At 43.0% G+C, this 273,156-nt stretch overlaps 10 protein-coding genes across 23 annotated transcripts in view; 6 read left to right on the top strand and 4 right to left on the bottom strand.

Moving 5' to 3' along the window:
- Nucleotides 1-3,408: 3,408 nt before the first annotated feature.
- LOC139415453 (caytaxin-like) lies at nucleotides 3,409-17,014 on the top strand. 2 transcript variants are annotated; one of them, XM_071163543.1, is made up of 12 exons: nucleotides 3,409-3,491; nucleotides 6,920-6,978; nucleotides 8,335-8,571; nucleotides 8,917-9,090; nucleotides 9,790-9,892; nucleotides 10,158-10,289; nucleotides 10,668-10,754; nucleotides 10,887-10,985; nucleotides 11,338-11,373; nucleotides 13,543-13,626; nucleotides 14,168-14,232; nucleotides 14,777-14,897. In XM_071163543.1, exons 1-11 carry the CDS (start codon nucleotides 3,442-3,444, stop codon nucleotides 14,199-14,201), a joined length of 1,095 nt encoding a protein of 364 aa, XP_071019644.1. In that variant the 5' UTR covers nucleotides 3,409-3,441; the 3' UTR covers nucleotides 14,202-14,232; nucleotides 14,777-14,897. The 2 variants fall into 2 exon arrangements, with proteins under 2 accessions (XP_071019644.1, XP_071019653.1); XM_071163552.1 differs by lacking the exon at nucleotides 3,409-3,491 and adding an exon at nucleotides 5,699-5,909 and having other exon boundaries at nucleotides 14,777-17,014.
- An 11,647-nt stretch (nucleotides 17,015-28,661) lies between these two features.
- On the top strand, nucleotides 28,662-30,940 carry LOC139415442 (protein-lysine 6-oxidase-like). Its single transcript, XM_071163534.1, has 4 exons — nucleotides 28,662-28,865; nucleotides 28,940-29,035; nucleotides 30,591-30,706; nucleotides 30,808-30,940. The coding sequence occupies exons 1-4, from the start codon at nucleotides 28,722-28,724 to the stop codon at nucleotides 30,812-30,814; spliced, it is 363 nt and encodes a 120-aa protein (XP_071019635.1). The 5' UTR covers nucleotides 28,662-28,721; the 3' UTR covers nucleotides 30,815-30,940.
- A 5,775-nt stretch (nucleotides 30,941-36,715) lies between these two features.
- On the top strand, nucleotides 36,716-46,361 carry LOC139374139 (myeloid-derived growth factor-like). Its single transcript, XM_071115178.1, has 6 exons — nucleotides 36,716-36,922; nucleotides 37,541-37,591; nucleotides 37,843-37,904; nucleotides 38,260-38,341; nucleotides 44,781-44,853; nucleotides 45,094-46,361. The coding sequence occupies exons 1-6, from the start codon at nucleotides 36,782-36,784 to the stop codon at nucleotides 45,171-45,173; spliced, it is 489 nt and encodes a 162-aa protein (XP_070971279.1). The 5' UTR covers nucleotides 36,716-36,781; the 3' UTR covers nucleotides 45,174-46,361.
- LOC139374036 (uncharacterized) lies at nucleotides 45,933-59,642 on the bottom strand. Its single transcript, XM_071115064.1, has 2 exons — nucleotides 58,599-59,642; nucleotides 45,933-50,744 (listed from the first exon to the last, which is right to left on the bottom strand). Exons 1-2 carry the CDS (start codon nucleotides 59,604-59,606, stop codon nucleotides 49,974-49,976), a joined length of 1,779 nt encoding a protein of 592 aa, XP_070971165.1. The 5' UTR covers nucleotides 59,607-59,642; the 3' UTR covers nucleotides 45,933-49,973.
- A 4,416-nt stretch (nucleotides 59,643-64,058) lies between these two features.
- Nucleotides 64,059-78,674, bottom strand: LOC139373877 (tumor necrosis factor alpha-induced protein 8-like protein 1). 2 transcript variants are annotated; one of them, XR_011627623.1, is made up of 4 exons: nucleotides 78,307-78,674; nucleotides 67,739-68,018; nucleotides 66,382-67,488; nucleotides 64,059-66,026 (listed from the first exon to the last, which is right to left on the bottom strand). XR_011627623.1 is itself a non-coding variant. In XM_071115023.1 (3 exons), the coding sequence occupies exons 2-3, from the start codon at nucleotides 68,008-68,010 to the stop codon at nucleotides 67,200-67,202; spliced, it is 561 nt and encodes a 186-aa protein (XP_070971124.1). In that variant the 5' UTR covers nucleotides 68,011-68,018; nucleotides 78,307-78,585; the 3' UTR covers nucleotides 64,059-67,199. The 2 variants fall into 2 exon arrangements, 1 of the variants encoding a protein (XP_070971124.1); XM_071115023.1 differs by having other exon boundaries at nucleotides 64,059-67,488; nucleotides 78,307-78,585.
- Nucleotides 78,675-80,706: 2,032 nt separating this feature from the next.
- LOC139414475 (coatomer subunit epsilon-like) lies at nucleotides 80,707-90,883 on the top strand. The gene is made up of 12 exons (XM_071162546.1): nucleotides 80,707-80,760; nucleotides 81,236-81,313; nucleotides 82,269-82,331; nucleotides 82,431-82,496; nucleotides 82,606-82,793; nucleotides 82,879-82,932; nucleotides 83,070-83,139; nucleotides 84,182-84,337; nucleotides 84,923-84,991; nucleotides 90,106-90,180; nucleotides 90,492-90,545; nucleotides 90,869-90,883. Exons 1-12 carry the CDS (start codon nucleotides 80,707-80,709, stop codon nucleotides 90,881-90,883), a joined length of 942 nt encoding a protein of 313 aa, XP_071018647.1.
- A 336-nt stretch (nucleotides 90,884-91,219) lies between these two features.
- LOC139373816 (ceramide synthase 1-like) lies at nucleotides 91,220-156,785 on the top strand. The gene is made up of 7 exons (XM_071114887.1): nucleotides 91,220-92,491; nucleotides 131,160-131,319; nucleotides 138,659-138,839; nucleotides 139,468-139,629; nucleotides 145,856-146,003; nucleotides 146,335-146,519; nucleotides 155,810-156,785. The coding sequence occupies exons 1-7, from the start codon at nucleotides 92,240-92,242 to the stop codon at nucleotides 155,850-155,852; spliced, it is 1,131 nt and encodes a 376-aa protein (XP_070970988.1). The 5' UTR covers nucleotides 91,220-92,239; the 3' UTR covers nucleotides 155,853-156,785.
- A 2,069-nt stretch (nucleotides 156,786-158,854) lies between these two features.
- On the bottom strand, nucleotides 158,855-186,502 carry LOC139373585 (BOS complex subunit ncln). Of its 6 annotated transcripts, none has more exons than XM_071114298.1 (15): nucleotides 186,197-186,502; nucleotides 185,365-185,555; nucleotides 184,887-185,031; nucleotides 183,487-183,581; nucleotides 178,177-178,257; nucleotides 171,927-172,030; nucleotides 166,873-166,961; nucleotides 166,492-166,631; nucleotides 166,097-166,323; nucleotides 165,344-165,431; nucleotides 165,112-165,150; nucleotides 164,702-164,865; nucleotides 160,765-160,818; nucleotides 160,555-160,633; nucleotides 158,855-160,360 (listed from the first exon to the last, which is right to left on the bottom strand). In XM_071114298.1, the coding sequence occupies exons 1-15, from the start codon at nucleotides 186,369-186,371 to the stop codon at nucleotides 160,298-160,300; spliced, it is 1,734 nt and encodes a 577-aa protein (XP_070970399.1). In that variant the 5' UTR covers nucleotides 186,372-186,502; the 3' UTR covers nucleotides 158,855-160,297. The 6 variants fall into 6 exon arrangements, with proteins under 6 accessions (XP_070970399.1, XP_070970486.1, XP_070970677.1 ...); XM_071114385.1 differs by having other exon boundaries at nucleotides 164,702-164,862; XM_071114576.1 differs by having other exon boundaries at nucleotides 166,145-166,323.
- Nucleotides 186,503-228,712: 42,210 nt separating this feature from the next.
- On the bottom strand, nucleotides 228,713-232,879 carry LOC139415428 (sphingosine 1-phosphate receptor 4-like). 2 transcript variants are annotated; one of them, XR_011634959.1, is made up of 3 exons: nucleotides 232,806-232,863; nucleotides 229,373-232,010; nucleotides 228,713-228,819 (listed from the first exon to the last, which is right to left on the bottom strand). XR_011634959.1 is itself a non-coding variant. In XM_071163527.1 (2 exons), the coding sequence occupies exon 2, from the start codon at nucleotides 231,825-231,827 to the stop codon at nucleotides 230,622-230,624; it is 1,206 nt and encodes a 401-aa protein (XP_071019628.1). In that variant the 5' UTR covers nucleotides 231,828-232,010; nucleotides 232,806-232,879; the 3' UTR covers nucleotides 228,713-230,621. The 2 variants fall into 2 exon arrangements, 1 of the variants encoding a protein (XP_071019628.1); XM_071163527.1 differs by having other exon boundaries at nucleotides 228,713-232,010; nucleotides 232,806-232,879.
- A 9,524-nt stretch (nucleotides 232,880-242,403) lies between these two features.
- Nucleotides 242,404-273,156, top strand: part of LOC139373312 (unconventional myosin-IXb-like) — a 117,895-nt gene continuing 87,142 nt past the window's right edge. For 4 of the 6 annotated variants that reach the window (XM_071113821.1, XM_071113734.1, XM_071114168.1 and 1 more), the window contains exon 1: nucleotides 242,416-242,817. The gene's annotated coding sequence lies outside the window, so the exon portion shown is untranslated. Of the gene's footprint in view, nucleotides 242,818-273,156 lie in introns of all 6 variants that reach the window. The other 2 variants (XM_071114083.1, XM_071113907.1) reach the window with 2 other exon arrangements.

Raw genomic sequence — 273,156 nt, 5'->3', positions numbered from 1 at the left:
CTATAGCTATATATGTGTAGCCTACTCTGTTTGCATGAAATTCTGTTCTAACAGTATCAGTTTCTCGATACATTGTTGCAATAATAAACCGCTATGCTGTAGCCAACAGTAGCTTCTGCGACTGAGATCGGGTGGTTTGCGTAACCAAGTGCAAAATGTAGGCTATTAGAAGTATAGAGGTAAGAATCATGCAAATATCCATCCTAAATAGAATGGTGAAATGTTGTGTTGGTAGCCTATCAGTGCACTGTGTAGAGCAAATGAGTTTTAGTTTAAATCAGTTTCAATCCGTATAGGCCTATATAGCTTCTGAACATTTATAGTCTATTCTGTTTAAAATCTACTAGCTGTGCAGAGTCCATACTGATGCAACTAAACTAGTGGTGAACGAAGCGTGTATTAAGGGTCAGACAAGTGCCACATATAGACCTTATGGTGTGTCCCACTGGCATTGAATGCCTAGGGCAGAACTGCTGCCTAGGGCAGAATGCTCCATAGAGAGAAAGTCCACTACTGCAGCTGGGCATAAAAAGGGGAGAAGGAAGGACAAGAATGGGTGGAGCATAAGCAGCCGGGTGAGAAATGTGTGGATGAAAGGGGAATATGATTGGTGGAGAGAACTGAAGTGAGAGAGTGAGACTGAATAAGTGAGTGTATGGGTAGGGGATGGGAAGGTGATGTGTTGAGTGTAGAGAGAGCGAGAGAGAGAGAGATGCTGTTGCCAGGGAACAGTCAGCATAGAGGACCATTCACAGCAGCTCATGGAGTAAAAACACAAAGAGAGACTTGATATATTTGTGGTGTTTTTAGAATAAACAGGCAGATAGGAACAGGAGGAGTATCCCAGTATGGACTGGAATAAACCAACATGAGCAGAGAGGATAGTACAGTATAACTGCTGAAGGGGAATTGGCACAGATGAAATAGCTATTATGGGATGGAGAGAGGAGGGATTATCACAAAAGGATTTAGAGTATAAATATAATTACATGGGCAGAATAGACAACCAGAAACAGTCATAATGATACCAGCATTGATGCTTTCAATTTAAAGGGTTGAGTGGAACTCTAAAGGAGCCTGTCACTTCAGTCTTCACGGCCAGTCTCTTTCACATTCTCCTTCCCCAACAGAGGTGGCCAGGGGGTTTTAGGGAACAGAGCTGCCCCCTGTCTTCAGACACCTGCTGCTGCCTTGACACAGGGGATGTAGAGAGAGAGGAGGGCGCCTCACTAGACCCATGCATCAACCCTGGTCTGGAGGATTACAATTCCTAGCTGTCCAATCTTTACATCAGTGAGTAAGGAGGGTGGACGCACAGGGACGCACAGACGGACGGAAGAAAGAGATTCAAAGGATCTCTTATTGCCCATGTGAGTACTACGGGCGCTCAGACCAGATGCCCTTGCGTTCTTCCTCTACCCTCTTTATTACACACTCCTTGTACAGTGTGTGTGTGTGTGTGTGTGTGTGTGTGTGTGTGTGTGTGTGTGTGTGTGGTAAATGTATAGTAGCTCATGAAAACCATTGTCTATCAACTCACTAGGATTAAATGTAAAAGAGGAATGTTTCCATTGTATTCTGCTCTTGCATTTTCCTTGCAGGTGCATACTGCACACTACTATAATTCCTCTTCATTTACTCAAATGCCTGGCAGAATACTGAATACCCTTCCTGCCTACAGGCATAGCCTCCATTTGTATGCCCTCCAGAGAAGTAGTACCAGCATTTCATTGTCAGTGTCTTACCTTAAAGTATTAGGATCCTATAAATATTTGTGCATGGACATTATAGTGAGGGCACAAAACAATCCATAGTGTTTTATAAATGAAAGATGCAGGCAATTGATTACTTTGAGTACCTCTCATGCTAGTTTGTTTTTCTTCTTCCCTCCATCGTGATAACATGCCAGCTCTCTTTTCATTTGTTTGGATAGGATACTGTATTACTTCACTAGGCACAGACAGTTGGGTGTAGGAGGGTATGCAAATTATTCTGGCCACACAATAAGGCTCACGGTTGCACACTCAATCGAAGTGACATGTTTTGTGGGTTATGGCTGGGGTATTCTGCTATGCCCTTGGATATAAAGGACACTTCCCTATAGCCTCTGAGAGTGTGTATGGTGTAGATGTATACATTATATATAGAGAGCCTGACCTACCTAACCACTCCTCTATCTTTGACAATTAATATGATTTTACAAAGACATTATAAAAACATAGTACATCTTACAATGCATTTGAAAGTATTGCCGGACAACAACATGATGTAAACAATCATTGAAACATTGTGATGTGTGTAGGACATTGCCTTACAAATCGTAGTGTTATCTCATTTATTTGTTCTGTATTTGTGTTGTGTGAATTCTCAGAGTAAGTGTTGCCACTTACCCACAGATCGGTACTGTACTTAAGGGTCAGTGTATATGTTTCTATAAATATGTCCACAGCTGACCTAGGGAACTTACTGTATGTCACTCAGTACACCCCCAACTTTGTTGATTTTCTACATGAGTGAAGAGGTACAAAGAGAGGAGGACTTCAATTCTATTACAACATTGGTCCCATTCTAATGCAATGAACCATACAACCTCAGCAGTAATTATACTGTGTATCTGACTCTTAATAACATTACATTGCCTCATTCTTATTCAACACCGTGGATGATGCTAATGAAAACTGAAACCTACGTTACACTTACAAATTTCCCTTAAAAACAGAATGTCAGTGATTACACTACGGTGCACTAACTAACATGATGTTAACACATCTTGAGCTACCTGTAGGCAGTATTATTACGCTGTAGGCCTGTCACTGTCTATTTGAACTAGTGGCAGACAGACAGGATAAACCTGAACACATCAAAAAGGTGGCAACTGGGCTGAGGATTAGTAGCTGAGGAGGAGGGATTCAGAGTTGATTTCTCCTGGACTCCACCTAGGAAATTCCTTCATTGTGATTGACTTTGAGTGAAGCTGCAAGGGGACCTGAGTCACATGTTCCTCACATGCTACATAGAGGGATAAACGCCCCGTGGCCTAGATTAAGCCTCTCAATTGAAATCATAAATACCGATAAATGAAATAAAAATCCTATTAACTGTACCATTGTTCCTTTTGTACAAACTCATTATTGTCTTATAACGTCTTATAACGGAGGAATTATCTGTGTTACACAAAACATGGGCTTATTGAAGTTGCCACTTGCACTTCCTACCTGAGGATTGTTTTGATTTGGTTTGAGGTAATTTGATAATATAATAATACTAGTGATGGTGATCAGTGATCATTATAATTGTGATGTAGCACTTTTCCAAAGCTCAAAGTGCTCCATTGTAACAAGTGATTGATTGATTATTGTTGGTTAGTTAATTATGCATGGTCTGTCGCTGTGTGCCGCAGGCCCTCTCTCCTCCCCTCCATGGAATGAGGCGACTGTAAGAATGGATAACATGGAGTATAAAGACGAGTGGCAGGATGATGACTTTCCCAGGTGGGTGTCAGATGACTTTGATAATGCTGTACTTTACAGGGTACCTATTACTGTGTGTCAAGTATTGTAATAACTCACCGTTACATTGTACTTACAGCAGTAATCCAACAGTATGTAACAGTATACATAGCCTAAAGTGTAACCGCAAGGATTACAATTAAGCAATAAGGCCTGAGGGGCTGTGGTATATAGCCAATATACCACGGCTAAGGGCTGTTCTTAGAAATGATGCAACGCGGCGTGCCTGGAAACAGCCCTTAGCCGTGGTATATTGGCCATATACCACAAACCGGTGTCTTATTGCTGGTGCCTTATTGCTATTTGTTGTCATGGCATTGTTCAATACTTGTTTCTGATTGGCTTGAAGCGCATTCTAGAGCATGCATTATTTCCCTATAATGCACGGCATATTTTCACGGTAGAATTCAATGGCTATAGTTCGTTCTTACATGTTCTATATTTGAGTTGCTTTTGAAAGCAAAAGTTTAATTGAAAACATTATTTGCATTGTAGATTTTCATAATGGCAAGCTAGGACGGATGGTTTGGTTAGCTAAACTAGCAAGTTGATTTGTTTGGTTACCGTGGCAACTACTGTAGCTATCTAGTAAACTTAGCTATCTAGTAAACTGTAGCTAGTAAAGCTAGCTACAGTCCTTCAGGGATGTTGAACACATTTCCACTGGCAAATTATAACATTTCTAGTGGCAAATATGTTAAATTATAGCTACAATATAAAAGGGACAATCAACTCGGGGTGCTATGTGTTCTCTGGAAAATAATGCAACACCGTGGAAGGTCGGGGAACACACCTTCCACGTTGTTCATTATTTTCCACAGAACACATAGCCCCTCGTTGATTATCCCTTACATAAACTGGTTACCAAGGTAATTAGAACAGTAAATAAGTTATTTTGTGTCAGCCAATCAGCATTCAGCATTGTGTTTATTTTTTTTAACACCTGGGCATCAGTACTGAGGAGATGTGATGGGTGGATGGCATTTCATCACAACTGGTAGATGACAATGACTCATGTTTGCAGTGATGTTTGTTGCTGAATTACTATAATCAGCTTCAGCAAAATGTGCTTGAGGATTTCCCAGTAGGCTAGCCCCGTGCAGCTGGTCTAATTATAGACTGGGATACCCAGCAGATACCCCCATATACTGAAATCAACCTTCTCTGAAATTACAATAGCTATATCACAATAGTATGTGCCTTAAACATTCACAAACACTGCATTGATAAAGATTAATTGGCCCCCAATAACTGAAGAATTACGAAGAGAACTTGATTTAGGCGTGATATGTCCCTTTATTGTCCCTATGAGGTGTACGGAGATCAGATATTTGCTCTGTAGGCGTGAGAGTGAAAGAGTGAGAGTGCGAGAGAGAAAGAGAGAAAGAGAGAGAGAGAGACAGAGATAGATCGAGAGAGAGAGAGATAGAGCATCCTGACACCAGGCAGCATCCTTTCTCTCTCCATCTGCAGCCTGGACACATAGACTAGACGTAATATAGTAAAAGTAAATCCAGGACACACAAATTAGTATGATATGTTACAATTGGTATGTTACATAAGACAGAAAGTTACTAAAAGCAAAAACAAAAGTAGGGTGTTTGTTTGGGGTGGATGTATAACGCAAACGTCTAGCAACCCAAAGATCTAATCACAGACAACTTGAGCATTTTAGCTAATTAGCTACTTTGCAACTACATAGTGTGCTAGCTAACCTTCCCCTAACCCTAACCTTAACAATTTAATCTAACTCCTAACCTTAACCTTTTAACCCTAATCCCTAGCCTAGCTAACGTTAGCCACCTAGCTACCATTAGTATTAGTTATCTAGCCACCTAACTAATGTTAGCCACAACAACTTGGATATTGTAACATATAATAACATTTGCAAATTCATAACATATTGTATGAATTGCAATTTGGAAAATATTGTATGAATTGCAATTCATAACATATCATACGATTTGAAAGTCATTACATATCATACGAAATCAATGATGGACATCCACAAATTAATACATACAGTTCCATACGAAAGTAACATATCAGACTAATTGGAGTGTCCCGGATTTACATTTACTATGTTGCGTCTACCCCTGAGTCCAGGTTGCCATCTGAGGGAGTGGAGGCAGGGAGCATGTGCAGCTCTCATTAAATGGCAGTGGGCTATGTCATGTGATGCAGCCAGGAGTCAAAAACACAGCATCACCAGGAAAATGGTGGCAAGTCAGCTTTAGGGAAGAGGAGGAAGAGAAAAGCAGCAGCTCTGAAGGATGATGTGCCTGAGGCTCGCTATAATCGACTAAGATAAGGGAATGCATAATAATATAGGATCTAGGGTTGTGAAGTCAATTATTTGCCTGGATCATCTTTGAAACCATCCTTCACCTTTTTCATAAGGTAAGCTCTTATGATATGTTATTTCAGCCCTCGTCATTTTAGGAGAAGAATATGGCCTGACCGCTTGACATTTCGGATTAAAATGCCCTTTGTTAGATATCAATCCTATTTAATTTAATCTTCATGGATTTCATTTTATGTAGGAAAAGGAGCTTGTCAGTAGTGATAGCAGTAGTCTGTCTTCAGGGACACTAGGTCGGACACCATGCAGTGTAACGGATGCTCTTGTCATTTGTTATTGCCAGTCATGTTGTTTTGGCAACACTCTGTTCTGGACTTTCTGTTCACCCTGGGATGTTAGGATAAAAGGATATCTTAGGCTTATGCAGCAAAGCAAAGTGGAACTGTATACCTTATATTTCCTCTGTGCCTCTTGGTATTTGGTTGAAGTTGTTGTTGTTGTTTCTCCCTGTATTATACCCTTGATTCCCCTCCTCCTTCTTGTTGTTTCACATTACAATAGGTGACAAGGGAAATTACACCTCATGTTAAGGGGTAACCTAACAGTGTGTCTGCCTCCCTATACAGAGAACACGGGGTTTTGACATACCACCGCCTCTCCCTCCCTCCTCTCAACATGGCAGTGCTATCATCTAAAGAGCTCCCTGGGGAGATGCTAATAACCATCCAGCCTCTCTCTCTGTGCTCCCTTTGTGGTGCTGAGCCAGATCACTGACAACCCCACTGGCATGATTCAAACCAAATCAAATCAAAGTTTATTTGTCACGTGCGATGAATACAACAGGTGTAGACTTTACAGTGAAATGTTTACTTACAGGCTTTAACCAACAGTGCAAAAAAGGTATTAGGTGAACAATAGGTTGCTGGCATATGTTAATGTTGCACCATCTGCAATGATGTGATACTGTACTAGTGTGCTTCCAGGACTATTTGGGGTTTGGTTTATTTGAATAAAGTCTGACTGGCTGGATTTAGGGTTCAGTCGTGTCATGCTATTGTGTGTGGCTGTGGCTCTGACAGAATGCTGTGCCTCTGTGTTGATTTTTCAGACCACTTCCTGAAGACGGTGACATGGAGTCTTCCTGTGGTCTCACCGATGACAAAGCCTGTGAGTAACTTTAAAAGACTATGTGACTGGCATTAAGTACCTCAATTAACTTACACTACATGGCCTAAAGTATGTGGACACCTGATCGTCGAACATCTCATTCCAAAATCATGGGCATTAATATGGAGATCCCCCTTTGTTGCTATAACAGCCTCCAGTCTTCTTGGAAGGCTTTCCACTAGATGTTGGAACATTGCTGTGGGGACTTGCTTCCATTCAGCCACAAGAGCATTAGTGAGGTTGGGCACTGATGTTGGACGATTAGGCCTGGCTCGCAGTCGGCGTTCCAATTAATCCCAAAGGTGTTCACTGTGGTTGAGGTCAGGGCTCAGTGCAGGCCAGTCAAGTTCTTCCACATCGATCTCAACAAACCATTTCTGTATCTACCTCGGTTTGTGCACGGGGGCATTGTCATGCTGAAACAGGAAAGGGCCTTCCCCAAACTGTTGCCACAAAGTCGGAAGTACAGAATCGCCTACAAGGTCATTGCTCTAGTGTTAAGATTTTTCTTCACTGGAGTTAAGGGGCCTAGCCCGAACCATGCAAAAACAGCCCCGGACCATGAATCCTCCTCCACCAAACTTTACAGTTGGCACTATGCATTGGGCAGGTAGCGTACTCCTGGCATCCGCCAAACCCAGATTCGTCCGTTGGACTGACATATTTGTATTTGTATTTGTATTTATTATGGATCCCCATTAGCTGCTACCAAAGCAAAATTAAGACAGTTGTTGAAGCTAAGTGAGTGTTGCGACTGAGGACAGACGATTTTTATGCACTACGCGCTTCAGCACACGGCGCTCCTGTTCTGTGATATTGTGTGGCCTACCGCTTCGCGGCTGAGCCATTCTTGCTCCTAGACATTTCCACTTAAAGTTGACCAGGACAGCTCTAGCAGGCCAGAAATTTGAAGAACTGACATGTTGGAAAAGTGGCATCCTATGACAGTGCCACGTTGAAAGTCAGTGAGCTCTTCAGTAAGGCCATTCTACTGCCAATGTTTGTTTATGGACATTCCATAGCTGTGTGCTCGATTTTATACATCTGTCAGCAACGGGTGTGGCTGAAATAGCCGAATCCACTAATTTTACGGGGTGTCCACAAATGTTTCTGCATACAGTGTAAGTAACTTCAGCAATATTACTTTATGAATAACAGGTATTATCCAATTGTCATATTTTGCTGATGATTGTTATATTGTTAAAAAGGCCACTAAAGATATTGTTAAAAAATATATATATATTACTTTATGACAATAAGCCTTGCCTCACACACTGATGCTTTAAAACCTTTTTTTCACATGCTACACATGTGTACACTACCAGTTACTAATGAGTCTCACCTCCTCTGCCGCAGCTCCCCCCAACTCTCTGAATGTTGGCGGAGGTGGAGTAGTGTCCACTCATCGCAAGCGCCGTACGTTAGTGGCCCCGGATATCAACCTGTCCCTGGACCACAGCGAGGGTTCCATGCTGTCTGACGACTTCCTGGATACGCCCGACGACCTAGACATCAACGTCGACGACATCGACACCCCCGACGACAACGACTCTCTGGAGTTCATCACCAATGGCAATGAGCTGGAGTGGGAAGGTGAGTAGGGCTCATGGGGCATGGATTAATGGTAGCCCTGGTACCAGCTTTCAGCCCTGGTTGCCAGCCTGGTAGCCTGGGTGCCAGTCTTTCTGCTTTAGACAACCTGTTATTTGGCTAAATGTAGTTTGCGCAGCAACGGTCTGGCACCCAATTCTGGTAGACAAATAGCTGCATAGTACACTAATGTTTATGTCCACAGCCAAACAGCAAAAAAGCTAAGATACTGAAGATAAATACAAAAGTGGATGACATAAAATAAATAAATGTTGTCTCACTCATACAAATACATTAGCTTCACATTGTAGCATAAACACCTTTCAACTTTCCACTATGTATGTCCAGATGATACCCCGGTGGCCATCGCCAAAGCGGGGCCTGGTGACGAAGTGGAGGAAGACTGTGCTGATGGGACGGGGGGTAACGGGCGCCTGTGGAGGACCGTGATCATCGGGGAGCAGGAGCATCGTATCGACATGCAGGTCATCAGGCCGTATCTCCGCGTCATCACCCATGGGGGTCAGTATCCAGCCAACAGCATCCAGCCAGAGCCATAGATACTGTATATGTATTTATTTTATTTTTTATTTCACTTTTATTTAACCAGGTAGGCTAGTAGAGAACAAGTTCTCATTTACAACTGCGACCTGGCCAAGATAAAGCAAAGCAGTGTGACACAAACAACAACACAAAGTTACACATGGAATAAACAAACATACAGTCAATAACACAATAGAAAAGTATATATACAGTGTGTGCAAATGAGGTAAGATAAGGGAGGTAAGGCAAAAAATAGGCCATAGTGGCTAAATAATTACAATTTAGCAATTGAACACTGGAGTGATAGATGTGCAGAAGATGAATGTGCAAGCAGAGATACTGGGGTGCAAAGGAGCAAAAAAATAAATAACAGTATGGGGAGGAGGTAGTTGGATGGGCTATTTACAGATGGGCTATGTACAGTTGCAGTGATCTGTGAGTTGCTCTGACACCTGATGCTTATAGTTAGAGAGAGAGATATGAGTCTCCAGCTTCAGTGATTTTTGCAATTCGATTCGACATAGTTAAACTCATTAACATTTAATTGTCATTGAACTTTCTCTGCCAACATGGTGCCAATTATTAAATCTCAAACTGAGTTTACATCTGTAAATGGCTGTGCATCCAACATAGTGACACCAACAGAATGAACTAACAGGCTCTACTCTCCTCCTGCAGGTTACTATGGTGAGGGTCTGAATGCCATCATAGTGTTCTCAGCCTGCTACCTGCCCGACAGCAGCTGTGCAGATTACCACTACATCATGGAAAACCTCTTCCTGTGAGTAACTGTGTTATTAAAAATTTTACGAGGCACCCATCAGAAAGCCTTGCTATGTAGTGATATTTGAAACTAGGTTATCATGCACAAAATGCTATCATAAAAAAAACATTCTTCAGAGAGAGCATGTCAGACATTATGTAGGAATGTTGGATTGAACATTTACGCTGCCAGAAAATTTAACCTGATTGAGATTTCGTTAGTGCTTGCAATGGCAGCAATAAAATGAACCTCAATATTTTTCCCTTCCACATTGCCATCTCAGGTATGTGGTTAGCAGTCTAGAAATGCTGGTGGCTGAGGACTATTTGATCATCTACATGAATGGAGCCACACCGCGGGGCAAGATGCCAGGCATAGGATGGCTAAAGAAATGTTATCAGATGATTGATAGGAGGTAAGGATATTTATATTTTATACTAACTACTGAACAACAGCTTTTTTAATTTGATCGTTCATGCTGTTGACATAGGATGGACGTGCATGACATAAATATCAACTGAGTTTAAGAAAAGTTAATGGAGCTACTGGCAGTCAATGGGAAAGGGATTCACTCATACTAAGCTGTATTTCCTTATTTCAACTGTCGGCAGGTAACCTAGTGTTTAAGAGCGTTGGGCCAGTAAACAAAAGGTTGCTGGTTCAAATCCCTGAGCCGTCTAGGTGAAAAATATTTCGATGTGCCCTTGAGCAAGACACTGAACCATAATTGCTCTGGATAAGAGCGTCTGCTAAATTACTAAAATGTAACTGCTTAAATCTGTTGTCTCTGTAGGCTCAGGAAGAACCTGAAGTCTCTGGTCATTGCCCATCCCACCTGGTTCATCCGCACTGTGCTGGCCATATCCAGGCCCTTCATCAGGTGACCACACAGCACAACGACCCATTAATAACACAGTTATAGTATACATATCGTCACTGTGACTGACAATTTATAGTTGTACACAAAACATAAATATAACTTGTTGTTGTTGTATCCTGTTGTTATTTGCAGTGTGAAGTTTATGAATAAGATCCAGTATGTACACAGTCTGGATGAGCTGGCAGAGATTGTCCCCATGGAACATGTGCAGGTCCCAGAATGTGTAATGCAGTAAGTATCATCAACCATCATGGTTAGTAACTGAGCTGAAGACTTGGCTCCCACCATCATTCACAGACTTGCAGTGATTTACAATTTTGCTGGAGTAGACTAATAAATTATGTAAACTTGCAAGCAAATAATTATTCCTTCAGTGAAAAGACGTGGATGCCTGGCAGAGACTTTGAGGCAGTAAAGAAGTCATAGAAGAAGACATTTAAATATCAACGTTTTTCAAATGGGAATTGATATGTTAATTATGTTATTCTCAGCCAAGGAATACATTTAAGATAGGTTCTGTATTACAACTTGAAAAGGACTTGGATAGGAATAGGAGTCGTATGATTTTTCGTTCTTTTTATAGATTTGAGGAGGAGAGGATCAAGGCTCGGAGAGAAAGGTAAAATACATTCACATTTGATTTACACTACCGTTCAAAAGTTTGGCGTCACTTAGAAATATCCTTGTTTTTGAAAGAAAAGCACATTTTTTTGTCTGTTAAAATAACATCAAATTGATCAGAAATACAGTGTAAACATTGTTAATGTTGTAAATGACTATTGTTGCTGGAAATGGCAGATTTTTTTATGGAATATCTACGTAGGCGTACAGAGGCCCATTATCAACAACCATCACTCCTGTGTTCCAATGTCACGTTGTATTAGCTAATCCAAGTCTATCATTTTAAAATGCTGATTGATCATTAGAAAACACTTTTGCAATTATGTTAGCACAGCTGAAAACTGTTGTGCTATTTAAAGAAGCAATAAAACTGGCCTCCTTTAGAGACTAGTTGAGTATCTGGAGCATCAGCATTTGTGGGTTCGATTACAGGCTCAAAATGGCCAGAAACAAAGTCCTTTTCTTCTATTATTGTTCTGAGAAATGAAGGCTATTCCATGCGAGTAATCGCCAAGAAACTGAAGATCTCATACAACGCTGTGTACTACTCCCTTCACAGAACAGCGCAAACTGTCTGTAACCAGAATAGAAAGAAGAGTGGGAGGCCCCGGTGCACAACTGAGCAAGAGGACAAGAACATTGGAATGTCTAGTTTGAGAAACAGACAAGTCCTCAACTGGCAGCTTCATTAAATAGTACCCCCAAAACACTAGTCTCAATGTCACCAGTGAAGAGACGACTCCGGGATGCTGGTCTTCTAGGCAGAGTTCCTCTGTCCAGTGTTCTTTTGCCCATTTTAATCTTTTATTTTTATTGGCCAGTCTGAGATATGACTTTTTCTCTGCAACTTTTCCTAGAAGGCCAGCATCCCGGAGTCGCCTCTTCACTGTTGACGTTGAGACTGGTGTTTAATCAACAAATTAGGCACATTTGGGCAGTCTTGATACAACAATTTGAACAGAAATGCAATGGTTCATTGGATCAATCTAAAACGTTGCATATACACTGATCCCATCTGGTGGCCAAAATCTAAATTGCACCTGAGCTGGAATAATAGTACATTATGGCCTTTCTCCTGCATTTCAAAGATGATGGTACAAAAAAATAAAAAAATAATGGTTGCTTATTTCTTTGTATTATAATTTACCAGATCTATTGTGTTATATTCTACACATTCCTTTCACATTTTCCTAAACTTCAAAGTGTTTCCTTTCAAATGGTACCAAGAATATGCATAACCTTGCTTCAGGATATGAGCTACAGGCAGTTAGATTTGTCATTTTAATGCCTCCCGGGTGGCGCAGTGGTTAAGGGCATGTGCCATCAGAGTCCTGGGTTCGCGCCCAGGCTCTGTCGTAACCGGCCGCGACCGGGAGGTCCGTGGGGCGACGCACAATTGGCCTAGCGTCGCCCGGGTTAGGGAGGGCTTGGTCGGTAGGGGTGTCCTTGTCTCATCGCGCACCAGCGACTCCTGTGGCGGGCTGGGCGCAGTGTACGCTAGCCAAGGTGGCCAGGTGCACAGTGTTTCCTCCGGCGCATTGGTGCGGCTGGCTTCCGGGTTGGATGTGCGCTGTGTTAAAGAAGCAGCGGCTTGGTTGGTTGTGTATCGGAGGACACATGACTTTCAACCTTCGTCTCTCCCGAGCCCGTACGGGAGTTGTAGCGATGAGACAAGATAGTAGCTACTACAAAAAAAAAAAGATTTGTCATTTTAGGCAAAAAAAAAATTTTTTAAAGGGGCTTATTCTTAACACTAATCAGTACAACAGTTTTCAGCTGTGCTAACATAATTGCAAAAGGGTTTTCAATTAGCCTTTTAAAATGATAAATTTGGATTAGCTAACACAATGTGCCATTAGAACACGGAAGTGATGGTTGCTGATAATGGACCTCTGTATGCCTATGTAGATATTCTATAAAAAAAATCTGCTGTTTCCAGCTACAATAGTCATTTACTATAGTATCAATGTCTACACTGTATTTCTGATCAATTTGCTGTTATTTTAATGGACATTTTTGTAGGGGAAAATCATGTCTGACATGTCAAAGTGTAAATTACAAACATCAGAAGCCTTTTTAAACCTCAAATACACTACAAGTTTTAAATTTCCTCCAGGGTGATCAAATGAAAATCCTACATCTGTATTGTGTCCCTCTGCCTGTACAGGATGGAGCAGGAACAGCGGCAGCAGGAGCAGCAACATCAGCAGCAGGCAAACCCACAGGAGTCTTCTTCAGCCAAGGCAGAAAGGTAGGGAGTAGACAGTTGTACTACAATGGCCTGTGTGTGATAGCCAAATTAAGCAATAAGGGACGAGGGGGTGTGGTATATGGCCAATATACCACAGCTAAGGGCTGTACTTATGCAGGACGCAAAGTGGAGTGCCTGGATACAACCCTTAGCCATGTTATATTGGCCATATACCACAAACCCCTGAGTGGCCTTATTGCTATTATAAACTGGTTACCAACGTAATTAGAGCAGTAAAAATAAAGGTTTTGTCATACCCGTGGTATATGGTCTGATATATCACGGCTGTCAGCCAATCAGCATTCAGGGCTTGAACCTCCCAGTTTATAATATCGTATAGACCAGGGATCTTTAACTCCCTCTTCAGCCTGGATACCCAGTAACTCTCCGGGACCAAGGTTGGAGATCCCTGGTATAGACCAAGCAGTAGTCAACATGTCCATATGGACAAGCAATATTTCCTGTCACTAGCAATATAGAAGGGAATGATGGGGAAACAATGTTACAGAGACATGTTTATTCATAGTCATGTCATTTGCAGGCCCAAGTCAATGATCGCAGAGCAAGGAATCTGAAAAGGACCTCTTCCTCTATGTTCATCTCATGGTAAATACATAACACTCCACTGCTCCTCTCATAGGGACCACAAGGTGGCACTGCATTCATAAATACACTGTACATTGTGCATATGGTATCCACTGGCAGCCTTTGGCAGGAGCCAGGCTCATAGAGATCCTATTAAATTAGTTCTAAGATATAATTCTGCGGTCGTTAAACCACTTAAACAGATGTTAACCACCAGCACCATTTGAACGTCTACTGTTATGTAATGTCCACTTGCTCAGTTTTTTAAGAATCAAACCCTGTCAGCCCACAATGCTATTATAAAGGAATGACCTATCAAGTGCATACAGCCAGGTCTAATGAGTGGACGTGTGAAGAGTGTGTGTGTCTCACTGTGTCATCATGGGACTTTCAGGGGTTAAGGGGTCATGCATGTTGCAGCCCCACTCATTTTTCAATAAGGCCAGCTGTATTGAATGAACTGCTCAGTGAATCTAGTCTGCCGTGTTGAAAAGTGTGTTCTTGTACAAGTTGTTTAAATCATTAGCCTCCTTCTTAATGACAGTGTCATTTTTAATCTGTGCAGTTGCTGAAAGAAGTTTGGAGCATGAAAACAATGTTTTATAAGAAGCAAGAGGAAGGCCAACAAGTCTAAGAATACTTCCTAATTTATCAATATCAAGCTGAAGAAAGAATAATGATTTTTCTATCGTGATGTGAACCGACCTGACCCCCAGCACACACACACATACTCCTCTGAAGATCTTAGGTTGCAACTGATTCCATCAGGACATTCCAAGGAAGGCAAAGTCCCGACAGGTACTCTCGCTGTTACAAAGACTGTACGACTGCATATGTTACTTCATTTTTACGACTGCTTGAAGCAGTTACTTTTGAACCCCCAGGTTCCCACCATGAGTTTTGTATCCATTTCAAATATAGATACCAGTGTGACAGTGAAATCCATTTGCATTAGTCAAGATGTAAGGAAAACGTACAAGAATATTGAAGAAAATGTTCCACAGGACATGTAAGAAAACAGGAATATTGTAGAACATTTTCCACAGGACATATTGTAACTGGTGTGAGCTGTCAGTAGCAGGCAGGCTGGTAACCAGACCTGTTTGATGTGTTGGAGGCTCTTGCGGGGACCATGGTAGGCTAGACTTGAGGATGTAGTGTATGCTGAGAGGAGGATATGATCAAAGAGGAGAAGAAGAGGGAAGAGAGAGTCAAGCAATGCTTCCCAGAGAGCTCAGCAATGGTGTATGCTGTGGCATAATAAACTATCTTTCACCCACTAGTGCAATGCTACTCCTTGTGTAGACCAGAAGGCTTTGCGAGACATCAGATGCCTTCATCTTTGCTTTGTTTTTGCCTCAGAATGTCTCCTAAAACAGGCCTTATTTTTAATCTGCTGCGTTGCATGAATCATTTTGATGCCATTGTTCCATATTACTAGATTGATCTGTGGATCATTCAGTACCCAACCAACCCATGTACCTTACATTCTGATGTGCCGCACAAATTATGTCTGTACATGAATATGAAGGCACACTGAAAGTAAGACCAACAAGATATTTGCTGTTTTTTCAAGAGGACAGCATTTAGTTTAAATTACTTTAGTCATTCATGTTGTGATTTAATCACATAATTTTTCCATTGTGCTTTGTTTTTGGTACAGTCAAAGCATGTCAACATGTTGCCAGCCTGTAATGTCCCTTCAGATGTCCTATAAGACAATAGACTAGCTGTAAATCTTCTATTGGATACTCACCTAATGGATGGTAAAGGGGAGGTAGTGTTAGAGTTTTTATTTTTGTAAGAATTACATACATGATGTTTTGCCAGTGTAATGTAAGTGTTGTTTTGCACTATTGAATTTGATTGTCATTAAATGGTTAGCATAGAATCTATCTGTGTAAATTTGGGGACAGGTTGGCTTCCTAATACTGTATGTAACTCAAGATGGATTTTTGTGTGCTGTTGACATTTTTGTGCATTTAGTATGTACAATTTCATGCATTTTTTGGTTACCTGTCTAGGCATGCACCTCTATAGCAAGTATGACGATGAGAAATGTCTAGATGTTTCTGAAAAGCCATCCACCTTCAAAATGTTACTGTACATTGATTCATGTAAAATTGAAGATAGACATTTTCTGTGGACTGGTATTGTGCAGATGATCATGGGCTGGACTAGAGGTTACCGATATTCAAAGGACAGAGTAAGAAAATGTCTTCAGAAAAGTTTACGAAACATTCCGAACACTGGAACGTTTATTTTGCCTTTGAAATACCTATCCCACCAAAAGGTAGGCCTAAACAAGGCACATAATTGCAGGAGTTCTTCTGTAGTCTCCCAATGTTGCTGGGGATTGTGCCCTTTTCTAAGGAATGTCAGTTCTTCTGAGTGCCTATCTATCTTTCAACCAAATTCTACACAGAAAACTATGATGTGGAACGTAAAAATATATTCTCTTAACACTTAGGTGACTACTGGGACTTTTTCCAAGTCATTGGTAGTAAACTGATTTTGTTGACAGTAGTGTATTTTGTTTTGGTAAATGTTCTCCATGGATAGCAACCCCTGAGCATCCAAAAAAGGATATGAATCATATTTTCAGTCTTTAAAAGCACCATATGTTATTACACTGGATGATTTGAAAGAGATCAGTGGGTAATTTGTCTGCTAGCATACTGTATGTAGTTTATTTAAAATAAAAAATGCAAAGCTTAAAATGGGGATCAAAGATTAGCCTTGTTCTTTAGACTGTGATGGTAAATTCTTCCATGTAAATAAAAAAATTAACTGTTCCACCCAACAATCTCTCTGTGACCTGTATTCTTCTATTTCTAATTGACAAATTGCTGTAATGCATATCTTTCACACATTCAGAATGTATGGATAGCTTTCACTTGAATTGAACTTGTTGAGAAAATTACAGTTACATTTGCATTACCATAAAAGTAAGGGTGTCCAGGTGTTCACTGAGTTGACTTGAAGCAATGCTGGACTTCCCGAACAGGTGCTTGTTGGGGTTCAAGTGAAGCTATTAATACACAGTCGTGACACACACGTCCACATCCACTCTAACGAGTATCACATGAGCCTCCCGGCTCTGTTAAAAAAAAAACGGGCAGTTACATCAGCTTAGCTGTATTAGTGACAGAGGCAGAGTTGGTCACTGGTCAGTCACACACATGGATCTAAATTAAGAATGGCCTTCAGCAAATGACATAGTGCAGCCAATTACATTGTCCTATCAAAACAATTGCAGTCACGTATGACTCGCAACACAAATACTGTATCTGTTTACTCATAGTAGTGAGAAGTATTCTGGTGTTTTGAACTAACGCATATGCAATGGCCTTGGTAGGCAATCATGTGTGGAGAATGGAATACAGATTTTTTTTCTACATGAAAGACTGGTACAATACATTTTGTTCTGAATGTTTTGATTTACAGTACCTGTCAAATGTTTGGACTTCTACTCATTCAAGGGTTTTTCTTTATTTTTACTATTTTATATACTGTAGAATAATAGTGAAGACATCAAAACTATGAAACCAAAAAAGTGTTATATAAATTATATATATATATAATTATATATATATATATATATATATAATTATATTTTACATTTTAGATTATTCAAAGTAGCCACCCTTTGGTGGGAACTCCTTCAAGACTGTTGGAAGTGCATTCCAGGTGAAGCTGGTTGAGAGAATGCCAAGAGTGTGCAAAGCTGTCATCAAGGCAAAGGGTGGCTAGTTTGAAGAATCTCAAATATGAAATATATTTTGATTTGTTTAACACTTTTTTGGTTACTACATTATTCTATATGTGTTGTTCCATAGTTTTGATGTCTTCACTAGTATTCTACAATGTAGAAAAATAGTCAAAATAAAGAAAAACTCTGGAATGACTAGGTGTGTCCAAACTTTTGACACGAGCAATGGACATTCGACTTGTGGAAGTCTGTCCTTTGGTCTGATGAGTCCAAATTTGAGATTTTTGTTTCCAACCACCGTGTCTTTGTGAGACGCAGAGTAGATTAACGGTGGATCTCTGTGTGTGTGGTTCCCACCATGAAACATGGAGGAGGAGGTGTGATGGTGCCTTGCTGGTGACACTGTCAGTTATTTATTTAGAATTCAAGGCACACTTAACCAGCATGGCTCCCACAGCATTCTGCATTGATACGCCATCCCATCCGGTTTGCGCTTAGTGGGACTATCATTTGTTTTTCAACAGGACAATGACCCAACACTCCTCCAGGCTGTGTAAGGGCTATTTGACCAAGAAGTAGTGCTGCATCAGATGACCTGGCTTCCACAATCACACGACCTCAACCCAATTGAGATGGTTTGGGATGAGTTGGACCGCAGAGTGAAGGAAAAGCAGCCAGCAAGTGCTCAGCATATGTGGGAACTACTTCAAGATTGTTGGAAAAACACTCCTCATAAAGCTGATGGAGAGAATACCAAGAGTGTGCAAAGCTGTCATCAAGGCAAAGGGAATAATCTCAAATATATAATACATTTGGATTTGTTTAACACTTTTTTGGTTACTACATGATTCCATACGTGTTATTTCATAGTTTTGATGTCTTCACTATTATTCTACAATGTAAAAAATTGTAAAAATGAAAAAAAAAACTTTTTAAGGTGTAATAACTATATTTGGTACATTTTTTGTTTATGCTTTCATTCCTTGTCAGTTCAGTTCCTTTGACATTTAGGAAGTGATAGAGCCATAAACAAAGTCCCCATACAACAATCACTTAGTGCCACAACGCCATTCATTGGGGAATTAATGTAATTATATATTTAGTGGGTGTGTGTGCGTTGTTAACATCTGCCTAAGTTACTGCCCAGATCTTCCAGTCTGGACGACCAGACGACGGTTCTGGAACGGCTATCACAATCCGGACACCCGCTGCCCATCCTTGTGGCGGCCTGTTCCATTTGCAGAAATCCTACCAAGGTAAACCACCAGAGGGGGGAACCGCAACGGCGATCATCAACCAGGACATCCCCTGGCCATTCCTGTGGTCCTTTGCAACTTCCAGGAAACCCACCAAGGCAAACCACTAGAGTGGGACCGCAACAGCGATCACCAACTGGACATCATTGTGGTGGACTGCTCCGCTTTCAGAAAGCCTACCAAGTTCAACCACCAGAGGGGGACTTGCAGGATAATCACAAGATCCAAACCACCAGGGGGGGACTGTCATGACGTGGCCCTTTCTGAGTGTAGGTCGTGGCTTCCCCCTCTCTCACTGACTTCATGGAGGAGAGGAAACACACATAACTATATCTCTGAATGTGTACTTTTCTCAATTATGGAGTTTGCATCTAATTCTTCTATAAAATCAATGAGTAAAGATGAAACTAGTTTTGAAATGATGTCACGTGATGTTAACCTTTTAATTTGAGAGAATTGAATTCTCTGTAGTTTCACTAGCACAGACATGATCAGGCGTCATGGAACCGCCCTTTTCTATTGTTACGAATAAATACCCATCCTGAGGAAATCCTCTTCAAACTAAGCAAACCCACAGCGTGAGCTGTGATTGCGAATAGTTGAGTACCGAGACTAGAAAACCATACCACGTGGTGCATTGGCTACACGGCTGGCAATGGTTAAACTCTGAGACTATCGATCCTTACAGAATAAGAGCAAATCTTAGATACTAATTACTAATTACTAATTACTAGTCTGCAGCTAGAAATGATGTAAACCTGGGATGCAAATACCGGCAACCGCCGAAACATCTATTCTAAGAACAATGGACGCCTGACGGACCTTCATCCACTCTCTGATGAACTGACTCTCCAGCAGACGGACCAACGATTCCAACAGAGAAGACAACAATGACATATGAGCGTAAATATATTTATTAGAATTATTCCCGAATGAGCGAGCGTTCATGTGCAAAGGATTAGCATTTCAATGAATATAATGATCCACTGTGTAGTGAAGCCATTTTGTCTTTCCCGCTCCTTTATCGGTCCACACCCCCTTTCCTTTGTCCACCAAGACGTCATATCGGCTTAGCCCACTAGGGGATCTTCACTATCATTGTTAGTAACCAATATCTACTGTTTGTTTGTTTATGCATTTGTGATTATTTAGTTAGTTAGTAAATAAATGATTAAGCCAATTGGTGTATGGATGATTCATGGTTTAGGCTGGGTTCGTACAGATAACCAAGAATTCTTTGAAATGAGACTGACGGAAGGTAATAATAATTAATTAATAGAAGAGTAATTGATTAGATATTAAAATATCTGAAGAGTTATATTCGGAAAATTCTAAATTTGTAATCTGAAGATTTTCCGTGGTCGCCCGATTTCCTAGTTAATTACATTTACATGATTAATTTAATCACTTAATAATAATTACAGAGAATTGATTTGATAAAATAACAGTCTTCACCTTTAATTATACTAAAGACACAACACTATTTGTGTTGTGTTATGTCCCCTATATGAATACGTACCAAGTGTCTTGCAGTGTTGTGTAACCTGGAGACCATACCGTGAGGACGTGATAGGTGTCGTTGTGTGAACTGTACTCTCAACACCAACATGGACCCTGCTAAGATTTCTACCGATCTCATGGAAATATACACATGTCCATGGTACATAAGCCAGCTTTAATCAGCGTTTCCACACACACACCCTACAGTAACAGTGCTTGAATTATTCAAAGCTGCTTTACAGTAAGGTCTATATTAAATCTTAACCTAAGCAACAACAAATCCTGTCTAGACAATTTCCTGGAGGAACTTTTCAGAGGGAAAAGTGTATAAACTTTGTTGTACATCCATCATTCTATGCGTGCCTGAATAGCATCTACAGTACACAACATTCTGTATTAAATCAAGGGGAAACTGCATGCCAATAGTTTGTGGTATGATGTTTGGCATATGGTTAAGCTATTGAAGCACCAATACAGACAGTTGTATGGTTTTAATAATGTCACTACATGACCATGGTCGGATCATCATTAATTTATCATTTGATACCCTGATGAAGACAGCTTGGCTGTCGAAACGTTGGTAATTAAATTATTGCATCTGAGCTCCTAGAGTGTGCGACTCTCTTTTATTTTCAAGTTTTCTACTCCGCTAGCCAGCACCTCGTCTTAATAGGTGTGCGTTTCTTTTTATTCTAGACGGATCAGCATTTATAGCTACCAAGCTTGTCAACAATTATAACAGTCATTGTTATTATACCACAATGAAGTATCAAAAAAAATCTGAACAAATGGCTAAACTGCACCTTGTTTGAAATAAATGTAAATATCTGATTACAGATGACAAGAGGAGCTGTTTGCATAGAATATTGTCTGGTTTCATCATTTGTTTAATTTATGGCAACACTTTACAACACAGAATAAAGTGGTAAGAACATGGTAATAGTATAGTTTCTTATAGCAACTTCTCACATCTAACAAAGTGACATTCCTGAGTTCTACCTGCTATGCTACCTGTAACCTGTGCCCTAATGAAGCCCATGTATCAGGTATGAAGGTAAGACCCAGATGCAGACAACGTCGAATTAACAATGGTTTAATAATCCAACAGGGGCAGGCAATATAGGTTAAGGCAGGCAGGGGTCAGTAAACCAGAGGTACCGGATGGCAGGCAGGGGTCAGTAAACCAGAGGTACCGGATGGCAGGCAGGGGTCAATAATCCAGAGGTACCGGATGGCAGGCAGGGGTCAGTAAACCAGAGGTACCGGATGGCAGGCAGGGGTCAGTAAACCAGAGGTACCGGATGGCAGGCAGGGGTCAATAATCCAGAGGTACCGGATGGCAGGCAGGGGTCAGTAAACCAGAGGTACCGGATGGCAGGCAGGGGTCAGTAAACCAGAGGTACCGGATGGCAGGCAGGGGTCAGTAAACCAGAGGTACCGGATGGCAGGCAGGGGTCAGTAAACCAGAGATACCGGATGGCAGGCAGGGGTCAGTAAACCAGAGGTACCGGATGGCAGGCAGGGGTCAGTAAACCAGAGGTACCGGATGGCAGGCAGGGGTCAGTAAACCAGAGGTACCGGATGGCAGGCAGGGGTCAGTAAACCAGAGGTACCGGATGGCAGGCAGGGGTCAGTAAACCAGAGGTACCGGATGGCAGGCAGGGGTCAGTAAACCAGAGGTACCGGATGGCAGGCAGGGGTCAGTAAACCAGAGGTACCGGATGGCAGGCAGGGGTCAGTAAACCAGAGATACCGGATGGCAGGCAGGGGTCAGTAAACCAGAGGTACCGGATGGCAGGCAGGGGTCAGTAAACCAGAGATACCGGATGGCAGGCAGGGGTCAGTAAACCAGAGGTACCGGATGGCAGGCAGGGGTCAGTAAACCAGAGGTACCGGATGGCAGGCAGGGGTCAGTAAACCAGAGGTGGGGCAAAGGTACAGGTCGGCAGGCGGAGTGGTCAGGCAGGCGGGCTCAGAGTCAGGACAGGCAAGAGTCAAAACCGGGAGGGCGAGAAAAGAGAGACTGGGAAAATCAGGAGCTGAGACACAAAACCACTGGTTGACTTGACAAACAAGACAAACTGGCAACAGATGAACAGAAAACACAGGTATAAATACACAGGGGATAATTGGGAAGATGGGTGACAACTGGAGGGGGGTGGAGACAATCACAAAGACAGGTGAAACAGATCAGGGTGTGACACCATGACCTTAAATAAAACCTGTTGACAGAGGGAAGGGCTGTGAGGAACCTGTAGGAGACCTACGTAGTAACCACCTGTTGACACGCATCCAGTTGTAGCCAGCTGACCCTGCAATGGTTGCCCTCTGGAAGACAGACACATTGCTGGAAGGTTCTGAGTGCTTCTGGACATAGGCAGGCTGTGTGTTTATAATGAGCTGGGATTCACGCAATGTCAGGGGAGGAGATATATTACTTTTACAAAGATGGACACCCCCATGCTCTTATCCACAGCATAACTGACCTGTTGCCCGAAGCTACCCTCCTGACTGACAGGTAGCTCCCTAGCCTGCCTCTTGTCCAGCCACAATGCATCAGAGGGGGACAAAGCAGGGGAAGGGGAGGCTCTAATGAAGCCACTTTACACCCTTTCAATTAAGTATATAATGAGTGGAAACAATTACGCACAATAACCCACTTGCCTTTCCATGGAAATGTATGGTATGGTAACCTATTGTCCCTATCCTCTGTCACCTTGCACAACATATGATATATGAGTTATATTGACACTGAGCTGTTTAATAAATAGTATCACACAGAAGTGGTCATGGAGTCATTGTAAGCACATGTGCAATAGCTTACATAATCATCTTGCTATTCATCTTGCAATTCATATCACACAGGCATTCATACTGTATTTTACTGAACTGTATACCGCCATGGGACAGGGCCAATTAGCACTCTTCACTGCAGACTATTCTAAGATTTCTGCACTGTAACAGATCTGACGTGAAGGCTTCATGTAACAGATCTGACGTGTACAGTAACAGATCTCTGAGGCAGGAAGAGTCCACACTGTTCGACAGCATCCAAGACTTCCATGGTGATATAAACTATATATACAAAAGTATGTGGACACCCGTTCAAATGAGTGGATTCGACTATTTCAGCCACACCCGTTGCTGACATGTGTATAAAATTGAGCACACCGCCATGCAATCGCCATAGACAAACATTGGCAGTAGAATGGCCTTACTGAAGAGCTCAGTGACTTTCAACGTGGCACCATAAAAGGATGCCACCTTTCCAACAAGTCAGTTCGTCAAATTTCTGCCCTGCTAGAGTTTCCCCGGTCAACTGTAAGTGCTGTTATTGTGAAGTGGAAGGGTCTAGGAGCAACAACCGCTCAGCCTTGAAGTGGTAGGCCACACAAGCTCACAAAATGGGACCGCTGAAGCGTGAAGGGCGTAAAAATCTCACTAGCAAATTCAACCTGCCTCCCGAAGCAACGTCAGCACAAAAACTGTTCGTCGGGAGCTTCATGAAAAGGGTTTCCATGGCCGAGCAGCCACTCACAGCCTAAGATCACTATGTTCAATGCCAAGTGTCAACTGGAGTGGTGTAAAGCTTGCCGCCATTGGACTCTGTAGCATTGGAAACGCGTACTCTGGAGTGATGAATTACTCTTCACCATCTGGCAGTCTGAAAGACAAATCTGGGTTTGTAGGATGCCATGAGAATGCTACCTGCCCCAATGCATAGTCCCAACTGTAAACTTGGTGGAGGAGGAATAATGGTCAGGGTCTGTTTTTCATGGTTCAGGCCAGGCCCCTTACTTCCAGTGAAGGGAAATCTTAACGCTACATCATACACTGACATGCTAGACGATTCTGTGCTTCCAACTTTATGTCAACAGTCGGGGGAAGGCCCTTTCCTGTTTCAGCATGACATTGCCACCGTGCACAAAGAAGGTCAATACAGAAATGGTTTGTCGAGATTGGTATGGAAGAACTTGACTGGCCTGCACAGAGCCCCGACCTCAACCCCATCAAAAACCTGTGTATGTGTCCACATACTTTAGGTCATGTAGTGTATGGCAAATCATCATGAGCCATTGAGTAAGATACCAATCAGTTTCACGGTCTTATGTAACCACAGTTCACGTCTGGGTAAAGTCATGTATTTAAAACCTTAAGCATAGGCATTGGCCATCTGAAAGACTGGCATTGGCATTATCATTCAGAAGTAAATGAGTCCCTACTCTGCACAATTTGCAATACTCCCTTGAAAATTGATAAATAATTATCTTGCCATTTTTACTTGGCAGCTTGATAAGATGTGACTGTAGATTAGTTCCATTTCATATGGGCAACATTGGAACCAAGTTCTGTCATTGGGATTTGTAGTTAATTGTAGAAGATTAGCCTGCTGTTTGGATTATTGTTGAGTAATAAGATTGTTAATTATAAGGTTAATAAAATCCATTATGGATTGAGATCGAAAGATAGAGCTTTATTTGAGATGTACTTCACCTTGCATTTGTGTATAGCCACTCCGTTGTGTGTATATCCATGATGGGTTTGGTGTCCCAATGCGCTTTAATGCTGAACTACACCTGACGTTGGTAGCAGCATGTATTGTAGAGTTTACCAGTAGTTTCCTTTCCAAAGAAAACAAATCAAGTTTGGATGAAGTACAAGGGAGGTTTTGCAACGCTTTTGAATTAGTCCTCGGAGCTGCGGACATCACCTCTGTTATCCTTCATTGGAGTGCACAGAAGAACACGACATAAAAAGTGAACGGTATGGTAACCACAAAAAGTAAACTACATAGTTGAGGTAAGTTACATGGTCAGATGTTTGTATTACAAATCTCTGCTGTGACCTTTAAATACCTGGTTTGACCTGAAGGCATGTATGCCTACTTTTTATCTAGTGTGCCAATAAAAACATTTGTTTTACATGTTTGCATGTGTTTTGATAGACCACAAAACTTAATTTATTTAATTACTTACTACTTTATTTCGTATTCAACTCGAGGTAGAATAACTGGTGACCAGTTGAACAACGTGGTCTGTTGCTTTTATACAACGGATGCAGCCTTCTTTAGAACGACACTGCGGTAGACTTGACGATAGGTCGTATGGCAGGAATTGTGTAGTTTTCCTTAACCAGGTCAGGCGCAATGTGTTTTTTAAACTCAGTAAATACTTTCCCTATAGGCCCACTGCCATCAGGTGGCAGACGTGAGGTAATCGGGGGACCAGAGTGGAGAGTCAAAGAGAAACAGAACTCGATAACCCCTATTCTTATCCCTCAGCTGCATGGTTCTGTATTTCAGAGAGGTGGTGTGAGGTAATACAAGGCCCGCCCCACTGTGTGCTTTTCCAATGTGGCATTTACCGTTAAAATAAACAGGGTGAATGGATCTCAAAGAGCCATGCAGCAGCAGCGCGCGCCACCTGCATGTGTGCTTATTTTCATGATGCAAATAGCACCTATTATAAAACACATTTTCTATTCCCCTATTATGAAGGTTTCAATTTAATCCACGTATAGAACGTATTGCTTATGATGACTATCAGTCAGTTGTTGTGAAGTTCCCAATTGCCAAGAGGTCATTGCGTCATGACGCAAAAGAAATAGACAAAAAAGTTGGATGACTAATCAGGGACACATTTGTTTTTACTAAAACCACTTAATTAAAAAAAAAATGTAATCTTGCATTTTCAGCAAAAAATCTCAACGTGCTCTGAGAAAGGGCTACCGCTTATGCGGAAAATTTACTTATAGGCCTACTGAACAAATAGCTTAGTTGTAATAGCACGCCCGATATGGTGGCGAAACGGTTAAGTTAAACATGGTGTCTGTAAAATAAGCCCTTGCCCCTCTCTGTGCATACGTAGACAAACTAATTATATGAAAGTGAGTGCCTACATTTCCACTCCAAGTAGTTCACCTGAATTTCACTATGGAGATGTGGTGCGCAACTCCCTGACAGAATCAAGTGTGTACAAAACATCACCCGTACCCCAGCATCACTTAGATTACATTTTTACTGAAGTGACAAATTTACGAAGTGTTTTGTGTAGCTGCGATACTTTTTGCCATGGAGAGGTTTTCCTTTCTACTTTTTTGCCTGCTTTATGTTCTGGTTAGTTTAAGCACTGGACAGCACCATTTACGTGCGCGATTGGGGCCATGGAGACACAGAATCCAATGGGAGAACAACGGTCGGATGTATAGTTTACTCAGCACGGGGTCTGAATATCTCGCACCGGCACAGGCGAGGAAACTACCTGCTCAGCTCTATCTGACCACCAATAATGATTTCTATATACGTCACCCACCTTCCCCGAGGGACACGGTGCCGGTGGCGGGATACCCAGGAGAGCGTCCCCCTCCCCAAGGAGGCACCGGTTCCACTTCCAACGGTACTGATTTCGGGGCTCTCCAGGAGTTCTCAGGCAGTGGGATACCGAGGGGAGGACGAAACACAACTCGGGTTGATGTCAGCCTGCCAGTTCGGCGACAGGTCTCTGTGTCACCGGTCAGAAGCGCAGAGAATGCGCATGATCAGGGCAAGAGCCAAGCGCGAAATGAGACCCCAGAAGCATCAGCCCACCCACCCACATCTGGCTACGTGAATAATTCCGAGGATGCAGACAACAGACAACGCGCCCAGCGCATTGCCCAAGCAGCGGATTCTATTCCCTCATCCAGACGCATTCCAGCTCCAGAATCAAATACATCTCCAACTGCGCTGAGTGCGCTTTCTAACAATGGCGTGGAGGCGCACATCACTCGCTCGCTGCCCCAGCAACCGAGGAGGGTTGAAAGTAATAATATGATAGGTGATTATGATGATGATCCCACGGACCCAAATAAAAACCACCAAAATTCTGTTTTTTATAACGGAAGAACCAGAGAACCTGTGCGTCTTCCACCGGGAACAGGCTATGGCACCAGATTATTTCAGAACGGTAAGGTAGACAGTATGTGAAAATTAGGCTAGCTTTTCTATATTTTATATAGTAGGGTGTTCTATTTTACCCAGGGCCATTTGCTTTGCATTATGCAGACATATTTTTACATCCAGATAAAAGTACAGAATATTACAAACAATACATAAAACACTTCAGACTCTCTTGTTGATAAAAATATAAATGTGGTAGGTTACAACAACCCTCACACACCCTTGTAAATCATACAGCTAACACGGATGGATTGTGATTCCTTTTCCCCAGGTCTCCCAGACCTTGTCCCTGACCCCTACTATATCCAAGCTGCTTCTTATATTCAACGGGTACAGATGTATGCCCTGAGATGTGCAGGGGAGGAAAACTGTCTGTCACGGTAGGAGTTCATGTTTTATTATTGATTACACATATCAATGTGTAAGATCAATACCACTAAAACATTTATATTGGCATCATCAATGTATTATTACACAAATTAATAATATTTGACATATACAGTCATTTGTTTGATTAGTGTTAGACATCAGGCAGGTTGTGTCGACCAGACTTCCTTGGCACTGGCCCATTTGGAAATAACAGTATGATGACAGTACCATACAATCTGGCAGCCGACCTCGATTTTTCCCTCTGTATCTCTGCTCTGCCAAGTAAAATAAACTTCAAATGAAAGGCTGTGGATTCCTGAGGTGAATGTTAAACTGTCCCAAATACACCTCAAGCCTCCTCCTCAGTGTCTTCTAAAGCATAATACGTGAACTGTTACTAACTTGTTATTAAGCTGTCATTAATGATAATTCAAATGACGGTCCATGCTCTTACCTGTAATAATTGGGGCCAGGAGTTTTTTCTGACCAAGAAAGTTATGGTCAGATGACATTGTCAGGAAAAACTCCTGACCCTAGTCATTATGTACAGTCTGTTATTTGTATTTTTAATTTCTCTCCTCCAAGGTCAGCGTATCGACCAGGTGTCAGAGACATCGACTACAGGACTCTACTGAGGTTTCCTCAGAGGGTGAAGAACCAGGGGACTGCCGACTTCCTCCCAGTCAAACCCAGACACCAATGGGAATGGCACAGCTGCCACCAGCACTACCACAGCATGGAGGCCTTCAGTAACTATGACCTGCTGGATGTCATCACAGGCAGGAAGGTGGCAGAGGGACACAAGGCCAGCTTCTGTCTGGAGGACACGAGCTGTGACCCGGGAGTCCGCCGACGCTTCGCCTGCACAGCACACACACAGGTTCTGATAGTTTAATTGATCAATCGATCAACCGATCAGTTTGTTATATGTTTTTAATCACATGTTTGGTACAGGGATTGGGTCCTGGTTGCTATGACACCTACAATGCCAACATTGATTGTCAGTGGATTGACGTCACAGACGTGCCACCAGGAAACTATATTCTCAAGGTAACACTATAGCCACTTTAAGGAAGAGACAGATATACAGTGCGCTACAAAAGTATTGGGGCAGTATTGGCTCTGTACTTCAGCACTTTGGATTTGAAATGATACAATGACTATGAGGTTAAAGTGCAGACTGTCAGCTTTAATTTGAGGGTATTTTCATGCATATCAGGTGAACCGTTTAGAAATTACATCACTTTTTGTACATAGTCCCTTCATTTTAGGGGACCAAAAGTATTGGGGGAAATCCACTTATATGTGTAGTAAAATAGTCAAAAGTTTAGTATTCGGATAGTCCTGAATTAATCGTGAATAATGATGAGTGAGAAAGTTACAGACGCACAATATCATACCCCCAAGATCTGCTAACCTCTAACCATTACAATAACAGGGGAGGTAAGCATTTTTGGGCGTTATGATATTTGTGTGTCTGTCATCATTATTCATAATTAATTAATGACTATCTGTAATCATGGTAGCATCCACATTAGTGTAGAAGTGTTTAGAAACATATTCTATTCTTATTTACAATAAAAGTGACTACAAAATGACACAATACATTATTTCACATTTGTCAGGACTCCTCTTCCCGTTCGGGTGGCGCTCGGTGGTCGTTGTCGCAGGCCTACTAGCTGCCACTGATTCTTTCCTCCCCCTCCTTGTCTGTTTATTGGTTACACCTGTTATGCATTTGTGGTGATTAGTTGGGCTTTATTAGTCAGCCGGCCCACCTGTTTCTTTGTGCGGGATTGTTTGTTGTAACATTTGTGTATGTTGGAGACGAACGTGTTTGTTCCTGTTCGTGGGTTTTTGCTGGACTGTTTTAGTCCCCGTGTCTGTTCCTGTTCGTGGGTTTTTGCTGGACTGTTTTAGTCCCCGTGTTTGTTTCTGTTCGTGGGTTTTTGCTGGACTGTTTTAGTCCCCGTGTTTGGGGCATTTGTTTTTTAGCGCCCAGTGTTTCGTGGGGTGGCCTATGTTCGCCGTGTGTGCATTAAAGAGCACTACCTTGAACTCTCTGTTTCCTGCGCCTGACTTCACACCCACGACACCCATATTGTGACAACATTCATTTCCATTGCGCACAAAATAATCTGAAACACAACCAAAACAAACAGCAAATGGATCCAACAAGTTTGTAGGGTTACAAGCTTAATGTAATCATTACGAGCTAGAAACATGGGACCAAATACTAAACTTTTGACTACTTTAATACACATAAGTGAATTTGTCCCCATAATATTGGTCTCCTAAATGGGTGGACTATGTACACAAAGTGCTGTAATTTCTAAACGTTTTACCCGAAATTGAGGAAAATACCCTTAAATTAAAGCTGACCATCTGCACTTTAAGCTCATATTCATTGTATCATTGCAAATCCAAAGTGCTGGAGTACATAGCCAAAACAACAACAAATATGTGTCACTGTCCCAATACTTTTGGAGCTCACTGTAAACCAGATAGATACAGCTCTTTGTCACTGGCATTTTTCAGTTGTCCAAAACATATAGCAAAACTAGCAACATGTCATTGACCCGTCTTGTCTCACGATGTATCTCAGGTGACGGTAAACCCAGCTATGCAAGTGCAGGAGTCAGATTTCTCAAACAACATAGTGAAGTGTGACATCAGGTACACAGGAAGCTATGTCCATGCCAGGAACTGTAGGATCACTGGGTAAGTCACAAAGACTTTCTGTATATAATTGATATACACATTTAATTAGTGAGAATGTGAAATATGTGTTTGCTTATCATTGGTTTGTGTTGATTCTACAGGAGTTAACCCTAAATTGCTCTGATGAAGGGGACCATTTTCTGCTACCATATGCCTGCCAATGATAACCAAGCCAGACGAGTAACATGTATGGATTTGTATCAATATTTTTTGTTGAAGTCAGTATTGACACCTGTCTTTCCTTAAGCACTTTCTGGCTTTTTAAAATCATCCAATGCATATGTTCTTAGGTGTGAGCTGTGATGTACTTAGCTACAGTAAGTATTAAACAAGTTATCCTCTTTGTAATAAAGACATGCACGTTCTGCATGAAAGCAGCGGAGGTTGTATACAGTATGTCAAAGTTACAGTAGTATAATGCTAAGCTAAAGTGTATACTATGGTGCTGTGCAAACATAGACAGAAGTCTTCGAAAGGCCATTTCAAATCAAACAAATTTGTTTGTTTTGTGTCCCAAGTTGACTTGGTTATTCCAAGAAAGTCAATGGTGCTCTTGTCTCCTTTAGGCCATTTCTATTTTGATGGAGAATAAATGCAGTAAACCAGGCACTGACCCTAAAGTTTATGCTTATTGAAATGAGCCACACGTATGTACTTTATTTATGTGATTATATGTACCACATATTCCTATGGATGGATAATAAAATGCATGGATTTCTTTGCATTCTTTTATAGATTCAAACTACTAAAACAGGCATAAGAACACTAACTGCTACTGTCAAACAGTGTATATACTGGGTTTAAAAATATATACAGTATATTTGGTTATTTTTGTAATGAAAATTGATACTGTATGTTTTTCAGCAGTTCTTAGTTTGAGAATTTGTCTTTTGTAATTAAGTTTGCCTAAAAATGTTGAAAAATATCAAATATGACTGGAGCCTTATTCTAAACTCAGCAACAACAAAAACAAATCAATTTTTCAGGACCCTGTCTTTAAAAGATAATTCTTAAAAATCCAAATAACAAAACACATCTTCATTGTAAAGGGTTTAAACACTGTTTCCTATGCTTGTTCAATGAACCATGAACATGCACCTGTGGACCGGTCGTTAAGACACTAACAGCTTACAGACAGTAGGCAATTAAGGTCACAGTTATGAAAACTTAGGACACTAAAGAGGCCTTTCTGCTGACTCTGAAAAACACCAAAGAAAGATCCCCAGGGTCCCTGCTCATCTGCGTGAACCTGCCTTAGGCATGCTGCAAGGAGGCATGAGGACTGCAGATGTGGCCAGATGTACCAGACAGGACTGGCAAAAAGTGCTCTTTTCTGACGAGTCGTGGTTTTGTTTCACCAGGGGTGATGGTCGGATTCGCGTTCATTGTCGAAGGAATGAGCGTTACATCGAGGCCTGTACTCTGAAGCGGCACCGATTTGGAGGTGGAGGGTCCATCATGGTCTGGGGCGTTGTGTCACAGCATCATCGTACTGAGCTTGTTGTCATTGCAGGCAATCTCAACGCTGTGCGTTACAGGGAAGACATCCTCCTGCCTCATGTGGTACCCTTCCTGCAGGCTCATCCTGACATGACCCTCCAGCATGACAATGCCACCAGCCATACTGATCGTTCTGTGCGTGATTTCCTGCAAGACAGGAATGTCAGTGTTCTGACATGGCCAGCAAAGAGCCCGGATCTCAATCCCATTGAGCACATCTGGGACCTGTTGGATCGGAGGGTGAGGGCTAGGGCCATTCCCCCCAGAAATGTCCGGGAACTTGCAGGTGCCTTGGTGGAAGTTTGGGGTAACATCTCACAGCAAGAACTGGCAAATCTGGTCTAGTCCATGAGGAGGAGATGCACTGCAGTACTTAATACAGCTCGTGGCCACACCAGATAGTGAATGTTACTTTTGATTTTGAACCCCCCCCCCCCCCTTTGTTCAGGGACACATTATTAAATTTTTGTTAGTCACATGTCTGTGGATTTTGTTCAGTTTATGTCTCAGTTGTTGAATCTTATGTTCATACAAATATTTACACATGTTAAGTTTGCTGAAAATGAACACAGTTGACAGTGAGAGAACGTTTATTTTATAAGAACCAACGCTGATGATGAGAAGCAGGTACGTCTCCGGAGTCTTTCTTTTTACCAACGCAGTTAAGCCAAAACCACGCTCCGTTATTAAGAGAGGCGTTCTACTACGTTCCCATTGGCTAGCTAGCGTTGTCTCACTCACAGGTGATCAGCGCAGAGACAGTGACCTTCCAAGGTAAGGATGGAAAGTGTAATTTAACAATTATTTGCCTACCATAACGCAGGCCTATTATTATCATGTTTGATAACATTTGCCCATTTTTTTTTTCAGAGTTTCAATGAGTTGTAAAAATGTCTCAGAGAGCTCTGCTGAATTGCCTAAATTGAAGGTCAGCTAAGTTAACGTAGGCTACTTAATATTACTAGCTAGGTATTTGAAGTTGTTATATTATCATTAGTAGTCTATTATCAGGTAAAAGCATATACATATTATTCCTAATTCCTCAAATATTTATTAGCTAATCATTCAGATGAATATGCTATTCTACAGCCATTGAATCTGTCTTTGAGTGTTAACGAACATTAATGGCTAGCTCGGTCCAAGATATTGTTATTATATTTTTCAATCTTGAAATACCAGGGCAAATGTTATTAATCAGTGACTGAAATTTCGCACTACGTGATACTCACTTCTGGACTTGAAGAGCACTTAAAGCATTGTAGAATGTCCCTCTGAATAACAGGGCATGGTTTTGACTTAACTGCATTGGGAAAAAGAAAGACGCGGAATGGAGAGTGAACATTTAATTAGCACAGACATGGAACAGGACAGGAACAGCATCAGAACAGGTGATTGAGTCCAGGTGAGTCCAATGATTCACTGTTGTGTGTGATGAGGGAAGCAGGTGTGCGTAATGATGGTGGCAGGAGTGCGTTTAACTCAAGCTGAGCTCAAAACCATTTGAGGGCAGAGAAGTTGATTTCTTAAATTATTTAAGAAAACACGGCATGCCTCAAATGTATGAAATTATCTAACTTAGCACATTGTGTTTCTTGGAAAGGGAAAGAAAAATGAAAGGCTTGAGCGTGGAAGCTGCTCTTGCGTGTGTTTTGCCATGTCAGTATGTCATTAAAGCTGTCTAGAGGACCCACTCCCCTGGTGTCAACTCCATGTCAAGTGCCTCTTGAAATGTGTTTACATTCAGCCGCAGTGTTAACCAGAGCCTCTGTCTGATGGGTCCCATTCAGGAATGGAAAAGGTTTAACGAGTTCCGAATACCCTAAGAATTATTAATGATAACAATTTGGGTGAGGTAATGTAACAGGTCGTGCCTGTTCTTGAGTTTATAACAGGGGAATACTGAGCATGAGTTAAATTGAAAGGACTACACGTTAAGCACATTGCCTCATGTCCTTGTCATCTTAAACATGCCATGGAAATAAAAGAGGCTCCGATTTGTTCAGCTGGATGGAGCTCATTTATTAAAGGCAAATGGTCTATGGAATGGCTCTGTTGCCACTGCTTAACTTGCTCCATGAAAAGACCTGCTCCATGAAAAACCATCAACACATCCCCTTTAAGAACTTGACAAGAGGAAATACCTCTGTAGTATTTATGATAACCTTCTTTCAAAGATGTGGAGGTCACAGAGTACATCTAGTATCCTTAGTGAAACAGTGAAAAGCTACTTATTTTTTATCATTAACCCTATTTTGTAACAAACCATCCTTCAAGAAACACATGAATAAGTATAAGGGTTACTCACTCTCGATGGGTACATAGTGAAACTAACTGTATGCTTGAACTCCGTCCACAAACCACCAGAGGGATATTTCTGTCATCTTCCATCCAAAAATGGCCTCTCAGTTGTAGCTCATGCCATCTTTGGTAAAAACAGAGGTGCTGATGTGAATTGAAGTGTGACAGAATGTCAGAGAGAGAGAGAGCGATGGTGCCGGTTGTTTGCCCAGGGAGCCCAACGTGCTAAGTCTCAGTAATGTGCTACAGTTTGGGTGTTCCAGCCTGCCTTTTGGGTAATGGCGAGTAGCAGAGAAATGTCACGGCTACAGTGTCAGCCAGGAATCAGGCCAGATAACTGCTGAGATCAGCAGCAGGACTGATCCATCCTCCACGTACTTTACTGTACACAGCCATCCCAGAGCAGACCAGACCTGGGGGAGACATTGGTCAAACATACAGTAGTGGTTACTATACTGTACAGACAACATCCTCAAAGATAAATAATCAATATTTGGGCTTGGGCTAAATGGGTATACAGTACCTATATGATAGGCTTGGGCTTTCAATAGGCTATTACGCATATCAGTAAGAATATAAAAATAAAAGAATTGCACCTTTTTGTAGAATATCTAGAAAACATGGAACATTGGGAACTCATGGTATTTTTAAATGTAATAAATGTTTCTTATTTGTTTCTTTAGAGTTAAACAGCTGAGTGTCTTATGCTTCAAAAAGAGAGTGTTTACTTGGGCAGAACAAGGGATTCTATTGGTTAAACCCATTTGCACATCAATATAGTTTAACAAGTAGCCTGTTTGAAATAGAAAAATGTGCACTTATTAATGTCCCTGTACTTTTCCTTCAGAGTCCCTGTGCAAATACCAAAGAGTCAATATGCCATCAGGGTCATTTATAGTCATTTTTACCATGGTGAAATCCTGTTATTCTATTATTTTTGGGCAGGGAAGAGGAGATGGGTTGGGAGACCAGCAGGATGGGGCTGGGGCTGGTGGGGAATTCTTCAAACTGAACTGAAACTAAGGATCCTGTTATTTTTAGTTTATATACAGTCCTAAATACTAGTGTTGTTCCACATTTATAGCATACAAATGAGCGTCTGCCAAGAAGTCTCCCATCTGTCTAATACGCTCAATGAAGAGGGCCATAAAGTCAGGTGAGTGCTGCCCTTGTGTCTTGCTCATTCTCTTGCTCTCTCTCAGACAGCAGGGTAGTGCTGAAGAAGACACGCAGGTTTGTTATTGAGCTTGGACAGGAATACACTTGTTTAGAAATACCCTAATTGTTAGCTTTTGAAAGCAATAAGAAAGTGACTGTTCTTCTACACACTTAAGCAGTGTGCATTGTATTCTTGCCGTTCATTCTGTCACATCCTATGGCCCTCGCCATACGTCATCACCACATGAATCATGGACAAAGATCACAGTGAAGTATCCCTGAATTAGCAGTGCAGTTTCAGCCAGTGCACGTGAGGAACCTGAAACGGGCTGGCCTTCTATAGAGTGGAGGGAGAGGGGCTTGTAGGGGTGAGTGTATGAAAGTCTCAGACAAGACTTAAATAAACAGAGACGCTGGCCAGTGCAGATCCAGAAATACATACAGAGTCAACTGCTATACCACTGTTATTTCCTATTACTATAGAACCAGGGCAGATGGGTTAATAATGTTGAATTAGTCTACTTTCACAATATTGGTTTTAACATTTTCTTTACATTAACACTTTAAAATATTTGTTTATATTAAAAGTGGTAGAATTCTTGCAAAGACCGTTGAACTATTCATAATTGACCTGTGGACTGTGTTTTGGTTTTCTCGATGACTTGTAAACACTAAAATACAATAATATTTTATCTCAATGAGATCAAATAACAAACAATCAAGTAAAATAGAGGATAAATAACCACAAACAAAAAGGTTGAAACGTGTGTGTTCTCCTGTAGATGAACTTCAGAACAATCAACTTAGTCACCAGTGCAAGATGAGACAAGAAAACAGCCTCAGTATTTTTAGAAAATTGCGCCCTCGTGTGGTGAAAATGAGCTATCGCAGAGAGATACTGATTGGATATTTAGATTTCTGCAGGGTGAAAAATAACAATAAATTAAACTGTTTAACCACATATGTGTTTGTATTTGAAAACATCAGGAAGTTTCGCGTATTGGAGAGCAAAAACGTGTTTTTCACGAATTCCCTCATCACTTGAATTATTTTGAGTTCCCTGTGACGACACTCGGCAGAGCACTCGCATGAGTTATCGGTAAGTAGCAGCAGACCAAAATGGCGCAAAATAACTTTCCATTTCTTGCTTTGTTGGTTGTAACGTCAACAGTTACATTGGCTAGTGCCGATGAACAAACGAAAACTGTGGAATTCAACGTAAAACCCGGCGGAATGGTGCACACGTTCTCTGAGAAAATGGTAAGCAATATAGCTAGCCACAACATCCAGCCAACAAACAGCATTGTACTACTAGACAGCTAGTGAAGTCGTGTATGTTGCATTGTAAGGTTGTAAGTGGCACAAATATGCATACGAATTGCCGAGTAACGTTATGATTCCCTGCAAACTATCTTGCTGTTTGTTCACATATGGTAGCCAATTCAAATAACAACCAAGAACATGATGGCACCGGTCACAAATTGAAACTCTATGTAGATAAAACATTTTTTTCTGAAGTCTCTGGTCGTCGCATGATGATGAGGAAACGACCTCTGATATGTTGACACGTCAGTACCGTACCACAAGGAGGCTATTCATTGGTCTAGAATATATCTACATTTTCCGACAGAGACGCAATCCATGTTGTCTTTATGTTAAATCACAAATATTGAAAATAAAGTGCCCCGTTGTATTACAAATTGCAGATGTTTGAAATAATAATGAGCTATAAATTGTTTGTCTCCCAAACACCCGATTTGACTTCCAAATACTTAGGCCTACAAATAAATAATGTGTTTTGTCTTTTAATGATCATTCCAGTCTCAATTTAATCATCAAGAAAAATGTGCAGATTACTAATTCCTCCTACTTTCACAGAGAGAATATGAATGTTCATTCACGTATGCATCACAAGGGGGAACCAACGAGGTAGGTTGTATCCTGATCTAAGTTTAGGTTGTTTCAACCTAATAAATAGGACACTTCATTCTAGTCTAGAGTTGAAACATATGCTACCTGCAGTAAACTGATTCATAGGTTTTAGTGTGCAGTTTAAAAGTACATTCCAAAGTAGATCAACAGAAAGTACATTTTAACCTGTGCCATGCTACTCACATACCGAAAGAATACATAATCAAAATAATAATATAACATGTTTTCATGTTATGTTGTTTTAACAGCAATGGCTGATGAGTGTGGGCCTGAGCGACGACGACAGTCTGTTCTCCTGCTCTTTGTGGAGGTAAACTGTAATCCCTGGTGTGAGGTCACACTGAACAATCGAAGTTAGACTGCAGAGATTTCCATGTACACTGAATGACTTATTCATTCAACTGTCACTTGGTGGTCATTCACCTGAGATATCTCAGGTCAATCAGTTCCAGTTTTTCATCTTGGCTTTGCCTAGTGAATAACTAACAGCAGAGTCAACAATTGTGCTTTATCTTGGCCATGTCACAGTTGTAAATGAGAACTTGTTCTCAACTGGCCTACCTGGTTAAATAAAGGTGAAATAAAAAAAATCTAATAAAAACATCAGTGGTGATTTAATCCCTATCTTCATTTGTGTTGATTTCTCTCTTCCTCTTTGTTGATAGACCCCAAGGGAAGTCCTACCTGTTTTTCACACAGTTCAAGGCTGAGCTGAAAGGAGCTAAGATTGAGTATGCCAGTGCATATGTAAGTATCCACCATATACAGATTGGTCATGTAATTTGCTCTCCTATCAGCATTTCTACATAATAATGCATTGGAGCACAATCTTTGCTGACATGTTTTGTGGTGTAAAGTAGATAAGGTATATGTCCAATGTCAGCATACGTCTTCTCCGCTGGTCTCCTGGTTCAAGTGCGCTTCTGTCTGTCTCAGTGATAATGATGTAGAACTGCATATCCCAATGGAAACATGTCTTCTACATTGACTGTATGTACCTACCTACACATTTTTAGACTTTGGTCTGTTTTTATCCTGATTAACTGGCACGCTACAGTTGAAGACGGAAGTTTACATACACTTAGGTTGGAGTCATTAAAACTCGTTTTTCAACCACTCCATACATTTCTTGTTAACAAACTATAGTTTTGTCAAGTTGGTTAGGACATCTACTTTGTGCATGACACAAGTCATTTTTCCAACAATTGTTTACAGACAGATTATTTCACTTATAATTCACTGTATCACAATTCCAGTGGGTCAGAAGTTTACATACACTAAGTTGACTGTGTCTTTAAACAGCTTGGAAAATTCCAGAAAAGTATGTCATGGCTTTAGAAGCTTCTGATAGGATAATTGACATAATTTGAGTCAATTGGGGGTGTACATATGGATGTATTTCAAGGCCTACCTTCAAACTCAGTGCCTCTTTCCTTGACATCATGGGAAAATCAAAAGAAATTAGACAAGACCTCAGAAAAAAATTGTAGACCTCCACAAGTCTGGTTCATCCTTGGGAACAATTTCCAAAAGGCTTGAAGGTACCACGTTCATCTTTACAAACAATAGTACGCAAGTATAAACACCATGGGACCACGCAGCCGTCACACGGCTCTTGAAGGAGACGCGTTCTCTCTTCTAGAGATTAACGTACTTTAGCGCAAAAAGTGCAAATCAATCCCAGAACAACAGCAAAGGACCGTGTGAAGATGCTGAAGGAAACAGGTACAAAAGTATCTATATCCACAGTAAAACGAGTCCTATATCGACATAACCTGAAAGGCCACTCAGCAAGGAAGAAGCCAGTGCACCAAAACCGCCATAAAAAAGCCAGACTACGGTTTGCAACTGCACATGGGACAAAGATCGTACTTTTTGGAGAAATGTCCTCTGGTTTGATGAAACAAAAATAGAACTGTTTGGCCATAATGACCATCGTTATGTTTGTAGGAAAAAGGGGGAAGCATGCAAGCCGAAGAACACCATCCCAACAGTGAAGCACAGGGGATGGCGGCAGCATCATGTTGTGGGGGTGCTTTGCTGCAGGAGGGACTGGTTCACTTCACAAAATAGATGGCATCATGAGGAAAGAAAATTCTGTGGATATATTGAAGCAACATCTCAAGACATCAGTCAGGAAATTAAAGCTTGGTCGCAAATGGGCTTCCAAATGAACAATGACCCCAAGCATACTTCCAAAGTTGTGGCAAAATGGCTTAAGGACAACAAAGTCGAGGTATTGGAGTGGCCATCACAAAGCTCTGACCTCAATCCCATATAACATTTTTGGGCAGAACTGAAAAAGCATGTGTGAGCAAGGAGGCCTACAAACCTGACTCAGTTACACCAGCTCTGTCAGGAGAAATGGGCCCAAATTCACCCAACTTATTGTGGGAAGCTTGTGTAAGGCTACCCAAAACATTTGACCCAAGTTAAACAATTTAAAGGCAATGCTACCAAATACTAATTGAGTGTATGTAAACTTCTCACCCACTGGGACTGTGATGAAATAAATAAAAGCTGAAATAAATCATTCTCTCTGCTATTATTCTGACATTTCACATTCTTAAAATAAAGTGGTGATCCTACCTGACCTAAAGGCAGGGAATTTTTTACTAGGATTAAATGTCAGGAATTGTGAAAAACTGAGTTTAAATGTATTTGGTGTGTGTAAACTTCCGACTTCAACTGTAAATCAAAGCTAATGTAGGGCTTTATATGGGTAGAGATGATAAAATAGATTGTCATGGCAACACACAGTACCAGTCAAAAGTTTGGACACAGCTACTCATTCAAAGGTTTTTCTTAATTTTAACTATTTTCTACATTGTAGAATAATAGTGAATATATTAAAACTATGAAATAACATATCTGGAATCATGTAGAAACAAAAAAGTGCTAAACAAATCAAAATATATTTTATATTCTTTGAAGCAGCTACCCCTTGCCTTGATGACAGCTTTGCACACTCTTGACATTCTGTCAACCAGCTTCACCTGGAATGCTTTTCCAATTGTCTTGAAGGAGTTCCCACATAGGCTGAGCACTTGTTGGCTGCTTTTCCTTCACTCTGTGGTCCAACTCACCCCGAACCATCTCAATTGGGTCGAGGTTGGGTGATTGTGGAGGCCAGGTCCTCTGATGCAGCACTCCATCACTCTCCTTCGTGTTCAAATAAATCAAATCAAATCAAATTTATTTATATAGCCCTTCGTACATCAGCTGATATCTCAAAGTGCTGTACAGAAATCCAGCCTAAAACCCCAAACAGCAAGCAATGCAGGTGTAGAAGCACGGTGGCTAGGAAAAACTCCCTAGAAAGGCCAAAACCTAGGAAAAAACCTAGAGAGGAACCAGGCTATGTGGGGTGGCCAGTCCTCTTCTGGCTGTGCCGGGTGGAGATTATAACAAAACATGGTCAAGATGTTCAAATGTTCATAAATGACCAGCATGGTCGAATAATAATAAGGCAGAACAGTTGAAACTGGAGCAGCAGCACAGTCAGGTGGACTGGGGACAGCAAGGAGTCATCATGTCAGGTATTCCTGGGGCATGGTCCTAGGGCTCAGGTCCTCCGAGAGAGAGAAAGAAAGAGAGAATTAGAGAGAGCATATGTGGGATGGCCAGTCCTCTTCTGGCTGTGCCGGGTGGAGATAACAGAACAGCCCTTACATAGAACAGCCCCAAATAGCCCTTACATAGCCTGGAGGTGTGTTGGGTCATTGTCCTGTTTAAAAACAAATGATAGTCCCACTAAGCGCAAACCAGATGGGATGGCTTATCGCTGCAGAATGCTGTTGTAGCCATGCTGGTTAAGTGTGGCTTGAATTCTAAATACTGTGGGGCAAAAAAGTATTTAGTCAGCCACCAATTGTGCAAGTTCTCCCACTTAAAAAGATGAGAGAGGCCTGTAATTTCCATCATAGGTACACTTCAACTATGACAGACAAAATTAGAAGAAAAATCCAGAAAATCACATTGTAGGATTTTTAATGAATTTATTTGCAAATTATGGTGGAAAATAAGTATTTGGTCACCTACAAACAAGCAAGATTTCTGGCTCTCACAGACCTGTAACTTATTCTTTAAGAGGCTCCTCTGTCCTCCACTCGTTACCTGTATCAATGGCACCTGTTTGAACTTGTTATCAGTATAAAAGACACCTGTCCACAACCTCAAACAGTCACACTCCAAACTCCACTATGGCCAAGACCGAAGAGCTGTCAAAGGACACCAGAAACAAAATTGTAGACCTGCACCAGGCTGGGAAGACTGAATCTGCAATAGGTAAGCAGCTTGGTTTGAAGAAATCAACTGTGGGAGCAATTATTAGGAAATGGAAGACATACAAGACCACTGATAATCTCCCTCGATCTGGGGCTCCACGCAAGATCTCACACCGTGGGGTCAAAATGATCACAAGAACGGTGAGCAAAAATCCCAGAACCACACGGGGGGGACCTAGTGAATGACCTGCAGAGAGCTGGGACCAAAGTAACAAAGCCTACCATCAGTAACACACTATGCCGCCGGCGACTCAAATCCTGCAGTGCCAGACGTGTCCCCCTGCTTAAGCCAGTACATGTCCAGGCCCGTCTGACGTTTGCTAGAGAGCATTTGGATGATCCAGAAGAAGATTGGGAGAATGTCATATGGTCAGATGAAACCAAAATATAACTTTTTGGTAAAAACTCAACTCGTTGTGTTTGGAGGACAAAGAATTCTGAGTTGCATCCAAAGAACACCATACCTACTGTGAAGCATGGGGGTGGAAACATCATGCTTTGGGGCTGTTTTTCTGCAAAGGGACCAGGACGACTGATCCGTGTAAAGGAAAGAATGAATGGTGCCATGTATCGTGAGATTTTGAGTGAAAACCTCCTTCCATCAGCAAGGGCATTAAAGATGAAACGTGGCTGGGTCTTTCATCATGACAATGATCCCAAACACACCGCACGGTCAACGAAGGAGTGGCTTCGTAAGAAGCATTTCAAGGTCCTGGAGTGGCCTAGCCAGTCTCCAGATCTCAACCCCATAGAACATCTTTGGAGGGAGTTGAAAGTCCGTGTTGCCCAGCAACAGCCCCAAAACATCACTGCTCTAGAGGAGATCTGCATGGAGGAATGGGCCAAAATACCAGCAACAGTCTGTGAAAACCTTGTAAAGACTTACAGAAAACGTTTGACCTCTGTCATTGCCAACAAAGTATTGATTGCCAACAAAGTATTGAGATAAACTTTTGTTATTGACCAAATACTTATTTTCCACCATAATTTGCAAATAAATTCATTAAAAATCCTACAATGTGATTTTCTGGAAAAAAAATTATAATTTTGTCTGTCATAGTTGAAGTGTACCTACGATGAAAAGTACAGGCCTTTCTCATCTTTTTAAGTGGGAGAACATGCACAATTGGTGGCTGACTAAATACTTTTTTGCTACACTGTATATCACAGACAGTGTCACCAGCAAAGCACCCCCACACCATCAGACCTCCTCCATGCTTCGCGGTGGGAACCACACATGCGGTGATCATCCGTTCACCTACTCTGCGTCTCACAACGATAGTGGTTGGATCCAAAAATCTCAAATTTGGACTCATCCGACCAAAAGAGAGATTTCCACCAGTCTAATGTCCATTTCTCATGTTTCTTGACCCAAGCAAGTCTTCTTCTTATTGGTGTCCTTTAGTAGTGGTTTCTTTGCAGCAATTTGACCATGAAGGCCTGATTCACGCAGTCTCCTCTGAACAGTTGATGTAGAGATGTTTCTGTTACATGAACTCTGAAGCATTTATTTGAGCTGCAATTTCTGAGTCTGGTAACTCTGATGAAGTTATCGTCTGCAGCAGAGGTAACCCTGGGTCTTACTTTCCTGTGGCGGTCCTCATGAGAGCCAGTTTCATCATAGCGCGTGATGGTTTTTGCAACTGCATTTGAAGAAACTTTCAAAGTTATTTAAATGTTCCGCATTGACTGACCTTCATGTCTTAAAGTAATGATGGACTGTCTTTTGTCTTTGCTTATTTGAGCTGTTCTTGCCATAATATTAACTTGGTCTTTTACCAAATAGGGCTATTCTGTATACCACCCCTACCTTGTCACAACACAACTATTTAGCTCAAACGCAGTAAGAAGGAAAGAAATTCCACAAATTAACTTAACAAGGCACACGTGTTAATTGAAATGCATTCCAGGTGACTACCTCATGAAGCTGGTTGAGAGAATGCCAAGAGTGCACAAAATCTGTCAAGGCAAAGGGTGGCTACTTTGAAGAATCTCAAATATAAAATATATTTGTATTTGTTTAACACTGTTTTGGTTACTACATGATTCCATATGTGTTATTTCTTGGTTTTGATGTCTTCACTATTATTGTAGAATGTAGAAAATAGTCAAAATAAAGAAAAACCTTGAATGAGTAGGTGTGTCCAAACTTTTGACTGGTACTGTAGGTATTTGAGAGAACATTATATTGCAGTCAGAGAGTACATTGTTACCCATGTTGCATTCAGATCTAACCATGTATTCTTCTCCCAAGTGAATGCTGCTGTGTTCAGAGTACAAACAACTCTCAGACTAGTGTCACATCACATGTAAGTTGCACACAGTTCTAAGGCAGTGGTTCCTAAACCGGTCTGTGCTGTGTCTGTCCCACCATACGTTTTTTATATCTCCCTCTGATCTACTATGTAAACTAGACTGATGTTTGTAGTCATGACGCAGTTTATTGCCACATCTTCACACAAATCAATGGCAACCCACCAGTGTTTACCAAAACACCATACAGGGAAACACTGTTCTGAGGAGTCTGTCAGACGAGGAGGCTTTGTACATCGCCGCACATACACTGCTCTCCCACAGGCCTCTTGACCATCCTCCCTCGCAAGGACAAAGCCTCAGACAGACGCTGTCGTCAGAACAGAACCGTTCAACCTCTCCTCCTGACGGCACTGTCCCCTGTGAAAAGACAGAGAAAAAAACAACACTCACTAAACATTGGGATAAAAATAACCAGCACTCCTGAGAAGCAGAACATCTCCTCGACCTTGTCACTCCACTATAACTGTCCTTGCCTCTGTCATGATGAGTTTCTCTCTTTTCCATTCACACTTTCATCCCCTTGTTTGTTATCCCTTTTCTCGTCAATCCCCTGCTCCCATCTCTCCCCGTCATCGTCTCCACAGTCCCAGACTGTGGCGGGAGGACAGAGGGATGTGACTTTGAAGGAAGATGAATTCACTGTGGGGGATTCTACAGGTGAGATGACTAGTCTGCTTACTACTGAGCTCCATTCCCATATGTCTGTCACAACAGATCAAAACTATTCTTGTTTTTTACCTATTTGTCTGGAATGAAGTGTTTGTGACAAAAGTAGATAGCATTGATGATGAATCTATGGTATGCCACTGTCTACTACTGAATGTTGTTTTTTCATTGAATGTTGTACTTGTGTTATGATGTTGTAGTAACTCGTTTCCTCTCCCATCACCCTTCCAGTGACCCACAAAGATGGGAAGTTCCGCGCTGAGCTCTCCAAACTGACTATTATTGGCCGGACACGACGCGATGAGCTTTGATTGGCTGGAAATCCGAATGACTGTTGTAATATCATCAAATGGTGACATCCAGGCGTGCTCTCAAGGCAGGCCATTGTGCTCTAATGTCGACAACAGTGGCAATTGAAGGACGATATTCAAGCACGAAGGACGATACAGTAATGAGTGACAGCCTTAGACCTTGGTGGTCTACAAATATGCTGTTGAATAAATGTATTGTTTTTTATTTGGAGTATTATGGCTTTACATGGAAAATGTATTATGTTCCATACTGTATGAGAATGCATATTGGGATGTCTGATCTTAACGGGTGTAGAGAGATATAGGTTCAGAGGATTTATTGGTCTTATGCTAAGCCAGGGAAATGTGAGTAATCATTTGTCTTCATCGTGCGCACGTTAAGATATATAAATTTTTCCAATCTGCTTCTCTAAGCAAGTGAATGGTTAGTACAGATAATGTAGAGCATGGAGCCCGTTTCTATGTTCTTTTGATCTAGATAGAGCACCTGATTCAACCAACCAATCATCATTCAATGCAGTTGATTTAGTTTTTCTCCCTCCTCTCTCACTCCTACCAACAGTCTTAATGAAGCTAGGTGGAGCTTTAGAACAGATGCTTATTTGGCCTACCAGGATTAGAGACATATTGCCTTGATGTAGAGGATAGTTAGCTTGCCAGCACATACCAGGTTCATCCCTGTCTGTCTAGAGGAGGCCCTCACTCAGCGTTGATAGTGGAGTCCCTTGGCTCCCAAAAGGAAATACCACCGGGCACTTGTTTTGTTTTATATTTTATTTTCTACTTCTTGGATTTCTAAATCACAATGTGCAACTGATGCTCCAATAAAAGTCATATTGTCTGGGAATGTGAAATGTGTGTTCTCATTTGTTTTGACACAGCTAATTGATCAGAATGTCCTTGCTAAGATTTCACACTGCTGTCCATGCTCAGGTTTGATGGTTTTCAGCTTGGATTACTTTCAGAGTTCTGTGTGCTGATCTCATGCTCTTTTTTTATATTATTAGGACACACATTTTCAGTCCAGCAGATTCCAACATTATTCCAACATTATTACGTTTCATATGAAAATGTAGCTATAACACAGACGAAATTCGATGTGCATAATGTTTTTGGACCGTTTGCAAACAATGTAAAAAAAAAGAATGATAAAATCGTTGAGTTAATAAAGACGAATACAAACATGGTCTCTTTTTTGCTTTCTTGAGTAAGGCAGCTCCAAAATGCAGGTGTTTCAGCCTAGCTCAGTGCTTTCTGTGGTGGTGGGGCATTCAGCGGAAAACAAACTCCCTTTTTCAGGATCCTGTCTTTCAAAGATAATTCGTAAAAATCCAAATAACTTCACAGATCTTCATTGTAAAGGGTTTAAACACTGTTTCCCATGCTTGTTCAATGACCCATAAACAATTAATGAACATGCACCTGTGGAACGGTCGTTAAGACACTAACAGCTTACAGACGGTAGGCAATTAAGGTCACAGTTATGAAAACTTAGAACACTAAAGAGGTATTTCTACTGACTGAAAAACACCAAAGAAAGATGCCCAGGGACCCTGCTCATATGTGTGAACCTGCCTTAGGCATGCTACAAGGAGGCATGAGGTCTGCAGATGTGGCCAGGGCAATAAATTGCAATGTCCGTACTGTGAGACGCCTAAGACAGCGTACAGGGAGACAGGACAGAAAGCTGATTGTCCTTGCAGTGGCAGACCACGTGTTACAACACCTGCACAGGATCGGTACATCCAAACATCACACCTGCGGGACAAGTCCAGGATGGCAACCACAACTGCCCGAGTTACACCAGGAATTACACCACAATCCCTCCATCAGTGCTCAGACTGTCCGCAATAGGCTGAGAGAGGCTGGACTGAGGGCTTGTAGGCCTGTTGTAAGGCAGGTCCTCACCAGACATCACTGGCAACAACGTCGCCTATGGGTACAAACCCACTGTCGCTGGACCAGACAGGACTGGCAAAAAGTGCTCTTCACTGACTAGTCGCAGTTTTGTGTCACCAGGGGTGTTGGTTTGATTCGCGTTTATCGTTGAAGGAATAAGCGTTTACACCGAGGCCTGTACTCTGGAGCGGGATCGATTTGGAGGTGGATGGTCCATCATGGTCTGGGGCGGTACGTCACAGCATCATCGGACTGAGCTTGTTGTCATTGCAGGCAATCTCAACGCTGTGCGTTACAGGGAAGACATCCTCCTCCCTCATGTGGTACCCTTCCTGACAAGACCCTCCAGCATGACAATGCCACCAGCCATACTGCTCATTCTGTGCGTGATTTCCTGCAAGACAGGAATGTCAGTATTCTGCCATGGCCAGCGAAGAGCCCTAATCTCAATCCCATTGGGCACGTCTGGGACCTGTTGGATCAGAGGGTGAGGGCTAGAGCCATTGCCCCCAGAAATGTCTGGGAACTTGCAGGTGCCTTGGTGGAAGAGTGGGGTAACATCTCACAGCATGAACTGGCAAATCTGGTGCAGTCCATGAGGAGGAGATGCACTGCAGTACTTAATGCAGCTCGTGGCCACACCAGATACTGAATGTTACTTTTGATTTTGACCCCCCTTTGTTCAGGGACACATTATTCCATTTCTGTTAGTCACATGTCTGTGGAACTTGTTCAGTTTATGTCTCAGTTGTTGAATCTTGTTATGTTCATACAAATATTTACACATGTTAAGGTTGCTGAAAATTAACACAGTTGACAGTGAGAGGACGTTTCTTTTTTTGCTGAGTTTACGTAGCGTAGGGGTTGGTAGTGATTGGCTCAGTGTTCTGTCACTCATGGGGAGTCTAAGGGTAGAGCTCGAAAATTCAAGCCCCTTGTGTGCTGCCATAGAGTTACATTAGAAGAGCCCATCCAAGAAGGCTCAAGGTCATTGGCCACAGATAAATTACATCAAATCATGTTATATCTACAGTACCTTTGATTGGACTGATCATGTCAACATCATACTTTCAAAATCTTAGCTCGCAGTCATCATCCTGAATCAAGTTGACAATCTACTGGCAAATCTTTTTAATCCTTGTCATATGAAGGGAAATAATGAAGAGAATTTATAGATAAAACGTATCGGTGATCATCGACCATTGGACATCAACATTACACAACAAGTCGGAAGTTGCTAATTCAACAATGAGTGGTTTGGAAGGAATCAGTGGCTAACTGCAAGCATTGCAAAGCAATCACTAGCCTGCTATTCAGTGGAGTGACTGTGTGGTCCCAAGTCTGGGTTTCAGGGTCTCTTATCCAAGCTTAAAATGATAAACATTCAACATTGGCCATGCTGTCAATGAAGCATGATTTGTGCTGCGCTCAAAACAACTTAACTTGGACTGGGAAATCTGACTTCAATGAGTTCAAGACAACTGGGAACTCGGGAAAAGGCCCTTTCCTGTTTCAGCATGACACTACCCCCGTGCACAAAGCGAGGTCAATACAGAAATGGTTTGTCAATATCGGTGTGGAAGAACTTAACTGGCCTGCACAGATGAATTGGGATGAATTGGAACGCCGACTGCGAGCCAGGCCTAATCGCCCAACATCAGTGCCCGACCTCACTAATGCTCTTGTGGCTGAATGGAAGCAAGCCCCCGCAGCACTGTTCCAACATCTAGTGGAAAGCCTTCCCATAAGAGTGGAGGCTGTTTTAGCAGCAAAGGGGGGACCAACTTCATATTAATGCCCATGATTTTGGAATGACACGTTCGACGAACAGGTGTCCACATACTTTTGTTCATGTTGTGTATCTGTGACCAACAGATGCATATCTGTATTCCCAGTAATGTGAAATCCATAGATTAGGGCCTAATGAATTCATTTCAATCGACTGAATTCCTTATATGAACTGTAACTCAGTAAAATCTTTGAAATTGTTGCATTGTTGCATTTATATTTTTGTTCAGTTTATGAACAGGTCGTTACTATTGGCCATCTGTTACTACTATAACTGTTGACTTTAACTTCCCATCAGAAAACATAGCCAACTTTGTCTAAAAATTGCATTGGAAGGTATTCCTAAGATCCCTAAATTTCCAGTACAAATGTATCTGCTGAAGTACATGTCAAGTCCACAAGATGGCATCAAATTAACTAAAAATACAAATGATCTACAACATGCAATGGCACGTTACAACCACTGTGATACAGGCAGATTGATTCTGAACTATGGGCACCATGATACGACCCGATGAGTGCGTCATCATTTCTATCTTGTGAATGCTCTCGGCCAGTTTGGACTGCGTTCCCCCATCTCTCTCTCTCTCTTCCTCTGTATTTCCTGATTGACATTTACAGGGAACAGATGGAGCTTGTGGATGAGGAGGGTTAGGTTAGGAATCACCACCAAGGGCCCTTTGAAGGGTAGGACTAATGGCCAGCTGCCCCACTGTCTCTGTCCCCCTCTCCCCTATCTCCCCCAGACACACTTCCAAGCACTGGGTGACCAAGTCAGCCAAGAGACATGGTACGCCAAAGAGATGCTCTCACCCTATTTGGTTGTGTCATCATTCTGCTAAGTGGGCATCTGCATCGGGCCCTAGTAGTTACAAGTGCGCCGAGCCAGGTGTTGCTGTCTCTTATCCTGTCTCTTATCCTTGGTCAGAGCCAAGCCAGAAAGGTGGAAAGGGTGTCAGGACAAATGCAGCAGAACTCTGCTGACATATACCTACCCTGAGACACCTCTCATCACCTTGGAAACGTGGGCTCTGCTCAAGTTGGCGAGCCTTAAATCACTCTCTGCTCCCTCAGCTCTGTGGTAGTTGCTCCATTAATCCAACCACCTCCCTCTCACACCGTGGTTGAGAGCAGTCTTCTCTTTACAGGATACGGGGGAGCCTTCTTGGGGTCCTTGCCTTTACTTGCCCCCCGATCAAAGTGCCCATCGTGCGGGTAAGGAGGCGGCTTGCGGTCCTTGGGCCCTGGAACTCTCGCTGGGCCGTGTGGGACTGTCTGGCCCTGCGTTAGCCCCAGTGATTTAGCAGATGTTGTCCTCACTCCCTCCACCATGGTCTGGGTCTTACGGGCTCTGGGTGGGCTGACAGGGAGAGGTGACCTCATGGGTGACCCTATTTGGGTTTCTAAGGTGACAGAAGGACTGAGAGCAGAGGGGTGAGGAGGGGGACTTATTTCATGGGGGCAAAGTCCAAGGATGTGAAAGAGAGCAGAGTTAGAGGCATGGTTGAGGGGGTAATGTAAACTCTTGCTCTTGACTGAGGGATCATGGGTGTTGGGGTGAGGTGTGTTGGTACTGATGGGGGACAGACCAGAGGTGGGAGGGCGAACAGGGCTACTCCTGTGAGGCCTGGGAGCAAGTTGGTGGGGAAGGCGGACCGGGCTGGAGGCAGGGGTGTGACGCTGGGGTGAGTTAGTCCTGATGAGGGAGGACAGAGCTGCGTCCCCCTGTCTGGCCTCCTCACCCCCTGGGCCTCTTGGCCTCTGATGGCTACTGCCCATCGCGACTCCACTGGAGGTGGAGCTACTGTCGCTGGGCAGGCTGGGGCTGGCTTCCCCTTCACTCAGGTCAATGGACGAGGTCAGCAGCTCAATCTGCTGCACCACCTGTGAAAGAGATTAAGATACACGTCAGAGATGGGGCTGGAGAGATGCGAGAAAATGAGATGGAGAAAATGTTTGATCTGCCTCAGCCTTTGCTGTGTGTGGCCGTACTGTTGCTAGGCAAATTGTTTTTCTCACTTAACTACTCAAGTTCTCTAGTGTCTTCCTTCAGGTCCTTAACCACCTGGTCCAGTAAGAGATTTTCCTTGCACCACACTATAAGAGCAGCATCGCTGGATGTTACTCCATACATTTATTTAACGTTCTACTATCATTTGCAATACCCCTGTGGAATACCCTTGCTCTCGGACTGCACTTATGCGGAATGCAACAAGATAACGTGAGAGGGGCCGATTTACATGTCACTTTTATGGGATGAGAATATGAGCCAGGGCTCAGGCGTTTCCATAAATGGATTAAAAGCATGGTTCCAGCTGCTCCTCTGTCAGCATCTGGTGGTGGAAGGACTGGAGAGAAGAGGGTACCGCTGCTAAGCATCACTTTAAAACATTGCATACATTAGGTAAATGGAGCATAGCAGGGTCGTTCCACGAAAAGAGCGCCTGTTTGCGTACCTTTGATATTTTAAGCAGAAATTGTGCACCAATAGAAATTGTGCCCTTTAATATAGACCACATGGTCAATTTAATACATCAGGTTTTTAAATGAATTAAGTCTTGCTAAAGTGCCCAAATCCAGTATTTTAACATGTCCCTCTGTTCACCCCTTCTAAGAAGATTCTAACCCACTGAACCCTAAAACGTTTTCACCATCATTGTAAAGCCCTAGTTATTTTGTTGATTTGACAAGGTCATTTCTGAAGATGATTATTTATTTCATGTGATTAGTGATTAATAAAATAAAATACAAAAAACTCCCTGTTACGTGAACTGAACTTTTGCTTTAATATTTATTTCAAAATAAACATTGGACATTTAATAGTCAAATCCTAGTGTAAAAGCAGTGAGCTGGTTCTACTCTTTTTGGCCATTGTTTGGTGTTTTGATGATGGGAAACTGAGTGGATCAAGCACAACACATTAACCCTGTTACCAATAGATAGACAGGCTAGAAATGTTTCAACAATTTCACTTTGTAAAGTTTGCATTCCATTACCCCTCCCTGTTGCATACAGCAAGCTTTCATAGGGAAATCGTCAACCCTGTAACTTTATTTGGAACTTCATTTTTGTATTTAATTAACTTCTTGAGATGGGAAACTTGTTTTTCATTAAGTTTAACATGTGCTCTTTATAACAGAATGTTAAAATGAGATGGGGGGAAAAATGGACAAAGTTACACTACCCAGAAGGTTTTCTCATTTGATGGAACCATAGAGAATGATAGAGGCCTTTACTAGCCAAAAGCCTGTATTAGCATGGGCAGCACGATTGAGGACTTTCACCATTTTGAAGTAGTCAAGTGGGTGGGACGTCCAATGGGTTAAGGAAGGATCATATGATTCCATCCGGGTCATCAGGAGGGATCAGCCAATGAATATACTCTTGAGAAGAAATTCCATAACTGCAGGTGGCAGTGAATCGGCAATATTGGCTTTATACCTGTTCAAACAACACACTACAAGTGGCAGAATGTATTCCTTTCAGTTTGTTTGCCAACAAAAGAGAATGGTTTTGGAATGTATAAAGGCCATTTTACGGGCTCCTGACCAACTCTGCTATTTTGTATGTTTTTTTGCGCTGATCCTAACTTTTTTATACATTATGTTCCCACCATCATTTCCTATGACCGAAAATAACTTCTGTACATCAGAACAGCGATCACTAACCTCGATTTGGATGGAGATTTCTACTTCAATGAGTTGGCGGCAGAGGGCATACTGCTCACCCCGGACCAGGCCGTAATCCCGACACTCGGAAGAGAAAGAGACGACAATATAGAGGCTGATTTGCGGGGTACCCTGACTACGGACAAGTAAATCGGAGCAGAGGTAAGACCATTATTACGAAGTGGAAGGCGTATGGCACCACCCAGACCCTGCATAGATCAGGCCGTCCCTCCAAACTGGATGACCTGGCAAGGAGGAGACTGATCAGATGCTACCAAGAAGCCAATGGTGACTTTGAAGGAGCTTCAGGCCTTTATGGCAAATATTGGTCAATGTGTGTATGTGACCACAATACCACAAGCGCTCCACAAATCTGGCCTCTATGGGAGGGTGGCAAGAAAAAAAACACTCCTCAAAAAAAGGGAGATGAGACCAAATTAAACTTTTTGGCCTGAATGCAAAACGATATATCTGGCGAAAACCCAATACATCGTTCCACCCAAGGAACACCAAGTCTATAGTAAAGCACGGTGGTGGCAGTGGTAACGATGTGCTCTGAGAGTCGGGAAGCAAGTTCGGGGAGTATGTGTTTTAATAAAGAAACACAACATAATACCAAATAAGAAACATGGGCAACGCACAGACATGACACAGAAACAATGGCGCCTGGGGAAGGAACCAAAGGAGTGACATGTAAAGGGCAGGTAATCAAGGAGGTGATGGAGTGCAGGTGAGTGTCATGCGCGTAACGATGTTGACAGGTGTGCTCCATAACGAGCAGCCTGGTGACCTAGAGGCCGGAGAGGGAGCTCACGTGACAGCAGCATCCTGTTGAGGGGGTGTTTCTCTTCAGCAGGGAGCATTTGTCGGGATAGAAGGGGAAATGGACAGTGCAAAATATTTTTGAGAACATGCAGCCCTCTGCCAGGAAGTTAAAAATGGGAAGGTGGTTCACGTTTCAACATGACAATGACCCAAAGCACACCGCCAAAGTAATTATACAGTGGCTGAAGGACAAGAAGGTGAATGTCCTTGAGTGGCCTAGTCAGAGCCCCAACCTAAATCCCATTGAGAATCTGTGGAATGACTTAAAGAGAGCGGTCACTATGCAATTTGACTGAGCTTGAACAATTCTGCAAGGAAGAATGGGCAACTATTGCACAGTCTAGGTGTGCAAAGTTATTAGAGACGTATTCCAAAAGACTTTTGGCTGTAATTCAAGCAGAAGGTGGTTCCAACAAGTATTAACTCAGGGGGGTGTTCACTTATCCAAATAGGGTATTTTACTGTTTTAATTGTGGGTTAATTTTTCTCACTTGGATATTGTGGGTTACTGTGTGTAAATAAAAAGTCAGATTTTATGTGTTTTCATTTCAGGCTGTAAGGCAACAAAAGGTGAACATAGAATTACCTTGTACACCTGCACATCGACTTGGTACTGATGCTCCTTGTATATTATCGTTACTCATTATGTATCTATTACTACTTTTATTATTACATGTTTTACTTTTCAATTATTTCTCTATTTTCTTTCTCTCTGCATTGTTGGGAAGGGCCCGGAAGCATTTCACTGTTAGTCCAAACCTGTTGTTTCGAAGCAAGTGACAAATAGCATTTGTCCAGCTGTTCTGTGGACAGAATATGCAAACTGATTGCCCCCCATCTATCTTCAGAGCTCGTGCTGTTAGGTGACCTAAACTGGGACATGCTTAATACCCCGGCCATCCAACAATCTAAGCTTGATGCTCTCAATCTCACACAAATGATCAATGAATCTACCAGGTGCAACACCAAATCTGTAAACATCATCCTAACCAACCTGCCCTCCAAATACACCTCTGCTGAAAGCACCTTTAAAGAATAACCAGGATCTCAGCAATCACTGCCTCATTGCCTGCGTCCGTAATGGGTCCGCAGTCAAACAACCACCCCTCATCACTGTCAAACGCTCCCTAAAACACTTAAACGAGCAGACCTTTCTAATCGACCTGGTCTGGGAATCCTAGAAGGATATTGACATTCCGTCAGTACAGGATGACTGGTTATTCTTTAAAAGTGCTTTCCTCGCCATCTTAAATAAGCATGCCCCTTTCAGAAAATGTAGAACCAGGAACAGATTGGTTCACTCCAGACCTCACTGCCCTCGACCAGCACAAAAACATCCTGTGGCGTACTGCATTAGCATCGAATAGCTGCCGCGACATGCAACTTTTCAGGGAAGTTAGGAACCAATATACACAGGCAGTTAGGAAAGCAAAGGCTAGCTTTTTCAAACAGAAATTTGTATCCTGTAGCACTAACTCCAAAAAGTTCTAGGACACTGTAAAGTCCATGGAGAACAAGAGCACCTCCTCCCAACTGCCCACTGCACTGAGGCTTGGAAACACTGTCACCACCGATAAATCTGCGATAATTGAGAATTTCAATAAGCATTTCTCTATGGCTGGCCATGCTTTCCACCTGGCTACCCTTACCCCGGTCAACAGCCCTGCACCCCTCACTGAAACTTGCCCAAGCCTCCCCATTTCTCCTTCACCCACATCCAGATAGCTGATGTTCTGAAAGAGCTGCAAAATCTGGACCCCTACAAATCAGCAGGGCTAGACAATCTGGATCCTCTCTTCCTAAAACTATCCGCCGAAATTGTTGCAACCCCTATTACTAGCTTGTTCAACCCCTCTTTCGTATCGTCTGAGATCCCCAAAGATTGGAAAGCTGCCGCGGTCATCCCCCTCTTCAAAGGGGAGACACTCTAGACCCAAATTGCTACAGACCTACATCTATCCTACCCTGCCTTCGAAAGCCAAGTTAACAAACAGATCATTGACCATTTTTTAATCCCAATGTACCTTCTCTGCTATGCAATCTGGTTTCAGAGCTGGTCATGGGTGCAACTCAACGATGCTCAAGGTCCTAAATGATATCATAACTGCAATCAATGAGAGACATTACTGTGCAGCCGTATTCATCGACCTGGCCAAGGCTTTCGACTCAGTCAATCACCACATTCTTATTGGCAGACTCGACAGCCTTGGTTTCTCAAATGATTGCCTCGCCTGGTTCACCAACTACTTCTCTGATAGAGTTCAGTGTGTCAAACCGGAGGGCCTGTTGTCCGGACCTCTGGCAGTCTCTATGGGGGTGCTACATGGTTCAATTCTCAGGCCGACTCTATTCTCTGTATACTTCAATGATGTTGCTCTTGCTGCTGGTGATTCACTGATCCACCTCTACGCAGATGACACCATTCTTTGTACTTCTGGCCCTTCTTTGGACACTGTGTTAACTAACCTCCAGACGAGCTTCATTGCAAGTAATAAATGCAAGTAAAACTAAATGCATGCTCTTCAATCGAACACTGCCCGCACCTGCCCGCCCGTCCAGCATCACTACTCTGGACGGTTCTGACTTAGAATATGTAGACAACTACAAATACCCAGGCGTCTAGTTAGACTGTAAACTCTCCAATCCAAAAAAGCATCTCCAATCCAAAATTACATCTAGAATCGGCTTCCTATTCCGCAACAAAGCATCCTTCACTCATGCTGCCAAACATACCCTCGTAAAACTGACCATCCTACCGATCCTCGACTTCGGCAATGACATTTATAAAATAGGCTCCAACACCCTACTCAACAAATTGGATGTAGTCTATCACAGTGCCATCCGTTTTGTCACCAAAGCCCCATATACTACCCACCACTGCGACCTGTACGCTCTCGTTGGCTGGCCCTCTCTTCATACTTGTCGCCAAACCCACTGGCTCCAGGTCATCTACAAGTCTCTGCTAGGTAAAGCCCCGCCTTATCTCAGCTCACTGGTCACCATAGCAGCACCCACTCATAGCACGGGCTCCAGCAGGTATATCTCTCTGGTCACCCCCAAAGCCAATCCCCCCTTTGGCCGCCTTTCCTTCCAGTTCTCTGCTGCCAATGACTGGAACGAACTGCAAAAATCACTGAAGCTGGAGACTCCTATCTCCCTCACTAGCTTTAAGCACCAGCTATCAGAGCAGCTCACAGATCACTGCACCTGTACATAGCCCATCTGTAAACAGCCCATCCAACTACCTCATCCACATACTGTCACGTTCTGACCTTAGTTCCTTTGTTTTGTCTTTTGTTTTAGTATGGTCAGGGCGTGAGTTGGGTGGGTTGTCTATGTTAGTTTTTCTATGATTTTCTATTTATGTGTTTGGCCTGGTATGGTTCTCAATCAGAGGCAGCTGTCAATCGTTGTCCCTGATTGAGAACCATATTTAGGTAGCCTGTTTTCGAATGTGTTTTGTGGGTGGTTGTTTTCAGTCTTTGTGTGTCTACACCAGACAGAACTGTTCCAGTTGTTTCTTTGTTATTCAGTGTTCTTTGTTATTCTCCTGACCCCTCCTGTCTCAGCCTCCAGTATTTATGCTGCAGTAGTTTATATGTCGGGGGGCTAGGGTCAGCTTGTCATATCTGGAGTACTTCTCCTGTCCTATTCGGTGACCTGTGTGAATTTAAGTGTGCTCTCTCTAATTCTCTCTTTCTCTCTTTCTTTCTCTCTCTCGGAGGACCTGAGCCCTAGGACCATGCCTCAGGACTACCTGACATGATGACTCCTTGCTGTCCCCAGTCCACCTGGCCGTGCTGCTGCTCCAGTTTCAACTGTTCTGCCTTATTATTATTTGACCATGCTGGTCATTTATGAACATTTGAACATCTTGGCCATGTTCTGTTAAAATCTACACCCGGCACAGCCAGAAGAGGACTGGCCACCCCACATACTCTGGTTCCTCTCTAGGTTTCTTCCTAAGTTTTGGCCTTTCTAGGGAGTTTTTCCTAGCCACCGTGCTTCTACACCTGCATTGCTTGCTGTTTGGGGTTTTAGGCTGGGTTTCTGTACAGCACTTTGAGATATCAGCTGATGTACGAAGGGCTATATAAATTTGATTTGATTTGTTCAGTTTACATTATTAAATAGATGAACACGTACAACGCTGCGCATTGGTCCTCACCTTATTCCACCGACGACGGCCTATACACATACTGTATTTATTTATTTATCTTGCTCCTTTGCACCACAGTATCTCTGTTTTTACATTCATCTTCTGCACATCTACCATTCCAGTGTTTAATTGGTATATTGTAATTACTTCGCCATTGTGGCCTATTTATTGCCTTACCTCCCTTATTCTACCTCATTTGCACGCACTGTATATAGACTTTTTCTACTGTATTTTTGACTGTATGTTTGTTTATCCATGTGTAACTGTGTTGTTTGTGTTGAACTGCTGTGCTTTATCTTGGCCAGGTCGCAGTTGTAAATGAGAACTTGTTCTCAACTAGCCTACCTGGTTAAATAAAGGTGAAATAAAAAATAAAATAAAAATTATTTGAAGAAGAAAATGTTCTAGTTTAAAATGGAGATTTCCTCAATGGCTCGGCCAGTGCGCTCACAGACGTCATAATGGAAGCGAGATAGGGATGCTTTCTCTATCATTCTCTATGGGTGGAATGACCCAGCAAACACCACTTCCTCCCTTTAAAAATGCAGTGAAATCTTCACTTCTATGCTGTTTCATAGATAAGACTGTCACACTGTGGTGGAGAGACGCTTTGCAAGCAGTATAACAGTGTATATCAATTCAGACACCTTTTTAATGCATGTTAAAGTATCAAACGTATGAACTGGTATTATGCTCTTTCTGGGAAGTGCAAAAGTAACACACTGTACAACTGCTCTTCACATTCTCTTCAGGACCTGAAATAGCGTGATAATATGTTTATACAAATATCAAAAGAACATCAAAGAAAGCACCTGAAATATTTTGAAGGCTATATGACAATACCAGATTATAGCTCACTATCCCCTCCCAAAACAACTTTTTTTTCCAAGTATTTGACACTTATTGAGACAGTTTGGAAATCAGAACAGTGGGATGCGGGGATTGAACCCCAGTCTCCGTTGTACATGTGACTTGTGCCGGGGAGTGTTACCACTACACCACAGCTCTGCACGAGAAACAGCTTTAAATCCTCCCATCAAAGATAGACCCTATCTGTAACTTATAGGCAAACAGAAACATCTTTACCTCCTTCATCTCCTGATGGATGTCCTTCAGGCCTCCTAGAACCTCCTCCAGGTTCTCCACCACTCTCCGGATCTGATCCCGGACCACCTTCCGGTGGCTCCTCTTCGACCCAGTCAGCCCTGGCCCTCTCCTGGAGCCATGGTGGCCGCTGGCGGGCCTGGTCTGGACATCCTCTGGGGTGGGACAGGGCTTACTGGGGCTCTGCTGGGGTCGGAGAGTGGGACCTCCCATATTTCTCTGAGGAACCTCTGTAGAGAATATGACTTCATGCAGAGAGCTGGGTCCATTGTAACCCTCCACAGGTTTAGTCAAGTATTTCTGGTCTCTTCTGGTCTCTGGTCCGCCTACTGGTCTAGTCAAGTCTCTCTGGATGTTTCTGACTTTTTTTGGGGTGGAACTCAAGGTAGAACCGAAACTCTGGTGTCTGGGTAAGCCCTGTGTGGCTGTGGTTGTATCCACCCAGCTGGATTTATGAAGGTTTCTCTGACAGGTCTGTCTGGGGTAACCCCAAAGCTGGTCCTCCAAACAAACGGGCACTTTACAGCCGTCTTGACCTTTGAACTGTGTTGGTGGAGCGGGGGCAGTAACGTAGTTCCTGACTGAGGGGTGTGGTAACGTCTGGCGGTGGTTCCAAACAAAGGAGCGTTCTGTGTAGTGGTTCCTGACAGATGTGCTGTGTCTCAGGCCTGGCTCTGGAGACGGGACCTGGCTCCACCTGGAAGGACTGCCAACTTGGCTTCTTAAATCTATCTCCTCCAATCCCAGTCCATTCAAATGGGCACCCATCCTTTCCTTCCCATGTATATTGTTGATAACCTCTTGTGATTTAAAGCCTACCTCTTTGGCTCTGTTGGGATAGGTAAGGTTGGCATCAGTCCGCCTGCGCTGCCCATTGAGTCCCATGTCACTGTGATGGGCCCTGAATCTATTGTGGAGCCAGAGGTTGAGATGAGGGTTGCTGTGCTGAAAGCCTCTGTGCTCCCCAGGCGCTCTGGTGTCTGAGAACATGACGGAAGCAGTCCAGCAGCCACAGAGGAAGACTCCTTAAAGAATTAGCTTTGTCCCTCCAGCTTCCCGCCCTTGACATTCACATGGAATGTTTTTCTCATTGACTTCTCCCTCTCCCGCTCTTTTCCTCTCTCTCGAAAACTTTCTTCCGCTTATTTCTCCTCAGACCCCCACCCACCCGCTCCCCTTTCCTGTCCAAGCCTGTTTCTGATTGTATCCCTTTGTTTTTTCTCTCTTTCTCTTCCCGGTCCTCCCCCCTCACTCTCCGTCTTCGCACGCTGTGATCCTTACTGCTTCCCCCTGTTGCCCTCTCTGCTGCTCATGGCCTCTCTGTCTTCCTCTCCCTGCGTCTCTGGCTCAGTGGCTGTGGCACGCTTCCTGTCTCCCCCCCCCCCCCCCCCCCCTCTCTCTCTCTCTCTCTCTCTCTCACTCTCATTCCCCCTGCCGCCCAGCACTGCGCTGTCTCCCTTTCTCGCTCTTTATTCCTCCCACTCCTTCTCACTGCTGTACCTCCCTCTGTACCTTTCTCCCTCTTCCCCTCTCTCTCTCTGTATGTCTGTCTCTTTCTCTCCCATTTAACCCGCTTGTAGAGTGAGACTAGTGGAACTTCAATCAAGATTTTAGTTTTTTAATCCCTGGTAGACGCTGTGTCCCCACGTGAGCCTCCCCACTCCGCCTCTCATCTGATTACTCCTGTTCAGCTTGGGATACCAGAAGGGGCGAGAAGGGGATAAGGAGGGGGTGGGGTGGGTGCACAACACTGCACCCGTAGCATACAGCAGTTAGCTACACAGACATAAAAGCCCTGAGCAGATACAATCTGTAACACACCTGTCCCGGCCCGTTAACTACAGTATTGTCACCTATGGAGCTGAGGCACCTCTTGTTGTTTCATGTTATTTTCTGCTTCTATGACTTCTATTTGTTCCAGTTATGCAGTGGCAGCTGCTATTTGAAGCTTGATTCAAATCCCATCTTGGCTTGGCAACTGTCTGGATTAGTTGTGATGTGTCTGACAAACCCAGAGATGCCTCCTAGGGGTCTTTTGACTCACTGTGCGACTCCCTCCTTGGATGCACCCTAAATGAGACAATGGCAGTCACTTAGAACACTGACTGTGTCTGTCATTCAGGAAGAACAGTTTCAGTATTTGCCATGAGCTTACTCAGCACAACAAACTACTTCTGAGAAATCCCCTTTAGTGACAATAGGAAAATGAATGGAGAAAAACTGCAGAAAGACCATGACATATTCTAATAGATACATGTACTCAAAGTGATGGGGGGGGGGTAATCCCCATTTCAGGGTAAGAAGATTCCTTCTCAAACTCGAGCGCCTGTGCTTAGCTGACCACTGCTTTGTGGATAACCACTAACCCTGGAAGTAATAGAGGAGGCTGTATTAATCCATCCAAAGCTCTACTTGAACATGGCTTACGCTCTCCAATACCCCAGCTGTTTCCAATGACTGTTTCCTTTGTTTCAGTGAACACTTCTGCTGCACAATCACTCCATTCCCTATTGTTCCCAAGGTCACTCATGTGAACGTAAACAGATCCCCAAAAATATGTTTTGTCCTCAGATGTTGACCACCCCACTCCCACACAGACGCACACGCACGCACACACACACACACACCTGAATTGTCGGGCTCTCATTTGCTGGACTTTACTCATCATACCTCTGGCTAAAACTCTCTGCTTTCAACCAATCACCCTCCCACTGTGTGTGGATCATAAATAACGTCCAGGCTGCGAAAATGCACAATGGTAGCTCATTTGAAAGTCAATGTGGAATAATAAGTACTTGTCGCTGTTGCTCGTCTAACAGCAGTCGACGTACGGTGGAGCCCAGTTGGAGACCTTCACTCCATCCATTACATTATGGTAATGTCTGTCCTTATAGAGCCACCACAACTTTACAGGCACTACACAGTAACAGAGCCACAGTAGACTAGCTATATATCCTGGTGGAGCTTCTGTCTCTGTCTACACAGCACAGCGCCAGAGAGAAGCAGAAGCAGCATTATGTAAGCGTGTGGCGGAGATTGTCCTCTGGAAAGACCCCATATGTTGTCAAAGCTCTGTGAAAAAAAGTATTGTCACAGTCTGAAGCCCCTAAGGGCATTTTGGTAACTTTAGAACTATAGCCATTTAAACAGCAGAGATGCTTCAAGTGCAATACAGTATATTGAAATACATATTTTTTTTGCTGTCTTAGAGAATGACTGACTACATTGCAGGAAAAAAACATAGTGAGTCAACTCCCTCAATTCTCATTAAAGTACTGGCATTCCTGAGTCCAGCATGAGGTCTTACCACCGTGTAAAAGAACAGCATGCTTCAGTCTGTTCTTGTGTATTTCTTACATTGTTTTCCCTTTTGATGTCTTTCGGCTTTCATCTTTGAAATAACACGTCAGTCAGGTGCACTCAGAGGATTCACCAGAGCAAGAGAAAAGAGGGTTTGAAAGACTTCAAGTCCCAGGTAACTGTCATAGCTCCACTTGCCAGAGGGGAGAGCCTCTTTAAGCATACAGGATGAGGCAAAGAGTTCTGGATGTGAAGGGAATACAAATGAATGACAAATATAGCACTTTTCTAACCCTGGATCTACTGACAAAAGAAACTCAAGCATGTATGAAACTCAGTGATGGGGAAGCTACTCTAAAAAATATATAGTTTACCGAGCTACCAATTACTTTACACCGGAAGAAGTTAAGCTACCCTTAAGAAAAATATACTTTGAAAAAGTAGTCCACTACGACCAAACTACTTCATATGTAAATCTGAAATGTCAGACTACAAATTGCAAGACATAACTTTGAGGTCATATGTTAACAGAATGTGTAATTTAGCCGATTAAACACAAAAACAAATGTTGTAAATGAGAATTAGGCAGGTCTGATTCTGAAAAAGGAAATTATTACGTACATTTATATTTCATTTTATTTGTGCAAAAACAGATGAAACTCAAGAACAATTCAGCAAATGAACTGGAACGTTGCCATACAGTGTATTGTGCCATTTACCTAATACATTAAAATCAAGTAAAGAGCTTTGTGGATTTCTGAGATTCGCCTGTATACTGTATAAGAGACAATACTGCTGGTGCAAAACCATTTTCTGGATTAATGATACCACATTCTGATCCAGAAATAGAAACAATAAGCACTGAATAAATCTGTAAAATTAGACGCTGCCCATCTTTCACATTCATTTGATATTGAGGCATAGCTGGATCTACATCACAGATGGTGTGGGACATGATCACCACTTTGAACCAATTTTGAGGTCTGAAAACATTATTTGGAGTGATGTGGACCTTTAAAAACCTATCTTTATGGATGCCAACCTGTGGTGTGTCTGGTAATTGGGACAGGGTTGGGATAGACTCTTTAACACATGGATTGAGTGAATGTGAGTGGACTGACTAATGTCTTCCCAGGCCTGCACTGTTCAGCAGGGGCTGCTGAGGGGAGGATGGCTCATGATAATCTCTGGAACAAATGGAATGGCACCATTCCACACATTCCGCTCCAGCCATTTCTACAAGCCCGTCCTCCCCAATTAAGGTGCCACCAACCTCCTGTGTTCAGCTTGCCTCCTTTTTAAGATGCAGCACTTCTCCTTCGTAGTTGGCTCATTTTGTAAACATTATAGTCATGCCCCAATGGAAGGCGGCTTCATACAAAAATGTATTAAAGTTTACATTAATATCCACTTTGATAAACAAGTCAGGGACTGGCAGTTCCAAAGTAAAAAATGTAGCCTCACCATTGAAGCAAGCCACACTGGGGAGAAAAATTATCAACTGGACTGAACAAAATAAACAAGTATTATAGAAACTTTTAGAAATGTGTGCCACCCATTTTCTGTGAGGCTTCGATGTCTCCTCTGTCCACCCCGAAGAGACCATTATGTATCTTATCATGATGATTCAGAAAATGATTGGCCACTTACCAGTACATTTAAGTCTTTACAATCATTTCTTTGTCAAAAATAGCTAGATCGGATAATCTATCCTGACACTGTCTTTCAGAAATGATCAAAACCAATAGCTACAAATGAATTCACACAGCTGGCATTTGAGCTTGATTTGAGCTTTGACCTTTCCATTCACAAGCGGATAGAACATTTCCTGAATCCTGACCAATATAAAGAATTACTGTAGCCATGTCAATTCTGAGTGGAAACGCTTAATTTCTACGCTATTGGCCTCCACCTTTACCTTTGACCTGGGCACTTCCGTTTGGAAATTAAGTTCAAGAAAAAAAATACACAAAAACAAAATTGTTTGTCAGGAAGTTAGGCTTGTGTTTACTTTAGGAACATGGCTAACAATGTCCTGACCAGGCGGAAGGGATTTGGCTGACCCAATCCAGGTCAGACGCACACAGATTACATTCTGATCTAGCTGCTGAATTTAGCATTGAGCTGGAAAGAGACTGGTGCTTTAATCAAGAAAAGACAAAGAATTTATTGATTTAAAAAAAGAGTATTCATTTACATATTTCTCATATCTAGTAAAGAGAAGGGACACTATATATACACATCACAATCCAATTTCACAATCTATCGGTAAAAATACAACATGACTTAAGAATCGTGAGCTAATCTGAAATGTATGAAGACAAATTGGTCAAATTGTTTCATTAAGTTTTTCGTGAGTACAAGCTCTCTAAGACTTAAACCTGAGAAGTGTTGATATTGGGAAGAATGGAATCTTTGACATTTAAGTTCTAAAATAGCTCAAATATTCTGGGACTTCAATATTCTAGTCCTGTGAGCATTCACTTACTGCAACTCCCCCAGACGTAGGTGGATATAACAAATAACAATTAAGTCAAAATGGAGACAACACAAAAGGTACGGAAAAAACGGAATGTAAAATTTGAAAACATGACATTCATCATCTTGTGCATATGGTTTTCCTTAGTAATGTTCCTTTAGAAAATATCATTTTCACAATTGTGAGATTGCTTTCCTCTTTGGCAAAGCTGCTACAGTACAGAATAGGGAGGTTTCCGTGACAGAGTAGATCCTGGAGGACACAGTGCTCATTACAACTCTGCTGCTGCTCCTCACAGGTATACACGGTCACTGAGAATACTAAATGAGGCCACAGCACAAACAGTCTCCTAGACAGGCTCAGCCATACAAACACGCAGAGATAGGTCTAGATAAACAAAAATAACATACATTATGTGCAGGATAGTAGGATATAATTCTAAATAACAATTTAAATTGTTCATAAAAAATAGAAAAACATTCACCCCAAATAGGACTTGGATCAAGCAGAGATGGGGATGTCAGTCACATTAAAGGGGGATGGGGTGTTGGAGCGAAGTGGATTATCTGTATTATTGGCACAGAGTAGGGGATTCATTATATGGAATCATGGAAGGTACAATCAGGTATTGTTTAGGTCTCTCCCTATGCTATGTGACGAAACAGCCTGGATCTCACCAACAAAGAGAACCTCATGTAGGAAGCTACTTCCCTTTCCCATATCCTCCAGTCATTAGCATGACTGTACATGGAGTCTCTCACCTGTGCAGAGACATCATTTACATAAATCAAAGTATTTGCTGGGCGGTGGGTTCAGTACAGCTCAGATGAGGTTAACGAGCTGATGAGTCAGCAGCTCAATGACACAGGTCATTGGGGCCAAAGCAGGCAATACAGGTATTTTGTTCCAAACACAGTACAGACTTCCTTAGGATATAGAGACCATGTGGATGCTGAATCTGGATTATTGGTCTGTTATGTGAACTGTTACATAAAAATAAGTAACACCTCTGCACCTCTACAAATATTTTTGGGTGTGCATCAGCTCATGATTTTTTACTAGAATGTTTATTATTACAAACAAACTACAGTGCTTGTTTAACCTCAAGTAGCACTCCTGTTTCTAAATACAGAGTCCCTTATAGTTGTCCTGAAGTAGGTTAAAATCTATAATTGTCCTCTTTCTTTTGCTCTAAAAGCATTTCAGCCCATTCAATTCACCACTCACACATACGACCTTTACGCTGTGATTGGAATCATGCCTTGTTGCCAGGGGGAACAGACACCCCTTGGTCTATATAGGAAAAAAAGACATTGCCAAGGCACTGGTGAAGTCCTCGGTCCAGAAATCATTGACAAGAGCTTGTGTTCTACATTCACTGGAGAGGTCCATGTTTTTCCTTTAAAGAAAGAAGCTAGAAGAAACTTCGGACTAACTAAAGCATCCTTCAGTGTTGTACAGTAATGTTGGAAGGACACACGAGAAAACACAAAAGTAAGTACAGTTGAAGTCGGAAGTTTACATACACCTTAGCCAAATACATTTAAACTCAGTTTATCACAATTCCTGACATTTAATCCTGGTAAAAAATCTGTTTTAGATCAGGTAGGATCTAAGAGCTGGTGCAAGAGCTGGTGCAATTGAGTCAGGTTTGTAGGCCTCTTTGCTCTCACACACTTTTTCAGTTCTTCCCACAAATTCTCTATAGGATTGAGGTCAGGGCTTTGTGATGGCCACTCCAATACCTCAACCTTGTTGTCCTTAAACCAGTTTGCCACAACTTTGGAAGTATGCTTGGGGTCATTGTCCATTTGGAAGACCCTTTTGCGACCAAGCTTTAACTTCCTGACTGAGGTCTTGAGATGTTGAATATCAATGTACGCACATAATTTTCCTCCTCATGATACCATCCATTTTGTGAAGTGCACCAGTCCCTCCTGCAGAAAAGCACACCCACAACATGATGCTGCCACCCCCGTGCTTCACAGTTGGATAGTGTTCTTCAGCTTGCAAGCGCCCCATTTTTCCTCCAAACATAACGATGGTCATTATGACCAAACAGCACTTTTTGTACAAAGTATGTTAATCTCTAGGAGACAGAACAAGTCTCCTTCCTGAGCGGTATGATGGCTGCGTGGTCCCATAGTGCTTATACTTGCATACTATTGTTTGTACAGATGAACGTGGTACCTTCAGGCGTTTGGAAATTGCTCCCAAGGATGAACCACAACCTTTTTCCTGAGGTCTTGGTTGATTTCTTTTGATTTTCCCATGATGTCAAGCAAATGGCCACTCCATTTTCAAACTGAGTTTGAAGGTAGGCCTTGAAATACATCCACAGGTGCACCTCCAATTGACTCAAATGATGGCAATTAGTCATTCAGAAGCTTCTAAAGCCATAAAATAATTTTCTGGAATTGTCCAAGCTGTTTAAAGGCACAGTCAACTCAGTGTATGTAAACTTTTGACCCACAGAAATTGTGATACAGTGAATTATAAGTGATAATCTGTCGGTAAACAATTGTTGGAAAAATTACTTAGATGTCCTAACCGACTTGCCAAAACTATAATTTGTTAACAATAAATTTGTGGAGCGGTTGAAAAAAAAGTTTTAATGACTCCAACCTAAGTGTATGTAAACTTCCGACATCAACTGTAAATGTCCACATACAATATGCATAACGTCAGTCTCTTAAAAACAACAACAATGCAAGCCAATAAGGCAACCCCGTGGTGGATTTCACACAACCAGGTAATGCCTCAAAAGGTTAAAGGGGGAGGGGTCAAAAGGTCCTGGGGAGAGGTCAAAGGTTGCCCTCGTCCAGCATCTTGTTGACGCCGTCACAGATCCTTTGCAGGTGGCCGCGGTACACCTCAGACGGCCCGTAGAGCGCCGCGAGGAAGTCACAGTCGGCAAAGTGGTTGAACACGTGGTTGACCCGCGAGTGGCTCTTGGCCGTCAGGTGGCGGTTGATGGCCTGGTGCAGCAACTCACGGCACTCATTCAGGATGGCGCTCATCACGCGCCGGTCGAACGTGAACTCGATCTGGTGAAAGCTGACAGCCGTCATAGCCAGTGTGTGGACCTTCTTCCTGGAAAGGGGACGCAGTAGAGTTGTTATGCATGATGGCTTAACTACAGTAGCTGGCAAACCACATGCCATTTCTCTGAGGACCACAGCTTTTGTTCAAGCCCAACACAATGATTATTTTTATCAGGGCTGGAATAAAAACCTGTGCAAATTAGCCCTCAACAACCATGGCTGTCAACCCTTAATCAAAGGCCCTGTTAACCCTGTTAATGCTCTCTACAGCCATAATATAATCATATAGCATAATCAACCTGAAGCTCTCAACCAGCACCAGCTCCTCCCCGCTGAACTGGTTGTTGCGGTAGAGGACTCCCAGCTTCACCACCATCTTGATAAGGTTCTTGATGATCTTCTGGGCCTCCTTGCGGTTGTGCGTGTACTCCTTCGTAACGCGGTAGAGCTCGTCCAGCACCTCGCTGCTGGTGTCGTCAATGAAGAGGTTAGCCATGCTCTTGGTGGCCATCTTGCTCATCAGCTTCTTCTGGGCCTGAAGGGCCAGGCTCTTAGTACTGAAGGAGTCCATAATGACGTCTGGAGGGCGAGAGAGAGGGAGGGAGAAAAGAGATTTGGGTCATACAGATGCACACTCACTGAAACCAGATGGTGGATTTTCTTCCTTCTTAATTATATACTGTACAGAGAGGAAATAACAGATGTTTATTTGGATGCATTCCTGACAACATATGGGAAACCCATATTTGCCTTTTGCATTTCTAGCACCAGCAGATCATGCAGAAATAATAAAACATACTGCAGACAGACAATGAACTGTTTTATGCAAATTAGCACATTTCATTATTTCATTGTCTCATCTGAATGAAGGCATTGAAGAGTCTTGCTACCGGTGTGCAAACCCTTAGTATAACTATGATGTCATGGGACATCGATTGTATTTTAATTGGTGACGGGGTCTTTAAGATACCAGTGACATGATACAAGAATGACATCATGTAGGAGTGATGAGACTCACTGCAGTTCTGCAAAGCAGCCAATGATAGGACTGTCTCTGCAGCTACCGGCTGAATCCACATTTAGAAAACAAGAGGTTTATGTGAGGATGGGCTATAGCGTACGTGTGCACATTTGTGGAGGCTAGCTCCAAGCTGTGGGTGTTGCCTGCCAAACCACAATGACTCAGAGGAAGCCTCAACACATTGTGGCAGATCATAAACAATGGGTCAGGGGGCCACAGGCTTTCATATCTTTTGCATTTCCTCAGCCAGATGAGCCCGGTCCAGGGCCCGACAGTACTGCAGTAGCTTCTTAACAAGAACCCAGGTTCAGGTTCAGCCTGTCTTAATCCCCAAGGAAGTAGGATGAGGTTACCTCGAGACGGATCCAAGGTCAGCGGCTCATTTTACCCCCCAAAGGCTAAAGTTATAAGTTAGGGAAGGTAAGCTGAGCCTAGATCTGTACACATCTCTAGGATAGCATAGCAATCATTACTCCCTCCAAGATTAAAACATAAAACCTTTATTAAAATCCTAAATGTGACTAGACGCTAATACAAATCCTCATATTTACCAACAGTAATATCTGCTAAGTATTATTACTGTAACGCAGCTGACCGACTACAGAATGAAAATGTGCCTGCTATGTGACTCATGAGATTCCACTCCAATCCGCATTGTCTCTCCAAGAATACCAATTGGTCTCCTTCGAGTGTCAGCGGGACGCTTTTTCTTCCAAGGGAGTACCCACGTCAGAAACCAAAGACAAGCTCTCCCTGCAACATTGTCAGAGGGATGTAAAAAAAAAAAATAATAATAAATAAATAAAAAAACACCACCACTTTGCCTGCTACATTCAATCACAATGTGTCAATGAGAATCTGAACAGATGCTTTGAGGATAGAGAAAAGTACAGCTTGCGACACTGCGCAAAGAAATCAAAGTTCACAAGCCTCTCTCTGCTGGTATGTATGAAAAAACAGATTCAGTGGATTAAAAAGAAACCTTTCAGAGCCTGGAGAGTGAAGTGATTTTCAGGGGGCTCATTAAATTTCTCTCCTGTCAAAGAGAATAACTTGAATGAGTCAGTGGCTGTGATGACTAATACTGCCGTGAAGAAGTAAAAAGCCTGTATTTGTCTTTCACCACAGTGAATCCAAACACTTAACTTCAGATGTGATGGATACTCAGGAGCGTCTGTAGTTTTACTCAAAGCCAAAGAAAAGACAACAAATTCTTCCTGGAGCTGGCAATCACAAATGTAGGTAGATCCTCTCTCTCGCCGTCTCTCTCACGAGGCTTCATGAAAGGACAAGCGCTTAGAATGATGAAACATTTTTCTATCAAGGACTCCTGCCTTGTAACTGTGCAGTGGGAGTTATGGCCAAATATAAGCTGCTGTGTGAACTGGGCCCAGGCAGGGAAAGCTTGGATCCCATCTCAGCACTATTTATACAGGCACTGCTGGAATGGATTGAAAAGAGAACGAAACATGACAGTGACAACATTACTGTGTTCAGCCAATATATCTCCCACATACAACAGAGCAACAGGTTCTCTTTGAGTTGGGCAGGCACTCTGGAATGAGAGACAAAGTGCTGGCGTATCAACTGGATTTACTTAAACCAACATCAGTGCAGTGTAATCCAGAGTGCTTAAACTATATAGTTTAACAAAACAAGACCTCAGTCAAAGTAGAACAGGTAGGTAAACATGACTCATGGAAATGAAACCCGACCCTGGGCCTCTTTGGCAGCCAGCGTCCCCAAAAGCACTTACCCTCCTGCAGGTGAAAAGTGGCCTCCAGAGGCTCAATGCTGGGTGTGCCGAGTGGCTCAGAAAGGGCCTGTGGAGGTTTGATGACCAAACATGTGTCCGAAAGTCTGTCAGGCTAGTATGATTTGGTCAGGTGAGAGAGGACCAATGATTGGATACATCTGGAGCTCCCTTTCCTGTCCACTCTGCCGCAGCCCCCCCCCCCCTAAGCCTCAGGGAAGATGATATGAATCCCCACCCATTCTCAATACTGCTCCCCCGACTCAAAACTAGACTGGCTGGCAGAAATCTGTATAGACATTTCTGTGAAACTACTTCAAAATATCAAGGTGGAATAACTAAGCAAGCATGTCTGGAAATACTGTAACTATATAACTTTGAACAAGAGTTTATATTATTCAAGAGTGAATATGTTTTAGGCTGTGTGGCTTGCTTATAATTCCAATTGCATAGCCTACCCTACATGTATAATATTAATTCAAAATAGGGGGAAATCCCCACACATCTCTTTAGTACTGTAACATGTCTCAGGAACTTAGATTTACAGAAATGTATGATGTCATCCTTATCTACAATAAGAGACAATGCACAATGGTTATGTAAAATGTATCCGTGCTTTGTGTTGGGTCTGAACTGATCACCTCACAATCAGCTCTTCACATGAAACATTTCTTCTGTCTGGTAATGAACAGGATCAATTAGGATTACTGCCTGCTACAATTTCATCAAGTGTAGTTTTTACTCCTCTCTCTTACTCTCCTACTGTCCTCTAATCTCTCCTACTCTTGAGCTGTTGCATAACAGTGGAGGCGCTGATGAGTGCTGGGAACTCAGTTTTGTATGGCTGTGATGTGTGTGTCAGTGTGTGTGTGTGTGTGTGTGTGTCGCTCTATCATCCTCCCACATAGTATCAGGGGTTGTGCACAGTGCCTAAGGGGGAGACCGTCCCTTTTTTACTGTCTTCTCAGATCTGAAAGAGCCCGCTGTGGGATTAATAATTAACGTGGCAGCATTAAATGGATCACAGATTAATAATTAATATGACCAATTTGAAAAAAAATAGACCAGGGTAAGAGATTGATGCCACAGGTGAACCAGGAAATGTGGGACCTGGCTGAGGGGTCAAACAACATCAGGGACAAATGGTGGAAAATATTATGACAAATGTGAATGGATAGTGAGCCCTCATTGTTAGCCAACTGTATGTGCAACTATAAAATGAAATGTGCAGCTGTGATGCAGCAATGGTATCCTTGCCATAGACATGACATAGCATTAACATAATATTGAGTAGGTTGAAAGTAAATACAAGCTGAAACCAGTTTAAAACAATAGACCCATAGATAAAAGGTAGATGACTTGTGGATGACTAACTCGTCTGTTATCAGTTTTTGACAATGGCACCACCACATGGACTTTGAGGAAACATGGCATGCATACAAAGGAGTTTTACATCAAAAAGTGTTTTATTGACCGACAGATAAGCGATCAAAGACACACACCTCTCTCACACACACACACACACACACACACACACACGTGTGGGCTTAATTCAGAATTGAAAATGCCTCAAATTTCAATAAAATTCTAATTTAAGTAGTAAACAGAATCCAGAATTGCAATTCGAATTAAAAAGGAAATGGAATATAGTGAAATGCCTCTTATAGTATATATTAGGTGCAGTCTATACAAATATACATACTGTGCATCTTGTACATAAAACACGTTATATACAAGCATAGAAAATATTGTTTTAACTTAAAAAGAATGATCAAGAAAAACAACCTTATGCGAATTCTAAGTTTTTAAATTTCATTACATATGAGAAAAATACTACATCAGTTTAACCCTCAAGTTGACCTTGAAGCCTTCAAAAAGATGGACAGATGGACAGTGGACATCTAATTGGATATTCTAAGCACTAAGGTTAAAAGTATATGAACATTGCTTCCTGAGAAAAGTTATATATTCTTTGGAAGTGTGACCTGTTAGATTCAATGAAACTCATGTTCTATAGACGGGTTGGTTGTTAAGCAACAAAACCGACACGTGCGCAACTATGGGGCAAAACAGACAGGGTTGGCTTAGACTTAAGAACATGTAAACTATATTTTGTCTCCAATGCATATTGAAATAAATACATTTCAAAATGAGCACTTGTTGTCTCTCAAATACATTGTTCGTTACAGTTGTTGGTTAGCTAGCAAATTTTAGCATTGACATGAAATCAGTCAAAACAGGACATAGTATCAAGAACAAGATAAAACTAGCTGATTCGAGCAACTTATGATTCGCCACATGGCAGTTTGTCATTGTTAGCCAGCCATCTGGCCATCCAGAATCACAACTAATGGACTTATGCCCCATGGAAGCATTGCTTTGGTGACGTTAACAGCTAACCCATCTATGATTGAGTGGAATTTCTTTGAATAGCACTACATCCTACCTCTCAAACACAGAATCCTGTGGGTGTGGTCAATTCAAATTTTAACTCATGAGTATCTATGGTTGAATGGGAGTAAATTCCAAAATTTGGAAGAGAGACACATGGCGAGGTGTGGATTAACATGACTACACCCCCGAGTAGGGTACAGACATAGGGTCCTCCCATCACTCCCATGTAATTAGCCTAAATTTGGCGTCATCCTAAACAAACAGGCACTTTGTCGTTTCAATAAACGTTTTCACATGTTGTTATTAACATACTTGGCTGTCACAACAAATGATTTGCCTGATATGTATTCTGCCACTAATGTGTTACCCGACCAGCAAACACAGACAGTAAAGCTGTCGCATTATACTTACAGTACCCGTCAAAAGTTAACACCTTCTCATTCAAGGGTTTTTCTTTATTTCTACTATTTTCTAAATTGTAAAGTAATAGTGAAGATATCAAAACTATGGAATCATGTAGTAACCCCATTTTTTTTTTAAATCAAAATGTTTTAGATTCAAAAGTAGGCATTTTTGCCTTGATGACAGCTTTGCACACTCTTGGCATTCTCTCAACCAGCTTCACCTGGAAGGCTTTTCCAACAGTCTTGAAGGAGTTCCCACATACACTGAGCACTTGCTGGCTGCTTTTCCTTCACTCTGCGGTCCAACTCATCCCAAACCATCTCAATGGGTTGAGGTTGGGTGATTGTGGAGGCCAGGTCATCTGATGCAGCACTATCACTCTCCTTCTTGGTCAAATAGCCTTTAACACACCTCCAGGCTGTGTGGATCATTGTCCTGTTGAAAAACAAATGATAGTGGGACTAAGGCTAAACCAGATGGGATGGTGTATCACTGCAGAATGCTGCGTTGGCCATGCTGGTTAAGTGTGCCTTGAATTCTAAATAAATTACATACAGTGCCACCAGCCCCACACCTCTTCCGCCATGCTTCACGGTGGGAACTACACATGCGAAGATCATCCATTCACCCACTCTGTGTCTCAAAGACACAGCGGTTGGAATAAAAAAATAAATACATTTGGACTAATCAGACCAAAGGACAGATTTCCACCGGTCTAATGTCTTATGCTCGTGTTTTTTGGCCCAAGCAAATCTTCTTATTATTATTGGTGTCCTTCAATTCGACCATGATGGCCTGATTCGCGCAGTCTCCTCTGAACATTTAAGCATTTATTTGGGCTGCAATTTCTGAGGCTAGTAACTCTAATGAACCTTTCCTCTGCAGCAGAGGTAACTCTGGGTCTTCCTTCCCTGTGGCCGTCCTCATGACAGCCAGTTTATTATAGCGCTCGATGGTTTTTGCGACTGCACTTGAAGAAACTTTCAAAGTTATTGGCTTAAAGTAATGATGGACTGTTGTTTCTCTTTGCTTATTTGAGCTGTTCTTGCCATAATATGGACTTGGTCTTTTACCAAACAGGGCCATCTTCTGTATACCACCCCTACCTTGTCACAACACAACTGCTTGGCTCAAACGCATTAAGAAAAGAAAGGAATTCCCCAAATTCACTTAAGGCACACCTGTTAATTTAAACGCATTTCAGGTAACTACCTCCTGAAGCTGGTTGAGAGAATGCCAAGAGTGTGTAAAGCGGTCATCAAGGCTATTTGAAGAATCTCAAATATATTTTGATTTGTTTAACACTTTGTTGGTTACTACATGATTATGTGTATTATTTCATAGTTTTTATGTCTTCACTATTATTCTACAAAAGTAAAAATAAAGAAAAACTCTTGAATGAGTAGGTGTGTCCAAACCTTTGACTGGTACTGTACGTCACCATTTGTTTAAATCTAGCTTTTTCTCAGGTTAATTGACGTTAACTGGCTGGCTTGCGAAATAAGTTAATCTAGATCATAATCGCTAGTCTTACATATGCCGCGTAACTACTTCCAGTCTTTGCCTGCCCTTGAACGGTTTATGCATTTAGGACTTCCTATATGTACTTTCCACTTGCCTGAGACCAGCTGTGCAGACAACCCTACCAAATGGCCCAAAGTAGCCTATGGCAAAATCTACACCAACTTGGTGGAATTTCCAGGTTTACACAGGCAATACACATAGCTACAAAAGAAGTGTTAGCTGGCGATTTACTGTGAATTAAGTCCTTCGAACACACAAATGTATTGAGTAACCAGAGCACACATATTTCCATCATCATCGCGACATATAGCCTGAAACCAAGAGGTTCGTTTAACCTAGTCCTTGGGCAGTTTAAACTTTTCTTACAAAAAAAGATTGCAGTTAGAGTGCAGTATAACTGCAGTTATTCTGCAATTACTGCATCCAAAATACCCCAGTCGGCTACAGTTACAAAAAGGCTATCTTTTTTTGTAAGGGTTGATTTGGTGGTCTTTCTCCTACTATTGTTCAAACAAAACAGTGTGCAAGAAATGTTTGGCATCCTAGTTATAAAATCAGGGATCGCAATCCCATTGAGCACGTCTGGGACCTGTTGGATCGGAGGGTGAGGGCTAGGGCCATTCCCCCCAGAAATGTCCGGGAACTTGCAGGTACATTGGTGGAAGAGTGGGTAACATCTCACAGCAAGAACTGGCAAATCTGGAGCAGTCCATGAGGAGGAGATGCACTGCAGTACTTACTGCAGCTGTTGGCCACACCAGCTACTGACTGTTATTTTTGATTTTGACCCCCCTTTGTTCAGGGACACATTATTCCACATTATTCTATTTCTGTTAGTGATATGTCTGTGGAACTTGCTCAGTTTGTGTATCAGTTGTTGAACCTTATGTTGATACAAATATTTACACACCATTAAGTTTGCTGAAAATAAACGCTGTTGACAGTGAGAGGACGTTTCCATTTTTGTTGAGTTTGTAATGATAAAAAAACGAATAATACAGCCAGTCAGGTTCTGAGTAAAGTAGACAATTAAACATTGGAGTAAAGGGAGTACCCCACATCTGTACCCTACTCGGGGGCGTGGTCATGTTAAGCAATGCCTCGCCATGTTAATCTATTGAGCCCAACCCTGTCACACACACACACACACATTTTGTTCTTCAATCCTTGTGGGGACCTACAATTCACACACACACACAAATGTCCCAAAGGCATACTCTGTCAATTGTCTCTAGTCTGTCACATAGTCTTCTTTCTAGGAAGGTTTCACTGCCCTTCCATGCACAGAGTGTTTCATATTTCCTAGGTAACAACTGAGGCTGCTGGCCAACTGAACTTTGCAGTCTTGTAAATCAGGTCAAACACCTCTGTACTGCTCTTGTCAATGAGTTACCTTTCATCTCCACAGGGATAATCATACATTTCCAGCAGTGCTTGAGTGTCAGAAATCATGACAAACAGGTTTGACATTAATTCATGTTTGGGATTTTGGAGCTGGCTTCCTGGCCAAAGTGGACCTCAGTTCTCAGTTAGCCGAGCAAACAAACTGTAGCTGTAACTGACCCACCTGTGTGTCAGCCATAGCCAAATCAAATAAAATCCTATTGGTCACATTCACATGGTTAGCAGATGGTAATGCGAGTGTAACGAAATTCTTGTGCTTCTAGTTCCGATAGATATTACTGCACTAACAATTTCACAATAACTACCTTATACAAGCACAAGTGTAAAGGGATGAATAAGAATATGTACATATAAATATATGGATGAGCGATGGCCGTGTGGCATAGGCAAGATGCAGTAGATTGTAGAGTGCAGTATATGAGATGAGTAATGTATGGTATGTAATCATTATATAAAAAGTGGCATTGTTTAAAGTGACTAGTGATACATTTATTACATCCAATTATTAAAGTGGCTAGAGATTTGAGTCAGTATGTTGGCAGCAGCCACTCAATGTTAGTGATGGCTGTTTAACAGTCTGATAGCCTTGAGAAGCTGTTTTTCCAGTCTCTTGGTCCCAGCTTTGATGCACCTGTACGGACCTCGCCTTCTGGATGATAGCGGGGTGAACAGGCAGTGGCTCAGATGGTTGTTGTCCGTGATTATCTTTTTGGCCTTCCTGTGACACTGAGTGATGTAGCGTCCTGGAGGACAGGTAGCTTGCCCCCGGTGATGCGTTGTGCAGACCTCACTACCCTCTGGAGAGCCTTACTGTTGTGGGCGGAGCAGTTTCCGTACCAGGCGCTAACATTGAGTGAGAGGTTATTTTCCTGACGTCACACTCAGAGGGCCCTCACCTCCTCCCTGTAGGCCATCTCGTCGTTGTTGGTAATCAAGCCTACCACTGTAGTGTCGTCTGCAAACTTGATGATTGAGTTGGAGGCATGCATGGCCACGCAGTCATGGGTGAACAGGGAGTACAGGAGAGGGCTGAGAATGGGCCCCAGTGTTCAGGATCAGTGGGGTGGAGATGTTGTTTCCTACCCACACCACCTGGGGGTGGCCCGTCAGAAAGTCCATGACCCAGTTTCACAGGGTGGGGTCGAGACCCAGGGTCTCAAGCTTAATGACGAGTTTGGAGGGTACTATGGTGTTAAATGCTGAGCTGTAGTCAATGAACAGCATTCTTACAGGTATTCCTCTTGTCCAGATGGGTTAGGGCAGTGTTCAGTGTGATTGCCTCGTCTGTGGACCTTTTGGGGTAGTAGGCAAATTGGAGTGGGTCTAGGGTTTCAGGTAGGGTGGAGGTGATATGAGCAAGGGTAGCAACGGAGACGCACATACACAGCGGGGTAGCAACAATTGTTTAGAAAAACAAAATCAATAAATCAATCAAAATAAATCAATATTACAAGCATTTCACTAAACCCGCAATAACATCTGCCAAATATCTGTATGCGACCAATACATTTGGATAAATAAATTCTTCACAGACACAGCTGGTTAAAGCTGCAAGAGGCAACTCATTCAAGACCGCAACTCATGCAAATTGAAAACGTTCTGATTCTCCTTTTACTAGTGACAAACAGTTAGTGCTGTATAATAAATTGTACTACCTGCCAGAATACACAGAGGGTATTCATACACATACTAGTAGAAAAGCTTTCATCTCGATTATCTCAAAAATAACAGTCACATATAAAACATCATTTTTTGTTGCTACATTTTGTATGTTATATGGCGTAAAATGCGGAGTAAGGCCTCAAGCAGGCACAGCTTTAACAAATCGCTTGATATACACTTCATTCAGAGATTAAATAACTTGGAGGAAAGAAGGCTTGCAACGCGACAGTGGCGTTTGAAACGCAAGAAAGGAACATGATTAACACTAGGCTTCAACTTTTGTGGGGTATTCCATTAAAAAACTATTGATTTGTAAACCATTTTAAAAATTAATTTAGATTTCGAAGGATTAAATCATTCACATAAAAAATGACAGTTGCCATTCAAAACGAATACATCAAACCAAAATACTGACCAAACATAAGGAAATAAAAATATAATTATAAATCTTGTGTTGGCAAACAATATCGTGGACCTATTATTGCATTTAAGGTCGAATGACATTAGTTATAACTAGAATAGGCAGTGTAGTGTAATGTAAATGTTGTGGGCAAATTGGGCTTCAGCCTTCCTTTAGCCAATTCTGCCACCTCCCATCCTCCATTGTATAGTTTCAAAGGACTTTGTAACCTATTATTTGTTAAATGTTTCTCAAAGACTGGTCAAGCATAGGCTAAAATACCATCCATCTACGTTGAACTTACCTTTCGTTCAAATCAAACCGGATGCGGAGGGTGAGTAAAGGGACCGTGGATTACGCTGCTACAATTTGACAATTTAATCTAGGCAAAATCTCGAGTCTTCATTATGGCAACCCATAGCAAATCCATGTACATCACCATGAGTCGGTTCTTCGTCTTTACTTGCGATTCTTTGTCTTCCATGTATTTTGTATCAGGTACTGGTGTGTAAATAATTGAAAGACTGTTTCTTCTCTCCCTGCTGAGCTCGGTTACAGGAGTTTGTAACCCGACTCCTCCTCACAAAAAGATTCAAATTTGAGGGATTTCGAAAATTCGAGATTGATGTTACTCTGGACCAATGGAAGTGCCCAGTAAAAATGTATCAAACCAATCATACTGTGGGAAATTCCTGTTATAACTTCAACATTCCCTGCCCCCATTCTGTTTCCAGTAATTAACCTCATCTAGCTCCCAAATCCAAGGTTGGAAATTTCCCAATGAGTTGTTTGTCATAAACAAAAAGCCTAGTAGACGGCACAATTATTTAATCATAAATCATGAAGATTAATTATTTGACCTAATTAATGGAAAATATTGCATCAGTAGATGATTTCGGAAACGTTATTGATTAAAACGGATTTACATAGGACACACAACAGAGAGAACGAGATATAGTAAACCAGACATCTAGGTGTTTTACAGCGGATGTTTTCTGGACCGGACAGCACCGTTTCCCCCGGTCTATGAATGAATGGGTTTAGCAGGAATTCCGGAGGGTTATGGTGTTCATTGTGAATGCCATGTGTTTTAAACAATCAACAAGCTATTTTTCTCTTATGGTCTGGATGTAAATGGATATAAATAGGCCTAACTCAAGCCAGATTTGATAGGGCTATTTTAAACATATATTGTAAATTAAAATACATAATATTATAGAATAGCACCACATTTACATAGCCTAGTTAGTTCATAGTACTCTGCAATCCAGTCGTCAATATTATTGCATTTTATGCTTAGCCTACTGTCATCCTTATCACAAGGTAGTTTACCTTCACCCGCAACCTGCAAACTAGCAGGCCATTTAGAGAGAAAGCTTGTTAAGAAGCTCTGTTCAGTGGAGCATTTGGATATTGCAATTTTGTAACCAATGAGAGATTCTGTAGCAAGCAGTGATACATTAGCTAATCTCTGAGCCATACAATAACTATCGAGATACACACTCTATTTAGCTTGAATATACACAATCATTTTTCTAATAAGTATACTATATAAATCATTTTAACACCCATAGAAAGGTGACCGAATAACGATTTACTTTTCATATTCTCTGTGATTAGTAGGCAAAAGACAAAACAAATATTTTCGTGTAAACAGAAACCAATGGACACACATGAGCATAAATTATGTAATGTTGTGTATTAACTGGATTTTAATATAAATAAACAAATGTAATCAAACATGGTAACAAGACAACATTTCAACAACATAGCCCATAGGGGATCGAATGGACGAGTGAGAATGACCCTTCGTATCTAATAGGAGTACGGTTTGTTAATGAGGAGCAGCTGAGCAGAGAACCAGTCTTTAAGAAACCATTTCAGTTATCCAAACTGGTGGAGAGAGTGCTGGGTAAAGGGAAGGCTGTGAGGGTACCAAGAGGCGGGTTTGTTTAGATTTTTTTTGTGCTTCTGCAGATCAGAAGTAAAGTGCGTTGTTGTCTTAACCGATTTGATAAGTATGAAGTTTCGTGTGTGTCTCTTCGAAACAGGGCACCCCCTCAAGGTTTTTTTAATTTATCTGGCGTCTCGTGGAAAGTCGATTTTGAAGAAATAAAAATATATTCCTGGAGTAATTGAAGCACGTCGGATGAATCGTGTTATGAATGGTGAAAAAGTGAAGTGTATCTGTTATTTTGATATGTCTCTCCCTACTCAAGTGCAGTTAGGGTATATTAACTACAGATTCAGAACATTTATCCCAAGACCAATGCACTGCGATCATTGTAAAGCTTTTGGTCATGTAGCAAGTGTTTGCAGAAGGGAGAAGCCGATATGTCCAAGATGTGGAAAGGATCATATTATGTGTTATAAAAGTGATAAATATGACCTGTTGCTATTTTTATTTTAACTAGGCAAGTCAGTTAAGAACAAATTCTTATTTACAATGACGGCCTACCACGTCTTCCGAATGCCCCACAGGGGTGAAAGATAATGAGATGGCCAAAGTCAGGGTTGAACAGAGCATTTCACATGCAGCAGCAGGGAAAGGGGTTGAGGGTTTGAATGGTGCCCCAGAAGAGTCCATGGTAGTGGATAGGCCTACGATGCAGGGGTTGCATTTCACCAGCAGAATGCTGACATTTGAAAGGTTAAATAGATGGACTTTGTGGCATGTATAGCTATGGTAATTACTGAGGCATGCATGAGAGCATCTGCTGTTCCGGACGACTGTGTGATCACGCTCTCCGTAGACAACGTGAGTAAGACCTTTAAAGAGGTCAACATACACAAGGCTGCGGGGCCAGACGGATTACCAGGACGTGTGCTCCGGGCATGTGCTGACCAACTGACAGGTGTCTTCACTGACATTTTCAACATGTCCCTGATTGAGTCTATAATACCAACATGTTTTAAGCAGACCACCATAGTCCCTGTGCCCAAGAGCACAAAGGCAACCTGCCTAAATGACTACAGACCCGTAGCACTCACGCCCGTAGCCATGAAGTGCTTTGAAAGGCTGGTAATGGCTCACATCAACACCAGTTATCCCAGAAACCCTAGACCCACTCCAATTTGCATAAGGCCCAAACAGATCCACAGATGATGCAATCGCTATTGCACTCCACACTGCCCTTTCCCACCTGGACAAAAGGAACACTTATGTGAGAATGCTATTAATTGACTACAGCTCAGTGTTCAACACCATAGTACCCTCAAAGCTCATCACTTAGCTAAGGATCCTGGGACTTAACAACTCCCTCTGCAACTGGATCCTGGACTTCCTGACGGACCGCCCCCGGGTGGGGAGGGTAGGTAGCAACACAAATGCCACCCTGATCCTCAACACTGGAGCCCCCCAGAGGTGCGTGCTCAGTCCCCTCCTGTACTCCCTGTTCACCCACGACTGCATGGCCAGGCACGACTCCAACACCATCATTAAGTTTGCAGAGGACACAACATTGGTAGGCCTGATTACCGACAACGACGAGACAGCCTATAGGGAAGAGGTCAGAGACCTGGCCAGGTGGTGCCAGAATAACAACCTATTCCTGAACGTAACCAAGATTAAGGAGAATTAATGTTGGACTACAGGAAAGGAGGACTGAGCACGCCCCCATTCTCATCGACGGGGCTGTAGTGTAGCAGGTTGAGAGCTTCAAGTTCCTTGGTGTCCACATCACCAACAAACTAGAATGGTCCAAACCCACCAAGACAGTCAAAGCCTATTCCCCCTGAGGAAACTAAAAAGATTTGGCATGGGTCCTGAGATCCTCAAAAGGTTTTCCAGCTGCAACATCGAGACATGGTTGCATCACTGCCTGGTACGGCAATTGCTCAGCCTCTGCGTACGGCCCAGTACATCACTGGGGCTAAGCTGCCTGCCATCCAGGACCTCTACACCAGGCTGTGTCAGAGGAAGGCCCTAAAAATTGTCAAAGACCCCAGCTGCCCCAGTCATAGACTGTTATCTCTACTACCGCATGGCAAGCGGTACCAGAGTGCCAAGTCTAGGACAAAAAGGCTTCTCAACAGTTTTTACCCCTAAGCCATAAGACTCCTGAACATGTAATCGAATGGCTACCTGGACTATTTGCATTGCATTTGCACCGTTTGTACAATGTGGCTAAGCCTATATCTTTTTCAAGTGTCGCTGTATGACACTGAACTGTTTAGCTAACAAATGAACTAGCTAACATCTCTATAGTAATGAACTAGCTAACGTTAAAACGACAAAAAGTCAACTACTTATTTTCCTCTTTGCAGCCATCAACACCTGAGAAGGAGGTTGAGAGAGACATGTTTCTGTATAGAGCCTACATTGCACAGGTAACATAGTTTATAGGAGTTTATAGGAGTGTACATTTTTGTTCCACCACCTATCAGCATGTGCAATTAGCGAACACGCCTCATTCTGTCTCGTTTCAGAGGAAGTATGCTGTGGTGATGGGTGACATCAAGGCCAGTTCCTCGCCAGAGCTCCAGGCTGTCAAGGTGCTTGCTCCAACGAGGCCAAAAGGTCTGAACCCATTAGTGTTCAGAATTGTTATCGTAAACTGTCGATACACAACTCAAGATGAAATGCTCTTTGTTGACTCCTTAGCTGGCATTACAATATTGTTTTTGTTTTTTGTGTAGGGATGCCGTTGTGGCTGAACTTGACAAGAAGATGGCCAAGAGTGTAGATGTGGCCAACACAACCTTCCTGGTCATGACTGCGTCCATTTACTACCATGAGATTAACTCTGACGCTGCCCTGCGGTCCCTGCACCAGAGAGAAAGTCTGGAATGGTAAAGACAATCACAGGATACTATTAATGTTTGTAGCCCCTGTTATGGGTGATTCAGTCCGTTTTTGTCCCTCTTTTCTTTTCATCATGGCAATGACCATTCAGGTGCTGCTGAGTTTAGAACGTGTTGATTTGGCAAGGTATGTCCGCTCAACACGGCATCTGATTTAAATTCCTTTTAAATACTTTTAAGTAAATTGAGCTAAAAGGATTCAGCAAATGTAAGAGTTGATCATATATGGCATCGTTTACTTATTTTAACACCTGCCATGTAAAGGAAAGAGCTGAAGAAAATGCAGGAGGCCACATTGACCCAACTATCCACGGCTTGGGTCAACATCGCTGTTGTGAGTGTCAGCCCATAGTGAAGACCAGGGCATAAAATGAACACCTGCCAAATGCTGGTATATTTGGGTATTGGCAGGCAAGAATGTCTATTTCACAAGCCATGTAGGCGTGTGGTCAATTTTCAGGGTGGTCATCCCATTCGCATATGCTTATAAAAAGTGAGCACATGTGCGAGTTGTGATTTATAGCAAACAAATGCTGCAGTAACTGTTTTCAAAATATTTATGCCATTTTGTTTCATAGCTGCTAATCGCATAAAGAAATACAAATCTATATCCCACCTCGCACAGCAACACTGCCTGGCTTTGTGCACTGTGCTGATAGATTCATTTTTGGAGGTGCTGCGCACAGGCATAAGTTTGTCTAATTTACTTGAAAGTGTACAAAGTGAGACTTTGTCCTTGTTTCAAGGTTTCATGTATATTTACATTGTTTTGTTCACAAGCTTGGTTGTTTTTTTTTATGTTAGTTTGAGTCTGCTGCTTCAACTGATAGCGAAGAGATGCCGTCTACTACTAGTGCGATTTTAAATCTCACACACACACACACACACACACACACAGACGCACCTGACACGACTCGAGTGGCCCCGTTACCACAGTAATCTTCCCCCCCTGTAATGTAGCAATATATCACATTACTTCTTACTAATAAATGCTTTTGCTTTAGCAAGATTACAAAGAATGGTCATCTGTGTTTTGTTTTTGTATGGTGGAAAACGTTTTTTGGCTGGTATAACATTTTTAAAAATCAGTGGCAGGTAGATTTTTCAATCTACCTGCCACAGTGGCTGGTAAACCAAAAAGGTTATTTTAGGTGAAGCCCCCCTACATGCTAGAATACTTCAGTGCAGCGGGCCCCATTAGCCCTCCACCTGAAATAAATGGTATTTTATTGACAGCACCACTCTCACTCTAAATGTAGTCATCACTTTACGATTGAATTCAGCTTTTTGTGCAGTCATTAAGAATAAAACTCAGTTTCAGTTTTTCATCTGAACAGAAAAGAAAACTGCACTCTTGCTTTTTTCCTTTTTTAAAGGGAGGAGAGAAGCTGCAGGATCCTTACTACATCTTCCAGGAGATGTCGGATAAGTACTCACCAACTCTGCTTCTGCTTAATGGCCAGCCTGCCTGTCATATGGCCCACAACAAGTGGGAAGAGGCAGAAGGGGTTCTCCAGGAGGCACTAGACAAGGTCATTACTTGCCTCAAATGCACTCTAATATCTTATTCTACAGAGGAATCTGTAGAGATGTGTAAAGGGTTGTTTTTAAATAAAGATGAAGACTAACTAATAGCATACCATTATAGGACGTTACAGTGACTATTGAATAGTACCATTTCAATTACTTTAACCAATTGATGTCTGTTGTCTCATCCAACCACAGAGCAATACAAGTTTAGTGCCATTTTAAGGGAAATACTTGCACCTTTTTCAATTGAACAGTAGGTGGTGCCAAATGCTATATTCTTGTCCCCATGTCCTGCAGTTAATCTGAGATGAGAAAAAAATAATTGGCCAGAGCATAACCAGTACCTTGTTGGGGTGTCATGGAAGACTGATCCTTGGTTAAATAATTACACAAAAAGATCTCCCACATGTTATGCTCTTGTTTAGACTATGACCAGTGATTAATGTGAATACACTAGTACTAAAGTGGTCGTATACACATTTCAGAACGTGTGATTGAAGCAGGGTAGTGAGTAAGGTCATACAGGGCATTGAGACACTGCTGTGAGAAACTGGGTGTTTTCCAAACTCTGATTTCCCCCGTAACAGGACACCAGCCACCCTGAGACTCTGATCAATTTGATTGTGCTGACCCAGCACTTGGGCAAAGCTCCTGAGGTGAGACTTTGGACCTATATCGGTTTATGGGGATTCCTCAGGGTGCATCAAGTTTTGTCACAGATACAGAGAAATGTTTGTCTCAATTTAGGTTTGTTTTTGATTTGTTTGGCTGAAAGGTTTGCTGATATATTGTGCTCTTTTTAAACAGCAAGTAAAACTCATGAACACTATTGTAGTGATGAAGCTTAAAAATATATTATCTGTACCAGATTGAGGTGATAGTGAGTAAATGATCAATATAATTGTTATTGTCTACAGAATGCTGTCTTCAATGGGTTCAATCTAATTACTGATAATTACCCAATCAAGGATATCTACAACTGGTGTATAAAGAGTAGACCTTGTTCTAATGATTTATGATAAAGAAGTTAATGCCAAAAATAATTTAAGGGGATTCTCTAGTACTGTTCTACACTTTTTAGCCAGTAGTTCTGAAATTAGCAATCACGAGTCAGAAGTGGTCCCCGAAAATTGCATCGTATTCAGAGCCCTTGACTTTTTCCACATTTTGTTGCATTACAGCCTTATTCTAAAATGTAGTTTTTTTCATCAATCTATACTCTTTCCTCTTTTTGCAAATGCATTAAAAATGAAAAACAATCACATTTAAATAACGATTCAGACCCTTTACTCAGTGCTTTGTTGAAGCACCTTTGGCAGCGATTACAGCCTTGAGTCTTGGGTATGACGCTACGAGCTTGGCACACCTGTATTTGGGGAGTTTCTCCCATTCTTCTCTGCAGATCCCCTCAAGCTCTGTCAGGTTGGATGGGGAGCGTCGCTGCGCAGCTATTTTCAGTTATCTCCAGAGATGTTTAAATCGGGTTCAAGTCCGGGCTCTCGGTGGGCCACTCACAGACATTCAGAGACTTGTCCCAAAGCCACTCCTGTGTTGTTTTGGCTGTGTGCTTAGGGTCGTTGTCCTGTTGGAAGGTGAACCTTTTCCCCAGTCTGAGGTCGTGAGTGCTCTGGAGCAGAGTTTCATCAAGGATCTCTCTGTACTTTGCTCCGTTCATCTTTCCCTCGATCCTGACTAGTCTCCCAGTCCCTGCCCTTGAAAAACATCACCACAGCATGATGCTGCCACCACCATGCTTCACCGTAGAGATGGTGCCAAGTTTCCTTCAGATGTGATGCTTGGTATTCAGGCCAAAGAGTTCAATCTTGGTTTCATCAGACCAGAGAATCTTGTTTCTCATGGTCTGAGTGTCACGTTCTGACCTTTATTTCCTGTGTTTTGTATTTACTTAGTATGGTCAGGGCGTGAGTTGGGTGGGCAGTCTATGTTTGTTTTTCTAGGTTTTGGGTATTTCTATGTTTCGGCCTAGTATGGTTCTCAATCAGAGGCAGGTGTCAGTAGTTGTCTCTGATTGAGAATCATACTTAGGTAGCCTGGGTTTCACTGTGTGTTTGTAGGTGATTGTTCCTGTCTCTGTGTTTGCACCAGATAGGACTGTTTTTTTGGTTTTCCACGTTTATTGTTTTGTAGTGTTCGTGTTTATCGTTTTTTCATTAAACATGAGTAACCACCACGCCGCATTTTGGTCCGCTTCTCCTTCACAACAGGAAAACCGTTACAGAATCACCCACCACAACAGGACCAAGCAGCGTGGTAACGGGCAACAGCAAAAGCAGCAGCAGGAGAAGGAACAGAGGCAGCAGCAGCAGGAACAGCAACAAGCGAGGTCAGGACTTCGGGACATGGGAGCAGAATCGGGACTACACAACTTGGGAGGAGATAGACAGGTGGGCGGTCGACCCAGGGAGAGTGCCGGAGCCCGCCTGGGATTCGATGGAGCAGTTTGCGGAAGGTTACAGGAGAATGAGGTTGGCGAAGCAAGCACGGCGGCGCGGACGGAGGCCCGAGAGTCAGCCCCAAACATTTCTTGGGGGGGGGGCACAGGGGGAGTGTGGCAGAGTCAGGAGTCAGACCTGAGCCAACTCCCCCGTTTATCATGAGGAGCCAAGGAGGAGCTCAGAACCAGAGCTGGTGTTGGAGGTGAGCGAAGCAGAGACTGTGAAGGAGTTAATGGGGAAATTGGAGGAGAGAGATATGAGGGAGTTGCTGGTTTGGTGCATGAGGCACGACATTCGCCCGACGGAGCGTGTCAGGGATTTAATGGCACCGGGGTCAGCTCTCCATACTCATCCTGAGGTGCGGGCTAGGGGTCTGGTGAAGACTGTGCCAACCTCACGCACCAGGCCTCCTGTGCATCTCCCTAGCCTTCCACGTCCTGTGCCATCTCAGCACTACAGTGCGCCTAGCAGTGCTAACCGTGGCGGGCGTGGTACTGGTCCGGCACCGTGCTATGCGTTGGAACGCACGGTGTCCCCAGTACGCGTGCTTAGCCCGGTACGCTACATCTCAGCTCCTCACATCTGCCGGGCTAGACGGAAGATCCAGCCAGGGCGGTTGGTGCCATCCCTGCTCTCAAGATCTCCAATACGCCTTCACGGTCCGGTCCATCCTGTGCCACCTCCACACACCAGCCCTCCGGTGGCAGCTCCCCGCACCAGGCTTCCTGTGCGTGTCCTCGGCCCCGTACCACCAGTGCCAGCACCACGCATCAGGCCTACAGTGCGTTCCTCCTGTCCAGCGCTGCCGGAGCCTTCCTCCTCTCCAGTGCTGCCGGAGTCTCCCGCCTGTTCGGCGCTGCCAGAACTCCTTAGTCCAGCGCTGCCAGAGCCTTCCTCTCCAGCGTTGCCGGAGCTTCCCGTCTGCCCAGCGCCGCCTGAGCCACCCGTCTGCCCAGCGCCGCCGGAGCTTCCCGTCTGCCCAGCGCCGCCTGAACCACCCGTCTGCCCAGCGCCGCCTGAGCCACCCGTCTGCCCAGCGCCGCCTGAGCCACCCGTCTGCCCAGCGCCGCCTGAGCCACCCGTCTGCCCAGCGCCGCCTGAGCCACCCGTCTGCCCAGCGCCAGCCTGCCAGGAGCCGCCAGTGCCGCCAGCCTGCCAGGAGCCGCCAGTGCCGCCAGCCTGCCAGGAGCCGCCAATGCCGCCAGCCTGCCAGGAGCCGCCAGTGCCGCCAGCCTGCCAGGAGCCGCCAGTACCGCCAGTCTGCCAGGGGCCGCCAGTCAGCCAGGGGCCGCCAGTGCCGCCAGTCAGCCAGGGGCCGCCAGTGCCGCCAGTCAGCCAGGGGCCGCCAGTCAGCCCAGAGGCGCCAGAGCCCCTCAGCCCAGAGGCGCCAGAGCCCCTCAGCCCAGAGGCGCCAGAGCCCCTCAGCCCAGAGGCGCCAGAGCCCCTCTGTCCCGAGCATCTGCCCCTCTGTCCCGAGCTGCCCCTCTGTCCCGAGCTGCCCCTCTGTCCCGAGCTGCCCCTCTGTCCCGAGCTGCCCCTCAGTCCAGTGGGGTCATTAAGTAGGGTCGCCGTGGCTAGGAGGCCACGGAAGCGGACAAGGTGGGGGACTAAGACAATGGTGAAGTGGGGACCACGTCCAGCACCAGAGCCGCCACCGCGGACAGACGCCCACCCAGACCCTCCCCTATAGGTCAAGGTTTTGCGGCCGGAGTCCGCACCTTTGGGGGGGGGGGGGGGGGGGGGGGGGTACTGTCACGTTCTGACCTTTATTTCCTGTGTTTTGTATTTATTTAGTATGGTCAGGGTGTGAGTTGGGTGGGCAGTCTATGTTTGTTTTTCTAGGTTTTGGGTATTTCTATGTTTCGGCTTAGTATGGTTCTCAATCAGAGGCAGGTGTCAGTAGTTGTCTCTGATTGAGAATCATACTTAGGTAGCGTGGGTTTCACTGTGTGTTTGTGGGTGATTGTTCCTGTCTCTGTGTTTGCACCAGATTGGACTGTTTTTTGGTTTTCCACGTTTATTGTTTTGTAGTGTTCGTGTTTATCGTTTTTTCATTAAACATGAGTAACCACCACGCCGCATTTTGGTTCGCTTCTCCTTCACAACAGGAAAACCGTTACACTGAGTCCTTAGGTGCCTTTTGGTCAACTCCTGTCTCTGAGCTCTATGGACAATTCCTTCGACCCCATGGCTTGATTTTTGCTCTGTCATGCACTGTCAACTGTGGGACCTTATATGGACCGGTGTGTGCCTTTCCAAATAATTTCCAATCAATTGATTTTACTACAGGTGGACTCCAATCAAGTTGTAGAAACATCTCAAGGATGATCAGTAGAAACAGGATGCACCTGAGCTCAATTACGAGTCTCATAGCTTATGTAAATAAGGTATTTCTGTATATATATATTTTTATATATATACAATTGCAAACATTTCAAAAAAACTGTTTTCGCTTTGTCATTATGGGGTATTGTGTATAAAAAAATAAAGTTTAATCCATTTTAAAATACGGCTGTATGTGGAAAAAGGGAAGGGGTCTGAATACTTTCCGATTACTATTACTACACTATGTGCACCACGTCATTGTTCTCACTCAGCTGTGAGTGCATCTTGTTAGCTGCTAGGGGGCTGGCCCACGTTTGGGAAAATGTAGCAACTTCCAGAAAAATAATTGCCTTCAAACTAGGGATTTCCTGGGTAATTGAGGTAAAACAGTAATTCTGCTCTTAGATTATGTATGTATGAACTACACAGTGACTGTTTACATGCAATAATTCAATGTTTTTCTGGTTTTCTGAGCATGAGCAGTCTTTCAAATTATTAGGACATGTGAACACCTTAATTGGCATTCCAGCTGTGTATTTGATTTGCGAATATGCCAGCACCATCTGAGCAAGCCTCCCCTTCTAGCGCGAGTGAAGTGAGTTCGAAACAACAATGTTTGTCTTAAAGTAGTTTTCGCATACAAACTCAATCAAATAGGCTTCCCAAAAATAACATGTTCGCTGTGTTAGAATGTTTATTTTGATTGGTCATTTTCTACATTTATCAGTCCCATCAGGTAGCCTGATTTCAGAAGTGTTCATGTAAACATGGTTATTAGGGAAATTGTTAATCTTGCAAAGCATGTAAACGTTTTATTGGTATATTATATTAATCTGACTTCTCAATAATCACATGATTGTGTGCATGTAACCAACCGTACTCATTGACACATTCAGCCCAAATCAGAAGGTTTAAAAATCAAATAAAAAGTAGTTGCTGAAGTTCAGGAGCATGTCTTTAACATCAATCTGTTATGCATCTGTTCACAGGTAACCAACCGGTATCTCTCTCAACTGAAAGATGCCCATAGAGCTCACCGCTTCCTTAAAGATTACCTGGCCAAGGTATGTTGATTTAATTTGCCCGTACACAGTTCTGCTACATCTTGAATCAATGCATTCTTCAGCTGTTGGTCAGTCTTTGCTCTCTTGGAACTAAATCAAATTATTTGATTGGTAGCACTTCAGCATATCTAGTCCAATGAGAATATTTTAAAACGGTCTTCACTACACATAATTACCCAATAAAGAAGTGTAAATAAACATTGAAATGTCAGGTTGTTTCACTCAACGGACCAGGTTATTTCAGTGCACAACAGTTTTACTAGTTAAACATGTTCTACTGTGTGTTAAATGTTTATTTTTTCTTTCCTCAGGAGAATGAATTTGACAGACTGACGATGCGACTGTTTGACACAATGAAGGAATTTGTTTGGACCACAAAACATTATGAATACTGGACTCTAAATTGTATGGATTAAAATTGACATGCACATTTAGACATTTTTATATATTAAAAAAAAAACGCTTATTTTGCAGAGCTTTATCATAATAATATTACCTTTTATGTAGTGGACACAGATTTGATTTATACTCCGAAGTAGTTGTAGTACATGAAATGTCCCTTTTGATAATGTCTCTGTTTGTAACATTTCCATTTCTCTAAATTGATAAATTGCCTCCTGTGTAACTGTTTTCTATAAACATTCCTCTGAATTGACAATACATGTTTTATGACCCTGTTTACACCCAGTGTGTGTCAGTGTGAAACTTTCTATTGAAATTCTTGAAATGTGGCCCGATGATACTTGCTGGAGGTAGACCATCTTTCCCCCCTTATGTCTCGTCCAATTCACAGATTAACTTTTATTTTGCATGTGAAATTATCTATTTTGTAAATGAGTGGGCCATTCAATTAATGTAGAAATTCCTCTACAGTATCAACGTGTTTTCTGGAAAAGTCGGCATCCTGTACTTTTTTGTACATGTTGAATTGTTGCTTTAAATTATCTCCGGTTTCAATCCCAGCAGTTGGATGAGATAGCGGAACATAATTACGTCACGGCAACGCTGCTTTTTCTACATTAAACTCTAATTTTAAATTAAAGTGGCATTCGGAGCGGGTAGTGAACACCCGCTAGTCGCGCCGGCAAAAACGTTTACTATACTTGTATTATTATAACCGGATAGGTTTCAAGTGAGTGCCATATGGAATTATGTTCTACATTGATTCCCATTAAAACAGCGCGCATTTCTCTGTCACTTGTCAAGAGGCAGAGAGCGCAGACACAGCCAGGACACGACGTTGATCACCAGCAGTGGCACGGCACAGGAAGCCGAACATTGAGGATATATATTCTAGATTTTTGTCGGCGTTAATTCAAAAAACAGTATTAGAACGGTTTCAATCCCACTGGTTTGGTGTCTGGTAGGACTAGGTTATTCTAGTTGATGAAATGACGGTGAGATGTTATATAAAACGAATAACGGAGATGAGATTATACAGAATATAACGTTAGGTTCACTAGAATCACATGTGATACTTCGACCGTACCGATCATTATGGCACATTAGGCAGCCAGATAACATTTACTGGATTTTTTTCTTGTAATTTAAAGGTGATTTTACAGCTACATCTAATCTCAGAAAGATTCAGAAAGATTCAGCTAGCTAGTTTGGTAGGTAAATGCTGGTATATCCAGTAGTGTGCATTTAATTTAGCTAACCGTAGACGGCTGACAAGCTAGCTAAAATGATGAGGTAGTATGCGTAGAATAATGCCCAACATTCTGAACAATGTTTACTGAATCATAGAATATATGTAATATTACAATATAGATAGCTAATTACGTTGGCTATTAAATAAATCGACCCGGCTATTACCCTTGGTTTTTGTGTGCCCATATTCCAATCTGACATAAATTGTCACCTATGCGAAATGGGCCCACATCTTAAATTAGAAAACAAAGAATTAGGCAGGCTACTTGAGAGATTAAGCTGATTACAGTTGTCCGCGTTTTTGGGATAGCTGCTGGCTAGCTAGTTTGGAAGTGTAGGAGCTTGCCGCTCTGTGTTCCTAAATCAGGGTCACTATTTCTAAATCGACTTTTTCAGTGCCGCCACAATGGACAGTCATACCGGGGACGACATGAGTGTCGGGGAGGTGGAACCCATGCCTGGCTATGCGGATCTCATAACGAGAGCATCAACAGTGATGCCCAGTGCCTTGAGAGGCTGTAGCACTTGCGGTCTAGAGCTCTCCAAAAGCACGCTCCTGGATAACGCTTATATTACCTGGACCGAAATCGGCCTTTTCTTCATCTGCGCGGTTATGTGGACGCAGATACGACGGGGACTAACAGAATGTCTGTTCCAGGTAGATACAGAAGCATTCTCAGCCTTCCACTCATTTTTGAATACTATACATCCACACATACACGTTTCCCCACAAATACATACATTCCTTCTTCAAGGACCATGAGCTGTATTCTCGTTCGTATAGGGGCCTTCTTTCAGAGTGCAGCCTTCAATGGCTCACTATAAGGGTGTTGTTAATGTCCCATGTTTCATGTACCTTGCATTATTAGTGGAATAAGAATAATTTGATTTCAATTATGATTAATCACATTTGACTTGTGAAGCCCACCACAGGATATGAAACACTGGTCCGCTTTGGTTTAAAAACATAAATTATTCTCTTGCTGAATTCACCAATTGTTACTGGGACTTGTCCTCTTGACAAGTTCATCATGATGCCCATCAAATTGAAGCATATTAGGAAGACCTTCATTCTGAGGAAGGCTATGCATAAGGCCTATATACTACGTTCAGATACCTTGAGTCTCTGTGTGTGTCATGTGGCCAAGATGAAGATCAGATACCAGGTTTAACAACCCTTTGCCCCAGCTAACGAGGCTGCTATAGAATAACAACTCCCAGGTTACAAAGACCAGAGCAGAGATGGAGAAAGCAAGCTTTGCAGAGGGGATTAAGGACCCATACACGGAAACCACAGACCTCCCTCATCACTGGGGATTGATTTAAGACAGTAGACTGATGAGGAAATCAATGCATGTGAGATCTAGTCTACTACAATATTGTCTCACAAACTGCTGTCACAGCACTAACACACGCGGGCTGTTTCTTAATTCCATACTTTTACGTTGAGATTTGTGTGTATTGTTGTGAATTGTTAGATATTACTGCACAGTTGGAACTTGGAAAACACAATCATTTCGCTACACCCGCAATAACATCTGCTATCTACACACCTACTCATTCAACGGTTTTTCTTTATTTTTACTATTTTCTACATTGTAGAATAATAGTGAAATAACACATATGGAATCATGTAGTAACCAGAAAAGTGTTAAACAAATAAAAATATATTTGAGATTTGAGATTCTTCAAATAGCCACCCTTTGCTTTGATGACAGCTTTGCACACTCATGGCATTCTCTCAACCAGCTTCACCTGGAATGCTTTTCCAACAGTCTTGAAGGAGTTCCCACATATGCTGAGCACTTGTTGGCTGCCTTTCCTTCACTCTGCGGTCCAACTCATCCCAAGCCATCTCAATTTGGCTGAGGTTGGGGGATTGTGGAGGCCGGGTCATCTGGCCTCCACATTCATGGTCAAATTGCTGCAAAGAGGCCTCCCAGGTGGCACAGTGGTCTAGGGCACTGCATCGCAGCGCTAGCTGTGCCACCAGAGACTCTGGGTTTGCGTCCAGGCTCGTCGCCCCACGGACCTCCCAGTCTGTGGGGCACAATTGGCCTAGCGTCGTCCGGGTTAGGGAGGGTTTGGCCGGTAGGGATATCCTTGTCTCATCGCGCACCAGCGACTCCTGTGGCGGGCTGGGCACAGTGCACGCTAACCAAGGTCGCCAGGTGCACGGTGTTTCCTCCGACACATTGGTGTGGCTGGCTTCCGGGTTGGTATGTGCGCTGTGTTAAGAAGCAGTGCGGCTTGGTTGGGTTGTGTTTCGGAGGACACATGACTTTCGACCTTTGTCTCTCCGGAGCCCATATGGGAGTTGTAGCGATGAGACAAGATAGTAACTACTAATAATTGGATACTATGAAATTGGGGAGAAAAAGTGGGACAGGCCTTCCCCAGGTGGTAAGGGTAGGTAACAACACATCCGCCACGCTGATCCTCAACACGGGGGCCCCTCAGGGGTGTGTGCTCAGTCCCCTCCTGTACTCCCTGTTCACTCATGACTGCACAGCCAGGCACGACTCCAACACCATCATTAAGTTTGCCTATGACACAACAGTGGTAGGCCTGATCACCGACAACGATGAGACAGCCTATAGGGAGGAGGTCAGGAGGTCAGAGACCTGACCGTGTGGTGCAAGAACAACAACCTCTCTCTCAACATGATCAAGACAAAGGAGATGATTGTGGACTACAGGAAAAGGAGGACCATGCACGCCCCATTCTCATCAAAGGGGCTGTAGTGGAGCAGGTTGAGAGCTTCAAGTTCCTTGGCGTCCACATCACCAACAACCTAACATGGTCCAAGCACACCAAGACAGTCGTGAAGAGGGCACAACAAATCTATTCCCCCTCAGGAGACTGAAAAGATTTGGCATGGGTCCTCAGATCCTCAAAATGTTTTACAGCTGCACCATCGAGAGCATCCTGATGGGTTGCATTACTGCCTGGTGTGGCAACTGCTCGACCTCCAACCGCAAGGCACTACAGAGGGTAGTGCGTACGGCCCAGTACATCACAGGGCCACGCTTCCTGCCATCCAGGACCTCTACACCAGGCAGGCCCTGAATATTGTCAAAGACTCCAGCCACCCTAGTAATAGACTGTTCTCTCTGCCACCGCACGGCAAGTGGTACCGGAGTGCCAAGTCTAGGTCCAAGAGGCTTCTAAACAGCTTCTACCCCTAAGCAATAAGACTCCTGAACAGCTAATCAAATGGCTACCCGTACTATTTGCATTGCCCCCCCCCCCCTCTTCTAACGCTGCTGCTACTCTCTGTTATTATCTATGCATAGTCACTTTAATAACTCTACCTACATGTAAATATTACCTCGACACTGGTACCCCCGCACATTGACTCTAAACCGGTACTCCCTGTATATAGCCCCACTATTGTTATTTGCTGCTGCTCTTTAATTATTTGTTATTCTTATCTCATCATTTTTTTGGGGAGGGGGGTATTTTCTTAAAACAGCATTGTTGGTTAAGGGCCTATAAGTATGCATTTCACTGTAAGGTCTACTACACCTGTTGTATTCGACGCATATGACAAATACATTTGGATGTGATTTGATTTGATTAAAGGACACCAATAATAAGAAGAGATTTGCTTGGGCCAAGAAACATGAGCAATGGACGTTAGACCAGTGGAAATTTGTCCTTTGGTGTGGAGTCCAAATTTGAGATTTTTAGTTCCTACCGCCATGTCTTTGTGAGACGCGGTGTGCATGAACGGATGATCTCCGCAGGTGTATTTCCCACTGTAAAGCATGGAGGAGGAGGTGTTATGGTGTGGGGGTGCTTTGCTGGTGACACTGTCAGTGATTTATTTAGAATTCAAGGCACACTTAACTAGCATGGCCAACACAGCATTCTGCAGCGATACGCCATCCTATCTGGTTTGGGCTTAGTGGGACTTTAATTTGTTTTTCAACAGGAAAATGACCCAACACACCTCCAGGCTGTGTAAGGGACATTTTACCAAGAAGGAAAGTGATGGAGTGCTGCATCAGATGACCTGGCCTCCACAATCCCCCAACCTCAACTAAATTGAGATGGTTTGGGATGAGTCGGACCGCAGAGTAAAGGAAAAGCAGCTCAGCATATGTGGGAACTCCTTCAAGACTGTTGGAAAAGCATTCCAGGTGAAGCTGGTTGAGAGAATGCCAAGAGTGTGCAAAGCTGTCATCAAGGCAAAGGGTGGCTATTTGAAGAATCTCAAATATAAAATATAATTTGATTTGTTTAACACTTTTTTGGTTACTTTATGATTCCATATGTGCTATTTCATAGTTTTGATGTCTTCACTATTATTCTACAATGTGGAAATAGTAGAAATAAAGAAAAACCCTTGGATTTGTAGGTGTTCTAAAACTTTTGACCAATTGTGTGTGTATGCGACCAATAACATTTAATTTGATTCGATTGTGCTCAAACTATCTTGAAAGATCGGCTATCCTCAATAAAACAATATTTCTAAATTCTAGGTAATTTGGTTGTTTCTTTGTTATTACACTGTATTGTCAAATGGTGTACAGTAAATGTACATGTTAGTCATTTAGCAGATGCTCTTATCCAGAGCGACTAGGATTAAGTGCCTTGCTCACTGACAGATTTTTATCTAGTCAGCTTGATGATTCAAACCAGTGACCTTTCGGTTACTGGGCCAATGCTCTTAACCGCTAGGCTACCTGCCAACCGGGTAAAGCAATATTCAACAATTCTAGGTTCTTTTGTCATTTATTTTAGAGTAGTAGTAGCATCTCTTTTATTTTTCTCTTACACACATTCGGTCAGTCAAGCAATTTATTACATCACCGTTTGCATATATTGGCCTATCAATGAATGAGAACATTAATAATCCTCCCAGTTTTGGGCTCCATGACAGGAAGGGTAATCTCTCAAGGCTCTGCTGAGAGATACACAGACTCTGATGCTCCCGCTTTGTTGGGGTTGACTGGGAGGGCCCTAACATCTAGTCCTCACAGATAGATGTGGCTCACAGCTCATTATTCTGACATTTGGCTGGGTAGGGGAGGAGTTGGGGTATGTGGTGCTAATACACTGTGTGTATTAGAATGGGCTTGTGGTAATGACTGGAGCAGAATAGGTGGAATGGTATTAAGGTGTTTGATGCCATTCCATTTGCTCTGTTCCGGCCAACTCTTTCCATGACATAGACTGCCCAGGTGAATCGAGGTGAAAGCTATGATCCCTTATTGATATCATCTGTTAAATCCACTTCAATCAGTGTAGATGAAGAGGAGAAGACAGGTTAAAGAAGGACATTTAGGTCTGGAGACAATTAAGACATGGATTGTGTATGTGTGCCTTTCAGAGGGTGAATGTGCAAGACTAAATATTTACGTGCCTTTGAACGGGGTATGGTAGTAGGTGCCAGGCTCACCAGTTTGAGTGTGTCAAGAACTGCAACGCTGCTGAGTTTTTCACGCTCAACAGTTTCCTTTGTGTGGTCTAGAATGGTCCACCACCCTAAGGACATCTAGCCCACTTGACACAACTGTGGGAAGCATTGAAGTCAACAATGGCCAGCATTCCTGTGGAACTTTTTCTAAATTTTGTTGAGTCCATGCCCCGATAAATCGAGGCTGTTCTGAAGGGAAAAGGGGTGCAACTCAATATTAGGAAGGTGTTCCTCATTTTTTGTATACTCAGTGTAGACGGATTGTCTGACAAGGTCATGAAAATGATGCACGCGTATCGATGTGGCCAGAAGCTGTCCGTTGTTGCCGTGTGTTGTTGCGTCATTGTAAATAAGAATTTGTTCATAACTGGCTTGCCTGGATAAATAAAGGTAAAGACAAAAAATGTGATTTTGAATATGCAGATAGCTAGCAACAATGACAAGAATCTGCCATGTTGGGAATCGGAAGTGGCTCCTTTCAGCTAGTTTAATCTTGTTCTTGATGCAAGGTCTTGATTTTAGGTGTTTTGACTGATTTCATGACAATGCTAATATGGCAAAAAAAATCGCTAGCTAGCTAACCAACAACTGTAAAGATTTATTTGAGAGACAAGTGCTTATTGTGCAAATGAATTTATGTTTTCAATAAACATTTGGAGACTAAATATAGTTACATATTGTCAACAATATAAGCCAAACGCATCTGTTTTACCCCATAGTTGCACACATACAGGTTTTGTTGGCACATTTGTGGTCAGAGAATACAGGGAATGGGCTGTTTTTCCTCTTAGTCATCATTACTATGGACGAGAAATGGCTTGAGGATTGAAAGTTAAAATGATTCCCACTCATTAGTCACTAAATTATTACAAATTGATGCAATGCTATGGGGGTATTTCTCCAATTACGTGTTTTTGTCTGTACTGCGTAAAATGCACCAAACAATGAACGAGAAGTGGGTTCAGTGTCAGGTAAACCATGTTAATGAAAATGAGCATCCTGCAATGCATTGAGGTTAACCTGCCGCCTTAGCTAGCTTTCATCTGAGAGAAATGGGTCACTGTGGACTTCAATATATCAGAACAACTACAGCCTCTTGTAGAATTAAGGTACGCCATAAACAAAACACAAGGCATATGATTAAAGGTCCTGGGTGCTCCTGCTCCACTACTCCTTAAATATTTGAAGCTGTCAGGAAACAATACCCACGACCTCTGTCTCTGTGGCTGCATGGGCTTATAAAGGAGCATATGAGATGGAAGGGGAGAAGAGAGAGAGAGATGGTGTTACAGCGATAGGACCCACAATGAACCTACTGACTGACTGACTGAATCTCATGCAGTTACAGTAGTCTCTCTCCTAGAGGTCGAATGATTAATCGGAATGGCCGATTTCAAGTTTTCATAACAATCGGAAATCGGTATTTTTGGACAAAGATTTTGCTAATTAATATTTTTTTAATTTTTTTACACCTTTATTTAACTAGGCAAGTCAGTCAAGAACATATTCTTATTTTCAATGACGGTCTAGGAACGGTTGGTTAACTGCCTTGTTCAGGGGCAGAACGACAGATTTTTTACCTTGTCAGCTCGGGGGATTCAATCTTGCAACCTTACAGTTAACTAGTCCAACGCTCTAACCACCTGCCTCTCATTGCACTCCACGAGGAGCCTGCCTGTTATGCGAATGCAGTAGAAACCAAGGTAAGTTGCCAGCTAGCATTAAACTTATCTTGTAAAAAACAATCAATCATAATCACTAGTTAACTACACATAGTTGATGATAATACTAGTTTATCTAGCGTGTCCTGCGTATAATCGATGCAACGCAGTGGGGTGATTCAACAAAAGCGCATTTGCGAATAAAGCACAATTGTTGCACGACTGTACCTAACCATAAACACCAATGCCTTTCTTAAAATCAATACACAGAAATATATATTTTTAAACCTGCATATTTAGCTAAAAGAAATCCAGGTTAGCATGCAATATTAACCAGGTGAATTGTGCCACTTCTCTTGCGTTCATTGCACGCAGATTCAGCGTATATGCAACAGTTTGGGCAGCCTGTCTCATTGCGAACTAATTTGCCAGAATTTTACATAATTATGACATAACATTGAAGGTTGTGCAATGTAACAGGAATATTTAGACTTAGGGATGCCACCCGTTAGATAAAATACCGAATGTGTCACATTCGTCATAACGAGGAGACCAAGGCGCAGCGTGATAAGAATACATTCTTCTTTTATTACACGAAGAACACTAAAGCTATAAGACACGAGTTCTGACCTGCAACTACACATAGACAATAACCCACAAAACCAAAATGGAAAAATGGCAACCTAAATAGGATCCCCAATCAGAGACAACGATAAACAGCTGTCTCTGATTGGGAACCATTTCAGTCCACCATAGACCTACATTTACCTAGACAATACCAAAACCCCATAGATATGCAAAAACCCCATAGATATACAAAAACCCTAGACAAGACAAAAACACATACCACCCTCGTCACACCCTGACCGAACCAAAATAATAAAGAAAACAAAGATAACTAAGGTCAGAGCGTGACAGTACCGGGAGTCCGCAAACCTAAACCTATATGGGAAGGTCTGGGTGGGCAGCTAACCTCTGTGGCGGCTCTGGTTCTGGACACCGCCCCTCTTCTTTACACTGAGTCCGCTCTTGTAGTACTGACCTGTTGATCACCGTTGGATGCTCTGGACTGCGGATCCTCGCCATAGGCCCCGGGCTGGGGACCCTCGCTGCGTGGATCATCGCCAGATGTTCTGGACTGGGGACCGTTGCTGGAGACCCCGGACTGGGGACCGTCGCTGGAGGCTCCGGACTGTGGCCCGTCGTTGGAGGCTCCGGACTATGGCCCGTCATTGGACGTTCCGGACTGTAGCCCGTCGTTTGAGGTACTGTCGCCGGACGCTCTGGACTGGGTACTGTCGCCGGACGCTCTGGACTGGGTACTGTCGCCGGACGCTCCGGACTGCCGAGGCGCACTGTAGGCCTGGTGCGTGGTGCCGGCACTGGTGGTACCGGGCTGGGGACACGCACCTCAGGGAGAGTGCGAGGAGCAGGAACAGGGCGTACTGGACCCTGGAGGCCTGGTCCATGGTGCCGGCACTGGTGGTACCGGGCTGGGGACACGCACCTCAGGGCGAGTGCGAGGAGCAGGAACAGGGCGTACTGGACCCTGGAGGCGCACTGTAGGCCTGGTGCGTGGTGCCGGAATTGGTGGTACCGGGCTGGTGACACGCACCTCAAGGCAAGTGCGGGGAGGAGGAACAGGAAGTACTGGACCCTGGAGGCGCACTGGAGGCCTGGTGCGTGGTGCCGGAACTGGTGGTAATGACCAAAGGCTCGTATTTCTGTGTGTTATTATGTTATAATTAAGTCTATGATTTGATAGATCAGTCTGTCTGAGCGGTGGTAGGCAGCAGCAGGCTTGTAAGCATTAATTCAAACAGCACTTTCGTGTGTTTTGCCAGCAGCTCTTCGCCAGCACAGCGCTGTTTATGACTTCAAGCCTATCAGCCTTATGGCTGGTGTAACCGATGTGAAATGGCTAGCTAGTTAGCGGGGTGCGCGCTAATAGCGTTTCAAAAGTCACTCGCTCTGAGACTTGGAGTAGTTGTTCCCCTTGCTCTGCATGGGTAACGCTGCTTCGAGTGTGGCTGTTGTCGATGTATTCCTGGTTCGAGCTCGGGTAGGAGCAAGGAGAGGGACGGAAGCTATACTGTTACACTGGCAATACTAAAGTGCCTATAAGAACATCCAATAGTCAAAGGTATGAAATACAAATGGTATAGAGAGAAATAGTCCTATAAATACTATATTAGCTACAACCTAAAACCTCTTACCTTGGAATATTGAAGTCTCATGTTAAAAGGAACCTCCAACTTTCATATGTTCTCATGTTCTGAGCAAGGAACTCAAACGTTAGCTTTTTTACATGGCACATATTGCACTTTTACTTTCTTCTCCAACACTTTGTTTTTGTATTATTTAAACCAAATTGAACTTGTTTCATTATTTATTTGAGGCTAAATAGATTTTTATTGATGTATTATATTAAGTGTTCATTCAGTATTGTTGTAATTGTCATTATTACAAATACATTTTAAAAAATCGACCGATTTGGTCCTCCAATAATCGGTATGGTATCAGCATTGAAAAACCATAATCAGTTGACCTCTACTCTCTACCCCTACAAACCCCCTGACCACGCAGGAAAAACTCTTGGCACTAATGAGCTATAACTAGAACACATACTTCTATCCTTGAAAATCTGATATTGAGTCTGACATTGTGGCTCATGTCTTCACATAAGATGGCCTCTGACTTTACTGTCAAAAACTATTTTTAAGGACTTTCTATTTAGAGGATAGATACGCACATTGTTGAGCTCTGATGTGCAGAAGGCTCAGAGCTGCTTCAGCCTTTTTAGTTACTGATATTATTACACAGTCTTAACTCGGTCACTGCAGTGCACCGAGGGCAGAGGTGTCTCCTAAGAAGACTTGGGCTTAGACAATATACTGTAGGGCCGAAAAAGGCTCTCTCGATCAGTGTTTGCCACGTGTAAAGCATGGGGATGCTGTTTATGGTTGACAGTACTACCAAGTGTAAGTGTATCTGACATTTCATTGCCATACGACTTGCTTATACGATCAGGAATGGGCAGTAGGTCACGTGTGAATGAACCTGGGGCCTGTAGGGCCGTCAGATCATCTTTTTTGTTTAATTTAGTCAGGGAAACCCATTTGAGACCAGGGTCTCATTTACAATGGTGCCATCAGGAAAACAATAAAACAAATTCAAAATGATACATAACATTTTTATAAACTACAAATTACAGAATCAACACTACAGTTTCAAACACTACAAAGACAATTCAAATCCGAACAGTTGAAATTCTCATTAAATTCATTCAACATTAAGTCCTAAACTGCCCTAGAGGCACCAGAGAGTCAAGATGAGTTTTGTAGGCTATTCCAAAAAGGAGGGGCACTTAAACTGAAGGCAGATTTACCTAGATCTGTATATACTTTTCTGGAACCTCAAGAGTCAACCATACCTGTGAACAGGTTGGGTGTCTCATATTATAATTTTTTATTATAGTGAACTGAGTTAGATCGGAAGCTTGTGTGGTAGAGCTTTGTAAACAAAAAGGGAGTAATGAAGTGATCTACGGGACTTTATGTCACGCCCTGACCATAGAGAGCCTTTTATTCTCTATGTTGGTTTGGTCAGGGTGTGACTAGGGTGGGTTATCTAGGTTATTGTATGTCTATGTTTGCCTGGTATGGTTCCCAATCAGAGGCATCTGTTTATCGTTGTCTCTGATTGGGGATCATATTTAGGCAGCCATTTCCCCCACTGTGTTTTGTGGGATCTTGTTGTGTGTAGTGGCCAGAGAGCACTCCATGACTTCACGTTTCGCTTTGCTCTTTATTTTATTTGTGAGTTTCATTTCAATGAAACATGTGGAACTCTACGTACGCTGCGCCTTGGTCCGACATTGATTATAAAGATTGTGACAGAAGATCCCACCAACAAAGGACCATGCAGCGTGCCCAAGAGGAAGAAGTATCCTGGACTTGGGAAGAGATTCTGGATGAGAAGGGATCCTGGACTTGGGAAGAAATCCTGGCAGGACAGGATCGCCTTCCATGGCGGGAGATGCAAGGAGAGAATGGAGGACAGTGACGACGCCAGGGTTTGGGGCCACAGCGCAACCCCAAAAGACAGCACAAATTAATTTTTTGGGGCGGGGGCACATGGAGTGGTCGGCGGAGTTGAGGGGTGAGTCAGAGACCGTCGAGGAGTTATTGGATAGATTGGAGGAGAGTGAACGGCGGGGAGAGTTAAAGACCTTCGAGGAGTTGTTGGATAAATTGGAAGAGAGTGAAGCGAGAGAGCTTCCAGCGACGATTCCCATTCCCAGCTCAATGGCCGGGGCCCTCTTCTACACTGATGCCCAGTCCGGGCACGGCGACGTTTCACAGTCCAGAACCTCCAACGACAGTCCACAGTCCGGAACCTCCAACGACGGTCCACAGTCCAGAACCTCCAACAACAGTCCACAGTCCAGAACCTCCAACGACGGTCCACAGTCCAGAACCTCCAACGACGGTCCACAGTCCAGAACCTCCAACAACAGTCCACAGTCCAGAACCTCCAACAACGGTCCACAGCCCGGAACCTCCTGAGACGGTCCATAGCCCGGAACCTCCTGAGACGGTCCACAGCCCGGAACCTCCTGAGACGATCCACTGCCCGGAACCTCCTGAGAAGGTCCACTGTCCGGAACCTCCTGCGACGGTCCACTGTCCGGAACCTCCTGCGACGGTCCACTGTCCGGAACCTCCTGCGACGGTCCACGGCCTTCCCCTGCACGAGGCCCGGTCCGAGCACAGCGTCCAGTCCAGTTCCATGGCAGGAGTCCTTCTCTGCGCCGATGTCCAGTCCAGGCACGGCGTCCAGTCCCGCTCCATGGGAGGAGCCTTCCTCTGCGCTGATGTCCAGTCCAGGTACAGCGGTCAACTCAGCACCATGGCCGGAGCCCTCTTTGGCGCCGGTGCCCAGTCTGGGTGCGGCGTACAACCCAGCTCCATGGCCGGGCCCTCCTCTACGTCGATGCCCAGTCCGGGCACGGCGTTCTAACCGGCTCCATATCCACGAGCGGAGTGGGTACTTCGACCCGCACCGGAGCCGCCCCTGACGTTAGGTGCCCACCCGGACCCTCCCCTATTGAGTCAGGTTTTGCGACCAGAGGGGGGGGGGGGTTACTGTCACGCCCTGACCATAGAGAGCCTTTTATTCTCTATGTTGGTTTGGTCGGGGTGTGACTAGGGTGGGTTATCTAGGTTGCTATATGTCTGTTTATCGTTGTCTCTGATTGGGAATCATATTTAGGCAGCCATTTCCCCCACTGTGTTTTGTGGGATCTTGTTTGTGTGTAGTGGCCTGTGAGCACTCCATGACTTCACGTTTCATTTAGCTCTTTATTGTTTTTGTGAGTTTAATTTCAATGAAACATGTGGAACTCTACGTACGCTGCGCCTTGGTCCGACATTCATTATAACGATCGTGACACTTTAATGAGGACCAGCCAACATTTTGATAGAGGATGCAGTGGTGTGTATTTAAACTGGGTGCTATGGTAGACAGCATCCACAGTTTTAATGGTAGTGAATGTTGCATTCCCATAAACAGTGTCACCAAAGTCAAGAACTGTCAGGGAAGTTGACTGTACTATCTGCTTCCTGCTGTTTAGGGAGAGGCATCTATTTCCATAAAAGAAGCCTACTTTAAATCTCAGCTTCTTAACTACAGTAGCTCATACATATGTTTTTTAAACGTCAAATTATTGTCAATCCAAAAGCCTAGATATTTATAGGCAGGAACCTGCTAGATGAAATAACCATCCAATGCATAAATAAATTGGGTGTCGTCGTCTGAAGAGGAGGAATCGGACCAAAGCGCAGCGTGGTAAGTGTTCATGACTTTTTATTTAAACTGAACACTATAACAAAAGAACAAAGAGAATAAACAAAACTGAAACAGTCCTGTCAGGTGCAGAAAACACTAAACAGAAAATAACTATCCACAAACGCAGGTGGGAAAAAGGGTACCTAAGTATGGTTCCCAATCAGAGACAACGATAGACAGCTGTCCCTGATTGAGAACCATACCCGGCCAAAACATAGAAATAGAAAATGATAGAAACACAAAACATAGAATGCCCACCCCAACTCACGCCCTGACCAAACCAAAATAGAGACATAATAAGGATCTCTAAGGTCAGGGCGTGACAAAATGTATAGTCCATCTGAAATATTTATACGAGAATTAAAAAAACTGCATACATTTAGTTTTTCCCTCGTGAAGTTCCAATTTTTAATCAACAAGGACTTTTTGCAAGGTGACAAAATCAGATTGCTGCTCTAACTTAGCCTGTTCAGCCGTAGGGGCAATAGTGTACATAACAGTGTCATCTGCATACAAATACATGTTACAGGTTTTTGCAGATAGACCAATATTATTTACACTGAGTATACAAACATTAGGAACAACTGCTCTTTCCATGATAGACTGACAAGGTGAATCCGGGTGAAAGCTATGATCCCTTATTGATGTCACTTGTTAAATCCACTTCAATCAGTGAATACCGGTTAAGAATGATTTTTAAGCCTTGAGACAATTGAGACATTGATTGTGTATGTGTGCAATTCAGAGGGTGAATGGGCAAGACAAAATATGTAAGTGCCTTTTCCATGCTGGCTCAGCACACCCAGCTCCTATTATCGGGGTCAATAGGGCCCTGATACATGGCCGGCCTGCTTCTCAACAGTCACAGCATCTCAGGGACCAGCCAAATGCGCCAGACCAAAGTGAAATGCACTCAGCAGCAGTTTATAACCCTATTATGAATTCCTCATTCCCTTCCCTCCCACTGCCACTCACAGCTGATACGTGTAGGTGAAGCATTAACCTGGTTTGAGGGCTTATCAGCATTAGGCTGTGTAAAAACCACTTGAGGAAGAAGGTGCCCTCAACCGCAGGTCTAGAATCAGATTACCCTACTCCATGATCCTAATCTTAAGGTGCAGCTACTTTTGAAGCGTATGTTGTGCCCTATAAACTAATATGTAACACTGTAAAGACATTAGGTTTCTACATCGTGCCTCATCCCGATGATGACAAAGATGATTCTGGCCCAGTGGGAGTGAGATTTTTGGAGAATGTATCCTTGATTTGCAGATCCATATATGGTTTCAGGTTGGTGGAGATGGGGTTGGCGACTGTTGAGTCTGTGAAAGTAACTCTATGTGGACTTGTGGTTATTTTTTGCATTTCTTCCATCCACAAGGAGATGGACAAGAGCTGTGACTTAATTTGCTCTCTGAAGCAGGGTGCTGCTGAAGGACTGATAACTGGGGTGACTTTAACTGTTGAGGAGGGTCAACTGAAATGGATTATTCCCGACGTCTGTGACGCCCACTGTTTGGTGCAATGCAGACCCAGTGAAGACCTGGTGAAACAGAAGACACTGTATGTCCTGTTGAATTTTGAGTTTTTACCCAACAAAGTTCAAGTTAGGATATGTCAGTTATCCCGTGAGAGCTTTTGTCCCGAACCCATTATGGTGTTTTAGGTGCCAAGCTTATGGTCATGTTGCAACAGTGTGCAGGAGGGAGATTCCGAGATGTGAGCAGTATGCAGGAGGGCATGAGACAAAGAAATGTGTAGTATTGATGGAAAAAGTTGTGTGTGTTTACTGTAGGGGTACCTATGGCGCTGGAGATCAGAAGTGTCCGGTGAGAGGAAGGCAGGTTGAGGTTGCCAGGATCAGAGCAGTGCAGGTATGCTGAGGCAGTGAAGAGAGTAGTAGAGGAAGGTCCAGGGCGAGGGATGCTAAGAGGATCCCTGTGAGTAGGCTGAGAGCAATAGAGAGTGATAGGAATAACGTGCTTCAGTAAGGTTGGTTTCTTAGCGTTCATAGCCATGGTTATCAACTATACCGCAGACATGGAACGTAAATCACTGAAAACAGATGTTGTGGCAGCTGCAGAGAAGTACTTGGGTGTAACAGATTTTACTGCAGAAGTGTTACAAGGTATTGAACGATAGCGCCCAGTCCTCCCAGGCTGTCGACCTGGTTTAGGATCAGATAGGACAAAGTAGTGTGAAGGTGGTAAGGGTTAGTTAGTAAGGCAATTTTATTTCCTTTTTTCCCCTTCCTTTTTATGTTACAAAGAATAGGGAGGCCGTGACCAGCCTCACACTTTAGTACAGTAGGTGGTAGGTGGTGGTCCGGCAAAGCAAGTTTGAAGAAGAAGAAGCTATTCCCTTTTCTTTCTGTGCCACCAAATATTTGGATATATTGGTATAGTTAGCTAGCCAAGATCGTTTGACCTGTTTGTGCAAGTCGTTTTTGCTGTATAGTCATGCACCCATTTTATTTATTTTTTTTAACCTTTATTTAACTAGGCAAGTCATTTAAGAACAAATTCTTATTTTCAATGACGGCCTATGAACACTGCCTTGTTCAGGGGCAGAACAACAGATTTGTACCTTGTCAGCTGGGGGAATCAAACTTGCTACCTTTCGGTTACTAGCCCAATGCTGTAACCACAATGCTACCCTGCCGCCCCATTGAATCTGCACTCTTGTTTTCTCCAGAGTACTCGGAAACATTGGTACAGCGAAGCCTTATCTTTACATTAATTATTATCTGGGAGATGTTTTTCCTAGTCGCACAGTGCTTCCAAAATAAAACTCTGGTCGCACAGCAAAATGTTTTGTCGCATATGCAACCAAATTGGTTGCACTTTAGATCCCTGTTAACAGGTAACTGTAGTAGTGAGCTGTATTAGTATAGTACAACTAATTTTGTCTTAATTCAAAGTCCCAACAGCCCAGAATTTAAGAGATGATCCTTACATGTCCTCATATAAAGCTTTATTAAGTGTTGATATATACAGTAACTGGCTTCAACCAAATAGCGTATGAAGAAGCAGCTCCAAAACCTCTTTAGACAACACTCAAATCATTACCAAAGCAGAGAGGCAGTCCTTTATAAATGATTCACACACCAAATCCTATAAATCACTTGTGTTTGCATCCTGTCTTTCCCCTGGCAAGCGGGAATGCACAGCCATGACCACAATAGCGTTTTTTCCCTCTCTCTTCTCTTCTCAAGGCAACCACTTGGTACGTAGACAAAAACACATTGCGGCTGTTCAACTTGGCAGAGCTCTGTAACCCCAACAACAAAGCTACTCTATGACAATACGATTGGGAGGGCAAAGGAAATGTGAGCTCATTGTCTCCTCAGGACACTGTAACTCTGCAAAGGCCAGAGTCTGAAAGAGTCGTGGTGGGAGTGAACCTTCATTAGTAGTAGGCAAGAAACACATGGCTAAGCGTTTTAATCACCACTTCATTAAGTCAGGATTCCTATTTGACTCAGCCCTCTTCCTTGCCCATCTAATATTTCCTCATCTCCCACCCCTTCTAATGCAAATAGCCCCAATGTTCCCATTGCTTGGAAGGCAGCAATGGTTTGTCCTTTATTTAAAGGGGGAGATCATGCTAATCCTAACTGTTATAGGCCTATTTCTATTTTGCCCTGTTAATTAAAAGTGTTGGAAAAGCCTGTCTATAATCAACTGACTGGCTTTCTTGATGCCTGTAGTATTCTCTCTGGTATGCAATCTGGTTTCCGCTCAGGTTACGGATGTGTCACTGCAACCTTAAAGGTCCTCAATGATGTCACCATTGCCCTTGATTCTAAGCAATGTTGTGCTGCTATTTTGTTTGACTTGGCCAAAACTTTTGATACAGTAGACCATTCCATTCTAAGGGGTATTGGTGTCTCTGAGGGGTCTTTGGCCTGGTTTGCTAATTACCTCTCTCAAAGAGTGCAGTGTATAAAGTCAGAACATCTGCTGTCTCAGCCACTGCCTATCACCAAGGTAGTACTCCAAGGCTCAATCCTAGGCCCCACAGTCTTCTCAATTTACATCAACAACATATCTCAGGCAGTAGGAAGCTCTCTCTCCGATGTACAGTGGGGAGAACAAGTATTTGATACACTGCCGATTTTGCAGGTTTTCCTACTTACAGAGCATGTAGAGGTCTGTAATTTTTATCATAGGTACAGAATCTATACAAAAATCCAGAAAATCACATTGTATGATTTTTAAGTAATTAATTTGCATTTCAATTTGCATTTTATTGCATGACATAAGTATTTGATACAGAAAAGCAGAACTTAATATTTGGTACAGAAACCTTTGTTTGCAATTACAGAGATCATATGTTTCCTGTAGTTCTTGACCAGGTTTGCACACACTGCAGCAGGGATTTTGGCCCACTCCTCCATACAGACCTTCTCCAGATCCTTCAGGTTTCGGGGCTGTTGCTGGGCAATACGGACTTTCAGCTCCCTCCAAAGATTTTCTATTGGGTTCAGGTCTGGAGACTGGCTAGGCCACTCCAGGACCTTGAGATGCTTCTTACGGAGCCACTCCTTAGTTGCCCTGGCTGTGTGTTTCGGGTCGTTGTCATGCTGGAAGACCCAGCCACGACCCATCTTCAATGCTCTTACTGAGGGAAGGAGGTTGTTGGCCAAGATCTCACGATACATGGCCCCATCCATCCTCCCCTCAATACGGTGCAGTCGTCCTGTCCCCTTTGCAGAAAAGCATCCCCAAAGAATTATGTTTCCACCTCCATGCTTCACGGTTGGGATGGTGTTCTTGGGGTTGTACTCATCCTTCTTCTTCCTCCAAACACGGCGAGTGGAGTTTAGACCAAAAAGCTCTATTTTTTGTCTCATCAGACCACATGACCTTCTCCCATTCCTCCTCTAGATCATCCAGATGGTCATTGGCAAACTTCAGACGGGCCTAGACATGTGCTGGCTTGAACAGGGGACCTTGCGTGCGCTGCAGGATTTTAATCCATGACGGCGTAGTGTGTTACTAATGGTTTTCTTTGAGACTGTGGTCCCAGCTCTCTTCAGGTCATTGACCAGGTCCTGCCGTGTAGTTCTGGGCTGATCCCTCACCTTCCTCATGATCATTGATGCCCCACGAGGTGAGATCTTGCATGGAGCCCCAGACCGAGGGTGATTGACCGTCATCTTGAACTTCTTCCAATTTCTAATAATTGCGCCAACAGTTGTTGCCTTCTCACCAAGCTGCTTGCCTATTGTCCTGTAGCCCATCCCAGCCTTGTGAAAACATTCAGTGGGAGAAACATTTCCCATGAAAAGAAGACATTAGAAAAAACAACAGTGATGAATTGAATTGGTGCAAAGGTGAAGTGGTCTGTTAAAATGCCATCAGGATGACACTGAGTGGTCCGACTTCTCTCCAGAGGAGCAAAGCATTAGTGTGAGATGCATTTGTGTCTTCAATCATTAGGAGTGTGTGTGATCCTCCAATTTGTTGGGGGGGTTAATATCCCCTCCGAGACCAGGTGGAGAGCTGGGGTTGCCTACTCAGCACTTGTCACACGCAACCCTAACACACACACACCACAGAGCAACAGAGAGAGCAGCTCCAGGAGTGTAGGCTAGTGTGTGTGTGTTCTCATGTGGGTATGGTTTGTTTGTGTTTTGTCACGTGTGTTATGTGTTTATGGTGCGTTGTCTATGGAGTGTGAGTAGGCCTATTTCTCTTTTCCAGCATGGTGTTGGTGTATCATGTTTTTCCTCTCATGTGTATATGTAGCCGGTGCTATACTACACCGCTGTAACTCTGCGTTGTGTGTGGTTGATAGAGACCATAAACGTGGACTTTGGAGATCAGGTAGTTTTAATCAAGCAGAATTGACTCTCTGCATCTTGCATCTGCATCCAAAAGGAAATAAAACATTTGTAGAGCACATCTGTTCTGAGAATCGTCGCCTCTTTCTCTCTCAGTGCATCAAAATGATTTCAAATACAAAAATTAATACACTCTCTCCTTATTATACATAACATATTTTACATTGATAAAACCACATACCTGCATCCAAAAGGAAATAAAACATTTGTAGAGCACATCTGTTCTGAGAATCGTCGCCTCTTTCTACAACAGATGCACAATAGGAGGGACTGGGATCATTCGAGGAGCTAGCCATCGTTCACACATACAATAGCCTGCTAATACCTTAGCTAGCTATTAACCACATGTTGAATTCAGAATATTGATATCGTCCTAAAAAGTACAATTACAAGTGCATCTTAACAATACCATCCATTTATGAGTAACCTCTAAATATACATCATTATTCATGAACAAAACATTGTGTGTATGACTTTGTACTTAAAAGAATCAAACTTTTCTGAAGACAGAAAAAGCGTGCCTACCTCTCTCAGTGCATCAAAATGATTTGAGCACGAGCACGCCGGGCAAAACGTAAGTACACACTCCCCTTCTCCCAGGATGCAGGCATGCATAACAAATCAACACAACATATTGATATATGAACCTGGTGAAATTCACATAGTACTTCAACAACTGTTACATTCACCCCTCCTGAATTTCACCAACCTTGTAAAACAACAAAATAACCTACCAAGCTCAAGGCTTAATTCTGAATTCAGCTCAAAGCTACCCATAGGGTTCAGGGCAAGCGAAAGTTGGTCAGGCCTTCAACTGCCCCTAGATGCATAGTGCCTCTTACACTATATCTACATTCTTAGCCTTAAAAAAAATCCTGTACTAAATCATCTCTGTACTATGTTAAACTTACACCTTCTGGTGGGTTGACTCTATTAGTCTCTTTACTGGTTTAACTACCCTCCCCGCCCTTGTGCGACCTGCCACTGGGCTAGGGGCCATAGTAACTAACGGTGGCTCTGGCCTTAGATCATTGATCAGAGGTGAGTTTGAAGGAATCAGCTCCAGAATCTCAGAGGTGCTTCCCCGGTCATTTTCCTCAAGAAAACAAGGTTCTTCTGGGTCTGACTTTCCATCCGATGTCCAGAGTTCGGAGTAATCGCTTGAATCCTCCGCCAGCCAGGATGCACTTTCCTCCCCAGAGTCCTCCATGTCTTCCCTGTCCAGTCCATCGCCGGAGTGGGTGGCCTCTCCTGCATCTACATTGATTGAAGGCCCTGCAGCATCACTGTCATTGAAGTGTACTGAATCATCAATTTCAAATGGCAGGAAATTCACCTGCAGCAGTAGATTCCTGTGAACCACTTTCTCTCTGCCATAACGATCTTGGATTATGTACGTGTGAGTTTGTGGATTGACTGAAGTCACTGTGAAAATCTCGGGGTTCCACTTGTCAGCCAACTTGCGGCGGCCCCTTTCACCCTTGTTGGCGATGAGGACACGATCCCCCATGGACAAACCGATGCCTTTAACCCGCTTGTCATACTCCCGACCTTGTCGTCTCTGTTGCTTGTCAGTGTGCCTTTGGGCAACACTCATAGCTTCCTTCAGCCCAGTGATCAGAGTCTCGACATACTTGTTGCAATCCACAACACTGGAGTCATCCAAAACATTGCGGAACATAACATCCACTGGTAGCCGAGGGACTCTACCAAACATGAGAAAGAATGGAGCATAGCCCGTAGTCTCGTGAACAGTGGCATTGTAGGCAAATGTTAATGACTGGATTTGTTCAGGCCAATGTTCTTTGGTTTTCAAGGGCAGACTCCTGAGCATGCTACCTAAAGTCCTGTTGAAGCGTTCAGTTTCTCCATTCCCCATTGGGTGATATGCTGTGGTTCTGGACTTTTGGACACCGGAGAGCTTAAGCAGTTCTGCTATTAGCTCACTCTCAAAATTTGCGCCTTGATCAGTATGGATCCTTGATGCAAAGCCGTAGACACAGAAGACATGATCCCACAGTTTACGAGCTACTTGCTTGGCTGTCTGGTTTCTGCATGGCCATGCATGGGCAAGTTTAGTGAAGTGGTCAGTCACCACCAGAACATCAACTGAGTTCTTCTTACTGTCTTCCGCTGTCCAAAAATCCAAACACACCAACTCCATGGGAGAGCAAGTTTTGATGCTCTCTAACGGGGCTCTAGCCGCTGGCTCTGGTGTCTTTGCTAGAACGCATCTCTGGCAGCAGCGCACATACTCCTTGATGTCTCTCTCCATTGCCGGCCAGAAAAATCTCTGCCTGGCCAGAGCTAGAGTTCTAGCTTGGCCTTGATGTCCTGCAAGGTCGTGAATGCCAGTCATCGCTTTGAGTCTCAACACCTCTGGCAAGACATACTGGAACCTTCTCCGGTTTGTGTGACTCTCCTTAATGACACGATACAGAACTCCCTCTCTTAGGATCAAGCGATCCCACTGTTTCATCAGCAACAACACTTTAGAAGAAACACTGTATCGATCTCGTCTGGTGGGCCGTTTCTTATCGAAGACGAAAGGGATGACCTTGGAAGTCACAGAGTCTTGCAGCTGGAAATCTCGAAGTTCCTCGTGCGAGAGTTCAGGCAAAGTGTCAATACCAGGAGAAAGCAGCCGTTGGGTGTTGGAACCAAGCTGGATTGCTTGCATCTCCATTGAACATTCCCAGTCAATATGGAGCTGACATATGGCCTTCACTTCAGCAGTGGTCAAAGAGGTTATCTCCTGGGGATAAGAAGCCCAACGGAAGGCATCTTGGACATCATCATTCAGTGTCCCAACAGCCTCAGACAGAAGTGCTAGGTAGGACTCCCTCATCAGTCTCTGCGCGACAGTCACTGCAAAGGGATCGCGGCTCAGTGCATCTGCTACTGTGTTCTTGCTGCCTGGGATACGCTTCAAATCAAAGTTGTACGGTGCCAGCTTGGCAACCCATCTTTGCTCGCAAGCGTCCAGCTTGGGTTTTGTCATGATGTACGTTAACGGGTTACTATCTGTCCAGACAGTGAACTCGTGCCCCTTAAGCCAGTGACTGAATTTCTCACACACACTCCATTTCAGTGCTAGAAATTCAAGTCTGTGTGCCGGGTACCTTCTCTGCGACTTACTCAGTGTCTTGCTCGCAAATGCTATGGGCCTTGCCTTATCTTCACCTTCAGGTACTTGGCAAAGCACAGCCCCAAGACCATCCAAGGAAGCGTCAGTGAAGAGAATGAACGGCCTCTCGAAATCAGGGTGAGCTAGCATGACACAATTCAAAAGAGCATCCTTCAGCTTCTGGAATGCAACGACACACTCCTCAGTCCAATCCGATAGCGTCAGCTTCCGGAAAATCCCACTGTTGCCCTTCTTCCCATCTCTTCCTCTTCTCTTTTGACCCCCAGTGAGTGCAAACAAAGGTCTGGCTATAGCAGAACAGTCAGGAATGAAGTGCTGGTAATATAATACCATACCCAAGAAGGATTTCAGCCTCCGAGCAGAGGGAGTGCATCCATCTGCCTCCATCAGCTGAGCTTGGCTCATCTTGGCAATGGCCTCCACCTTCTCAGGATCCACTGACACACCGTCCTCTTTAATGATATGTCCGAGGAATTTCACTGTTCTTCGTAGAAAGTGGCATTTTTTGGGTGCTAGCTTGAGATTGTTGGCTCTTAGACGGCTAAACACAACTTCAAGTCGCTGTAGAGCCTGTTCCTCGGTGGGTGCAAAGACCAACAAGTCATCTAAGTAACAAAGGAGATTTGAGAAGTTTAGGTCCCCAAATATACTCAACATCATTCTCATGAAAGAGGCCGGGCTGTTACACAGACCTTGTGGCATGCGATTGTACTCATAAAGTCCCATTGGTGTGGTAAAGGCTGTGTACTTCTTGTCCTCTTCGTGAACTGGAATGTTATAAAATCCTGAGGTCAAGTCCATGGTGCTGAAAAATGCACTGCCACCAAGGGCTGCGAGGCAATCTGCTTGATGAGGAAGGGGATGAGCGTCCTTCACCGTTCGTGCATTCATCCACCTGAAGTCAGTGCATAACCTCAGACTCCCGTCTTTCTTCCATACCATGACTAAAGGGGAGGCATACTCACTAACTGACTTGCGTATAAGACCTACTTCTTCCATATCTGTCAATACCTTCCTCAGCTTCAGGTAATGAGCAGGCGGAACTCTTCTGTATGGTAGCCGGAAGGGTCTGTCATCAACCAGGTGGATACGGTGAACATAACCCCTGGCTTCTCCGCAGTCCAGATTATGTCTTGAGAAGATGTCTTCATATTTTGTGATGGTATTCACAAGCTTTTCCTTCCACTGGTCAGCTACCTGGCATCCATCAATGTCAATGTCTACTAATCCTAGATCAGACAGTCTTTGTTTCAGATTGTGGCAGCCATTGTCATCCTGCTTCTGTTCCATTGGGGTTTTCCTCACCTCATGAAGGCCCTGAAATATTGTTGCATCCTCAACAGCCAAGCATGTAGACACATCTGCCAACTTCATGTTACGTCTTAGGGTGAGATGTTTGTCAGAACAGTTTACTACCTTTAAAGGCACCCAGCCATCTCCCCACATGGGTGTAATAACTCTACCCACGAGTATGTTTCTGGGCATGACCTTTGACCTGGTAGGTTCGACTATCACAGTGCTGCCTGGAGACAATGCCACATTTTTAGGAAGTTTACCCCAAACTAAGTGTTCAGTCTTGGGCGAAAGAGTCACAGCTTGAGTGAGCTTCACTGTCCCAATCTTGCCATCGACTTGCTGTCCCTTCCATCTTGTGACACTTGTCATCATCTGCAGAAACTGCTCACCCTCTGGTGAGTGGGTCTGGCCATCCATGTTGTTGACGAGCTTCCAGTATTCATCCGTGCCTTTCATCTCATGCAATAGATGCTTAATGACATTCGATCCCAGGATGAGATCATCACGCTGTCCAGGAACAACTAGAGTGGGCACTTTAACATCAATCCCATAGATTTGCATCTCCAAATCATAGAAACACTTTGTTGAGGTCTTCTTCCCCCCACACCCCACTAATACTAACTCTGTGGGAGGCTGATAATGCTGAGGAAGGGCACCTGCTTCCAAAAGTCTCTGCTCCGCATGTTCACTTAATGTACAGGCCATAGACCCAGTGTCAAGCATGCCCTTAAGCTGCACTTTCCCATGTACAGACACAGAGGTGTAAAACAAATCTGAAAAAGCCTCAACTTCTTGTGAACCTAACATAACAATTTTCTCTCCTTCTTTCGCATCAGAGCACAAAATCTCATACGTTTTCTCAAGATCATCAAATTCTTTCTTGGGGGTAGACAGTTGAACACCCACATTTCCCCCCTTCACCTGTGGGCGTGTCAGTTTAACGGTTGCTGCTGTGGTGGTGAGTTTCTCTGCTGTTGTGGTGGGCGTCTTTCACCACCGGGATTGGCATAGCGTTCCCCCGGTTTAGGACAATTTGACTTCCAATGATCTGGGGAAAAGCACAGGAGGCACAGGTTCTCATGTCTACAGTGCATCACAGTGGAGTGATCTGTTGAGCCACAAACCCTGCATTCCCTACGCCTGAAGGGCTGGGTGGGGAAAGATGGTGCCTTGGCCTGTGTCTGTGAAACCATAACGGGTGGTATGCTCTTCTCTAAGGTACGTTCAAGCAGGTGAATGAGTCTCTCGATACTTGCACTCTGCCCATCTTGTTTGGCGCTTGATGTGAGAGAAGTGTCACTGCACGTACCAGCATTGACCCCGCCTTCACATGGAGTTATCTGGGGATGTACTGTTACTTGCTTTGAGGATACAGCGGTAGATTGACACATGGTGGCCTTCCTGCGGCGTTCATGTTCATAGATTCTCTCCTGTACTTCACTCGCAGTCCATTTCTCAGCAGACTTGTATTGGAATACTGCTGCCAGTTTGGGGTCAGGGCAGTATGTTACAAACATCCTAACGACATCAGAGTTGGAGCTGTCAATCTTCTTACCTTGTCTCTTAAGGCCCTCGTCAGCGACATCTACAGCCTTGTTCAATCGAACCCAGTACTCCATAACAGCCTCTCCGGGTACAGGTTTAGTATTGTAAAAATCAGCCAAGGGCATGCACGAATAGGCCAATTCACTGAAATTCTGTTTCAGAATGTCAAATACAATCTCTGGCTTCTCTGTAGGATCAACTGTTGTCTCATTGCGTAAATTTATCTTTACCATGTCTCTTGCTTTGCCAGATAATCGACTAATCAACTCATCTGATTGTTCCCCAACAAGACAACCCTTTCTCCTCAAGTATATTCTCATCAACTCCTCCCATTCATGAATGGAGCATTTGTCTGTACCATCTCCTCTATATGTAGGAGGTTCCTTTATGTCTGATTGCATGATGAACTTAATTTGACTGAGATCTACATATCCTACTGAGTCTGAATGATGATCACTTATCTTTTCTGTACTTACTGGTGGCTCATAAGTACTGGACCTGCCACTCTGTAGTTCTTCCCTAATGGAGCTCCCTATTTCCCGGGCTAGCTGAGTGACCAGCTCAGCTAGACCATCTACAGGGGCATTTGGATTAACACTAGATGAAGGGCTTTCATCCAATTTTTTTGTGGAGCAAAACATGGGGGAACCTCCTGCACCTACACACTTTACCGGGGTTTGATCAGAGTATGAGAAAAACCTCCCCCTCCCAGCAGTGAATTTGGGTTCATCACCATTATAAGATGCCATGCCACTAAAGTTACGTTAAAATGTCTGTTGATGAACACACTTCTATGTTGGTTAACGATAAACAGCGCTCTCAATACATCGTTGTCAGAAAAAAGAAAAGAAAAAAAAACTGTAGTTCCGATTTCTGCCACAAGGCGGCAAGAGTACCTCAATGATATTTTTAGTCTCTAGAGCAGCAGCGCCGCGGTGATTGAGCTGACGTCGATCAACGATGAATCCGGGTCTAGAAGGCACCAATGTAGCCGGTGCTATACTACACCGCTGTAACTCTGCGTTGTGTGTGGTTGATAGAGACCATAAACGTGGACTTTGGAGATCAGGTAGTTTTAATCAAGCAGAATTGACTCTCTGCATCTTGCATCTGCATCCAAAAGGAAATAAAACATTTGTAGAGCACATCTGTTCTGAGAATCGTCGCCTCTTTCTCTCTCAGTGCATCAAAATGATTTCAAATACAAAAATTAATACACTCTCTCCTTATTATACATAACATATTTTACATTGATAAAACCACATACCTGCATCCAAAAGGAAATAAAACATTTGTAGAGCACATCTGTTCTGAGAATCGTCGCCTCTTTCTACAACAGATGCACAATAGGAGGGACTGGGATCATTCGAGGAGCTAGCCATCGTTCACACATACAATAGCCTGCTAATACCTTAGCTAGCTATTAACCACATGTTGAATTCAGAATATTGATATCGTCCTAAAAAGTACAATTACAAGTGCATCTTAACAATACCATCCATTTATGAGTAACCTCTAAATATACATCATTATTCATGAACAAAACATTGTGTGTATGACTTTGTACTTAAAAGAATCAAACTTTTCTGAAGACAGAAAAAGCGTGCCTACCTCTCTCAGTGCATCAAAATGATTTGAGCACGAGCACGCCGGGCAAAACGTAAGTACACACTCCCCTTCTCCCAGGATGCAGGCATGCATAACAAATCAACACAACATATTGATATATGAACCTGGTGAAATTCACATAGTACTTCAACAACTGTTACATATAGGGTAGCCTATGTGTTTAGGTTGTTTTCACACTTGTTCCCGTTCAGGAATAAACCCTTTCCCCTGCCATAAACCCTCACATAGACTACTGCAACACTGTTTCTCCTGCCATAAACCCTCACATCGACTACTGCAACACTGTTTCCCCTGCCATAAACCCTCACATTGACTACTGCAACACTGTTTCCCCTGCCATAAACCCTCACATTGACTACTGCAACACTGTTTCCCCTGCCATAAACCCTCACATTGACTACTGCCACACTGTTTCCCCTGCCATAAACCCTCACATTGACTACTGCAACACTGTTTCCCCTGCCATAAACCCTCACATCGACTACTGCAACACTGTTTCACCTGCCATAAACCCTCACATTGACTACTGCAACACTGTTTCCCCTGCCATAAACCCTCACATCGACTACTGCCAGACTGTTTCCCCTGCCATAAACCCTCACATAGACTACTGCAACACTGTTTCCCCTGCCATAAACCCTCACATCGACTACTGCAACACTGTTTCTCCTGCCATAAACCCTCACTTTGACTACTGCAACACTGTTTCCCCTGCCATAAACCCTCACATTGGTGCCACAAAAGAGAGATGATGATGCGCAGGTTCGCTGAAAAAAACATGCTGTCTCTGGATAATGTTTAGCGATTGTCAAGGATGCACAGAAATGACAAAATATGTGAGTTTTTAGTTCAAGATTATTTGTTTGCAATATGTGATCTATAGGCTGAAAGCTTCACAAACTGTTTATTCAATTGTGGGGTTTGAATAGTGTGAGAAGACAGCGTATTTGATGAGAATCATGGGCAGTTGCCTACATTGGGTGTACAATTTCATCTGCAGTTATAATTCTGCTATTTATTCTGTTACCAATAATATTTGCATGTTAATATTATCTACTGATTACAGTTATTATGTATCATATTTTAACTAAATCCAATCTATAAGCTTCCAAAATGTAAGTAGGTATATTTAGCTATAATGTTCTGATGGAAGGGCTTGTCCTGCACTTTGTAAAAACCCAGAGTGAATTGAGTGAATGTAGGAAAAAGATCTTGGTTCCTTTCTAAACATAACAATGTGAATGCAAATAGGACTCAGAACACAAAATAGGTGAAGTGAACTGGAAAAAAGAGTTGAGTCCTCATTCAAAGGCAAGGGCAGTGTGAATACAAAGATAACTGAGTTATTTAGCTGTTTTTTTACCCAAGAGTTCACTTTAAAGAGGACTGAGATCGGTTCTTTTAAAAAGGAATATGTGTGAAAACACCCTAAGAGTGTGTCCTCTGTAATATGATATGCAGGCAAAAATGTCACGTAATAGGCATGTCATGTTCTAATATGATGTGTGTTGTTGCATGCGTGAGTGTGTGTGAGATGTCTCTTTCTCCTCGTCATGGTATTTCCTGCTGTGTTGGCCCGTCTGATCTGGTCGACTCTGGTTCCTCTGTACTGAGATGGATTCAGGATCACAGGCCAGATGCAGAATACCTTTCATTCATCAAATCATAAAACACAGATTATGCTTAAAACACTACATTTCTCAGGGTGCTTTGCAGTTGTTAGGCAGAGGGGTCGCGAAGTGTGAGATGACAAAATGATGGGAGCTTTGTGGTGGGATGGAGATGGTGTGGTACAATGCCTTGCAAAAGTATTCATCCCCTTGGTGTTTTTTTTTTTTTTTTTGCGTTACAACCTGTAATTTAAATGGATTTTTATTTGGATTTAATGTAATGGACATACACAAAATATTCCAAATTGGTGAAGTGAAATTAAAAAAATAACTTGTTTCAAAAAATAAAAAAAATAAAAATAACTGAAAAGTGGTGCATGCATATGTATTCACCCCCTTTGCAATGAATCCCTTAAATAAGATCTGGTGCAACCAATTACCTTCAGAAGTCACATAATTAGTTAAATAAAGTCCACCTGTGTGCAATCTAAGTGTCACATGATCTCAGTATATATACACCTGTTCTGAAAGGCCTCAGAGTCTGCAACACCACTAAGCAAGGGGCACCACCAAGCAAGCGGCACCATGAAGACCAAGGAGCTCTCCAAACAGGTCAGGGACAAAGTTGTGGAGAAGTACAGAACAGGGTTGAGTTATAAAAAAATATCAGAAACTTTGAACATCCCATGGAGCACCATTAAATCCATTATTAAAATGGCACCACAGCAAACCTGCCAAGAGAAGGCTGCCCACCAAAACTCAGGGACCAGGCAAGGAGGGCATTAATCAGAGAGGCAACAAAGAGACCAAAGAAAACCCTGAAGGAGCTGCAGAGCTCCACAGCGGAGATTGGAGTATCTGTCCATAGGACCACTTTAAGCTGTACACTCCACAGAGCTGGGCTTTACGGAAGAGTGTCCAGAAAAAAGCCATTGCTTAAAGAAAAAAATAAAATTGAGCTTTTTGGCCATCCAGGACAATGCTATGTGGACTGGAAAACTGGTCAGAATTGAAGGAATGATGGATGGCGCTAAATACAGAGAGAGAAGCCTTGAGGGAAACCTCTTTCAGTCTTCCAGAGATTTGAGACTGGGATGGAGGTTCACCTTCCAGCAGGACAATGCCAATGACTTTAGCATACTGCTAAAGCAACACTTGAGTGGTTTAAAGGGAAACATTTAAATGTCTTGGAATTGCCTAGTCAAAGCCCAGATGTCAATCCAATTGAGAATTTGTGGTATGATTGCTGTACACCAGCAGAACCCATCCAACTTGAAGGAGCTGGAGCAGTTTTGCATTGAAGAATGGGCAAAGATCCCAGTGCCAAGCTTATAGAGACATACCCCAAGAGACTTGCAGCTGTAATTGTTGCAAAAGGTGGCTCTACAAAGTATTGACTTTGGGGGTCCTAGGGGATGGGTTAAGGAGTAGGGGGTCTTAGGGGAGGGGTTAAGGAGTAGGGGTGAAGGGTGAAGGTGTAGGGGAGGGATGAAGGGGTGGGGGTCTTAGTGGAGGTTGAAGGGGGGGGGGTTTTAGGGGCTTGGGGATACGACTGGAGGAGCTCTGTTTCCTTCTGTCCCCGTATGGGGTGCAAGCTGTGTCCACCGCTGACAGCTGTCCCTCCCCTCCCAGCCCCACAAAGAGGGAGGAGAGAGAGAAATAGATGGAGAGGAGGGGAGAGAGAGAGAGGGGGAGGAGGGGAGAGAAAGAGGGAGGAGGTGGAGAGGGAAAGAAGGGAAGCCTTATTAAATAGACCCCTACATCAGCACCCTGACTCACTGGCTCTGTTCATGCCCTGTTATATAACACTTCACTGTGGCACTTTTTCATTCATTCACTCCCTTTCCTCCCTCGATTTTAAGCGAGGCAGAGGGGTGAAATAGAGAGATGGTGAGAAAGTGACAGTGAAAGAGCGAGCCGTGGCGTGCAGTTGGTGGAGGGATGGGAAGCGAGGAAAGGGCTGCGGCCGCTCTGTGAGATTCTGGCAGCATGAGCAGCCATCAGCAAACAGTTGGCATGGTAACCACTTTTTTCATCATGAAAGATGACTCTCTCTGCGTCTCTCAACTCTCTCTCCCACAGACAACCTGGATAGTAAATTACTGAGGTTGGTAGCGGAATACATTGTGACTTCTGTTTTCCACATTTTCAATTTAAGCCTAGAAGACAGTGTGTGCCCTCAGACATGGAAGGAGGAAAAGGTCATTCCGCTACCCAAGAATAGCACCATTAAATGGGTTAAACAGCCAACCAATCAGCCTGTTACATGTGCTTAGCAAGCTTTTGGAAAAAATTGTGTACAAGTACAAGTTAACAACAGACTTTCAGCATGCTAATAGGGAAGGGCACTCAACATGCACTCAACTGACACAAATTACTGATGATTGGCTGAAAGAAATTGATAGTAAGAAGATTGTGGGAGCTGTTCTGTTAGACTTCAGTGCATCTTTTGATGTAATTGATCATAACCTATTGCTGAAAAAACATAGACGTTGTGGATTTGCATCCTCTGCCTTATTATGGATTGAGAGTTACATATCTAATAGAACACAGAGGGTTTTAGTTAATGGAAGCCTCATGCAAATTCAGTTGAGTGTGGTGTACCACATGGCAGGCAGCTAGGGCCATTATTGTTTTCTGACTCAACAGTATACACGTCGGCTGCAATGTCAAAATAAACGAGACATTAACATAGAGCTCCAGTCAGTTTCAGAATGGGTAACTAAATATCTAAAAACTGAAAGCATAATTTTTGGGACAAATCAATCGCTCAACACTAAACTTTGTTTATATTTATTATTGAATAATGTGGCTATTGTGCAAGTTTAGGATACTAAACTGCTGGGTGTAACCCTAGATAGCAAGCTGTCGTGATCAAAGCATATACAGTGCCTTGCGAAAGTATTCGGCCCCCTTGAACTTTGCGACCTTTTGCCACATTTCAGGCTTCAAACATAAAGATATAAAACTGTATTTTTTTGTGAAGAATCAACAACAAGTGGGACACAATCATGAAGTGGAACGACATTTATTGGATATTTCAAACTTTTTTAACAAATCAAAAACTGAAAAATTGGGCGCAGGCAAAATTATTCAGCCCCCTTAAGTTAATACTTTGTAGCGCCACCTTTTGCTGCGATTACAGCTGTAAGTCACTTGGGGTATGTCTCTATCAGTTTTGCACATCGAGAGACTGACATTTTTTCCCATTCCTCCTTGCAAAACAGCTCGAGCTCAGTGAGGTTGGATGGAGAGCATTTGTGAACAGCAGTTTTCAGTTCTTTCCACAGATTCTCGATTGGATTCAGGTCTGGACTTTGACTTGGCCATTCTAACACCTGGATAGATTGTAGATTTTGCTTTATGTTTTGGATCATTGTCTTGTTGGAAGACAAATCTCCGTCCCAGTCTCAGGTCTTTTGCAGACTCCATCAGGTTTTCTTCCAGAATGGTCCTGTATTTGGCTCCATCCATCTTCCCATCAATTTTAACCATCTTCCCTGTCCCTGCTGAAGAAAAGCAGGCCCAAACCATGATGCTGCCACCACCATGTTTGACAGTGGGGATGGTGTGTTCAGCTGTGTTGCTTTTACGCCAAACATAACATTTTGCATTGTTGCCAAAAAGTTCAATTTTGGTTTCATCTGACCAGAGCACCTTCGTCCACATGTTTGGTGTGTCTCCCAGGTGGCTTGTGGCAAACTTTAAACAACACTTTTTATGGATATCTTTAAGAAATGGCTTTCTTCTTGCCACTCTTCCATAAAGGCCAGATTTGTGCAATATACGACTGATTGTTGTCCTATGGACAGAGTCTCCCACCTCAGCTGTAGATCTCTGCAGTTCATCCAGAGTGATCTTGGGCCTCTTGGCTGCATCTCTGATCAGTCTTCTCCTTGTATGAGCTGAAAGTTTAGAGGGACGGCCAGGTCTTGGTAGATTTGCAGTGGTCTGATACTCCTTCCATTTCAATATTATCACTTGCACAGTGCTCCTTGGGATGTTTAAAGCTTGGGAAATCTTTGTGTATCCAAATCCGGCTTTAAACTTCTTCACAACAGTATCTCGGACCTGCCTGGTGTGTTCCTTGTTCTTCATGATGCTCTCTGCGCTTTTAACGGACCTCTGAGACTATCACAGTGCAGGTGCATTTATACGGAGACTTGATTACACACAGGTGGATTGTATTTATCATCATTAGTCATTTAGGTCAACATTGGATCATTCAGAGATCCTCACTGAACTTCTGGAGAGAGTTTGCTGCACTGAAAGTAAAGGGGCTGAATAATTATGCACGCCCAATTTTTCAGTTTTTGATATGTTAAAAAAGTTTGAAATATCCAATAAATGTCGGTCCACTTCATGATTGTGTCCCACTTGTTGATTCTTCACAAAAAAATACAGTTTTATATCTTTATGTTTGAAGCCTGAAATGTGGCAAAAGGTCGCAAAGTTCAAGGGGGCCGAATACTTTCGCAAGGCACTGTAGACTCAATGGTTGCTAAAATGGGAAGAGGTCTGTCCATGACAGGGCTTTGCTCTGCCTTCTTCACATCTCACAAAGGGGACTGTGAATAGACACAGCCATTTTATATATCTTGTATTGTAATTTGCACTGTACTATGTATTATACCTATATATTGTGTGGATGTACTGATATGTAGGCTATGTGTGACCTTTTAAATGTATGTATTTCAATCCTTGACTAATAATGTTCTGTACTATGTATTATGTCATTTCATGTGGACCCCAGGAAGAGTAGCTGATGCTTTTGCAGCGGCTAATGGGGATCCTAATACATACCAAAAATACGAAATACCTCTCTCTTTCACCATGTCTCTCTTTTCTTTGTGGACCTGTGAGAAATGGAGCAGAAGAAAGAGCCACTGAATGCCAGTTTAGCCGTGAGGTCAGGGCAGAGGAACGAGTGCCTGAAGAGAGATCACTTGTTCGGCAGCATCAGCTGAAAGGCCAGAGGAAACCATTATTTTAGAGTCCCGTTAGGAAATTACTGAAGTGTGGGCTGATATGAAAGGACAACCAGGATTGATGGGTATTTGTTTATGGGAGAGATACTGTCCTCGCCAAATATGTCTGCCATGCAGAGCTTGACTTATGTATTACATGGGCATTACAACTCATATGTTGTCAGATCTATACATCCCTTTATTGTATGGTGGGGGGGACATGGCGCTGACAGCTGGCTTCTATAAATAAACGTTGTAGGCAGGGGGGTCAGAGGGGAAGGACATGGAGGAGGTCTGAGGCATGCAGTGGATATCCTATCTGAGGCGTGTTTGGTGTGGGCCGGCCGGTCGCAATGAGAGGTACAGCTCCTCTGTCATGAGTAAAGATAAGGAGTCAGGGTTTGGTTTCTCATCTTGCATGCCAGCCAACGGATCGTCTGTGAGCCCAGAGGCTCCTCTGGCCTTGTGGAGGGCCTGGTTTATCACTAGTTATCACAGCTACAAAGTCATAAGGCCCACATTCTCGACCAGCCAGATGAGGGAGTGTGGTGACACGTATGCCAGCTTGCAGTTTGTGGGAAACGACCAATCAGAAGAGGGAGTGTAATGACACGTATGCCCACTAGCATGCAGGGGAAGACGAGAGACATGCATTTATTTTATCAAGTGATCTTTCAATTATTTGGTTATTTATTAGCTGTAATAAAACCAAACGTTCTAAATGCAAAGTGGAAATTGGATGCCTTATTCAAACTCAGCTTCAAAGGTTATAATGATTTTTGCCCTTAGTTACTTGTCTTAAGCCAAAATAGGTTTACTCCAAAAGCTGCATTGTGTTTAGAAAATCCACGAGTAAAATGTACACAGTTTCATAGAAATGCAACAGAAATGTCTCATTCTGAAATTGGCTAAATTTCCATCTGATTTAAGATAAAATTCAACCCTGTTACTTTATTTGGCACTTACTATAGTAATTTATTTATTTAACTTATTTAACATTTTGAGATGAGATAACATGTTAACAAGTTGAACTCTTTTTGACAGAAAGTTAAAATTAACTGAAATAAAAGTGACTGCTGAAAAGGTACTCAATTGGTGGAACGACCCGCACAATGTCCTCCCTTCCACCCTAGACTTCCTGCCAACAAGGTATCTCACTCCACACTCAGTTTGGCTCTCAGTTACCCTGCCCGCTCTCTTGGTTGGTAGGGTGTCCATGGCCTTCTCAGCTTTTCTCTTCCTTGGAGAAAAAGCCAGTGTGAGGCCTTTATCCTGTGGAACATGTGCCTTTTTCTGCAGAGATGAAGACAGGTTAGTCATGAACTCTTCATCTTGGAGATGATAAGTGAGGTCTGTGATCTCTTTAAGATAGTCTGCACATTGCCTCCGCAACACCTTCCTAGAGTTCCTATTCTGTCCTCTTCCAGATGGACCTCCGTATGGACGGAAAGCTTCTTCATCCGCATCACCATGCTGCTCAGATGTGGAGTTGTGCAGTTGTTGGCTAAAAGTGGCATAATGGAGATTCACCAGGGGATTGTCCTTGTAGATGTTCTCCAGCTGATCCCAACCCCACCCTTCAACTAAACTAAAAACAGCACAGAAATGCGTACAAGGAAGCTTGGGCCTCTCCCAGTCCCTGCATGTGCAACAGGGCACTATGCAATCATTCCCGAAGTTTACAGAGTACCAGCCTGTAGGGTCAGTCTGGCTCCTCACTTTGAACAACCCCTCACCTACTTTGGTGAAGTCCTCCGCCCTGATTGTGCTGGCCTTCTCTATTTGGTTGGTGACATGCTCCGCCATCCCACGGGGTCGGTGTCGCAGTTTTGGTAGATTAATTGTATTTTCTTTAAGATGACGAGCACTTCACGTTCAGCTCTGTGTACCTTGGATCCCAGTCCGGATTCCAGTCCTTGAACACACTGATGGCCTCTCTTGCGACTGATGTCATCTCTTTCTGTGTGACAAAGGCCCCGGCAACTGCATAACAAACATTTATTCGGACACACAGAAAAACAGTGGCACAGAGTACCAGCAGGTCTTGTAGGTTGAATCTAGAAGACATATCTGTTGGCCATATAGGTTTAGTAGTTTATTTTGCCAGGCACAGCAGAAGCTTTGTTTCTTGGTCCTCATTGACCTGGTATGGCCTTTATTGGACCGAGAAGACCATTTATCAACCAGGGCCTGTGGAAGAGGTAATGACCCGTTACATACACTCTTAGAAAAAAGGGTTCCAAAATGGTTCTTCGGCTGTATCCATAGGATAACCCTTTTTGGTTGCAGGTAGAACCCTCTGTGGAAAGGGTTTTACATGGAACCCAAAATGGTTATACCTGGAATCAAAAAGGGTTCTTCAAAGGGTTCTCCTATGGGACAGCTGAATAACCCTTTTAGGTTCTAGATATCACATATTTTTCTAGATATCACATAGATATCACGTACTACTCCCTTCACAGAACAGAGCAAACTGGTTCTAACCAGAATAGAAAGAGGAGTGGGAGGCCCCAATGCACAACTGAGCAAGAGGACAAGTACATTAGAGTGTCTAGTTTGAGAAATAGATGCCTCACAAGTCCTCAACTGGCAGCTTCATTAAATAGTACCCGCAAAACACCAGTCTCAATGTCAACAGTGAAGAGGCGACTACGGGATGCTGGCCTTCTAGGCAGATAGATGGGGGGCAATCAATTCACATCTGGTGTCCCGGGCACAGCTGTGGGCAGAGGGTGGTCTATAGCAAGCGGCAACAGTGAGAGACTTGTTTCTGGAAGGTGAATTTTTGGAAGTAGAAGCTCGAATTGTCTTGGTACAGAACTGGATCGTAAGATAGAACTCTGCAGGCTATCTCTCTAGTAGATTGCAACACCGCCCCCTTTGGCAGTTCTATCTTGGCGGAAAATGTTATAGTTAGGGATGTACATTTCAGGGTTTTTGGTGGTTTTCCTAAGCCAGGATTCAGACACGGCTAAGACATCCGGGTTGGCAGAATGTGCTAAAGCAGTGAATAAAGCAAACTTAGGGAGTACGCTTCTAATGTTAACATGCATGAAACCAAGGCTTTTACGGTTACAGAAGTAAAAAAATGAGAGCACCTGGGGAGTAGGAGTGGAGCTAGGCACTGCAGGTCCTGGATTAACCTCTACATCACCAGAGGAACAGAGGAGAGGTAGGATAAGGGTACGGCTAAAGGCTATAAGAACTGGCCGTCTAGCACGTTCGGAACAGAGAGTAAAGGGAGCAGGTTTCTGGGCACGATAGCATAGATTCAAGGCATAATGTACAGACAAAGGTATGGTAGGAATAGAGTACATTGTAGGTAAACCTAGACATTGAGTAATGATGAGAGAGATATAGTCTCTAGAGACGTTTAAACCAGGTGATGTCATCGCATATGTGGGAGGTGGAACAACATGGTTGGTTAAGGCATATTGAGCAGGGCTAGAGACTCTACAGTGAAATAAGACAGTAATCACTAACCAAGACAGTAATGGACAAGGCATATTGATATTAGGGAGAGGCATGCATAGCCAAGTGATCGTATGGGTCCAGTGGGTGGTTGGGCTAGCTGGGGACACTGCGATTCAGACAGTTAGCAGGCCGGGGCTAGCAAGCTAGCATAAAGCCTTAGATGGACGTTGCGATGGGGGAAAGTCTGTTTTTGCCTCCTCATGCCGTGATGTCGATAGACCAGTCGTGGAATTAGTAGGGTTCCAAGTAGCAGAGGTGTCCAAGTCAAATTGGCAAAATGGGTATAGTGGCTCAAGAAACTGGCTGATGGATCAGCTAACAGTACAATTGTTTAGTTTTTTTTTAACCTTTATTTAACTAGGCAAGTCAGTTAAGAACAAATTCTTATTTTCAATGACGGCCTAGGAACAGTGGGTTAACTGCCTGTTCAGGGGCTCTAGATAGCTAGCAGGCCGCTGTTAGCAAAATGGGCCTTCAGGGGACGTTGCGCCAGAGGGGCCTGTTGGGATCCTCGGGCAGATTATGTCAGTATTCCAGTCGTGAAGGATCGGCGGGGTTCCGTGCCCCGTACCGGCAGTAGAAGGGGTTCGGATATTGTAGCCGAGGAGTGGGCTTCAGGAGTAGCCCAGGAGCCCTAGCCGGGAGATGGGTCTAGCATGGGCAAGCTCCAGGCTAGTTGGTGCTAGCTCCGGGACGGAAACTTTAGCCAGGAGTAGTCAACCCGGTTTGTGGTTAGCTAGCTGTGATGATCCAGATGAAAATGTTCAGCGTTTGCGGTAGGAATCTGTGGATATGGAGAGAAAAATAGGTCCTGTATGCTCTGGTTTGAAACGCATTATACGAACTGGTTAGAGCTTTCTAAAGGTTAGCTGATGACCGCTAGCAGTGGCTAGCAGTGGTTAGCTGGTAGCTAGATAGCTAGATAGCTTCAGTTGAGGTATTCCAGTTCGGAGATAAATAGAAATACTTCAGAAAAAAACAGATCCACACCACATTGGGTGAGGCAGGTTGCAGGAGAGTATTTTGAAGTTGAGGTTTAGAAAAATATTAAAGAATGCAAAGAAAAATATATAAAAATATATATACAGTGCCTTGCGAAAGTATTCGGCCCCCTTGAACTTTGCGACCTTTTGCCACATTTCAGGCTTCAAACATAAAGATAAAAAACTGTATTTTTTTGTGAAGAATCAACAACAAGTGGGACACAATCATGAAGTGGAACGACATTTATTGGATATTTCAAACTTTTTTAACAAATCAAAAACTGAAAAATTGGGCGTGCAAAATTATTCAGCCCCCTTAAGTTAATACTTTGTAGCGCCACCTTTTGCTGCGATTACAGCTGTAAGTCGCTTGGGGTATGTCTCTATCAGTTTTGCACATCGAGAGACTAACATTTTTTCCCATTCCTCCTTGCAAAACAGCTCGAGCTCAGTGAGGTTGGATGGAGAGCATTTGTGAACAGCAGTTTTCAGTTCTTTCCACAGATTCTCGATTGGATTCAGGTCTGGACTTTGACTTGGCCATTCTAACACCTGGATATGTTTATTTTTGAACCATTCCATTGTAGATTTTGCTTTTTGTTTTGGATTATTGTCTTGTTGGAAGACAAATCTCCGTCCCAGTCTCAGGTCTTTTGCAGACTCCATCAGGTTTTCTTCCAGAATGGTCCTGTATTTGGCTCCATCCATCTTCCCATCAATTTTAACCACCTTCCCTGTCCCTGCTGAAGAAAAGCAGGCCAAACCATGATGCTGCCACCACCATGTTTGACAGTGGGTATGGTGTGTTCAGGGTGATGAGCTGTGTTGCTTTTACGCCAAACATAACGTTTTGCATTGTTGCCAAAAAGTTCAATTTTGGTTTCATCTGACCAGAGCACCTTCTTCCACATGTTTGGTGTGTCTCCCAGGTGGCTTGTGGCAAACTTTAAACGACACTTTTTATGGATATCTTTAAGAAATGGCTTTCTTCTTGCCACTCTTCCATAAAGGCCAGATTTGTGCAATATACGACTGATTGTTGTCCTATGGACAGAGTCTCCCACCTCAGCTGTAGATCTCTGCAGTTCATCCAGAGTGATCATGGGCCTCTTGGCTGCATCTCTAATCAGTCTTCTCCTTGTATGAGCTGAAAGTTTAGAGGGACGGCCAGGTCTTGGTGGATTTGCAGTGGTCTGATACTCCTTCCATTTCAATATTATCGCTTGCACAGTGCTCCTTGGGATGTTTAAAGCTTGGGAAATCTTTTTGTATCCAAATCCGGCTTTAAACTTCTTCACAACAGTATCTCGGACCTGCCTGGTGTGTTCCTTGTTCTTCATGATGCTCTCTGCGCTTTTAACAGACCTCTGAGACTATCACAGTGCAGGTGCATTTATACGGAGACTTGATTACACACAGGTGGATTGTATTTATCATCATTAGTCATTTAGGTCAACATTGGATCATTCAGAGATCCTCACTGAACTTCTGGAGAGAGTTTGCTGCACTGAAAGTAAAGGGGCTGAATAATTTTGCACGCCCAATTTTTCAGTTTTTGATTTGTTAAAAAAGTTTGAAATATCCAATAAATGTCGTTCCACTTCATGATTGTGTCCCACTTGTTGTTGATTCTTCACAAAAAAATACAGTTTTATATCTTTATGTTTGAAGCCTGAAATGTGGCAAAAGGTCGCAAAGTTCAAGGGGGCCGAATACTTTCGCAAGGCACTGTACATGGGACGAGACAAGACAAAGATAAAGATGTCTGACAGCTACGCCATCTTGATCACTGCATACTTAACATTCCATTGAGTTTCGAAACAATCTGAAAGCAGAGTTTCCCCAGCTGAGTTTTGAACTATAAACAGTATCCTGTGATTTGTGTTGCAGCCGTTTGCACAATGGTGTAGTCTCCAGCCCAAAGATTCTGCCAAGATGCCAGAGAGCTCGTGGAAGCTGGTCTTCTACACCATGTCCTGGTCGTACAGCACCTACCTGCTCTTCTTCACCAACTACACCTTCTTCCACGACCCGCCCTCCGTATTCTATGGTAAGCCATACAAATTTTTAAAAGCTGCACAATTATTGTCAAGTGATACATAGACCTAAAATAGTCAGCAGTGGAACTCAGTCGGGCATTCAACTGCTGTTGAGAGTTGTAATTGAATAATGCACAAGGTGCAATTTTCAAAATTTGGTAGTAAATGGGCAGTTTTTCTCTTGTTATGTCATTCAACGACAGACCTTAGAGTGCTACACTACATGGCCAAAAGTAGGTGGACACCTGCTCGTCAATTATTTCATTCCAAAATCATGGGCATTAATATGGATTTTATCCCCCTTTGCTGCTATAACAGCCTCCACTTCTGGGAAAAGTTCCCACTAGATGTTGGAAAATTGCTGCCGATACTTTCTTCCATTCAGCTGCAAGAGTGTTAGTGAGGTCGGGCACTGATGTTGGGCGATTAGGCCTGGCTCGCAGTCTGTGTTCCAATTCATCCCAAAGGTGTTCAATGGGGTTGAGGTCAGGGCTCTGTGCAGGCCAGTCAAGTTCTTCCCCACCGATCTCGAAAAAACAATTTCTGTATGGACCTAGATTTGTGCACGGGGGTATTGTCATGCTGAAACAGGAAAGGGCCTTCCCCAAACTGTTGCCATAAAGTTGGAAGCACAGAATCGTCTAGAATGTCATTGTATGCTGTAGCGTTAAGATTTCCCTTCACTGGAACCAAGGGGCCTAGCCCAAACCAATGCAAAACAGCCCCAGACCATTTTTCCTCCTCCACCAAACTTTACAGTTGGCACTATGCATTGGGACAGGTAGCGTTCTCCTGGCATCTACCAGACCCTGATTTTTCCTTCAGATTATCAGATGGTGAAGCATGATTCATCACTCCAGAGAACGCGCTTCCACTGCTCCAGAATCCAATGGAGGCAAGCTTTACACCACTCCAGCCAAAGCTTGGCATTGCGCATGGTGATCTTAGGCTTGTGTGCGGCTATGCCACCATGGAAACTCATACATATTTAGCAGATGTTATTGCTGGTGTAGAGAAATGCTTGTGTTCCTAGCTCCAACAGTGCAGTAGTATCTAACAATTCACAACAATACACACAAATCTAATATTAAAGAATGAAATTAAGAAATGTATAAATATTAGGACCAGCAATGTCGGAGTGGCATTGACTAAAATACAGTAGAATACAGTATATACATATTATTATTTTTTAAATAGTTTTTAATTGAATATTTATTTAACTAGGCAAATCAGTTAAGAACAAATTCTTACTTACAATGACGGCCTAGGAACAGTGGGTTAACTGCCTTGCATAGACTTCAGGAAGTGTACAACACCTACCTCTGCAACATCTATCATAGGTAAAAATATAGAGATTGTAGAGGAATACAAATACATGGGTGGCCTCTTGGACAATAAGCCTCAGTGGAGTAAATGTACAGACCTGATCTACAAAAAGAGCCAACAGAGACTGTACTTTCTCAAAAAGATGGGATCTTTTAATGTAGACTGTACTATACTGACTCTGTTTTACACATCTTTCATTGAGAGTATTTAAACTTTTTGTATTGTTTGTTGGTTTGGCAATGCCACTGTCAGCTAGAGAAATATGCTGAGAAGGATTATCACCACAGTAAGCAAGGTACTTGGAGTCAAACAGACAGGCCTGGATGTGATCTTTAAGGTCAGGGCCCTCCACAAGGCTCACAAAATCATTTTAGACCCAAGCCACCCCCTGTACCCAGACTTTGAACTACTCCCCTCTGGGCGCAGATATAGAGCACCACTCAGCAGGAAAAACAGAACTAGACAATCATTTGTGCCTATTTGTGCCTTTGTGATATCCCTCCTAAATAGCTCGGGATAATGTTCCTATCGACTCATTAAGGCCAGCAGGCTAGTCTTTTTTATTTTCTATTATGTTTTATTGGTATGTAACTGTTATGAAAGTTGTATTGTCCATTTTGTTTTGTATTTAAACGCCACTTTAAACTTGTACATGACACTGCAACAAAATTTCCCCATGGGGACAATAAATTCAGTAAATTGTTCAGGGGCAGAACGACAGATTTTTACCTTGTCAGCTTGGGGATTAAATCTAGCAACCTTTCGGTTACTGGCCCAACGCTCTAACCACTAGGCTACCTGCCACCCCGATATGAATATGAAATGAGTAAAGCAGTATGTAAAAACTACTAAAGTGACTTGTGTTCCATTATTAAAGTGACCAGTGATACCATGAATATGTACATTGGGCAGCAGCCTCTAAGGTGCAGAATTGGGTAACCAGGTAGTAGCCGACCAGTGATAGCTATTTAACAGTCTGATGGCCTTGAGATAGAAGCTGTTTTTCAGGCTCTCGGTCCCAGCTTTGATGCACCTGTACTGACCTTGCCTTCTGGATGATAGCGGTGTGAACAGGCTGTGGCTGGGGTGGTTGATGTTCTTGATGATCTTTTTGGCCTTCCTGTGACATCGGGTGTTGTAGGTGTCCTGAAGGGCAGGCAGTGTGCCCCTGGTGATGCGTTGGGCAGACCGCACCACTCTCTGGAGAGCCCTGCGGTTGCGGGCGGTGCAGTTGCTGTACCAGGCAGTGATACAACCTGACAGGATGCTCTCAGTTGTGCATTTGTAAAGTTTGTGAGGATCGTAGGGGCCAAGACAAATTTCTTCAGCCTCCTGAGGTTCAAGAGGCGGCGATGCGCCTTCGTCACCACACTATCTGTGTAGGTGGACCATTTCAGATTTTTCCTCATGTGTACTCCAAAGAACTTGAAGCTTTTCACCTTCTCCACTGCTGTCCCGTCGATGTGGATAAGGGCGTGATCCCTCTGCTGTCTCCTGAAGTCCATTATCAGCTACTTCGTTTTGTTGAGGTTGAGGGAGAGGTTATTTTCCTGGCACCACTCCGCCAGGGCCCTCACCTCCTCCCTGTAGGCTGTCTCGTCATTGTTGGTATCAGGCCTACTGCTGTTGTGTCGTCTGCAAACTTGATGATTGAGTTGAAGACGTGGGCACGGGTGAGCAGGGAGGCAGAGAATCCCAGTGGAGAGAGGGGAACTGGCCAGGCAGAGACAGCAAGGGAGGTTCGTTGCTCCAGAGCCTTTCCGTTCACCTTCACACTCCTGGACCAGACTACTCTCAATCATATGACCCACTGAGGAGATGAGTCTTCAGTAAAGACTTAACTTCATATGGCTGCAGGGGCAGTATTGAGTAGCTTGGATGAAAAGGTGCCCATTGTAAACGGCCAGCTCCTCAGTCTCAGTTGCTAATATATGCATATTATTATTAATATTGGATAGAAAACACTCTAAAGATTCCAAAAACTTTCAAAATATTGTCTGTGAGTATAACAGAACTGATATTGCAGGCAAAACCCTGAGGAAAATCAAAGCAGGTAGTGGCTTCTATTTTGAAAAATTCATGTTCCATAGCCTCCCATTGCTGGATTTAAAGGGATATGAACCAGATTCCTTTTCCTATTGCTTCCTCAAGGTGTCAACAGTCTTCAGACATAGTTTCAGGCTTTTATTTTGAAAAATGAGCCAGAACGATAACACCGCGTCAAGTGGTCACATGAGTTTTGCTCGCGCAACAGAGTTTGGATAGGTATTGCTTTTCCCTCTCCTACTGTGAAAGACATTTGCGGTTGATATATTATCGATTATATATTTTAAAAACAACCTGAGGATTGATTATAAAAAACATTTGACATGTTTCTGTGGACATTATGGAAACTATTTGGAATTTTCGTCTGTGTTGTCGTGTCCGCTCTTTCCTGTGGATTTCTGAACATAACTCGACAAACAATATATATAAAAAAATAAAAATAATCTTTATGGAACAAAAGGGACATTTGTTGTGTAACTGGGACTCTCGTGAGTGAAAACATCCGAAGATCATCAAAGGTAAACGATTAATTTGATTGCTTTTCTGATTTTCGTGACCAAGCTTCCTGATGCTAAGTGTACTTAATGTTTTGTCGTGCGATCGATACATTTACACAAACGCTTGGATTGCTTTCACTGTAAAGCATAATTTCAAAATCTGACACGACAGGTGGATTAACAAAAGGCTAAGCTGTGTTTTCCTATATTGCACTTGTGATTTCATGAATATAAATATTTGTAGTAATATTTATTGAATGCTATTTAGCGGTTGTTGATTACACTTATCCCGTTAGTGGGATTGCAGCCATAACAAGTTTTTAAAGGTTGAGACCGAGTCTGCGTCTCTCACATGGGTAGGCAGACCATTCCATATAAATGGAACTCTATAGGAGAAAGCCCTGCCTCCAGCTGTTTTGCTTAGAATTTCTAGGGACAATTAGGAGGCTTGCGTCTTGTGACCGTAGCATACGTGTAGGCATGTACGGCAGGACCAAATCGGAAAGATTTGACCTTGATATCAGCTCTTACCTCTGGAGAGCCCTGCGGTTGTGGGCGGTGCAGTTGCCGTACCAGGCGGTGATACAGCCCGACAGGATGCTCTCAATTGTGCACCTGTAAAAGTCAGTGAGAGTTTTTGGTGACATGCCACATTTTTTCAGCCTCTTTCTTCACCAAGCTGTCTGTATGGGTGGTCCATTTTACTTTGTCCGTGATGTGTACGCCGCGGAACTTAAAACTTTCCACCTTCTCCACTGCTGTCCCATCGATGTGGATAGGGGGGTGCTCCCTTTGTTGTTTCCTGAAGTTCACAATCATCTAATTTGTTTTGCTAACATTGAGTGAGAGGTTATTTTCCTGACATCATACCCCGAGGGCCCTCACCTCCTCCTTGTAGGCTGTATCGTTGTTGTTTGTAATCAAGCCTACCACTGTAGTGTCATCTGCAAACTTGATGATAGTGCTGGAGGCGTGCATGACCATGCAGTCATGGGTGAACAGGGAGTACAGGAGAGGGCCGAGAACACACCCTTGTGGGGCCCCAGTGTTGAGGATCAGTGAAGTGGAGGTTTTGTTTCCTGCCTACACCACCTGGGGACGGCCTGTCAGGAAGTCCAGGACCCAGTTACAGAGGGCGGGTTCAGACGTAGGGCCCCAAGCTTAATGATGAGCTTGGAGGGAATTATGGTGTTGAAGGCTGAGCTATAGGCAATGAACAGCATTCTTACATAGGTATTCCTCTTGTCCAGATGGGATAGGTTAGTGCGATGGTGATTGCATCGTCTGTGGATCTATTGGGGTGGTATACAAATTTAAGTAGGTCTAGGGTGTCAGGGAAGGTGCAGGTGCTATGATCCTTAACTAGCCTCTCAAAGCACTTCATGATGACAGACGTGAGTGCTATGGGGCGATAATCATTTAGTTCAGTTACCTTTGGCTTTCTTGGGTACAGGAACAATGGTGGACATCTTGAAGCAAGTGGGGACTACAGGCTGGGATTGAGAGAGATTGAATATGTCTGTAAGCACTCCAGCCAGCTGGTCTGTGCATGCTCAGGACCGAGGGAAAGAAGAAGGGAGCAAAGTACAGAAAGATCTTTGATGAAAACCTGCTCCAGAGCGCTCAGGACCTCAGACTGAGGCAAAGGTTAAACTTTGAACAGGACAACAACCCTCAGCACGCAGCCAAGACAATGCAGAAGTGGCTTCTGGAAAAGTCTCTGAATGTCTTTGAGTGGCCCAGCCAGAGCCCGGACTTGAACCCGATCGAACATCTCTGGAGAGATGTGAAAATAGCTGTGCAGCGACACTCCCCATCCAACCTGATAGAGCTTGGAAGGATCTGCAGAGAAGAATGGGAGAAACTCCCCAAATACAGGTGTGCCAGGCTTGTAGTGTCATACCCAAGAAGACTCAAGGCTGTAATCGCTGCCAAAGGTGCTTCAACAAAGTACTGAATACTTATGTAAATGTGATATTTCTGTTGTTTTTTTTCGTTTTTTTGCAAAAATGTCTAAAAACCTGTTTTTGCTTTGTCATTATGGGGTATTGTGTGTTGATATAATTTAACCCATTTTAGAATAAGGCTGTAGTGTAACTATATGTGGAAAAAGTCAAGGGGTCTTGCGCTGTAATACTAATTTATAGGCCAACACTACAACTGAAACACAATTTTACACACCTGGCTATATAATCAGTTCAATTTCAATAACATATCCTAATCTGATTTTACTGATAAAATCACCAATGTCTCTATTAAATAGTTTTTTAATATTTCTTTGTGCATTGATTTTGAAAAACAGCTAGCAATAAAGAGAAAATGTTGCTCTGAAAAAGTTTCAAAAGAAAGTAATGAAAATATAAGTTTCAGGGAAGAATGGACAGAGAAATAGGCATTCTTACCATATTTCTCCAATGGCAAACCAGTGTATTGTTTGCAACTAAACGTTTGCTGTTTGCAAATAATTCAATATAAGACATCCTCATGAATCTAAGCATGGCACTTTGAAAAGTTACACTATACTGTATATACAAAAGTATGTGGACGCCTCTTAAAATTTGTGGATTTGGCTATTTCAGCCACACCTGTTGTTGACAGGTGTATAAAATTGAACACACAGCCATGCAATCTCCATAGAGAAACTTTGACAGTAGAATGATCTTACTGAAGAGCTCAGTGACTTTCAACGTGGCCCTGTGTTACGAGAATTATGTTCTCAATGTACATAAACTGAACTTCAATTAAACTCTTGGTCTGTGGCGGTCCTCATGAAAGCTAGTTTCATCATAGCACTTGATGGCTTTTGCGACTGGACCAGAAGAAACATTCAAAGGATTGACTGATGTCTTAAAGTAATGATGGACTGTCATTTCTCTTTGCTTATTTGAGCTGTTCTTGCTAAATAGGGCCATCTTCTGTATTCCACCCCTACCTTGTCACAACACAACTGATTGGCCCAAATGCATTAAGAAGGAAAGAAATTATACAAATGAACTTTTAACAAGGCACACCTTAGTTGAAATGCATTCCAGGTGACTACCTCATGAAGCTGGTTGAGAGAATGCCAAGAGTGTGAAAAGCTGTCGTCAAGGCAAAGGTGGCTACTTTGAAGAATCTCAAATTTTAAATATATTTTGATTTGTTTAACACTTTTTTGGTTACTACATGATTCGAAATGTGTTATTTAATAGTTTTGATGTCTTCACTAATATTCTACAATGTAAAAATAGTAAAAATAAAGAAAAACCCTTGAATGAGTATGTACTGTATGTGCGTGCGTATGTGTGTCAGCGAGCATGTTTGTTGTGTCTATGCCAGGGTGCATATGTGTTTGCATGTGTGTATGTTCCAGTAGGCATGTTTGTGTGTACGTGCATGTGCGTGTGTGCATGCCAGCATCTGTTTGCCTTTCTCCTGTGGAATATCCCCCAGGCCGCTCCTCTAATCCTTAGCCTCTCTCTCTGTCTTCTCCCTCTCCCAGAATGGAAACGTGGCATGACAGTGCCCACGGACATCGCCATCGCCTACCTGATCCAGGGCAGCTTCTACGGACACTCCATCTATGCCACGGTCTACATGGATGCCTGGAGGAAGGATTCTACCGTCATGGTGGTGCACCACGTCATCACCCTGGCCCTCATCACCTTCTCCTACGCTTTCAGGTAGCTGACCACTCCCTGCCTGTCTGGTGGCCCCAGGTTTGGAAAACACTATCGCAATGTGATGCTTTGTAATCTATTGCCTTTCAGGGACATTGATGAAATATTGGCAACATATCCTCTTAGCAATAGTTGTAAACGATAGTTGTAGATGCTTTTGTCGAGTTGTCGAATCACACTCTTAGAAAACAATATTGGGTCCCATAGGAGAACCCTTTGAAGAACCCTTGTTGGTTCCAGGTAGAACACTTTTGGTTACAAGAGGAACAGTTTCCACAGAGGAAAATGGTTCTACCTAGAACCAAAAAGGGTTTTTAAATGGAACTAAAAAGTGTTATCCTATGGGGACAGGTGAAAAACTTTTTTAAAACCCTTTTTTTCTAAGAATGCAGAATGCTGATTTGTCATAGTGTAAAAAGGCTCTAGGTTATTTGATGTTGAAAAAAAACGGTGTTATTTGATGACTGTTCTCTTGCTTTAAACAATATTTGTTTCAAAGTCAATCCGTGTCATTGACTAAGACTAACCCCTTGGCTTTCACATTGCACCATCCAGATAACAACACAGCAATGTCCTCGGCTAATATTGTTTGTGGACTGACACTGTGCTCCCCACTGCTCTCTCCTCTCAGATTCCACAACATTGGGTTGCTGGTGTTGTTCCTCCACGACATCAATGACATCCAGCTGGAGTTCACCAAGCTCAATGTATACTTCAAGACCCGTGGAGGGGGCTACTACCTCATCAACGACATCCTGTCCAACATGGGCTCTGTCAGCTTCAGCATCACCTGGTGAGGAGAGAGAAGACACACACAGACAAGCACCAGTGTTGGGGAGTAGTGTACAACATGTAGTTCAACTAGTGATTTAATGTTTCAGTAGCTTGGTGGTAGTTGAACTAAATTCAAATCTAAGTAGTGTTTCAGTAGTTAATTACTTGTTTTGCCATTTAGTGGTGTAGCTAACCACTGGAACTACACATAACTTTCTTTGCAAATAGAAAATAAAATATGGGTGAAGTAGGAAAGAATTTCCTTTCTTTTTCAGCACAACTCCTTTCTAATTTAAACTTGAAACATAGTTTTTGTGTTTAATATGCTAAACTACACATTCTGTTAACATCTTACTCCAGAGTGATCTGACCTTGCAATTTGTAGTCTAGGACATTACAGATTTAGATATGATAAATTATCACAAAGTAGTTTGGATGTAGTGAACTGTCATGAAAATTCTTACACAGGGACAGTCGAAGTCAATCTTAAATGAATCATTGTTTATTTTCAGTTATCTGGAGAGATTCCAACAAACTTGATGCACCATAATGAACGTCTGTCAGGAGCTCTAACGGGGCAGTCCCGTTTAGTTCCCCTACAGTGCCTTGCGAAAGTATTCGGCCCCCTTGAACTTTGCGACCTTTTGCCACATTTCAGGCTTCAAACATAAAGATATAAAACTGTATTTTTTTGTGAAGAATCAACAACAAGTGGGACACAATCATGAAGTGGAACGACATTTATTGGATATTTCAAACTTTTTTAACAAATCAAAAACTGAAAAATTGGGCGTGCAAAATTATTCAGCCCCCTTAAGTTAATACTTTGTAGCGCCACCTTTTGCTGCGATTACAGCTGTAAGTCGCTTGGGGTATGTCTCTATCAGTTTTGCACATCGAGAGACTAACATTTTTTCCCATTCCTCCTTGCAAAACAACTCGAGCTCAGTGAGGTTGGATGGAGAGCATTTGTGAACAGCAGTTTTCAGTTCTTTCCACAGATTCTCGATTGGATTCAGGTCTGGACTTTGACTTGGCCATTCTAACACCCGGATATGTTTATTTTTGAACCATTCCATTGTAGATTTTGCTTTTTGTTTTGGATTATTGTCTTGTTGGAAGACAAATCTCCGTCCCAGTCTCAGGTCTTTTGCAGACTCCATCAGGTTTTCTTCCAGAATGGTCCTGTATTTGGCTCCATCCATCTTCCCATCAATTTTAACCACCTTCCCTGTCCCTGCTGAAGAAAAGCAGGCCAAACCATGATGCTGCCACCACCATGTTTGACAGTGGGTATGGTGTGTTCAGGGTGATGAGCTGTGTTGCTTTTACGCCAAACATAACGTTTTGCATTGTTGCCAAAAAGTTCAATTTTGGTTTCATCTGACCAGAGCACCTTCTTCCACATGTTTGGTGTGTCTCCCAGGTGGCTTGTGGCAAACTTTAAACAACACTTTTTATGGATATCTTTAAGAAATGGCTTTCTTCTTGCCACTCTTCCATAAAGGCCAGATTTGTGCAATATACGACTGATTGTTGTCCTATGGACAGAGTCTCCCACCTCAGCTGTAGATCTCTGCAGTTAATCCAGAGTGATCATGGGCCTCTTGGCTGCATCTCTGATCAGTCTTCTCCTTGTATGAGCTGAAAGTTTAGAGGGACGGCCAGGTCTTGGTAGATTTGCAGTGGTCTGATACTCCTTCCATTTCAATATTATCGCTTGCACAGTGCTCCTTGGGATGTTTAAAGCTTGGGAAATCTTTTTGTATCCAAATCCGTCTTTAAACTTCTTCACAACAGTATCTCGGACCTGCCTGGTGTGTTCCTTGTTCTTCATGATGCTCTCTGCGCTTTTAACGGACCTCTGAGACTATCACAGTGCAGGTGCATTTATACGGAGACTTGATTACACACAGGTGGATTGTATTTATCCTCATTAGTCATTTAGGTCAACATTGGATCATTCAGAGATCCTCACTGAACTTCTAGAGAGAGTTTGCTGCACTGAAAGTAAATGGGCTGAATAATTTTGTACGCCCAATTTTTCAGTTTTTGATATGTTAAAAAAGTTTGAAATATCCAATAAATGTCGTCCCACTTCATGATTGTGTCCCACTTGTTGTTGATTCTTCACAAAAAAAATACAGTTTTATATCTTTATGTTTGAAGCCTGAAATGTGGCAAAAGGTCACAAAGTTCAAGGGGGCCGAATACTTTCGCAAGGCACTGTATATACTGGTTACAGACAGGTTACATAGGCGTTGGTTCCGGGATGTGTCTGGCACCGTCTCCTACCTTAACTTAAAGAACATATTCTGGGTGTTCTGCCAAATAGTCTAAAGGAGGAGGTCATGACACCCCCCCCCCCCCCTCATATCTTTACCAGGCACAGGCAGAAACCAAGGATTATTTGACATCAAAGACAAGATGCACAAAGTAAAATTTTCTTCACATTCCACCCTTTAATCACTTGTGTGATAATAAATCATTACATTTTAAGGTAAGCAGTGTTTAATTTCTATATCATATTTCTATTGAGGTAAAGGAAATCAACACATAAAACCAGACACTTCATAATTTCAAGCCCTTTATTCTGGTTTGTACAATCCAATTGGTATTAGTAGATCATCATAATAAAGGTTATACTTGTATTAACCGGAGTGGGTTAATCAAAAATACACACACATGAACAATTTAGACAAACTAAGAAAAAAAACACATGCTGCAGCCATTTTGGCAATTTGGGATATGCAACTTCCAAAGAGGGATTCCAACCAAGTTGCAGACGTCCACTCTGGTTGTAGGGAATTATTCTTAATAATTACAGCGGTAGTGTATTTGGCGAGATCAGTCATTTTAGAAGAGTGATCTGGGACAAAAGTACAACATTCAACACCAATGATTGCACAGGTGCCCCCTTGACCTGCCAAAAGCTTATTTGTTACACAGAGACAATTTACACAATTCTTTTAGCATTTCCAATTTTCTCTACATCTCCAGAGATCTCCCAAATTTGGTCTTGGGCACATGCATATTGACTTTCACAGGAAGAGAGAGAACACATGTTATAACAGTTTCACAACAGTTTCACCGGTACCACTTGCCGTGCGGTAGCAGAGAGAACAGTCTATGACTTGGGTGACTGGACTCTTTGACAATTTTTGGGGCCTTCCTCTGACAGCTCCTAGTATATAGGTCCTGGATGTCAGGAAGCTTGGCCCCAGTGATGTACACTACCCTCTGTAGCGCCTTACGGTCAGATGCCGAGCAGTTGCCATACCAGGCGGTAAAGCAACCGTTAAGGATGCTCTCGATGGTGCAGCTGTAGAACTTTTTGAGGATCTGGGGACCCATTCCAAATCTTTTCAGTCTACTGAGGGGGTAAAGGTGTTTTCGTGCCCTCTTCACAACTGTCTTGGTGTGTTTGGACCATGATAGTTTGTTGATGATGTGGACACCAAGGAACTTGAAACTCTCTACACACTCCACTTCAGTCCCGTCGATGTTAATGAGGGCCTGTTTGGACCTCCTTTTCCTATAGTCCACGATCAGTTCCTTTGTCTTGCTCACAGAGAGAGAGAGAGAGAGAGAGAGAGAGAGAGAGAGAGGTCTGCCAGGTCTCTGACCTCCTCCCTATAGGCTGTCTCATCGTTGTCTGTGATCAGGCCTACCGCTGTTGTGTCGTCAGCAAACTTAATGATGGTGTTGGAGTCGTGCTTGGCCATGCAGTCGTGGGTGAACAGGGTGTACAGGAGGGGACTAAGCACGCATCCCTGAGGGGCCCCAGTGTTGAGGATCAGCGTGGCAGATGTGTTGTTGCCTACCCTTACCACCTGGGGGCGGCCCGTCAGAAAGTCCAGGATCCAGTTGCAGAGGGAGGTGTTTAGTCACAGGGTCCTTAGCTTAGTGATGAGCTGTTTGGGCTCTATGGTGTTGAATGCTGAGCTGTAGTCAATGAACAGCTATTACGTTGGTTCTATCACTTTAATTTTAGACCCTCAATTTAGCACACACCGATACTGGCAGACAGTACATTTACATTGACATAGAGTATCTTCATCTTATATTTCTAGCATGAACTTTTCTCATTCCGGCCCCCATTTGTGCTAATGACAGATTGGTATCTCAATGCATTCTTAGCCTAAATTAATATACATTTTGCAGTGTGCAGACCTCCACAATCAACCTGATACCCCAAATAAACAATTTTGGATATGCCTAAATCAATTACGGGCACGGTTGACCACCCCCTCCCCCCCGGCACTCATCCTTCTGGCATTTCTTTATGTGCTTCTTCAGGTGGTGTTTCAGTTCGTCCTCCAAATGGCACGTTCAAAGTGGATAATCCTTGATAATGTCTCTCTCCTGAGCCGCCACTGTCTTTTACAGTCCATTATGTCTTGCCCATTTTCCTACCAGTACACCAGAAGGAAACCGACTGGCTCCAGGTCATCTATAAGTCTTTGCTAGGTAAAGCAATGCCTTATCTCAGCTCACTGGTCACCATAGCAACACCCACCCGTAGCACGCACTCCAGCAGGTATAGTTCACTGGTCATCCCCAAAGCCAACACTTCCTTTGGCTGCCTTTCCTTCCAGTTCTCTGCTGCCAATGACTGGAACGAATTGCAAAAATCACTGAAGCTGGAGTCTTATATCTTTCTCTCTAACTTTAAGCATCAGCTGTCAGAGCAGCTTACCGATCACTGTACCTGTACACAGCCAATCTGTAAATAGCACACCCAACTACCTCATCCCCATATTATTACTTACCCTCTTGCTCTTTTGCACCCCAGTATCTCTACTTGCACATCATCATCTGCACATCTATCACTCCAGTGTTAATGCTGAATTGTAATTATTTCGCCTCTATGGCCTATTTATTGCCTTACCTCCCTACTCTTCTACATTTGCACACACTGTACATAGATTTTTCTATTTTTTCAATTGTGTACATTTGTTTATGTGTAACTCTGTGTTGTTTCGCACTGCTTTACTTTATTTTGGCCAGGTCGCAGTTGTAAATGAGAACTTGTTCTCAACTGGCCTACCTGGTTAAATAAAGGTGAAATAAATCAAATCAAATAAAAGACAGCGGTCAGCGGGGCTTTCCATGGTACCGTTACGCCCTCACTCTAGTCTTCTCATAAGACTACTAAATAGCCTTCTCTCTATAAGTCTATGGGAACCTTTTTATCCGTTACTTGCATTGATTTTTCATTGATTTGAGTTTGTATACAGATTCATTTAAATGTACTTACTGAAATCAGTTGCCGTCCCTCAATTGTTCACAGAATATGTGTCTCCTCCTGGGGAGCTCACAGTAAGGGTCTGGTCTGGGCGGGTCTCGTCGTCTTTTGGTCAGACGGGAATTTCCCTCATGCTTCATAAAATGCGCCACGGTTTTCCTTGCAGACCCCCACTGGAAAGCTCCACAGGCAGAATCAATCATCTTTTTTGTGATGCCAAGTTGTCGTGAAAATTCTTATACAGGGACAGTCGAAGTCAATCTTAAATGAATCATTGTTTATTAACAGTTAACTGGAAATATTCCAACAAACTTGATGCACCATAGCGAATGTCTGTCAGGAGCTCTAATGGGGCAGTCCCATTTAGTTCCCTTATATACTGGTTACATAATCATAGTTCATAGGGTTGGTTCCGGGATGTGTCTGGCACCGTCTCCTATCTTAACTTAAAGAACATATTCTGGGTGTTCTTAATAAAATGTCCTTCACAGAATTCCTTTTTCAAAATAGTTTATAATAATAAACTATATTTTTCTTAAGGGTAACTTTAGCGTAACGTAACTTCTTCCAGTGTGAATTAATTGGTAGATTGCAGGGCTCTACGCTGACGTTTTTTGACGAGGAGCACAATGAACAATATTTGCAGTAACAAGACGTTTTCTTTGTAGTAATGGTACAAGCATGAAATCATGAATCTGCGCTCAGTGTATTCTCCATGACACTCAGGGGCTGTTGTACAGTGAAGTAATCATAATTATCATCTGGGTAATTGTTTCTAGGTGCACCGCTACTCCTAAATAAAGAAATCCAGGTCACATAGCAAAATATTTAGGCGCATATGCTAGTAAAATGGTTGCACTCTAGAGTCCTTGTTCAGAGTAGCTTCTCCAAAACTAACAAGCACACACGCCTGCATGCCTGGGTACACACACACACACACACACACACACACACTTTCTACCCTAAAGCGTCTGAATAACACTGTTCCTCTATGCAGGTTTTGGTTTCGTCTCTACTGGTTCCCTCTGAAGGTTCTGTACGCCACCTGTGTGTCCAGCCTCCAGTCCGTCCCAAACATACCCTTCTACTTCTTCTTCAACTCACTCCTCTTGACACTCCTCTGCATGAATATCTACTGGTTTTTGGTGAGTGTTGGACCTCCGTCTAAAGCAGGTCACAAATCTCACAGTGGTGTGCAACCGTACTGTAGCTACCTCATTTGTCAGACTCTAGGTTAAACAAGACTAATCTAATTCAGAGAGGGCAACCCCTCACAGATATGTGTTCCCAATAAGTAAATAACATGTCTTGACAGTTTTATGACTATTACCTGGTCTTTTCCATTCGTATTAGCCTAATATGTCTAATGCCTCTGTCAGGGGTTGATACATTCCAAATAAACTGGACTGAATATGTGACATCAAACCTCTCTCCCCTCTAACCCCTGATCCCCATCCCCCCTCTCTCTCCCTACAGTATATAGTGGCATTTGTGGCGAAAGTCCTGACGGGGCAGATGAAGGATGTAAAAGACCTGAGGGAGTACGAGGGTGAGGAGGGAGCCCAGAGGGCCGCAACCCTGCTTAAGGCCCAGCAGCAGAGTAAAGATGCAGGACATCTCAACAATTCTGCTGAAACTCAACTCAACAACTCTACTGAAGGGTGAAGAAACAGTCACAAACACACTACTTTATCATGCTGATTCAACATGTGTATATGAATCACCAAATCATATGTATGTATTAGGTCTGCTAAATTACTCAAATATAAATTCACAAATATAACTTTAAACATTTTTTATATTTTTTATTATTAACGCCCACTCTTCTGAGGGGGAAAAAAATGTAGTTTTTTTCAGCTTTTTTACTAAATATAAATACATTTTATGTATACATTTTACATACACATTTTACATACATGGTACTTTTATATAAAGCAGTCTTATAACAATAATACATGACCAAACATCAGCTCTTTAATCCCAAACCATTCTCAGCCCATCACACCTATCACCATAGACCTCAGCTCTTTAATCCCAACCCTCAGCCACTCTCAGCCCATCCCACCTATCACCATAGACCTCAGCTCTTTAAATCCGCCCCTCAGCCACTCTCAGCCCATCCCACCTATCACCATAGACCTCAGCTCTTTAATCCCAACCCTCAGCCACTCTTAACCCATCCCACCTATCACCATAGACCTCAGCTCTTTAATCCCAACCCTCAGCCACTCTCAGCCCATCCCACCTATCACCATAGACCACCCTCTTTTGGTTGTGCCACCCTCGTTTGGTTGTGCCATGTGCCATATATTTTCCAATTGTGCTGTGATGTTTGACAAAAAAATGTAACCTTTCTAATCGTATATATTAACCACAGATTGTGAGCTAAAGATGATAACCTTTCCTACGAGTATTATTATATTATTTATTGTCTGACTATGGCTTTCCAAATCACCCAACACTGCTATTTGTAAGGTTCATTTTAAGTGCATGTTGTGATTTTTTTTAACCATTCCTGAACCTGTAACCATCATTAAGCTATATGGGGGCAATACCAGAATAATTGATCTGTTGATTCTGTCTCTTCGCAGCAAAATCTACAGAGCTGAGATTGTTGCATGCCCCAATAATATATATAAAGCATTCTGTTGGTGGCAAAATAATTATATAATAATGTAAATCAAGTGTAGTTTTTTGTACCAGTTCATAAACTACAGTGCCTTGCGAAAGTATTCGGCCCCCTTGAACTTTGCGACCTTTTGCCACATTTCAGGCTTCAAACATAAAGATATAAAACTGTATTGTTTTGTGAAGAATCAACAACAAGTGGGACACAATCATGAAGTGGAACGACATTTATTGGATATTTCAAACTTTTTTAACAAATCAAAAACTGAAAAATTGGGCGTGCAAAATTATTCAGCCCCCTTAAATTAATACTTTGTAGCGCCACCTTTTGCTGCGATTACAGCTGTAAGTCGCTTGGGGTATGTCTCTATCAGTATTGCACATCGAGAGACTGACATTTTTTCCCATTCCTCCTTGCAAAACAGCTCGAGCTCAGTGAGGTTGGATGGAGAGCATTTGTGAACAGCAGTTTTCAGTTCTTTCCACAGATTCTCGATTGGATTCAGGTCTGGACTTTGACTTGGCCATTCTAACACCTGGATATGTTTATTTTTGAACCATTCCATTGTAGATTTTGCTTTATGTTTTGGATCATTGTCTTGTTGGAAGACAAATCTCCGTCCCAGTCTCAGGTCTTTTGCAGACAGGTTTTCTTCCAGAATGGTCCTGCATTTGGCTCCATCCATCTTCCCATCAATTTTAACCATCTTCCCTGTCCCTGCTGAAGAAAAGCACTGTATATGCCACGAATATTACCTTGAATGTTTCACTGTACTGAAGTAATGCCACCACCATACACTATACAGACACTGCATCTCCAGGTGACAAATGCTTTCCAAAACATCCAGAGAGAAGGTTTTTGTCAGGAAAACTTGAAGAGAGAGAATGACCCCTTGGCCTCAGATGACTCAGTAAACTCTGGTAAACCTGATTCACATCCTGGGGTATCTTAGCTGGATGGGTCTCAATTCATTGAACTTATGTCCCTGTCCACTCGACCCAAGTTGTGTCCAAGTTATTATCTTCCGTCGACCCTGTCCCTTCATATCTGAATTCTACAACAAAGAAGAGCTAGAGGCTAGAATAGGGGAAGGATAGGCTTTGCAGTGTTGTTATTAGCGGCTTGGGTCTTTTTTAATATCGAGGAATATTTCCCTTTCTCTGTTCATAAGAGTAGCAACATGAATTTGTGCGTGACTCAGAAATAATGCGGTGCCATCAGCTGCCATCAGCTGGAAGAAGGTGTTCTTTTTTGGTCAGTGTCAGTGAAGGAAAGGAAAGGGAGAGGGGAGAGATGCTGAGACTGACCATCAGATGCAAGCACCATCAGCCTAGTAAAATAAATAATTTAAATGTATGCTCACTCAGCTTTGCCTCACAAGTAATACAACAACGGATCTATTACCGATGTGATCATATAGTGTGTCCATAATGGCGTAGCAGTAAGACGTGTTTGTTTTCTTCCCATGTAAATATTGTTTTTTTAGTTTTTTTAGTTTTTTGTTGTTGTATACATCTCAATCTCTTTTTTTCCATTTTCAAAATAAATATACATTACTGCAACCCGCCTCACCCAATGTGGTACGGATCAGCTATTTTTTTTAGACCTTATAACTGGAACCTCCATCAGATGCTAGCCAGCTAATTAGCTACTAGTTATTTAGTCATTGTTAGCCTCTGCTAGCGGTTTTTACCTTTAGCTCGGACTCCTGCCGCTTTAGCCTGGATAGCCCGGATAATACCTGCCAGTCTGCACAGCGCGATACCAGCCCTGAGCATATCGGACTGCTTTTTTCCACTACATCTCTGGATTCCTGCCGCAAGCTCTGGACCATTACACTGGATCTTTGCAGCTAGCTAGTTGCTACCGAGGAGCTATTGTGGCTAACACCTTTGTCCAGAAGCATGCACCAGTTAGCCCCGAGCTAGGCCCATCTCCCGGCGAGCAAACAAAGTACACCAACTACAACATTTCCCTTGCCAATTGGACTGGACCCTTTGTCGACATGGAGCCCCGCTGATCCATCACGACTGGTCTACTGGTCTGCTGACGTAACTCGGCCGATGTGCTCTAAACCGGCCTCTGCGTCATGGATGTTTGGTGATGATCCATCTGCTATCCCCGGCCTGCTAGCTCTCTGAATGCCGTGTCTCCCGTTCGCACAACGTAGTAATCGACTACTGAACAGTTCCCTGTTTCATCTAGTGCTGCTCTTCGGACCCTATGATCACTCGGCTACACAGCCGACTCCTGCTGGACTGTCCATTAACCTGAACCGGAACCCCCAAAGAAGCTAGCCAGCTAACTAGCTACTAGCTATTAGTCAGTTAGCCACTGCTAGCGGTCATCAGCTAACCTTAGCCCAGTCCAACTCCTGCCAGTCTGCACAGCGCGATTCAACCCAGAGCATACCGGACTGCTTTTTCTCCACCAAATCTCCATATCTCCGGATTCCTACCGCAAGCTCTGAACCTTTACACCTGGATCAGCGCAGCTAGCTAGCTGCTATCCGAGTGGCTACTCCTGGCTAATGTCTCTGTCCCGAAGCAAACACCAGTTAGCCTGTAACTAGCCTTGTGCTATGCCCATCTCCCGGCTAGCTGAAGAGGTCCATCAACCACTCCTTGGGCTACAATACCTATTTTGCCAATTGGCCTGGACCCCTTTTACTGCCGACACAGAGCCCCACTGATCCATCATGACTGGTCTACTGACGTAATCCGCCCGAAGGGGTTTCAACAGGCTCTTCTGTTGCGACTTCCCCTGAAGGCCCATCTGCTAGCCTGCTAGTCACGGCCCGCTAGATTTCTAGAGGCCATCGGACTGTTAGCTGAAGAGATCCATCAGCCAATTTCTTGGGCTACAATACCTATTTTGCAAATTGGCCTGGACCCTTTTACTGCCTTCACGGAGCCCTGCCGATCCATCACGACTGGTCTGCCGACATAACCGTCCGAGGGGGCTACAACAGACTCTTTCTTAGCTAGCCTTTTTGTTCCACTTCCCACACATGCGGTGACCTCACCTGGTTTAAATGGTATCTCTAGAGACAAAACCTCTCTCATCGTCACTCAATGCCTAGGTTTAGCCCTTGGTTTACACCAGACCTGACTGCCCTTGACCAGTACAAAAATATCCTGTGGCGTACCGCATTAGAATCGAATAGCCCCCGCGATATGCAACTTTTCAGGGAAATTAGGAACCACTATACACAAGCAGTTAGGAAAGCAAAGGCTAGCTTTTTCAAACAGAAATTTGCATCCTGTAGCACAAAGTCCAAAAAGTTCTGGGACACTGTAAAGCTGCCCACTGCACTGAGGCTAGGAAACACTGTCACTACTGATAAATCCACAATAATTGAGAATTTCAATAAGCATTTTTCTACAGCTGGCCATGCTTTCCACCTGGCTACCCCAACCCCGGTCAACAGCCCTGCACCCCCCACAGCATCTTGCCCAAGCCTCCCCCACTTCTCCTTCACCCAAATCCAGACAGCTGATGTTCTGAAAGAGTTGCAAAATCTGGACCCCTACAAATCAGCTGGGCTAGACAATCTGGACCCTCTCTTTCTAAAATGATCCGCCGCAATTGTTGCAACCCCTATTACTAGCCTGTTCAACCTATCTTTCGCATCATCTGAGATACCCAAAGACTGGAAAGCTGCCGCGATCATCCCCCTCTTCAAAGGGGGAGACACTCCAAACTGTTACAGACCTATATCTATCCTACCCTGCCTTTCTAAGGTCTTCGAAAGCCAAGTTAACAAACAGATCACCAACCATTTCGAATCCCACCGTACCTTCTCCGCTATGCAATCTGGTTTCCGAGCTGGTCATGGGTGCACCTCAGCCACGCTCAAGGTCCTAAACAATATCATAACTGGCATCGATAATAGACAATACTGTGCAGCCGTATTCATTGACCTGGCCAATGCTTTCAACTCTGTCAATCACCACATTCTTATCGGCAGATGCAACAGCCTTGGTTTCTCAAATGACTGCCTCGCCTGGCTCACCAACTACCCCTCAGACAGAGTTCAGTATGTCAAATCAGAGGGCCTGTTGTCCGGACCTCTGGCAGTCTCTTTGGGAGCACCACAGGGTTCAATTCTCGGGCCGACTCTCTTCTCTCTATACATCAATGATGTCACTCTTGCTGCTGGTGATTCTCTGATCCACCTCTACGCAGACGGCACCATTCTGTATACTTCTGGCCCTTCTTTGGACACTGTGTTAACTAATCTCCAGACGAATTCCAAGGCCATACAACTCTCCTTCTTTGGCCTCCAACTGCTTTTAAATGCAAGTAAAACTAAATGCATGCTCTTCAACTGATCGCTGCCGGCACCTGCCCGCCCAACCAGCATCACTACTCTGGACGGTTCTGACTTAGAATATGGAGACACCTACAAATACCTAGATGTCTGGTTAGACTGTAAACTCTCCTTCCAGACTCACATTAAGCATCTCCAATCCAAAATTAAATCTAGAATCAGCTTCCTATTTCACAACAAAGCATCCTTCACTCATGCTGCGAAACATACCCTCGTAAACTGACTATCCTACCGATCCTCGGCTTCGGCGATGTCATTTACAAAATAGCTTCTAACACTCTCCTCAGCAAATTGGATGCAGTCTATCACAGTGCCATCAGTTTTGTCACCAAAGCCCCATATACTACCCACCACTGTGTCCTCTATGCTCTCATTGTCTGACCCTCGCTTCATATTTGTCACCAAACCCACTGGCTCCAGGTCATCTATAAGTCTTTGCTAGGTAAAGCCCCACCTTATCTCAGGTCACTGGTCACTGGCCCATAGCACGCGCTCCAGCAGGTATCTTTCACTGGTCACCCCCAAAGCTAATTCCTACTTTGGCCGCCCTTCCTTTCAGTTCTCTGCTGCCAATGACTGGAACGAATTGCAAACATCACTGAAGCTGGAGACTCATATCTCCCTCACTAACGTTAAGCATCAGCTGTCAGAGCAGCTCACAGATCAATGCACCTGTACATAGCCCATCTGTAAATAGCCCAAATTGTAATTACTTCGCCACTATTGCCTATTTATTGCCTTATCTCCCTAATCTTACCTCATTTACACACACTGTATACAGATTTTTTCTATTGTGTTATTGACTGTACGTTTGTTTATTCCATGTGTAACTGTGTTGTTGTTTGTGTCGCACTGCTTTGCTTTATCTTGGCCAGGTCGCAGTTGTAAATGAGAACTTGTTCTCAACTGGCCTACCTGGTTAAATAAAGGTGAAATAAAAATGTTTAATAAAATAGCCTACCTCAAATTTTGAAATATAATAAAATATGGCTCTAACAACAATGCATTGGCAGGGATATTTAAGCAAAGCCAATATGCGTTGACCATGTATTAGGCCTATAGCTTATTGCACAAACGTCATTGTTACAATATACTGTTTTTAATAGATTAATGTTGCATAGGTTTACGTTAAAAAAAAATATATATATATATTGTTTTTTATCTGAGCAGTAGATCTCGGGTTGCAATTTGACTTGACTCAGAAAAGGTTGGTGACCACTGCTGTAGAGGCAGGCACACAGAGACAGAGACCTACATACAGTATAATTGGCTAGAAGGTAAGAATAAGTGTTTGGTTTTGGTTGACTACATGGCTAGAGGCTAGGCTAGGGGAAGGACGGATTAGAGGCTAGGGCAGGCACGGGCTACAGGCTAGGGCAGGGACGGGCTAGAGGCTAGGGCAAACACAGGCTAGAGGCTAGGGCAAACACAGGCTAGAGGCTAGGGCAAACACAGGCTAGAGGCTAGGGCAAACACAGGCTAGAGGCTAGGGCAAACACAGGCTACAGGCTAGGGTAAACACGGGCTACAGGCTAGGGCAAACACGGGCTACAGGCTAGGGCAAACATGGGCTACAGGCTAGGGCAAACACATGCTACAGGCTAGGGCAAACACGGGCTACAATTTAGGGCAAACGCGGGCTACAGGCTAGGGGAAGGATGGGCTACAGGCTAGGGAAAGGACGGGCTGCAGGCTAGGGGAAAGACGGGCTGCAGGCTAGGGAAAGGAAGGGTTAGAAGCTATGGGAAGGAAGGGCTACAGGCTAGGAGAAGACAGGGCTACAGGCTAGGAGAAGGCAGGCTTGAGTTTAGGATGGACTACAGTCTGGAGTGAAGGAAGTGCTACATGCTAGGGGAAGGATGGGCTTCAGGCAAGGGGAAAGACTGCTTGACGGTAGGGGAAGGACAGGCTACAGTGTAGGGGAAGGACAAACTTGAGGCTAGGGAGGGGAAGGACGGGCTTGAGGCTAGCGAGGGGAAGGACGGGCTTGAGGCTAGCGAGGTGAAGGGGCGAGCTTGAGGCTAGGGAGGGGAAGGAAAGGGCGGGCTTTGAGGCTAGGGAGGGGAAGGACTGGCTTGAGTCAAGGGGATGCACTGTCTACTGGCTAGGGGAACGACGTGCTACAGGCTATGCAAAACAGGGGCTACAGGCTAGGGGAAACTTTGGCTTGAGGCTAAGGGAAGGACGGGCTACAGGCAAGGGGAAGGATGGGCTTAAGGCTAGGGAAAGGAAGGCTAGAAGCTAGGGGAAGGGCTACAGGCTTAGAGAAGGATGGGCTAAAGGCAAAGGGAAAGATTGATTGAGGCTAGGGGAAGGATGGGCTTGAGGCTAGGGGAAGGATTGGCTACAGGCTAGGGGAAGGACGGTCTTGAGGCTAGGGAAAGGAAGGGCTACAGGCTAAGAGATGACAGGCCTGAGACTAGGGGAAGGATGGGCTACAGGCAAGTGGACAGACTGCTTGAAGCTAGGAGAAGGATGGGCTACAGTCTAGGGGAAGGACAGGCTTGAGGCTAGGGAGGGGAAGGACGGGCTTGATGCTAGGGAGGGGAAGGACGGACTTGTGGCTAGGGAGGGGAAGGACGGGCTTGTGGCTAGGGAGGGGAAGGACGGGCTTGAGGCTAGGGAGGTGAAGGACAGGCTTAAGGCTAGGGAGGGGAAGGACGGGCTTGAGGCTAGGGAGGGGAAGGGCGGGCTTGAGGCTAGGGAGGGGAAGGAAGGCCTTGAGGCTAGGGAGGGGAAGGACGGCCTTGAGGCTAGGGAGGGGAAGGGTGAGCTTGAAGCTCGGGGAAGGCTTGTGTCTAGGGGATGTAAGGTCTACAGGCTAGGGAAGTAATGGCTACAGGCTAGGGGATATAAGGGCTTGAGTCTAGGGGATGGACGGACGGACTTGAGGCTAGGGGAAGAACGGGCTTGAGGCTAGGGCAAGGACAGGCTTGAGGCTAGGGAAAGGACAGGCTTGAGGCTAGGGCAAGGACAGGCTTGAGGCTAGGCCAAGGACGGGAGTGAGGCTAGGCAAGGACAGGCTTGAGGCTAGGGCAAGGATGGGCTTGAGGCTAGGGCAAGGATGGGCTTGAGGCTAGGGCAAGGACGGGCTTGAGGCTAGGGCAAGGACGGGCTTGAGGCTAGGGCACCTGATTCTAAGGTTAGTTACATCTGTGGTTGTAGTGAAAACCTACAGGAGGGTAACTCTCCAATAACAGGGTTGGAGAGCCCTGGGCTAGAGTCTAGGCTAGGGGCAGGAAGGGCTAGAGGCTAGGTAAAGGAAGTAGGGGTTGTTTTTGAACCAGGCCGACCTTTAGACAACCATTCATCACACCGTAAACCTCATGCCAATAACGAGCGCTTTCCAAACAACCCCTACGCACTTCAGTGTGTGCAGATCTGAAATAACCAGATACAGTAGGTGTGATAAATATGGCGGACTACAATCAGAAAAAATATCCACTTAAAATGAAAGACCACCATACATTGATGAATAGCGTTGTTTCAGTCCATCCTTGGGTGTAGCTGTCCTCCTCAATCTTCTTGGAATTCTGCGTAGTTTTCCTTTGAGCCGGTGCTGGTGCCATCATTATGTCATTATATTGCTATCTGGTCGTATTGCTATCTGGTCGTACTGCTATCCACATACCCTGTTAAACCTCCAGTGAGCTCTCCCCTGGAGGAAGTGCCTCTGCTTTAGCGTGACACACACGGCTTTGTTCACTGTCCCCTCCTGTAACCCCAGTAACCTGTGCGCTGTCAGTCCACTCAGTACGACCTCAGACCAGCAGATCTCCTGTGTGTTGGCCTTGTCTTGTGTAGCAAAGATAGAGAGGAACTACGAGCTGCACTTATTGAGGTGTGCTTACTCGGTACGGCCTGACCCTGCCCTTATCTGGTGCCCTTGAACACCAGTGATATATTTTTGATATTACCATGTGTGCATAGCTGATTACCTTTTCTCTGGCTGACAATTGGTCATTTTTCTTCTCTCCTCCTTCTCACAGGAAGCACTTGCAGAACGGGATCACCAAGGAGAAGCATCTATAATGGCCTCTCTAGCTCTATCTCCTGGCACTTAACTCTGAATGCAAGTAACCTACATTTAGGTCTAAGTGAATCGCAAAAAGGTTAAAAAAAACATCAAATTAGAAAAGTGATAATTTTTCATTCTGTTTTGTCATTGTTTTATTATATCACTGTGAATGCTATTTCAGGTGACCTTTGTCTTATTAACATTAAATTTGAAGAAAAAGAAAGGTGTGAGTTATGTGAATGTCCTCTCGTGTATTCTACAGGGGCATTTAGAAGTTGTGTCAGCTCCAACAAACATAAGACAAGGTTGAGCTATTGATTTTTAAACGTCTAGACTCTATTCAGTCTGTCACTGAAGCATTACAGATTGCGATATAAAAATGTAAAGGTCATTTTTAATTGAGCCTACATGCAGAGTTTACCGTGAATGCACTCTGCTAACGTGGAAACGTTGCCTTTAAATTTAATCACAATGTAATGATGAACTTCCGCAATACGGATAGATTAGGGCCCTAAAGCACTCACACAGTCACCATGTCAAAGGTCCTCTCTAGTATATTATCAGGGGTCAGGTAAGACCCAAGTGCAGACTGTGTAGAAGTAACAATGTTTAGTGTAACGGGCAGGCAAATGACAGGTCAAGGCAGGCAGGGGTTGATAATCCAGAGTAGTGGGGCCAAGGTACAGGACGGCAGGCAGGCTCAGACAGAAGGTCTGTAATCCAGAGTAGGGGCAAAGGTATAGGACAGGAGGCATTCAGAGTGGTCAGGCAGTTAGGCTCGGAGTCAGGACAGTCAGGAGTCAAAACCAGGTGAGCGAGAAAAGAGAGACTGGAAACAGCAGGAGCTGAGCCCCAAACCACTGGTAGGCTTGCTCAAATAAGACAAACTGGCAAAGACAGACAGAAAACACAAGTGTAAATACCCAGGGGATAAGTGGGAAAGATGGGTGACACCTGTAGGGCGGTGGCGACAAGCACAAGGACAGGTGAAACAGATCAGTGTGTGACATGGAGAGAACTGCATCTGCGTTTTTAAAGATCCTTCCTCTAAAAGCTTTTTAAAGTTTATACCCCCTATTATTTCAGGAGTGAAGGCTAAAATACTAAAGGGAACTATTGCATCATGTCACCATTGTGGGTGAGAGGTTTGCATGTAAGGGTCTGGTTTTGTTTTCCAAACATGTATTCATTTTCTTATCATTGCACAGGTCGATAGTGACCACATATACATTTCCTCAGCCTGACCTGCAATATTTGAAGAGCCACTTCGGTGTAGTATTGATGTCTTTTAAATGTGAATGACTTGTGAACCAATTTTATTTTTTATTTTTTTTGCTGTCATTTGATAGGCATTAGAACTATTGCTTGCATTCCTGTATGGAAAATGCATTGTCACATTTTCTGTTTTTAGCTTCTGTTGTCGCACTGAAATGAAGGCATACAAGCTGATAGCTGGTTAATGACAGCTGATGTAGCTGAACTTGGTTGACTGGGTTTAATATCATCCTTATGATTTTGGTAAAGATATGGATTAGAATAATAATCAATATGGTGGTGGTTGTCAGGTTCACAGAAAAATTTAAGCAAATGGCCTTTACTTGTGTAAAAGAAGATACAAATCAAATGTGAAAAACATATGCAGATATGGTATTCAGGAATGCATGACATTGCAATGGTTTTGGAATATGCCATGAAGTCATAAGCAAAAACCACAAATTAAGAAAACTACAAACTATGTAATCTTAACCTTTATCAATGTGCTGAACTGACCTTCAAAAAGTGAAGTAATTAGAGCCGACCGTCACACACTCCAAATGGTTCTGTCCTTACATTTGAATGTGCCACTGTTTGTGTGTGCATGTGTTCTGCAACTCTTCAGTTTTTCTCTTTGCTGTGCCTGTGACATAAGGGGTGCTGTCCTTTTCGATCAAATTCAACCTCTTTTTGTTTTGATGAACAGTATGCTTGTGCTGGAACAGGCCACAGATGTCGGCAGGTAGAAGTGTCCGTAGTTGTGGATGTGTCTTCCAGTCCCCAGCACTAGCTACCACTAGTGCCAGTGCCTGGGATTACCTAGATTTTGATATTACATGCAATTATCATTATAGATTATTTTTTTTAAATTACTGTTTCTGAAAACACTGTAATCCAGTCGTGTCCCTTTTCCTGTGTATGCGTCGGTTAATGGCTTGTGCCCAGCCATCTACCATGGTACTGTCCACAAAGGTGTGCACACTTTCCCTCCATCTCTGTCCAGCTCTCTCCTGGTCTGTCTGCCCTCTCCACCACAGACAACCACCAACAACCAGATTGGCTTTGTGAGGTGAAACTACTCACAGCAAATTCCCTCTTTTCAAGAAACAGTATACTCCCCTTTCCCCCCCAAAGAAAATACATTTGTGTCAGAAAGACTAAGGTTATAGAGTAGTAATCACTTTTGTAAGTTTTATTTTGAGGCAGATCTGGCAGTTTTTTGTGATAAGCATTAAATATATAGAAGCCCATCCACAGTTCAGAATGAAAATGTGGAAGAATAATGATTCTATGCGTTGCATTAATGCTTTAAGAATGTGCCAAAAATGTTGATCTTTATCACAAGAAGTGTTCTGATGAGAGGCCTGGCCTGGACCTGGGTGGCTAGAAAGAGCTGTTATAATGGATATGAAGAGGGTATGCCTCGCAGGTGTTTCTTACAAATTGCACTGTTTTTTATTGCTGTTTTTTTGATCATCATAAAATAGGAATGCAGGTAGATTTGGGATTTTTTACAAATTTCTGGACGTTAAGAATCAAATGAGGTATGAAGTGAAATAGTTAATTGGTTTTAGGTAGATATTTCTTTGACCAGACACACTGCAAGGTCTCTACCATCAGCCCCAAGTTTCAATTTGACCACTTTGGTATGACAGGTACTGACTTGTAATAAAACAATGTTAATAATTCCATTCAACCAGTGTAATTGTATCATGTTTTCCCATAAAATAAAATGTGTTCATTTGAAAAAGAAACTGACTTATTTCAACAAATTTATTTATTTTTGATGTCATTGTTGCAAGAATCAAGTTTTTGTCGATCAGGTAAAACACAGTTAAGAAAGGTAAAACAAAGGTGTTGGACAAAGAGTCTCAGAAATGGGAGAGTTCAATTCAGTGCACAGTTAAGCATAGTCTGCTTCAATAAATACAAATTCTAAGATATGTCCCACACAGCTTTTTCCGTTGTGTAGATAGGTGAATCTCACCAGTCCATTTGCCTTCACTGACTGCAGGAGTGACATGGCATGCAGTATGTAAATATACCAAATACAGCACTCAAGCACCGTCTCCTCATCTCAAGATCAAAGACTGTCAGGGATATAGACGACACAGATCAACACATTACCAGACTCCCTTCGAAGGTCCAATTCGATCTAACAACACGTCATGCCTTTCTTAACACTTTAGTTGTTGATAAGCAGAGCAAGGGGGGATTTGCACATCGATGTGGAGCTAACCATTTTGCAATAGACATGTCCAGATAGATGGAGGCAGAATCGTGTTGGTAGACCAACACTGCATACATCTCATTAACATTTGTGTGAGGGGTGGGCCTAATTTTTTTCACATTTTAAAATCTAAACTGTCACATAGTAACACTAGTAAACAAATGTGTCACAAAGGGGTGAAACCCCAAAATGATACATTTCCATTCTATAACCGTACTTACTCTTATGGCAATAGGAAGTTTAGGGGACACTATCATTCTTATTCATACATTTATTTCATTAGTTCAGTCAAGGCCATGAATCATGTTATCGACACACTATTCAACATTTAATTTAAACAATAAGAAAACTAATTTGGGTTAGAGAGAGAAAAAAAAATAAAAAATCTAGTCATGATGACCAAATACATTGACCATCCAAACAAATATTACCAAGTCTCACTACTGCTACTCCATAGCTGCCCAAGAAGATGACCCACTGACGTTTGGCAAAATTCACACTATAGGGCACTGAGTGAGCCGTGGATTTAGAAATGCCCAATCCCGCATCAACCCCTAGTCCCTCCCTACTTATGCATGTGTAGAACGGAGAGGATTGGTTGGGTATAAGCTGGTGAAAATCGCACTTAGCCGATCAAAGAGCCAGGTGATGCTATTACCATATTGACACCTATCGAATTATCTCAGATCATGGGGGAAATAGCGGTTAATGTGGGACTGGGTTTACGAGGTGGTAACGTTTGACATCTGTTTTCAGGAGGACAGGAAGACTAAAGGAACCGACTAAATGACTAAACTTGGCAGAGAGAAATGATTCAACATGTTTCATTTCCAAAGAGGGAAAAAGGCAATATATTGGGTGGTAAAATGTTTTTATATCATAAGAGCTGCTTGGTCCGCCCCCGTTTTGTTATTGGCTAGAACTCGTTGTCGCTGTGAGGAGAGGAGGAGTCTGGAGGATAGTAAGGGGAGGGGCTTAATGCTGCTTGGTCTTGGGTGCTGTGATTCTGCGCACCACACTGTAGAGAACTCCAAAGTGCTGAAGAGAGAAAAAAGCGAGAAACATTATTAACCCCTAAATAACAAGGTAAGCCGGCTGAGAAGACGGCAGTCATCTGATTTACAACAATGACCTAATTAGGAGTTACAGGGGGGAGGCTAGGTCAAACAAATGACCATACATCAAAATAACATTAGTGACCATCAGAATGGCGATGTTGGATCAATACATACCTGAATGGCCAGATATATCACTCCGAGGTAAGCTGCGATGCAGACCGCCAGAAGCAGGTCAAAGATGGCTGGTTTCACCCTGTTAGGAAAGCAAAATGTGACACAAAAGCAAGCTGAAGAGGTTTGAAGTGAAAAATCAATAAGCTATCGCTCTATTGCACTAAAGAACAGCACTGTGAGGGCTAAATAGAGTGGGCAGCTATCACCTACCTGTAAGCATTCATGGTCTGTTTGAGCTGATCATAGAAGACAAACTCTGGGTCTCTGAGAGGGAGAATACAGATGACATCTGTCACTGAAACTTCAACCATTAACTTTCATATGGTCATTGGATCAATAAACAACAGTAAATAGAAAGTGTACAACTCTCATTAAAATCCCATCCGTCCCAGACAATTTATTCCATACAAATCGTCTTCTACAACACAAGTAAAGGAGTGGTTCTGTCACAGTTTTGAACACTACGAGAGGGTGGATCAGCTTAATATTGCGGAAAGAATGTTGCTTCCAATGTAATTGTCTGCATCATTCCCCGCAAACCCTTCCGCCGATCCCCCAATTGGAGTAAACTAATAAACACTTCTGCTTCTACCTTCAATCCATACATCTTATACATACTCTACAGACAGTCTACTTTACAATAGTTCTCTCTTGTTTGTTCTTAGTTCTTCCTCTATTTCTGATGTCCATCCAGTTTGATGATTTCTATTTGTAAATATGCTATTTCACAACAGTTCCGAACCTATATACATTTTACAGATCCCGTATGTTTTACATTGTTTATCTTGTTATTAGTCCCACCCTTCAGCTCCACTCAACCCCTCCCATCTGTCTCTCAACATCATCCATTTCAGATTTCTACTTGCCATATACTGTATTTTTCAACTGTGCTGTGATGCTTCACAAAATAATTGAACCTTCCTATTCTCATAGCTTCTACAGATTGTAAATTAAAAATAAACATTTTTGCTAAAATAATTATTATATTATTGATTGATTGACTATGGCTTTTCAAAATCACCCAGTATTGTTATCTGTAGTGTTAGTTCTAGGCAAATGTTGCAATTCTTCAGCCATTCCTGGACCTGTGACCAAAAATGAGCTACATATGGACAGTACCAAAATAAATGATCTAATGACTCTGCCTCCTCACAGCAGAATCTGCAGAGCTGAGAAGATTGTATCCCCCATATATATATATATATATAACATTCTATTAGTTGCAATTTTGTACAGTAATTTATATTGAACAATTTGAAGTTTTGAATCCGGCGTTGTTTTGCGTATCAATTCATAAACCATGTGCCATGGAATGGGTACATCGATAATCTCTTCCCAACTATTTTGCAATTTATATGGCACAGCTGTCAGTTTTTTGGTCCTTAAATTAAATTGGTATATGTTTTTATTTATCACACTTTTCTTCAACCATTTAAGTTCTTTAATACAGGGCCGACATACAAGTTCCTTACCCTTTTCCCCTTCTACTTGCCTCTTCCATTTTTGTGGTAATGCTGCAATTAATTGGTTGTAATTTTGGGTAGAGCAGACATTTCCATATGTCTGTGTTAGCTGCATGTGCAACATAACTCCACCAGTCCTATTTATGATATCATTCACTAAAATTATACCTTTTAAAAAAAAATGATTCGATAAATACAGTCTTTTTGTCAATTAGTATATTTGAATTTAACCACAATATTTGTTGTACTATTTGTTCCATCCTTTCAGGTGGATTAAACTGAAATGGCAACCAACTTTCTAAGGCTTGTTTAAAAAATAAAGATATTTTGGAGATTATTTCCTTTTCAAACAATCGAAAGTGAGCAGGTGTAATCTGAATAAAGGGGAAAAGGCCCTTCCTGAATATAGGATGACACATTCGTACCAATTGACTAGAGAACCAGTATAACTTTTGTATGACTGATGCCTTTAGTGAGAGGTCTAATGCTTTAATATTTAATCATTTCTGCCCACCGAATTCATATTAGTTATATAAATAGGCCCTTTTAATTTTATCTGGTTTGCCGTTCCAAATCAAATTGAATATTTTATGTTCATATAATTTAAAAAGCAGGTCACTAGGTGTAGGCAAAACCATAAGCAAATAGGTAAACTGTGATATAACTAAAGAGTTAATCAGGGTGATTCTTCCACAAATAGACAGGCATTTTCCTTTCCATGGTAGCAAGATCTTATCTTTCTATAAAAATGTATTGGAGTGAGATCATTTCTTTCCTTTGGGATTTGTATACCGAGTATGTCTACATCTCCGTCAGACCATTTAATTGGTAAACTACATGGTAATGTAAAATGTGCTTTTTTTTAGTGATCCAATACGTAATATTTATCATAATTTGGTTTTAATCCAGAGAGAATAGCAAAAGTATCTAGATCCTCTAAGAGGCCGTGGAGAGACTCCAATTGTGGTTTTAAAAGAAAACATGACTCATCAGCGTACAATGACACCTTAGTTTTTAGGCCACGGATTTCTAATCCCTTAATATTATTGTTTGATCTAATCTTTGCAGCTAACATTTCGATGGCAATAATAAATAGATATGCCGATAGTGGATGTTTAAAACTTTCTGAGATGTAGCCATTATTTACTATTTTACACCTAGGGTTACTATACATAACCTTAACCCATTTTATAAGAGATTCCCCAAAATTGAAATATTCTAGGCATTTATATATAAACTCCAGTCGTACTTTATCAAAAGCCTTTTCAAAATCAGCTATGAAAACCAAACCTGGTGTCCCCGATATTTCATAGTGTTCTATTGTTTCCAGTACTTGTCTTATATTATCTCCAATGTATCGTCCATGTAAAAAACCTGTCTGATTAGGATGAATAATATCGGACAATAGTTTTTTAATTCTATGTGCCAAGCATTTTGCTAGGATTTTTGTATCACAACACTGAAGTGTAAGAGGTCTCCAATTTTTTAAATGGACTGGATCTTTATATATACCACTTGGGTCCTGTTTCAGTAATAATGATGTCAGACCTTCTTGTTGCATGTCTGATAATCTACCATTTATATAGGAGTGGTTAAAACAAGCCAATAATGGTCCTTGTATACTTCCACTGGTATGCCATCCAGCCCTGGAGTTTTCCCATCCTTAAAGGCCCCAATTGCCTCAAGCAGTTCCTCCTCTGTAATTTGGCCTTCACGTGAGTCTTTCTGTACAGATGTTAATTTTACATTATTATTAGGAAAAAAATCCATACAATTAGTTTCAGTTAGTGGAGATGGAGGAGTCTGAAATGAAAACATATTCTTAAAGTACTTTACTTCCTCTTTCAAAATATAATTTGGTGATTCATGCGTGCCTCTGTCATTTGTAACAAGTTTTAATACATTTTTTTTGGTAGCATTTCTATATTGAAGATTGAAAAAGAATTTGGTGCATTTTCCCTCATATTCCATCCAGTTCTCTTTACTTTTATAATATATTACACTGGATATTTCTGGAATAAGTTCCTCCATTTCTTTTTGTTTTTCCTCTAACTTATTCTGTGCCTCTATAGTACCGTTTTTATTGCTATCTAACTGTACTGTTAGTCCTTCAATTTCCTTTGTTAATATGGACTCTTGATCTAAATTGCTTTTGTTTTATAGATGAGTACTGAATTGCATTGCCTCTAAAGGCACATTTAAAAGTGTCCCATACAGTAAGGGTATCTGCTGTACCTATGTTATGTCTGAAAAGGTCAGTTATAAATTATTCTGTCCTAGTTCTAAACAATTTATCATCTAGTAGGCTTTGATTAAATTTCCAATATCCTCGCCCACGTGGAAATTCTGTAAGAGTAATATATATGCCAATAATGTGATGATCCGACCGCATTCTGTCCCCTATCAACACTTTTTAAACGTTTGGTGCCAGAGAGAATGGTATAAGAAAGTAGTCAAGGCGACTAGCTTGATTAAGACTCCGCCATGTATATCTCACTAGGTCAGGGTATTTAAGTCTCCATATATCCACTAATTCCAATATATCCATGACATTCACTACGAGCGGTCTTAGTGGCTTTGTGATTCCTCCCAAGGCATACACGGCAGAACCACTAGCGGTGACCAGTCTAGAGGACCAGCGACACCTTGTATTAGCCGTAGCACTGTGGTCAGTGACTGGTCACCTCTTGTCAGCCTTGACGTAGTGCCTGCGGACGTCCTTCAGGTAGTGTCCCAGGTGGTACTCCAGGGTGCTGACCACGCTGCTGTCTTTGTCCACCAGCTGGGCAGCCCGCGGCTGGGCTGTCAGCCAGTCCACCACTGACGACAGCTGCTCCTCCTGCACCTGCTGGACACAAACACACACTCATCATCAGTGGTCTTATAGTACACACCTTGATACACACTTGTCTTGTTAAGACACACACATCGTGACCCTGACTTTAACGGTCCATGCTATGACAAAACTAACCACACAAACTAGCCTAAGAGTCCTGGTATGTAGAGCAGCCTTCAAAGACGCTTGGTAAAGGTCACATCAGAGACAGCCTGAAAGGGAGGAGACAGCAGGGTACAGTCACATTCAACCACTCACCATTTGTTCAGTGAAGATCTGCAGGTCTCCTGGAGCACCCTGGACAGACACACACACACACACACACACACACACACACACACACACACACACACACACACACACACGAGAGAGAGAGAAAGGTCAAACCTGCTGTACAGTTCAAAAGGTCAACTTAAAGCAACATGAAAAATATTGACTTTCATTATATAACTTTGAATAATGAAACGTCCTATATTGTACATATCTTTACCTTCTCTGTGAGGTTGTAGATTACTCTCGCCAGTGACTCTGCAATCAGCTTTGTGTTCCTGCTGAGCTTTCTCAGATCCACATACGGTCTGTAACAGTAATTCACAGTTAAATTAACCAGCAATCAGGAGCAGCTCAACTAAGAAAAAAAACTAATGGAGGAGAATGGAAGGGGAGCAGACAGTCCACTGGGCTGGGAGGAGGGGAGATGGCAGTGATGAGGTTGGGAGGATAGACGGTGCCCTACGGCGGGATGAAGGTGTCCAATCCAAAATCAACCCAGTAGCCCAGTGTTTCTTAACCTTTTCTATTCCACTTACAAGCTATGTTCCATCCTCCTGGAGGTACCGCTAACAGTAAAACACAGTATTCGTGTCAGTTAAGCATCTCAGAGACCAATAGCTCCACCTTCCTGTGAAATCAGATTTCTACAAGTCCCACATCTACGGTCCCAAAGGCAGGGGTGGGGCAATACGGTCCTGGAGGGAAGCAATGTGTGCAGGCTAAAGTGTGCAGGCTTTTGTTCTAGCCCAGCACTTACACACCTGATTCAATTGATCCTATTGAGCAGTTGATTATTATATTGAAAAAGGTGTGTTAGGTGAGCTGGGCCTAGGCAGGGGTTGGGGCTTGTGGTGTGGTTTGGGGTCGGCAGGGCAGAATGGGGGGGGGGGGGGGGGGGGGGGGGGTGTAGCAAGACAGTGGCGGGCGACAGGCGGTTGGATGCTTGGTCGGACTGCAGTAATAAACCCACCCAGCAGGGGGCTCTCCCACTCCGTGGCGAGAAGAGGGGGACACTGACCGCACGTCCATGATGCTGGAGCGCTGTGCCTCACGGTGGCTGTTGAGGTGGGACAGGGTGAAGGCCGGCAACCGGCGGATCCCGAAGCGCTCGTGCTCCCACGCCAGCGTGTCGTCTGCCAGGTTGATCTTCTTGTGCACCATGGAGAACTTGACCTCTGGGTACTGGCTGGATGCCACCTGAGAAGAACACAGAGGAGGTTAGAGGTCAGGAGAACTTAACCTAATGAGAACAGTAGGGATGTGTTATATGTGGTCAATATATGTTAGTTTGTATCAGTGGTGTGTATCATATGAATTTCAATACTAAAAAACTGTGTGTGGTGAGTGTTCCGTCGTGGTCCTTACAGTCTCCAGCTCTTTGAGCAGGGCGTACTGGGTGGTGCCTTCTTTAGGTGGTTTGGACACATGGAGGTGCAGACTGTCCCCGTTCCCCAGGGTGTCCAGACACAGCACAAACGCCACGTTGTCCTGAAGCAGACTGGAGTCTGCAGAGAGAGAGGGAGGAAAGGATGGAGGAAAAGAGAAACTGTTTAAACTGCAATTTGAACATGTACGCCCATTGTTTTGCATGCAGGACCACAATTGAACAAGAATTGTTGCCGGTATCACGTTTAATTTCCATTCATTTGCAGTGTGTACTCTACAGGTGTTCTCTACAGTGTCCCACTGTGGCAGTCATAATACCTGTCCAGTAACTGAGTCTATAGCCTTCTGAGCTTAGTGTACCTGTATGATCCAGGTTGTCCTCCAGCCATCTCTTGGTGCCTTGGTAGTTGAATTTCCCTCCTCCAGAGACAAAAAACAGGAGGTTGTATCTAAGAAGACAACAGGTGTGTTAGAAATGACAGGAGAGTACATTCTTATTAATGTGGATGTTCACTGGCCTCCATTAGATCAACAGACTTGTACAGTCTGGTAGCTACATGTTGGGAATTCCAAACATAGAATATCAGAGGAGAAAAGGCTAGTCAGTTGCAATAGTATTTCTGAATTCAGAGGTCATGAAATCTGCAACAAGTGGCTGACTTGTCTTTACCTGTCCTGTACTTTTGCTTCCTGACGACTGCACCCTTTTCCCCTACCCGCTCTATGGTAGGGTGGGGCTTCTTGCTCTTTTGTTCCTTTTTACTAGTGATATGCAAACAGCCCTTATGCAGAGTTAGCAGTGGTTGCTGGTTAGCATTTTGTTTCTGTCTGTATGGAGAATAAGTTGATACCAGAGTTCACCTAACACCATGGAAAATTGGCAGTGTGCCTTAACGCCCACAGATTTACATTAATTTCAAATCAAAATGTATTTGTCACGTGCCGAATTCAACAGGTGTAGTAGACCTTACAGTGAAATGCTTACTTACACACCCTTAACCAATAATGCAGCTAAGAAAAATAATTATTAAGAAAAGTATTTATTAAAATAAACTGAAGTAAAAAAAGAAATAGATAAAAAAGAAAATAATTAAAGAACAACAAAATAACAGTAGCGAGGCTATATATAGGGGGTACCGGTACAGAGTCAATGTGCGAGGTCACAGGTTAGTAGAGGTAAATGAGGTAATATGTACATGTAGGTAGACGTGACTATGCATAGATAATGAACAGAGTAGCAGCAGCATAAAGATGGGGGTGGGAGAGGGGAGACAATGTAAATAGTCCAGGTGGCCATTTGATTAATTGTCCAGCTGTTGTGTCTTCGGGCAAATTGAATGATGGTATTGGAGTCGTGCTTGGCCATGCAGTCGTGGGTGAACAGGGAGTACAGGAGGGGACTAAGTACACACCCCTCAGGGTCCCCAGTGTTGAGGATCAGCGTGGAAGACGTGTTGTTGCCTACCCTTACCACCTGGAGGGTGGCCCGGAAGCTCAGGATCCAGTTGCAGAGAGAGGTGTTTAGTCCCAGGGTCCTTTGCAAAGTGATGAGCGTCGTGGACACTATGGTGTTGAAAGCTGAGCTGTAGTCAATGAGCAGCATTCTCACATACAGTTGAAGTCTGAAGTTTACATACACCTTAGCCAAATACATTTAAACTCAGTTTTTAAAAATTCCTGACATTTAATCCTAGTAAAAATTCCCTGTCTTAGTAGGTCAGTTAGGATCACCACTTTATTTTAAGAATGTGAAATGTCAGAATAATAGTAGAATGATTTATTTCAGCATTTCTTTCTTCCATCACATTCCCAGTAGGTCAGAAGTTTACATACATTCAATTAGTATTTGGGAGCATTGCCTTTAAATAGTTTATTGGGTCAAACTTTTTGGGTAGCCTTCCACAAGCTTCCCACAATAAGTTGTGAATTTTGGCCCATTCCTCCTGACAAAGCTAGGGTAAAACTGAGTCAGGTTTGTAGGCCTGTCTGCTCGCACACACTTTTTCAGTTCTGCCCACACATTTTCTACAGGATTGAGGTCAGGGCTTTCTGATGGCCCCTTCAATACCTTGACTTTGTTGTCCTTAAGCCATTTTGCCACAACTTTGGAAGTATGCTTGGGGTCATTGTCCATTTGTAAGACCCATTTGCAACCAAGGTTTAACTTCCTGACTGATGTCTTGAGATGTTGCTTCAACATATCCACATCATTTTCCTCCCTCATGATGCCATCTATTTTGTGAAGTGCACCAGTCCCTCCTGCAGCAAAGCACCCTCACAACATGATGCTACCACCCCCGTGCTTCCCGGTTGAGAGGGTGTTCTTCGGCTTGCAAGCATCCCCCTTTATTCTCCAAACAAAACAACGGTCATTATGGTCTAAACAGTTCTATTTTTGTTTCATCAGACCAGAGGACATTTCTCCAAAAAGTACGATCTTTGTCCCCATGTGCAGTTGCAAACCGTAGTCTGGCTTTTTTATGGTGGTTTTGGAGCAGTGGCTTCTTCCTTGCTGAGCGGCCTTTCAGGTTATGTCGATATAGGACTCGTTTTACTGTGGATATAGATACTTTGTACCAGTTTCCTCCAGCATCTTCACATGGTCCTTTGCTGTTGTTCTGGGATTGATTTGCACTTTTCGCACCAAAGTACGTTCATCTCTAGGAGACAGAACGCGTCTCCTTCCTGAGCGTTACGACAGCTGCATGGTCCCATGGTGTTTATACTTGCATACTATTGTTTGTAAAGATGAACGTGGTAACCTTCAAGCGTTTGGAAATTGCTCCCAAGGATGAACCAGACTTGTGGAGGATAACTTTTTTCTGAGGTCTTGGCCGATTTCTTCTGATGTCAAGCATGATGTCAAGCAAAGAGGCACTGAGTTTGAAGGTAGGCCTTGAAATACATCCACAGGTACACCTCCAATTGACTCAAATGATGTCAATTAGCCTATCAGAAGCTTCTAAAGCCATGACATAATTTGCTGGAATTTCCCAAGCTGTTTAAAGGCACAGTCAGCTTTATGTATGTAAACTTCTGACCCACTGGAATTGTGATACAGTGAATAAGTTAAATAATCTGTCTGTAAACAATATTGTTGGAACAATTACTTGTGCCATGCACAAAGTAGATGTCCTAGCCGACTTGCCAAAACTATAGTTTGTTCACAAATTTGTGGAGTGGTTGAAAAACTAGTTTTAATGACTCCAACCTAAGTGTATGTAAACTTCCGACTTCAAATGTAGGTGTTCCTTTTTTCCATTTGGGAAAGAGCAGTGTGGAGTGCAATAGAGATCGCATCATCTGTGGTTCTGTTGGGACGGTATGCAAATTGGAGTGGGTCTAGGGTTTCTGGGATAATGGTGTTGATGTGAGCCATGACCAGCCTTTCAAAGCACTTCATGTCTACACACGTGAGTGCTACGGATCGGTAGTCATTTAGGCTGGTTGCCTTGGTGTTCTTTGGCACAGGGACTATGGTGGTCTGCTTGAAACATGTTTGTATTACAGACCCGGTCAGGGACAGGTTAAACATGCCAGTGAAGACACTTGCCAGTTGATCAGTGCATGCTCGAAGTACACGTCCCGGTAATCCGTCTGCCCCTTCGGCCTTGTGAATCTTACTCACGTCGGCTACAGAGAGTGTGATCACACAGTCATCTGGAACAGCTGATGCTCTCATGCATGCTTCAGTGTTGGTGGTCTCGAAGCGAGCATAGAAGTATTTTATCCTGTCTGGTAGGCTCGTGTTACTGGCCAGCTTGCAGCTGTGCTTCCCTTTGTAGTCTGTAATAGTTTGCAAGCCCTGCCACATCCGAGGAGCATCCGATGAACCATCTGTTTGATGGTTCATCGAAGGGCATTGCGTGATTTCTTATTAGCGTCCGGGTTTGAGTCCCGCTCCTTGAAAGCGGCAGCTCTACCTTTTTAGCTCAGTGTGGATGTTGCCTGTAACCCATGGCTCCTGGTTGGGGTATGTACGTACGGTCACACTGTGGGGATGATGTCATTGATGCACTTATTGATGAAGCCAGTGACTGATGTGGTGTACTCCTCAATGCCATCGGAAGAATCGCGGAACATCTTCCAGTCTGTGCTAGCAAAACAGTCATCTGACCACTTCCATATTGAGCGAGTCACTTGTACTTCCAGCTTTTGTTTTTGCTTGTAAGCCAGAATCAGGAGGATAGAGTTATGGCCAGATTTGCCAAGTGGAGGGTGAGCTTTGTACGCGTCTGTGTGTGGAGTAAAGGTGGTCAAGAGTCCCCCCCCCCCCCTCTGTTTGCACATGTAGCATGCTGGTAGAGATGAGGTAAAACGGATTTAAGTTTCCCTGCATTAAAGTCCCCGGCTACTAGGAGCACCGCTTCTCGATGAGCATTTTCTTATTTGCTTATTGCCTTATACAGCTCGTTGAGTGAGGTCTTAGTGCCAGCATTGGGTTTGTGGTGGTAAATAGACAGCTACGGGAAATACAGATGAAAACTCTTGGTAAATACAGTGTATGTGATCTACAGTTTATCATGAGATCATGAGCAAAACATCAAGACTTCCTTAATATTAGATTTCATGCACCAGCTGTTATTTACAAATAGAAACAGACCGCCACCCCTTGTCTTACCGGAGGCAGTAGTTTTATCTTGCCAATGCACCGAAAACCCAGCGAGCTGTCAGCCTCGACTCAGTGAAACATAAGATATTACAGTTGAATGTCCAGTTGGTAGGATAGTCTTGATCGGAGGTCATCCATGAGGCTAATAGGACTGATGGTAGAGGCGGATTACTCACTCGCCGGTGCATGCTTACAAGGCACCCCGACCTACGTCCCCGATATCACCGTCTCTTCTTCGTGTGAATGATGAGGATTTTGGCCTTGTTGGGTGTCTGAAGTATATCCTTCACGTCTGACTCATTAAAGAAAAAATCTTCATCCAGTACGAGGTGAGTAATCGCTGTCCTGATATCCAGAAGCTCTTTTCAGTCATAAGAGACAATGGCAGAAACATTATGTACAAAATAAGTTACAAAAAACACGAAAACACACAGACAATAGCACAATTGGTTAGGAGCCTGTAAAAACGGAAGCCATCTCTTCCAGCGCCATCTGGAGATCTGGTTCCTCAGCACAAACTGCTCTCACTCCTGGGTGTTTAGAGTACACTTCTTCTAGAAATCGACAAATACCCTCTAAGAACCACATCTGTTCTACTTTATTATTACAAGTACTACTGAAAAGCATTTTAAACACAAGGTCTCCATCTTCTGAATATTGTATGAGGTTTATTCTTACATTTGTACGTTTTACACATTTTCCGCGGCTGTGGGTTCCTAGATGCCGGAAGGAAAGGTGTGGATGGTTATAACCTTGTAAGAAGCCTGATTTCTCAGGGGGGCTGGGGATGTGTGTTGCTCACCCAGCGTGTGTCCTCTTGTAGGTGTAGAGTCTGGAGAAGAGCCTGGCTAACTCCAGCAGCATAGACACCCCACTGCCGTTAGAGTCTGCTCCATAGGACAGCCACTGGACAGGACAACACCACAATCATACAGAGAACACATTTACTTAGCATCTTCACTTCTAGTGGACTACTATAAGAATATTTTAAGATTAATACACAATGCAGAAGACTAAAATGTCAAGAGGACTAAAAGTCAATAGAGTACTAACGATCAATGGAAATAGAGTATTTTCCGTAATAGGGAATTAATGAGTAATGGGTCAGAGACATGAGAGGAATTTGTCTATACATTGAGCCTGAAATAGGATACTTGTTATTTGACTATTGGCCCAGTTCTATTGCAAGAAATTCTAATTGGTCAACCACTCTGCTAGGGTTGGGTAATAAAACTACATCCTGTCCCTTTGTTCTGTGGAAAGAATCACTGAGGACAGGGGAGAATGAACATCTACCTCTCAGCATAACATCTATGATTTGTCCTCTTTGAATAAAACTATTTTTCTCCCCCTGATTTGCTTTGGGGTTTGTGTTATTGAAGAGGACAACATATGCTAACACCACAATGCCGCTATATAAATCGATCAATAAAAAACATAATTCAGAAGCACCCCTAGACATTTTCCATATTTTGTTATGTTACAGCCTGAATTTGAAATGGACTACATAGAGATGTTTTGTTACTGGCCTACACACAATACCCCATAATATCAAAGTGGAATGATGTTTTTAGAAATGTTCAATTCATTAAAAATGAAAAGCAGAGATGTCTTGAGTCAATAAGTATTCAACCCCTTTGCTATGGCAAGGCTAAATAAATTGTGGAAAGATTTGCTTAGCAAGTCAAATAAGTTGCATGGACTCAGTGTGTGCAATAACAGTGTTGAACATGATTTTTGGATTACTTACAGTTGAAGTCGGAAGTTTACATACACCGTAGCCAAATACATTTAAACTAGATTTTTCACAATTCCTGACATTTAAACCTAGTAAAAATTCCCTGTCTTAGGTCAGTTAGGATCACCACTTTATTTTAAAAATGTGAAATGTCAGAATAATAGTAGAGAGCATGATTTATTTCAGCTTTTATTTCTTTCATCACATTCCCAGTGGGTCAGAAGTTTACATACACTCAATTAGTATTTGGTATCATTGCCTTTACATTGTTTAACTTGGGTCAAATGTTTTGGGTAGCCTTCCACAAGTATCCCACAATAAGTTGTGAATTTTGGCCCATTCCTCCTGTCAAAGCTTGTGTAACAGTCAGGGTTGTAGGCCTCTTTGCAAGCTTTTTCAGTTCTGCCCACACATTTTCTATAGGACTGAGGTCAGGGCTTTGTGATGGCCACTCCAATACCTGGACTTTGTTGTAATTAAGCCATTTTGCCACAACTTTGGAAGTATGCTTGGGGTCATTGTCCATTTGGAAGACCCATTTGCGATCAAGCTGTAACTTCCTGACTGATGTCTTGAGATGTTGTGTCAATATATGCACATCATTTTCCTTCCTCATGATGTCACCTATTTGGTGAAGTGTACCAGTCCCTCCTGCAGCAAAGCACCTCCACAACATGATGCTGCCACCCCCGGGCTTCACGGTTGGGATGGTGTTCTTTGGCTTGCAAGCCAAACAGTTCTATTTTTGTTTCATCAGACCAGAGGATATTTCACCAAAAAAAACAATAATTGTCCCCATGTCCAGTTGCAAACGTCTGCGTGGTCCCATGGTGTTTATACTTAGCCAGCAGCATACCACCCTGCATACCACTGCTGGCTTCCTTCTGAAGCTAAGCAGGGTTGGTCCTGGTCAGTTTCTGGATGGGAGACTAGATGCTGCTGGAAGTGGTGTAGGAGGCACTCTTTACTCTGGTCTAAAAAAATATCCCAATGCCCCAGGGCAGTGATGTGTAGGGTGCTGTCCTGTGTAGGGTGCTGTCTTTCAGATGGGAAGTTAAACAGGTGTCCTGACTCTCTGAGGTCATTAAAGATCCCATGGCACTTATCGTAAGAGTATGGGTTTTAGCCCCGGTGTCCTGGCTAAATTCCCAATCTGGCCCTCAAACCATCACAGTCACCTAATAATCCCCAGTTTACAATTGGCTCATTCATCCCCCTCCTCTCCCCTGTAACTATTCCCCAGGTTGTTGCTGCAAATGAGAATGTGTTCTCAGTCAATTTACCTGGTAAAATAAGATTCAAATAATAATACTTGCGTACTATTGTTTGTACAGATGAACGTGGTACCTTCAGGTGTTTGGAAATTGCTCCCAAGGATGAACCAGACTTGTGGGGGTCAAACTTTTTTCAGAGGTCTTGGCTGATTTCTTCTGATGTCAAGAAAAGAGGCACTGAGTTTGAAGGTAGGCCTTGAAATACATCCACAGGTACACCTCCAATTGACTCAAATTATGTCAATTAGCCTATCATTTTATGGAATTTCCCAAGCTGTTTAAAGGCACAGTCAACTTAGTATTTGTAAACTTCTGACCCACTGGAATTGTGATACAGTGAATTATAAGTGAAATAATTTAGTCTGTAAACAAATGTTGGAAAAATGACTTGTGTCATGAGCGAAGTAGATGTTCTAATCGACTTGCCAAAACTATAGTTTGTTAACAAGAAATTTGTGGAGTGGTTGAAAAACGAGTTTTAATGACTCCAACCTAAGTGTATGTAAACTTCCGACTAAAACTGTATCTCTGTACCCCACACATACAGATCATTTTAAAGTCCCTCAGTCAGAAACTAATTTCAAACACAGATTTAACCACCACGACCAAGGAAGTTTTCCAATGCCTAGCAAAGGTGGTCACCTATTGGTTGATGGATAAAAAAACAAAGCAGACATTGAATATCCCTTTGAGCATGGTGAAGTTCTTAAAATTTGGATGGTGTATCAATAAACCCAGTCACAACAAAGATACAGGTGTCCTTCCTAACTCAGTTGCCGAAGAGAAAGGGAACCGCTCAGGGATTTCACCTTCAAATCAAACTTGATTTGTCACATGCGCCGAATACAACCTTACCGTAAAATGCTTACTTACTTACAAGCCCTTAACCAACAGTGCAGTTCAAGAAGAGTTAAGAAAATATTTACCAAATAAACCGAAGTAAAAAATTATTAAAAAATACAAAATAATGAGGCTATATATAGGGGGTACCGGTACCGAGTCAGTGTGTGGGGGTAAAGGTTGGTTGAGGTAATTTGTACATGTAGGTAGGGGTGAAGTGACTATGCAGATATTAAACAGCGAGTAGCAACGGTGTACAAAACAAATAGAGGGGAGGGAGGGGGGGTGTCAATGTAAATAGTCCAGTGGCCATTTGTTTAATTGTTCAGCAGTCTTATGGCTTGGGGTAGAAGCTGTTAAGGAGCCTTTTGGTCCTAGACATGGCGCTACGGTGCCACTTGCCGTGCGGTAGCAGAGAAAACAGCCTATGACTTGGGTGACTGGGGAGTCTGCCAATTTTATGGGCTTTCCTCTGACACGGCCTATTATATTGGTCCTGAATAGCAGGAAGCTTGCCCCCCCCCCCCAGTGATGTAGTGTCAGATGCTGAGCCATTGCCATACCAGGTGGTGATGCAACCGATCAAGATGCTCTCGATGGTGCAGCTGTAGAACTTTGATGATCTGGCGACCCATGCCAAATCTTTTCAGTCTCCTGAGGGAGAAAAGGTTTTGTTGTGCCCTCTTCATGACTGTCTTTGGACCATGATAGTTCGTTGATGATGTGGACACCAAGGAACTTGAAACTCTCGATCCACTCCACTACAGCCACGCCGATGTTAATCGGGGCCTTTTCCTGTAGTCCACAATCAGCTCCTTTGTCTTGCACACATTGAGGGAGAGGTTGTTGTCCTGGCACCACACTGCCAGTTCTCTGACCTCCTCCCTATACGCCATCTCACCGTTGTCGGTGATTAGGCCTTCCACTGATGTGTCGTCAGCAAATTTAATGAGTGACCCGCTCCTTGAAAGCGGCAGCTTTAGCTCGATGGCGGATGTTACCTGTAATCCATGGCTTCTGGTTGGGATATGTACGTACGGTCACTGTGGGGACGAAGTCGGCAATGCATTTATTGATGAAGCCGATGACTGAGGTGGTATACTCCTCAATGCCATTGGATGAATCCCGGAATATATTCCAGTCTGTGCTAGCAAAACAGTCCTGTAGTGTAGCATCTGCGTCATCTGACCACTTCCGTATTGAGCGAGTCACTGGTACTTCCTGCTTTAGTTTTTGCAGGAATCAGGCAGATAGAAGCAGGAGGATATAACTATGGTCAGATTTGCCAAATGGAGGGTGGGGGAGAGCTTTTTATGCATCTCTGTGTGTGGAGTAAAGGTGGTCTAGAATTGTTGCCCCTCTGGTTGCACATGTGACATGCTGGTAAAAATTTGGTAAAACTGATTTAAGTTTGCCTGCATTCAAGTCCTAGGCCACTAGGAGTGCCGTTTCTGGATGAGCATTATCTTGTTTGCTTATGGCCTTGTAGAGTTGGTTGAGTGCGGTCTTAATGCCAGCATCGGTATGTGGTGGTAAATAGACGGCCTCGAATAATAAAGATGAGAATTCTCTTGGTAGATAGTGTGATCTACAGCTTATTATAAGGTACTCTACCTCAGGCGAGCAATACCTTGAGACTTCTTTAATATTAGACATTGCACACCAGCTGTTATTGACAAATAGACACCGTAGCTTCTCTGTTCTGCCGGTGCATGGAAAATCCCGCCAGCTCTATATTATCTGTGTCGTCCTTCAGCCACGACTCAGTGAAATATAAGATATTACAGTTTTTAATGTCCCGTTGGTGAGATAATCGTAGGTCATCAATTTTATTTTCCAATGATTGCATGTTAGCCAGTAGAACGGATGGCAGTGGGAGTTTACTCACTCGTCTAAGGATTTTCAGAAGGCAGCCCGACCTGCGCCTCCTTTTTCTCTGTCTTTTCTTTACGCAAATGACGGAGATTTGGGCCTGTTCCCGGGAAAGCAGTATATCCTTCTCGTCGGACTCGTTAAAGGAAAAAGTTGCTTCCAGTTCGTGGTGAGTAATCGCTGTACTGATGTCCAGAAGTTATTTTTGGTGATAAGAGACAGTAGCAGCAACATTATGTACAAAATAAGATTTTTTAAAAATAAGTTAGAAAAAATGCAACAGTAGGTTAGGAGCATGTAAAACGTCAGTCATCCTGTTCGGCGCCATCTTATAGCCAATGGCCAACCTTGAGGCCAATGGTGACTTTAAAACAGTTACAGAGTTTAATGGCTTTGATAGGAGAAAACTGAGGATGGATCAACAATATTGTACTTACTCCACAACACTAACCTAATTGACAGAGTGAAAACAAGGAAGCCTGTACAGAATTAAAAAAAATCAAAAACATGCATCCTGTTTGAAACAAGTATTACTGCAAAAAAAAAAGGCTTTTGTGCTGAATACAAAGTGTTGTTTGGGGCAAATCCAATACAACAAATTAGTGAATACCACACTCCATATTTTCAAGCATAGCGGTGGCTGCATCATGTTATGGGTATGCTTGTAATCGTTAAGGACAGGGAAGTTTTCCAGGATAAAAAAGAAACGGAATGGAGCTAAGCGCAGGTAAAATCCTAAAGGAAACCCAGGTTCAGTCTGCTTTCCACCAGACACTGGGAGATGAATACACCTTTCAGCAGGACAATAACCCAAAACACAAGGCCAAATTCATACTGAAGTTGGTACCAAGGAGACAGGGAATGTTCCTGAGTGGCAGAGTTACAGTTTTGAGTTAAATCTACTTGAAATATAATGGGAAGACCTGAAAAGGTTGTCTAGCAATGATCAACAAACAATTTGACAGAGCTTGAAGAACTTTGAAAAGTATAAACGGGCAAATGTTGCACAATCAAGGTGTGGAAAGCCCTTGGACTTATTCAGAAAGAATCAGAGGTGATTCTACAAAGTATTGACTAAGGGGCATGAAAACTTATATAAATATGATATTTCTGTATTTCATTTTGAAAACATTTGCAAAAATGTCTAAAACCATATTTTCACTTTGTCATTATAGGGGATTGTGTATAGATAGGTGAGAAGAAAATAAGATAAATCAATTTTGAATTCAGGCTAACAAAATGTGGAATAAGTCCAGGGGTATGAATACTTTATGAAGGCACTGTAATAACGTGTATATTGAGGTGCATGAAGGGAGAGCTGGGCGTACCGGAGCCACACCAAAAGAGTCATAGTGAGCCACCAGGACGATGGTGGGCAGGTCCTCTCCTCCAGTTCCAGCCAGTCGCCCCTAGGAGAGGATGGGGCTACAATGATTAGACAACAGTATATTGTATTTAAATTTTATATATCAGTCCTAAAACATCTCAAAACACACTAGTACATTCACTGTCATCTTGTATGAAAGTAAAGAATGTACCTAAGGGTATGTCGAAACTTAAGACATATCAATGAAGTCAGGCACGGGAGGCCTCTCACAATGACTTCAACTAAAAACCATTATAAGGTGCCAGTCAAAAGTTTGGACAAACCTACTCATTCAAGGGTTTTTCCTTTATTTGTACATTGTAGAATAAGACATCAAAACTATGAAATAACACATATAATCATGTAGTAAAGAAAAACCTTTGAGTAGGTGTCCAAACTTTTGACTGGTACTGTATGTGAAACAAGGCCATTGACTGGTAGTGGCCGTATGCATTAAGGCTGGGCTCAATTTGAATTTAACGTATTCAGGAAGGGATTTGAATTTAACATTCAGAAATATAAAAACTTTTCAAATACATTTCTTCTACTTTTCAGTTTATTGAGAAGACATGAACAATAAAATGTAATTTTCTATTGAATTGCAACTTTAGTTTACTTCCTGAATGGACTGTCTTAATTTAGAGCTGAACACTTGATCCATCTCAGATGTCTCCTGATCCCCTACTGCATGGCTAAGCCCATTATTTCCCTGGGTTTGACATCTAGCTTAGTTCAAAACACACATGCACACACAAACACTTTCTATCTAGAATATCATTCGGAAAGTATTCAGACCCCTTTCCGTGTTGTTGCGTAACAGCCTTATTCTAAAATGTATTAAATAAGTGTAAAAAAAAAACAATCACACAATACCCAATATTGCCAAAGTGAATACAGATTTTTTAGAAATGTTGCAATGTATTAAAAACAAAAATACCTAATTTACATAAGTATTCAGACTCTTTGCTATGAGACCCGAAATTGAGCTCAGGTGCATCCTGTTTCCATTGATCTTCCTTGAGATGTTTCTAGTACTTGATTGGAGTCCATCTGTGGTTAATTCAATTGATTTGATATGATATATGATTTGGAAAGGCACACACCTTGACAGTGCAAGTCAGAGCAAAAACCAAGCCGTGAGGTCGAAGGAAATGTCCGTAGTGCTCCGAGACAGGATTGTGTCAAGGCACAGATCTGGGGAAAGGTACCAAAACATTTCTGCAGCATTGAAGGTCCCAAAGAACACAGTGGCCTCCATCATTCCTAAATGGAAGAAGTTTGGAACCACCAAGATTCTTCCTAGAGATGGCCATCCGGCCAAACTGAGCAATCGGGGGTAGAAGGGTCTTGGTCAGGGAGGTGACCAAGAAACCGATGGTCACTCTGACAGAGCTCCAGAATTCCTCTTTGGAGATGGGAGAACCTTCCAGACGGACAACCATCTCTCCAGCACTCCACCAATCAGGCCTTCATGGTAGAGTGGCCAGACGGAACCCACTCCTCAGTAAAAGGCACATGACAGCCTGCTTGGAGTTTTTCAAACTGCACCTAAAGGACTCTCAAACCATGAGAAACAATATTCTCTGGTCTGATGAAACCAAGATTGAACTCTTTGGCCTGAATGCCAAGTGTCACGTCTGGAGGAAACCTGGCACCATCCCTACGGTGAAGCATGGTGGTGGCTATATCATGCTGTGGGGATGTTTTTCAGTAGCAGGAACTGGGAGACTAGTCAGGATCGAGGGAAAGATGAACGGAGCAAAGTACAGAGAGATCTTTGATGAAAATCTGCTCCAGAGTGCTCAGGACCTCAGACTGGGGTGAAGGTTCACCTTCCAACAGGACAATGACCCTAAGCACACAGCCAAGACAACCCGGGAGAGGCTTCGGGAAAAGTCTCTGAATGGCTCAGCCAGAGTCCGGACTTGAACCTGATCAAATCTCTCTGGAGAGACCTGAAAAAAGCTGTGCAGCGACGCTCCCCATCCAACCCAAGAGCTGAGAGGACTTGAGACTGTAATCACTGCCAAAAGTGCTTCAACAAAGTACTGTTGGATTTAGGGTAAACCTTGAACATTGAGATACTAAAGACATGATAGATCCGAAGCAGTATATAAAGGAGTGAGAGAGACTTAGTTTTATGTCAGAAGTTAATGGTTCTCTGTAGAAAGACAGAGTGGCTGTGAAATGTGCTGGGAGTCACAGGAGTGCGATAGGTGATACGGGAGGACATATGTGGCTTAGGCGAAGGAGGGGTTTAGGTCAGGAGGTCAGGTCAGATCCCCTGAAGGGAGTAATAAGGGTTTAGTATCCGGTTATGCTCTTCCTGTGGAACCATAAGATGTAAGGATTGGAGAGAAGGAGGAGTGTCCAAAGTGCTTCCAGGAACAGGAACATGTTTTGTCTGAATACAGCGGTGTCGGCCCTTTAGGAGAACTAAACTTGGTTAAGCTTCTCAAGTGTCCGTGAGTTATTTACTCTGAAAAATAAGAACCTAACAGTACTTAGTAAAGGGTCTGAATACGTATGTAAATGTGATGTTTTTTATTTTGAATACATTTGCAAAAGTTTCAAAAAACCTGTTTTTGATTTGTCATCATGTGTGTGTAGATGAAGACATTTTATAAATTTTAGAATAAGGCTGTAACGTAACAACATGAGGAAAAAGTCAAGGGGTCTGAATACTTTCCGAATGTGCTATTGACTCGAGAATTACATAAGGTTAAGAAAACGAACAAGTTATCGGCTTATTAATACCTTTACACCCAAAGTGTGAGGCAGTGTGCTAATTAGAGTACTGGTCTACTGGTGGCCTAATAGACAGGTTGGTTGTTTAGCAACAAAACTGGATGCTTGAGCAAGTATGTGGCAAAACAGATGGGGTTGGCTTAGATTGTTGATAACATGTACACTATTTATTTGCCAATGTTTATTGAAAACATAATTAAAGTTGCACAATAAGCACTTGTCTCTCAAATCCATTGTTACAGTTGGTCAATGTTTGCCATATTAGCATAGACGTGACAGTCAAAACACCTCAAAACAAGACATGGTATCAAGAACAAGATCAAACAAGCTGAAACGTGCCACTTAAGATTCACCACATGGCAGTTTGTCATTGTTGCTAGCTATCTGGCCATCTAGAATCACAACAACACACAGCCTTCTGCCTATTTGAAGCGTGCGCATCATTTTGGTGAAGTTGTCAGCTAACCTATGATAACTCTTGGTAAATAGTATGCTCTACAATTTTTCATCTATATTTTTCGTAGCTGTCAATTTACCACCACTAACCGATGCTGGCACTAAGACCGACTGAACAAAATGTATAGGGCCATGAGCTAACAACAAAAATGCACATCCAGAGCCAGCGTTTCTCATGGTTTGTGATTTTAATGCTGAAACTGAAAAAACTATAGGAGGCGACAAAACTCTAGATCTCCTTTACTCCACACAGAAACGCATACAAGGCAAATTAGACCAAAACCTTATCCCCCTGGTTACAAACAAAAATTCAAACAGGAAGTGGTTTGATGAAGCAGATGCTAAGCTACAGGACTGTTTCGCTAGCACAAACTGGAATTTGTTTCGGGATTCATCCAATAACTCTGAAGAGATCATCACATCAGTCACCGGCTTCATTAATAAGTGCATCGACACTTATCCAGGACACATACTCAGAGCATGTGCTGACAAGCTGGAAAGTGTCTTCACTGACATTTTTCAACCTATCCCTAAGCCGGTCTGTAATATCAACTTGTTTCAAGCAGACCAACATAGTCATTGCGCCCAAGAACGCCAAGGTAACCTGCCTAAATAACTCACATCTATAGCCATGAAATGCTTTGAAAGCCTGGTCATTGTTGCCATATTAGCATAATATGGCAACAAAACACCTCATAACAAGACATAGTGTCAAGAACCTGAGTTGAGCTGAAACCATTATCCCAGGCACCCTGGACCCACTCCAATTTGCATACCGCTCCAAAAGATCCACAGACGACGCAATCTCTATTGCACTCCACACTCCTGTACACCCTGATCACCCACGACTGCGTGGCCGCGCACGACTCCAACATCATCATCAAGTTTGTTGAACGGCGGTAGGACTGATCACCGACGACAAGGCAGCCTTACAGGGAGGTGGTCAGAGACCTGGCAGTGGGGTGCCAAAACAACAATCTATCCCTCAACGTCAGCAAAACAAAGGAGATGATCGTGGACTACAGGAAACGGAGGGGGCGAGCACGCCCTCATTCACATCGATGGGGCTGTAATTGAGCGGGTCGAGAGCTTCAAGTTCCACGGTGTCCACATCACTAAGGAATTAACATGGTTCACACACACCCACACAGTTGTGAAGATTGCACGACAACGCCTCTTCCCCCTCAGGAGGCTAAAAAGATGTGGCATGAGGCCTCAGATCCTCAAAAATTCCTACAGCAAAATCACGGCTTGGTGCAGCAACTGCAAGGCGCTACAGAGGGTGATGAGTACAGCGTCCTGCCATCCAGGATCTCTATTCCAAGCAGTGTTAGAGGAAGGCCCCAAAAAATGTCAAAGCCTCCAGCCACCCAAGCTATAGACTGTTCTCTCTGCTACCGCACAGCAAGCGGTACCAGTGGACCAAGTCTAGAACCAACAGGACCCTGAACAGGTTCTATCCCCAAGCCATAAGACTGCTAAATAGCTAATCAAATGGCTACCCGGACTACCTGCATTTAGCCTTTTTTGCACTAACTCTCCTGGACTGAAAATGCACACACTGGACTCTACCCACACACGCTACATACGCCCACACACACACATAACACGCCTACACATGCATACTGACTCCACACAAACTTTCACACTCACCACATACGCTGCTGCTACGGTCTATTATCTATACTGTAGCCTAGTCACTTTACCCTTACCTATAAGTACATAGCTACCTCAATTACCTCTTACCCCTGCATAGACTCAGTACTGGTACTCCCTGTATATAAGTCATGCTATTTTTTACTCGTTATTGTTATTCACTGTGTATTTATTCCTTGTGTCACTATTTTAAGAGATGTATACAATTCATTCTGTATTGACCCGTAAGTAAGCATTACACTGTTAGTCTACACCTGTTGTTTACAAAGCACGAGACAAATACAATTTTATTTTATTTAACCTGTCTATATTTTAAAATATCACCAATTAACAGAAACTTGGATTAAATGTCACAATGCTACATAATCATTAAACGGCTACAGAACAGTGGTTTAACCATAAGGATTCTCACCTCTAGACTGGTGATGGCCCAGTCACTCACTGCCTTGCTCTGAGCCCCACTCGTCACCATCTGAAAGCCATTGGCCGTGGCTGTGTGTATCAGCACTGAAAAGACATGAGGAAAATGCATTAAAGCGCTAAAAAGAAATTCACTAGAAATAATTATATTTAACATGGTTTACACCAGGGCTATTCAACTATATTCTTATGGGGGCCTGATGTGAAAAATACATTTTCTACATGGGATTACTCTTCCTAAAACAGGTAGAAAAAACAATGCAAACGCAATTATAATCCTATGAAGCCCTTTTATTAAAATGAAATGTCGCTAAAAGTATATTTTAAGTGGTTTAAGATTAGCAAAATTATTTATTTTATAATGGAACATATTTGTACTTAACAGTTGACCCGCATCACATACATTTGTACTTTTCTGTCCGTTTTACATGTCCTTTTATACATGGTATATCTCACTTGACTAGTTTTTGCAGAGAAGTCTCTCGCTCCCCCCAGCATTAGTAGAGAACGGGTCCCTATAACAAACTGCACTTCCTCTATAAGATTTCAGTTTATCTAAAAACTTGTGGGAGTGATCTGTACTGATGAATTGAATATAGTTGCACAGTGTAGGCAGATGGAGCGTTAAGTTTGGGCTCAAATCAGAGGAGAAAATACATTTATTTTGAAAATATTTTTAAATCATTAATCATAACTGCTTTATCCATCCCCTGAAGTCCCAAATTAAGTCCATTCAATTGATTAAAAACAAACATCTGATACAAACTCCTTATCAAGCATTTTCGCTCGACATGCGTTGGCTTTCTTGTGGTTGCAATCGTGGAGAAAAGCAACTATTTCCTCCCTATGCTCACATAGGCTGCTCTCTCTCAAGAGAGAGCATTATTACCCTTGCTTAGCCAACGAAAATCATTGTGGTAGATGACGCTCAGCAGCCTACGAAACAAGCCATGTCGATCGGATAAAGTTTATGATAGCCAGAAGCGAGTCCATTGTATTTTTTTAACTCACCGCAAAGCACGCTCTGCTGTATCAGGCAGTGTAGTGATGTCATCTGCGGTGAAAGAGCCAATAGGTGGGCAGAAACACCCTGTACCCCTCTTAGCAGCTCTGATTGGCTGTAACTGGTATGTTGGATGATATTGATTGACAGCACTTAATGCGCGGGACTAAAGGAAAACAGATTCTCCCATTGGAGAATATTGAACAAGGGCTCCTTTTGGCACTAAATATTGGATTTTTGAAGGGATTTTTTAAACAAATCTTTTTTTTTTTTTTTATGTTCAGAATTTATCAAAGGGACATTCTGAGTTGACAAATGGGCCGGATATGGCCCGTGGGCTTCAAATTGAATAACCCTGCTTTACACAATTAAAAAAAAATCTCCTGTACCTTCGGCTGCAGAGGAGGACCCCTGGGAGGAGGAGGTGGTGAGGGTCTGTGTGTAGATGGAGAGCAGCTCATCATCCTCCAGTGCAAAGTACACTGGAACAATGGTCTCTGTGGCCAGCATCTCTGGCTCCAGCTCCATGAACTGCTACAATGTGGAGGAATACTGAATGACTGGTTATCATTCACAAGACTATTACACCATCAGAATGTGAACGTGAAACAGCATAACATTTTCATCTTTTGCCTACTTCACTCCAGCAAGTCTGGTTTTTTAAATTTATCTTTGAGTGGGTCACAACTGATAAGGAGGGAGTGTTGTGACCGCTGTTTTCTCTAAGTGTAACATAAACATACTTTACATGGACACAAACAGCTCTGGCTTTCAAGGAAACACAGGGCCTTGCCTCTTGATTTGACTTCCAGGGTTGTTTGCTGTACAGTTATAAACCCATTCATAAGGCATTATAATTCTTATTACCTGTACTATGTCCTGTGGCATGGTGGACATATTCTTGGGGAGAATTATGACCACAGCCCCAGCGGACTGGCGCAGGGCTTTCTGATATCTCTCATAGGAGAAGTCCACCAGCCGCATGATGACACAGCGGCGGCTTAGCACCTCCGCCTCCACTGTGCGGGCCTCTGTGTTCAATATGGCATTCCTGGTACCTGGGAATCACAAGTGGGATCAGATCAGTCGGGGAGAGATAAATGGAAACACCGTTCAGTGACTAACTAGCTGACATGATTGATGCAATGCTATAGTCTACTAACGTTAGCTATCACACAGCACATCGTATTCAAATTCTATGGTTTGAAGTAAATAAGACATGGTTATAACCTGATGGGGGTCGTGTGTTTATGGTTGTGGTGAGTGGCACTCCCTAGGGCTCTGAGGGTTTGTAGCTGCTCGCGTTACCTTTTAGGACAACTTATCATTGAAATGGTAACGATTGGTAGTTAAGATTAGCTAAGATAACGTGGTATTGACAGTGAATAACAACCATAACACTAACTAGCCCAGTGTATATACATATGAATAGGAGGAATGAGAGAGAGCTCTGCCGCATGAATGAAGGAGGACACGGGTTGACAGCTATCTTACGGCTAACAGCCGTTATAGCTAGCTTTTTAGATAGCTAACAGTCCCAGGCTAGCACGCTAACGTTGGCTAGCTAGAATTTTGCAGTGACAGACAGCGTTTACTTGACGAAATATATGCCTTATATCAGGATCGCTAACCACAGAACAGGATTACAATGTAATACTTGCACAATATACATAGTTAGCTAGCTATTTTAAATGCTTACCGTACGGTTGTCCCTGCAGGTCATACTGCTGCATGCGGTACACGGTGAATTCATGTGCCGCTTCGGTTGGAAGGGGTGAGACGAGAATCAGCACCGCAGGGATAAACACAATGAAAGTCAAGGGGAAAGATGACTTAAACATGTTATCGAACACCTCACTAGCCTCCTCAAACATCTTGACCTTAGTATTGAGGTCTAAACAAGAGACAATTGTAATCTGGGCAGTTTCTAGAACGATTCTAGTCTATGCACAAAGCGCAGCAGCAACCGACACAACTTACTTTTAATATGGCAAAAAGCTTGGCCACCTATAGTAAGCACACACGAGCTAACATTTTGATTGGCATGTACACATTATTGTAAAATGTTTCATAGCTATAATTTATTTTATTTATTATAAAATAATTCTGTCATTCATTGATTTATTTAACGACAATATTCTCTGCCTTTGAGGGTCCTACAGGGACTCTCAGAGACAGCTTCATGAATTTCAGGGTAGGCTGTGCAGTTGATGAATTCAACGACAGGGGTCAGTGTAGACCGATGTTAAACCCAGAAAGAGTAACGGGGGAGGATCGTCAACGTGTGCTTCTACTAGTGACAGAGATTGTTTCTGACAGGTGAAGTATGTGCTAAGAAATTTTTGACTTTTTAGGATCTTTTTGACTGGCAGTAATGCTATTGTTGTATGATTAGCCCTTGATTTGTAGCCTACATCTAACTCATGCATTATATTAGACAACATGTCCCTAGGAGGACATTAGCCTACACAGGGGGGTGAAGGCATATCATTGATGTGCAAGTCAGCAAAAAAAGGCACTCAAGAGCATGATAGAATAATTAATTATATATTCTGTAGACTATAAAATACCAAGTTTATTTCAATATCCTATACATCACTGTAGCATTCTCTTCTGTCTTATGGCCCACCACACTAATCTTCATATGTATCTGATTTGTAGCATAACATGAAAATAAACCAAATAATCTGATTTAAAAGTGTATATCCATCATCAAACAAACCACTTGTCATTCCTTAATACATTAATACAAACATCACCATTAACAAGGTATCAAAAATAGGTTTTCATGTCTGACAGTGCTGAAAGCCAAGGAAGGAGGAGGAGATGTAATTATGTCATGTCATGTCACCTCTCTCTCTCTCAATTCAATTCCAGGGGTTTTATTGGCATGGGAAACATATGTTAACATTGCCAAAGCAAGTGAAGTAGATAACATACAAAAGTGAAAAATGAACAATAAAAATGAAGAATAAACATATTATGTATACATACAGTGTTGTAACGATGTGCAAATGGTTAAAGTACAAAAGTACAAAAGGGAAAATAAATTAACAGACCTATGGGTTCTATTTACAATTGTGTTTGTTCTTCACTGGTTGCCCTTTTCTTGTGGCAACAGGTCACAAATCTTGCTGCTGTGATGGCACACTGTGGTATTTCACCCAGTAGATATGGGAGTTTATCAAAATCGGGCTTGTTTTCAAATTATTTGTGGATCTGTGTAATCTGAGGGAACTAAACTCAGAAAAAAAAGAAACGTCCCTTTTACAGGACCCTGTCTTTCAAAGATAATTTGTAGAAATCCTAATAACTTCACAGATCTTCATTGTAACGGGTTAAAACACTGTTTCCCATGCTTGTTCAATGTACCATAAACAATTAATGAACATGCACCTGTGGAACGGTCTTTAAGACACTAACAGCTTACAGAAGGTAGGCAATTAAGGTCACATCAAAACTTATGACACTAAGGAGGCCTTTCTACTGACTCTGAAAAACAGTAAAAGAAAGATGCCCAGGGTCCCTGCTCATCTGCGTGAACGTGCCTTAGGCATGCTGCAAGGAAGCATGAGGTGGCCAGGGCAATAAATTACAATGTCCGTACTGTGAGACGCCCAAGACAGCGATACAGGGAGACAGGATGGACAGCTGATCATCCTCGCAGTGGCAGACCATGTGTAATAACACCTGCACAGGATCGGTACATCCGAACATCACACCTGCGGGACAGGTACAGGATGGCAACAACTGCCCGAGTTACACCAGGAACGCACAATCCCTCCATCAGTGCTCAGACTGTTCGCAATAAGCTGAGAGAGGCTGGACTGAGGGCTTGTAGGCCTGTTGTAAGGCAGGTCCTCTCCAGACATCACCGGAAACAACGTTGCCTATATGCACAAACCCACCGTCGCTGGACCGGTGAAGTGAAGAGCAAAAAGTGCTCACCAGGGGTGATGGTCGGATTCGCGTTTATCATCGAAGTAATGAGTCTTACACTGAGGCCTGTACTCTGGAGCGGGATCGATTTGGAGGTGGAACATCCGTCATGGTCTGGGGCGGTGTGTCACAGCATCATCAGACTGAGCTTGTTGTCATTGCAGGCAATCTCAAAGCTGTGCGTTACAGGGAAGACATCCTCCTCCCTCATGTGGTATCCTTCCTGCAGGCTCATCCTGACATGACCCTCCAGCATGACAATGCCACCAGCCATACTGCTCGTTCTGTGCGTGATTTCCTGCAAGACAGGAATGTCAGTGTCCTGCCATGGCCAGCGTAGAGCACAGATCTCAGTCCCATTGAGCACGTCTGGGACCTGTTGGATCGGAGGGTGAGGGCTAGGGCCATTCCCCCCAGAAATGTCCGGGAACTTGCAGGTGCCTTGGTGGAGGAGTGGGGTAACATCTCACAGCAAGAACTGGCAAATCTTGTGAAGTGCACGAGGAGGAGATGCACTGCATAAATAATAAACACAGTTGGCAGTGAGAGGACGTTTCTTTTTTTGCTGAGTTTATGTGTCTCTAATATGGTCATACATTTGGCAGGATGTTAGGAAGTGCAGCTCAGTTTCCACCTCATTTTGTTGGCAGTGGGCACATAGCCTGTCTTCCCTTGAGGGCCAGGTCTGCCTACGGCAGCCTTTCTCAATAGCAAGGCTATGCTCACTGAGTCTGTACATAGTAAAAGCTTTCCTTAAGTTTGGGTCAGTCACTATGGTCAGGTATTCTGCCACTGTGTACTCTCTGTTTAGGGCCAAATAGCGTTCTGTTTTTTTGTGAATTCTTTCCATTGTATCAAGTAATCATCTTTTTATTTTTTCATGATTTGGTTGGATCTAATTGTGTTGCTGTCCTGGGGCTGTGTGGGGTCTGTTTGTGTTTGTGAACAGAGCCCCAGGTCCAGCTTGCTTAGTAGATTCTTCTCCAGGTTCATCTCTCTGTAGGTGATGGCTTTGTTATGGAAGGTTTGGGAATCGCTTCCTTTTAGGTGGTTGTAGAATTGAATGGCTCTTTTCTGGATTTTGATAATTAGCGGGTATTGGCCTAATTCTGCTCTGCATGCATTATTTGGTGTTTTACGTTGTACACTGAGGATATTTTTGCAGAATTCTGCATGCAGAGTCTCAATTTGGTGTTTGTCCCATTCTGTGAATTCTTGGTTGGTGAGCGGACCCCAGACCTCACAACCATAAAGGGCAATGGGTTCTATAACTATAAATTGGTATGTCAACTTTTATGTTCCTTTTGATGGCATAGAATGACCTTCTTGCCTTGTCTCTCAGATCGTTCATAGCTTTGTGGAGGTAACCTGTGGCGCTGATGTTTAGGCCAAGGTATGTATAGTTTTTTGTGTGCTCTAGGGCAACAGTGTCTAGATGGAATTTGTATTTGTGGTCCTGGTGACTGGACCTTTTTTGGAACACCATTATTTTGGTCTTATTGAGATTTACTGTCAGGGCCCAGGTCTGGCAGAATCTGTGCAGAAGATCTAGGTGCTGCTGTAGGTCCTCCTTGGTTGGTGACAGCACCAGATCATCAGCAAACAGTAGACATTTGACTTCAGAGTTTAGTAGGGTGAGGCCGGGTGCTGCAGACTTTTCTAGTGCCCTCGCCAATTCGTTGATATATATGTTGAAGAGGGTGCGGCTTAAGCTGCATCCCTGTCTTACCCCACGTCCCTATGGGAAGAAATGTGTGTTTTTTGCCTATTTTAACCGCACACTTGTTGTTTGTGTACAGTACAAGGATTTTATAATGTCTTGTGTTTTTCCCCCAACACCACTTTCCATCAATTTGTACAGCAGACCTTCATGCAAAATCGAGTCAAAGGCTTTTTTGAAATCAACAAAGCATGAGAAGACTTTGCCTTTGCTTTGATTTGTTTGTTTGTCAATTAGGGTGTGCAGGGTGAATACGTGGTCTGTCATATGATAATTAGGCAAAAAGCCAATTTAACATCTGCTCAGTACATTGTTTTCACTGAGGAAATTTACAAGTCTGCTGTTAATGATAATTCAGAGGATTTCCCCAAGATTGCTGTTGACGCATATCCCACGGTAGTTATTGGGGTCAAATTTGTCTCCAATTTTGTGGATTGGGGTGATCAGTCCTTGGTTCCAAATATTGGGAAAGATGCCAGAGCTAAGGATGATGTTAAAGAGTTTTAGTATAGCCAATTGGAATTTGTTGTCTGTATATTTTATCATTTCATCGAGGATACCGTCAACACCACAGGCCTTTTTGGGTTGGAGGGTTTTTATTTTGTCCTGTAGTTCATTCAAGGTAATTGGAGAATCCAGTGGGTTCTGGTAGGCTTTAGTAGTTGATTCTAAGATTTGTATTTGATCATGTATATGTTTTTGCTGTTTGTTCTTTGTTATAGAGCAAAAAAATATTAGATAAGTGGTTTACCCATACATCTCCATTTTGGATAGATTATTATTTGTGTTGTTGTTTGTTTAGTGTTTTCCAATTATCCCAGAAGTGGTTAGAGTCTATGGATTCTTCAATTACATTGAGCTGATTTCTGACGTGCCGTTCCTTCTTTTTCTGTAGTGTATTTCTGTATTGTTTTAGTGATTCACCGTAGTGAAGGAGTAGACTCAGGTTTCCTGGGTCTCTATGTTTTTGGTTGGACAGGTTTTTCAATTTCTTTCTTAGGTTTTTGCATTCTTCATCAAACCATTTGTCATTGTTGTTTATTTTCTTCGGTTTTCTGTTTGACATTTTTAGATTTGATAGGGAAACTGAGTGGTCAAATATACTGTTAAGATTTTCTACTGCCAAATTTACACCTTCACTATTACAGTGGAACGTTTTGTCCAGGAAGTTGTCTAGAAGGGATTTAATTTGTTGTTGCCTAATTGTTTTTTGGTAGATTTCCACACTACATTCATTCCATCTATAGCATTTCTTAATATTACTCAGTTCCTTTGACTTTGATGCCTCATGATTGAGTATTGCTCTGTTCAAGTAGACTGATTCAAGTAGACTGACTGATTTTACTGTGGTCTGATAGGAGTGTTAGTGGGCTGACTGTGAATGCTCTGAGAGACTCTGAGTTGAGGTCAGTGATACAGTAGTCTACAGTACTACTCTCTCTCTCTGTCTTTCTCTCTCTCTCTGTCTTTCTCTCTCTCTCTCTCTCTCTCTCTCTCTCTCTGTATCACTCTCTCTGTCTCTCTCTCTCTGTCTCTCTCTCTCTCTCTCTCTCTGGCGAGCTGCTCTGCTAAGTGGAAGATTAATGGCGAGATGATGTCCTGCCATCCCACTTAATGGACCTTGGAGTCATTATTTCCGTTGTGTGAGAAATTCTGCCCAGGCTTCTGCGAGGGCAAGAAGCAAACAAAGCATAAAAACCAATTAGGTGTGGGCATATCAATTCTTTGTCGTGATTTCACATCTACTCTGGCAATTATTGATTGGAGTTCAGCTTAATAAGAGGGCCTGTTTCTGATAATTGGAAAAGGGATTTTTCAAGCAAACAAGCAATAGATTAAAGACAAGAAATGTAGATTTGAAATAACAATATAAATAACAATATAAAATTAATATTTTATTGTAGTGCAAAAATATGTATATATTCTCTTAAATCTGATTGCTCACAAACAAAAGTATGCCATTGTGGTGGAATCATCAGACCCAGTTATCCAATAAAAGTGGATGTAGTCAAATTGTTAATAGATTTTCCAGTTGACATTAAGGGCACTCACTCTACTGTAACGTTACATTGTGGACCCAATGCCTGCTCAATGGGAATTTGAGTGTATGTGCTTTGAACACATGCAGTGGACATGAATGTGGGTGATGTTCTGTGTCCCCGACTCCCTCCACTGGTCCCTGGGAATGTTCTGAACTGCTCCAGCTTTCACCCTGCCGAAAAACACTTTTTTTGTGACTAAACAAAAGATGCAGTCAGTGTGTGAGTAAGTACCATGATGGATTAGTGAGAGATTAACTAGCCAGCAGTAAGTAAGCAATTTCTGAGCATTTTGTCTCCACATCCCCCTAGTTCTCTCAGGAGATGCTCTCTCCTCAGCAGTGGCAAGTTGAGCTGCACACTGGAGCATTTAGGAAACAAAGCGTTGTTTGAATCATAGAATACCAAAGAGATATAGTAATATGAGTGTTCTTCTATTTTGTCAGCTTCTCTCTCACTGGAACCTTGTAGATTTCCTAGATTCTCAAGAGAAGTATGATGCCATATCCATTCTGATTTGGACTTATCAGGACTGACATATACCTGTTTGTCTGATTCTTCAATATACTCTTAGTGAGGGAATTAAATGACTTCTACTACCTGTTAATAAACAAATCAAAATAAAAACAAATTGTATTGGTCACATGCACATATTTAGCAGATGTCATTGTGGGTGTAATGAAATGCTTGTGTTCCTAGCTCCAACAGTGCAGTAGTAGTATCTAACAATTCACAACAATAGACACTAATCTAAAAGTAAAACAATGGAATTAAGAAATATACAAATATTAGATTGAGCAATGTCAGAGTGGTATTGACTAGAATATAGTAGAATAAAATACAGTATATACATATGAGATCAGTAAAGCAGTATGTAAACATTATTTTGACATTATTAAACTGACTAGTGTTCCATTATCAATCAATCAATCAAATTTTATTTGTCACATACACATGGTTAGCAGATGTTAATGCGAGTGTAGCGAAATGCTTGTGCTTCTAGTTCCGACAATGCAGTAATAACAAGTAATCTAACTAACAATTCCAAAACTACTGTCTTGTACACAGTGTAAGGGGATAAAGAATATGTACATAAGGATATATGAATGAGTGATGGTACAGAGCAGCATAGGCAAGATACAGTAGATGGTATCGGGTACAGTATGTACAAATGAGATGAGTATGTAAACAAAGTGGCATAGTATAGTATAAAGTGGCTAGTGATACATGTATTACATAAGGATACCGTCGATGATATAGAGTACAGTATATACGTATGCGTATGAGATGAATAATGTAGGGTAAGTAACATTTATATAAGGTAGCATTGTTCATTATTAAAGTGGCCAGTGATTCCAAGTCCATGTATATAGAGCAGCAGCCTCTAAGGTGCAGGATTGCGTAACCGGGTGGAAGCCAGCTAGTGATGGCTATTTAACAGTCTGATGGCCTTGAGATAGAAGCTGTTTTTCAGTCTCTCAGTCCCAGCTTTGATGCACCTGTACTGACCTCAACTTCTGGATGATAGCGGGGTGAACAGACAGTGGCTCGGTTGGTTGATGTCTTTGATGATCTTTTTGGCCTTCCTGTGACATCGGGTGCTGTAGGTGTCCTGGAGGGCAGGCAGTTTGCCCCCAGTGATGCGTTGTGCAGACCACCCTCTGGAGAGCTCTGCGGTTGCGGGCGGTGCAGTTGCCATACTAGGCAGTGATACAGCCCGACAGGATGCTCTCAATTGTGCATCTGTAAAAGTTTGTGAAGGTTTTAGGGGCCAAGCCAAATTGGTTCTTTCTTCACCAGACTGTCTGTGTGGGTGGGCCATTTCGATTGTAGGTATGTGTACACCGAGGAACTTGAAGCTTTCCACCTTCTCCACTGCGGTCCCATCGATGTGGATAGGGGCGGGCTCCCTCTGCTGTTTAAGGTAGTCAAACATGGAACACCATATAATTTAAACAGACAGGAAAGAGGAAAAAACGTCTCTGTGGTGGATGAGCTGTAGGAGTAAGTGAGATGGATTGGGAGGCAGCCGTCTGAAAGGTCAGTGTAGTAAGACAATACAGTGTGCCTGTCTGTGCCTGCCCTAGCTCTGCGGAAAGGTCTAAACGGGATCCTTGGGACGTCTCAACTCTGATGTCACTCCGTTGAAGTTCAAATTTAAAATGGACACGGTTAGGTTTAGGGTAGGGGTTAGAGTTAAGATTGCACTTACCCTAGCTCTGCTGAGCCGCAGAGTTAATGGATGGGGAGGCCTCATGGAGCCAGCCATTCTATTGAGTTGCATTAATGTGGTCAGGGGAGACTCAAATCAAATCAAATGTATTGGTCACACATATTTAGCAGATGCTATTGCTGGTGTAGCAAAATACTTGTGTTCCTATTGTAGCTCCAACAGTCGCATGGCTCATCCCTTCATATCCACTTTCAGAGCTGCTCAGCCCTCAGAGTGGTGGGCGAGCTGAACCCCCCTCCTCATCTCTCTCTCTCTATACTTAAAAATCATACAATGTGATTTTCTGGATTTTTGTTTTAGATTCCGTCTCTCACAGTTGAAGTGTACCTATGATAAAAAATTACAGACCTCTACATGCTTTGTAAGTAGGAAAACCTGCAAAATCGGCAGTGTATCAAATACTTGTTCTCCCCACTGTATATATATATATATATATATCCCTCTCTCTCTACCATCCACAGGATCAGATCTTAGCATCAGACCAATAACTTGGTTCATCTTTGTTTTGTTGTTCTACCTCAGCTTTAGGCAGTGGTTTTAATACCGTCACGCTATCTGTCGTGAGAACAGGTTGGTCTTCTCTGTATTACAAGGGATTTTATAGCTTCACATGTTTGCAATACAATGTGTTGTTACCCAATCTAATTGATCTGTCCATGTGTCGCATGTTGAAGACAGTTCCCACAGTGCACAGTCATTGTTGAAAGGTGTTGAAACATCTTTAAAACAAGATAAGGGTGTGTAAGTTGTTGTCTGTGGTTTCACTGATTTCCTGCTATGCTGATTTGACTACCTCAAGTTAGAGTACATTCAAGGATACTACTTGAGTTCAGATATTTTGAAATGGCATGTTCCTAATGTGTTCTGAGAATTCTGATTGTGAAACAGAGTTGCGTTGGACTGCTATGTCTTCATATAGATTGAATGAGAGGTACATAGTTCATGAATGGAGCACAGTGGCTTCAGGGCCAGTCAGGCTGGCAATCTGCTTAGCATAATGACAGGAAAGGATGTTGTTTAATGCTTCCCTCCAACCCACAGGAACCACTTCCACTCTCTGACACTTCTCCACTCCCCCAGATATCCCTCTATCAAAATGCCTCAAGAGGCATGACCAATCCATCACAGACCCATATTGTAATATGGCCTCTTACACTGCCTAATGCTCTCCTATGTTTAATATGGCTGTTGTGGTTGACTGACCTGTAATTGGGGAAACAAGTGCAGTCAGGTTCATCTCCACATTCTTGACATTCAAGTTTGTCTCAGTCGGGTATTAACAAGGCCTTCAAAGATGTTACGTTTATATTATTTTTTTGTTTTAGAGTCACACCCCAAAACACTGTTTATTTATAGTTAACACATTAACACATTTATAGTACACATAAAACATTCATAAAACTTTCATTAAAACCCCTAATATTGTGTTTACACCTAGTTTGAATGAAGATTGCATCCAACATTCCCCTCTGCCCCCGTAAAAGCCCTGCTTTATCCCAGACTGAGGCCTTGCATTCCACGTCTGTTCCTCTTGTCATGTTTTCATTCGCCTGACCTGCGGATCACTAACTCTGTGTTTGTTTTGCTTGTTTGATTGCGCTGATTGCTAATGGCTGGTCAGTCAGAGGGTAGAAGTTGGATGTACAGGCTTTTGTTCTGAGTTCAAATGTAGGCCTACTTGTGGTTCCATGGTGTTGTTAGTGCAAATATAGATTCATTATGTGAGGGTGAGTGTTATTTAAATTTCATTCAATGACCTTTTTCCAATTGTTATTTAGGATAGGCTGTACTTGGCTACTAAATGTGTACCTAAAGCAGTGTTAGCGAGTAGGCTGTCCATATAGCTAGATCCACATAGCCATCTGTATTACCGTGCAGTGTTCAAAACATTAGGAACACCTGCTCTTTCCATGACATAGACTGACCAGGTGAATCCAGGTGAAATCTATGATCCCTTATTGATGTTACCTGTTAAATCACATGTTAAGTGTGTGTGCCATTCAGAGGGTGAATGAGTAAGAAAAAATATTTAAGTGCCTTTGAACTGGGTATGGTAGTAGGTGCCAGGCGCGCCGGTTTAAATGTGTCAAGAATTGCAGCACAACATATTATAGTGCCTTTGAACGGGGTATGGTAGTAGGTGCCAGGCGCACAGGTTTAAATGTGTCAAGAATTGCAGCACAACATATTATAGTGCCTTTGAACGGGGTATGGTAGTAGGTGCCAGGCGCACAGGTTTAAATGTGTCAAGAAGGTGTTCCTCATGTTTTGTACACTCTGTGTATAACCCCACAATATGATTCATTGATAGATTCCAAGCAGTTTACCACCTGCAGTATTGCTCGTAGTGTATCCAAATCAAACTGGTGGCAAAATCAAACATTTGACACTGAGCTGCTCCAATCAATGAGGGCCGGACTTTAACCATACATCTGTTTGGTAATTGGTTGGGCTACTGGAGGGATGAACCATGGCTGGAGGAGACTGTGGTGGCTTTGGAGTGTTCCATTCTGCAAATAACCCATTCCTGTTCTCAGATTCAAAGAGAAGCAATTCTGGCAGCCTCCTGGGCCACATTGTCTGTGATATTCTCTCCCCCTGTGTGTATTTTCCTCAGGGATTCATTATTTGTTCGGAATATAAATAACAGTCAAGAGCCAGATGCAGGAGGGAGACAATTTAAATTCTAGTAAACTTCCAAGGAGTAATCGGGAGCAGAGGGGACGGTTTCCTCCCAGTTCACTTTATACTACATTGTGACCGGCAGCTTATCCATATAGCCATCTTTTTTTGGGGGGGGGGGGGGGGGGGGGGGGGGTAGCAGATAAATCAGCTATGAAACTAGCAGACAGATCAAAAAACATTACATGCATTATTTCTGATCTCCTTTTTATTTTCATTTTTTTGCCGCTGCCACCCAGGACCTGGTGGAAAACATAAAAATTCAATATATATACATATATTGAGAGACCTCTTGAGTTGAACCAGTAAATCTCAGAGCTTTGAGGTTCCAATAGCCTACCAGGAAGTGTTCTCACAGTGCTGATGACATGCAGGCCGAAGCCCAGACTCAAATCTGCAAGCTGTGCAGTCAGGAAATGAAGGAATCAAGCTGCCACGAGTGAGGAAAGTGGTGTGAACTTCACAGGGCGTAACTACAGCATTTGCTATTGTGTAAATCTGATGCGTGTGTGTAATGACAGAGTAACATTGCATCTCATTGACCAACATTTAGATACAGTGCATTCGGAAAGTATTCAGACCACTTGACTTTTTCCACATTTGGTAGGTTACAACCTTATTCTAAAATGGATTCAATCGTTTTTCCCCCTCATCAATCTACACACAATACCCCATGATGACAAAGCAAAAACAGGTTTTTAGAATTTACATTAGTATTCAGACCATTTACTAAGTACTTTGTTGAAGCACCTTTGGCAGCGATTACAGCCGTGGAGTCTTCTTGGGTATGACGCTACAAGCTTAGCACAACTGTATTTGGGGAGTTTCTCCCATTCTTCTCTGCAGATCCTCTCAAGCTCTGTCAGGTTGGATGGAGAGCATTGCTGCACAGCTATTTTCAGGTCTCTCCAGAGATGTTAGATCGGGTTCAAGTCCGGGCTCAGGCTGGGCCACTCAAGAACATTCAGAGACTTGTCCCGAAGCCACTCCTGCTTTGTCTTGGCTGTGTGCTTAGGGTTGTTGTCCTGTTGAAAGGTGAACCTTCGCCCTAGTCTGAGGTCCTGAGCGCTCTGGAGCAGGTTTTCATCAAGGATCTCTGTACCTTGCTCTGTTCATCTTCGCTTCGATCCTGACTAGTCTCCCAGTCCCCACAGTATGATGCTGCCACCACCATGCTTCACCGTAGGGATGGTACCAGGTTTCCTCCAGACGTGACACTTGGCATTCAGGCCAAAGAGTTCAATCTTGGTTTCAATCGGACCAGAGAATCTTGTTTTTCATGTTTTAGGTGCCCTTTTGGCAAACTCCAAGCAGGCTGTCATGTACCTTTTAATGAGGAGTGGCTTCTGTCTGGTCACTCTACCATAACGGCCTGATTGGTGGAGTGCTGCAGAGACAGTTGTCTTTTTGGAAGTTTCTCCTATCTTCACAGAGGAAATCTAGGGCTCTGTTAGAGTGACCATTGGGTTCTTGGTCACCTCCCTGACCAAGACCCTTCTCCCCTGATTGCTCAGTTTAGCCGGGTGGCCAGCTCTAGGAAGAATCTTGGTGGTTCCAAACTTCTTCCATTTAAGAATGATGGAGGCCACTGTGTTCTTAGGGATTTTCAATTGTCACACCCTGATCTGTTTCACCTGTTCCTGTGCTTGTCTCCACCCCCTCCAAGTGTCGCTTATTTTCCCCAGTGTATTTATCCCTGTGTTTCCTGTCTCTCTGTGCCAGTTCGTCTTGTATGTTTAGTCAAGTCAACCAGCGTGTTTTTCCCGTTCTCCTTTTTCTAGTCCTCCCGGTTTTGACCCTTGCCTGTTTCTGGACTCTGTACCCGCCTGCCTGACCATTCTGCCTGCATTGACCACGAGCCTGTCTGCTACTCTGTACCTCCTTGACTCAGACCTGGTTTTGACCTTTTTGCCTGTCCACGACCATTCTCTTGCCTACCCCTTTGGATTATTTAACATTGTAAGACTCAAACCATCTGGCTCCCGTGTCTGCATCTGGGTCTCGCCTTGTGCCTCGATATCAATGCTGCAGAATTTTTTTGTACCCTTCCCCAGGTCTGTGCCTCAGCACAATCCTATATTGGCGCTTTACGGACAATTCTTTAAACCTCATGGCTGGTTTTTGCTCTGACATGTACAGTCAGCCACCGTGCTTCTACACCTGCATTGCTTGTTGTTTGGGGTTTTAGGCTGGGTTTCTGTACAGCACTTTGAGATATCAGCTGGTATACAAAGGGCTATATAAATACATTTGATTTTATTTACTTTGTGCCTTTCCAAATCACATCCAATCAATTGAATTTACTACTGGTGGACTCAAGTTGTAGAAACATCTCAAGGATGATCAATGGAAACAGGATGCACCTGAGCTCAATTTTCAGTCTCATAGCAAAAGGGTCTGAGTACTTATGTAAATAAGGTATTTAAAATAAATAATAATTAAATTTGCAAACAATTCAAAAAATGTTTTCTGCTTTGTCATTATGGGATATTGTGTGTAGATTGCAAAGCATTTTTATTTTATTTAATACATTTTAGAATAAGGCTAACAAAAAGTGGAAAAAGTCAAGGGGTCTGAATACTTTCCGAATGCACTGTACGTACAGAAGCAATGATTGAATTGATTAGGCACATTGTGTTGATGTTAAATTAGGTTGTATATTCATCATAAATAAGCAAATGTATTTCTCCACCATAAAAACAAGACTCCACAATATTTCTGTGGAATCATTAGGCTAAATGTAAGTCTGATGTTTGAGTTAAATGGTTTGAAGACTGATTTGCAGCTTTGCCTATTTCTGGGACTCTGCGGCCCATGCATTTTTAAAAGCTTTTCCATTGGCGTTCATCATCCATCCTCTTTGTTCAACAGTTCAGCAAACTCCTCCCTGGAAATACACTCACCATTTTCCCATTACTTTCTTGATAACCTGCCAACGGTTGTAATGATCTCCTTATTTTACAGCAGTACATCTGCACTCTACATGGCATGAGCATGACCCTCTCCTATCACTTTGTGTGTTGGTGTGTGATTCTGCCCAGCGCAGTGCCACAGCCTACTGATGGTGATGAATGAGCTGGAGGGGATGATGAAGTGGCTGGAGTCAGGCCCTCATCTGATGCAGCCTTGGGGATGAATACCACAAGGCCAGCCCCACACTATGCTAAACATCCTGGTTCATTTGCACTGAAGCAGCAGGAAGCATCTCCCTCAGGGCCAGGGTCGAAGGTTTGAATTATGAAGACACCCAGGGATGGTGGGTAGGTGGGTGCATACTCAAATATAACAATATTGATCCAGAGAGGCATATTTTTAGGGGGCCTGTCACCCCTAAAGTTAGTGTGTAATTTTAACCCTACCAGGGTTCCCATCTCAGGGCAAGGTGCGCTCTCCCAGAGTGACATCCAGTCAGGGTGGCCTTGGTCTGGCCCAGGGGTTAGGAGTCAGAGTTATTGGATGGGGTCTCTTTGGGGTGGGAAAGGTGGGTGTTAGGAGCAAGAGGTACTGTGGGTGGCCAGGGCTGTGGGGATTTGGGGAGTGTGAGGTGTGGTGAGGGGCTAGAGGTACTGGGGGTTGGCGGCTGAGGGTCTTTGCCAAGGCCATGGTGGAGGTGCTCCAATCAAGTGGGATTACCATGCCACCTGTTGGCACGTTGCTGCCCAGCCTTGATATGCTGCGGCGGGGTGGCAGCCAGATGTGGAGGTGCAGCTGTGGTTCAGACCTGGAGAGTTTACGTAGTCCCTCTGGATTTCCCCCTAAGCCCCTCCACAGCACAGACGGCCATTCAGCTAGGAACCACATGTGCCTCCCTCCTTCCCTCCCTCTCTCCGCCCTCCTCAATTCCAGGATGCAACAGATCCTCAGAGGAATCTATTACCCCCTCTTCATCCCCACTGGTCTTGGTTATCCGATTCATTACGTGGGAAGGAATAACTCTGGCCACTCAGCATCCACCCACCTATTGGCAGGGCTATCTCATTAGGGTGAACTGTATGTGTTTCCATAGATGTTCACTAAATGTAAGATCTGTGAATAGGTAAGTGCAGGTATATTGAATCAGAAAGAACACATTGACTTGACGTGTTTATGTTTTTCCATGTCTCTGTCAGTTGTGACTGGGGTGAACATGACCTTATTGCAAAGCCTTCAAAGAAAAAGCCCTTGAAAGAACACACAGAGCTCCGAGCTCACAAGGCAATATGCACCATGCTCCCCCTCTTTAACGGCTTACCGTAAAATTCTCAAAGCTTTAGGAAACATATGTGTCTATTTTTATTGGCAAAAGCAATTGAGCAGCCCTCTGCGTGTGTTGGCATAGATCAGACAGGATTTCTGCCATGGATAATTCCCACTAACACTTCAGAACCGATGACTAAAAAGGGTTTTCTAGAGGTCATTATATTTGGGATTCTTTTTTTTTAATCAATTTGTGCATATTTAGTTTTATTTTCTAATGTCAACCACAATAGGGGCACTTATGGTAATTTCAACAACACCCACTTTTGTGGCGATTGAAAAGGAAAGTAAATAAAAGATCTGAACACATGCAGATATCAGAACAGACAAACATCCTTCGACATTGTGATCTGCCGTTCCTCCATGCCCTCCCTGGTCGCCCAACAAAGAGGCAGGCTCTTGTCGGGAAACCGAGCGTGGGCAGGAGAGAGCTGGGTATCTGCCACATGCCGTGTAACCACTCCCTGCGGGTTGAGAGTGGTGCCCATATGCGTGGAATGTGTGTGTAGGGGTGGCTTTATGTGCCCTTTGTGTGTCCTTTGGTGCCGGGTACGTAGGCATCCCTTCCCAGCACAGGCAGCACCGTGTATGGCATCCCCCGTTGGCACTGCCCACAGCCCACCCTGACAAAGCCAGCCCTGGTTTGCCCTGCCTGCCCAGACTCCCCTGCCCTGGCACCGGACCCTGGAAAGTTAAAATGCTCCAACTCAGGATAAATAAACAAATCCCCCATAAATAGAAAAACCAGGGTTTTCTGTTCATTAATAGACCACCACCTTTTGAATACTGTATTGTGTGCACTGTCTATCTGAGAGGAAAACAACACAATGATTTAGGGATAAAGAGGAACAATACAGCTCTGTGTGACAGATAGTCACATTGAGATGCTCTTTTGTTTGAAATTAACTCAAACGGATCAATGCCTCAGTGTCTTCTGTTTAAAGAACAAAATCACCCCATAATGCATCAGAAAACTAAACTTAGGAAGTAGTGGTTCTTAGGACGAACACATCGTCTAATTTGTGTAGTTTGATTCATTATGACACTGAGAAGTCATTTCTCAGTATAATTATTCTGACACTGCTTTTCTCCCACCCACCACGTTTGTGAAGCATTATGTAACTTAAAGGAGTCTAGTCTTTCATGAGCAGAACCTGTGTCTTGACAATTTGCGTAGTTGTTTCTTTTGATAAGTGTGGGGTCATTGCAGGAGAAAACAGAAACGGCTGATTTTTTATGGAATATCTACATAGGCGTACAGAGGCTCATTATCAGTGTGTCAAATCGGAGGGCATGCTGTCCGGTCCTCTGGCAGTCTCTATGGGGGTGCCACAGGGTTCAATTCTCGGGCCGACTCTTTTCTCTGTATATATTAATCTTGATTCTACTTGAGACGCATATGTCTCAACTAGGCACCTGGAAATGCAAATGCGCTACGCTAAATGCTAAATGTACTCGTTAAAACTCAAACCTTGATCAAAATTCACAAGCAGGGTATTGAATTAAAGCTACACTCGTTGTGAACCTAGCCAACAAGTCAGATTTTTAAAATGCTTTTCGGCGAAAGCATGAGAAGCTATTATCTGATAGCATGCAACACCTCAAAATGCCTGAATGCGACAAACAAAGACTTTGCTTATCCGGCGCTGCACAAAACGCAGAAATAAAATATAAAACATTCATTACCTTTGACGAGCTTCTTTCTTGGCACTCCTATATGCCCCATAAACATCACAATTGGGTCTTTTTTTCGTTTAAATCGGTCCATATATACCCAAAATAGCTTTCTATGGAAGCTGTGTCATTCAGAAAAAAACATCGTTTTTAAACGCTGCGTCATTTTTTTAAATTAAAAAAGTCGACGATAAACTTTCACAAAACACTTCGAAATCCTTTTGTAATCCAACTTTAGGTATTAGTAAACGTTTATAATCTATCAAAATTATTACAGGGCGATGTATATTCAATAGCTCCTCGTCTGCAAATCAATGGCTGCCAATGTCCACATTGAAAAGATCCTGGTGGAGACCGGAAGAAACGGAATCCAGATAGTTGGATTTTCCAACAAAAAATTCAATTGAAAATGACGACAATGGCGACATCGTGTGGAATTTGTATGAATTGCATGCAGGTCGATATTAAATTTTGTCCCCTTTTAACAACCCATGAAAGTGACTTATGGAAATTATTTTTAGCTTTCAGAGAGCAGTTTTTCTTGCGTTTTTCAATGAAACACACGATCTGTTATAGTCACAGCCGTGATTTAACCAGTTTTAGAAACTTCAGAGTGTTTTCTATCCACACATACTAATCATATGCATATACTATATTCCTGGCATGAGTAGCAGGACGCTGAATAGTTGCGCGATTTTTAACAGAATGTTCGAAAAAGGAAGGGGTAGACTTAAGAGGATTTATTAATGATGTTGCTCTTGCTGCGGGCGATTCCCTGATCCACCTCTACGCAGACGACACCATTCTGTATACTTCCGGCCCGTCCTTGGACACTGTGCTATCTAACCTCCAAACGAGCTTCAATGCCATACAACACTCCTTCCGTGGCCTCCAACTGCTCTTAAACGCTAGTAAAACCAAATGCATGCTTTTCAACCGTTCACTGCCTGCACCCGCACGCCCTACTAGCATCACCACCCTGGATGGTTCCGACCTAGAATATGTGGACATCTATAAGTACCTAGGTGTCTGGCTAGACTGTAAACTCTCCTTCCAGACTCATATCAAACATCTCCAATCTAAAATCAAATCTAGAGTCGGCTTTCTATTCCGCAACAAAGCCTCCTTCACTCACGCCGCCAAACTTACCCTAGTAAAACTGACTATCCTACCGATCCTCGACTTCGGCGATGTCATCTACAAAATAGCTTCCAACACTCTACTCAGCAAACTGGATGCAGTTTATCACAGTGCCATCCGTTTTGTTACTAAAGCACCTTATACCACCCACCACTGCGACCTGTATGCTCTAGTCGGCTGGCCCTCGCTACATATTCGTCGCCAGACCCACTGGCTCCAGGTCATCTACAAGTCCATGCTAGGTAAAGCTCCACCTTATCTCAGTTCACTGGTCACGATGGCAACACCCACCCGTAGCACGCGCTCCAGCAGGTGAATCTCACTGATCATCCCTAAAGCCAACACCTCATTTGGCCGCCTTTCGTTCCAGTTCTCTGCTGCCTGTGACTGGAACGAATTGCAAAAATCTCTGAAGTTGGAGACTTTTATCTCCCTCACCAACTTCAAACATCTGCTATCTGAGCTCCTAACCGATCGCTGCAGCTGTACATAGTCTATCGGTAAATAGCCCACCCAATTTTTACCTACCTCATCCCCATACTGTTTTTATTTATTTACTTTTCTGCTCTTTTGCACACCAATATCTCTACCTGTACATGACCATCTGATCATTTATCACTCCAGTGTTAATCTGCAAAATTTTAACTATTCGCCTACCTCCTCATGCCTTTTGCACACAATGTATATAGACTCTCTTTTTTTTCTACTGTGTTATTGACTTGTTAATCGTTTACTCCATGTGTAACTCTGTGTTGTCTGTTCACACTGCTATGCTTTATCTTGGCCAGGTCGCAGTTGTAAATGAGAACTTGTTCTCAACTAGCCTACCTGGTTAAATAAAGGTGAAATAAAAAAATATATATATATCAGCAACCGTCACTCCTGTGTTCCAATGGCACATTGTGTTAGCCTTTTAAAATGATAAACTTGGATTAGCTAACTGATCATTAGAAAACCCTTTTGTAATTATGTTAGCACAGCTGAAAACTGGTGTTCTGATTAAAAAAGCAATACAACTGGTCTTCTTTTGACTAGTTGATTATCTGGCGCATCAGCATTTGTGGGTTTGATCACAGGCTCAAAATGGCCAGAAACAAAAACCTTTCTTCTGAAACTCATCAGTCTATTCTTGTTCTGAGAAATGAAGTCAACGTCAACAGTGAAGAGGCGATTACAGGATGCTGGCCTTCTAGGCAGAAGGCCAGCATCAAACTAGACACTGCATATGTGTATCTTTCTACCAAGAAGTGACAGGCCTTTCAGCGAATTAAATAGTTAGGGGATATGAGGATCTTTCCAGCTTTCAGTGCGGTGGCTATGTCATGTAATTTGACACCAGAGTCACTTGTTACCTCAACTCATAAACTCACTTGCTGGGCTGAGACCGAGATTCAGAAGTGAATATACTACCCGGATAAAGCACTACATAAACTTCAGTTTGTGCTAAATACGGCTGCTTAGAATCCTGACTAGAACCCCAAAAATTGATAATTTTACTCCAGTGCTAGCCTCCCTACACTGGCTTCCTGTCAAGGCAAGGGCTGATTTCAAGGTCCTACAAAGCATTACATGGGCTTGCTCCTACCTATCTCTCTGATTTGGTCCTGCCGTACATACCTACACGTACGCTACGGTCACAAGACGCAGGCCTCCTAATTGTCCCAGAAATTCTAAGCAAACAGCTGGAGGCAGGGCTTTCTCCTATAGAGCTCAATTTGTTTGGAATGGTCTGCCTACCCATGTGAGAGACACAAATTCGGTCTCAACCTTTAAGTCTTTACTGAAGATTCATCTCTTCAGTGGGTCATATGATTGAGTGTAGTCTGGCTCGGGAGTGTGAAGGTGAACGGAAAGGCTCTGGAGCAACAAACCGCCCTTGCTGTCTCTGCCTGGCCGGTTCCCCACTTTCCACTGGGATTCTCTGCCTCTAACCCTATTACAGGGGCTGAGTCACTGGCTTACTGGTGCTCTTTCATGCCGTCCCTAGGAGCGGTGCGTCACTTGAGTGGGTTGAGTCACTGATGTGATCTTCCTGTCTGGGTTGGCGCCCCCCCTTGGGTTGTGCCGTGGCGGAGATCTTTGTGGGCTATACTCAGCCTTGTCTCAGGATGGTAAGTTGGTGGTTGAAGATATCCCTCTAGTGGTGTTCCTACATCGACTGCACCACAGCAGATGATCTGCCATTTCTCACAGACACAGACACAGCACTCGGACAAGCAGAACCAGAACCTTTAGCAAATAAGTCAGATAATTTCAAACATTTAGCAGTAACGGCCTCAGTAACTCTTTTTTGGTCTCTCTAACTTTTTTTGGCTCCACCCTTCCATGTTTCTGTTTTGACTGAGTGACTGACAGAGTCAGAGTGGGTCTCACTCTCTTTGATGATGCGCATTTTACTTTGAATGTGAATTTTCCCCACCTCAGCTCAGCCAATCAGAAAACCAGACTCTCCCATCTTAGTAGGGGGGCTGGCTGTTCCCCACATGCTCAGTGTAGATGATTATGACAACAGAGAAATAGCGCAAAAGTCATTTAAAAAACAGGCACAATATCGACCAGCCCTTCTGGCATTTACCAGAATTGCCAGACTGTCAATCAAACCATGGATCAGGAAGTGTTTGAAGTCAGAGTTGAATTATTGATTTGAGGTATAGGCGGAAGATAGACCTATTATAAATCCAATGGTTTCACACCATTAACATTAAGGGGTCGGGCAATTTTGATGTAGCATTGATCATAAATACGTTTCCATGGCACACCTCTGGTGCACTAGTGTGTTAGAAGTGAGGCAATGACACAGTGCACACACACACAGTCAATGAGTTTCTCTGGTAGTAATACGATACTGCACCTGGACTCTTTAATAGCACCTCAGAAAAACAGAGTCCTTGCCCCTTTAAGGGAAGAAAAGTCAGAAAAACAGGAGTGAGAGATATGTGTGTATGTCTGTGTGTACGTGTATAAGTCAGACTGATAGACACATACACTTGTGAGAAAGGGAGAGACAGAAAGAGAGAGACAGAGAGAGAGAGAGAGATAGAGAGAGAGAGAGAGAGAGAGAGAGAGAGAGAGAGAGAGAGAGAGAGAGAGATAATTCATTAGGCACTAAGAGCTATTCCTCTCTGGCGAAAGGCTAATGCAATTGCCACAATAAGAGAGTCTCAACGGAGCCTGGAAAAACACTGAGGGGGATGAAAGAAGAGGAGGGAGGGAAGAAAGGAGGGAGGAGAACTGACAGCACTGCTTCCAGACCCTCAGATAGACAGTGGATCTCTTGGGACGAACAGTTGAAAGTCTTTCTCTCACTCTCCTTTTTCTCTCTCTCTCTCTCTCTCTCTCTCTCTCTCTCTCTCTCTCTCTCTCTCTCTCTCTCTCCTGTTATTCTGCTGTAAGTGGACGAGCTGGGGCTAAGCATCTCCAGAGTGATTCATTCGGTTGAAGAAAGGAGACAAAACTAGCTAGCTGCCAGTCACCAGCCAGAGGGGTGTGTTAACTAGCTCCAAGTCTGACCTCTCCTCTGCTCTCCTCTTCTCTCCTCTTCTCTGTGGCAACCGAACACAGGATAGGACAACCCTTCTCTCTCTCTCATCTCCTCTCCTCTCCACCACTGGCTGTGGGAACTGGGAACAAGACCGGTATAGCCCCCTCTCTACGCCCCTAAAAGAGACCTCGGCACAGGACAGACTGAGCTTCTGCTGCTGGATCTGAAATGGCACATTCCTTAGAGCAGTCTTCCCAGAAGGAACTCCTCCACTGACTGCTTCACTCCTCAGCTGAACTCAATCGGCTCCACGCGGCACTGCTGGATCTGGGAGCATGGTGAGTGGCGGTTCTGTTCACTTTTTCAGATTCTCTCTCTCACTCTCTCACTCGCTCACTCTCTCTCACTCACTCTCTTATTAGGCTAAGGCAACTCCCTTGTCAGTCACTTAGATCAGACAACCATAGATCAGACAACCAGAAACAGCATCAGACCTGTCTAAAGTTACCCTAGTACACTGAGCATCAGAGTAACTTCACATTGTCGACATCTCATCAGCCAGGCTCTGTTCTATTGACCGCGGTGCTATCAGAAAGAATGAAGCAAAAACGATTTACTGTACCGTTTTTTCATCTGTTTATAGATTTTTGGTATTTGTCTGCTTATGTCATAAAATGATTGAGGATATTCACATGTTGATAGGTTAGTGTTGGCCTGTTCACATATTTTATTTAGAACTTAAATTGTCATACTGTTCAAGAAGAAACACAATCCATGTCAGATTTCCATTTGAGACAGTGTTGAGACATACCAGCTGTGCACAAAGGATCAACCCTCTATCCTGTTAAATTGAGTGAAAAGAAAAATATACTACCAGCTAGAATTTCACACACCTGGTGCTGAATATTTACATGTCTTTGTGCCTCCACGCCCTCTTGTGAGCTTGTGAGCACTACTGTGTACTAAGGTTCTTCAAATGCCTACTCTTTATTTGGACATGGAATACTTTGATTCCATAAACTCAAATTCCTCTATTTCGAGACAAATAGTACAAATATTTGATTATGTTCCAAGATTTCTGGATTTACTCATCTAGTAGTTCCAGACAGACCAGGACAAAGGTTTTACAAGGTCTGATATTTGTATTTCTTTAGGTGCATTTTCAGATACATGTCTATTTCCTGCTGGAGATGCATCTTTGGGCGTTGCCTGGAACATGGGGAATAATGAACAGATGTGTCAATGATAGGGACATTCTGTTTATGTGTGTGTGTGTGTGTGTGTGTGTGTGTGTGTGTGTGTGTGTGTGTGTGTGTGTGTGTGTGTGTGTGTGTGTGTGTGTGTGTGTGTTGCCACCACACAGTGAAACAGGAATGGTGGTCTGAACCCTGGCAATTACCAAACACATCCAAGCCATGCCCTCAATGAAGGAGCCTTTGATAGGCCAGACTGACGCATAGAATTTACTTTTACGACCCTCCAAGTAGTAAACAGCTTCCCTTGTTGGAGTTTAAACACATGCCTGTACACACAGGCACACACAGACAGACAGCACACGCACTCATAAACACCTACTGTGCAGTACAAAGTACCCGATGGCGTCATGCACCCAATCATTTTAATAAGACACTGTTTGATGAACAAATTCAATATCTTTTGCATTAATCCTGTGTATGTTTTTTTGGGGGGGGTCTTACATTTATCAAATTCAATGGACATGATGCCTCTGAGTAAACGTAAACACAAACACTCACATCATCCCTTCAACACCAAGTGTGTGAAATTGCTGCAGTAACGTTGGCCAGGTCAATATGTTGTTCACCAGTCATTGAATAATCAGGTTATGAAAACGATGCTGTGCTTCATGGCGCAGTAGGCTAACAGCAGCAACAACAGCCTACAATTGGAGACATCCGTCATGGAAAAACAGGCCTCAGTGTGGAGAGAAGAGATTGCATGCTTGGAATGGGGAGGGAGGGAGCCTCCCTGTGCACGTCAACTCCTGTCTTCTCACATGTATTGTTTTCTATGATTGATGTTGCGTTATCGTTGGCATGGCTTCAGATAAACCAGCTGATATGGTTTTCTCTGGATCAGTATAGTTTGACCTTCTGACTGACATATACGCCATTGATGTAGTCAGTCTGATATTGTATCTATGTGCCAGGCCCAGGAATTTTGCCACTCCACTGTGACTTCACTCACAAACTAATTATCTCTCTCTCTCTCTCTCGCTCTCTCTCTCTCTCTCTCTCTCTCTCTCTCTCTCTCTCTCATCAACTTTGAAGAAAATCTGTTTAGTTCAAACACACTTACTACACTTGATAAGCCTACATTGTAACAGATTGCATTAACACAATGCAAAGTGAATTATAGCTAATGGAACACCAGAAGCTTCACTCCCAGTCCCTCCAGGTTGTAAATTCTGATTGAGGGACTCAATGGGGTGAATAATGGAATCCAGACTTAATGAACAGCTATAACACAACTCAGACTTTTTAATGCCGTGAAGCGTCTCACTACCTGCAGGAACAAAGGTGTGATATCCTCTCATGTCCCAAACCTCAGCTTCTCAATCAGGATTACCGCACTAGTCACCACTAAAGCAAAATGCTTCAAGACTAAGACAACCAGCAGTGAAGGTCAAAGTGATGTAAATACTGCACTTAGAACAACGCATGTCTTACAATTCAGACTTTTAGGCCTGCACATATCTATTTCATCTTCACACTAATCACCAATGGAATAGAATAGAACAGAATAGAACTAGCTTAATGGAAAATAATAGAATACAATAGAATAAAATAGAATGAAGTAGACTAATGAGACATTTATAAGTGGTTTATAAGCAGGAAGCTCTAAGTCCTCTCTCTAGCTGTCTCATTCTGTCCTGTGCAGGTTATGTTTTGCGAGAGCAGAGATTTGTGGAGACAAACCATTGTAGCGCCAGTGTGTGAGATGCTGGGTGACTTAAACAGTGCGTCACTGTGGTCAGATGCTAAACTTCCACCTGCAGTCACAACCATCAGATACACGCCATGTCTCCTATGTAAACACATGCGCTGTGGTTGGACATAAGGAGATGTTGTTTACTTCCATTATGTCTGGGAAACATCGTAACCTTGTGCAAAATAAGCAGAAAAAGCAATCCATCACATTTTGAATGAGCTCATTTGTGGTTGTCTATTCGGGACATATCAGATCAGATCAAATCAAATGTTATTGGTTGCATACACGTTTAGCAGATGTTATTGCGGGTGTAGCAAAACGCTTGTGTTCCTAGCTTCAACAGTGCAGTAATATCTAACAATACACAACAATATACACAAATCTAAAAGTAAAAGAACGTAATTAAGAAATATTGAAATATGAATTAAGACGAGCAATGTCGGAATCCGGAGTTTTAAAGCGAAATGGACACTATGCAAAGTATATTCCAATTAAAAGCTGATTAGCATATGACATGTGTAGAATGTCTCCAAATGATATTATATTACATTCTATTGTATTCTATTCTATTGCAAGTTGTCATTCCAAATAGAATACAAATACATCAATGCATTTCCTATGCTGCATGGTCTTGGCTAATCCTTTGTTTGCTTACTAGAGCTGAACTGATATGACACAGAGTTTTGTCATTGTGCCTCTGTCACTTTCAACAGTCACAGATACATTGATTTGTGGAAAATGTTATCAGCAAAGAAACATTTCCTATAGCACACCTATCAAACAAACACACTGACTCACAGGTCACAAAGAGAGAAAGACAACTCCCTTTCTCTCCATCTCTCTCTCTCTCCCTCCCTCTCTCGCTCTCTCTCTCTCTCTCTACATGCAATGAAGCACAACTTGCCTTTCACATCTATAAACTAGACAAACATATTTATTCATGATACCAGAGAAGGGAGGGAGTGGCCAAGTGTTAACACCGGGCTAGACAGATAGGACATACATATTTCCCTCGCCTGCACCACGGTGTTGTTAAAGGTACACTGCTATATACACTGTGCAGGATTGTAGCAATTTCCTGCTGAATGCCAAGTAGGATACACAATACCTTGGCTGCTACAGAATGACAATGTATGGATGCAGGAAAGAATGTATGGATGTAGGAGCAGAAACAGGAAATGGTGTTGTCGACAAAGCTTAAAGCTCAGAGATAATACACTTAATCTGGGAAAGGTCAGTGATATGAATAATTATATGAGTTGTGCATTGAATCAACTGTAATTTATTTGATTAATATAATATGAGGTATCTGATCAATTATTGCTAACTCTGAAAAGTGAGATCACTGATGGTCCTTATGTAGTGCACTACACTAGTTACTGTACACTACACAATATAACAAGCATAGAGACTCATTTGAGCTGAAATCAGCCATTTAAATCTAGCTCTCTATGATCATTCTTTAATGCCACTCTATATTTGAGCCCTGTGTAGTGCAAACCAGGCCTCCACCCCACACTACTGCACACTTGACCTCCTCACAACGCAACAATCCTGTCATTATGTAGTCCCCACAAGGGGACTCAGGAATTGGCCCAGGAATTTTCCTCTGGAGGAAAACAACAATAATAGTTATAATACATGACATTCCTCATACAGCATGAAAATGAAGTTGTTAAAAGAGAGGAGTTTGTTTGTGGTTTTCTTTTCCCGCCAAGTTCCGCCCCCAAACTTGAACGTTCTAGAACAGGGTTCCCCAACTAGCGGCCCACGGGACAAATTTGGCACGCTGGTGGTTTTATTTGGTCCCACAAGTTTTCTTAGCAAAAAAACTAATATTATATATATATACTGTATAATGAAAATCATTATTTTCATTGTTGAACATAAAAGCCTGTAGAAACACCAGGAAATCAGCTCCAAGTGATTTTAATTGAAGAAATCTGTTCCCAAGTATTCTCACACATAATAGAGAGACACGTGATTGTGTACAAACGTAAACAAGGTTTGAAATTATTACATTATATTTTAGTCAAACAGTATATCTGTTTGGGCTTCCTGCGGTCAATTTGCAGTCTACAAATGATTTGTAATTATGTTCCGGCCCCCCGACCATCCGCTCCAGAAATAATCGTCCCACGGCTGAATCTAGTTGATGATCCCTGTTCTAGAACATTTTAGAACTTGAAGCTTATTGAACGTTCTGCTCTGCTCTGTTCCATGACTAAGGGTGAAAACGTTTAATTGGGGTGGTCTCTCTGTGTCAAATTCGGCTATGCTTATTTGAAGTGGGGCTCCCGAGTGCCTCAGTGCTCTAAGACAATGCATCTCAGTGCTAGAGGCGTCACTACAGACCCTGGTTCGATTTCAGGCTGTATCACAACCGGCCGTGATTGGGAGTCCCATAGGGCGGTGCACAATTGGCCCAGCGTCGTCCGGGTTAGGGTTGGCCAGGGTAGGCCGTCATTCTAAATAAGAATTTGTTCTTAACTGACTAGCCTAGTTAAATAAAGATTAAATAAATAAAATATAAAAGTGGTCTATACTGTATGTTTGTCCATTTTTCCTCTAGTTCTGGTGTTATTGGGAGCATTGATGTCCAGTAGCAATGAACAGTGCTCTCTGCTCCAGCCATTCCAAACAAGAACAATGTTTTCCCTGAGTCACTCCAAACAATGAGCTTTGACTGAGCAGCTGTGTCTGCATATTTCAACCAACCTCCACACCTGCTGCTTGCCTGCTTCCCTCTGACACAAACAGCATGCAACCAAAGTCTGCACAGCCATTCCTCATGTCCACCTACTTTATCAAAACCGCCTCTCGTTACGGAGATCAGACTATTGTCTTGCATTCCAGTGCAATCTGTATTGCGTGGTAGACAGTGGGTCATCTCTCCCCCGGTAAGTGATGAGGTGGTGACGGCTTCTCTCTCCTCTCTTCTCTCCCTGCAGGGAGGGTCTGACTGGGAGCAGCCTGAGGACACAGGTGGACCACAGTTGGGGAGACATCTGGAGGCCGCACAGCCACGGGCCAGGGACGGGCAACCGGCACAGCTTGCTACCAGTCTGGCTGTGGTGGGGAGGGTTCCTGGCACCGTGATTTGGTGCACAAACATAAACGAAAATCACATTGCCAGGGATTTCCACCCTTTCACATGTAGTTCTCCAGGTGGGGTCTGTATGTTTTGCCCGTCAGGAGGACTTTCATGTCTGTCTTCTGTCTTGGCCCTATGTGGTCTATGGAAACAATATAATGTAAAATATTAGAGCGAGTGGATAGGAAGGTTGAATGTCAGGAAGTTCAACTCCAGATATAAGCTGTTCTTAGCTCTCACAGTGATTTACAGATTACCTCCTGGTATTAGCTCCTTACAAACAAAATCCCAAAACAAAAAAACAACTTTCCCCTGTGGAAAGTGTTTTTATTCCTCTAAAGCTGCAGATGAGAGTACAACCTGAAATCCAAACTGTTCTTTACAAATGGCCAGGAAGTAAATCCAATGCATTTGAAAGCAGGCCAGGTTTACACAATGTATCATATTTTGGGTAAAGATCATCACCGTTAGGAATGCACAATGACATATAGCTTTAGAACTAAGGAGATTGTCTGCAGACTCTCTATTTGAACTGTAGGAAACTGATCCTACTTAGGCAGCCTTTGCTTATAGACTTAAGGAGTGGTTAGATTTAAAGAACAAAGAGTGTTTTACCATCTATAGAAGTCTACAAAGTACCTATAGCTTTAGAGCAGCCATACTCAACAGGCGGACCGCGGTCCAGATTTGGACCCAGAACGGGGTCAATACAGACCGCGGGTCCCAACAATGAGCTTTTTATAAAAGGGGCGCTAGAGTGGTTGTCTACTATGGACATATGGAAATTATCTAGAGAATATTAAAATTGAACGCTGACCCTTGGTAACATTTGGGATTTGCTATTTTTCATGGTTCTAGGTCTATTTTCAAGCATTCTGAACAACGAGCCTTTAGGGAGCCAAATAATGCTGCTCTTTTACGTGAATGGTGCCAAAAGATGCGGCTCACGGAAAAGACTCGGAAGGCCCATAGCTAATATGAACACACATAATACATGGCAAAATGTGTAGAATTGCAGAACATTTGTTTAAAACTCACGCCAACAAGAGGAGCATGTACAATTTGAACAGTTTGGGGTCGCATGGGTTGCGAGGTGGCGATTTCTTACGACACCGATAACTCACAATATCCATCAAGACCTTTGCAACCTAGGAAATGTGTGTGATCGGACCTTCTCAAATAGAACCCCTGCTATAGACAAATCAATTAAAGTTCCTCCCAACTGTCTGCCAGTGAAAGTCTCTATTCTTTTCCTCATTTGCATCCTGTCATGAGCAGCCAATTGCTAAAGGCACAGAGCTTAGCTAATTGGTGAGCATTGATCCCTCTTCTATGTTGTTCACAGTGGCTAAGTTCAGTGCCTGAGGTGAAATAGTTGATGTGGCGGGATGTGTTCCAAACGATGGCGATGAATGTAAAGAGCACTGGCTGAGATCTGAGATGTGAAGATGAAGGAAGAGGGTGGAAAGAGAGGGACAGAGGAGTGCAGCAGTGGAACGCAGCACGATCCCCGTAAAGAGCGGAGGAAGGAAGAAATGCTACTGAGAGAATGTCTGGCCAGCCTAGGCATGCCTAGTTCCACTCCACCTCAGTCAGTCAATCAGAGCACAGCACCCCACCTTTGTCACTCAGCACAGGCACTAGTTTATGAGGCATGCCTCACTTCACCTCCTTCCCAGAGCTGTATGTGTAGGCTAGGCTGCCTGCCCAACATTCACACTCTGAGCTGTGGAGGACTGTGGGTGTTTGGTACTTGGTACAGTACCATGCCAAGTAACTCTGAGGCCACTTTACGAGTGTGTGAAATTAACTTTATGAGTTAACATACAGTGGGGTCCAAAATTATTGACACCCTTGATAAAGATGAGCAGTAATGACTGTATAAAATAAATAATTCAAATACTGAGCTATATTGTATGCTCAACTTTTTCGGGGGAATTATATTATTCTATACTAGTACAATTGCTCAGAAAAAAGAGATTTTGCTTAACAAGTAAACATTTTTCCTCTCAAAAAGTTAGGGGTCAAAATTATTGACACCCCTAAAGATTCTTATAAATAAAGTAGTGAAAAGTGTAGTATTTGGTCCCATATTCCTAGCACACAATGACTACGTCAATTTCTGTTAGTTATGGTTGTTTTTCTGATTATTTTCTGCCCAATATTATACATTTTATTATAATTAACAATATGATATGTTTCTAAACACGCTACCATGATTAATGATAATCCTGAATGAATTGTGAATAATGATGAGTGAGAAAGTTACAGAGGACGATATTGTATAAAGTAGTTAGTAAAGGGTCTGAATACTTATGTAAATCTAATATTTCTGGGGGGTTTTCAAATAAATTTGCAAACATGCTTTGTCATTATGAGGTGTTCTGTATTGATGAAGGAAAAACCCAATTGAATACATTTTAGAATAACGCTGTAACCAAACAAAAGGGTTCTGAATTCTTTCCGAATGCACTGTATGTCGTCTCATCAAGATGTTTAGACCTCTTGTGGTAATTTCTTAGTAAGGACAGGCTACCCATCAAATTGGCTGCAGTGTATTTTTTCTTCTCCATTCGGTCTCAATGCAGAGTGTTGGAGTGTTTCTAAAGGGATGGACGTGGAGGGTTAAGTACCCTATGGTTGGGGCTGTGCCCTCCTGTGCCTACTGAACTGGTATCAGTGTTAACTCTGAGTACTGGCTCAGTTCAGCAGGAACAGGAGTGAAGCCCATTGTGTGCCATTACATCATCATCGTCTTCCAATCAGCATGCAGCAAGATGCCCAGTACCCCATTGAACCCTAAAATATTAGACAGAGGCATTGCAGCCTGTAAGAATTGAATATATCTGCTTCAAGTATGAATGTTTCACAACCAGATTTATCACTTTGTCTAGTCTTGGTGGCAGGCAGTGTGGAGAGGGTACATTGAATTTGCTGCATACTAATGCAGTCATTCTCCACAGACTTCATGTTTATTTCAATATCGCATTCCTCCCTTGACAAGGCCGCAGACACGCACACATGCACTCTTTATTTCTCTGAGCCATCAGAGAGCAAACGGAGATGCGCACAGTTATGACTATAACTACTGTTCCCTGAAGGAGGGAATTAGCTATAACACACTATGAAGAGTCAACGACCAATCCTATTCACCTGAAGAACTGAACTGAAATCACACCCAACGGACCAATGGATGCCGAGCCTGCCCTCGGAAGCCCCGCCTTCCTGGCTATAATACCGGGGCTCGCAATAATTTCCTCATTCCCTCCTTTAGGGGAACAATAGTTATATTCATAACTGTATATTCCCTTTCAGTTGGTCACTCTGTATAACATACTATGGGTTACATACAATCACGCCAAAAGCCAGCTCAGAGGGTACCAAACTAGGAGACTCAACGCAGCCCAAGCACATACAGGTTCCACCGGCTCCAAAAAGAGGTTACAGAGGACACCTTTTTCCCTACTACTTAACTGTGAAGCATGAACTGTTAAAGCCTCATTAGGCCTGAACTGTCAGATCCCCATATAGGGAACCAGAACCTGCTGCAACTTGGCTATAAGCACAGAATCGCTGCCACTGCAGCCCAAGTCCATAGACCCAACTATTCCAAGAACAATACTTACCATACCAGCCTGAAATGTCAGAACTACAAAACAACAGAACACCTGTCGGGACTTTGTAAAGCATACACACGTTCTGCATGGCATCAACCAGAGTCGATGAACCACGGCAGCTCGAGGCGCAAACCCACAGGAAACCTGCAGTAACCTGGAAACGGTGTACTCGTACGCTGCCATGGCAGCCCAAGGCTCAAACCCACAGGGGAACTGTGGTAACACGGATAAATGTTAAATCTGCACGCTGACTAACGCGCACTCCCAGACCCAGTGTAACAGTGTTGCTTCCGTCTCTCTCCTTGCCCCAACCTGGGCTCAAACCAGGAACCCTCTGAACAACTCAACAACTGCCTCCCATGAACCATTGTTACCTATCGTTCCACAAAGCCTCGGCCCTTGCGGAGCAAGGGAAACAACTACTTCAAGGTCACAGAGCGAGTGACTGATTGAAAAGCTATTAGCGTGCACCCCGCTAACTAGCTAGCCATTTCACAAACACTACATCAGCCATAAGAACAACATGAGACACAGAGAGGAGTTACATCCAAGCAATAAAACCTCCCAAAGGTATGTGTGGAACCCCAACTCGCTACACCACAGACATCACCAATCATCATACACCTGAACACTGCCCAAGAATCTGCCACACCCCTAGTAGAGTGAGCTTGCACACCACTAGGCAACCCTTGTCCTTTGTTGTCACAGGCCAGGGAGAAAGCCTCCACAATCCAATGAGAAAGACGCTGCTTATAAAGCGCCCTACCCAGAGTTGGATTATCAAAACAGACAAAAAGCTGGTCACAACGCGGATATCCTTGGTCCTATCCATATACGTGTGTAAAGCGCACACCAGACACAGGCCATGCAACCTGCGTTGTTCACTGGAAGCAAACGGAGGAGGTGAGAAAGGGAAGTTTGAATGCCAGAACCTGTAAGATATAGGCATAACCTTGGGAGCAAACTGCATTAGGACAAAACCTCACTTTGGAGTCAATACTGTATGCGCAAGATCCCCAATGCCCTTGGCTGAGACATAGAACATGAGCAGGGCAGTCTTGTAGGAAAGGACCTCCACGTCCACAGACTCCAATGGTTCAAACAGTGCTAGCCTCCCCACACTGACTTCCTGTCAAGGCAAGGGCTGATTTCAAGGTTTTACTGCTAACCTATAAAGCATTACATGGGCTTGCTCCTACCTATCTCTCTGATTTGGTCCTGCCGTACATACCTACATACCTACACGTACGCTACGGTCACAAGACGCAGGCCTCCTAATTGTCCCTAGAATTTCTAAGCAAACAGCTGGAGGCAGGGCTTTCTCCTATAGAGTTCCATTTTTATGGAATGGTCTGCCAACTGGAGCAGCAGCACGGCCAGGTGGACTGGGGACAGCAAGGAGTCATCATGTCAGGTAGTCCTGAGGCATGGTCCTAGGGCTCAGGTCCTCCGAGAGAGAGAAAGAAAGAGAGAAAGAGAGAATTAGAGAGAGCACACTTAAATTCACACAGGACACCGAATAGGACAGGAGAAGTACTCCAGATATAACAAACTGACCCTAGCCCCCCGACACATAAACTACTGCAGCATAAATACTGGAGGCTGAGACAGGAGGGGTCAGGAGACACTGTGGCCCCATCCGAGGACACCCCCGGACAGGGCCAAACAGGAAGGATATAACCCCACCCACTTTGCCAAAGCACAGCCCCCACACCACTAGAGGGATATCTTCAACCACCAACTTACCATCCTGAGACAAGGCCGAGTATAGCCCACAAAGATCTCCACCACGGCACAACCCAAGGGGGAGGCGCCAACCCAGACAGGAAGATCACATAAGTGACTCAACCCACTCAAGTGACGCACCCCTCCCAGGGACGGTATGAAAGAGCCCCAGTAAGCCAGTGACTCAGCCCCTGTAATAGGGTTAGAGGCAGAGAATCCCAGTGGAAAGAGGGGAACCGGCCAGGCAGAGACAGCAAGGGCGGTTCGTTGCTCCAGAGCCTTTCCGTTCACCTTCCCACTCCTGGGCCAGACTACACTCAATCATATGACCCACTGAAGAGATGAGTCTTCAGTAAAGACTTAAAGGTTGAGACCGAGTTTGCGTCTCTTACATGGGTAGGCAGACCATTCCATACAAATGGAGCTCTATAGGAGAAAGCCCTGCCTCCAGCTGTTTGCTTAGAAATTCTAGGGACAATTAGGAGGCCTGCGTCTTGTGACCGTAGCGTACGTGTAGACCCCTTCCCGTCAGGAAGTCCAGTACCCAGTTGCACAGGGCGGGGTCGAGACCCAGGGTCTCGAGCTTGATGACGAGCTTGGAGGGCACTATGGTGTTAAATGCCGAGCTGTAGTCGAGCTGTAGTCGATGAACAATGTTCCATCGCTCTTGGGAACTAAGAAGTACCGGCTATACCAACAGCTCTGTACTTCTTACATAGGGACCACCCGAATAGCCTGCATTTGAAGGAGATCTCCTCTCTCCAGGCAGGTGCTAGGACCTCGGGGACCGACGACGTAATGACCCCACGAAAAGGAGGAGGATTCACAGCGAACTGCAGACCGTACACCCTCGTTTCCGTCCTCATCACCCATGGTGACTGCACATGCCCGCCACTGGATGGAGCACGCTGCCAGTCTTACATACATTATCTCAAGGGGCAGAGTGCCACCCTGAGAACTGGGATAATTTAGATTTTTTGTCAAGCTGTTTTCATATCCATCACCCTTGACAATCGTGTGTCTGAACGTGGGGAAGGAACTATGTGTTCTGATACCTGGCCGACATCGTGTTTGGGGACACCCATGCTTGGATTAGTCACCTTGCTAGACTCTGGAGCCAAATAGCGTGCCACTCATCTGCAAAATATTTAAACATGGGTAAGCGACATTTCACCTCTGCCGGCACAGGAGGTAAATACCTTCCCCCACACCTGGAGGCACTCCTCTGTGGCGGAGATAAGCACCATCAAAGGCACATTCACCACCAATGGTTCACTCGCCCTCGCCGAATCCAAAGCCGGGACTTTAGGCTGCCCCGGTCTGATGCCATCCAATTTACACTCTGAAAACCCTCCAGAACCAATCAGGGATAGTATATCATTCCATGGAATCCAGACTCTGAACATTGTCAGAGAATCCGAAATGAGCCTAACTCAGCTGAGAAGACACCCATATCAATTCCAATCACCAATCTTCCTCACAAAGTCAGCCCAACTCCGAATGGAAGTTGAACTTAGCCAGAGCAGTGGTCACACAAACTGGTCCGAGCCAATGCCTCCTGAGCATGATTCCACCCCAGGCAATAGGACAGCACTCGTGAGTATCTTTAATTTTCATTGTGAAACCACATGCGGTGGAGGTTCAAACTCGGCCGGTTAGCTTTTTTGAACGGACTCTTACCACTGGCCATCTTACTCAAGCAAGGAAGCATTAGCTACACAAGCAGAGCAGAACGTAGGTCACTGTTACCAAACACAAAAACTGATACCAAGACCTAAAAATTGAAACATCTAGGGGGACGAGTACTCTCTCCCCACTAACAGACACCTAAGTCCGATCCGAATCTTCTAGCCATCATGTGCTTTAAAAGTTTGTAAATTGCGTGACACGTTCTTCCTTCAAGTGAGCTGAAGAGCCCCGGTGTTATAGCCAGGAAGGCGGGGCTTCCGAGGGTGGGATCGACATCCACTGGCCCGTTGGGCATCATTTCAGTTTGCTTCAGGTGAATAGGATTGGTCTTTGACTCCCCATAATATATTATACCGAGTGATTGACTGAAAGGGAACTGAATTTCATTGTGAGGTAATCCAAGTGAAATTTCTGCTATGTCTATGTAATTGATGTTACCCTAGAAAGCCTCATTTTCAGCTGATTGGGAATGTCTGCTATGTTACTTTATGTTCCCTTGCCACAGAGATAATGTAGCATGTTATAAACCAGGACTTGGAAACATTCTTCATCTTAAGAGTTTGTTACCATAGGATAAAAGAGGTTCATTAACTCTACAATACATCTCAGCTCATCCAACAAGATGTGCATTGTAGATGACATTTGCCACCTCTTGAATCTTTTGCAATTATTTTGAACCTTGAAGAGATCACCTGAATGAGATCCAGTTTTGTAATATGAAAGGACTGCCGGAATCTTGTCCTTGGGACATTGTTCCAAAGTAATATTAATCAAATGCTATGGATCTTCTTTTCTTCATCTATTATGGGATAAATCGAGTCTAATCCATCAGACAGGAGATTAATGTTGATCTACTACTTAAAATGTCTTATTTGTGGTTTCTTAACTCTGAGACATGATTGGATTATTTTGTTATCACAGATATCTCTTTCATGCTGTTCTGTGAGTCACCACTTTTCCTGTAAGTTGGACAAACTTAAATGGTCCACACCATACAGATAGTGTGGTGAAGAAGGCAGCACCTCTTCAACCTGAAGAAATGTGTCTTGTCACTCAAAACCCTGACAAACTTTTACAGATGCACAATCGAAAGCATCCTGTCAGGCTGTATCACAGCCTGGTACGGCAACTGCACCGTCCTCAGCCGCAAGGCTCTCCAGAGGGTGGTCCGGTCTGCATCAACGGGGGAAAACTACCTAGCCTCCATGAGACCTACAGCACCCGATGTCACAGGAAGGCCAAACAGATAATCAAGGACAACAACCATCCGAGCCACTGCCTGTTCACACCGCTGCCATCCAGAAGGCGAGGTCAGTACAGGTGCATCAAAGCTGAGACTGAGAGACTGAAAAACAGCTTCTATCTCAAGGCCATCAGACTGATTTCTATTTGCCATATATATTTTTTTAACTGTGCTGTGATGTTTCACAAAAGTTCTGAACCTTTCTATTCTCATAGTTTCTACAGATTGTAAATTTAAAGAACATTTATTTGCTAAGAGTATTATTATATTATCGATCAAGTGACTATGACTTTTCAAATCACCCAGCAGTGCTATTTGCAGAGTTAGCGCTAGGTAAATGTTGCAATTCTTCAGCCATCCCTGAACCTGCAAACAAAAACAAGCTACATATGGACAGTACCAAAACAAATTATCTAATGTTTATGTCTCTTCGTAGCAACATCTGCACAGCTGGGATGGTTGTATCCCCCATATCTATAACATTTTCTTAGTTGCAAGTATTTTGTATAATAATTCAAATGGAAAAACTGTGTTTTGAATCCGGCGTCATTTTGTGTATCAGTTCATAAATCATGTGCCATGGAATCGGTACATCGAAAATCTCTTCCCAACCATTTCCTTATATGAATTGTAACTCTGTACAATAATTTAAATTGTTGCATGCTGCGTTCATATTTGCATTCATATTTGTGTATATAAGTGTTTATTTCCACACTATGAGGTTGGAATAATACTGTGAAATTGTGAAAATGGTGATAATGTCCTTTTAGTGTAAGACCTTTTGGAAAAGACTGCCTAAAATTTCAGCCTGTTTTGATGGGATGGAGTTTTGGCCTGCCTGGTGACATCACCGGTGACATCACCGACATCAGGTGGTAATAGGCGGGACAGTTGTAAATCATGGAGTGCCGTGTGTCACGATGGCAGATTTTAGAGAAACAACAAATGTCGACACATAAGTGTCTTATATCATCTGAAAGCTTTAATTATTGTTAATATAACTACACTGTCCAATTTACGGTAGCTTTTACTGCGAAAAAATGCCATGCTATTGTTTGAGGAGAGCTCCTAACATCAAACCCCTTTTTTCACCGCAATAGGTTTGATAAATTCACCTCTGAAGGTGAAATGTGTACTTACATTCTGAAATCTTGCTCTGATTTATCATCCAAAGGGTCCCAAAGATAACATGAATTGTTGTTTTGTCAGATAAAATCCTTTTTCATATCCTAAAAAGGTCCAGCATACACGATCGATTGCATGCACGATCGATTTTGTATTTCCACTCGTTCAATTTGCAAAGAAAGGAATCTGTGAAAATCTAAACCTAAACGTTGTTTCAACCAGTCAAATCACGTTTGTATTTATTCCTCAGAAAAAAAGGGGGGCTGTCCCTATGAAGTTTTAATGGACTAATAAGAAATCGTTCCAAACCTCTCTGCCAATAACAGCTAATTCTCCATGTTTCCCTTCCCATTCAGACCTCTCCCAGTTAACTTGCATGCCTTATCCAACAGTGCAGCATTTAATATAAAAAACAAGAGAAAAAAGAGAGGAAGCTAAAAACAGTGTAAATTTACAATGTGCAGGGATACTGGAGTATTTGAGGTAGAAAACAATTACTGTAAGGTACTTTATTGTTACCCAGAAATGAGTTGATATTCAGATCAAAACAGCTGCATTGGACCTTTGAAAGGAACCCAAAGGGTTTTCCAGGTAATTACAGAAGGTCACAGGTTCAAATACCCACCAGGATTACACTTGTTCCATCCAGTGGGCTGAATTCAACCCACACTAGAATCATAAATATGACAATACACACTCTCCAGCCCTCCTATACAGGCACAGTCTTAAATGGCTTACCCAGACCAAAGACTCAGCTCTCCCCACATCTCCTATTTTAGTTTCCATAGCAATGCCAAAGTCCGTTTATCGTTCTCCTCAAAGGCTGACCAGATTTGAGATGTGGCCGCTTTATTTGGCTTGATTCGTTTTTGTTGCCCCCTCCACTATTTAATCAGTGTCCTTGTGATCCTGGCCGTGGCAGCGTGCAGGCTGGGTAATTGGCTTAGGCTGAGCAGTACCAGCTGTGCTACAAATTCAAGCCCCAGTCCACTCTGCCTCATAGCGTGTAAATGACAAGCTGGGAGAAAAAAACACAGAATTGGGGCTTCTGCCTGCCGGTCCTCCCAGCCCCACGTCACAGCCTTGCTGAAATCCAATTCTCAGTGCATAAAAGACCACTATTTGAAAAAGTATTCGGTATGAAGTCATGCAGAAATTATACTTTGACCGAATTTCCTATAATTTTTTTTATTGAGTTCTTATGCGCACGTCTTGAAGAGAGCAGCTGTTGGAATTTCATCAGATCATGTCATATCCGTGTCCTTATGCTGTATATCATCTAATACAGATGTACACGTCATGATAGAGATGTACACGTCATGATAGAGATGTACACGTCATGATAGAGATGTACACTTCATGATAGAGATGTACACGTCATGATAGAGATGTACACGTCATGATAGTGATGTACACGTCATGATAGAGATGTACACTTCATGATAGAGATGTTCACGTCACGAAATTCCTGGTCCTACATAACTTCTGTCTTGTCCTCCCTCCCTTCATCTTCTGATCTGCAAGCCAGACTGGAGCGATGACAGATCTGAAACTGGTAAAGAAGAAGGAAACAGCTGAGTTGAAGGCTTCAGTACATCTCCTCTGTGCTCTCATGGTCACTTGTCCTCTCCAGATGTTTTTTTCTTCCTCAGCTTCTCAGAGGCCAGCTCGTATGTGTGTGTGTGTTACAACACAATTACAACTGAATATAATTAAGCAAAATTACTCCAAATCCGCAAGCTAAGATCCCATGCTCAGGTGCAACAGACAAATTCAAGAAATTGTGTAATGAAGCAATAAGTTCCGAGGGGGTGTGGTGTATGGCCAATATAACACAGCGAAGGGCTGTTCTTTCGCATGACACAACGCGGAGTACCTGGATACAGCCCCTGGCCATGGTATATTGGCAATATACCACAAACACCTGAGGTGCCTTTTTCTTTTTTACTTTTATCCCTTTGGTCAGGGCCAGCTGTGACACAGCCTGGGATCAAACCAGGGTCTCAACTACTGTGATACACCTGAGGTGCCTTATTGCTATTATAAACTGGTTACCAACATAATTAGTAAAAATAAATGTTTTTTCATACCTATGGTATACGGTCTGATATACCACAACTTTCAGCCAATCAGCATTCAGAGCTCGAACCACCCAGTTTATAAAATGCAAATAATGCACTGTGTGGACAAGCTGTGACTACACAGCTATGCCCTTCCCTTGCTTTGTTCTCTGTGCTGGCAGGAGCATGATGTCAATGATATCAATGACCAATTGTCAATTGGAAAGGAAATTATTGTGTTGTGATTGATTGGGTGTGATTGTATCCACAACACTCACTATTTACATAGCCTTTAGTAATGGATAAATACGTGAGCCTGAAGTATGAACGCTAAACGCCAAATTCATGACATTCGTTCTCTGAACCACTTTGAGGTGTTTGGAGGCACCTACGATATTGTCAGCTCGCTAGTTTATGAAATCATCCGAAACACTGAAAAATAACAGATACTCAGGGCTCCCGAGTGGCGCAGCGGTCTAAGGCACTGCATCTCAGTGCAAGAGGCATCACTACAGTCCCTGGTTTGAATCCAGGCTGTATCACATCCGGCCGTGATTGGGAGTCCCATAGGACGGCGCACAATTGACCCAGCTTTGGCCGGGGTTGTAAATAAGAATTTGTTCTTAACTGACTTGCCTAGTTAAATAAAGGTTATGTAGTTCAGAGGTCACTGTTGACTGAATTTATGCTTCTGTGACTAAAAAAAAAGATAAACAGTGACCTCCGTGACACCTTCAAGCTTCTATTCTCACTGCTTCTGTTCGGTTCCCTCCCTGTTTCACCACAGTCAAATCCCATTTACCCACTTAAGATGGCCGCCAGAGCCAGGGAGAAAAATACAAATATTCCCACATCCACCTCCTGTAATGGCATGTTTACATGTTGTCCTTGTTCCTCATTTACAGTCTAGAAAACAAGCCATTGTATATCTTACTCAGGTAGCTAGCAGACGGGCAGGTTCATGAACTGTGTGCAGGAAAAGAGAGGAAAGGAAAGAGAAGTCAGATGGAGTGGACTGCTGGAGTGTTTCAGGGCCTGTCATAATGTCAGACAGTACATCATTAGCACACCTGGAGGCAAATCGCTGGGTAATTAAAGAGCATATGGCCACGTCTGCACGCAACCACCATTAACCCAACACACCCCAATTAGAGCAGAGAAAGGGTCTGTTGTGGGCGAGAGAGCGTGGCGGTCTGCGTATCAGCCCTTGACGTGTCAAATATGATACAACAAACGGCTAAGCCCTCCGCTAATAAAGCCTGGAATTTTTTGTTTCTTTTTCATCAGGCACTGGAGCCACGCCAGGACCCAAAATGAAAGGCTTATCTTACCTTTACTGCAAAAGTGCAGGACTTTGTGTGAAGAAGTATAGCAACACTTGCAACCACTTGTTTACTTCAACAATGTAACAACAACAAAAACAGTAAAGAGACAAAAGGCCACAATGCAGTGTATTTTACTGCACTGACTTCTGCTAGAGGCCTCTGTAGTGACTTTTGACTCGCAACTGACAGACTTATGCAAGCCATTTTACAGCAAAATACTATACCTTATAAATAAAAAGAAAGATATTCTTTGGATAACCCATTTGACAATCAATATTCAACCATGATGGTTACGTATGGTTTATTTCTACAATTTAATTATCCCTCCACTTCCTGTGTGTGTGTGTGTGTGTGTGTGTGTGTGTGTGTGTGTGTGTGTGTGTGTGTGTGTGTGTGTGTGTGTGTGTGTGTGTGTGTGTGTGTGTGTGTGTGTGTGTGTGTGTGTGTGTGTGTGGCACATCAATCACCTGCATGGTAGACAAAGGGCAAGTTATTTTTCCTCTCTCACCTCACACCACATTTACCTCCCAGTTCCCAGTTCCCACAGCCAAGGACGAGCCCGGGCAGCTCAGCGACTTCACAAACAGGCATGCCTGTGTGGTCGCCAAACCCTCTCAATACTCTAAACTGGCTTCCTTTCTTAAGCACCCTTCCCCTCACTTCATTAGCACTGGTGTAAAATAACTTGTCAGGTAAAAGCAATTTTCCAGATCAAGCATACCTGATTCAACTTGTCAAATAATAATCAAGCTTTTGACTAGGTCAATCAGGTGAGCTAGTTCGGGGCTAGAACAAAATTCTAAACGTCTGGGGGTCCCCAAGGAGATGTTTGAGAAACAATGGTTTGGACTATTGAGATGCACCCCTGCATCACAGTTCCCATAGCCATTCTTTTCAGAACCTCTGACCGGCGAACCTCTGTAGCTCTGTCAGCTGAGTGATCCGTTAGCTATGATTTATGACAACTGTCCTCCATCCCCCACCATTTCCTGAGCTCAGCTAAAATCATCTCACCTCCATCTTCCTTCCCCACTGTCTTCTGGAATGTTCTCATAGAGCCCGAGTACTGTTGCTAATTCCTGAGGTTCATCACCTGCGTAGGTACTGTACAGTATGGTTAGGTAATCTGTAAATAAAATCTAATACAGTATTATTGTTAATAATCCTATGATTGGATGGAACATTTTCGCACATCTCCTTCCTATCTTCAATACCCCAGGCCTTGTTCCAAATGCTCTACCATGTGTGTAATCATTTATACCCTACCAGTAACATACTATTTAGATTAACACCACAAATAGTAATTGTGATGCAAATTAAGACAGTTTCTGTCCACATATTTTTCATCAATCAAAGTCACAGATCTGGTGTTACAAACATTGAGGTTATCTAGAAATACTGTGGATTCGGCCATGCAAAAAACAATGACCCTGTGCCAGAAGAGAATCTTAAAATGTATAAATTCTTTGAAGACACTTTTGCTCATGTCTCTTGTCAGAGGAAATATTTCAATATTTCAATAGCTGCTGTATGTTTTCACATCCTAAAGTCTGGAACTTTTGATAACGTGTATATGTCAATTTCTATGCATATCTCATCAGTTGGGAAAATACTCAGAAGTGATGTAGTTCAGAGGTCACTGTTGACTGAATTTATGCTTCTGTGACTATTGCTGCGTTCAAATGCTAGTTGGAGCTAGGAAACCCAAAAAATTCCAACTTGCTAACCTGGCCAGAAGAGTCAGATACAGAGTATCAGAATCAACCAATAGGAAGCTCTACCGAAATAACTTACTCAGAAGTTCGTAGTTCCGACTAGCACGTGAACGAGGCATATGCAAGCAGCACTGAAGAAACCTGCTGTTGGATGTGAAGCAACATCTTCACAGTTCACACAAGCACATTTCTTCACAATTCACACAAGCCCCTGGTAACATGTCTTCTTGGGGGCCTTGGGTGCAGGTGGGGGGCTGATACTGAAACTCCTGACCTTATTGAAACTGTTCCTCAGGCTACTATGCCTGGTGCTCCCCGTGCTGCTGGTCTCCTTGGACACGAAGGCATCAGGGTGACAGAGGCCTGCCCTGAGGCAGCACAGTTCACACAGCACAGTTCTTCACAGTTCACACAAGCCCCTGGTAAAATGTCTCCACCCTGAGGTAGATGGTGGTAATTGCTTATGGGAGTGAAGTGTTCATTTAATTTGACCATGTAGTAATGCAGTACAACAACAAGACAGATATTATATGATTTAAAAACATTTATTTATACATAAAATGTACTGTGACCATCAAAAAAATGAATAAAACTCTACAGTTTTGTACAATACATACACTATATATACAAAAGTATGTGGACACGCCTTCAAATTAGTGGATTTGGCTATTTCAGCCACACCCGTTACTGACAGGTGTATAAAATCAAGCACACAGCCATGCAATCTCCCTAGACAAACATTGACAGTAGCATGGCCTTACTGAAGAGCTCAGTGACTTTCAACGTGGCACCGTCATAGGATGCCACCTTTCCAACAAGTCAGTTCACCAAATTTCTACCCTGCTAGAGCTGCCCCGGTCAACTATAAGTGCTGTTATTGTGAAGTGGAAATATCTAAGAGCAACAACGGCTCAGCAGCTAAGTGGTAGGCCACACAAGTCCACAGAATAGGACTGCCGAGTGTTGAAGTGCGTAGCGTTTAAAAATAGTCTGTCCTTGGTTGCAATACCTCACTACGAATTCCAAACTGCCTCTGAAAGCAATGTCAGCACAAGAACTGTTTATCGGGAGCTTCATGAAATGGATTTCCATGGCCGAGCAGCTGCACAAAAGCCTAAGATCACCATGCGCAATGCCAAGCGTCGGCATTGCTAGTAGGTGTCCACATACTTTTGGTCATGTAGTGTATGTCTTTGTATATATGTATAAATCTTATTGTATTCTCAAAAAGATCTAAAAACTAAAATTGATTTTTAAATCTCAGTTCTAGTAAAGCACTGAAAAAGTGCACACAGCGTATAGACCTCAATGACAGAAACAGGTCATCTGTTTTGAGGCTCAAACAGTGAAACAAAATAAAGCTTCTATAATGCTTCTTTTATAAGAAATCTTGAACAACTCTTTAAAGTTTTTTTTGTAATGCATAACATAAAATGAACTTTAGCAGTATGTGCCAGGTCCTGATCTGATGACAAGACAAAAAAAATGAACAAAACTAATAACAGAGAAAACCGTTAGCCTGTATCAAAGCTGTATCATGGTTGTATTATGGCTGTATCAAGGCTGTATCTTCATAGTTGTATCAAGGCTGTATCTAAGCTGTATCAAGGCTGTATCATGGTTGTATCAAGGCTGTATCAAGGCTGTATCTTCATAGTTGTATCAAGGCTGTATCTAGGCTGTATCAAGGCTGTATCATGGTTGTATCAAGGCTGTATCAAGGCTGTATCTTCATAGTTGTATCAAGGCTGTATCTAGGCTGTATCATGGTTGTATCAAGGCTGTATCTTCATAGTTGTATCAATGCTGTATCTAGGCTGTATCAAGGCTGTATCATGGTTGTATCAAGGCTGTATCTTTAAAGTTATATCATGGCTGTATCATGGCTGCATCATGGTTGTATCAAGGCTGTATCTTCATAGTTGTATCATGGTGGTATCAAGGCTGCATCAAGGCTGTATCTTCATAGTTGTATCATGGTGGTATCAAGGCTGCATCAAGGCTGTATCTTCATAGTTGTATCATGGTGGTATCAATGCTGCATCAAGGCTGTATCTTCATAGTTGTATCATGGTGGTATCAAGGCTGCATCAAGGCTGTATCTTCATAGTTGCATCAAGGTTGTTTCTTCATGGCTGTATCATGCTTGTATCTAGGCTGTAACAAGGCTGTATCTTCATAGTTGTATCATGGTTGTGCCAATGAGATACATTTTCTACTACCCTGTTTTGAAAAATGCTAGCCTTGTGCTAGCGGGCTTTCTCTAAATTCCAACACCCGCACACAGACCCACACCCACAGACCCGCACACGCACACGCACACACACACACACACACACACACACACACACACACACACACACACACACACACACACACACACACACAAAGAGAGCTCTCTTTAGCATCTACGTCTGCCCCAGGCAGCCCTTTGTGGTCTAACCGCTCGACACAGACAGGCAGCTGGTGGTGGAGCTGAGGCGGCTCTTCTTGGGGGCCTTGGGTGCAGGCGGGGGGCTGATACTGAAACTCCTGACCTTATTGAAACTGTTCCTCAGGCTACTATGCCTGGTGCTCCCCGTGCTGCTGGTCTCCTTGGACACGAAGGCATCAGGGTGACAGAGGCCTGCCCTGAGGCAGCAGCAGCACAGCAGCCCTGCGATGGCCTTCCTCAGCTCTGTGCTACCCAGGGCGTAGATGACAGGGTTCAGAGCAGAGTTGAGCACGGCCAGAGCAATGACCCAGTCGGCACTGAAGAGGGGCGCACACTGCCGCGACACACAGAAAAAGTCCAGCAGCAGCAGGGCGAACAGAGGGCCCCAGCACATGATGAACACACCCACGATGGAGATTACCGTCTTCAGGAGCCCCAGGGATCGCTTGCGGCTGCGCTGGGATCCCACCTTGGCGCTGCTGCGCACGTGGCAGTAGATGGCGCCGTAGAGCACACCGATGGCCAGCAGGATGAGGGAGAAGATGAGCAGAGAGAAGAAGATGTAGCTCTTGGAGTAGAGCGGCAGCAGGGTGGAGCAGCTCTCCAGGCTGCATACGCAGTTCCATCCCAGCAGGGGGAGGAAGCCGATGGCGAAGGCCAGGATCCAGCACAGCGCCACCAGGCCGTAGATACGACATGTCTTCCTGGCTGACTTCTGGTGCAGAGGCTTCATCATAGCGGTGTAGCGCTCCACTGCTATCAGCAGCAGGCTGAAGATCGAGGCAGCCAAGGTCACAAACATCACCCCTTCCCTGAACAGCCACAGAGCTGGGCTCAGTCTGAACGTATGGCTGCCAGACATGCAGATGTTGACCACGTAGGCCGCCCCAGCCAGCAAGTCACTGAGGGTGATGTTGGCGATGCACACGTAGACCCAGCGGTGGCTGTTGCGGATCCTGGAGAGCACAGCCACCAGGACCAGCAGGTTCTCCAGGATGATGAGGATGCTGATGAAGAGGGAGAGGGACGCGCCCAAGCTCAGGCCACCTTGGCGGGGCCCGCGGTGCTGCAGGCGCCCTGTGTGGTTGTAGTGCTCCAGGATCACATTGTTGCTAATACTGCTTCTACTGCTGTTGTTGGTGATTTTGCTACTCCAGAGGTACAGGTAGGGGCAGGAGGTTGAGGAGCTCAGGGAGGACATGGAATCCATGGCTGGGTTGTGAAGAGCTTGATCGGGCTGTGCTGGGTTCGGCTGGGCTTGGCAGGTCAGAAAATGGCTGGATTGGGCTGGATAAGGCTAGACTTGGATGCGTGTAGAACTCCTGCAGTAGGCTCAGGGCTCACTCAGGCTAACACACTCTCTCCACTGGAGCTCTGCTGTCTCACAACCCACCTTGCAAACACAGGGAGATATTTGATATGAAAAGATGTGTGATAAGCAATAATAATGAGGTATAAGCTGTTTGTAGTGCATGAACTGCAGGTAATGAAAATAATATATTTTGTTGGTATATTGCATAGTTTATACATTCATTGTGAAAAGCTGGAAAAGAAACTATTTTCAGAAAATGAGATAAGAATTTGTCAGTTGACCCGACCTCGTAAAACTGCATGCCTCCACTAGCATGCGTTAGGGCCATTTAAACCTCTATGGTGCCATTTAAATCTCTCCGTACCATTTAAACCACATTGTGGTTAGCTGAGAGGAGCAGACAGCTGCAGCCAGGAAGGGGATTTAAGTTCAATCTGCACGTGAAGTCCACATGTTTGAAAGTCGTAAAACTGCTATTTCAAAATTCCTATTATTAGTGATAATTGAAAAACTGTGTTCCACTCTGGAGTGAAATAAAGAGTACCACATTATATTTATATTTTTTCTTCATTTTTAGATTTTATAAAACAATTTCCCTTTAAATTCCAAGATTTTTCCTTTTTTGCTCAATTTGTGTTAGAATTTGTTGCATGTGAGCAAAAGCTTACATGGCCACAAATGCCTTGCAAATGTATTGCTACAGTTACATGTAATATATGTAACCATACACCTGGCTCTCCATTCCAAGTTTTTTTTGTCGTCTAAAATCACTATCTAATTGTATAATTTCATATGAATAACACATGAAGTGAAGAGAAGTTGTGTATAATTTAGATTTTAACAAAATAAACAGTTGTTACTTAATGTGTTACTTACATGTGCAGAGATACTGTTGGTAGTGATGCTGTGTGGAAGGCCATCCCCTGTGTGGGCTGATAGAACACATCTGCACTACTCTATTGAAGAGACGAGGAAGGAACTTATGGTACCACACCCATAAGGACCAACACACACACACACACACACACACACACACACACACACACACACACACACACAATGCAAGAGGTTATTGACACTGATGAGCTGTTTCATCACTGCTGAAGAGAAAACACACTAATTGTGAAATGCTTTAGAACGTGACCATTCAGATGGATGCCATCAATCAATGTGTGAATTGATCATTTGATATGGGCTAATCCACACTTCCATGAGGCCATCACAATACAGTTTTGTTGATTGTTTGCTGTAATTTTCCACATACTTAATCTCATTGACGTGAACACTTTTCCCAACACTTGAGCCATGTTTTGACCCCTGCAATACTTTAATCCTACTGCCCAAGTTACTCCATGATGATTACAGGAAGTGCAGTTCATAGTGTTTTCCTAATACATGTATGTTGAAGTTGGAGCAGGATGTTTTCAAGGATATGTTGCAAGATACTTTTTCTACTAGAAAGGCATCAACCCAGTGTTTTTACTCAATATTTCTCAGAAAGAAAAAGATTATCCTGACACGAAGCAAACAGGAACCTTCTGATCAGATGTGTAAAGGGGCCCCTCCCTTTGGTTCCCCTACTATAGATGTACAGCTATGGTTTCACACCTCACTTCACCCAGCTGTGACAGACCACAGTCCTACCAACAACGGCCTACTTGGCCTACTTACCACCCGGTGAGCCCCAACCACTTACCATAACTGACCAAAGTCAACATCACACACTCAGTAAAGAAAAATATCACTACTGATAAAAAAAAAAGTGCTGTCAGTGATAAACGTTAAAGCACACTTCTTCCTTCAGATCAACTACTTGTTCCAGCTGAAGCATATCTGCAATCTCATGCTTAACTTGACTCATGGTGAGTAATTTAAGGAAAGTGAGGCCACAAGTTTAAAGTTTGTATTGTCACATGCACAAGTACAGTGAAATGCCTTTCTTGCTTGCTCTTTCCCAACAATAAAGTAATCAATATCTGTAGTTTATTTAAAAAAATATAGAAAAAAAGTCAGGTAGCACAAGAAATAGAAATAAGAAGAACACAAGAAAGTAAGTAAGCTATATTGAGGGTCAGTTCTAATACCATGTTTACAATGTGCAGGGATACTAGAGTGGGAGGGTTATATACTGTATGTACAGTATAGGTGCATCAGGATATACACAAGAAAAACAACTAAATGAAACACAACATGCAACAATTTCAAAGATTTGAATGAGTTACATTTCAAAAAAGGAAATCAGCCATTAAAATCATTCTAAATTCTCTGCCACCAGCACTGGTGGACAATCCTGCAACCTCACTCACAACTTGTGTTGTGTAACAAAACTGCACATTTTATAGTGGCCAATTGTTGTTCACAGTACAAGGTGCACATGTGTAATGATCATGCTGTTTAATCAGCTTCTTGATTTAACACACCCATCAGGGGGATAGATTATCTTGGCAAAGGAGAAATGCTTATTAACAGAGATGTAAACAAATGTGTACATTTTTGAGAAATAAGCTTTTTGTGTGTATAGATTTCTGGGATCTTTAATTTCAGCTTATTTCAACACTTTACATGTTGCATTTATATTTTTGCTCAGTATATGATAAACAAAATAGCAGCAGCATATATGATGATTGTATGTGACTGTGTGTGAATGTGTGTGGACAGTCAATATGAAAGTGTGTGTGTATTATGTGTGTGTGAGAAAATTAAGTGAGTGTGTGTTGGAGTGTCAGTGTGAGTGTGTGTAAGTGAGTGTGCATAGAGTGAGTGTTTGAGTGTGCAAAAATTAAATAGAAAGGTCAATGTAGATACTTGTTGCTCCGATTCTACTTGCCGTACGGAAGCAGAGAGAACAGCCTATATCTATGGTTTAGATGGCTGGAGGCTTTAACAATTTTCCGGGCCTTCCTTTCACACAGCCTGATATACCGTGCATTCGGAAAGTATTCAGACCCCTTGACTTCATCCACACTTTGGTACTTGACAGCCTTATTCTGAAATGTATTAAATTGTTATTTTTCCCTCATCAATCTACACACAATACCCCATAATGACAAAGCAAAAACAGGTTTTAAGAAAAAATAAATATTCAGACCCTTTACTCAGTACTTTGTTGAAGCAACTTTGACATCGAGTACAGCCTCAAGTCTTCTTGGGTATGACAAGCTTGGCACACCTGTATTTGAGGAGTTTCTCCCATTATTCTCTGCAGATCCTCTCAAGCTCTGTCAGGTTGGATGGGGAGCATTTGCTGCACAGCTATTTTCAGGTCTCTCCAGAGATGTTCGATCGGGTTAACGTCCGGGCTCTGGCTTGGCCACTCAAGGACATTCAGAGACTTTTCTCAAAGCCACTCCTGCTTTGTCTTGGCTGTGTGCTTAGGGTTGTTGTCCTGTTAGAAGATGAACGTTTGCCCCAGTCTGAGGTCCTGAGCACTCTGGAGCAGGTTTTCATCAAGGATCTCTCTGTACTTTGCTCTGTTCATCTTTCCCTCAATCCTGACTAGTCTCCCAGTCCCTGCCGCAGAACCCCACCCATAGCATGAAGCTGCCACCACCATGGTTCACCATAGATATTGTGCCAGGTTTCCTCCAGATGTGATGCTTGGCATTCAGGCCAAAGAGTTCAATCTTAGTTTCATCAGACCAGAGAATCTTGTGTCTCATGGTAAGAGAACTTTAGGTGCCTTTTGGCAAACACCAAGCTGGATGTCATGTGCCTTTTACTGAGGAGTGGCTTCCGTCTGGCCACTCTACCATAAAGGCCTAATTAGTGGAGTGCTGCAGAGATGGTTGTCCTTCTGGAAGGTTCTCCCATCTGGAGCTCTGTCAGAGTGACCATTGGGTTCTTGGTCACCTCCCTGACCAAGGCCCTTCTCCCCCGATCGCTCAGTTTGGCCCGGGAGGCCAGCTCTAGGAAGAGTTTTGGTGGTTCCAAACTTCTTCCATTTAAGAATGATGGAGGCCACTGTGTTCTTGGGGACCTTCAAGGCTGCAGAATTTTTTTTGTACCCTTCCCCAGATCTGTGCCTCGACACAATCCTGTCTAGGAGCTCTACGGACAATTCCTTTGACCTCATGCCTTGGTTTTTGTTCTGACATGCACTGTCAACTGTGGGACCTTAAATAGACAGTTGTGTTCCTTTCCAAATCATGTCCAATCAATTGAACTTTCCACAGGTGTACTCCAATCAAGTTGTAGAAACATCTCAAGGATGATCAATGGAAACAGGATGCACCTAAGCTCCATTTCAGATCTCATAGCAAAGGGTCTGAATACTTATGTAAAGAAGATGTTTTTGTTTCTAGTTTTTAATACATTTGCAAAAATGTCTAAAAAAACAATTTTCATTTTATCACTATGGGGTATTGTGTGTAGATTGATGAGGGAAAAAAAACATTGAATACATTTTAGAATAAGGCTGTAACGTAACAAAATGTGGAAAACGTCAAGGGGCCTGAATACTTTCTGAATGCACTGTAGAGGTACTAGATGGCAGGGAGCTCTGCCCCAGTGATGTACTGGGCTTTCTGCACCATCCTCTGTAGCACCATACGATCGAGGGCAGTGAAGTTGCCATACCAAGCAGTGATGCAGCCAGTCAAGATGGTCTCGATGGTGCAGCTGTAGAACCTTTAGAGGATTTGAAGGCCCATGCCAAAGTGGTTTGATTTAGATCTACACATTCTCGTTTAATGAATCACCTCTCATTTAAATGAGCTTTCTGCCACTGAATAATGCAAATAACAAACCCAATGGCCAATGAGCTGAATAAATATTTAGATCTCACCTGTCTTTGGGTCAGCCAAGCAAACAATATAAACACTGTCATATTAAAGTTAGTTTTAATCTTCCTAGTTTTACCTACATTTCAGGGTAATAAGGCAAAAAAAATCACAACATCAAATTTTTCAATAAGGCTGTAGTGAAATCTTGCATGCTTCAATAATCTTCTAGTAAAATAGGTGATACATATGAACCTTTTCTCAATCAAGTGATGCTACAGAGGCAGTATCGGTTTGTGGGCCTGAAAAAACTGTCCCGAAAAGGTAACAGAAAACAACCGCATCCTTGGCTGTCAACACCCATAACTGTTGAAAACGCCCTTTCTCTGAAAATACAACTAAAACCACAATGTGCATAGCGTAGACTACAAGGAAATGGAAACTATGAACTTGTTTACATTCCTTCCCACAACATTCAGCAAGTTATGCAACCTTTTTATTTTTATATTTAAGTATGCACAATATGCCAAATAGAGTGGAAAAGTTGCCCTTAACCATAGATAGGCTACAGCAGAATAATTATATTTTCCCCTCTCAATAATGATTAAGGTTAGGATTAGAGGTAGGGCAATCTGATACTAGATATTTTATGGTCTATGGTAGAACAAATTCTGCCTTAATTGAGCATGTATGTGAGTCACAGGTGCATATCAGTTGCTGACCTACTAATTGGGGCATTCAAGGTCAGTACTGCGTTAAATTAAAAATGTGATTTTATAGCTTTACTTACAGGATAGCTAATGCTTTTCCTCAAGAAATAAATCACATAACAGATAGAATCATCTGCACATACACCTGCAGTAAGTCAATTACTGATGACAACTGGCAAGTAGTCTATCCCACAGACTTCTAAACTCAGCAAAAAAAGAAACATCCTCTCGCTGTCAACTGCATTTATTTTCAGCAAACTTAACATGTGTAAATATTTGTATGAACCTAACAAGATTCAACAACAGACATAAACTGAACAAGTTCCACAGACATGTGACTAACATAAATGGAATAATGTGTCCCTGAACAAAGGGAGGGGGGGGATCAAAATCAAAAGCCACCAGCGGCATTAAGTACTGCAGTGCATCTCCTCCTCATGGCCTGCACCAGATATGCGAGTTCTTGCTGTGAGATGTTACCCCACTCTTCCACCAAGGCACCTGCAAGTTCCCGGACATTTCTGGGGGGTATGACCATAGCCCTCACCCTCCGATCCAACAGGTCCCAGACATGCTCAATGGGATTGAGATCCGGGCTCTTCGCTGGCCATGGCAGAACAATGACATTCCTGTTTTGCAGGAAATCACGCACAGAACAAGCAGTATGGCTGGTGGCATTGTCATGCTGGAGGGTCATGTCAGGATGAGCCTGCAGGAAGGGTACCACATGAGGGAGGAGGATGTCTTCCCTGTAACGCACAGTGTTGAGATTGCCTGCAATGACAACAAGCTCAGTCCGTTGATGCTGTGACACAAAACCCCAGACCATGACGGACCCTCCACCTCCAAATCGATCCCGCTCCAGAGTACACGCCTCGATGTAACGCTCATCCCTTCGACGATAAACGCAAATCCGACCATCAACCCTGGTGAGACAAACCCGTGACCCGTCAGTGAAGAGCACTTTTCGCCAGTCCTGTCTGGTCCAGCGACAGTGGGTTTGTGCCCATAGGTGACGTTGTTGCCGGTGATGTCTGGTGAGCACCGGCCTTACAACAGGCCTACAACCCCTCAGTCCAGCCTCTCTCAGCCTAGTCTGAACACTGATGGAGGGATTGAGCGTTCCTGGTGTAACTCGGGCAGTTGTTGTTGCCATCCTGTACATGTCCCGCAGGTGTGATGTTCGGATGTACCGATCCTGTGCAGGTGTTGTTACACATGGTGTGCCACTGCGAGAACGATCAGCTGTCCGTCCTGTCTACCTGTAGCGCTGTCTCAGTACGGACATTGCAATTTATTGCCCTGGCCACATCTGCAGTCTGCATCTGCATGCCTCCTTGCTGCATGCCTAAGGCATATTCACGCAGATGAGCAGGGACCCTGGGCATCTTTCTTTTGGTGTTTTTCAGCGTCAGTAGAAAGGCCTCCTTGGTGTCCTAAGTTTTCTTAACTGTGACCTTAATTGCCTATCGTCTGTAAGCTGTTAGTGTATTTACAACTGTTCCACTGGTGCATGTTAATGAACTGTTTATGGTTCATTGAACAAGCATGGGAAACAGTGTTTAAACCCTTTACAATGAAGATCTGTGAAGTTTGGATTTTGGATTTTTACGAATTAGCTTTGAAAGACAGGGTCCTGAAAAAGGGACGTTTCTTTTTTTGCTGAGTTCAAAAATATCATAATAACATACAAACCTCACTGGCCACGTTGTGTGCACCAGCATTGCAAAATAAATGTACTCATACATGTTATTCAATATTCTACCTACATCGTTTGTGCGCTTGAACATGCGTCTGCATAGCAAAGCACTAAAATAGAAATCCTAACACCTCAATCACACCTTCAGAAACATCGTGTTTTGGTACACCAGAAGTACATACATTTCCAATGGAACACTGTGTTTGCCTTGCGGCATTGCATTGTAGCATTGCATTACAGAGGCAGTTGCAGTGTGTTCTGTATGGAGCATGCAGCACTGTAATGCTACAGTGCTGCACGGGCAAACACAGCTTTCCATTGGAAATGAATGTACTTCTGGTGTACCAAAACGCAATAAAGCTGCAGGTGTGTTCAAGGAGTTATTGGATATCATGAAGATACAAATCCACTTGATGCTTGAAATACAAATTAGGAGAGATTCACTAAAGATAACTAGAAACTAACCAGGTTTCCCTTTTTATTAGCTAAAAAGAGGACCATATGAATGTCAGGTAAAATAAGAACCCAATGTCAATCCCCCCATCTCCCAGGACAAAGCTAGCTAAATATCCATGAATGTTGTTTGTGTATTCTGACCTGCCCCCAAATGGATATACAGTGCATTTGGAAAGTATTCAGACCCCTTGTCATTTTCCACATTTTGTTACATTACAGCCTTATTCTAAAATGGATTCAATTGTTTTACAATCTACACGCAATACCCCATAATGACAAAGAAAAAACAGGTTGTTAGAAATTATAGCAAATGTACCAAAAAAACAACAACTGAAATATGACATTTACATAAGTATTCAGACCTTTTCTCAGTACTTTGTTGAAGCATTCCCATTCTTCTCTGCAGATCCTCTCAACATTAAATTCTCTAGCAACAGCTCTGGTGGACAGTCCTGCAGTGAGCATGCCAATTACACACTCACTCACAACTTGTGTTGTGTGATAAAACGCCACATTTTAGAGTGGCCTTTTATTGTCCACAGCACAAGGCGCATCTGTGTAATGATCATGCTGCTTAATTAGCTCCTTGATATGCCACACCTGTCAGGGGATGGATTATCTTGGCAAAGGAGAAATGCTCACTAACAGGGATGTAAACACATTTGTGTACAACATTTTTGACAAATAAGCTTTATGTGAGTATGAAACATTTCGGCATCTTTAATTTCAACTCATGAAACATGGGTCCAACACTTTACATATTGAATGTATATTTTAATTCAGTTTAGTTGGTTCACATTTTGTAAGCGGTGTCATGATCGTGTCTGGTGAGGATGGACAAAATCACCCTTTCGTCCCAAAAAATTCTGGGAAGAGCTGTATCAACACCTGTTGGTCATTTGATGAAATTGCATGTACTATTCACAGTCAAAGTTGTCAGTGCATAATCTTACCACATGGTGCTGATATTGGCTCATTTATACTTGCAGAAGCCACTTTCAACTTGCTTTGTACATTGTAAATCACATGAGCCTTGGTGTGGACCGATTTAGTTATAAAGCCAAACTAAGCACTGCAATCAGGCCAAGTGGATGATATTTACAAATTGACACGGAATCATTCATTATCAGTAGGAAGCACTGTCTTCTGACAATTCTGGAATTTGGAGGTAAAATCTGGCATTTCTAGGTTTTAACAAACATCAGCATACTATACTGAACAAAAATAAAAACACAACATGTAGAGTGTTGGTCGCATGTTTCATGAGGTGAAATAAAAGATCCCAGATTTGTTCCTTTACGCACAAAAAGGGTATTTCTATCCAATTTTGTGCACACATTTGATTACTTCGTTGTTAGTGAACATTTTGCCAAGATAATTCATCCACCTGACAGGTGTGGAATATCAATAAGCTGATTAAATAGCATGATCATTACACAGGTGCACTTGTGCTGGGGATAATAATAAAATGCCACTCTAAAATGTGCAGTTTTGTCACACAACACAATGGCACAGATGTCTCAAGTTTTGAGGGAGCGTGCAATTGGCATGCTGACTTCAGGAATATACACCAGGGCTGTTGCCAGAGAATGTAATGTTCATTTCTCTACCATAACGTCATTTTAGAGAATTTGGCAGTATGTCCAACCAGCCTCGCAACCACAGACCATGAGTAACCACGCCAGCCCAGGACCTCCACATCCAGCTTCTTCACCTGTGGGATTTTCTGAGACCAGCTACCCAGACGGCTAATGAAACTGAGGAGTATTTCTGTCTGTAATAAAGCCCTTTTGCGGGGAAAATGCATTCTGATTGGCTGGGCCTGTCTCCCCAGTGGGGAAAAAAATATAAACGCAACATGCAACAATTTCTAAGATGTTACTGAGTTAGTAAAATCTGTAAATTGAAATAAATAAATTAGGCCCTAATGGAGTTCATATGACTGGGCAGGGGTGAAGCCATGGGTGGGCATAGGCCCACCCACTTGGGAGCCAGGCCCACCCATGGCTTCACCCCTATTTCAATTGACTGATTTAACTATCTCAGTAAAATCTTAGAAATTGTTGCATGTTGCATTTATATTTTTGTTCAGTGTAGTTGCTAGGCTAATGAATCAGACTATGAATCAGACATGTCATCAACAAATGTAAACGTATAACTTGTAAAACACTTACCTTGGTTCTTTACCGGTAGTAAAATGCCTTTATTGCATGATGCTTTTCCATTGCAGGTCTAAATGTTACCACAGGTTACCAAAGATATGTTTAACTAAGTTTTACCCTGTGATGTCACTGCACTCAACGTTTAAAGTGCATCACTAATCTAATATCTGTAGATGGCGCTGAGCAATTACATGTTTGGTGGAACAGTGAGTTAGTTACATTGTATGGAATATCCAGATAGACTAAAAGTACTTCTCCAATAGAAATCCCCGATTCTTTGGTAGGCGATGTCATGGCGACGTTGACTAGCAAAGCTCATGCGTAGAAGCAGCACTTTGGGTCTAACGAGCATCATGCGCCAAACTGCGCATGTGCAGGCCGCCAACAAAGTCACTCCTTCGATATAAAGTTGTTTTTGACGAAAATAAAAAAGCGTGTCAGTTTGTCATTTTCCCGAGGTTGGAATAATAACATGTTCATCTACTTAAGACACTGGCTATAATCTAGCTTGTGCCTTTAGATTTAGAGAAAGGTAACAACTAATAAATTATTTTTCACTCCTCTTATTGACTTCTCAAACACCAAACCCCGGCCTGGTCTGTTTGGTTGGTTTCGCAAGCGTTCCCGGAAGTCTTGCGTTGAAGCGCCTCTGGGTTTAGAAACTCTTTGGAATATCACTTGCGTTTTTTTCTAAACTTTTTTTCACCGCGCGGAGCCTCGAGCTTGCGTGAGAAAGGAAGTAAGCAAGCTAGCAGCAAACCATATAATCATTATAGTCAACTCGCGAAGCCAGGCAGTAGACTTGAAAAGATGTACGATTAAATGTATTTGACCACATCAAGGTTACAGTATTTGGGTAAGATAGCCATTTAAAATAGGTATACTACATTGTAGAAAAATAACTTTGCGGCATGCTTCTAAACCGTTTTGTGATTAGCTACTATAAGCATATATTTAGTGCTCGATTCTGAACGGCAACGTCCTTCGCTATGCTAACGTTAGCTGGAAGTATTTGGTTGGTTATCCAGTTTTGATTTCATCAGAAAGGGAACTACAAAATATTATTTCTGAATTGTCTATCAGTTGTATGCGGGAAATACAATAAGGAGTCATCTCAGACAATGAGAAAAACAACTAAACAAGGTAAGATACATTATTAGAGTGCTTGTTTTGAACAAAAGTTTGTAAAGGAACAGATCAAGAAAGCTGGGAAGCCGATATTAGCCAGAATTGTTGTACAGTATCCAAATAATTTGCTGTAGGAATTTTAGTGCGCAAAGTATCTTGACAGACATCTTTTTTTCATAATATTAGCTAACAGATATTTCACTGTTTACAGTTCATTGATGTCTGATAGTTCAAGTTACCTTATTGTCTACGTCCTCTCCCAAATAGATACAAACTTATCATGTCACTCATTCAGAACTTGAAACTGTCACATTTTCTTCCTGTCCCGACGAATTGTGTTGCAGCAGCTAGATATATATATCCACTGACTGTATGGTTGACTTCGAGCAACATCACACTTAGAATGCTGAATAGTTTTAGAATGTTGAATTTTGATTCTTATTCCATTGTTATTCCATCAGCCAGACAAGTTGGTTTTAAACTGAACAACAATACCCACATGTCACTTATGCATTCTGATAACCAGTGGGGTGGGTATCATTTGTGGAACGTTCCAACAGGAATCTGTTCCAAAAACGTTGTAAAAGCACAAGGTTGCCAACAAACAACGCATACAAAGTAGCAGCTAACTAGCTGACAAATAGGTATCAACTCACCACGTAGCGAGGACAGACTTTTGAAGGAACGTGGTGAGTGAAAAACTTTAAATAAATAGCCCACTCCCTACTCAGTATCTTATTCTGTCACTATACAATGGGTTGTTTGTTGACAACCTTGTTATTTACAACGTTTTTGGAACAGATTCCTGTTGGAATGTTCCACAAACTATACCCACACTAACCAGTGCTCATTGTCTGAGCGTACACATATACAAGTGTAGTCTACAGACTTTTTATTGCACAAATTACACATTTTGGGGCAAAAAAAGAGTAGGTGAGCCAAACTTCATAGTTAAAGAAATTTAGTCCCATGTCCTTTCACCTCCACCCAACCACATGTTGCCAAAATGCTCCACAGCACTGTAAGTACATGAATAATGTATGAGCTGTGGAAAAACCTGTCTCAAAAGAACAAATAAGAACAGTAAATTTAGGCATAGGTTTCGCTGAAAAGTCTGTCATTCTTGGTGTTTCCAGTGTCAAATGTGGCAAGTCATTTCCTCCTGATGAAATAATGTATCTACACTTCCTTCTCTTGAGCTGCTCTATTTGCCATATGTGTCTGCATTAGTGGACCTAACCAATTCAACTACTTTGTTGAGAGAGTCCTGTGCCGAACAAGATACAGCAGCCATTTCAGCCCCTAACTCTATCATAGTAAACGTGATTGCGGAACAGGAAACATATTTAATAAATATAGACTTCCGTAGCTGACTCAAATGCCTTAGAATGCTAGTTACAGACATGAAATACACTACCATTCAAAAGTTTAGGGTCACTCAGAAATGTGCAAATTATTTGTCCATTAAAAAAACATCAGGCAGAGTTCCTCTGTCCAGTGTCTGTTCTTTTATCCATCTTATTCTTTTCATTGGCCAGTCTGAGATATGGCTTTTTCTTTGCAACTCTGCCTAGAAGACCAGCATCAAAGAGTCACTTCTTCACTGTTGACGTTGAGGCTGGTGTTTTGAGGGTACTATTTAATGAAGCTGCCAGTTGAGGACTTGTGAGGTGTCTGTTTCTCAAACTAGACACTTTAATGTACTTGTCCTCTTGCTCAGTTGTGCACCTGGGCCTCCCACTCCTCTTTCTATTCAAATCAAAGTTTATTTGTCACGTGCGTCAAATACAACAGGTGTAGGTGTATACCTTACAGGGAAATGCATACTTACAGGCTCTAATCAATAGGGCAAAAAAGATATTAGGTGAACAATAGGTAAGTCAAGAAATAAGAAGACAGTGAAAAACAGTAGCGAGGCTATATAAAGTAGCGAGGCTATATAAAGTAGCGAGGCTATATAAAGTAGCGAGGCTACATAAAGTAGCGATGCTACATACAGACACTGGTTAGTCGGGCTGATTGAGGTAGTATGTACATGTAGATATGGTTAAAGTGACTGCATATATGATGAACAGAGAGTAGCAGTAGCGTAAAGAGGGGTTGGTGGGTGGCAGGACATAATGCAGATAGCCCGGTTAGCCAATGTGGGGGAGCACTGGTTGGTCGGGCCAATTGAGGTGGTATGTACATGTGCACATTAATGTATAGTTAAAGTGACTGTGCATATAAGCCCAACCAATTGTGCTATTATGTGTTTTTTTCCCGCGTTATTTGTAACTTATTTTGTACATAATGTTTCTGCAACCGTATCTTACGGCAAAAAAATAGCTTCTATATATCAGGACAGCGATCACTCACCTCGGATTAGACAAAGATTTTTCCTTAAACATTGCAAGCAACAGGACATTCTCCAAACACCCGACAGGGCCAACATCCCCGTTATTTGCAAGAGGAAGAAATGCAGGTACAGGGGACACAGAGCGGGATGCCTCGTGAGGACCAGCAGAAGGTGAGTGGGAAAGCTGCCGTTACCGTCAATATTACTCGCCAACGTGAAATCATTGGACAATAAGTTAGACCAGGTACGATCCACGAATATTCTACCGATGGGAAATCAAAAACTGTAATATCCTATGTTAAACGGAATCGTGGCTGAATGAAGACACGGATATTCAGCTAGTGGAATATACACTGCACCGGCAAGATAGAACAGCACACGGGGGGGTGGGGTGGTCTGTGCATATTTGTAAACAACAGCATATTTGTAAACAACAGATGGTGCACGAAATTTGAAGTAGTCTCTAGATTTTGCTCATCTGAAGTAGAGTATATTGTGATAAATTGCAGGCCACACAACTTGCCTAGAGAGTTTTCAGCTATACTTTTCGTGGCTGTTTATTTACCACCACAGACAGATGCTGGCACTAAGACCGCACTCAGTCCGCTGTATAAGGAAATAAGCAAACAGGAAACCATTCACCCAGAGACGGCGCTCCCAGTGGCCGGAGACTTTAATGCAGGGAAACTTAAATCAGTTCTACCAAATTTCTATCAGCATGTTAAATGTGCAACCAGAGGGAAAAAAATTCGAGGTCACCTGTGCTCCACACACAGAGACGCGTACAAAGCTCTCCCTCGCCCTCCATTTGGTAAATCCGACCACAACTCTATCCTCCTGATTCCTGCTTACAAGCAAAAATTAAAGCAGGAAGCACCAGTGACTCGGTCTATAAAAAAGTGGTCAGGTGAAGCAGATGCTAAACTACAGGACTGCTTTGCTATCACAGACTGGAACATGTTCCGGGATTCTTCCGATGGCATTGAGGAGTCCACCACATCAGTCACTGGCTTTATCAATAAGTGCATCAAGGACGTCGTCCCCACAGTGACTGTACGTACATACCCCAACCAGAAGCCCTGGATTACAGGCAACATTCGCACTGAGCTAAAGGGTAGAGCTGCCGCTTCAAGGAGAGGGACTCTAACCCGGAAGCTTACAAGAAATCCTGCTCTGCCCTGTGACGAACCATCAAACAGGCAAAGCATCAATACAGGGCTAAGATTGAATTTTATTTTTCTGTTTTTTTTACCAGGTAAGTTGACTGAGAACACATTCTCATTTGCAGCAACATCCTGGGGAATAGTTACAGGGGAGAGGAGGGGGATGAATGAGCCAATTGTAAACTGGGGATTATTAGGTGACCGTGATGGTTTGAGGGCCAGATTGGGAATTTAGCCAGGACACGATAAGTGCCATGGGGTCTTTAATGACCTCAGAGTGTCAGGACACCCGTTTAACGTCCCATCCGAGAAACGGCACCCTACACAGGGCAGTGTCCCAAATCACTGCCCTGGGGCATTGGGATATTTTTTTAGACCAGAGGAAAGAGTGCCTCCTACTGGCCCTCCAACACAACTGCCAAGCAGCATCTGGTCTCCCGTCCAGGAACTGACCAGGACCAACCCTGCTTAGCTTCAGAAGCAAGCCAGCAGTGGTATGCAGGGTGGTATGCTGCTGGCTGAATCATACTACACCAGCTCCGACGCTCGTCTTATGTGGCAGGGCACAGCCGCGAGCTGCGTAGTGACACAAACCTACCAGATGAGCTAAATCACTTCTATGCTCGCTTCGAGGCAAGCAACACTGAGGCATGCATGAGAGCATCAGCTGTTCCGGATGACTGTGTGATCACGCTCTCCGTAGTCGACGTGCGTAAGACCCTTAAACAGGTCAACATTCACAAGGCTGCGGGGCCAGACGGATTACCAGGACGTGTGCTCCGGGTATGTGCTGACCAACTGGCAGGTGTCTTCACTGACATTTTCAACATGTCCCTGATTGAGTCTATAATACCAACATGTTTCAAGCAGACCACCATAGTCCCTTTGCCGTCCGTAGCCATGAAGTGCTTTGAAAGGCTGGCAATGGCTCACATCAACACCATTATCCCAGGAACCCTAGACCAACTCCAATTTGCATACCACCCAAACAAATCCACAGATGATGCAATCTCTATTGCACTCCATGCTGCCCTTTCCCACCTGGACAAAAGGAACACTTATGTGAGAATGCTATTCATTGACTACAGCTCAGTTTTCAACACCATAATACCCTCAAAGCGTATCACTAAGCTAAGGATCCTGGGACTAAACAACTCCCTCTGCAACTAGATCCTAGACTTCCTGGCGGGCCTCCCCCAGGTGGTGAGGGTATGTCTGCCACGCTGATCCTCAACACTGGAGCTCCACGGGGGTGCGTGCTCAGTCCCCTCCTTTACTCCCTGTTCACCTACTACTGCATGGCCAGGCACGACTCCAACACCATCATTAAGTTTGCAGAAGACACAACAGTGGTAGGCCTGATCACCGACAACGATGAGACAGCCTATAGGGAGGAGGTCAGAGACCTGGCCGGGTGGTGCCAGAATAACAACCTATCCCTCAACTTAACCAAGATTAAGGAGATGATTGTGGACTACAGGAAAAGGGGGACTGAGCCTGCCCCCATTCTCATCAACGGGGCTGTAGTGGAGCAGGTTGAGAGCTCCAAGTTTCTTGGTGTCCACATCACCAACAAACTAGAATGGTCCAAACACACCAAGACAGTCATGAAGAGGCCACGACAAAACCTATTCCTCCTCAGGAAACTAAAAAGATTTGGCATAGGTCCTGAGATCCTCAAAAGGTTTTACAGCTGGTTGCATCACTGCCTGGTACAGCAATTGCTCGGCCTCCGACCGCAAGGCACTACAGATGGTAGTGTGTACGGCCCAGTAAATCACTGGGGCTGAGCTGCCTGCCATCCAGGACCTCCACACCAGGCGGTGTCAGAGGAAGGCCCTAAAAATTGTCCAAGACCCCAGCCACCCCGGTCATAGACTGTTCTCTCTACTACTGCATGGCAAGCGGTACCGGAGTGCCAAGTCTAGGACAAAAAGGCTTCTCAACAGTTTATTCTGGTTAGAGACAGTTTGCGCTGTTCTGTGAAGGGAGTAGTACACAGCGTTATGAGATTCCGTTTCTTGGCAACTACTCGCATGGAAAAGCCTTAAATTCTCAGAACAAGAATAAACTGACGAAGAAGAAAGTGCTTTGTTTCTGGCCATTTTGAGGCTGTAATCGAACCATCAAATGCTGATGCTCCAGATCCTCAACGAGTCTAAAGAAAGCCAGTTTAATTGCTTCTTTAATCAGAACAACAGTTTTCAGCTGTGCTAACATAATTGCAAAAGGGTTTTCTAATGATCAAATAGCCTTTGAAAATTATCAACTTGGATTAGCTAACAACGTGCTGTTGGAACACAGGAGTGATGGTTGCTGATAATGGGCCTCTGTACACCTATGTGGATATTCCATTAAAAATCTGCCGTTTCCAGCTACAGTAGTCATTTACAACATTAACAATGTCTACACTGTATTTCTGATCAATTTGATATTTTAATGGTCAAAGTGCTTTTCTTTCAAAAACAAGGACATTTCTAAGTGACCCCAAACTTGAATGGTATTGTAGGTTCATATTTGCTCTTTATCTCAGTACATTTCTCAGCAGATATGGTGCAATTATACTTGCGTTGGTTTCATAAGCAACCCTTTTTCCTTTTCACAGAGGCAAACCCCTCTATACATTGCTTTTGCATAAGCAACTCAGTGGATGGAGAACCTCTTTTCAGAAAAGTCTCATCAGTTTGATTAATTCACCATAACTTAACCATGTTGCCTAGCCAATATCTAATACAGGAACCGTTCTGTGTTATCAAGCACACATCATGTTATTTCAAATTACACAATAGCACTTTTTTCATGCTGTTTTATTGTAGGTCAGGTCCTAGGCCCTACATTTTTTCTTCTCAAACTATAGCCTTAATGATGTTCATTTAGTATAGCCTACTTCATGGGATTTGGCTGCTTTATCACAACCTTGAGTGTAAGCTTGTTGTGGTTTCATGTTTTTAATCATGCAGAAATACATGTTTATTTTTGGATAATGTCTTTCAGAAGAGGTTTTCAGCGAAGTGATGTAGATACGTGGGTAAGTCTAGTGACGAGATGAGTGTGAAATCTACCCGTGAGCCATCTCTCGTTATCTTATCTCCCAAGCCCATTCCTGAAGGTGTCTTGAGTTTCTGATGATGACTCACGGTCTCACACGGCTAATTTGTGAAATTAGGTCAGAGAAAGTTTATTAAAGTAGGCCTATCCTATGCATGATACATGTTCACTTTTTGAGCTTGGCTTAGTCGATTGAAACCATTCCGATTAATAGGCATCCATAGTAACACTTGTGGAGCAGGATTTGTAGCCCAGTGCTGGCAATGCAGTGTGCTCTGTTACAAATCCTAATGAGAAACCTCTGCAGGGTCAGATTTTCGAAATCGCCCAAATGGTTAAGGATAGGATTTGGGGTTGGGTTATCTGATCATAGATCTGTGGTTTGAGAACTTCTATCTCTAGCTTGTGTGGTGCAGGTTTGTAGCTCAGTGTTCTCTAGAACCTTAATGAGTCCCTCAGCTCCCCGGTCTGTTTATATGCTGCCTAGTCTACCTGTGGAAAGTAGTCAAAGCCACCTGCTGTCCCATGATACTGTAAAACAGAGGCTCGATAGTTATTCAGTGGCATGGAAACTCTATCGTAGCGATTTTAAGGACTTATGCTCACTGTAAGAGAAATAAGCTAGGCCAAGTTGTAACTTCATTTTGGCTGCTTTAAAAACACTTCTAATAGAAACTTGTTAAATCGGTAGAGAAATGAGAATGAATTAGCCAAAATGTACTATTTGATAACGTTGCTGAGGACATTTCTTGGCATGAAGGTTGTGGAGGCCTGTCTGTGTTTTTCGGGGAGGCGGTTTTCTGCCTTTGTGTCTCCAGTTGAAAAATACTGGGATGGGCAGGGAGCATAGAATAAAAAATAAAAAAATAGACGAAGCCATCGACGACGTCACCCTGTTGTTTCCTATGAGAATGTTCAGTGGCGCATTTGATGATCAGGAAGTGTCATTTCACCAGGTCACCATTTTGCTACATGGAGGATTTTTTGAAAACATAGCATGCGCAGTTTGAGCTACTCTAGGGTGTGACATTGCAGGTTAGCTCAGTGCTGCCCCCTCTCATGGAGTACCTTCAGTGGAAGGCTGACCGAGCTACTGCAGGCTGCCATTAGCAAGTCAATTATCTTCATAACCTTTGTCTGTGGTTTTAAAGTAATCGGTTCAAGGACATACAGTACCAGTCAAAAGTTTGAACACACCTACTCATTCCAGGGTTTGAATTAATTTTGACTATTTTCTTCATTATAGAATATAGAATAATAGTGAAGACATCAAAACTATGAAATAACACATGGAATCATATTTGAGATTCTTCAAAGTAGCCACCCATTGCCTTGTTGACAGCTTTGCACACTTTTGGCATTCTCTCAACCAGCTTCATGAGGTAGTCACCTGGAATGCCTTTCAATTAACTTCTTACGGCTGAGATCCCTTTAATGGGATCGATATGACAACAGCCAGTGAAAGTGCAGAGCGCCAAATTCAAACAACAGAAATCTCATACTTAAAATTCCTCAAATATACAAGTATTTTACACCATTTTAAAGATAAACTCGTTAATCCCACCACAGTGTCCGATTTTCAAAAAGGCTTTACGACGAAAGCACACCATCTGATTATGTTAGGTCAGTACCTAGTCACAGAAAAACACAGCCATTTTTGGAGTCACAAAAAGCAGAAATATAGAAATTCAGAAATATAGATAAAATGTATCGCTAACCTTCATCAGATGATACTCATAGGACTTCATGTTACACAATACATGTATGTTTTGTTTGATAAGTTCATATTTATATCCAAAAATCTCAGTTTACATTGGCGTGTTATATTCAGTAATGTTTTGCTTCCAAAACATCCGGTGATTTTGCAGAGAGCCACATCAATTTACAGAAATACTCATAATAAACATTGATAAAAGATACAAGTGTTATGCATGGAACTTTAGATAAACTCTCCTTAATGCAGCCGCTCCGAGACCAAAACAAGCCATACAGATATCCGCCATGTTGTGGAGTCAACAGAAGAAATAGCATTATAAATATTCACTTACCTTGATGATCATTAGAATGCACTCCCAGGAATCCCAGTTCCACAATAAATGTTTTTTGTTCGATAAAGTCCATAACTTATGTCCAAATACCTCCTTTTTGTTCGCTCCTTTAGTTCACAAATCCAAATTCACGACACGCAGGCCAGACAAAGTAAAAAAATGCCATTACAGTTCGTAGAAACATTTCAAACAATCTTTAGGATGTTTTAACATAACTTCAATAATGTTTCAACTGGAGAATTCCTTTCTTTAGAAATGCAATGGAACGCAGCTACCTCTCAGAGCGCGTGTGATCAGCTCATGGCCTTCTGGCAGACCTCTTACTCAATTAGCTCTTATTCTCTCCTCCTTCACAGTAGAAGCCTGAAACAAGGTTCTAAAGACTGTTGACATCTAGTGGAAGCCTTAGGAAGTGTAAATTTGATCTTAGATAGGCAAAGAGTTGAAAAACTACATCTCAATTTCCCACTTCCTGGTTGGATTTTTTCTCAGGTTTTTGCCTGCCATATGAGTTCTGTTATACTTACAGATATCATTCAAACAGTTTTAGAAACTTCGGAGTGTTTTCTATCCAAATCTAATAATATAATGCATATCTTAGCTTCTGAGCCTGAGTAGCAGGCAGTTTACTCTGGGCACCTTATTCATCCAAGCTACTCAATACTGCCCCCAAGCCAAAAGAAGATAACAGGTGTGCCTTAAGTTAACTTCTTGACGCTACCCATCCCTTTAGCGGGATAATTGTCATCAACAACCGCTGAATTGCATAGCGCCACATTCAAATAATATTACTAAAAATATGTATATTCATGAAATCACAAGTGCAATATAGCAAAACACAGCTTAGCCTTTTGTTAATCCACCTGTCGTGTCAGATTTTGAAAATATGCTTTACAGCGAAAGCAATCCAAGCGTTTGTGTAAGTTTATCGATCTCTCAACAAAACATTATGTACACCTAGCATCAAGTAGCTTGGTCACGAATCAGAAAAGCAATCAAATTAATCGTTTACCTTTGATCTTCGGATGTTTTCACTCACGAGACTGCCAGTTACACAATAAATGTTCCTTTTGTTCCATAAAGATTATTTTTATATCCAAAATACCTCCATTTGTTTGTTGCGTTATGTTCAGAAATCCACAGGAAAGAGCGGTCACGACAACGCAGACAAATTCCAAATAGTATCCGTAATGTCCACAGAAACATGTCAAATGTTTTTTTTATAATCAATCCTCAGGTTGTTTTTAAAATATATAATCGATAATATATCAACCGCAACTGTCTTTCTCAGTAGGAGAGGGAAAGGCAATGGCTGCCCAAACCCTGTTGCGCCAAGCGAAACACTGCTGGCACCCGGCCATACAATGACGCGATGTTGTCTTTCTTGCTCATTTTTCTAAATAAAAGCCTGAAACTATGTTTAAAGACTGTTGACACCTCGAGGAAGCGATAGGAAAAGGAATCTAGTTGATATCCCTTTAAATGGAACATGGAGTTTTCAAAATAGAAGCCACTTCCTGGTTTGATTTTCCTCAGGGTTTCGCCTGCAATATCAGTTCTGTTATATTCACAGACCATATTCTGACAGTTTAGGAAACTTTAGAGTTTTCTATCCTAATCTGTCAATTATATGCATATTCTAGCACTCGTCCGGAGAAATAGGCTGTTTACTTTGGGAAGTTATTTTTCCAAACATAAAAATAGTGCCACCAAGCTTCAAGAGGTTAATGCGCTTGAGTCCATATTATGGCAAGAACAGCTCAAATAAGCGAAGAGAAACAACAGTCCATCATTACTTTAAGACATGAAGGTCAGTCCATACCTTTGAAAGTTTCTTCAAGTGCAGTCACAAAAACCATCAAGTGTTATGATGAAACTGGCTCTCACGAGGGGGCTCTCACAGGAAAGGAAGACCCAGAGTTACCTGCTGCGGAGGATAAGTTCATTAGAGTTACCAGCCTCAGAAATTGCAGCCCAAATACATGTTTCACAGAGTTCATGTAACCACTACTAAAGGACACCAATAACACTTGCTTGGGCCAAGAAACATAAGCAATGGACATTATACCGGTGGAAATCTTTCCTTTGGTCTGATGAGTCCAAATTTGAGGTTTTTGGTTCCAACTGCCGTGTCTATGTGAGATGCAGAGTCTTTTTTTTATTTTTTTATTTTTTTTTAATTTTACCCCTTTTTCTCCCCAATTTCGTAGTATCCAATTGTTGTAGTAGCTACTATCTTGTCTCATCGCTACAACTCCCGTACGGGCTCGGGAGAGACGAAGGTTGAAAGTCATGCGTCCTCCGATACACAACCAACCAAGCCGCTGCTTCTTTAACACAGCGCACATCCAACCCGGAAGCCAGCCGCACCAATGTGTCGGAGGAAACACCGTGCACCTGGCCACCTTGGCTAGCGTACACTGCGCCCAGCCCGCCACAGGAGTCGCTGGTGCGCGATGAGACAAGGACACCCCTACCGACCTAACCCGGGCGACGCTAGGCCAATTGTGCGTCGCCCCACGGACCTCCCGGTCGCGGCCGGTTACGACAGAGCCTGGGCGCGAACCCAGGACTCTGATGGCACAGCTGGCGCTGCAGTACAGCGCCCTTAACCACTGCGCCACCCGGGAGGCCGTGAGATGCAGAGTCTGAACGAACGATCTCCGCATGTGTGGTTCCCATCGTGAAGCATGGTGATGGTGTGTGGGTGCTTTGCTGGCAATACTTTCAGTGATTTATTTAGAATTCAAGGCACACTTAACCAGCATGGCTACCACAGCATTCTGCAGCGATACGCCATCCCATCTGGTTTGGGCTATCATTTGTTTTTCAACAGGACAATGAACAAAAACACACCTTTGGGCTGTGTAAGGGCTATTTGACCAAGGACAGTGATGGAGTGCTGCATCAGATGACCTGGCCTCAACCCAATTGAGATGATTTGGGATGAGTTGGACCGCAGGGTGAAGGAAAAGCAGCCAACACGTGCTCAGCATATGTGGGAACTCCTTCAAGACTGTTGGAAAAGCATTCCTCATGGATCTGGTTGAGATAATTCCAAGAGGGTGCAAAGGGTGGCTACTTTGAAGAATCTCAAATATAACATATATTTTGACTTGCTGAAGACCTTTTTTTGGTTACTATATGATTCCATGTGTTATTTCATAGTTTTGATGTCTTCACTATTACTCTACAATGTGTAAAAATAAAGAAAAACCCTTGAATTAGGTGTCCAAACTTTTGACTGGTACTGTACATCTGGTGAAATAGAATAATTTATTGGTTCCATGATTGTGTACAAAAAAAAATATCCACTAATATTGACCATTAAGTTCGCAATTTCCCCATTCACTGTAATCGGGGATCCTGTAAACGATGCCTGCAGTACCGCGGTCGGCTTCAACTTAAAATCCTCTATGTGAGGGGTCAGTCGTTCTCCCCTGGCTGGGAGGGAGGAGTGTTTCTTTGTTATTGTAGCTTACCTTTCTGATGCTTTTTGACAGTAACATGTGTAAGTACATGTGTACACACCCTTATGTTATACTAGGGAAATTGTGTTTCCATAGCTAGGGCTGACAGTGAGGCCTTTGGAAGTGCATAATCAACAACCTCTGCATAATGAAAACAGTTGCTTTGTGAGAAGGTGTTAAAGTTCACAGTTAGCCATTGTTATGACAAAAATGTAAATGTAGGCTGAAAAGTACCAGTAGCCTGGCTTTGACCCCAAAGTGAGAGCAGATCTGCCGGTGCCATGGCCCAGTGAGATGCCGGTGCCAGCGCCAGCCTACGTAGATTGTAACGCTCAAGTCTGAACCTTTTGGATCACCCTGGGGTAAATCCTGAATGGAAATGCTTTGTCAGTTTACTCACCAAGCTACCCATTCACTGTCTCTAGTTTTCAAACGGATGACAACAAGTTGTCATTATGTAGCCGTCTTACAGTTGTGCACTCCGATAAGAATAACATCTGTCCCGATTTTAGATTTTCATTCATGCCAATGACAGAATGAGTTCTTTTGTACCACCATGATTTTTTAAACACTAACAATTGGTTCTTTCTTATACGCTCATCAGGGTTCCCTGAACTGATATTTTCTGAAAGCTTGTCCAATGTAGGCTAGGATATGGTGTTGCAGGTTCTGGGCCCAGGTCCTCTGTGTGTCTGTCTGTGATTGACTGGGGCTTTGATCAAAGCAAGCCTTTAATCCAAAGGAGCCCTGTCTGCAGAAAATTGACAGGAATGCTCCTGGGTGTGTCGTCTTGTGGGGAGAGGGAAGAAAAAGAGCTTTGAATTCTGCAGCGAGCAGCTAACCGAGCTATGCGGTACGATTTGTGATGTGCATTTGGAACAAACGTATGGCAAACACTTAGGATAGAGGGAAACTGATTGCTTGGAAGGCACTCCACATTTTTTCTGGCAACTCTGATCTTTCAATGTGGGCAATCCTGAGTTTATTGTAACTTTATAAATAGCTGTAATTACAGTATATAGTGAAAAAGGCAGACTGTCAATTTCAAGATGGCCTAAATTTGTTTGGTGCTGTTGTGCTTAGCCTTCATTCAGCTCACCACAGCCATCATAAAATAACACACTCAAAGCGAAACCTAATGAAATCATGATGATGATCAAAGACTAAACAATATGTTTTAGCTGGAGATTTGGTGTAATGTTCACCCACACAATGCAACAACCTTCTAGCACAGAATGACATGAAAAATCTGTGCTGTCAGAGTCATGGACAGATGACTGACATTTTTAAAAGCCACTTGTTGCACCATGCACGTCAAACGACCTATCCCGCAAGATAGCATAGGCTTAGACAAGGTCATAATATGCACTTTCAAAGACCACATCACAGGTTTACTTACGGGCAGCCCCTGTAGACGTGTTCCCTGGTTGTTTGTCCCAGACAGGGAGGGAGGTATACAGATACCCTTTAAAAGCACTATAAGTATCTCTCAACCCCAATTTCAGCATTTGCCCAAAATGCATTCAGGTGAGAGGTTGTAGGTGGAGGGAATTGCTCAAAAATATAAATTTTGGAGGTGGGTAAAAAGTAGTTGTACCTGATCCCAACACTTTCTCACTAAAGCATATTTACCAGAAGTCCAGTGGCACACTCTGATAATAAAAGTATGTGCATTGCTAGCAGACATGGCTCTGGACATTTAGCTCACAGTGGTAAGGCGCTGAGTTCCAGATGTCTATTGCCACTTGCGGAGTAAGTTTGAATCCCCCATAGGGCGTAAAAACAAATATTTGAAATGTGGCCTCACATTTATGGTGGAAGAAAAGTGCAATCATCACCTTGACAATTAGGATTAGGGGCTCAATCTAACCCGCAAAGCAAATATTGACTCAGTAGCTCTTTTTCAAATGGTCAAAATACTAACAGATTGGTCTTGGGTACTGTATAAAAACCTACAACTACTACCAGGGAGACCCCTATCACAGGTATGCTTTCACTTTTTAGAATTAGAAGTGTGTGCGGGCACAGGATGAATATTATAAATAAAGGATTTTAAGAAAAAAAAAAAAAAACTCTGCCCCATGTGGGATTAGAACTCATAACCATTGAACTACGAGCCAACTATTTTAGCAGACTGCACCACCAATCAAATATGTATTTTGGTCACATGCACCGAATACAACACCTTGCAGTGAAATGCATACTTACAAGCCCTTAACTAACAATGCCGTTTTAAGAAAATGCCTTAAAAAAAGTTAAGAAATAAGAAAAATAATTAAAGCCCAGCAGTAAATGCAAATAGTCTGGGTAGCCATTTGATTAGCTGTTCAGGAGTCTTATGGCTTGGGGATAGAAGCGGTTTAGAAGCCTCTTGGACTGCTTGCCATGCGGTAGCAGAGAGAACATTCTATGACTAGGGTGGCTGGAGTCTGACAATTTTTAGGGCCTTTGACACCGCCTGGTATAGAAGTCCTGGAAGGCAGGAAGCTTGGCCCCGGCGATGTACTGGGCCGTACGCACTACCCACTGTAGTGCTTTGAGGTTAGAGGCTGAACAGTTGCCATACCAGGCAGTGATGCAACCGGTCAGGATGCTCTCGATGGTGCAGCTGTTAAACCTTTATGGAGGATCTGAGGACCCATGACAAATTTTTCCAGTTTCCTGAGGGGGAATAGGTATTGTCGTGCCCTCTTCACAACTGTCTTGGTGTGCTTAGACCATGCTAGTTTGTTGGTGATGTGGACGCCAAGGAACTTGAAGCTGTCAACCTGCTCCACTACAACCCCGTCAACGAGAATTGGGGCATGCCCGGTCCTCCTTTTCCTCTAGTCCACAATCATCTCCTTTGTCTTGATCACGTTGAGGGAGAGGTTGTTGTCCTTGCACCTCCTCCCTATAGGCTGTCTTGTCGTTGATCAGGCATAGCACTGTTGTGTCATCAGCAAACTTCAAATCAAATCAAATCAAATTTTATTTGTCACATACACACATGGTTAGCAGATGTTAATGCGAGTGTAGCGAAATGCTTGTGCTTCTAGTTCCGACAATGCAGTAATAACAAGTAATCTAACTAACAATTCCAAAACTACTGTCTTGTACACAGTGTAAGGGGATAAAGAATATGTACATAAGGATATATGAATGAGTGATGGTACAGAGCAGCATAGGCAAGATACAGTAGATGGTATCGGGTACAGTATGTACAAATGAGATGAGTATGTAAACAAAGTGGCATAGTATAGTATAAAGTGGCTAGTGATACATGTATTACATAAGGATACCGTCGATGATATAGAGTACAGTATATACGTATGCGTATGAGATGAATAATGTAGGGTAAGTAACATTTATATAAGGTAGCATTGTTTAAAGTGGCTAGTGATATATTTACATCATTTCCCATCAATTCCCATTATTAAAGTGGCTGGAGTTGAGTCAGTGTCAGTGTGTTGGCAGCAGCCACTCAGTGTTAGTGGTGGCTGTTTAACAGTCTGATGGCCTTGAGATAGAAGCTGTTTTTCAGTCTCTCGGTCCCAGCTTTGATGCACCTGTACTGACCTCGCCTTCTGGATGATAGCGGGGTGAACAGGCAGTGGCTCGGGTGGTTGATGTCCTTGATGATCTTTATGGCCTTCCTGTGACATCGGGTGGTGTAGGTGTCCTGGAGGGCAGGTAGTTTGCCCCCGGTGATGCGTTGTGCAGACCTCACTACCCTCTGGAGAGCCTTACGGTTGAGGGCGGTGCAGTTGCCATACCAGGCGGTGATACAGCCCGCCAGGATGCTCTCGATTGTGCATCTGTAGAAGTTTGTGAGTGCTTTTGGTGACAAGCCGAATTTCTTCAGCCTCCTGAGGTTGAAGAGGCGCTGCTGCGCCTTCTTCACGATGCTGTCTGTGTGAGTGGACCAATTCAGTTTGTCTGTGATGTGTATGCCGAGGAACTTAAAACTTGCTACTCTCCACTACTGTTCCATCGATGTGGATAGGGGGGTGTTCCCTCTGCTGTTTCCTGAAGTCCACAATCATGGTGGTGTTGGAGTCGTGCCTGGCGGTGCTGTCATGAGTGAACAGGAAGTACAGGAGGGGACTGAGCATGCACCCCTGAGGGGCCCCCGTGTTGAGGATCATCGTGGCGGCTGTGTTGTTACCTATCCTTACCACCTGGGGGCGGCCCTTCAGGAAGTCCAGGATCCAGTTGCAGAGGGTGGTGTTTAGTTTCCAGGTCGTTAGCTTAGTGATGAGCTTTGAGGGCACTATGGGGTTGAATACTGAGCCGTAGTCAACGAATAGCATTCTCACATAGTGTTCCTTTTTCCAAGTGGGAAAGGCCGGTGTGGAGTGCAATAGTGATTGCATCATCGGTGGATCTGTTGGTGCGGTATGCAAATTGGAGTGGGTCTAGGGTTTCTGGGATAATGGTGTTGATGTGAGCCATGACCAGCCTTTCAAAGCATTTCATGGCTACAGATGTGAGTGCTACGGGTTGGTAGTCATTTAGGCAGGTTACCTTAGTGTTCTTGGGTACAGGGATTATGGTGGTCTGAAACATGTTGGTATTACAGACTCAGACATGTTGAAAATGTCAGTGAAGACACCCGCATGCTCAGAGTATGTGTCCTGGTAATCCATCTGGCCCTGCGGCCTTGTGAATGTTGACTTGTTTAAAGGTCTTACTGCGGAGAGCATGATCACACAGTGGTCTGGAACAGCTGGTGCTCTCATGCATGTTTCAGTGTTACTTGCCTTGAAGCGAGCATAGAAGTTATTTAGCTCGTCTGGTAGGCCCGTGTCACTGGGCAGCTCTCGGCTGTGCTTCCCTTTGTAGTCTGTAATAGTTTGCAAGCCCTGCCACATCCGACGTGCATCAGAGCCAGTGTAGTACACTTCTATCTTAGTCCTGTATTGATGGTTGTTTGCCTGTTTGATGGTTTGTCGGAGGGCATAGCGTGATTTCTTATAAGCTTCCGGATTAGTGTCCCTCTCCTTGAAGCGGCAGCTCTACCCTTTAGCTCAGTGCAAATGTTGCCTGTAATCTAGGGCTTCTGGTTGGGGTATGTACGTATAGTCTCTGTCGGGACGACGTCCTCAATGCACTTATTGATAAAGCCAGTGACTGATGTAGTGTACTCCTCAATACCATCGGAAGAATCCCGGAACATATTCTAGTCTGTGCTAGCAAAACAGTCCTGTACTTTAGCATCTGCTTCATCTGTCCACTTTTTTATAGACCAAGTCACTGTTGCTTCCTGCTTTAATTTTTGTTTGTAAGCAGGAATCAGGAGGATAGAATTATGGTCAGATTTACCAAATGGAGGGCGAGGGAGAGCTTTGTACGCGTCTCTTTGTGTGGAGTAAAGCTGGTCTAGAATATTTTTTCCCCTTTGGTTGCACATTTAACATGCTGATAGAAATAAAGTAAAACTGAATTAAGTTTCCCTGCATTAAAGTCCCAGGACACTAGGAGCACCATCTCTGGATGAGCGTTTTCCTGTTCGCTTATGGTGGTATACAGCTCATTAAGTGCGGTTTTAGTGCCAGCATCGGTCTGTGGTGGTATGTAGACAGCTACGAAAAATGAAGATGAAAACTCTAAGTTGATAGTGTGGTCTGCAGCTTATCATGAGATAATCTACCTCAGGCGTGCAAAACCTTGAGACTTCCTTAGATTTTGTGCACCAACTGTTTACAAATATGCATAGGCCCCCGCCCTGTATCTTACCAGAGGCTGCTGTTCTATCCTGCCGATAGTGTATAACCCGCCAGCTGTATGTTCTTAATATCGTCGTTCAGCCACGATTCGGTGAAACATAAGATATTACAGTTTTTAATGTCCCGTTTGTAGGATATACGTGCTTTCAGTTTGACAGATTTTTTCCCCAGCGATTGAATGTTAGCTGGCAGGACCTAAAGTAATGACAGATTAGCCACTCGTCATCTGATCCTCACAAGGCACCCTGATCTTTTTCCGTGAAATCTCAGTTTCCTTCTCCAGCGAATGACAGGGATCTGTGCCTGGTCGGGTGTCTGTAGTATGTCCCTCCTGTCCGACTCATTGAAAAACAACTCTTTGTCTAATCTGAGGTGAGTAATCGCAGTTCTGATGTCCAGAAGCTCTATTCGGTTGTAAGAGACGGTAGCAGCAACATTATAGCGGTGGTATAAAAAGTACCATTTCTTGACATTACCTCCATTGTCCTCTATTTCTTGTTACGGTGGATGTAGTTACGAATATAGATGTATAATCCTCAGACCCTACATGTTTTTTTTTGTAAAAGCAGATGTGTATTTAACAGTAAGCAACAATATTGAATTTGGTCATGTGCAGAAATATGCCTTACTGTCTTGAAATGTTGTGTAACGACAGACTAGTCAAGAAAGCATCATGCTAAATATATTCGGCAAACACCACTTACCAAGACCAAATAAGGTGCTCTGTCACCTTTCATAGTAAGCCTTGAGGTGGTACCACCCAGCACTTCTAGAAGGGAGTGCGTTTCATACCGAACCCCTCCTTTTGACCTGACGTAGAGGAACCTTCTCAAGGTGCATCTACTTCACGATTTCAAGTGTAATCATCGGAGGCAAAAAGAGCTAGATTTATTTCTAAAATACCAACATGTATCACTTTTGCAACGAACTGTCAAAATGAAGACCAATTGATGTGTTTCACTATAACAGCCTAAAACATCTGTTCAATGGATTAATTTTTTTTCTTTCTTGAAAGTTAATCTAATATATATTTTCCTGTACAGTCGTGGCCAAAGTTGAGAACGACACAAATATTAATTTCCACAGTTTGCTGCTTCAGTGTCTTTAGATATTTTTGTCAGATGTTATACTGAAGTATAATTACAAGCATTTCATAATTGTCAAAGGATTTTATTGACAATTACATGAAGTTGATGCAAAGAGTCAATATTTGCAGCGTTGATCCTTCTTTTTCAAGACCTCTGAAATCTGCCCTGGCATGTTGTCAATTAACTTCTGGGCCACATCCTGACTGATGGCAGCCCATACTTGCATAATCAATGCTTGGAGTTTGTCAGAATATGTGGGTTTTTGTTTGTCCACCCGCCTCTTGAGGATTGACCACAAGTTTTCAATGGGATTAAGGTCTGGGGAGTTTCCTGGCCATGGACCCAAAATATCAATGTTTTGTTCCCCGAGCCACTTAGTTATCACTTGACGGGTTGACGGGTTGTTTGCGCGGTTGAGGATTGATAAGCTCCCCCTCTATATGTGGTCAGTGAACCAGGCCCAGAGACATGACAGGCACTCCCCTGCACCAGACTAAAGCGGGCTGCACCAGACCCAGTCCCAGCATCCATCCTAAACCTGGCTGCACCAGACCCAGTCCCAGCATCCACCCTAAACCTGGCTGCACCAGACCCAGTCCCAGCATCCACCCTAAACCCGTCTGTTCCAGAATCACCGCCATCAGTCAAGGCCACCATGCTTTCTCCCTTCCCTCTGACCAGCAGTAGAGGTCCTGGGTGTGGACCTCTGAAGTGCTGCTCTTGAAGAAGATGAGTATGAGTGGCCCGTTTCAGTGTGACAGTGTCCTCTGGAGACCAAGGCCCAGTAAATACATCTTATAAATAAACACTGCCTTCGTAAGCGAGGAGGACAGGGTGAGAGAACACAAAACAGGACTGAAGAGAACTGCTCATAATGGAACACCCACCCACTATTTCTCCTTGAAGTTTAACGGCCCCAGGGATGGGTGCAAAGGAGGGAGAATGGAGGAAAAACAAGAGAAATCAGCCAGACGAGGCAGTAACGGTGACAAACGATTCCCATTGAATGTGCCAGCTAGTCCAGCAGCGCCAACGACAGCCAGTTTGACTGAACTGAACTCTGTCTGGCTACAGAGTAAGGGAAGGGAAAGAACAGAAGGCCTTGGCGCAGTGTTGTTCAGGATTGGCCGTCATCACCTCGTTGTGTTTGCTTTTGGTCTATTTTTACCTTTTCAAGTCTGTCTGTTCACAGTTGAATGTCTCCATATGTACGTTTTTGAGTATTACTTCTGATGTGTCTGGCTGTATAGTAATATAACAGACATTCCAGTGTCCATATGGAAATTATTTTTATGGTATGTTTGGGTGTTCAACTGTACTGGATAGGGGCAAAGTTGGGGTTTTGGATGGCGTTCAGTTCAGAAAGCTTTTCCTTTGGTGTCAGTCATCAAAACAATTTGCCAAAAGCCATTCAGATCATAGTGAAGACTGCCCCAGTGCCCTATAGGAGGAGATTACTCAAGACCTCCTTAGTAACAGACAAGCTCCTTATATCTACATGCTGTCCCTGGTTTTTATGGCAATCCCAGTTGAACATATGGTTTAGTCTAACGAGATGTAGTCAAGGTCTAATTGTCTGCTTGTAGTAGGAGGTAGCTGAGAGAGAGGGCTTAGCTAAGCATGGACTTGGTGCAGCAGCAGGGTTGATGGTTATTCTGGTGCCACTATGGAGTCATGTGTTTAGGAAGTGTTTTTAGAGCAGTGGCCCACATGAGTGCCCCCGCACAATATCCCTTCTGTCTGCCTCCTTGCCTCAACTGATTTCTGCCCCTCGACGCACACAGCTGCCCCCGCCCCCCTCAGGCTTATCCAGAAGAAATACAACATTACTGAATGTACAAATATGCTCCTCTGTGATGTAGAATGAACAGTTGTCAGCTCTAGCGTTAATAGTAAGCTCTACGGTTTACATTTTTCTATGCAAAATTCCATACAGTGTACATCGCAGCCCATTGATTAAACCCCTGGGTCTGAGCAGTTTCCAGAGCAGAAAGCATTGGTACTCACCACTCGCCAGGATGGCCCGAGCCATGGAACACTCTGGATTTCATTATTGGAAACATGCCACGGTCTGTGTTTCATGTTGACACTGCATTGAGTTTTTTTCTTCGTTTCGGCTTATCGGCCTGATTGATGGCACATTTACCATCACCATTACTGCCCATGCAAGCAACCTTCTGGATGAACAAATTGTCTGCTGGGAAACTCCTCTATTGTCTGCATGCTGGTCAATGATGTAAACAAATTTGTGAACAACTTTATAGAGATATAAGCTTTTTGTGCATATGGAATATTTCTGTGAGGCTCTCAGTTTGGGCCAAAGTCAGGCCACTGGTACTGCTCAGCTGGCATTTACATAACAAAAGCTAAACTGTAAACTTAAACACCTACTCACAAAGCAACGGTCTTGATGATGCAGAGGTTGATTCTGCTCACCCCAAGTATTTCGTGTCACACTCCTGATGGAAATACCTGGTGTGGTGGAAGTCTTAGGTGGAACTGCAGCATATGGGCTGGGCCTGATCTAGCACTCTCCACTCATTTCGTCTCCTGGCACTGACACCATGTGCAGGGGAAACAAACTGACTTGGCATCTGGATTTCGTTACTGGAGCATTGCCACATATGAGGCTATGGGGGTGCATAGCTGGGGAGCTGTGGCCAGGCCTGTTGGATTACCAACCCGCTGTGTAAATTACAAAGAAGGTTTTTATTGAGCACGGGTAAAATTGGTGTTGAATTCCCTGAAGAAGAGCGGGAGAGGTTCGACACAGTCTCATCCCGGGGTCATGGTCCAGTTATATATTTTGCAAACATACGCCCTGCTGCGTACTTGCCAAACAGCCCTCTGCACGGTCTGGAAAGCCCTTAATGAACACAGGGTTAGGTCTATACCTGCCTTCAAGAGATGTGAGATGGTGGCGGCAGCCGGCTACTGGCTATTTGTTTATCTATCGATCCGTTGTGCATGTTTTTGCTGTACCTAATCACTACAGTGCAGTCAGCTGAGCATAATCGCAGTCATCCCATCATTAGTGCTCTTCCTTTTGGTTTTGGTATATTCCACTGGTTATGGAATGGATGTCTGGCTGGTTCATTGTTCTTCTTTCCTTTCTTGTCCGTCAGCTTAGTTTTATATCAAATTGATCAAATCAAATGCAGTTGGGGATCCCTGTATTTTTTTTCCCTGAAGAAAGAAGCAGATGTGCTTGAGCTCATGTTTTATTGTTCATGGCTGGCCAGGCTTAGGAAGCCGAGTGGCGTTGGTGGTGAGGGGGGCTGCCTTCCTCGCTCTGCTGGGGAAGGAGGGGGCTGCATGCCTCGCTCTTTTCTGCTGGCCTTTGAGTTTCTCTCGGCCCTGGCCGTCTGCTAGAAGAGTAAAGTCTCCAATTGAGGTGATTCTGAAACAAAGGCAGCGTTTCTGTTTCAGCCACATGCTCCAGTGAGAGAGACTCTTTCATTCAGGCTTACTGGTTGCATCTGCTCTCTATAAAAGGGCCTCTGGCTGATTTACTGCTGCATGCCCTTCTCTTTGTTCCTTGGGAACAATTGCAGCTTTTCGACTGTTACACTAGTGTATGTATACCCACCTATGTTATACTAGGGAAATTGTGTTTGCATAGCTACAGTGAGGACTTGTGAAGAGCAGAATCAACAACCTCTGCATAACCAAACAGTTGCTTTGTGAGAAGGTGCTTATGCTCAGTTATTTAAATGACAGCTGAAAAGTATCAGTGGCCTGGCTTTAACTCTAAGTGTGAGCAGGTCTGCCGGAGCCATGGCCCAATGAGACATGGGTGCCGGCCCACTTAGATGAAAACAGAATACTGAGGTAAATCCTGTATGAAAATGCATCAATTGCGTTTGGCCCCTGGCCAGCTCTGCTGCTTATCCCCATCAGGCTAGCTGCTGATGGACGCCTCAATCAAATGTATTTATAAAGCCCTTCATACATCAGCTGATGTCACAAAGTGTTTTATAGAAACCCAGCCTAAACCCCCAAACAGCAAGCAATGCAGGTGTAGAAGCACGGTGGCTAGGAAAAACTCCCTAGAAAGGCCAAAATCTAGAAAGAAACCTAGAGAGGAAACAGGCTATGAGGGGTGGCCAGTCCTCTTCTGGCCTCAATGGCCCTCATCTCCTCTTCCTGCAAAGGAGAAGTAGGTAGTATGCAGGAAGATATCCACTGGGTGGACAACACATTAGGAACACCTTCCTAATGTTGAGTTGCCCTCAGAACAGCCTCCAATTTTTCAGGGCATGGAGTCTACAAGGTATCGAAAGTGTTCCACAGAGATGCTTCCCACAGTTGTCAAGTTGGCTGGATGTCCTTTGGGTGGTGGACCATTCTTGATACACACGGGAAGGTGTTGAGCGTGAAAAAAACAGAAGAATTGTGGTTCTTGACACACTCAAACCTGTGCCCCCTGGCACCTACTACCATACCCTCTTCAAAGATACTTAAATCTTTTGTCTTAGCCCATTCACCTTCTAAATGGCACACACACAATCCTTGTCTCAAGGCTTAAATCCTTCTTTAACCTGTCTCCTCCCCTTTATCTACACTCATTGAAGTAGATTTAACATGTGACATCACCAAGGGATCATAGCTTTTGTACTGGTCAGTCTCATGGAAAGAGCATGTTTTGTACACTCAGTGTACTCTTCCTGTGAGACTGATAGAGTTGCCTCTTAGCTAATCCTGACATCACACAAATGGGAAACCTAACCCTGACAGTCATCACAGCATCATGGGAAGCTTTTGTATTATGTTCTCTGCCCCTCCCACTTGCCTGGTTCAAAGGGAATGTCTGCTAGCTCAGCTCTTAGGAGACCAGGCGACTCAGAATCCACTTCCTGTGGGTGGAACCCCATAGAGCTGTGACGTGTGTGTGTTAATGACCAAATGCCTTCATTGGTCTGTTTGTGAGTTTCCGTAATGGCTCATTCACTTCCTGCCAGTCACCAAGTGGTGGCTCAGCTCTGAGCTCTGTGTTTGGAGTTTGGAGTTCACAGACTATCACAGTGACATGCTCGTAATCTCATGGTTGTCAGCTCAGTGAGGTCATAAACCCGGAAAACAACTGGTCATAAATCTATAGCTAGACCCATTCATTATGGGATGGGATCCTCGGTCTCAACGGTATGGCACTTCTACTGTTTCCCCTATTTTTCTTTTCAGCAGCAGCGGCAAAGTTAGCGGGGTAGGGCTGTGTTTTTGGAGGCCCTATTAGCCGCAGAGACAATGTTTTAAAATTAATTTCCTGCAATTCTACACATTTTGCTATGGGATAGAGGGACTATGTTACAGTTTCAAAGCTAGTTTTATGCAATTCTACAGATTTGTCATTGGGCTGAGAGAGATTGTAGTTTCAAAACTAATTTCCTGCTATTTTTATATTGGTGGTTGTTAGTTCTCAAAGATGATCTTGTTTTAAAAATATATTGAGCCATTATCTTTACTTCGTACTTTATATCTGGGTTTAATCGTTTAAGTTTACACTTAAATATTTGTTTGTTTTAATAATTTTCTAAATAGAGTTTTTGCAATGGCAGCCACGATTTAGCATATAGGGGAAACGCTGACCTTGAGTGGGGTTTATAGCTCTACATGGAGTGGAAGAGTGAGTAGCATGGCATAGTTGGTATTCCAAGCCAGGCTGTCGGGCAACTCGCTCAAGTCGCAACTTTTCCCTATCTCTCCGTGGATCAGTTATGTTGATAAAGGCTGTGTATGCTATGTGTTTGCTGATTTTTGTGCATTGCTCCATATGGAAGCTGGCACCACAATGTTTTACTCATGTTTCCAGAAATGCATCCCTAATTTCCATTACACAAAGTTGGTTTGGCACTCACATTTTGATGTACTTCCAATTAAGTAGTTATGCCATTTGTGTGCAGTTACGTCTGTCTTCCTGATGATGTCCTTAGAATTCAATAAAACTTAACTCGAGGGCTGTTACTGAGTGTTGAGTATCAAGCTAATTGAAATATTGGTCATATCACAAGTGATACAGTATTCATTACAGTCCTTAGGATTGAAAAGCCACAGCAAATTACCCAGTGATAGAAATGTGTGGTCTTATACAAACTGGCCTAATTTACACTGCTCAAAGGGTGCTTTCATGGGACATCGTGAGATCGTAGGCCTAATCATCATTGTTGTTGGTTTAATTGTTAGACAATTATCTTTACACTTACTAAAGGTCATGAGAATATTCTGATTTAGGCTAGACCTAGTCCCATTGGGGTACCTGCACCAATAACCTAAGTATATAAGGAACTTGTTTTTAAAATTCCTTATCTGCCCACCGTAAGCAGCTGAAACCTGAGCTTAGCCACAACCATGGATCCATTATCTTTGTTTCTGGAATTCTGGGCATCCTCCACACTTCCCAGAAGGTTCTGAGATAAGCTAAAGCATTCGCAATAACCCATTTTGATTGCATTCTGAAGCCCATCGCACAGCTTTGAAGCCATTCTGGGTATCAGTTGAAAGAGTTAAACTGACAGATTTAAACCAGATCAGCTCATAATGCAGGATAATGATAATGCAGTTTTTTGTGGTCCAATTGTGCATGCATGCCTTGGCATTTTTTGGCTTGGATTTCTGGGGTTGTGGTCAACAATCGAGTCACTGTCTGCTGTTTTGAAGCTCTCTTTCCCTTCTGAAATGGGACCTAAATGATTCCAGAGTTTGTCTTACTATTGATGCAATTCTCTGGACATGGTCTCTTTACTTTGTTACTGTTCTGTCTGGGAGCACTTTATAGTGAATGTGGAGAAGATGCCTGCCTTGGTAATTCTGGCTTTTTGCATGTTTACCAAGAGGAAACAATGGATTTTAAGATAAGATAATGTTATGATAACAAAACAAACCTATTCCTTGGTTGGGAGTGGGACTGTTTTTTGGGGGGCATGTAGGTCAGCATTTTTGTATTTTTTCACATTGTAAAACCCAACTTTTGCCTGGTGACAGCAGGGATAAATGATGGGTGTATGCGACTATGTGCCTACAGTAATAGTTCTGTATCTTGTTACTAAAGCATTGCCTCCTGCCTGCCATACAGTGATTTAGGTCAGTTTCTTCTCTGTCTGTGTCTCTGTCTGTCTGGTCACTTAGTAGAGCTACCAATTCCAAGTTATAGTAGGTTATATTATACTGGGCTATACTGATGGTGAAGACCGAAATGAAAATATAATAACTGTCATCCTTTTAAATAGGTCTACATTAATTTTTTTTTAAAGAATTTTTATTTTCATGTAGATAAACTTGACCTAATAGCCGTAGTAAGCAATTGTTTTGCTAAGGTAGTCTGTCTATTAAATTGTCATTACCACCTCCACTTTCCAACTGGCGTTTGAGGCTCCGGTAGTTAAACCGCTAGATGCGCAGGGGTGTAGAAGCTCTAGCCTATAGGCTATGGCACTTCAGTAATAAAATAGTTATTTTATTTTATACAATTCACGTTTTTACTGCTTGCTAGTAAATAAATCGGTCTTCTTTTAGGATAAACTCAGCAAAAACAAATGTCCTCTCACTGTCAACTGTTTATTTTCAGCAAACTTAACATGTGTAAATATTTGTATGAACATAAGATTCAACAACTGAGACAAACTGAACAAGTTCCACAGACATGTGACTAACATAAATGGAATGTGTCCCTGAACAGGGGGGGGGGGGGGGGTCAAAATTAGAGGTTGACCGATTAATCGGAATAGCCCATTTTAATTAGGGCCGATTTCAAGTTTTCATAACAATCGGATATCGGTGTTTTTGGACACCGATTTGGCCTATTTAAAAAAATAAAAATAAAATCACCATTATTTAATCTTTATTTAACTAGGCAAGTCAGCTAAGAACACATTCTTATTTTCAATGATGGCCTAGGAATGGTGTGTTAACTGCCTTGTTCAGGGGCAGAACGACAGATTCTCGGGGATTCAATCTTGCAACCTTACAGTTAACTAGTCCAACGCTCTAACCACCTGCCTCACAAGGAGCCTGCCTGTTACGCGAATGCAGTAAGCCAAGGTAAGTTGCTAGCTAGCATTAAACTTATCTTATAAAAAACAATCAATCATAATCACTAGTTAACTACACATGGTTGATGATATTACTAGTTTATCTAGCGTGTCCTACGGTGCGTATTCGCGAAAAAGGACTGTTGCTCCAATGTGTACCTAACCATAAACATCAATGCCTTTCTTAAAATCAATACACAGAAGTATATATTTTTAAACCTGCATATTTAGCTAAAATACATCTAGGTTAGCAGGCAATATTAACCAGGTGAAATTGTGTCACTTCTCTTGCGTTCATTGCACGCAGAGTCAGGGTACATGCAACAGTTTGGGCCGCCTGGCTCATTACGCACTAATTTGCCAGAATTTTACGTAATTATGACATAACATTGAAGGTTGTGCAATGTAACAGGAATATTTAGACTTATGGATGCCACCCGTTAGATAAAATACGGAACGGTTCCATATTTCACTGAAAGAATAAACGTCTTGTTCTCGATGATAGTTTCCGAATTCTACCATATAATGACCTAAGGCTCGTATTTCTGTGTGTTATTATGTTATAATTAAGTATATGATTTGATAGAGCAGTCTGACTGAGCAGCAGCAGGCATGTAAACATTAATTCATACAGCACTTTCATGCGTTTTGCCAGCAGCTCTTCGCAATGCTTCAAGTATTGAGCTGTTTATGACTTCAAGCCTATCAACTCCCGAGATTAGGCTGGTGTAACCGATGTGAAATGGCTAGCTAGTTAGCGGGGTGCACCAATAATCGGTATCGGCGTTGAAAAATCATAATCGGCCGACCTCTAATACATACACACACACACACACACACACACACACACACACACACACACACTAGAGGTCGACCGATTTAATTGGAATGGCCGAATAATTAGGGCCGATTTCAAGTTTTCAGAAAGTTTCTTAAAGTAGGCTTGTCTGGACTTCATCTCTTTAATCAGAAACAAAACGGTTTCTTGTTGGAAGGTCAACTGAATGAAATCTAGTCAAGCTCCGTTCATGATTCATCCTATAGGATGCATGCCTTGTTATTTTTCCACTAGTGTATGATTTTTCTCTCATTACTGCATCCTCTCTAGTCAATGAACAACATATTGCCACAGAGAATGACCACGAATGAGAATGACGTTATGCGAGTTGTTCAGAAAAGTGGAGTGGAAAAATGCATCGGACTTGGTGTGAGATGATTTAGTGGGTCAAAATCAGAATCTGTATTTTTTGGGGGGGAATTCCTCTCCAATTAGACATTTCTTCATTTGTATACTATACTAATATTTAGAGGTAATAACTTGAATAATAATAATGTTACTGATAATGTAATGGTAATAGTGAAAAACCATGTGTTTCTTTTTAAGTTTATGCACCAATCCCCTAACAGTCATGTAGGTGACTGTGTACTGTGACCTTAAATTCCAAGACAGTCAAAGCCCTACTCTGGGTTTTAGGCAGAATCAAATGTCTCATGAGCAACAGCTTAATAAAGCATGCCAGTCTCATCTGGTCCAAGGCAACATTGCGTTTTTATGTCGATCATGTGACTCTTGCTTTGAGTTTCTTTGGCGGTCAACCATGAAGAGTTGCCAAAAGCTTGAGACGGTTAGTTTCACTTCTCTCAGGAAATCACTGATATTCTTGAGTTTACAGCCTGAACAGTCTCTGCACTCTTTCTGCTAATTGAATATGTTTTAGGGTCCATATTGTAGTGTTACTGGAGCTCTGCCAAGGTGGAAGTTGAATCATCCATGAATGGGAAGTTGAAGTGTGTGTCTGTGTTTTTGTTAGTGTTCAACTCGAATGCAGATGTTGAGGTGAAGAGTTCTTTGCTGCTAACAGTAAAGTTTCTGTGACGGTGCTATTTTTAGAGTAGGCCTATCATGTGACCGCTATTGTAGTGATGATTACAAACAAGTAACGGCATGGGCGTCTGACAACAGAACAATCCTCTTATAGTGGAAAATCTGTAAATCCCATGTGTGTAAATTGTATGTAGCCTACAGTCAGGGAGATTTGAGCCTGGGTTCTAGATGCAGACAAACCTGAGAAACAGGGAATATCTGTAAACATTAGGGATATTCTTGTACACCAGACAGATGGACTGTGACACAAAACGAGACATCAAAATGGTATCCACAAGTTAATCTGCCTCTGGGGAAGGAGACAAAGTGCCTCATTGCAAAAATACCGAAGTATCCCTTTAATAAACCGTTTTTGGTTGTACAGCCCTTGCCCCTTGGTATGGTCTACTTAGTCGCTCTCGCCCCAATTAGTTGATTGTTTGGTCATTAGGCTGTTGGTCGACTAAGATTGTTTTAGCCGAGCAGAAACAAATACAATTATTTATATACATACACTACCGTTCAAAAGTTTGGGGTCACTTAGAAATGTCCTTGTTTTTGAAAGAAAAACACGTTTGCCCATTTTAAAGGCCAGCATCCCGGAGTCGCCTCTTCACTGTTGACGTTGGGACTGGTGTTTTGAGGGTACTATTTAATGAAGCTGCCAGTTGAGGACTTGTGAGGCGTCAGTTCCCCAAACTAGATACTCTTAATTTACTTTTCCTCTTGCTCAGATGTGCACTGGGGCCTCCCACTCCTCTTTCTATTCTGGTTAGAGACAGTTTGCGCTGTTCTGTGAAGGGAGTAGTACACATCATTGTATGAGATCTTCAGTTTCTTGGCAATTTCTCACATGGAATAGCTTTCATTTCTCAGAACAAGAATAGACTGATGAGTTTCAGGAAAAATGTATTTGTTTCTGGACATTTTGAGCCTGTAATCGAACCCACAAATGCTGATGCTCCAGATACTCAACTAGTCTAAAGAAGGCCAGTTTTATTGCTGCTTTAATCACCGCAACAGTTTTCAGCTGTGCTAACATAATTGCAAAAGGGTTTTCTAATGATCAATTAGCCGTCTAAAATGATAAACTTGGATTAGCTAACACAACGTGACATTGGAACACAGGAGTGATGGTTGCTGATAATGGGCCTCTGTACACCTATGTAGATATTCCATTAAAAATCAGCTGTTTCCAGCTACAATAGTAATTTACAACATTAACAATGTCTGCACCCTATTTCTGATCTATTTTATTTTAATGGACTAAAAATTTGCTTTTCTTTCAAAAACAAGGACATTCCTAAGTGACCCAAAACTTTTGAGTGTGTGTGTGTGTGTGTGTGTGTGTGTGTGTGTGTGTGTGTGTGTGTGTGTGTGTGTGTGTGTGTGTGTGTGTGTGTGTGTGTGTGTGTGTGTGTGTGTGTGTGTGTGTGTGTGTGTGTGTGTGTGTGTGTGTGTGTGTGTGTGTGTGTGTGTGTGTGTGTGTGTGTGTGTGTGTGTGTGTGTGTGTGTGTGTGTGTGTGTGTGTGTGTGTGCGTGCGTGCGCGCGCAAAGCTGTCATCAAGGCAAAGATTGGCTACATTGAATTAAATCAAATGTA

Source organism: Oncorhynchus clarkii, chromosome 1 (genome assembly GCF_045791955.1).
Source record: "Oncorhynchus clarkii lewisi isolate Uvic-CL-2024 chromosome 1, UVic_Ocla_1.0, whole genome shotgun sequence".
Classification (NCBI taxonomy): domain Eukaryota; kingdom Metazoa; phylum Chordata; class Actinopteri; order Salmoniformes; family Salmonidae; genus Oncorhynchus; species Oncorhynchus clarkii.
This window is presented reverse-complemented; position numbering and strand designations above follow the sequence as displayed.

What these genes read in the sequence shown, in the direction of transcription:
- LOC139373877 (XM_071115023.1), bottom strand. Translation starts at nt 68,010, where the DNA reads ATGGACTCCTTCAGTACTAAGAGCCTGGCCCTTCAGGCCCAGAAGAAG. An exon ending in GTGCTGGTTGAGAGCTTCAG is followed by an intron (nt 67,489 to 67,738) that starts GTTGATTATGCT and finishes TCCCCTTTCCAG; the next exon opens with GAAGAAGGTCCACACACTGG.
- LOC139373585 (XM_071114298.1), bottom strand. Translation starts at nt 186,371, where the DNA reads ATGTTTGAGGAGGCTAGTGAGGTGTTCGATAACATGTTTAAGTCATCT. An exon ending in GGACAACCTGGATCATACAG is followed by an intron (nt 166,632 to 166,872) that starts GTACACTAAGCT and finishes CTCTCTCTGCAG; the next exon opens with ACTCCAGTCTGCTTCAGGAC. An exon ending in AGATCTTCACTGAACAAATG is followed by an intron (nt 164,866 to 165,111) that starts GTGAGTGGTTGA and finishes GTTTGTGTCCAG; the next exon opens with CAGGTGCAGGAGGAGCAGCT.
- LOC139415428 (XM_071163527.1), bottom strand. Translation starts at nt 231,827, where the DNA reads ATGGATTCCATGTCCTCCCTGAGCTCCTCAACCTCCTGCCCCTACCTG.
- LOC139373816 (XM_071114887.1), top strand. Translation starts at nt 92,240, where the DNA reads ATGGACAGTCATACCGGGGACGACATGAGTGTCGGGGAGGTGGAACCC. An exon ending in TGAATATCTACTGGTTTTTG is followed by an intron (nt 146,004 to 146,334) that starts GTGAGTGTTGGA and finishes CTCTCCCTACAG; the next exon opens with TATATAGTGGCATTTGTGGC. An exon ending in CTCAACAACTCTACTGAAGG is followed by an intron (nt 146,520 to 155,809) that starts GTGAAGAAACAG and finishes TCCTTCTCACAG; the next exon opens with GAAGCACTTGCAGAACGGGA.
- LOC139374036 (XM_071115064.1), bottom strand. Translation starts at nt 59,606, where the DNA reads ATGTTCTCAGACACCAGAGCGCCTGGGGAGCACAGAGGCTTTCAGCAC. An exon ending in TCCATCAGGAGATGAAGGAG is followed by an intron (nt 50,745 to 58,598) that starts GTAAAGATGTTT and finishes TCTCTTTCACAG; the next exon opens with GTGGTGCAGCAGATTGAGCT.
- LOC139374139 (XM_071115178.1), top strand. Translation starts at nt 36,782, where the DNA reads ATGGCGCAAAATAACTTTCCATTTCTTGCTTTGTTGGTTGTAACGTCA. An exon ending in TTGAGTATGCCAGTGCATAT is followed by an intron (nt 38,342 to 44,780) that starts GTAAGTATCCAC and finishes TCGTCTCCACAG; the next exon opens with TCCCAGACTGTGGCGGGAGG. An exon ending in CACTGTGGGGGATTCTACAG is followed by an intron (nt 44,854 to 45,093) that starts GTGAGATGACTA and finishes TCACCCTTCCAG; the next exon opens with TGACCCACAAAGATGGGAAG.
- LOC139415442 (XM_071163534.1), top strand. Translation starts at nt 28,722, where the DNA reads ATGGAGGCCTTCAGTAACTATGACCTGCTGGATGTCATCACAGGCAGG. An exon ending in CCTGCACAGCACACACACAG is followed by an intron (nt 28,866 to 28,939) that starts GTTCTGATAGTT and finishes TGTTTGGTACAG; the next exon opens with GGATTGGGTCCTGGTTGCTA. An exon ending in CAGGAAACTATATTCTCAAG is followed by an intron (nt 29,036 to 30,590) that starts GTAACACTATAG and finishes GATGTATCTCAG; the next exon opens with GTGACGGTAAACCCAGCTAT.
- LOC139414475 (XM_071162546.1), top strand. Translation starts at nt 80,707, where the DNA reads ATGAGAGCATCTGCTGTTCCGGACGACTGTGTGATCACGCTCTCCGTA. An exon ending in GAACGTGTTGATTTGGCAAG is followed by an intron (nt 82,933 to 83,069) that starts GTATGTCCGCTC and finishes TGCCATGTAAAG; the next exon opens with GAAAGAGCTGAAGAAAATGC. An exon ending in TCCAGGAGGCACTAGACAAG is followed by an intron (nt 84,338 to 84,922) that starts GTCATTACTTGC and finishes CCCCCGTAACAG; the next exon opens with GACACCAGCCACCCTGAGAC.
- LOC139415453 (XM_071163543.1), top strand. Translation starts at nt 3,442, where the DNA reads ATGGATAACATGGAGTATAAAGACGAGTGGCAGGATGATGACTTTCCC. An exon ending in TCTCACCGATGACAAAGCCT is followed by an intron (nt 6,979 to 8,334) that starts GTGAGTAACTTT and finishes CCTCTGCCGCAG; the next exon opens with CTCCCCCCAACTCTCTGAAT. An exon ending in GTCCCAGAATGTGTAATGCA is followed by an intron (nt 10,986 to 11,337) that starts GTAAGTATCATC and finishes TTCTTTTTATAG; the next exon opens with ATTTGAGGAGGAGAGGATCA.